General features: G+C 48.5%; 3 protein-coding genes, 1 non-coding gene and 1 pseudogene across 10 annotated transcripts; 3 read left to right on the forward strand and 2 right to left on the reverse strand.

Annotated features, from left to right (window-relative positions):
* Nucleotides 1-44,630: 44,630 nt before the first annotated feature.
* On the forward strand, nt 44,631-79,589 carry PTPN23 (protein tyrosine phosphatase non-receptor type 23). 4 transcript variants are annotated; one of them, XM_033205528.1, is made up of 25 exons: nt 44,631-45,565; nt 60,633-60,707; nt 70,827-70,954; nt 71,181-71,257; nt 71,925-71,974; nt 72,091-72,222; nt 72,494-72,574; nt 72,649-72,780; nt 72,866-72,913; nt 73,281-73,337; nt 73,441-73,499; nt 73,674-73,753; nt 73,866-73,980; nt 74,059-74,124; nt 74,504-74,649; nt 74,935-75,246; nt 75,322-75,476; nt 75,570-75,721; nt 75,808-75,987; nt 76,081-77,821; nt 77,917-78,101; nt 78,229-78,333; nt 78,427-78,565; nt 78,676-78,789; nt 78,868-79,589. In XM_033205528.1, the coding sequence occupies exons 1-25, from the start codon at nt 45,470-45,472 to the stop codon at nt 79,345-79,347; spliced, it is 4,905 nt and encodes a 1,634-aa protein (XP_033061419.1). In that variant the 5' UTR covers nt 44,631-45,469; the 3' UTR covers nt 79,348-79,589. The 4 variants fall into 4 exon arrangements, with proteins under 4 accessions (XP_033061419.1, XP_033061427.1, XP_033061435.1 ...); XM_033205536.1 differs by having other exon boundaries at nt 72,121-72,222; nt 78,868-79,586; XM_033205544.1 differs by lacking the exon at nt 44,631-45,565 and adding an exon at nt 45,689-46,067 and having other exon boundaries at nt 78,868-79,586.
* Nucleotides 79,590-79,854: 265 nt separating this feature from the next.
* SCAP (SREBF chaperone) lies at nt 79,855-150,747 on the reverse strand. Of its 3 annotated transcripts, none has more exons than XM_033205571.1 (23): nt 150,449-150,747; nt 114,020-114,239; nt 105,094-105,223; nt 94,701-94,858; nt 93,634-93,854; nt 93,344-93,449; nt 92,208-92,380; nt 91,696-91,822; nt 90,103-90,215; nt 88,267-88,361; nt 86,749-86,847; nt 86,372-86,590; nt 85,148-85,524; nt 84,477-84,665; nt 84,143-84,344; nt 83,956-84,071; nt 83,125-83,644; nt 82,943-83,028; nt 81,238-81,320; nt 80,967-81,133; nt 80,712-80,792; nt 80,322-80,528; nt 79,855-80,241 (listed from the first exon to the last, which is right to left on the reverse strand). In XM_033205571.1, exons 2-23 carry the CDS (start codon nt 114,139-114,141, stop codon nt 79,996-79,998), a joined length of 3,837 nt encoding a protein of 1,278 aa, XP_033061462.1. In that variant the 5' UTR covers nt 114,142-114,239; nt 150,449-150,747; the 3' UTR covers nt 79,855-79,995. The 3 variants fall into 3 exon arrangements, with proteins under 3 accessions (XP_033061462.1, XP_033061456.1, XP_033061459.1); XM_033205565.1 differs by having other exon boundaries at nt 83,125-83,647; XM_033205568.1 differs by lacking the exon at nt 150,449-150,747 and adding an exon at nt 121,263-121,330 and having other exon boundaries at nt 83,125-83,647.
* On the forward strand, nt 138,165-138,264 carry LOC117084743. The gene has a single exon (XR_004437644.1). It is a non-coding gene; the product is annotated as a small nucleolar RNA U13 (small nucleolar RNA).
* Nucleotides 150,748-167,419: 16,672 nt separating the features above from the next.
* On the reverse strand, nt 167,420-186,278 carry ELP6 (elongator acetyltransferase complex subunit 6). Of its 2 annotated transcripts, XM_033205583.1 has the most exons (7): nt 186,054-186,278; nt 183,392-183,470; nt 182,415-182,485; nt 176,836-176,954; nt 174,469-174,670; nt 170,706-170,852; nt 167,420-167,980 (listed from the first exon to the last, which is right to left on the reverse strand). In XM_033205583.1, exons 1-7 carry the CDS (start codon nt 186,105-186,107, stop codon nt 167,852-167,854), a joined length of 801 nt encoding a protein of 266 aa, XP_033061474.1. In that variant the 5' UTR covers nt 186,108-186,278; the 3' UTR covers nt 167,420-167,851. The 2 variants fall into 2 exon arrangements, with proteins under 2 accessions (XP_033061474.1, XP_033061483.1); XM_033205592.1 differs by lacking the exons at nt 182,415-182,485; nt 183,392-183,470 and having other exon boundaries at nt 186,054-186,229.
* LOC117084500 lies at nt 172,282-172,674 on the forward strand (annotated as a pseudogene).
* Nucleotides 186,279-210,275: the final 23,997 nt, after the last annotated feature.

Below are 210,275 nucleotides of genomic sequence, written 5' to 3' on the forward strand. Positions count from 1 at the left end.
GTAACATTTTAGCATAAGGAAACTGCCTCAGAAGGGCTAAGTAATTGACCTGACTCCAGCTAACCAGTGGTATTGTGAGAAATTGAGACCCTGTCTCCACACTCACAGTCTGGTCTGCCTAAGGGCAGCAGTGTCTTCCACCTATAGAGGGAGCAGCGTTCCTCCTAACACTATCATAGACCTTGGAAAAGCAGACTGGGCAGCAAGGGGAAGAGCGAAGAAGCAGGCGCCTTGGTTCTAAAAGAGATAGCCAGACTATCTGGGAACTCTGCCCTCTGGGAGAAAGGCCATATGCTTGTGAAGTAATAGTAACCCTTTCCAGGTAACCTATGCCCCCTTGACCAGAGCCAAAGAGCCCCATAGGTGAAGAGTGGACTGCTAAGTCAAACTAGACTCATCTGCTTGATTTTCCATTTCTTTTTTCTTTGTTTGTTTTTGTTATTTGGACTCCTTTCCCCTCGTGACCAACAGAAGAGCTCACTCCACCCCAAAGTCCAGCACTGGTGCTTTTCATTGCTACTCACAATAACATAACAGTACACAACATTGCTTACTGCAGCCTTGAACTCCTGGGCTCAAGCGATCCTCCCACCTCAGCCTCCTGAGTTGCTGGGACAGCAGGTATGCACCATCATGCCTGGCTATATTTTTATTTTTCATAGAGAGGCAGTCTCACTATGTTGCCCAGGCTAGTCTTGGACTCCTAGCTTCAAGCAATCCCCCCACCTTGGCCTCACTAAGTGTTGAGATTACAGGTGTGAGCCACCAGACCCAGCCTAGTTCTGCAGTTCATAAAACCTAAACTTCATAGCATGGCATAGAATGTCACAGATATTAGGCCGGGTACGGTGGCTCACGCCTGTAATCCCAGCACTTTGGGAGGCTGAGGCAGGTGGACCACGAGGTCAGGAGATTGAGACCATCCTGGCTAACACGGTGAAACCCCGTCTCTACTAAAAATACAAAATATTAGCCGGGCGTTGTAGCGGGCGCCTGTAGTCCCAGCTACTCAGGAGGCTGAGGCAGGAGAATGGCGTGAACCCGGGAGGCGGAGCTTGCAGTGAGCCGAGATCGCGCCACTGCACTCCAGCCTGGGCGACAGCGAGACTCTGTCTCAAAAAAAAAAAGAAGAAAAGAATGTCACTGAGATATTGACACTACTCAGCTGCCCAGCAACGGTCTTCAGGATCTCAGTTTAGATGTTACCTTCATGAAAACGTCTCTGGTCGGCGTGGCGCTCCTCCATCTGTTGTGCTGGCCCTTGGCCATATTCTACCATGCAATGACCTGTTTGCCTGTTTACCTGCTATGTGGTGAGCTCTGTGAGACTCTCCGTTACTGTAGACACAGCATTGGGCATGAAGAAGAGGCTCAACAATAGCTTCTTGAGGAATTTAGGGACAATCAGGTATATCCACATTCAAATGTCACCTGATCATGCTTCCCTTGTCGTCCTCCTTTTTACATCACTGTTTTTTTAATAGTTTTATTGAGTCATAGTTTACATACCTTAAAGTTCATTCATTTTAAGTGTCCAACTCAATGACTTTTCGTAAGTGTGCAACCATTATCACCATCTCGTTTTAAAATATTTTCATCACTCAGTTAATGCCTTTTGCAGTTAATTCCCTCTTTCACCTGCATCATCAGGCAACCACTATTTTATTTTGTCTCTATAGATTTTCCTATTCTGGACATTTCATGTAAGTGGAATCATACAATATGTGGTCTTCTGTGTCTGGCTTTGTACTTTAGAATAATTTAGAAGTTCATTCATTTTTTTTTTTTTTTTTTTTTTTTGAGGCGGAGTCTCGCTCTGTTGCCCGGACTGGAGTGCAGTGGCCGGATCTCAGCTCACTGCAAGCTCCGCCTCCCGGGTTCACGCCATTCTCCTGCCTCAGCCTCCCAAGTAGCTGGGACTACAGGCGCCCGCCACCTCGCCCGGCTAGTTTTTTTGTATTTTTAGTAGAGACGGGGTTTCACCGTGTTAGCCAGGATGGTCTCGATCTCCTGACCTCGTGATCCGCCCGTCTCGGCCTCCCAAAGTGCTGGGATTACAGGCTTGAGCCACCGCGCCCGGCAGAAGTTCATTCATATTGTAGAATGTATCAATAGTTCCTTTTATTGTTTTTAAATTGTATTCCACTGTATTTTGTTCATTCACCAATTGATGAATGTTTCGATTTTTTCCAGTTTGGGGCTATTATGAATAATACTGCTGTGAACATTCATGTATAAGTCTTTGTAGACATATATTTTCATTCCTCTTGGGTAGATCCTAGGAGTGAAACTGCTAGGATCATATAGTAGGTTTAGGTTTAACTTTTTAAGAAATTGCCAAGCTCTTCCAAAGTGGCTGTCCCTCTTTATATTTCCACCAGCAATGTATGGTTCAGGTTCCTCCGCATTCTTGTCAGCACTTGGACTTTTCTGTTTTATTGTAGCCATTCTAGTGGGTGCAAAGTGGCATTTCACTGTGGTTAATTTGCATTTCTCTGACAACTAATGATTTTGAGCATCTTTTCATGTGATTGTTAACCATTTGTATATCTTTAGTGAAATATCTATTCAATTCTTGCCCATTTTTAAATTGGGTCACCTGTCTTATTAATGAATTGTAAGAAAGTTTTACATATTCTGGATACAAATCCTTTATTTATCAAATATATGATTTGCAAATGTTTTATCCCAGACTTGGCTTGTCTTTATTTTCATTTTCTTTCTTTCTTTTTTTTTTTTTTTTTGAGACAGAGTCTTACTCTGTCGCCAGGCTGGAGTACAGTGGCACAATCTTGGCTCACTACAACCTCCGCCTCCCAGGTTCAAGCGATTCTCCTACCTCAGCCTCCTGAGTAGTGGGACTACAGGTGCCCGCCACCATGCCCAGCTAATTTTTGTGTTTTTAGGTTTCAACATGTTGGGCAGGATGGTCTTGATCTCCTGACCTCGTAATCTGCCCTCCTTGACCTCCCAAAGTGCTGGGATTATAGGCATGAGCCACCGTGCCCAGCCCTTTCTCTCTTTTTTTTTTTACTCACCACTATACTAACAAGGACTCTTTTCATTTTCTTAGTGGTGGTGTTTGAATTGTAAACGTTTTTTACTTTGATGAAGTTTAGTTAATCAGTTGTTTATTTTATGAGTCATGTCTTTGATGTCATATCTTAAGAACTTTTTGAAGTCTTCTTTTATTCTTACATGTAGGAATGTGATCCACTTTGTGTTCATTTTGGGGCATGGTGTAAGGGAAGAGTCTAAATTCATCTTTTCATGGGCGGATTTCCATTTGTCTCAGCACCATTTGTTGTAGAGTATCTTTTCCCCATTGAATTGCTTTGATACCTTTGTCTAAATCAATTGGGCATAAATATAAGGGTTTATTTCTAAACTCTTGGTTCTGTTCCATTGATCTGTGTCTGTCCATGATTGTGTGGTATTGATTACTCTGGCTTTAAAGTATTCATAAGTCATTAAATCAGGTAATGTGAGGCCTCCAACTTTGTTCTTTTTCAAAATTCTTTTGACTTTTCTAGATACTTTGCATTCCCATGTTACTTTTATGATCAGATTGTCAATTAGACAGAAAAGCCTTCTGAGGTTTTAAATAGATATTGTGTTTAATTTATAGATCAACTTGAGAATTGCCATCTTGACAATATAAAGTCTTCCCGTCTGTGAACATAGAATTCATGTCCATTTATTTAGATCTTCCTTGGTTTCTCTTAGCAATATTTTGTTATTTTCAGTATATAAGTCTTACACTCCTTTTGTTAAAATGTTCATATTTCTTTGCTATTATGAATGGAATTGCTTGCTGAATTTTGTTTTCAGACTTTTTGGTGCTAGTATATAGAAATACCATTGATTTTTGTTTATTGATCTTATATCCTGTGACCTGTCTAAACTCAATCTGTTAGTTTTATCATTTAAAAAAAAAAGTCCATGTGTGTCTTCCTTGAGATTTTCTACAATATCATGTCATCTGCAAATAAAGACATTTACTTCTTTCTTTCCAATCTGTATGCCTTTAATTTTTTCCTGTCTTATTGCACTGGCTAGAAATCCAGTACAGTGTTGAATGAAAGTGGCAAAAGTGGACATCCTTGCCTTGCTCTCAATCTTAGGGAGGAAAACCTTCAGTCCATCACCATTCAATCTGATGTTAACCTGTGAGTTTTCCGTCTATACCTTTTCCAAATTGAGGAAGTTTCATTCTGTTATTCGTTTCTTGAGAGTTGGTATCATGAATTGGTGTGAGATTTCATCAGATGCTTTTTCTGCATCTATGAGGTGACATGTGGTTTTTGCTCTTTAGCCTGTTAATATTGTTATAACATTAATTTATTTTTAAGGTGTTGATCCATCATTGCATTCCTGGGATAAATCCCACTTGGTTATGGTGTATAATTATTTTTTATGTTGTCGGATGTGGTTTGCTAATATTAAATATTTTTGCATCTATGTTCACTTGAGATATTTTCTGTAGTTTTCTTTCCATGTGATGTCTTTGGCCAGTAATACCAGCTTTACAGAATGAGTTAGGGAGTGTTGTTTACACTTCTATTTCTGAAAGAGTGTGTGAAGGATTGGTATTTTTTCTTTTTAAAATATTTGATAGAATTCACCAGAGGAGTCATCTGGGCCTCTGTTTTTGTGGGAAATTTTTAAATTTCTTTTTTTTTTTTGAGACGGAGTGGCCGGATCTCAGCTCACTGCAAGCTCCGCCTCCCAGGTTTACGCCATTCTCCTGCCTCAGCCTCCCGAGTAGCTGGGACTACAGGCACCTGCCACCTTGCCCGGCTAGCTTTTTGTATTTTTTAGTAGAAACGGGGTTTCACCATGTTAGCCAGGATGGTCTCGATCTCCTGACTTCGTGATCTGCCCGTCTCGGCCTCCCAAAGTGCTGGGATTACAGGCTTGAGCCACCGCGCCTGGCCCAAGAAATTTTTAAATTTCTAATTCATTTTCCTTACTTGTCTGGGGTCCCCCTTAGGGTGGGCATCTGCTTCTCTTAGGGGGTGAGACCCTTGTGGTTAGGGAGATTCTTGCCCCCAGCAGGGATTGAGATCACCAGAGTGAACGTGGTGTGTGTCTTTACAAGCTCCTTACTTTTCCTCTCTCCTTTGCCTTAGAGTGCTCACCTCTCCTTGTCTCAGAGACCATCCCTGTTCTCCACTTTTGTACTGCCCACCACCACTTTTTTCTAACTTCTGAATGTAAGAGGCCTTAGAGCTCAGCCCTGGATTCTGATTTCACTCCATGCATTCTCCGTAGCTGGTACCACCTTATCCCACATGTGAGGAAGGTGTCTGGAATCTTATTTTTTGAACTGTCCCAGATTCATGCATTCACTTGGATATGTCCAATATTATCATAGTTCAAAGTGGAAGCTTTGATTTTATCCTCAAACCTGGTCATCTCCCAGTTTCTCCCAATCTTCTCACCTACCCATTTGCTCATTCAGGAACCCAGCAGTGGGTTTTGGAGGTGGGAGAAGTTGAGGGTCATTAATTTTCTTCTTCCTCCTCTCCAATAACCAAGTCATGACCTAGTTCTGTTGGTGCTACTTCCAATCCATTTATCTCCTCTCTTGCCACACTAGTCCACACCATCAGCATATCTTTTAGAACCTGGATTACGGGCTGGGTGCAGTGGCTCACACCTGTAGTCCCAACACTTTGGGAGGCCGAAGCAGGTGGATCACGAGGTCAGGAGTTCAAGACCAGCCTGGCCAACATAGTAAAACCCCGTCTCTACTAAAAATACAAAACTTAGCCAGGCATGGTGGCGGGCGCCTATAATCCCAGCCACTTGGGAGGCTGAGGCAGGAGAATTGCTTGAACCCAGGAGGCAGAGATTGCAGTGAGCCGAGATCGCACTACTGCACTCCAGCCTGGGCAACAGAGCAAGACTTCATTCCCCCACCAGAAAAAAAAAAGAACCTGGATTACTACAATGCTCTCCTAACTGGTCTTCCTACTTCCCCTTGCTCCCCCTCCAATCTACAGACAGCAGAGCAGCCAGAATGAAATTGTAAAGCTGTAAATTGCAGCATGCTCAGATCCCTCCAGTGGCTCCCAGGACCTCAGGACCTATTCTTCTATTGGGATGGCCTGGGGAACAGTTCACACATAACTTCCCTAACAGACAGGATGTGTGCCCCCCACCTAGGATGGAGGGGCTGGGACAGTTAGCACCTGCATTCCAAGCAGAGCTCTCCTTCATTCTTGATTTTTTTTTTTTTTTTTTTTTTTTTTTTGAGACAGACTGTTGCTCTGTTACCCAGGCTGGAGTGCAATGGCGTGATCTTGGCTCATTGCATCTTTTGCCTCCCAGGTTCAAGCGATTCTCCTGCTTCAGCCGCTGGGGTAGCTGGGATTACAGGCACGTGCCACCATGCCTGGCTAATTTTTGTATTTTTAGTAGAGACAGGGTTTTGCCCCGTTGGCCAGGTTGGCCTCAAATTCCTGACTTTAGGTGATCCACCCACCTCAGCCTCCCAAAGTACTGGGATTATAGCCGTGAGCCACCGCACCTGACCTTGATTCTTTATAAAGCATTTGCACATTGAGTCTTGTCATATCCTCCCAACAGACTGGTTGAAGGGACATAGCAGAGGTATCCCCATTTTATAGATAAGCAAACTAAAGACGGGAGAAGAGACCTATCCAAGGTCATTCAATAAGTGGCCCCAAAAAAGACAAATAAAAAATGAACAGATAACAAGTTGTGATACATCCATACTCGACAATAAAAGGAACGGACTATTGGCCAGGCACGGTGGCTCACACCTGTAATCCCAACACTTTGGGCTGCCAATGTGGGCAGGTCACTTGAATCCAGTTCAAGACCAGCCTGGGCAACATGGCAAAAACCCATCATTACTAAAAAAAATACAAAAATTAGCCGGGTGTGGTGGTGCTTGCCATAGTCCCAGCTACTCAGGAGGCTGAGGCAGGAGAATTACTTGAAACCAGGGAGGCAGAGGTTGCAGTGAGCTGAGATCGAGCCGCTGCACTTCAGCCTAGGCAATAGAGCATGATTCCATCTCCTTGGGAGGCTGAGGTGGGAGGATCACTAGGGCTGGGGAGACAGGGGTTGCAGTGGTCCAAGATCATGCTACTGAATTCTAGCCTGTGCAACAGAGCATGGAGCAAGACCCTGTCTCCAACAACAACAACAAAACAAAAGGAATGGACTATTGATAAAACAACATAAATGAATCTCAAAATAATGATGCTGAGTGAGAACAGCCAGATGAAAAAGAGTACATGTTGTATAATTCCATGCATATAAACTCTAGAAAATGCAAACTATAGCAAAATAAAGCAGATTGGCAGTGCGATTCCAACCTGAAGACAGCAGGACTGGGCCAGAGTGGGGGTAGTGGTGGTGTTGAGAGAGAGGCAGGGATTACAGGGGTGTGAGGAGAGTTGGGGATGGTGGATATGTTCACTAACTTGATTGTGGTGATTGTGTCATGGCATATAATAAGTCAAACTTAGCAAAATGTACACTGAGTATGTACAAGGTATTATATGTCAATTATAGCTCGAAAAAGCAGCAGAACACTGATTCTCACTACATCTCCTGAGTCCCCAAAGTCTGCTGTCTCCTTTCCCAAGTGGAGGGGCCCTTTGTGACCATCTGGGGCTTAGATCCTGGAGCAGGGGTCAGGCTGGGATGGTAAAGGGACCAGTGGGCTCCAAAGGCATCATGGTCTTCATCCTGTGGGGTCACCCTAGCCAGCAGCTCCTGGGCTGGGGTGGGGATATATCTGAATCTGATGCCTGCTTCTCTCACATGGGTAAATTTTAGGATCTTGCTTTTGTCATTTGACACACTTTCATGATGTCACATGGTCTTCAAGAATATCACTGTTGGCACGGCGCAGTGGCTCACGCCTGTAATCCCAGCACTTTGGGAGGCTGAGACGGGCGGATCACGAGGTCAGGAGATCGAGACTATCCTGGCTAACAAGATGAAACCCCATCTCTACTAAAAATGCAAAAAAAAATTAGCTGGGCATGGTGGCGGGCGCCTGTAGTCCCAGCTACTCAGGAGGCTGAGGCAGGAGAATGGTGAGAACCCAGGAGGTGGAGGTTGCAGTGAGCTGAGATTGCACCACTGCACTCCAACCTGGGTAACTGAGCGAGATTCCATCTCAAAAAAAAAAAAAAAAAAAAAAGAATATCACTGTTTTACAGTTTTGAATTCCTTTATGAACATGCCCACCTTATAATCACATAAATGCAGAAGTATGCCTCACAGTTGTGCTTTGTGAAAGTGCAGCCCACTTTTTTCTCTTCCTCTTTTGCTTGATTCCCTTCTTGTTCTACCGCCTTTATCAGTAGCCCCACCAGAACCCGTTTTAACACAGTAAAGGGGGTTGGCCAGGCTGGTCTCAAACTCCTGACCTCAGGTGATCCGTCTGCCTCAGCCTCCCAAAGTGCTGGGATTACAGGTGTGAGCCACCGCGCCCAGCCTGTAATCAATTTTTAAAGGCTAGGTACTTTGGAGGCTGAGGTGGGTGTATCAGTTGAGCCCAGGAGTTTGAGACCAGTCTGGACAACATGGCAAAACCCCATCGCTGCTACAAATACAAAAAAAAAAAAAAAAAAAAAAGCCAGGCACAGTGGCTCATGCCTGTAATCCTAGCACTTTGGGAGGCCTAGGCAGGTGGATCACCTGAGGTCAGGAGTTCAAGACCAGCTTAGCCAACATGGTGAAACCCCGTCTCTACTAAAAATATAAAAATTAACTGGGCATGGTGATGCCTGTAATCCCAGTTACTAGCAGAACTGAGACAAGAGGATTGCTTGATCGCTTGAACCTGGGAGGTGGATGTTGCAGAGAGCCAAGATCGTGCCACTGCACTCCAGTCTGGGCAACAGAGCGAGACTCCGTCTCAAAAAAAAAAAAAAAAAAAAATTAACCAGGGATGAGGCTGAGAGGGGAGGATTGCTTGAGTCCAGGAAGCAGAGGTTGCAGTGAGCCAAGATCGTGCCACTGCACTCCAACCTGGGAGACAGAGTGAGACCCTGCCTCAAAAAAAAAAAAAAAAAAAGAGAGAGAGAAAGAAAAATCCTGTTAGGATGCTAATGGATTCTTTTTTTTTTTTTTTTTTTTTTTTTAAATAGAGATTGGAGGTGGATCTCACTTTGTTGACCAGATTGGTCTTGAACTTCTGGCCTCAAGTGATCCTCCATCTCGGCCTCACAACCTCATAAAGTGCTGGAATTACAGGCCACTGTGTCCAGCCAGGATGCTTATGGATTCTAATGTATTAAGTGAGAAAACTGATTTATTCATGATATTTAATTTTCCTACTTGTTCAAGATTTATTTATTTATTTTTATTTTTTGAGACAGAGTCTTGCTCTGTCACCCAGGCTGGAGTGCAGTGGTGCGATCTCTGCTCACTGCAACCTCCACCTGCTAGGTTCAAGCAACTCTCCTGCCTCAGCCTCCCAATTAGCTGAGATTACAGGCGCATGCCACCGTGCCTGGCTAATTTTGTATTTTTAGTAGAGACGGGGGATTCACCATGTTGGCCAGGCTGGTCTTGAACTCCTGACTTCAGGTCATCTGCCTGCCTTGATCTCCCAAAGTATTGGGATTACAGGCGTGAGCCACCATACCCAGCCTCACGATTTGTTTTTAATTAAAAATACTGAATTTTAGGTATGGAGATAAAGCAGTAAACAAAACTGATAAAATTCCCTGCATCTTAGACCTTAAATTAGAACAAGACTTGTCTTTCTGTCTTATTCAGATCTAATTTTATGTGTTTTAATAAGATTGGGCTCTAATTTGGTTGAACTTAATCTGCAAGAATCTAGAGGAAGCCTAAACTGGGAGTTTTAGGTAGGAAAGGATTTGGCTTCATGTCTGCTGGGTGTAACAGTGTGGGTGAAGGACCCCGGGAGAGCAGGGCCACGGACACTATTACCAGCATTACTTTTATTATTTGCCAGTAGACTATGGCAAACTTGTTCATAATGTTATTTTTACACTATCTTTAAGTTTTAGCATTAAGCGTATTCTGGGATTAGTAAAATGGATTGAGGAACTTTACATCTTTCTGTTTGATTTTGAATTAAATAACTTTTTTTTTTTTTTTTTTTTTTTTTTGAGATGGAGTTGCCCAGGCTGGAGTGCAGTAGAGTGATCTCAACTCACTGCAACCTCCTCCTCCCTGGCTCAAGCGATTCTCCTGCCTCAGCCTCCCAAGTAGCTGGGATTACAGGCATGCACCACCACACCCGGCTAATTTTTGTATTTTTAGTAGAGACTAGTTTTCACCATGTTGGCCAGGCTGGTCTTGAACTCTTGGCCTCAGATGATCCACCCACCTCAGCTTCCCAAAATGCTGGGATTACAGGCGTCAGCCACCATGCCTGGCCAAATTAAATAACTATTATATAGGTGCTTACACATAAATTATTTTATGTAAACTATTGGCAAAGTTTAAATAATTTTGGAAGTGCATGTCCTTTAAAGCCTCACTACTCAACGTGTAGTCCATGGACAGGCAGCATCAGCATCACCGGGAAGCAGGGCCTTGTGGCTGGTCCTACAGGCCAGCCTCATCTTGCGAGGCCAGTTTCCCCAGATCTTGTGTGATGTGTGATGTTGACCACAATAGATGGGCCCTGAGTTTCCTGGGAGAAGTCACCCAACCCAGTCCCATGGTGTTCAAGATCCAAGAGGCTGGGCCTAGAGACCCACAGAAGACCTAGATGAGGCCAGAAAGCACTCTCTTTTGGTAGTGGGGGTCCTGAAAGGGAGTGATGTGGTGGTGTGAATGAGGTACGTTTGCATTCTGTGGGCCTGCAAGGGTTGGAAGTGGCCTTCGCCAGCTGAACATTTCTCCACCAGGGGAGAAGATCTGAGGGTCTCGACTTATCTCGCTCAGCCCAAACCTGCCCATTTCCCAACCTCACTCCAGAGTCACCACTTGCAGCATCCATTTTCCCCTCCTCTTACCCACCAGTCAGTGCCAACCAGGATTTAGGTGCCAACCAGGCTGAGTGTGGTGGTTCACACCTGTAATCCCAGCACTTTGGAGGCTGAGGCGGGTGGATCACTTGAGGCCAGGAGTTCGAGACCAGCCTGGGCAACAGAGTGAAACCAAGTCTCTTCAAATAATACAAAAATCAGCCAGGTGTGGTGGTGCGTGCCTGTAGTCCTAGTCCGCTGTTCAGGGAGAAGTTCTGGCTGGAGCTGTGTGATAAAAGTTGGGGCATTAAAAAACTAAAGGGGTCGAGGGGGCTGGTGGCCGACTCCTCTGCCTTCCTGAGCCTCCAGGCCCACCCTCTGATGGCCCCCAGTTTCTCTCCATGGTTCTGACCCTGACCTCAGGGAGTCTCCCGACCCCCACCCAGAACCTGACTCATTGGTCTCCTTACCCCACGTCAAGCCAGTCCGTCCTCTCTCTAACACTTTATTCATTCACTCATTCACTTAATCATTTTTTTCAGAAATGCTTTATTAAGCCTCTCTTGTGGTTCTCTCCCAGGGGTGGGCTGCCCCCTTTGGGGGTGTCCGGATATGTGAAAGGGCATTTGGTTGTCACGTGACTGGGCAGGGAGCAGAGGTGTTCAGGTTCCTCACAAAACAAACTGCCTCCCAGGATGCCAGAAGCACCTCATAGAGAACCTTGTTCCACAGCCACCTACAGCTGGTTTAGGAGGGTGCGCTGTGAGCCAACACAGTACCGTCTGAACATTGAGAGTAAAAAGATGAGGGAAGGGCATTTCTACCTGGGAAAGCAGAGAGGTTTCCTGGAGGAAGTGACTTTTGAGCTGTGCCTTGAAGGATGAGTAGGGTTTACAGATACAGGATGGGGCAGGAATTCCAGGCAGAGGGAAGCAGGTGTGCAAAGGCAGAGGAGTGTGGACAGGCTCAGAGTTTTGGGGGCTCTCTAAAGGGGATACCCTGGACTGTGCAGGAAAGGGCTGCTGAAGCCCCCAGAGTGAGCTGGACAGGTGGGGAAGGGGAGGTCTGTGGCAGGCCTCCCCTCCCTTTTCCAGCCCTAGAAATGACTTAGGATGTTGGTAATGGTGTCTACTTGACTTTCTCATATAGGTCCCTGACCGCAGGCGGTAGCTTGGTGTTCTCAGCCTGTGAGGAGGGTATGGCTGCCTCAGAGGACCCGCAACTCACTGGAGGCACCTGCAGAAGCCACGCTGAATAGTCACCACCATCACCGTCACTGACCGACCCTCCCTCAAGGCCTGGGTGAGGGGATGAGGCACGGGCAGGCAGGGCTAAAGGATGGGGCTAGAGGCGGCCCCTGGCTGAATCCCCTTCCCCAGAGCCCAGAGGACCCAGACTCTGAGACTTGTTTCCGTCCTCGCTGTTCTTCTCAATTGCCAGGAGGCTCCACTTCTGCCTCCAGTTTTCCCAAATGTGGGATTAGGGGGAGGGTGGGTTTCCAAGGAATCTCTCGGGGCCAGAGCCCAGGGTCCAGAGCACAGCCAGGACCCTGAGAGCACCGGGCGCCCTCAGCGATCCCAGACCCCGGGCCCCTCCTCCTCGTCTCCTGCCAAGGACTAGCAATCACCGAGACGCTCGCATTCCGCACGCACTACAGGCCTCTCCCTTCCCAACAGCTTGCATTGAGAAGTGCTGGATCCGCCCCCACTTTCCAGATGAGGAAACTGAGGCGCCACGCTCTAAATTGCTGGCCCAGGCGGCGGCACCCCAGTGGTCAGGAGGTAACCAAGCTAAAGCCGCCGGAAGGGGTTTGTGGCAGAGTTTCAGGGAGGCGCCTCTGCGGGTGAGAGGAGGGACCCAGGGGGACCGCACCAGGGCGGGCTCACATCTGGCTCGTGCCGGGATCTTTGTTGCAACCGAGGGTCAGGAACCCCCACGTGCAGACTGGCTTCTTCTGCAGGGGACAGGGCAGGGGGTGGAAGGTCCGGGCCAACCAACCCGAGAGTAGCGGGACTGCCCAAACCCAGGACCCTAGCCGTCCAGGGAGGCGGGAACCTGGAGGGCCGTGTAGACCCATGGGAATCCCATGCCCCATCGTGGGATTTTCCCCTAAGTCATCCTCAAACCATAGATGCAAGCCAGAGCCAGGAGCGAAAGACAATCGCTGGGAAGAACCCCAGTGGACTAGATGTGCATCCATTAAAATAAAGGATGGCCACGTGTGTGTGAGTGTGTATGTACGTATGTATGTATGTATTTAGATACAGGGGCTCGCTCTGTCGCCCAGGCTGGAGTGCAGTGGTGAGATCTCAGCTCACTGCAGCCTCAACTTCCTGGGCTGCAGTGATCCTCCCACCTCAGCCTCCCCAATAGCTGCTACCACAGCCCCGCACCGCCATACTCGGCTAGTTTTTGTATTTTTGATAGAGAAAGGGTTTCCCCATGTTGCCCAGACTGGACTCAAACTCCTGAGTTCAAGCAATCCAGCCGCGTCAGCCTCCCAAAGTGCTGAGATACAGGCTTGAGCCACCCTGCCAGGTGTGTTCTTTTTATGTTTAGTAATTTTTAAAGTATGTATTACTTTTATAAATAAGGATTTGCAATAATTTATAGCAAGAAAAAACAATTAGAAAAAATCCCATTTTTTCCACATTCGAACCTCAGGTGAAGTGGTCAAGTGAGGTGGGTGGAGGCAGACACACATCTTCTTTAGAGCAAGAGAGGAGGTGACTTTTGCTTACAGGGGCTGGGAGCTGGAGGGATGAGAGACTCAGTTGCCCTCCCTGAAGGCACATTTTTGGAGCTGTCTCCCAGCTGGAAATGCATACTATCTCTTTAATCCTAAAAATCATAAAGCTGAGTTCTAAAGAAGCAACAGAAAAGTCATGAACATCTCCTTTTTACAGGTGAGGGAACAAAGGCACAGAGAGGTTAAGGTTACACATCTGGAAGGGTCTTAGCCCAGGTCCACACTTTTCGCCAAAGCCAGGGGCCTTGTTAAGTGGTCTCAGCAGAGGTTTAAGGTGCTTCAGCTTTTGGAAAGCGGCCAAAGGATACCACTTACTAACTGTACAACCCTAAGGGGTCATGATATAGTTTGAGTGTATCTTGCTGCCAAATCTCATGTTGAATTGTAATCCCCAGTATTGGAGGTAGGATCTGGTGGGAGGTGTTTGGATCATGGGGACTAATCCCTCATAAATGGCTTGGGCCATGCTCGGTGATAAGTGAACTCTTTTTTTTTTTTTTTTTTTTTTTTTTGAGGCGGAGTCTCGCTCTGTCGCCCGGACTGGAGTGCAGTGGCCAGATCTCAGCTCACTGCAAGCTCCGCCTCCCGGTTCCCGCCATTCTCCTGCCTCAGCCTCCCGAGTAGCTGGGACTACAGGCGCCGCCACCTCGCCCGGCTAGTTTTTGTATTTTTAGTAGAGACGGGGTTTCCCCGTGTTAGCCAGGATGGTCTCGATCTCCTGACCTCGTGATCCGCCCGTCTCGGCCTCCCAAAGGATAAGTGAACTCTTGCTCTGAGTTCACACAAGATCTGGCCATTTAAAACTGTGTGGCACCTCCCCCTCCATTCCCTCTCTTGTTCCTGCTTTCACTATGTGCCTGTTCCCACTTCACCTTCCACCATGACTGCAAGCTTCCTGAGGCCTCCCTGGAAGCCAAGCAGATGCCAGCAGTATGCTTCCTCTAAAGCCTGCAGAATTGTGAGCCAGTTCAACTTCTTCTCTTTATAAATTACCCAGTCTCAGGTATTTTTTTTAATATAGCAATGTAAGAACAGCCTAATACAGAAAATTGATAGCAAGGATTGGGGCATTGCTATAAAGATACCTGAAAGTGTAGAAGTGACTTTGGAACTGGGTAACAGGTAGAGTTTGGAAGAGTTTGGAGGGCTCAGGCCAGACATGGTGGCTCACACCTGTAATGCCAGCACTTTCAGAGGCTGAGGTGAGCAGATCACCTGAGGTTGGGAGTTCAAGACCAGCCTGGCCAACATGGTGAAACCCTGTCTCTACTAAAAATACAAAAATTAGCCAGGCATGGTGGTGCACACCTGTAATCCCAGCTAATCGGGAGGCTGAAGCAGGAGAATCACTTGAACATGGAAGGTGGAGGTTGTAGTGAGCTGACATCGTGCCACTGCACTTCAGCCTGGCAACAGAGTGGGACTCCATTTCAAAAAAAAAAAAAAAAAAGAGTTTGAAGAACTGGGAAGAAGATAGAAAAATGAGGGAAAGTTTGGAACTTCTTAGAGACTGGTTAAATGGCTGTGACCAAAATGCTGATAGTGATATGGACAATGAAGTCCATGCTGCCAAGGTTTCAGATGGAAATGAGGAACTTATTGGTAACTGCAGCAAGAGTAACGCATGTTATGCCTTAGCAAAGAGCTTGACTGCATTGTGTTCATGCCACAGGGATCTGGGGAAGTTTGATGTAGGGTATCACAGAAGAAATGACTAAGCAGCAAAGCATTGAAGATATGGCCTTGCTGCTTCTAACAACCTACACTCAGACGTGGGAGCAAAGAAATGGCTTAAAGTTGGTGTGTGTGTATATATATATGTGTGTGTGTATATATATGTGTGTGTATATATATGTATATATGTGTATATATATGTATATATACACATATATAGAGAGTTTGTTTTTCAGATGCAGTTTCACTCTTGTTGCCCAGGTTGGAGTGCAAGGGTACAATCTTGCTCACTGCAATGTCTGCCTCCCAGGTTCAAGCAGTTCTGCCTCAGCCTCCCGAGTAGTTGGGATTGTAGGCATGCACCACCACACCTAGCTAATTTTTTTGTATTTTTAGTAGAATCGGGGTTTAACCATGTTGGTCTGGCTGGTCTCGAACTCCTGACCTCAGACAATTCACCTGCCTCGGCTTCCCAAAGTGCTGGGATTACAGGCATGAGCCACCATACCTGGCCAGAACTTATATTTAAAAGGGAAGCAGAATGTATAAGTTTGGAAATTTTACAACCTGGCCATGTGGTAGAAAAGCAAAGCCCATTTTCAGGGAGAGAATTCAATCAGGCTGTGGCACAACCACTTGCTAGAGATATTTGCATAGCTAAAAGGGAGCCAAGTGCTAATAACTAAGACAATGGGGAAAAGGTCTTGAAGGCATTTCAGAGACCTTTGTGGCAGCCCCTCCCGTCACAGGCCCTGAGGCCTAATGGGGAGAATGATTTCATGGGCTGCTGCCCACATCCCGACCACTCTAGCTCCAGCCAGGGCTCAAAGGGGCCCAAGTATAGCTCAAGCTGCTGCCACTTTGCAGTCTCACTTTGGAGAATGCAAGCAGTAAGACTTGCAGCTTCCATATGATGTTAATCCTGTGGGTGCAGAGTCCAAAAGCGAAGGCTTGGCAGCCTCCACCTAGATTTCAGAGGATGTATGAGGAAAGCCTGGATGTCTAGGCAGAAGCCTGCTGCAGGGGCAGTGCTCTCACAGAGAATCTCTACTAGGGCAGTGCCAAGGCAAAATGTGGAGTTAGACCCCACATACAGAGTCCCCAGTGGGGCACTACCTGGTAGAGCTGTTAGAAGGAGGCTGCCATCCTCCAGACCCAGGAATGTTAGAGCCACCAATGGCTTGCAACTTCAGTGTGGAAAAGTCACAGGGCAGAGTTGCCCAAGGCCTTGGGAATCCACCCCTCCCACCAGTGTGCCTTGAATGCAGGATATGGAGTCAAAGAAGATTATTTTGGAGCATTAAGATTTAATGAATGGGCCAGGCGCAGTGGCTTATGCCTGTAATCCCAGTGTTATAAATAAATTTTTGGTGCAGCAAAAGAAATAGCACTTGAATAAAAAATTTTCTTTTTTTCATCTCAGCAAGGCAATTTAATTCCATAGAAGGCTGTGCCCTCACAGATGGAGCAATGGTGAGCACACACCTGGGCAAGGGAGGGGAAGAGTTTCTTATCCCTGATGCACATGGCCCTTGTTGCTGTGTCATCCCCCTATTGGCTAGGGTTAGACCAACAGGCTAAACTAATTCTAATTGGTTAATTTAAAGAGAGTGATGGGGTGAGTGGTTTGGCAGGAAAAATGGTTATGGAATGAGTCAGGGTGGAGAATGAGTCAGGGCAGAGCAGGTAATTGAAAAAGATTGCTTTATGAGGAAGTTAAGTTTAAAAGTAGAAGGCAGGCTGGGCGCGGTGGCTCAAGCCTGTAATCCCAGCACTTTGGGAGGCCGAGACGGGCAGATCACGAGGTCAGGAGATCGTAGACCATCCTGGCGAACACGGTGAAACCTCGTCTCTACTAAAAAATACAAAAAACTAGCCGGGTAAGGTGGCAGGTGCCTGTAGTCCCAGCTACTCGGGAGGCTGAGGCAGGAGAATGGCTTAAACCCGGGAGGCGGAGCTTGCAGTGAGCTGAGATCCGGCCACAGCACTCCAGCCTGGGCGACAGAGCGAGACTCCGTCTCAAAAAAAAAAAAAAAAAGTAGAAGGCAAAGAATTGAACATACTGACATATTGATTCTTTGAAGATAAATTTAGGACTTATATCTAACACCAGGACTTTGGGAGGCCAAGGCGGGCAGATCACCTGAGGTCAGGAGTTCAAGACCAGCCTGGCCAACATGGTGAAACCCCATCTCTACTAAAAACACAAAAATGAGGCAAGGTGCAGTGACTTATGCGTGTAATCCCAGCACTTTTGGAGGCTGAGGTGGGTGGATCACCTGAGGTCAGGAGTTTGAGACCAGCCTGACCAACATGGTGAAACACCGTCTCTACTAAAAACACACAAAAAATTAGCTGGGCATGGTGGTGGGCACCTGTAATCCCAGTTACTCAGGAGGCTGAGGCAGGAGAATTGCTTGAACCCGGGAGGAGGAGGTTGCAGTGACCCGAGATCCCACCATTGTACTCCAGCCTGGTGACAAAAGCAAAACGCCACCTCAAAAAAAAATGTAGCCAGGCGTGGTGTCACATGCCTATAGTCCCAGCTACTTGGGAGGCTGAGGCAGAAGAATGGTTTGAACCTGGGAGGCAGAGGTTACAGTGAGGCAAGATCTCGCCACTGCACTCCAGCCTGGGTGACAGAGTGAGACTCCATCTCAAAAAAAAAAAAAAAAAATTTAATGAATGACTGCTGGATTTTGGACTTGGATGAGGCCTGTAGCCCCTTTCTTTTGATCAAATTCTCCCTTTTGGAATGATAATGTTTACTCACTGCCTATACCCCCACTATATCTTGGAGGTAAATAACTTCTTTTTTATTTTACGGGCTCATAGGTGGAAGGGACTCATCTCTAGATGAGACTTTGGACTTAAGACTTTTTTTTTTTTTTTTTTTGAGTAAGAGTCTTTCTCTGTCACCCAGGCTGGAGTGCAGTGGCTCGATCTTGGCTCACCGCAACCTCCAGCTCCCGGGTTCAAGGGATTCTCCTGCCTTAGCCTCCTAAATAGCTGGAATTACAGGTGGGCACCACCACGCCTGGCTAATTTTTGTATTTTTAGTAGAGACGTGTTTTTACCATGTTGGTCAGGCTGGGAGACTTCTGAATTAATGCTGGAATGAGTTAAGACTTTGGAGTCTAAGCGCTTGGGAGTTGATAAAACAATTTTATTTTATTTTTTTTTTTTTTTATTTTTTGAGACGGAGTCTCACTCTGTCGCCGGGGCTGGAGTGCAGTGGCCGGATCTCAGCTCACTGCAAGCTCCGCCTCCCGGGTTCACGCCATTCTCCTGCCTCAGCCTCCCGAGTAGCTGGGACTACAGGCGCCCGCCACCTCGCCCGGCTAGTTTTTTGTATTTTTTAGTAGAGACGGGGTTTCACAGTGTTAGCCAGGATGGTCTTGATCTCCTGACCTCGTGATCTGCCCGTCTCGGCCTCCCAAAGTGCTGGGATTACAGGCTTGAGCCACCGCGCCCGGCCAATAAAACAATTTTTAAAATAAATAAATAAGTAGGCCAGGAGCAGCAGCTCATACCTGTAATCCCAGCACTTTGGGAGGCTAAGGTGGGAGGATCACTCCAGTCCAGGAGTTCAAGACCAGCGTGGGCAACATGGTGAAACCCCATCTCTACAAAAAAAATATAAAAATTAGCCAGGCGGCCGGGCGCGGTGGCTCATGCCTGTAATCCCAGCACTTTGGGAGGCCAAGACGGGTGGATCACGAGGTCAGGAGATCGAGACCATCCTGGCTAACACGGTGAAACCCCGTCTCTACTAAAAATACAAAAATTAGCCAGGCGTGGTGGCGGGCGCCTGTAGTCCCAGCTACACGGGAGGCTGAGGCAGGAGAATGGCATGAACCCAGGAGGTGGAGCTTGCAGTGAGTGGAGATTGCGCCACTGCACTCCAGTCTGGACAACAGAGCAAGACTCCGTCTCAGAAAAAAAAAAAAAATAGGCAGGTATGATGGCATGTGCCTGTGGTCCCAGCTACTCAGGAGGCTAAGATGGCAGGAGTGCTTGAGCCTAGGAGTTAGAGGCTCACGTGTGAGAACAGACACTCATAGCTCATGGCATGAGCTATGATCATGCCACTGTATGTATTTTTAAAAAGATTAAATGTTGAGGGGGTGGAAAATGGGATAGGGTAGGAAATGGGGTGGGAAAAATAAAAATAAAAGCAGAGAGGGGGATTGCACAGACCAAAGAAGATAGCATGTCAACCCAACCCCCGATTTAGTCATAACTCCTTGTATATAAAATTGAGCACCAATTAACATCCTAACAAACTCATTAGTAGGATGTCTGAAAGGAGGTTCACTAAAGTTAACAATTATTATCTCTATGTTTCTTCTTTAGCTTTTATTATTTGAAAACTTTTAAAATAATAAACAACTTTCAGTTTTACAAAAATAACAAAAGTATTTTTAAAATGCCCATGCGGAGTCCGCATTTTATTCCACAATACATCTGCAACATTTTTTTCTTTTTTTGAGATGAGTCCTACTCTGTTGCTCTGTAGCTGGTTGCTCTGCAGCTGTAGCTACAGGCATGTGCCACCACACCTGACTAATTTTTTGAGGAGACAAGGGTCTGACTATGTTGCCCAGTCTGGTCTCAAACTCCTGGGCTCAAGAGATCTTCCGCCTTGACCTCCGAAAGTGCTGGGATTGCAGGCATGAGCCACCATGCCTAGCCAGCTTTTTATTTATTTATTTATTTATTTATTTATTTATTTATTTATTTATTTTTTGAGACAGAGTCTTGCTCTATCGCCCAGGCTGGAGTGCAGTGGTGCCATCTCAGCTCACTGGAACCTCCACCTCCTGGGTTCACGTGATTCTCGTGTCTCAGCCTCCCAAGTAGCTGGGACTACAGGCGCCTGCCACCACACTTGGCTAATTTTTGTATTTTTAGTAGAGACAGGGTTTCACCATGTTGGCCAGGTTGGTCCCTGACCTCAAGTGATCCACCCACCTTGGCCTCCCAAAGTGCTGGGATTACAGGAGTGAACCACTGTGCCTGGCCAAATTGTTGTATTTTTTATGTTGAATTGTCCATAAATGTTTTAACATTGAAATATTTTGTATTAATATTTCCACGGTGGGGCAGAAACTCCAGTAAAATCAAGCCTTTAGATGCTGTGGTGTGTTTGCTCAGGGACACTGTACTTCCAATACGTGACTCCCCATCAGTTTGAGAAGCTTAGATTGCCCCCAGCATTGACAGATGAGGAAAATGAGGCCCCTAACCAGCTTTTTAAAAAGTTCAATGGAACTCTTTTTATTGAGACAAGGTTTATGTATCATAAAATTCTCCCTTTTAAAGTGTACAATTCACAACATTGTCATCAGCCCCAAAAAGAAACTTTCTACCATTAGCAGTCATTCTCCCATGTTCCTCTCTTCTCAATCCCCGGGAACCAATTCACTCTACCTTTATGGACTTACCTATTTAGGACATTTCATGTAAATGGAATCGTGTTAATCTGTGGCATTTGGTGTCTGCCTTCTTTCACTTAGTGTGGTGTTTTCAAGGCTCATCTATGTTCTGGCATGTGTTAGTACATCATTCGTTTTTATGGCTGAACTGTATTCTGTGGTATGAATAGTCCACATTTTATTTATTCATTCGTCAGTTGATAGCCATCTGGGTTGTTTCCATGTTTTGGCTATTATGAATAATGCTGCTATGAATATTCACATATGAGTTTTTGTATGGGGATATGTTTTCAATTATCTAGAAATGTATAGCTAGGAGTAGAATTTCTGGGTTATATGGTAACTCTATATTTAACTTTTTGAGGAACTGCCAAACTGTTTCCCACAGAGGCTGTGCCATTTTACATTTCTGCTAGCAATCTGTGAGGGTTCCAATATTCCCATACCCTTGCCAACAGTTTTTTTTTTTTTTTTTTTTTTTGAGACGGAGTCTCACTCTGTTGCCGGGGCTGGAGTGCAGTGGTGCGATCTCGGCTCACTGCAAGCTCCGCCTCCCGGGTTTATGCCATTCTCCTGCCTCAGCCTCCCGAGTAGCTGGGACTACAGGCGCCCGCCACCTCGCCCGGCTAGTTTTTTGTATTTTTTAGTAGAGACGGGATTTCACCGTGTTAGCCAGGATGGTCTCGATTTTCTGACCTCGTGATCCGCCTGTCTCGGCCTCCCAAAGTGCTGGGATTACAGGCTTGAGCCACCGCGCCCGGCCTTTTTCTCTTTTTTTATTACAGCCATCCTAGTGTGTATGAAATGATATTTCACTGTGGTTTTGATTTGCATTTTCCTAACAGCTAATGATGTCAAATATCTTTTCTTGTGCTTATTGTCCATTTACATATCTTCTTTGAGAAATGCCTATTCAAGTCCTTTGCACATTTTAAAATTATTATTATTACTATTATTATTTAGAGACTGGATTTCACCATGTTGGTCAGGCTAGTCTCAAACTCCTGACCTCAAGTGATCCACCCAGCCTCCCAAAGTCCTGGGATTATAGGTGTAAGCCATTGCACCCAGCCAAAATATTATATTTTTTATCGTTGAGTTGTCCATAACTGTTTTAACTTTGAAATATTTTGTATTAATATTTCCACGGTGGAGCAGAAACTCCAGTAAAATCAAGCCTTTAGATGCTGTAGTGTGTTTGTTCAGGGACTCTTCTCTCCCAATATGTGACTCCCCATCAGTTTGAGAAGTTTAGATTGCCCCTAGAATTGACAGATGAGGAAAATGAGGCCTGTACAAGTTAGGAAACTGGATGGGTGTGGTGGCTTATGCCTGCAGTCCCAACACTTTGGGAGGCTGAGGTGGACTGTTTGAGCCCAGGAGTTCAAGACCAGTGTGGGCAACATAGCAAGACCCATCTCTATAAAAAATAAAAAATTAGCCAGGCATGGTGGCGTGCGCCTGTAGTCCCAGTTCCTCAGGACACTGAGGTGGGAGGATTCTTTGAGCCCAGGAGTTCAAGGCTCCAGTGAACTATGATTGCACCACTGCACTCTAGCCTAGGTGGCAGAGGAAGATCTTGTCTCTTAAAAAAAAAAAAAAGTTGGGCAGGCATGGTGGCTCATGCCTCTAATCCTAGCACTTTGGGAGTCCGAGGCGGGCAGATCACCTAAGGTCATGAGTTCGAGACCAGCCTGATCAACATGGTGAAACCCCATCTCTACTACGAATACAAAAATTAGCTGGGCATGGTGGTGTGTGCCTGTAATCCCAGCTACTTAGCAGGCTGAGGCATGAGAATCGCTTGAACCTGGGAGGCAGAGGTTGTAGTGAGCTGAGATCACACCACTGCACTCCAGCCTGAATGACAGAGTGAGACTCTGTCTCAACAACAATAACAAAAGTTAGGAAACTTGTCCAAATGACACAGCCAAGTCTGATGTAGCATAATGGGAAACTGGGAAGATTTATCTGGAGGAGAGGAGCAACAAGGAGATTTCAGTTCCCGGTTCTGCCTTTGAAAGGCTGTAACAAACAAAACAACCAGAATGTTTTTGTGGCCTCAGAGCCAGAATCAGAGTTTGGATTCTCAGAGGGAGACATGTCAATGGGAAAGGCCTCCTGACAACAGCTGGAGCCTAGCATGACAGAGGCGGCTTGGGAGACACTGAACTATGTCTGGACAATCCATTGGCAGGAAAACCGTAGGAAACTGTAGGGGCCATCTGATGCTTGACCTCTTCAGCATCTATTTCCCCTACCTTTTTCCCCGTCGAATCAGGTCCCAATTTCCTTTTGAGGATCTGCATGGGTCTGGGAGTGGAACTTGGACTAATTAGACTTAGTCGAAGTCTACCAGTACCTCCCATCCCTCCATTAATGTGGTTCAGGGTATGCATGTGATTAGCTGGTCCAATTAGAATACACCTCAAAACCTTTGGTGAGGACACCGAACACTTTCTCTTTCTTTCTTCCCTCCCTCCCTCCCTCTCTTCTTCTTCTTCTTCTTCTTTTTTTCCCCCCGAGATGGAGGAGTTTTGCTGTGGTTGCCCAGGCTGGAGTGCAGTGGTGTGATCTCGGCTCACTGCAACCTCCGCCTCCTGGGTTCAAGTGATTCTCCTGCCTCAGCCTCCCAAGTAGCTGGGATTACAGGTGCCTGCCACGACGCCTGGCTAGTTTTTTGTATTTTTAGTAGAGACAGGGTTTTGCCATGTTGAGCAGCCTGGTCTTGAACTCCTGACCTCTGGTGATCTGCCCACCTCGGCCTCCCAAAGTGCTGGGATTACAGGTGTGAGCCACCACGTCTAGCCAACCTACCTTCCTTCCTTCCTTCTTTCCTTCCTTGCTTCCTTCCTTTCTTCCTTTCTGTTTCTTTCCTCCTCCTCCTCCTTCTTCTTTTTCCTCTTCTTCCTCTTCTCTCTCTTTCTTTCCTTTCTTCTCTCTCTTTCTTTCTTTTGAGACAGACACTCTGTTACCAAGGCTGGAGTACAGGGGCACAATACTAGCTCACTGTATCCTCAATCTCCCAGGCTCAAGCAATCCTTCTGCTCAGCTTCCTGAGTAGCTGGGAGTGCAGGCATGCACCACCACACCCAGCTAATCTTTTTAATTTTTTGGTAGAAACAAGGTCCCACTATGTTGCTCAGGCTGATCTCAAACTCCTGGGCTCCAGCAATCGTCCCACCTTGGCTTCACAGACTGCTGGAGTTACCAGTGTGTGCCACTGCACCATACCAAGATATTTCCTTCTCCTTGGAAATAACGAGGGAGCCTGATTAGATGTGACAAAGAAGACATCTTGGATGTGAGGTGGGCTGCCCTTAAAATGAGATCAGCAGCACAGAAGGCACAGAGGAGAGCGAGAAAGAAACAAATCCTTACTGATATTGCTGAGCTGCTGGGTCACACTTTGCCTGAAGGTGGAGGGGGCCTCTGGAGTTTACTGTTAAAGCTAGTTTGAGTGGGCTTTTCTGTTATTGGCAACATGAATGCAATAAATATAGGACTCAGGCATCCAATGGAGAGGGATGGGGACAAGACCTTGTAGCCTTTATGATCCTGTCAAACCCTAAGCCTCTATAACATGTCCAAAGACTTGAGGTTGGAAGGCAGTAGAGTCAGTCTTGGGAACTCAGGTGGGAGGCTTTCAACTGGAAGAAAGGTGTTTTTGATAGGTAGACTTTATAGGGTATGAGTTCAAATGATCAAACTCCGTTATAGCTACATGAAAACCCTTCAGTAACTTGTGCTTGATAATCAACCCAGAGCAGTTTCAGGGCACAGCTGTATGAGCACCTCCTCTGCTCCAGGGTCCCATAGATCTGGGTTCAAATCCCACCTCTGCCACTCCCCCACTGCTTCTTAGTCAATCTCTCTAGGATTCAGATTCTTCATCTATAAAGTAGACAGAAAGCTAATATGGGCAATCTGGGCCAGTGTGGAAGGTAGGGGAAGCTTCAGGTATGGTGGCTTTTGCTGCAGTGATGGTGCAGAGATGCACTGGAGACCCTCATCAAGCACGGAGCTCTTAACCCCTGCCAGGCATAGACAAGGGGACTACCATTAACCGGCTTTTGCAGATGAGGAAACAAAGACACTGGGAGGTTAAGAACGGGACCCAGGCTGGGCGCAGTGGCTCACGCCTGTAATCTCAGCACTTTGGGGGGCCAAGGCAGGTAGATCACCTGGAGGTCAGGAGTTCAAGACCAGCCTAGCCAACATGATGAAACCCTGTCCCTACTAACAACAACAAAAACATTAGCCGGGCATGGTGGCAAACACCTGTAACCCCAGCTACTCAAAAGGCTGAGGCAGGCCGGGCGCAGTGGCTCAAGCCTGTAATCCCAGCACTTTGGGAGGCCGAGACGGGTGGATCACGAGGTCAGGAGATCGAGACCATCCTGGCTAACACGGTGAAACCCCGTCTCTACTAAAAAATACAAAAAAATTAGCTGGGCGAGGTGGCGGGCGCCTATAGTCCCAGCTACTCGGGAGTCTGAGGCAGGAGAATGGCGTGAACCTGGGAGGCGGAGCTTGCAGTGAGCTGAGATCTGGCCACAGCACTCCAGCCTGGGCGGCAGAGTGAGACTCCGTCTCAAAAAAAAAAACAAAAACAAAAACAAACAAACAAACAAAAAAGGCTGAGGCAGGAGAATCACTTGAACCCGGGAGGTGGAGGTTGCAGTGATCCGAGATCACACCACTGTACTCCAGCCTGGGTAACAAGAGTGAAACTCCATCTCAAAAAAAAAAAAAGAACAGGACCTAGGCACAGAGCTGGTAAGTGGAGGTGCTGGGGATCCACCCCAGGGTAGTGTCACCCCCCAGGCTGCTCTGCCCTCAGAGGAGGAGTGGCAGTCTGGTGTTGGTTTGGCTGTTGGGACCTGAACTGCAGAAGGTGAGGGCAGGATTCCAGATGCCCAGCAAGAGCTTTCTCCAAGACCCACCCCACATGTGACTTGACCCTGGGGCCTGAGGTTGGGGGGCAGCTGGAAGGTGCAGAGCACCAGAAGTAGACTCCCCCCTTCACCCTGGGAAAAGTCTTCACCTGCAGGAAATGAAAGGTTCCATTCAAGTGAGCAGTTCCACTCCCCAGTTATGATTCCCATCTTCTCTGCATAGAGCCAGCACTACAGGAAGCCAAGACCTGTGACTCCTTCTGGATGTCCCCAAAGCCTCTACACCTCCCTTGAGAAGATGGCTGGAGCAAAAAGCTTTCACAAGGACTGAAGAACTGTGATGAAAGAACCCCGGTGGGCCTGTGTAAGCCCGGGACCTCAGTGGCAGCTTCTCTTTGCTGTAATGAAGTAGCCAGGAGGTGGGCACAGATTCTAGGAACCCTTGCCTAAGTGGCCTGCACAAGTCGAATGGGGTGAAGAATGCTGCTGTGGCCACAGTGGGGCCACATGGGGCACCACCTGATGTTCCAAAACCCCAATGGTGGATACAAGTGACTCTACTACCCATGGACACAGAGACCTTGGCTAGGAAGGCTTTGCATCTGAGCGTTCCACAGGTGATCCCAGTCCTGACCCAGTGGTTTTGGCACCCTCAAGGGGTTGCTGCCCAGCCAGTCTGCAGGGTCTCACTGCAAAGGCGAGGATGTCTCAAAGTTCCACCACGTTCTGCTGTGCTGCAGCTCACTGCCTGGCACTAGACAACCTTGGAGGGTGTACTTGGGCAATCCCAAAGACCCCATCTGCCCCAGAGGCCCTTCCTTCCTATCAATGAATGGCCTGAACTTGGGAGTTTGTACCAGCCAGAAGAGGAATAAATTCTCCATTTCTACCTTTCCTTTCACAGACACTGGTACCAAAGGGCCCCTTGCATAAGAATTAAATCTGGTCCTGAGCAAAAAAAACCCTGATTTTAAATATTTTGGAGTGTTTTTGTGCAGCCAAAGGCCTCCCAGGATTGTGGCTGTGTTGTGGCAACACTGTGGCCTTGGTGCCATCTGCTGGCTGAGTGACACCATCCCCCCCGCCCCCGCCATCCCCACCCCTAGGCTGGGAGCTGGGTAGGGGTTGCGATTTTGTGAATGGATTCAGAGGCTTCCAACCTTCCTGAATATTTGCAAATCCAGGATATTGGATCCTTTCCTAGGTAGAAAGTGCCCAGTGCTCCGAGAGTTCCTGGAGGGTCTGGGACCCTCTGGAGGGAAGAGGAGTACTGCACCGCTGAGCAACCTCTTTTCTGCTCTGGTGTGGTGGGAAGGTCCCCACTGCTCTCTAGGCCAGTGGAAGAGGACTGCCTCGGAGGCCCCCCCCACCGAGCTCTAGGAACCTGGCCGGTGGCTGGGAGCGAAGGAATAAGATGGGGATGCTTCCTACTCTGGCCTCCACTCTGCCAAGTGTGAGACCAAGAGAGCTCCCCACTTTCCCCCTTTCCCCCTGTCCCCTTCGAAGTCTTATCCTCCTCCCCACTTCTGCCACAGCAGACCTCTCCTCTGGCCCTCCCTCAGAGCCCACGTGGTGTTTTGGACCGTCCCTTTCCCATCGCACACCTCAGCTTCCCCACCTGTAATGCAGTAGTTCTGGATTCTCATCCATGGGAGATGGCAGCAGGGGAGGACTCCATGTTTCCTGCTTGGGTGGCCATGACTATTCTTTCCTGACACAGCTCCTGGTGCTGTACGCAGGAGTCTTTCAAGGGTATACAGGCACCCATCAGGTCACAGGGTCTGATAGTGTCAACTTGACTAGATAAGGCCAGTTTTCCAAAATGGTGGCACCAATTCACAGCCCTATCTACAGCCCCATCTCACCAACACTTATTATTGACAGATGTATACTCATCAGAATGATGAGTGGCATTTCAGTGTAGCATTTCAGTGTATTTCAGTGTATTTCAAGTGGCATTTCAGTGTAGTTGGGGTTTGCATTTTCCTGGTTACTGATGAGGTTGGACATCTTTCCATGTGGTTTTGGCTGTTCTGTTCCTGTTAAGTTCCCATCCAAGTCGTGTGCCCATTTTTCCATTGGATTGTTTGTCTCTCTTGAGAACTCATGAGACTTTTTTACATATCCTTAATGGTAATCCTTTTTTGATTATGTCTCACAAATATCTTCTCCCAATTTGGTCTTGTCTGTTGGTTTTCTTTATGATGTCCTGTTTTTCTTTTTAATTTTTATTTTGACATAATCTCAGATTTACATCAAAAAGTTGCATGAATAGTGCAAAGAATGTCTTCATACCCTTTACCCCAGTTCCCCAAATGTTAACATTTGACATTTGTGTCCCTCTCTCTCTCTTTCAATGCCCCCATATTTACACACATATCTCCCCTCCCCTTCCCTGAGCTCCAAGTCACTTGGGAGTAAGGGGCAGAATGCTGCCTTTTCACTCCTAAATACTTCAGTGTATATTTCTTTTTTTTTTTTTTAAGACAGAGTTTCACTCTTGTTGCCCAGGCTGGAATACAGTGGTGCAATATCTACTCACTGCAATCTCCCAGGTTCGAGTGATTCTCCTGCCTCAGCCTCCTGAGTAGCTGGGATTACAGGTGCACACCCGGCTAACTTTTGTATTTTTATTAGAGACGGGGTTTCACCATGTTGGCCAGGCTGATCTCGAACTCCTGACCTCAGGTGATCCACCCACCTTGGCCTACCAAAGTGCTGGGATTACAGGTGTGAGCCACCACTCCCGGCCCGGTGTATATTTCTTAAAAACAAGAACATTCTCGGCCGGGCGTCAGGAGATCGAGACCATCCTGGCTAACATGGTGAAACCTCGTCTCTACTATAAATACAAAAAATTAGCTGGGTGTGGTGGCCGGCACCTGTAGTCCCAGCTACTTGGGAGGGTGAGGCAGGAGAATGGCGTGAACCCAGGAGGCGGAGCTTGCAGCTAGCTGAGATCAAGCCACTGCACTCCAGCCGGGGCAACAGAGTGAGACTCCGTCCTCAGTAAAAAAAAAAAAAAAAAAAAGAACATTCTCCTACATGTAAACATTACTACTGAACAACTGTCAAAATCAGGAAATTAACACTGAAACACTACCATTATCTAATCTATAGACTTTATTCAGATTTCATCAATCATACTAGTCATGTCCCTTGGAACTGAGGTCCCCAACCCCTGGTATCAGTCCATGGCCTGTTAGGAACCTCACAGCAGGAGGTGAGTGGTGGGTGGTGAGCATTACCACCTGAGCTCCACCTCCTGTCAGATCAGCCGCATTAGATTCTCACAGGAGTGCGAATCCTATTGTGAACTGCGCAGGTGAGGGATCTAGGTTGTGTGCTTCTTATGAGAATCTAATGCCTGATGATCTGAGGTGGAACAGCTTCATCCTGAAACCATCCCCCGCCCCTCATCCATGGAAAAATCGTCTTCCATGAAACCAGTCCCTGGTCCCAAAAAAGTTGGGGACAACTTCCTTAGAGCAAAAAGAACATCCCACATCATGTGTTATACTTCTTTAGCATACTAAAGAGGTTATGTCTATGTCTTTCTATACTTTCATCTAGAACAATATTTCTTTGTGTTTCATGAGACTGACTTTTTGGAGATGATAGACCAGTTATTTTATAGAATGTCCTTCAATTTGGGATTGTCTAATGTTTCTTCATGATTAGATTAAGGCAATGCATTTTGGATACTGTGTCCTCAGAGCATCATAGCAGAAGGCACATGATCTAGATTTCTCTCATTCCTGGTGATACTAAACTTCATCACCTGGTTAAGGTGAGGTCTACTAAGTTTCTCCATATAAAGTTACTGTTTTTCCCTTTGTGATTACTAAGTATCTAGGGGAGATACCATGGGCTGGGTAATTACCCTATTACTTTATTTCTTAAGTCTACTAGTTTTTATGTCCATTGATGATTTTCATCGAATTATTAATATGGCTGCCAAATAGCGACTTTCTAATTTTATCCTTCTTCATACCTCATACATCTATTAGTTGGCTTTTGGTGTTTTTTTTTGTTTGTTTGTTTTTTGAGACAGAGTCTCTCTCTGTAGCCTAGGCTGGCGTGCAATGGCACAATCTCAACTCAATACAACCTCTGCCTCCTGGGTTCAAGCGATTCTCCTGCCTCAGCCTCCTGGGTAGCTGGGATTACAGGTGCCTGCCACCATGCCCACTAGTTTTGTATTTTTAGTAGAGACAGGGTTTCACCATCTTGGCCAGGCTGGTCTTGAACTCCTGACCTTGTGATCCACTGACCTTGGCCTCCCAAAGTGCTGGGATTACAGGTGTGAGCCCCACCATGCTTGGCCTGATTAGAACCTATCTTAATCCAGTATGACTTCACCTTAATTTGATTATGTCTACAAAGACCTTATTTCCAAATAAGGTCATATTCAGATACTGGTGGGGGGTGCTAAGGCTTCAATATATCTTTTAAGGGGAACAATTCAACCTGTCACAGACTCCAATTTGTTTTGTTTTGTTTTTCATATGGATGACCAGTTAGCCTGCATCATTTATTCAGTAGCCATCCTTCCTCACTGGCCTGCAATACTACCTCTGAGTCCATTAAGTAGATGTGGATGCCTTGGGTCTATTTCTGGGTTTTCTATTCAGTTCTGAGGGTCTAATGTTGCATTCCTGAACAAACACCCACCCTGTCCCAATTACTCAGCAGGCCTAGACATCTGGTAAAACAGGTCTGCTCATTTTGTTTCTCTTCAAGACTGTCTAGTGGCTGGGCACAGTGGCTCCTGTCTATAATTCCAGTACTTTGGGAAGCTGAGGCAGGAGGATTACTGGAGGCCAGAGTTTGAGACAAGCCTGGGCAACATAGCAATACCCCTCTCCACAAAAAATTAAAAACTTAGCCAGGCATGGTGGCACACACCTGTAGTCCTAGCTACTTAGGAGGCTGAGAGTGGTACAGTACTTGAGCCTAGGAGTTTCAGGCTGCAGTGAGCTAGGATCATGCCACTGCACTCCAGCCTGGGCAATAGACCAAGACCTTGTCTCTTTAAAAAAGAGAGAGAGAGAGCGAGAGAGACTATCTAGGCTCTTCTATGGTCTTTGCTTTTCCATATAAATTTGACAAACAGTATGCCAACTTTCTCACAAAAAACTTGGGAGTTTGGCAGGAATTGCACTGAGCCTATGGATCACATCTCTTCTTCCAGGAAACCTTCCCTCCTCACTAGCCCCATTAGGCTCTCTGTCCCCTCTGGGTTCACACTATCCCTGCCCCATTCTGTAGGGGTGATCTGGCCCACTTGACTGGCCTGAATACCGCAAACCACAAGGTTATGTTCCTTTCAAAAGTCTCCTTCATGTCTCTTGCATGTGTCTATACCAAGATCTGACTATGAAGACCCTGAAAGCTAGATCTGAGTGACACAGTTATCCTGTCTCCACGCTCCCGTCTACAGAGCCCAGAGCATTGTCTTAGGAATCCTTGGTAGGGCTTGTCTCACACGTCCATGTGAAGAGACCACCACACAGGCTTTGTGTGAGCAACATGGCTGTTTATTTCACCTGGGTGCAGGCAGGCTGAGTCCGAAAAAAGGAGTCAGCAAAGGGTGGTGGGCTTATCATTAGTTCTTATAGGTTTTGGGATAGGTGGTGAAGAGCAATGTTTTGGGGGCAGGAGGTGGATCTCACAAAGTACATTCTCAAGCGTGGGGGGAATTACAAAGAATCTTCTTAAGGGTGGGGAGAATTATAAAGAACCTTCTAAAGGGTGGGGGAGATTACAAAGTACATTGATCAGTTAGGGTGGGGCAGAAACAAATCACAATGGTGGACTGTCATCAGTTAAGGCTATTTTCACTTCTGTGGATCTTCAGTTGCTTCAGGCCATCTGGATGTACACGTGCAGGTCACTGGGGATATGACGGCTTAGCTCGGGCTCAGAGGCCTGACATTCCTGTCTTCTTGTATTAATAAGAAAAATAAAACAAAATAGTGGTGAAGTGTTGGGGTGGTGAAAATTTTGGGGGGTGGTATGGAGAGATGATGGGCGATGTTTCTCAGGGCTGCTTTGAGCAGGATTAGGGGCGGCGTGGGAACCTACAGCGGGAGAGATTAAACTGAAGAAAGATTTTGTGGTAAGGGGTGATATTGTGGGGTTGTTAGAAGGAGCATTTGTTGTATGGAATGATTGGTGATGGCCTGGATGTGGTTTTGTATGAATTGAGAAACTAAACGAAAGACACAAGGTCTGAATAAGAGAAGGAGAAAAACAGGTATTAAAGGACTAAGAATTGGGAGTACCCAGAACATCCAATTAGAGAGTGTCCAAGGGGATTCAGTGTAATTATTTGCTTGGTTGGCGAGTTTTTGGGCTCTATCCTTGAGTTTTTTTATGTTGTCATATGCCAGACCAGATTGATTTGGGTAAAAACAACATTCTTTGTTTAAAAACATACAGAGTCCCCCTCCTCTTTTTTTTAAGTGGTGAGTAAGTTGGGCCTCATGATTTGAGGAAAGAGAAATGCAAAGCCAGCAATTGTTTGTTAAAGAAGGATTAGAAACGGCTGGGAGAGAGTGACTGAGATTGATAGGGTGGTGGAGAAAGCTGGGGAGAGGTAGAGGGTGGCATAAGAACAGAACAACAATAAGAGTAAGTATAAAAGTAAAGAATAGGACTTCATCAGGGTGAAGGTATTGGAGTATATTTTGTCACTAAAGATCTTCTATCCACTTCAAGAGAGACTTAAGGGTGGCAGTTTGAGGTAAAACCAGGAGCCACTAAGTACCAAGAGCCTGAGAAACTGCTTGGGTGCTTTTGTTTCACACGTCCGTGTGAAGAGACCACCAATCAGGCTCTGTGTGAGCAACATGGCTATTTATTTCACTGGGTGCAGGCGGGCTGAGTCCGAAAAAGGAGTCAGCAAAGGGTGGTGGGATTATCATTGGTTCTTATAGGTTTTGGGATAGGCGGTGGAGTTAAGAGCAATGTTTTGGGGGCAGGGGGTGGATCTCACAAAGTATATTCTCAAGGGTGGGGAGAATTATAAAGAACCTTCTTAAAGGTGGGGGAGATTACAAAGTACATTGATCAGTTAGGGTGGGGCAGGAACAAATCACAATGGTGGACTGTCATCAGTTAAGGCTATTTTCACTTCTGTGGATCTTCAGTTGCTTCAGGCCATCTGGATGTACACGTGCAGGTCACCGGGGATATGACGGCTTAGCTTGGGCTCAGAGGCCTGACAGATTTGACTAATAAAGGCTGGTCCATTATTGGACTGTATAGAGGTGGGAAGGCCAAACCGAGGAATTATGTCTGACAGAAGGGAAGAAATGACCATTGTGGCCTTCTCAGACCCTGTGGGAAAGGCCTCTACCTATCCAGTGAAAGTGTCTACGCAGACCAAGAGGTATTTTAGTTTCCTGACTCGGGGCATGTAAGTAAAGTCAGTTTGCCAGTCCTGGGTGGGGGCAAATCCCCCAGCTTGATGTGTAGGGAAGGGAGGGGGCCTGAACAATCCCTGAGGAGTAGTAGAATAGCAGATGGAACACTGAGAAGTGATTTCCTTAAGGATAGATTTCCACGATGGAAAGGAAATGAGAGGTTTTAAGAGGCGGGCTAGCGGCTTGTAACCTACATGGAAGAGATTATGAAATGATGACAGAATAGAATGGTCCTGTAAGGCTGGAAGGAGATATTTTCCTTAGTACAAGAACCATTTGCCTTGTGTGGGAAGAGATTGATAGGTGGAAGTTTCAGTGGGGGAGTAGGTGGGAGTGACCAGATGAGAAGGAGAAAAACTGCCAAGCGATAGAAGTTGGAACGCTAGCTGGTTTTTTAGCTACCTTATCAGCATAAGCGTTGTCCTGAGCGATGGGATCTGATGCCTTTCGATGGCCCTTGCAGTGAATGACTCCAGCTTCCTTTGGAAGTAAAGTGGCCTTGAGAAGAGTTTTTATTAAAGAGGCATTAATGATGGAGGACTCTTGTGTAGTGAGGAAACGTTTCGGCTCATAAAACAGCACGGTGGTGCAGGATATGGGGTTAGTATAAATATTTATGAGTAGACCCTTTACAAGAGTGAGTGCCCGAATTAAGGCAATGAGTTCGGCTTGCTGAGAGGTAGTGGAGGGGGGCAGAACAGTAACCTCGATGATAGATGTGGAAGATACTATAGCATAGCCTGCCTTTGCTAGTGTGTGGCGATTAGGCCTGGTAGAGCTGCCATCAATAAACCAAGTGTGAAAAGGGTGAGGAACAGGAAAGAAGGAAATATGGGGAAGTGGAGTGAATGTCAGGTGGATCAGAGAGATACAGTCATAGGGATCAGGTGTGGTATCAGGAATAATGTGGGAGGCCGGATTGAAGTCCTGGCCAGGAGCAATGGTAATTGTGGGAGACTCAACAAAGAGTGAGTTCAGCTGAAGGAGCTGAGGAGCAGAAAGTATATGCATCAGGTATGAGGAATAAAATAGATATTGGAAGTTATGAGAGCTGTAGAGAGTGAGTTGAGCACAGTTTGTGATTTTGAGGGCCTCTAAAAGTAATAGCCGCTGCATTGAGACATGATGGCCAGCCTAAAACAGTAAGGCCCAAGTTGACTGAACAAAAAGGCTACAGGGCGTGGTCCCAGCTATTGTGTAAGAATTTTGACCATTGGCTGGGCGCGGTGGCTCAAGCCTATAATCCCAGCACTTTGGGAGGCCGAGACGGGCGGATCACGAGGTCAGGAGATCGAGACCATCCTGGCTAACACGGTGAAACCCCGTCTCTACTAAAAAATACAAAAAACTAGCCAGGCGAAGTGGCGCGCCTGTAGTCCCAGCTACTCGGGAGGCTGAGGCAGGAGAATGGCGTAAACCCGGGAGGCGGAGCTTGCAGTGAGCTGAGATCCGGCCACTGCACTCCAGCCTGGGCGACAGAGCAAGACTCCGTCTCAAAAAAAAAAAAAAGAATTTTGACCACACAACCCTGTGCTTTGGCTGTGTGTAATGAAAAGGGTTGGGATGAGTTAGGGAGAGCCAGTATCTAGGGTTGTTTTTAAGGAACGGAAAGAGGAGTGGCAAAAGGATTTAGGATCTATGGGGTCAGCTAAGTTTGCTTTTGTGAGTTTACATAATGGTTTAGTCAGGATGGTAAAACTAGGTATCCAAAGGCAAAAGTACCTAATCATACCTAGGAAGGAAAGGAGTTGTTTTGTAGAAGGGGTTTGGGTTTGGGAGATTAGCCGGACACGATCAGCAGGGAGAGCACGTGTGTTTTCATGAAGAATTATGCCGAGATAGGTAACAGATGAGGAAGAAATTTGGGCTTGACTGAAGTAATGGGGGCAGTCCGCAAAGTCACCCAGGTAATTTGCTGAGCCTAATGGGTGTCTAGGTCAGTCCAAGTGAAAGCGAACAGAGGCTGGGATGAAGGGTGCAAGGAATAGTAAAGAAAGCATGTTTGAGATCCAGAACAGAATAATGGGTTATGGAGGGGTTGTGGAGAGAGGTATTGAGGATAGGAGAGTATATGGCTTTGGCACCACGGGGTGGATAGGCTAGACAATTTGGTTGATAAGGCACAGATCCTGAACTAACCTGTAAGGCTTGTCCGGTTTTTGGACAGGTAAAATGGGGGAATTGTAGGAGAGTTTATAGGCTTTAAAAGGCCATGCTCTAACAGGTGAGTGATAACAGGCTTTAATCCTTTTAAAGGGTGCTGCAGGATGCGATATTGGCGTTGAGCAGGGTAAGGGTGATTAGGTTTTAATGGGATGGAAAAGGGTGCATGATTGGTCACCAAGGAAGGAGTAGAGGTGTCCTATACTTGTGCTTTAAGGTGGGGAGATACAAGGGGAGGATGCGAAGGGGGCTTTGAACTGGGGGGAAAAGCGGCAATGAGGTTTGGCTGTAGCCCAGGAATATCAGGGAAGCAGATAATTTAGTTAAAATGTCTCGACCTAGTAAGGGAGCTAGGCAGGTGGGGATAACTAAAAAGGAGTGCATAAAAGAATGTTGTCCAAGTTGGCACCAGAGTTAGGGAGTTTTAAGAGGTTTAGAAGCCTGGCCATCAATGCCCACAACAGTTATGGAGGCAAAGGAAACAGGCCCTTGAAAAGAAGGTAATATGGAGTGAGTAGCCGCCGTATTGTTTAAGAAGGGGACGGACTTATCCCTCCACTGTAAGAGCTACCCCAAAGTGTGATGGTCCAGGAGGCTTCCGAGGTGATCGGGCAGTGTCAGTCTTCAGCTCCTAAGCCGAGAAGATCTGGGAAGGAAGGAGTCAGAGAGCCTTGGGCCAGAGTTCCAGGGGCTCTGGGAGTGGCTGCCGGGCGAGTTGGACAGTCCGATTTCCAGTGGGGCCCCGCACAGATGGGATACGGCTTAGGAGGAATCCCGGGCTGTGGACATTCCTTGGCCCAGTGGCCAGATTTCAGGCACTTGTAGCAAGCTCCTGGGGGAGGAGGTTCTGGAGGAACCCCTGGCAGCTGCGGTTCAGGCGTTTGGAGTTCTTGTGTGCTGGAGATGTGGCTGGGGTTTGTCTCACAGTGGAGGCAAGTAATTGCAACTCAGAAATACATTGCCTGTACTGTATTATTGTACACTTTGAAGGCAAGGTTAATTGAGTCCTTTTGTGGGGTTTGAGGGCCGGAATCTAATTTTTGGAGGTTTTTCTAATGCCGGGAGGGGATTGGGTAATAAAATGCATATTGAGAATAAGATGGCCTTGTGGCCCCTCTGGGTCTAGGGCCACAAGCAACTTAGAGTTGCTGCTAAGCGGGCCATGAACTGGGCTGGGTTTTCGTCTTTACCTTGGGTAGTTTATTTAAGTTTGTCATAATTAACAGCTTTGTAAGCTGCCTTTTTTTTTTTTTTTTTTTTTTTTTTTTGAGACGGAGTCTCGCTCTGCCGCCCAGGCTGGAGTGCAGTGGCCGGGTCTCAGCTCACTGCAAGCTCCGCCTCCTGGGTTTACGCCATTCTCCTGCCTCAGCCTCCCAAGCAGCTGGGACTACAGGCGCCCGCCATGTCGCCCGGCTAGTTTTTTGTATTTTTTAGTAGAGACGGGGTTTCACCATGTTAGCCAGGATGGTCTCGATCTCCTGACCTCGTGATCCGCCCGTCTCGGCCTCCCAAAGTGCTGGGATTACAGGCTTGAGCCACCGCGCCCGGCCTTTTTTTTTTTTTTTTTGAGACGGAGTCTCGCTCTGTCACCCAGGCTGGAGTGCAGTGGCCAGATCTCAGCTCACTGCAAGCTCCGCCTCCCGGGTTCACGCCATTCTCCTGCCTCAGCCTCCGGAGTAGCTGGGACTACAGGCTACAGGCGCCGCCACCTCACCCGGCTAGTTTTTTGCATTTTTAGTAGAGACGGGGTTTCACCATGTTAGCCAGGATGGTCTCGATCTCCTGACCTCGTGATCCGCCCGTCTCGGCCTCCCAAAGTGCTGGGATTACAGGCTTGAGCCACCGCGCCCGGCCTTTTTTTTTTTTTTTTTGAGACGGAGTCTCGCTCTGTCACCCAGGCTGGAGTGCAGTGGCCAGATCTCAGCTCACTGCAAGCTCCGCCTCCCGGGTTCACGCCATTCTCCTGCCTCAGCCTCCGGAGTAGCTGGGACTACAGGCTACAGGCGCCGCCACCTCACCCGGCTAGTTTTTTGCATTTTTAGTAGAGACGGGGTTTCACCGTGTTAGCCAGGATGGTCTCGATCTCCTGACTTCGTGATCCGCCCGTCTCGGCCTCCCAAAGTGCTGGGATTACAGGCTTGAGCCACCGCGCCCGGCCATAAGCTGCCTTTTTAAGCCTTTCAACTAAGCAAGAAACCATGTAATCTCACCTAGCTATACCTGGGAAATTGGCCTGATAGTTCCATTGGGGATCTTCTCAGGGAACTGCTCTAATACCTTCCTGGAGTTCTGGCTCATGAAGCCAGTGGTTATCAGTGTGAGAGACTGGGCTAGAGAAAAAACTTTCCCGTTCATCTGGAGAGAGGGTAGAAGTTAGGATGACATTTAAATCACTCCAGGTTAAGTTGTAGGACAGAGTCAGAATATCAGAATTCCTGTATATATTGATAGGAGTCTGATGAGAAAGAGCCTAAACGCTGGCTGATTTGGGAAAGGTCAGATAAAGAAAAAGGCACATGTACCCAGACTGAAGGCATACTTCAGCTCCAGTCACCTCTCTAAGAGGAAATTGTTGGGCAGGTGGGGGAGGGCTAGTTGTGGAATGAAACTGTAAGCCAGACCGGGTGTGAGGAGGGGAGGTGATAGAAGGATTATAGGGTGGGGCAGCAGAGACTGAGGAAGAACTGGGACCTGGCTTGGCCTTGCGAGGAGCAGCCTGGGGAGAAGGGGAGAGGTCAGATGGGTATTCAAAGGACTCAGAGCTTGGGGTGGAGACTGAAGGAACAGACAGGAGAGAGAGAAGAAAGATTTGGGATGAGTCGCATTGGGAGCAGTGACTAGGGAGGGACCAATGTGTAAAAGAATGCCTGGACATCAGGCACTTCAGACCATTTGCCCATATTTCGACAAAAATTATCTAGATCTTGTAGGATAGACAAATTAAAAGTGCCATTCTCTGGCCACTTGGAACTACTGTTGAGTTTGTATAGGGGCCAAGTGGTATTGTAGAAGAAAATAAGATGGTTAGATTTTAGGTCAGGTGAGAGTTCAAGAGGTTTTAAGTTCTTGAGAACACAGGCTAAGGGAGAAGAAGGAGGAATGGAGGATGAAACGTTGCCCATAGTGAAGGAGGCAAGTTTAAAGAGAAGGGTAAAGACATGGAGAAGTGGGGTGGGGAGCAGCCCTGGGCTGCAACTTGGGTGAGCAGCCAAAGCAGGCGTCCCCGCAACTGACTTGCCACCAAGGGAACGTGGGTTAATGATCAAGGCAGGCGTCCCCATGGAGATCAGCCACCAATGGAACATGAGTGAATAATCAGAGAGGCATCCCCGCAATGATTAAACACCAAGAGAAGGCTGCCTCTGTAACCAGCGCCCGAGTTTTGGGTCCACGGATAAAATGTGTCTCCTTTGTCTCCATCAGAAAATGAAAGGAATTGAAATGAAGAGAAGCGAGAGATTGAAGAGTGGCACCAAGATTGAAAGGAGAAAGAGGTTGAGGGATAGTGAGAGAGGTTGGAGAAGAGAGTAAAAAGAAGCCGCTTACCCGATTTAAAATCAGTGAGATGTTCCCTGGGCTGGTTGGTCTGAGGACCCGAGGTTGTAGGTGGATCTCTTCAAGGAATGAGGATGAGGAGAGCAGACTAGTCTCCTGAAGGAGTCCTGGGTTTCAGCACCAAATGTCTTATGCGTCCATGTGAAGAGACCACCAATCAGGCTCTGTGTGAGCAACATGGCTGTTTATTTCACCTGGGTGCAGGTGGGCTGAATCTGAAAAAGGAGTCAGCAAAGGGTGGTGGGATTATCATTCGTTCTTACAGGTTTCGGGATAGGTGGTGGAGTTCAGAGCAATGTTTTGGGGGCAGGGAGTGGATCTCACAAAGTACATTCTCAAGGGTGGGGGGAATTAGAACCTTCTTAAGGGTGGGGAGAATTATAAAGAAACTTCTTAAGGGTGGGGGAGATTACAAAGTACATTGATCAGTTAGGGTGGGGCAGGAACAAATCACAATGGTGGACTGTCATCAGTTAAGGCTATTTTCACTTCTGTGGATCTTCAGTTGCTTCAGGCCATCTGGATGTACACGTGCAGGTCACTGGGGATATGATGACTTAGCTCGGGCTCAGAGGCCTGACAAGGCCCTTTCTCTAATCCCCTACTCAGTCTATGTAACCCTTAAACAAACTTAGGCCAGATCCTATACCTGGGTCTATTCAAACCCTCCCCATGGTTCCCCAGTTTGTCCAAAGAAAACCCACGTCCTCATCATGGTCTTCAAGACCTGACTCCATCTGCAACACCTGACTCCATTTGTAACCTCTCACCTCACCCCTCCTTGTTGCCTCTGTGACCCCATCTCCTCTATTCTACACACTCACTCCACCTCAGACACTCTGGCCTCCCTGCTGTTCTTCAGGCATGCCAGATACAGTCCTAGTTCAAGACCTTTGCATTTGCTGTTCCCCCTTTCTGAAACACTCTTCCCCTAGTTATGCCCTGTCTTGCTCCTTCACTTCGTTCAGATCTCGGCTCAAATAGTATCTTCTCAGTGAATCCTCCCGACCACCCAATGTAAAATTGCATTGTCCTCTACCTATACTCCCACCTTCCTCTCCCTGTTTGATTTTCTTCCTACCACAGCAGTTGTTGCCATCTAACATACTGTCTACTCTTTATTGTGTTAATGTCTATATCCCTCCCTAAAATGGGACCTCATGCAGGCAGAGCTCTTTACCTGTTTTGTTTAACAGCACCTAGAACAATGTCTACGACACTGTGGGTGTTGAATAAATATCTGTTGAATAAAAGAACTGAGAGAAATGAGACTCATGTCCAGCCCAGACTTTTTTTTGTTTTTGTTTTTTGAGACAGAGTCTCACTTTGTCCCCAGTCTGGAGTGCAGTGACATGATCTCGGCTCATTGCAACCTCTGCCTCCTGGGTACAAGCGATTCCCCTGCCTCAGCCTCCCAAGTAGCTGGGATTACAGGTGCCTGCCACCATACCCGGCTAATTTTTGTATTTTTTAGTAGAGAAGGAGTTTCACCATGTTGGCAAAGCTGATCTTCAGCTCCTGACCTCAGGTGATCTATCCGCCTCTGCCTCCCAAAGTGCAGCCCAGACTCATTTATATTTACCTGTTGAGAGACTTTGTGTGGTTCCCTCCTGAGTCTCCAGGCCTGGGTTTCTACATTGGTAAAATGGGGAAGGGTGTGTGTGTTTTTAAGGGCCCATCTGACGCTGTTGGGTGTGATGGAGAGGCTGTCTTGAGAAAACAGTGTGCTGCCCCCTTGTGACAAGGCAGACTCTTCCCCAGTACCATCAAGTCTTAGGCTTCTAACTTCCAACTCTGCTGGGAAATACACGTTAGGAGGGCATCCCCTGCCCCGGAGGCATTCTTTCTGCTGTCTCACCTCCACCAACCCATCCCCACCCTCAGCATTCGAGGCCTGTGAAGGTCCTCTTGGTCTTTGATGCCTTTCACACCAATCGCCCTTCATGTCACTGTGACCCTGTGTTATGGGCTAAATGTGCCCCCTCCATTACTCCCCATTTCATGTTTGAAGTCCTAACCTCCAGTACCTCAGAATGTGACTGAATTTAAAGGCAGGGTCACCAGGCTCAGGGATAAGATGGCCATTAACAAGCCAAGGAGAGAGGCCTCAGAAGAAACCAACTCTGCTAATACCTTATCTCAGACCTCTAGCCTCCAGAACTGTGAGAAAACACATTTCTGTTTAACCCACTCAGTATGTGGTACTTTCCTATGGCCACTCTAGCAAATGAATACACCCTTGAACTCACAGAATAATTTATTTCATTTGTTGTAGTTCAACTCCAGAAGCACCATGTGGGGACAAGTTGTTCCCATTCCACCTTGGGAGTGGAGGCCAGGCAAAGGAAAGACAGTAGGGCCAAAGCTATCACTCTAGCAAGCTCATGAGGAAGGAACCCATCTGCCCCGCTCTCATGAATCCTGGAGCCTAGCCAGAGCTCCCTCTTGCATCTGCAATTTCACCTACCTGGAATGCCCATCTCTATAGGTCTGCTCCGTCTTGCAAGGCCCAATTTAGGGCTTCCTACTTCTCCCCTTCCTCTCTCACTCCTTCAGCCCATACTGAACTGCAACACCTTAATCCTGACCCCTTGCTGGCCTCAAGTTTGGGTCCTGGACTGCCTGTGTCCTGTGGCCAAGCGGCTGCCTCCTTCTTTGCTCAGTAATGCTATGATGTAGTCTCCCAATTCCCAGCCTGCTCTGGACTCAGCTGTTGTGCCTAGGTCTTGCAGCTCCCTTATGGCTGACCAGTGCCTCACCATCAGAAAGCCCCAAGGTAGGCTGATGACTTCATGTTTTTGTATTTCACTTACTGCAAATTGTGTTTGGGCAGTTTTGCAGGGTGTGGGCCTTCCCGTAATTTCTTTCTTGTGTTTGTTTTGAGACAGAGTCTGGCTCTGTCACCCAGGCTGGAGTGCAGTGGTGCAATCTTGCCTCACTGCAACCTCCACCTCCCAAGTTCAAGCGATTGTCTTGCCTCAGCCTCCCTAGTAGCTAGGACTACAGCCACACGCCACCACACCTAGCTAATTTTTGTATTTTTAGTAGAGATGGGGTTTCACTATATTAACCAGGTTGGTCTTGAACTCCTGACCTCAAGTGATCCGCCCACCTTGGCCTCCAAAAGTGCTGAGATTACAGGTGTGAGCCACCATGCCCGGCTTTGCCCAAAATTTCTCTACCTCTGACCAGGTGACCTCAAGATGGTCTTCCAGGCTGGGCGCAGTGGCTCATGTCTGTAATCCCAGCACTTTGGGAGGTTGAGGCAGGCAGATTGCTTGAGCCTAGGAGTTCAAGACTAGCCTGGGCAACATGGCAAAAACCCATCTCTACAAAAAACACAAGAAAAAATTAGCCAGGCCTGGTGGCACACGCCTGTACTCCAGCTACTAGGGAGGCTGAGGTTAGAGAATTGAGTGAGCTCAGGAGGCCAAGGCTGCAGTGAGCTGACATCACACCATTAGCACTCTGGCCTGGGCAAACAGAGCGAGACTCTAAGTCTCAAAAAATATATATCTTCCAGAAGCAAACCCTTCTAATATGCTGGAAGAACTGGGAAATTTTTCTTTCTCTTTAAATAAATTATTTGCAAGGTCATATATATATATATATACTTATAAATAAAAATATATATTTATATATTTTTAATATATATTTAATATATAATATAATATATATTTAATATATAATATAATATATATTTAATATATAAATATAATATATATTTTTTAAATTGTGGTAAAATATACCTAACAAAGTTTACAATTTTTTTGTTTTTGAGACAGAGTTTCACTCTTGTTGCCCAGGCTAGAGTGCAATGGCACAAATCTTGGCTCACCAAAACCTCTGCTTCCCAGGTTCAAGCGATTATCCTGCCTCAGCCTCCCGAGTAGCTGGGATTATAGGCATGGGCCACCATGCCCGGCTAATTTTGCATTTTTAGTAGAGACAGGGTTTCTTCATGTTGGTCAGGCTGGTCTCGAACTCCCAAATCAGGCGATCCACTCGCCTCGGCTTCCCAAAGTGCTGGAATTACAGGTGTGAGCTAAAGTGCCTGGCCACAAAGTTTACAATTTCAAGCGTACAGTTCAGTGGCATTAAATATGTTCTGATTGTTGTACAGCCATTAAAGAGTAACTCTCCATTCTCCCCTCCCCCAGCCCGACAAACACCATTCTACTTTCTTTCTCCATAAATCTGTCTGACTAGGTATCTCAAATAAGCTTAATACAGTATTTGTCCTTTTGCAACTGGCTTATTTCACTTAGCATAATGTCTTCAGGGTTCATTCATGCTGCAGCATGTAACTGATTTTCATTCCTTTTTAAGGCTGAATAATATTCCATTGTATGTACATACAACATCTTTATTCATGCATCCATACATCAATTGCTTCTCCCTTTTGGCTACTGTGAAATGATACTGCTATGAACATTCATGTAATTTCATTTTCTTCTGCTCTAACTCCAACTGGAATGACGCTAGGCCCTTGACTAAGTCCTGAAAGGGTTTAAGGTCTCATAACAAAGGGACCAGGGCTCTACCTTGTGGGTGAAGCCTGTCTTAGAATCCCAGATCCCACATCCCACGGTCTCCACAATTTTTTTTTTTTTTTTTGACACATGGTTTCACTTTTGTCGCCCAGGCTGGAGTGCAATGGCACAATCACGGTTCACTGCAACCTCTGCCTCCCGGGCTCAAGAGATCCTCCAGCCTCAGCCTCCTGAGTAGCTGGGACTACAGGTGTACATGAGCCACCACGTCCTGCTAATTTTTGTATTTTTTGTAGAGACGGGGTTTGGCCATGTGGGCCAGGCTGGTCTTGAACTCCTGGGCTTAATCGATCCGCCCGCCTCGGCCTCCCAAAGTGATGGGATTACAAGCGTGAGCCACCGCGCCAAACATGGTGGTCTCCACATTTCATCCGGAACGAGTCAAAGGCCTTGACCTCGAGCTTAACACAGACCTGAACCTTTGCTCTTCCCGTTTTCCCTTACCAGTCAACAGTCCCACAGCCACCCAGCTGCACAAGTCAGAAGCTTGGAAATCATATTCGACGTCTTCATTCCCTTACATCCATCCATTCCAAGTTCTGATACTTTTGTCTCCAAAATATTCCTCAAATATTTCTCAAAGTGGGCAAAATATTTCTTTGCCCACTTTTTACTTCCCTCTGCTTTGCCACAATCACCTGTCTCCTGGAAGACTACAAAAGACTCACTGGTCTCCCAGCTCCCACTTTTGCACTATCTCCAGGTCATTCTCTGTTACTTATTTCTATTGTTACTATTATTTTGAGACGGAGTCTCGCTCTGTTGCCCAGGCTGGAGAGCAGTGGCGCGATCTAGGATCACCGCAACCTCTGCCTCCTGGGTTCAAGCGATTGAACCTCCCGCCTCAGCCTCCCGAGTAGCTATTTATTTATTTATTTTGAGACGGAGTCTCGCCCTGTCGCCCAGGCTGGAGTGCAGTGGCCGGATCTCAGCTCACTGCAAGCTCCGCCTCCCGGGTTCCCGCCATTCTCCTGTCTCAGCCTCCCAAGTAGCTCGACTACAGGCGCCCGCCAACGCGCCGGGCTAGTTTTTTGTATTTTTTTAGTAGAGACGGGGTTTCACTGTATTAGCCAGGATGGTCTCGATCTCCTGACCTCGTGATCCGCCCGTCTCGGCTTCCCAAAGTGCTGGGATTACAGGCTTGAGCCACCGCGCCCGGCCGCCTATTATTTATTTCTAAAAGTAGGTGATACAGCCATACGATTTAACAATTCCTGCTCTACAGGTCCGCTCTACAGAGGCAACAGGTGCTCTCCATTCCGTGGTCTCCTTCCAGATATTGTGAGCGTCCCTGGGAGCTCACCTGGCCGGATACCTTCCCCCACCCACTTTCCTACAGGGCCAGGGGCCTCCTCGCTCCGCTATAGACGCTCCATCCAGGCGCTCCCTCCCTATCGTCCGTCTCCCTTGGGCACTGCCCGGCCTCCCAGGCTGGGCTGAGTAGGCCAGTCTCTGGTCAGTCATTCTTCTGTTCCAAAGCTCGAAAGCCTTCGCAGCACTGGGAATGAAACCCCCTGCTCTCAGCCCCGACTCCTTCAGGCCAGGTGCCCCCTCCGCACCCTCTCTTAAGCCAGTTTTCGCGTCATCTCTTCCCAGCGGCCTGCCCGCCACGTCATCTCTATCACAGCAGCAGTCCTCCACGGCCCTTGACAATACTTGGGAGGGCAAGTTCACAGGTGAGTTCTCACGCTCTTCCTAGGAGGGAGGAGCGCGGCGGGAGGGGCCGGCAGGCAGGCTTGACCCGGGAGCGGGGAATAAGGTCGCTCCGCGCCTCTCAGTTTAGCGGACGAAGACTATTAACCCAGAAACCCTTTCGCCTCGGCCCCTCCCTGCCCTACTCCCTCCGCGCGAAGAAGACTGAGCATGCGCATCAGGGACTGCGCCTGCGCAGAAGGCCACACGGGCGGGAGAGGAAACTGCAACTCCCGGCAGGCAGGTGGTATTTTTTTTTCATTCCCTCCCGTGACCAGTGACTTCCGGCGCGAAGGGGCGGGGCTGGGCTCGCGGCTGAGCCAGCAGCTGCAGCAGCTACGGGAGTGGCCGGGTGGCCGGCGGATGCCAGCCGGCGGATGCCAGCCGCCATGGAGGCCGTGCCCCGCATGCCCATGATCTGGCTGGATCTGAAGGAGGCTGGTGACTTCCACTTCCAGCCAGCTGTTAAGAAGGTGAGCTTGCCTTCCGTCTTCCCCCCACCATCCGCCGCGTATCTCCGTCGTCTGCCAGCGCGTGACGCCCCCTGCGCGCCCATCACCTCAGGCCCCGTCGCAGGGTCCGGTGAGGCCAGGAGAGGCTTCCGCCGGTGTTCCTCAACCTGTCCCACACCCAGGGGCTCGCAGGCCATTCTTCTCCCCGATAGCCTCGTGCTAGCACCTGCATCCTCATTTGAACCCGCTTCCCGACTTCTGCCTCGAGTCATCCGCAGTTCCCACTGAGGCACCACACTTCCTCCTTGTGACGCTCGGGACCCAGTTCTGCCCCGCCCCTCCTCCATGGCTGGACCGCCCCGCGCGGGAGCGGTGGGCGGCCCTGACCGTGCGGATTCTTCTGCGCCCGGTCCTCGGTGCACTGTCAAGTCCACGACCCTCCTGGGACAGACGCTGGGGATGGCTCAGGGCGTGTGTTTAAGATGTGAGCCTCGGTGACCCAGGGAGATGCCCGACCCCTGCGGTGAGGGTTTGTTTTAAAATTGCTGCGATGCTGTATGGTCTCTCATTCGGGAGTCTTTTTGGACCAAACGATACAATCTCATGACATTTTTAGGAGGGTTACTGCTTTTCGTAACCGACTGGAGGGCATAAACAGTGTTGTAGAGCTTAGAGAAATGTTACTTACTGTGTTGGAAGAACAGACGAACAGGTTTGGCGTTGACTAAGGCAAGGAACTTCTGTGGAGAGGTCCAGGTATGGTGATTGAACACAGGTGCCCTCCGAGATATCCGCTGTGTTGGTAGCACTGAGGGCTAGAGCAGAAGTGAAAAGGAACAACCAGGAGGCTGTCGCAGGTTGGGGACCTTGTGGGCATAGCACAGCAGATGCCAGAGTAAGCCCCAGTCTGGATGGTGCACCACTTAGCGAGATGCTTGGGAAAACAGGAAAAAGAAAATGGGTTTTGAAGTAGTTTCCCAAGAAGCTGCCTCCCCTCTTCTCTCCATACACCATTGCCTTAGTTCAGACAGTGTTTGAGTACATCATTTAGCCTCTTGGGCCCAGGAAATTAGGCTAATTGATCCAAACTTCTAGAATTTTGTTAACTGTTATCCATACGTTACTCTCTTCATCTGCTGTTTCTTTTTCTTTTTTTTTTTTTTTGAGACGGAGTTTCGCTCTTGTTGCCCAGGCTGGAGTGCAATGGCACGATCTAAGCTCACCGCAACCCCCGCCTCCCGGGTTCGAGCGATTCTCCCGCCTCATCCTCCCGAGTAACTGGGATTACAGGCATGCGCCACCATGCCTGACTAATTTTGTATTTCTAGTAGAGACGGGGTTTCGCCATGTTGGTCAGACTGATCTTGAACTCCCGACCTCAGGTGATCTGCCTGCCTCGGCCTCCCAAAGTGCTGGGATTATAGGCCTTCTTCTTCTCTTTCATAAAAATACAATTGGATGAATTTTTCTCAGACACAACAAAACTCCTGTTTTCTTTCTTTTCTTTTTTTTTTTTTTTTTTTTTGAGACAGTCTCACTCTGTCACCCAGGCTGGAGTGCAGGGGCGCCATCTCGGCTCACTGCAAGCTCCACCTCCTGGGTTCACACCATTCTCCTGCCTCATCCTCCCAAGTAGCTGGGACTGCAGGCGCCGGCCAGCACGCCCGGCTAATTTTTTGTATTTTTAGTAGAGACAGGGTTTCATCGTGTTAGCCAGGATGATCTCCTCACCTCGTGATCCACCCTCCTCGGCCTCCTAAAGTGCTGGGATTATAGGCGTGAGCCACTGCGCCAGGCCGAAACTCCTGTTTTCTATTTTACAGAATGGAGCCAGTATCTTTTTTTTTTGAGATGGAGTCTTGGAATAGAGCCAGTATCTTTACTTTTCCATTAGAGTTCTTCCAGAGTTATCCCAGTTCTTTCAGCATTTATTGAGTCCCCACTGTGTGCTTCATCTACTGTGTGCATCTGATAGAGGTACCCTAGATTCTGTTCGCAGTCACTTGCCGTTTCCTTACCATACTGTTTCCTCTTCTGTGCCTTTGGTCATGGAATTCCTCCTGCCTAGAAGAGCTCTCATTTTGCCCTGTGGGGTGGTGAGGTGCCCTTCTTCAATCTCTGTGAATTCATTTTCTTGTCTCCCATCCAACTTTCAAGGTCCAGCTTAAGCTCTCCTTTCTGCAGAGCCTTTCTTAATCTTCCTACCTGGATTAATCTTTCTCTTCTCTTAATTCCTTAACTCTTTTCATCCTTTCCCTGGTGACAGTTATGTATGCCGTGTTTTAACCCCCTGTTCAAGTGTGCGTTACCTGAGAAGCATCCCTGTGTTCCCCAGAGCCTAACAGTGTACCCTCTACATAGTTGGCAGTCAGAAAAATCTTTCTCAAATGATTGAATGACAGCTGAGAGGAAATTTAGAGATGGTGACCATAAATATATGGGAATGCAGTGAATAAGATCTTGGCCCACAAACTCCTAGGACGTATTTTTGTTTGAGTTTAGCCTTTGCTGCTCTGACCACTCACACAGAGCCGAAAGGGTATTGTGTGACCAGTGACTTCCCTCGAAGCACCTGGGCCTCCAGGAGAGGAGTTGCTTATTAGCCCTTTAGCCCGAGGTGGTATCAGATATGAAACAATCCCTTCCATAGACATTGGAGGAGACTGTGCAGACACCACTGCAGCCTGGGGACTCTTCCCATCCTGCACCCCCTTCCCCAACTGCAGAGCCCCTTCTCTGCCTTCTGCCACTGGTACCCTTGTCCTTCTTTATCCTTGCTCTGAGCTGTGGGAACCTCTGCCAGTGAATTGGAGCCGAGGGTTAGAATTTAATTTAGGATAGAAGGGTGAAAATTGGTTCTGTTTACATCAACTGGTTAAGTACTATGCTGAACCCTGATAAGCAGACAAATAAGAGACAACCTTTTTTTTTCTTCAAGGAATTCATAAAGGAAATTTAAAAATTAGAGTGATGACATTAATGTAAGAGTAGAAGTATTTGTAGGCCAGGCGCAGTGGCTCATGCCTGTAATCCCAGCACTTTGGGAGGCTGAGGTGGGCAGATCAGGAGGTCAGGAGATCAAGACCATCCTGGCTAACACATGAAACCCCATCTCTACTAAAACTACAAAATATTAGCTGGGCGTAGTGGCGGACGCCTATAGTCCCAGCTACTTGGGAGGCTGAGGCAGGAGAACCCAGGAGGCGGAGCTTGCAGTGAGCTGAGATGGCGCCACTGCACTCCAGCCTGGGCGACAGAGCAAGACTACATCTCAAAAAAAAAAAAGAGAGAAGTATTTGGAGTGTATAGAAATACCAGCCTAAGGAGGGGCCATCAGAGAAGGCTTGCCAGAGATGGGTTTTAAAGGATGAATAGGAGTTTTCCAAACAGGTAAAGGGGTTCGTTGTTTGAGAGGACTGGGCTTTTGACACATCTTTCATGATGGCCAGGGGACATGCCTTCCATTAAGGCATAATGTGAAATAGAAGCCAGAAAAGCAGGATGGTTTTGAACTGCAGTGGCCAACTTGAGGTTAGGATATTGGACCCACATAACTTGTTTTTTTTTTGAGATGGAGTTTTGCTTTCATTGCCCAGGCTGGAGTGCAATGGCACCATCTCGGCTCACCACAGCCTCTGCCTCCCGGGTTCAAGTGATTCTCCTGCCTCAGCCTCCCAAGTAGCTGGGATTACAGACATGCACCACCACGCCCGGCTAATTTTGTATTTTTAGTAGAGACGGGGTTTCTCCATGTTGGTCAGGCTGGTCTTGAACTCCCGACCTCAGGTGATTTGCCTGCCTCGGCCTCCCAAAGTGCTGGGATTACAGGCATGAGCCACCACACCCAGCCAGACCCACGTAATTTTTTTAGTGGGGAAATGCTGCTGGCCCTTCATCTTCTTAACGTGTATTTTGGAGGCCAGAATGCTGATTCATCGGAAACTGATGATGGATGACGCTTGTCCTCTTTATCAGTGAGTGATTTGGCCTCAGGTATTACTGTTTAAAGTTCTTTCTTCTTTGTGACCCAAACGCTTGCCCTTAACCAGCTCTACTTGAGCTCAAGTCCAGCTCACTTGGACTGAGCTGTTAGACATTCATCCCTGATTCATTCATTGAACAAATAATTATTGAGTGCCTGTCATGTGCCAGCCCTGGGTACAGTGGTGACAAAAACCTGTGTCCTGGCTGGGAGCAGTGGTTCTCACCTGTAATCCCAAACCTTTGGGAGGCTGAGGCAGGTGGATCGCTTGAGTCCAGGAGTTTGAGACCAGCCTGGCCAACATGGTGAAACCCCATCTCTACTGAAAATACAAAAATTAGCTGGGCATGGTGGTGAGCGCCTTGTAGTCCTAGCTACTTAGGAAGCTGAGGTGGGAGGATTACTTGAGCCCAGGAGGTGGATGTTACATTGAGCCAAGATCACACCACTGTACTCTAGTCAGGGGAACAGAGTGAGACCCTGTCTCCAAAAAAACCCACAAAACCCTGTCTTCATGAAACTTACCTTCTAGAAATCTACACAGTAACCCTCATCCTCAAGTGCAGGTGTACATCTGGCTGGTAGCCACCCTGCCTGTCACTTGGCTTCTCTTCATCTCCCTTCCTCCCACTCTGGCTAAGTTGATCTCTCAATCTCTACTTTCCCATCAGGCTGCTCATGGCCTGTCCCCAGCTCGCTTCAGCCTGCCTCTCCAACTTCACTCCCCAGTCCTCTCCTATGAGAACTTTCAGCTTCTCTTCTTCCACATCTGGTCACTGCCCTTGCTCAGACCCTTACTGGAATTCCCTTCCTCCTGTTTATTACACGGGTTGAACTGTACTTCATTAGGGTCCTCTCAGCTGCCCAACAAGTGTTTGGGCCAGAAACAAGAAAGAACTTTACCCTCCTCTGAATGCAGACTGTCTTGCAGTGCACCACTGGGCTAGACTGCACCACACAGTGCACACTGGTTTTTTTTCTTTTTTTTTTCTTTTTTTCTTTTTTTTGAGACAGTCTCGCTCTGTCACCCAGGCTGGGGTATAGTGGTGCAATCTCACTGCAACCTTTGCCTCCAGGTTCAAGCAGTTTTTGTGCCTCAGCCTCCCGAGTAGCTGGGATTACAGGCATGTACCACCACGCCCAACTAATGTTTGTATTTTTAATAGAAATGGGGTTTCGCCATGTAGGCTAGGCTAGTCTCAAACTCCTGGCCTCAGGTGATCCGCCTGCCTTGGCCTCCCAAAGTGTTGGGATTACAGGCATGAGCCACTGTGCCTGGCCCACAGTACACACTCTTGTTGCCTTTTTTTACTGTTCATTTTATTCACATCCAGGTAGAAGCCTGGTTTTTCAGGTTTATGGAATTTTTTCCCCTTCCAGATTTTCCATGGGATGGCTGGCTCTTGAAAACCTAACTTGCACAAGTATGTACATACACAAACACACACATAGAAAGGTAAATAAGAGGACTAGAGGCCTTAAAGGCCCCTGGCTGTTCAGCAGTGAGGGGCATGGGACATTGCCAGTTACCTGTGGTGGTGACCTGTCTTATCTCTTGTCACAGATTTGGAGTCACCCAGATGGTCTGCCTGAGCCTGTCTGTTCACTTGTATTTGTAGCAGAACAGCTCCAGGCACAGATGACCTGGATTGTCCATTCTTCTCTGACTTGAATCTCATACACCAGAGGCCTATATCCATTTCACTTAAGAGTTTAGACCAGATTCTTTCCTTTACTCAGTACGTAATAAAATACTTGTGTATAGGGAGTGCTTAACAAGCATTGGTTGAATGACCTAGTTTAGTTCTAGGACCTTCTGGGAGAGGTAACCTGAGTCTTCCTCAGGTTACCTGTGTTGTTCAGACAGGCAATGGGCCATTCAGAAAAGATGTGGGAACGAAGCCTTGAGTATTATTGTAGGGATTAGACAAGGGGAGGATGAAGATACGTTCTTATCCCCAGTACTCTTGGCCTGTGGCGGTTTTCTTTCAGGTTTGCTGACATGGACCAAGGAGCTGAAGATTTCACTTGGCAATACGCCATTCTCTGAATATAATTAGTCTCATTTGAAATTTAGTAACTGAACATATGCTGTATTAATTAACAATACTGGTCAGGCACGTTGGCTTATGCCTGTAATCCCAGCATTTTGGGAGGCCAAGGCAGGAGGATCACTCAAAACCAGGAGTTTGAGACTAACCTGGGCAACAAAGCAAGACTCTGTCTCTACAAAAAAAAAAAAGTCAGGCATGGTGTTGTGGCATACACCTGTAGTCCCTGCTACTCGGGAGGCTGAGGTAGGGGGTATGGCTTGAGCCCGGGAGGTCGAGGCTGTGGTGAACCAAGATCTCGTCACTCCAGCCTGAGTGTCAGAGACCCTGTCTCCAAAAAAAAAAAAAAAAAAAAAACTTGTTTCTTGGAGTAGCCCAAGGAATGAGTCAACTCTGGAAGTGGAGAAAAAAGAAACATAATGTAATTGGTGAACAATGGTAAAACTAACACATGTGATGCCTTTTAATTGCCTTTTCTCCTTGGATTATTGCTTTAATTAGCATGATGAAATTCCAAATGTTATATCAAGTTAAGAGCAAAGCATACATAGAAGAATGAGAACATACTAGTACAAGAGAAGGTGATGCAGAGGGATTAATACTAGGTCCGGAGTCAGGAAATCCATCTTGGGGTCTTAGCACTATCATTGCTCATCTGTGGTTTCCCATTTTTCTAATCTGCAAAATCATGGCAGGACCAGGGTGGATGTTTTCAGTGATCTCATCTAGTTACAAAATTCTCTACTGTTTGGTGCTCAGTAAAATAGCAGAGTAGCATCATGTAAACAGCATAGCTATTGGAATCAGACCTTGGTTTAGGTCTCCTCTCATTCGTTTAATAGCTGAATGACCTTCAGCTGCCACAAAGATTATATAACTAATCTGGTTCTCACTTTTCTTACCTGAAACATGGAACTAATAATATACCTCATAAGCTTCTGAGAATCAAAAGTTAATGCTTCTAAGTTCTTTTCTATTTTAAGTTTTTTAGAGATTGGGTCTTGCTGTAACACCCAGGCTTGGAGTGCAGTGGTGCGATCTCAGCTCACTGCAGCCTCTACCGCCAGGTCTCAAGTGATCCTCCCACCTCATCCTCCTGAATAGCTGGGACCACAGGCATGCACCACCATGTGCCGCTAATTTTGCTTATTTTTTGTAGAGATAAGGTCTCACTGTGTTGCCCAGGCTGGTCTCGAACACCTGGGCTTAAGTAGGTGTATAAGTATATACACCTACTATGTACCCACAAAAATTAATGGGGTACATGAGATTTTGATATGGCCATACATATATAGTAATCACATCAGGGTAAATGGGGTATTCATTACCACAAGCATTTATCCTTTCTTTGTGTTATAGACAATCCAATTATACTTTTATTTTTAAATGTAATAAATTATTGCTGACTATAGTCACCCTGTTTTGCTGTCAAATACTAGATCTTTTTTTTTTTTTTGAGACAGTTTCACTCTTGTCACCCAGGCTGGAGTGCAGTGGCACAATCTCGACTCACCACAACCTCTGCCTCCCAGGTCCAAGCGATTCTACTGCCTCAGCCTCTCAAGTAGCTGGGATTACAGGCACCAGCCACCACGCCCAGCTAATTTTTATCTTTTTAGTAGAGACTGGGTTTCACCATGTTGGATAGGGTGCTCTCAAATTCCTGACCTCAGATGATCCACCTGCCTTGGTCTCCCAAAGTGCTGCGATTACAGGTGTGAGCCACCACGCCCAGCCTCAAATACTGGATTGTATTCATTCTATCTAACTATATTTGTGTACTCATTAACCATTCCCACTCCGCTTCCCCCACTGCCACTACCCTTCCCAGCCTCTGGTATTCATCATTCTACTGTTGGTTTCCATGAATTCAGTGGAGTTAATTTTTAGCTCCCACAAATAAGTGAGAACCTGCAGAGTTTGTCTTTCTAATGCTTGTAAGTTCTTAGTACAGGTCTTGGCCTATTGTAAACAATATTTTCACCTGAGCATCTTCCTTCCCTGTTTAGGAAATAACTTGAATCCTTATAGCAGCTCTGAGCTAGACGTAGCAAGTGATATTAACCCCATTTTACACATGAAAGAAGCCAAGCCTAGACTGGGCACGGTGACTGATACCTGTAATCCCAGTGCTTTGGGATGCCGAGGTGGGAGGATAGCTCGAGGCCAGAAGTTTGAGACCAGCCTAGGCACCACAGCAAGACTCCTGTCTCTACAAAATAAAAATAAAAACTAGCTGAGGCTGGGCACAGTGGCTCACGCCTGTAATCCCAGCACTTTGGGAGGCCGAGGCAGGTGGATCATGAGCTCAGGAGATCGAGACCATCCTGGCTAGCATGGTGAAACCCTGTCTCCACTAAAAATACAAAAAATTAGCTGGGCGTGGTGGTGGGCGCCTGTAGTCGCAGCTGCTCAGGAGGCTGAGGCAGGAGAATGGCGTGAACTCAGGAGGTGGAGCTTGCAGTGAGCTGAGATGGCGCCACTGCACTCCAGCCTGGGTGACAGAGTGAGACTCCATCTCAAAAAAAAAAAAGAAAAGAAAAGAGTTTGAGACCAGCCTAGTCAACATGGCAAAACCCCATTTCTACTAAAAATACAAAAATTAGCCGGGTATGGTGGCATGTGCCTGTAGTCCCAGCTATTTGGGAGGCTTAGGCAGGAGAATTGCTTGAACCTGGGAAGTGGAGGTTGCAGTGAGCTAAGATTGCGCCCTTGTACTCCAGCCTGGGCGACAGAGCAAGACTCCATCTCAAAAAAAATTAGTTGGGCATGGTGGCACACACCTGTAGTCCTAGCTACATGAGAGTCTGAGGTGGAAAGATCACTTGGAGTTTGAGGCTGCAGTGAGCTGTGATAGTACCAGTGTACTCCAGCCTGCCTGACAGAGCAAGGCCATTTCTAAAAAATAAAAATAAAAAACAAAAAACCAAGCCCAGATTTCACAGCATCTCAGGGGTACTGTTTCCTACTTGTAATCTGGTAACTCCTTTCTTTTCTTTTTCCCCTCTGTGGCTCTGATCCCTGGACGTGCCCTCTCTGAGAGCTCTCCACGGGTCTTCTCTTACTCCTTCAGAAAAGGATCCCCAGCTACTTCAAAGCCTGGCTGCTTTTGGAGGTTCTGTGGTCTTCCTCCCATTAGTGTGTAGAGAAAGAACCTCTGGTTCTTTCTCCTGGTCTGCTGCTGGGCCTGCCTTCTCAGGCTCCTTTGGAGCTTCATACTCCTTACTAGACTGTTTCGAGTTCTGCAGAGTCCCAGACCATAGCAAAATTGGGACACGGTCTCTGTCCCTTACTCCAAGAACTTCACCCAGCCTCTTTCTTCTTTTTTAGTGGAGGAGTGATCAGCAGTCACAGAGGATTTTGTTAGGGTTTAAAAAATATCCTTTTTGCTTCTAACAGGTTCCAAATAATAATAATAACATAAATATCCTGGCTGCTCCACTGACTCATTGTGTGGCCAGGGATTCATTTTCTGTGCCTGTTTTTCAGAGTTGTTTGTAAGAACTATATTTTTAAAAAAAAGAAATGCTTTGGGAGGCTCATGTGGGACGATTGCTTGAGCTCAGGAGTTTGAGACCAGACTGGGCAACATAGTGAGACCCCCGTCTCTACAAAATTTTTAAAAAGTCTGGATGTGATGGCTCGTGTCTGTAATCCCAACACTTTGGGAGGCTGAGGCAGAAGGATTGCTTGAGGCTAGAAGTTCCAGACCAGCCTGGGCAACATAGCAAGACACTACCTCTACAGAAAATTAGCTGAGTATGGTAGCATGTGCCTGTAGTTCTGGCTGCTTGGAAGGCTGAGGCAGGAGGATTACTTGGACCCAGGAGTTTGAGACTACAGTGAGCTATGGTTGCAGTACCACTGTAACTCCAGCCTGGGCAACAGAATGAGACCTTGTCTCAAATAAAATAAATAAAATAAAATAAAAAATATAATTTAAATAGAAGTGGATTGGTCTAATATGGAAAGAACATGGGCTCTGGAGCCCAAATGCCTGGGTTTCAGTCATATCCCCATCAGTTATTAGCGCAGTGACCTTGGTGAATACCCTAACTCTTTGCCTCAGTTTCCTCATTTCCTCATCTATAAAGTAGTGATGATAATAGTGTCTACCTCTTAGGGTTGTTGAAAGGACAGAGTGATTACTAGGCACTTAGCACAGTGCCTGACTTATGGGAGGTTCTCAGTAAGCATCTGCTGCTGATCTTACAGGAGGACCAAGATGAGACTCAGATAGAATGTGACCTCTAGGCATGATTTGCTAGGCGTGGGAGCAGCATCTTTCTGTCACCATTGTGTGAACAGCAGGGTCAGATGTTTCTAGTGATATCACGGGAAGCCTTGTTTCTAGGACATAGGAGTCTCATGTCCATCTGATTCCTTTGGCCTCTATCCCATGAGACCTCTGAGCTACACTTTTACTCATTATCTCTAACCTAAAAGGGTGGGCAAAACCTCTTACCACAAGCGGTTTACCACAGAACATTCTCTCATATAGTCAAGTTTTACCTCGTAGCTTAGGCCACATTTAAAAAATTAGTTAATTATTTTTGAGGCAGTGTCACACTCTGTCACCCAGGCTGGAGTACAGTGGCATAGTCATGGTTCACTGCAACCTTGAACTCCTGGTACCAAGCAGTCCTCTCACCTCAGCCTCCCAACTGACCAAAAGTATAGGTGCACACCACCACACCTGGCTAATTTTTGTGCTTTTTGTAGAAATGGGGTTTCACCATGTTGCCCAGGCTGGTCTTGAACTCCTGGGCTCAAATGATCTGCCCACTTCGGCCTCCCAAAGTGCTGGGATTACAGGCATGAGCCACTGTGCCTGGCCTATTTTTATTTTTTAATACAGACAGGGTCTCACTCTGACACCCCAGGTGAAGTGAAGTGGTGCCATCATAGCTCACTGTAGCTTCAAACTCCTGAGCTTAAGCAGTCCTGCCTCAGCCTCCCAACTAGCTGAGACCACAGGCATGCACCACCACTCCTGGCTAATTAAAAATTTTTTTTTCATAGAGATAGGGGTCTCGCCATATCGCCCAGGCTGGTCTGGAACTCCTAGCCTCAAGTGATCCACCCCAGCCTACCAAAGTGCTGGGGTTACAGACATGAGCCATCATGCCCAACCCAAGGCCACTTTTAATAGTTGTGTTTTTGTTGTTGTTGTTGTCATTGTTTTTGAGGGAGTGAGTGGAGAGGGGGTTGAGTTGGATAGAGCAGAGTGAGGATTGTTAAGTGCCTGTCAGCTCCCTAAAGTTCTTGGTAAATCCTCATGTTGGTGCATAGTTGCAAATTTCTAGGGGGATTTATTTCATGGCTTTTATCATATTCTCAAAGGACCCACAAAAGGCTAAAAACCGCTGACAGGGGAAAGTGGTGTTCAGATACCTTTAGCTCTTTAGCAACTCTTAAGACATTTGCTTTTCAAATTTCAAACATATAGAAAAGTTGGAAGAATAATGCAGTGCTCGCCCAAATTCCCACTATCTAGTTTCTTGGTTTTGTTTTGTTTTGTTTTTAGAGACGGGATTTACTCCATGTTGACCAGGCTGGACTTGAACTGCTAGGCTTAAGTGATCCTTCTGCCTCAGCCTCTGGAGTAGCTGAGACTACAAGTGTGCGCTGCACCTGGCTGATTCATTTTTTAATTTTTGTAGAGATGGGATTTATTGTTATGTTGCCCAGTCTGGCCTTGAACTCCTGGGGTCAAGTGATCCTCTGACCTCGGCCTCCCAAAGTGCTGGAATTACAGGTGTGAACCACTGCACCTAGCAGGTTACCTAGTTTTTTGTTTTTTGTTTTGAAACAGTCTTGCTCTATTGTCCAGGCTGGAGTGCAGGGGCGTGATCTCGGCTCACTGCAAGCTCCACCTCCCGGGTTCACGCCATCCTCCTGCCTCAGCCTCCTGAGTAGCTGGGACTACAGGTGCACGTTGCCATGCCCGGCTAATTTTTTGTATTTTTAGTAGCAACGGAGTTTCACCATGTTAGCCAGGATGGTCTCGATCTCATGACCTTGTGATCTGCCTGCCTTGGCCTCCCAAAGTGCTGGGATTACAGGCCTGAGCCACTGCGCCTGGCTTTTTTTTTTTTCTTTTTAAGATGGAGTCTTGCTCTGTGGCCAAGGCTGGAGTGCAGTGGTACAATCTCAGCTCACTGCAACCTCCCCGTCCTGAGTTCAAGCTATTCTCCTGTCTCAGCCTCCTGAGTAGCTGGGATTACAGGTACCCACCACCACACCTGGCTAATTTTTGAATTTTTAGTAGAGATGGGTTTCATCATGTTGGTCAGGCTGGTCTCGAACTCCTGACCTCCAGTGATCCACCCACCTTGGCCTCCAAAGTGCTGGGATTACAGGCATGAGCCACTGTCCCCAGCTACCTAGTTTTGAGAGATGTATTTCACCATATTTGTGTTCTCTCCAGATAGATAAATAGATAGAGATCCCACAAGCCCTTTGAAAGTAAGTTTTGGACGTCACTTTTCCTGGACACATCTCAGCACGTTTTTCCTAAGAGTGAGGACATTCTCCTACACAATCACAATATTATTATCATACCTAAGAAAATCTACCATAATTTTCCCCTATCTTTTATGACTTTTCTCTGTTTGCAGACTCAGATCCAGTTGGGGTTCTCATATTGCATTTAGTTGTGTAGTGTCCCTTTAATCACTTATTTATTTATTTATTTGGAAATAGGCTGGAGTGTGCACACAGCTCACCACAGCCTCAACCTCCCAGGCTGATTATCCCACCTCACCCTCTTGAGTAGTTGGGACTACTCAAGAGTAGTGATACCTAGCTAATTTTTTTTTTTTTTTTTTAATTTGTAGAGATGGAGTCTCATAATGTTGTCCAAGCTGCTCTTGAACTCCTGGGCTCAACAATCCTCCCACCTCAGCCACCCAAAGTGCTGGGGTTACAGGCTTGAGCCACCATGTCCAACCTGTTTAATCATTGTTAATCTAGAATAGCCCACTGCTCAACCCCCTCCTTTTAAATGACATTAAATTTTTGAAGAGTGGGTTCATTGTTGCCCCATTTTCTTCATTTTTCTGAGTGTTTCCTTTTCGTGTTCATCTGTCCTCTGCATTTCCTGTAAAAGCAATAATTTGCTGAGTATACAACACATCTGATAAGGCCCCTACCATTCCTTAATGCTTATTGTTTGAGGTTGGGGTCACCGGCATGACCCTGCTGTCAGCACACAGTATGATGGAGGCATATTTGGAATGTGAGCGGAACAGCAGCTAATATTCAAGGAAGTGACATTTCAGCTGAATCTTAGTAGAGAAGGTAGGGACAATGTAGATAAGCATTGATACCTGAGAGCAGTAATTCCCAAGTACTGTTGGCTGGTTGTCCCTGGGAGGTGCCAGAGGATAATCCTTGAAGGTTGTGGGGAGCAGGTTGTTTATTTTTGTTTATTTTTATAGAGACAGGTCTTGCTCTTTTGCCCAGGCTGATCTCCAATTCCTGGCCTCAAGTGATTCTCCCACCTCAGCCACCCAAAGTGTTGGAATTACACGCTTGAGCCACCTCACCCGGCCAGGAACAGGTTGTGCAGGGTCATAAACTCTGTGCCAAGATTAGATTTGGTCCTAGAGGCTTTGGGAAGCTACTGCACACATTCTTTTTAGATTATACGTCATTTCCTGTCATGTCACTGTCCTAAGATAAGCATGTTTTGGTCTTTCTTCTCCCTAGGCGTGTATGTGTGTTTCTGAAGGATTTAAAGCTAGAAGTGACCTCAGAGTTGTGTTAGAAATAACAATTCTGGCCACTTGGTAAGGGACGGATTTTAAGGGGTGGATTGTCCAGGACAGAGGTGGAGAGAGAAAAGAACTTACGGACACAGGGACTTTCAGGAGCTGAAACCAACAGGAGAACCAGGTTACACTCAGAGGTTTGGGAAAGGGTTGCGTGGTGCTGTAATGAGCTCAGCTGTCACCTCCCTGCCATCTGTTCCTCTTCTCCCTTTGCTCACCAGGCAGATAGAAGCTGTCACACAGGCTTCCTGGTTCCCATGTGGCTGATTCCTTAGCCATGGTTCCTGGATCCTGGGAAGGGACCCCAGGAAAGATGGGTGGCCACACACATGGTGTGAGTGAGTGTGCTCCCAGACAGAGCAGGCTGCCTCATCTCAGCCTTTCCCAGCCGTCTCTCTCTCCACCTTGCAAACCTTGGTCATGGCCTTAAGGAGCCCTGTGAGGTGGGTATCAGTGCTCTTAGTGTTTGTGGCGTGAGTGGATCTGGCCCCTCCAGATTGCTAGCCAAGACACCAGCAGCAAGTACTGCAACAGGGGCAGTTGTAGTTGCCTTAGTCTGGTGATCTGAGTTGAACAGGGGGCCCTTTGGGCTGAGCCTGTGCCTTCAGGCGGGTGTGTATGCTCATTGTCCAAGACAGTCTGCTCTGGAGGTGGTGAGTGCCACTGTGGACAGGCACTCTAGTGCTCTCTCTGATGTGGGTAGTGACCTCTCCTTCTCACCTTCTCCCACCTGGGCCATTCTCCTCACATAGCCGCAGGTCTTTCCTCACAGATGAGGACACTGCAGATCACATATTTCTATGCTATCCTTTCCCAGGCCAGGAGGATGGGTTGGTGAGAGAGGCTTTCTGTTCCCACTCTTGTTTGGTGCCTCTTGCCTGCACTTGCTATGAGTTTAAGGTTATGGTTGTGACCCCAAAATACAGCAGGGCCCAATCTTCTAGGGAGGCTTGAGTTTGTGACCCTTTCTGGAATCCTTACTAGGACCCCATTTCAGTCAGCTGAGTTCCTTGGCTTCCTGACCTGGCAGACTCCTGGACTTTGTAGAGAGACTGCATCATTAGGAGGACCTGCCAGAGTGCTGGTGCAGGGTCAAGGCTCTCATGGTCAGCATTTTGGTGCTGCCTGTTCATTAAAGTCAAGTTCCTGGTGGTCCAGGAGACACGCTTATGGTTGTAGATCTGCAGTTAATCCTGAGCCCTGGTTGGTGCTTGCCCAGGACTCAGAGGGCGAGGCAGGGGTTTTCTCTACCACTGGCTTATGTTCTTCTCTCTCTCTAGTTTGTCCTGAAGAATTATGGAGAGAACCCAGAAGCCTACAATGAAGAACTGAAGAAGCTGGAGTTGCTCAGACAGGTAGGAGGAGAGTATTGTTTTTTTATGCATGGGTAGACAGGATTGGTTTGATAGGGGGATAAAGAAACTGCCTAGGCTGGGCGCAGTGGCTCAACGCCTGTAATCCCAGCACTTTGGGAGGCTGAGGTGGGCAGATCATTTGAGGTCAGGAGTTTGAGACCAGCCTGACAAACATGGTGAAACCCCATCTCTACTAATAATACAAAAATTAGGCGGATGTGGTGTCATGTGCCTGTAGTTCCAGCTACTTGGGAGGCTGAAGCAGGATAATTGCTTGAACCCAGGGGGTGGAGGTTGTAGTGAGCTGAGATCATGCCACTGCACTCCAGCCTGGGTGACAGAGCAAGACTCCATCTCAAAAACAACAAGAAAAGAAACCACCCAGCCCATTTCTAGCTTTTGATGTAAAGTGAAAGACAGCTGGACGTGGTGACTCACGCCTACGATGCCCCCACTTTGGGAGGCCAAGGCAGCAGGATCGGTCCCTCCTGGAGTTCAGGCCCAGAAGTTTGAGACCAAACTCAACAGAGTGAGATCCTGTCTCTACAGGAAAAAAAAAAAAAAAATTAGCCAGGCATGATGGTGCACACCTGTGTCCCCAGCTACTCAGGAGGCTGAGGAGGGAAGATCACTTGATCCCAGGAGGTTGGGACTGCAGTGAGCCGACCATGTTCATACCACTGTACTCCAGCCTGACTGACAGAGTGAGATCCTGACTGTTTAGAAAACAAAACAAAACAAAAAAAGTGAAAGATGAGTGACTCTTCCTTTCACTTAAACACTTAAGAGACCATTGTAAGGTTATTAATTGGCCTAATTTCCATATTATTGTGTCTCAAGGAATAGGGAGGCCTGAGGAGAGGGAGAGAGACAGGAAAAGGCCAGCCAGTGAAGCAGCGATAACACACGGGACATTTATAAGTCTGCCGTCTTCTATGGGTGCAGTTCATGGCATCAAAAACAATTACAATAGTAACATCAGAGATCACCGATCACAAATCACCATAACAGATATACAATTAAAAACAGTTTGAAATATTGTGAGAATTACTAAAATATGACACAGAGTCATGAAATGAGTGCAGCTGCTGGAAAAATGGTGCCGACAGGCCTGTGTGATGCAGAGTTGTCACAAACCTTCAGTCTGTAAAAAACACAGCACCTGCTAAGTGCAATAAAATGAGGTATGCTGTATTTTTCCCTGATTATTGTATGTACTATTGGATAACAACATGTTTTCCCTTATATTTTTGTTAGAAGTCTGAGAGTCTGCACTGGCACGGCTGAGCTTGAGTACCAGTGATGTAGATACATGCCATAGAAATCAGTGGCTGTTAGTGTTTTCTTATCTGTCATGAACCACATACCAATCCTTGCAATAACCCAGCAGTATTAGCAACTATTTTCAGTATACTACCCATCAGTAATTTTTGGATATATTTTCTTTTTTTTTTTTTTTTTTTTTTTTTTTTTGAGATGGAGTCTTGCTCTGCCACCCAGGCTGGAGTGCAGTGGCCGGATCTCAGCTCACTGCAAGCTCCGCCTCCCGGGTTTACGCCATTCTCCTGCCTCAGCCTCCCGAGTAGCTGGGACTACAGGCGCCCGCCTCGTCGCCCGGCTAGTTTTTTGTATTTTTTAAGTAGAGACAGGGTTTCACCGTATTAGCCAGGATGGTCTCGATCTCCTGACCTCGTGATCCGCCCGTCTCGGCCTCCCAAAGTGCTGGATTACAGGCTTGAGCCACCGTGCCCGGCCGGATATATTTTCATTTAGTCTTGTGGGTGAAGATATTTTCTTTTTTTTTTTTTTTTTTTTTTTTTTTTTGAGACGGAGTCTCACTCTGTCGTCCAGGCTGGAGTGCAGTGGCCGGATCTCAGCTCACTGCAAGCTCTGCCTCCTGGGTTTACGCCATTCTCCTGCCTCAGCCTCCCGAGTAGCTGGGACTACAGGCGCCCACCACCTCGCTGGCTAGCTTTTTGTATTTTTTAGTAGAGACGGGGTTTCACCGTGTTAGCCAGGATGGTCTCGATCTCCTGACCTCGTGATCCGCCCGTCTCGGCCTCCCAAAGTGCTGGGATGACAGGCTTGAGCCACCGCGCCCGGCGGGTGAAGATATTTTCTTTTTTTGAGACCTAGTCTCACTGTGCCACCCAAGCTGGAGTGCAGTGGCACGATCTCAGCTCACTGCAACCTCCACCTCCCAGATTCAAGCAATTCTTCTGCCTCAGCCTCCTGAGTAGCTGGGGACTATAGGTGCCCATCACCATGCCCGGCTAATTTTTTGTATTTTTAGTAGAGACAGGGTTTCTTTTTTTTATTTTATTTTATTTTTTTTTTTATTTTTATTTTTATTTTTATTTTTATTTTTTGAGACGGAGTCTCGCTCTGTAGCCCAGGCTGGAGTGCAGTGGCGCGATCTCGGCTCACTGCAAGCTCCACCTCCCGGGTTCCCTCCATTCTCCTGCCTCAGCCTCCCGAGTAGCTGGGACTACAGGCGCCCGCCATCTCGCCCGGCTAGTTTTTTGTATTTTTTAGTAGAGACGGGGTTTCACCGTGTAGACTAGGATGGTCTCAATCTCCTGACCTCGTGATCCACCCATCTCGGCCTCCCAAAGTGCTGGGATTACAGGCTTGAGCCACCGCGCCCGGCCTGGGTGAAGATATTTTCTATGTCAGTTATTCAAAGTTAGTACAAGGCAGGTGGATCACTTTGAAGTCAGGAGTTTGAGACTAACCTGGCCAACATGGCGAAACCCCTCTCTACGAAAAATACAAAAATTAGTCGGGCATGGTAGCAGCGCATGCCTGTAATCCCAGCTACTAGGGAGGCTGAGGCAGGAGAATTGCTTGAACCCGGGAGGCAGAGGTTGCCGTGAGCCAAGATTGCACCACTGCACTCCAGCCTGGGCAACAGAGCAAGATTCTGTCTCAAAAAAGAAAAGCTAGAAATTATTACATTTAGTGAGGAAGGCATGTGAAAAAGCTGAGATAGGCCAAAAGCTAGGCCTCTTGCACCAGATCACCAAGTTAGGAATGCAAAGAAAAAATTCTTGAAGGAAATTAAAAAAGAATCGAATGATGTCATATCTCTGGATATCAGATTCTCCCCCTTTCCCCGGAATTTGCTAGTTTTGTTTTTGTGTTTTTGATTGTTGTAGGCTACCCCTGTGCCAAGAATCAGCCTGAAATGTAAACTTAAAGTTTTTTTGTTTTTTCTTCCTGAGACAGGGTCTCGTTCTGTCATCCGGGCTGGAGTGCAGTGGCACAATCACGGCTCACTGCAGCTTCCGTCTCCCCAGTTCAAGCCATCCTCCCACCTCAGTCCCCAGGTAGCTGGGACTACAGGTGCACACCACCGCATCCAGCTACTTTTTAAATTTTTTGTAGAGATGGAGTTCCCCTCTGTTGCCCAGGCTCGTCTCAAACTCCTGGGCTCAAGTGATCTTCTGGCCCCAGCCTTCCAAAGTGTTGGGACTAAAGGCATGAGCCGCGGCACCCGGCCTTGTAAACTTAAGGTCTTCACAGGTCTTTTCTGAGCCTGTACCATTCCCTGCACATGTGCAGTGACTTTCTCAATTCCCCTGTATATGTGGTTGCTTTTGAACATCTTACTCTTCAGTGTCTGCCTCCCAAAGGAGGAAAAAGACAAAAATGAAGAAGGGAAAAGATGCCGGGCCTTTAGATCCCTTGGAAGTTACTTCAGCTAGGGGTGGAGAAGCTTACAGCCATGGAGGGAGGTGCAGTAGTGGAGGAGCTGCCTCTTTCTCTGTACCTCTGTGATCAGAAGCAGCAATCAGCAAGATCTCCTGTATTTGGAGTACAGAGTCCTTTTTGTCCATGCTGGCTCCCACAAGCTGCTCCTGGAACTGGTGCACAGCTACCTCCCAGGTGCTGGGGGTGGGGGATGGGTGACTGCTACTATGGTAGGGGCTGAAATTGACCAAAATTAATGGCAATAAACTGCACTGTCAAAGCCTTCCCCTAGAAGTTGCAAGCCTTCAACAGACTCCAGAGTTAAGTCAGATTCTGCCAGTGCAGCTTGTCTTGGTGGGGAGACAGATTTCTGATGCTTCTTATGCTGTCTTCTCAGAACCCTCCTCATAAATTGAATCTTTAAAAAGGGTTTATTTGAACAAAGTTTGAAAACCAGTGAGATAATCTTAGCCCCTAGGACAACCACCATTTTGCACACACAGGCATACACTATACACAAGGACGCAACACACCCTAGAAGGAGCATTACCACCAATCTCCAAAGCGTCCTCTGAGACATATCCTCCAAAGCATAAGGCAGGCAACCTGCACAGAGCAACGGGCTGGGTAGAGCAGCCCCTGAGAGAGCTGTGAGCCAGCAGCTTTCAGACCTGTGCTTTTCCAGTGCAAAAAAGGCTCACACAAGGCCATCTGGGGTAGCCACTTCCCCTTCCTGGAACTTGGTTTAATTTATCCCAGCAATGTGCGAGTTGGACTAGATCACTTTTTTTTTGTTTTTGTTTTTAAAGACAGAGTCTCACTCTGTCGCTCAGGCTGGAGTGCAGTCTATCTCGGCTCATTGCAACCTCTGCCCCCTGGATTCAAGCGATCCTCCTACCTCAGCCTCCTGAGTACCTGGGACTACAAGTATGCACCACCAGGCATGGCTAATTGTTGTATTTTTAGTAGACGTGGAGTCTTGTATATTCCCCAGGCTGGTCTTGAACTACTGGCTTCAAGCAATCCTCTGCCTCAGCCTCAGAAAATGCTGGGATTACAGGCGTGAGCCACCATGCCTAGTCTTGATGACTGTTCCTTAAACTTGTGAAACCCCAGAACAAATTTTCTTACATAGGACACTGATAATAATCTTTCAGTGAAAAAGTTATTGGAAGCTTTAGGCAATCCTCTTTCCCTCATCTGAACCTCAGTTTCCTCATCTGTAAAACCAGGGTTTGAATAGTTGTTTCTAAGAAGACTTTCCCTTTGAAACTCTGGAGTACATTCTTGGCTCTGTGATTACAGGGAATAAAACTGACAGGTGCAGGGGATGCTGTGGGGGTGTCACAGCATCAAGCTGTCTCTCAGACTCCTCTGTTTAGCTCTGTGCAGCTCGTCTGAGAGTCTGACAGACCAGGCTACAACCACAGGGGGCTGCATTCTTGGGTGGATTAAAGGGTACAGGTGATCTCTTGGATCTGGAGGGGAGATTGCTTCTGTTGTTTCCCAAAGATGGTTTTAGGAAGTACAAGACAAATTTTATTTTATTTATTTATTTATTTATTTTTGAGACCGAGTTTTCCTCCTATTCCTATTGCCCAGGGTGGAGTGCAATGGCAAAACCTCGGTTCACCACAACCTCTGCCTCCAGGGTTCAAGCGATTCTTCTGCCTCAGCCTCCCAAGTAGCTGGGATTACAGACATCCACCACCATGCCCAGCTAATTTTGTATTTTTAATAGAGATGGGGTTTCTCCATGTTGACCAGACTGGTCTCAAACTCCCGACCTCAGGTTATCTGCCTACCTTGTCCTCCCAAAGTGCTGGGATTACAGGTGTGAGCCAATGTGCTCGTCTTATTTTTTAATTTTATTTTATTATTATTTTTTGAGATGGAGTCTCACTCTGTCATCCAGGCTGGAGTGCAGTGGTGCGATCTTGGCTCACTGCAAGCTCCACCTCCCAGGTTCACGCCATTCTCCTGCCTCAGCCTCCCAAGTAGCTGGGACTACAGGCGCCCGCCACCATACCCACCTTATTTTTATATTTTTAGTAGAAATGGGGTTTCACCTTGTTTGTCAGGATGGTCTCAGATTGAGACCACCTGACCTTGTGATCTACCCACCTCGGCCTCCCAAAGTGCTGGGATTACAGGCGTGAGCCACCATGCCTAGTCTTGATGACTGTTCCTTAAACTTGTGAAACCCCAGAACAAATTTTCTTACATAGGACACTGATAATAATCTTTCAGTGAAAAAGTTATTGGAAGCTTTAGGCAATCCTCTTTCCCTCATCTGAACCTCAGTTTCCTCATCTGTAAAACCAGGGTTTGAATAGTTGTTTCTAAGAAGACTTTCCCTTTGAAACTCTGGAGTACATTCTTGGCTCTGTGATTACAGGGAATAAAACTGACAGGTGCAGGGGATGCTGTGGGGGTGTCACAGCATCAAGCTGTCTCTCAGACTCCTCTGTTTAGCTCTGTGCAGCTCGTCTGAGAGTCTGACAGACCAGGCTACAACCACAGGGGGCTGCATTCTTGGGTGGATTAAAGGGTACAGGTGATCTCTTGGATCTGGAGGGGAGATTGCTTCTGTTGTTTCCCAAAGATGGTTTTAGGAAGTACAAGACAAATTTTATTTTATTTATTTATTTATTTATTTTTGAGACCGAGTTTTCCTCCTATTCCTATTGCCCAGGGTGGAGTGCAATGGCAAAACCTCGGTTCACCACAACCTCTGCCTCCAGGGTTCAAGCGATTCTTCTGCCTCAGCCTCCCAAGTAGCTGGGATTACAGACATCCACCACCATGCCCAGCTAATTTTGTATTTTTAATAGAGATGGGGTTTCTCCATGTTGACCAGACTGGTCTCAAACTCCCGACCTCAGGTTATCTGCCTACCTTGTCCTCCCAAAGTGCTGGGATTACAGGTGTGAGCCAATGTGCTCGTCTTATTTTTTAATTTTATTTTATTATTATTTTTTGAGATGGAGTCTCACTCTGTCATCCAGGCTGGAGTGCAGTGGTGCGATCTTGGCTCACTGCAAGCTCCACCTCCCAGGTTCACGCCATTCTCCTGCCTCAGCCTCCCAAGTAGCTGGGACTACAGGCGCCCGCCACCATACCCACCTTATTTTTATATTTTTAGTAGAAATGGGGTTTCACCTTGTTTGTCAGGATGGTCTCAGATTGAGACCACCTGACCTTGTGATCTACCCACCTCGGCCTCCCAAAGTGCTGGGATTACAGGCGTGAGCCACCGTGCCTGGCCTTTTATTTTTTGAGATAGGGTCTCACTCTGTTGCCCAGGTTGAAGTGCAGTGGCATGATCATGGCTCACTGTAGCCTCCACCTCCCAGGCTCAATCACTTCTCCCCCTTCCCAAGCCTGTAGTCCTAAGTAGCTGGGACTACAGGTGTGCATCACTGCACCTTGCCAATTTTTGTATTTTTTGTAGAGGTGGAGTCTCGCCATGTTCCCCGGGCTGGTCTCAAAATCCTGGGCTCAAGCAGTCCTCCCACCTTGGCCTCCCAAAGTGCTGGGATTACAGGCATGAGCCATCATGCCCAGCCAAGGTTTTTAAATATTTTTATATGTGCTACTTTAGTGAGTATTGAAAAAAACTGTGTGGCTAGTGCATCACACCTGTTATTTTAGAGCTGTTATTGCTTAGGATGTGGCTCTTGATTTTAAAAATGGGTTGTTTAAAGAAAAATGTTAAGTACAAGTGGTATTTGGATATGGCAGAGGTCATGATGGAGGGGTATGATAAGAATGACTAGATTTGAGAAGCACTGCCCTAATGCTGTGAGCTGTGGCTGTGACATGCCTTATCCTTACACTGGGCATTCTAGAGGCCTCACCACCAGGGAGATTATCATCGCTGTTTAAAGAAGAGACTGAGTTTCAGAGTCTCCCAGGATACTGCTGGGAAGTGGTGTAGAGTACAACTGGAGCCTGACTCTTCTGTTCTGCTGTCCCCAGGGTGTACGTACCCCTTCTGAGAGCATCCCTGCCGGCAGCTCAGAGCTGAGCTCCCAGAGTGGAGTGTCCTGGAGGATTTCTTCTGGCTAAGTCCTAGTGAGGGGCTCTGGTCCTCTGCAGGGGGCTGAGGGCAGACAGATGTCAAGCCATCCCCCTCACTGTGCACCTGCTCCTTGGAGGGTGTATTGTTTGCTTTTCTGTTTAAGCGGAGGGTTCATTTTTTTGTTGTTGTTTTCCCCCCAAAATAAGAATAGCTCTGTTGTTTATCATAAATATTGAAAATGTTTAATATAAAGAATACATAAACAATATGAAGAATTAAATACATGTCTCTGTCAGATGTATATCCATCTATTTATTTATAATTATTATTTTTTGAGACCGACTCTCACTCTGTCACCCAGGCTGGAGTGCAGTGGTGCGATCTCAGCTCACTGCAACCTCTGCCCGCCGGATTCCAGTGATTCTCCTGCCTAAGCCTCCTGAGTAGCTGAAACTGCAGGTGTGCACCACCATGCCTGGCTAATTTTTGTGTTTTTAGTAGATACAGGGTTTCACCACATTGCCCAGGCTGGTCTCGAACTCCTGGGTTCAAGTGATCCACCCGCCTGGGCCTCCCAAAGTGTTGGGATTATAGGCATGAGCCACCTCGCTCAGCCATATGTATCTATTTATATAGAATAAGATAAATTACTTAAATCCTGTCATCCTGAGATAATCACGGTTAACATTATGGTATACAATCTTCTGAATCTTCTTTTTGTTTATGTACCTATTTGTGGTTTTTTGTTTGTTTTTTCTTTTGAGACAGAGTTTTGCTCTTGTTGCCCAGCCTGGAGTGCAATGGCATGATCTCAGCTCACTGCAACCTCCGCCTCCCGGATTCAAGCGATTCTACTGCCTCAGCCTCCTGAGTAGCTGGGATTACAGGCATGCACCACCATGCCCGGCTAATTTTTGTATTTTTAGTAGAGATGGGATTTCACCATGTTGGCCAGGCTGGTGTTGAACTCCTGACCTCAGGTGATCCGTCCGTCTTGGCCTCCCAAAGTGCTAGGATTACAGGCGCGAGCCACTTTGCCTGGCCTATGTACCTATTTGGATATGGATATCAGTATTTGTATGATTCCATTTGTTACATTCTTTTTTTTTTTTTGCCCAATAACATGCCATAGGCCTCTTAACATATGAATAACTAGAGACTCTTGTCTTTAGTTTTCACGGCTGCAGAATATTCTCTTGTGAGGCGCCTTGACATAATTAATTTAAAACAGTCCTCTTTAATGGGAATTTTGGCGGGTATCCAGTTTTGCCTTTTTGGTTTTTTTGAGAGACAGAGTCTTGCTTCATCACCCAGGCTGGAAAATGGTGGCACAACCATAGCTCACTGCAGCCTTAACCTCCCAGGCTCAACCGATCTTTTCCCGTCAGTCTCCCAAGGAGCTGGGACTAAAGGCATCATCACACCTAGATAATTTTTAAAATTCTTTTTTGTTGAGACAGGGTCTTGCTACATTGCCCAAACTGGTATCTAACTCCTGGCCTCAAGCGATCCTCCCACCTTGGCCTCCCAAAATGCTGGGACCACATATGTGAGCCACTGCACCTGATCTGGAGTCCAGTTTTTGACCCTGGTAATAATGCTGTGATAAATATCCTTGCATTTATATCCAAGCATTTACTTTCCTGGATGTCTGTTACTGTAAACTGTGAGATACAGAACTGTGGGTCACGCTGAGTGGCAGCTCACGCCTTTAATCCCAGTACTTTGGGAGGTGGAGGTGGGAGGATCACTTGAGCCCAAGAGTTTGAGAACAGCCTGGGCAACATGGCAAAACCCCGTCTCTATTAAAAACAAAAAACTGTGGGCCAAAAGTTAAGTACAGTAAAAAACTGAAAATGTTGCAAATTGCTTTTCAGATATTTGAGATGGGCTGGGCACAGTGGCTCACACCTGTAATCCCGGCACTTTGGGAGGTTGAGGCGGGTGGATCACAAGGTCAGTTGTTCGAGACCAGCCTGGCCAAAATGGGGAAACCCCGTCTCTATTAAAAATACAAAAATTAGCCAGGCATGGTGGCGTGTACCTGTAGTCTCAGCTAATAGGGAGGCTGAGACAGGAGAATTGCTTGAACCCAGGAGGTTGTAGTGAACACTGTATTCTAGCCTGGTGACAGAGTGAGACTCCGTTTTTTGTTTTTTGTTTTTTTCCTTAAAAAAAAAAAGAAAAACTACATGGGATGGATTCAGTTGGCCAGCTGCCAGCCCTGGTTTGTGGAATGGTTTATTGAACGACTATAGGTGTAGCCATGGACTTTTTGGTATCCCTTGGCATGTGCAGTCGGCCAGCTCTGATGCGTTTTCCTGGCATTTGTGGGTTAGCTGGCCTGCCTGTCCACTGCCCCATATGACAACAGGCCTGCTTCTCCCATCCTGCTCCCCCAGAATGCTGTCCGTGTCCCACGAGACTTTGAGGGCTGTAGTGTCCTCCGCAAGTACCTCGGCCAGCTTCATTACCTGCAGAGTCGGGTCCCCATGGGCTCGGGCCAGGAGGCCGCTGTCCCTGTCACCTGGTGAGAGCCCCAGGCAGGGCTGGAGGATCCCGGGGGGGAGTCTGGGTGGTGGGGGTGCTCCTCCCCTCCCTTCCCCCTTCTCCTTGCTGCATAGGATGGGGAATGGCCTCGTATGGTCCCCCTAGGCCTCCCCACAACCCCACACTGGAGTAGTTAGTCCCCTTACCTAATCTCAGGGCCCTGGCCAGTTCCTGCCCTCGAGATAACTGGGGTGCCATGTCTGCAGGACAGAGATCTTCTCAGGCAAGTCTGTGGCCCATGAGGACATCAAGTACGAGCAGGCCTGTATTCTCTACAACCTTGGTGAGCTGACCCCTTCCCCATGGCCCTACTCCCCAGTCCTGCCAGCCTAGGTTTCAGCTCTTCAGATGGCCACGAAGGCAGTGGGCTGATAAAGGGAGAACTCCAGGATTCCCGCCCCTCCACTGCCTTCCCTACAGCCCTGCCAGCTGCTCTGCTGTTTTCTGGGCTGGGCCCATGGGGAGCCTCTGCTGGGGCAAGGTTCTACTGGGCTGGTTGCCACACAGAGTTGCCACTGTGTGCTCTGGCTGGGAGAGATGGCCTTTCTTCTTTGACTGGACAGCCCCTCCCCACTGTGGTTTTGGGCTGCTTCAGGAAGGAGAAGAGCAAGGCTGGCCTCAGCTTGCCCTGCTAGTCAGCCTTAGCCTGGCTCAAGGGAGAAGCTTGGGGAGCCCCAGAGTTCTGTGCAAACATCCCTGAAGCTTCAAGATTGGACCCCTTGGACAGGAGCCCTTCCATCCTCTGCCAAATGCAGAGCAGGAGACTGCAGACTGGGCAGAACTTCTGAGTTTCGCTGTTCCCTCCAGCTTGGGTGTCCTTGGACTCATTGCCCTGGTTCTCAGAGCCCTGTTTTCCTGACTGTGGATGACAACAGTACCCCTTCTGCCTCACCTTTACATGGGTGTGAGCGGCCCCAGGCCCCCTAACACTGTGTCTCCTCCCTCCCCAGGAGCACTGCACTCCATGCTGGGGGCCATGGACAAGCGGGTGTCTGAGGAGGTGAGGAGAGGGGCAGTCGTGGAACATGTGGACATACCAGGGAGGGGCAGCCTCCCAGTTATGGATGAATCCTGACCCATGGAGTGGACACAGGCCATCCTCCCACTCCCTCCCAGGGCATGAAGGTCTCCTGTACCCACTTCCAGTGCGCAGCTGGCGCCTTCGCCTACCTGCGGGAGCACTTCCCTCAAGCCTACAGCGTCGACATGAGCCGCCAGATCCTTACTCTCAATGTCAACCTCATGCTGGTGAGGAGGTGCCCTGGTTGGAGTGGAGTTGAATCCAGGGAAGGGGATGGCTGGGGAGGGGGCAGTTGGGCCTGGATCCTGGACCAGGCCATGTGCCGATGGCAGTGAGGGACAAGCAGGGGGCCTTGGCTTTGTTGAATCCAGGAGCACAGTGGTGCTGCTTGGCGTGGGGTCAGCTGGGGGAGAGGGCAGTGAAGAGGGATCCCTCAGTCTGCCCCTGGGGAAGGGGAAGGCTTTGGGTGAGTGAGGGACACCTCATGTGTCTCCCCAGGGCCAGGCTCAGGAGTGCCTCCTGGAGAAGTCGATGTTGGACAACAGGAAGAGCTTTCTGGTGGCCCGCATCAGTGCACAGGTAGGGACGGGGCTGATGGGAGGCCTTCGTTTTACTGTTGATCCCCCACTCACTGAGCCCCACCCTGTCCCCAGGTGGTAGATTACTACAAGGAGGCATGCCGGGCCTTGGAGAACCCTGACACCGCCTCACTGCTGGGCCGGATCCAGAAGGACTGGAAGAAGCTTGTGCAGATGAAGATCTACTACTTTGCAGCCGTGGCTCATGTGAGGGCCTGGGGCCCCAGGGTGGGGCGGGGCTGAGTGGCCACAGCTCAGGAAGCAAGTCATGGTGTCTCTTCTTCTTTCCCAGCTGCACATGGGAAAGCAGGCCGAGGAGCAGCAGAAGTTCGGGGAGCGGGTGAGTGAGCTGCAGCAAGGAGGGGACTGGGGACTGGTAGCAGCCTTCAGTGAGATGCTGGTGTGCTCCCGCTCCTTACACACCAGGGGGTGGCCTTCTCTGTCTCACCCTGGCCACCACCTGCTGCAGGCCTGGTGTCTTAAGTGTTGTCCCATCTGTGCAGCCCTCGTCCCTTGGAGTCTGAGGAGGTGGGGCAGGCTCCCCACAGAGCAGGTGGCCGGGGCAGGGCGTGGCGCTGCTCCTGGCTGCCTCCTGAGCTGCTTGTCATCTGATGGGTCACCTGATGGAAAGGCAGGGCCGGGTGGGAGGCAGGAGTAGGGGTCCAAGCAGAGGAGGACAGAGCAGGCTTTCCTGCCACTCTCCACAGGTTGCGTACTTCCAGAGCGCCCTGGACAAGCTCAATGAAGCCATCAAGTTGGCCAAGGTAAAGCTGAGGAAGGCCTTGCTGCCCCTCAGACCCCTGAGAGGGTGTCCTGGTGCCAGCTTTGGTTGGTGCTAAGACCCCACCCCTGTCCCTAACCCCACAGGGCCAGCCTGACACGGTGCAAGATGCGCTTCGTTTCACTATGGATGTCATTGGGGGAAAGTGAGTCTGTGGGGGTGGCCCTGGTTCCCTCTTTTTGTGAAGGGTGCTGTGCCTCTGCTGGCATCTTTGGGAGGAAGCCTTCAGTGCCAGAGAGCGATGTCCCACATGGGAAGTAGGTTCTGGATCTCCACTGACACCCCGTGACTGCCCACTCCCCCTGCTTCTGACCCCCAGGTTCAATTCTGCCAAGAAGGACAACGACTTCATCTACCATGAGGCTGTCCCAGCATTGGACACCCTTCAGCCTGTAAAAGGTCGGGGAGCTGAGAGGTGGGGGCAGAGGTGACGGTGGGGTGGAGACAGGACACAGGAGGCTGCCTCAAGGACTCTACATGGGCCTGATCTCCACAATTTCCACCTCGCCAGGAGCCCCCTTGGTGAAGCCCTTGCCAGTGAACCCCACAGACCCAGCTGTTACAGGCCCTGACATCTTCGCCAAACTGGTACCCATGGCTGCCCACGAGGCCTCGTCACTCTACAGGTGGGTGGAGGGTGGAACAGAGGGAGGCTGGGTGTCTGGAGATGTGGGTCTCCAGCAAATGCCATGTTGCTTCTGCAGTGAGGAGAAGGCCAAGCTGCTCCGGGAGATGATGGCCAAGATTGAGGACAAGAATGAGGTCCTGGAGTGAGTGTGGGACTTGGGCCGGGAGGCGGAGGCGGAGGCAGGCGGCACTTCCCGGGGCTCTGGGAACCCCAGGGCTGCCTATGCTGGGAGAGGAATGAAATGTCCGTTCCGAACAGGTTTCCCAACGCTGCCTTCCCGCCCAGGGTGGGAAGGAGTCATGTCTTGGGAGGAGGAGCTGCCTTCTGTCCCACTGTTTCCAGCAGTGCCCTGGGCATGTTCTTGTGAGACCAGGCCAGACCTGGTAGTAGGGGTCCGAGGTCACAATTTGCTCTCTGCTGAGACCTCAGATTCAGTGGTGGGGCTTGCCCTAGCGGCTCCTTTGACATGGTCAGAGTTGGATCAGTACCCAGCACCCACCTGGCCCTGTTGCCCCCCACAGCCAATTCATGGATTCAATGCAGTTGGATCCCGAGACCGTGGACAACCTTGATGCCTACAGCCACATCCCACCCCAGCTCATGGAGAAGTGTGCGGCCCTCAGCGTCCGGCCCGACACTGTCAGGAACCTTGTCCAGTCCATGCAAGGCGAGTAAGGGGCAGAGCAAGCAGGTGGAGGGGAGTGTGGAGGTCATCTGCTGTGGCCTCCTCCATGTCTCTGGTCACCAAGGATGGAGGCTGCACCCCTCTGGGCCCTGGCTTGGGTATCCATGCCCACTCCTCTGGATCAGCATACCTCATGCACCCTGCTCAGTGTACGCTGGACCTCACTCAAGCCCTGACCTGAGGGGGCGGTTCTGTCTCTTTGGGGAGGGGCCCATGGGTGCTCAGTCAGCCTGCCTCAGGGGCTGCCTCTACAATCCACACCCCCAGTGCTGTCAGGTGTGTTCACGGATGTGGAGGCTTCCCTGAAGGACATCAGAGACCTGCTGGAAGAGGATGAGCTGCTAGAGCAGAAGTTTCAGGAGGCGGTGGGCCAGACGGGGGCCATCTCCGTCCCCTCCAAGGCTGAGCTGGCAGAGGTGAGGCGAGAATGGGCCAAGTACATGGAAGTCCACGAGAAGGCCTCCTTTACCAACAGTGAGCTGCACCGTGCCATGAACCTGCACGTCGGCAACCTGCGCCTGCTCAGCGGGCCACTTGACCAGGTCCGGGCTGCCCTGCCCACACCAGCCCTCACCCCAGGTGAGCCCCACCCGACCCCATTGGGAGACTTGAGCTGGGGGTTTCTCTGGCCTCACTGACCACTGTTGCCCACAGAGGACAAGGCTGTGCTGCAGAACCTAAAGCGCATCCTGGCCAAGGTGCAGGAGATGCGGGACCAGCGTGTGTCCCTGGAGCAGCAGCTGCGTGAGCTTATCCAGAAAGATGACATCACTGCCTCACTGGTCACCACAGACCACTCAGAGATGAAGGTGGGCTGAGTGAGCAGGGTGGAGGGACTCTGGGCCCCACCCTTAGGAGTCGAGGCCCTGAGTGTCCATCCCCGGCCCCCACCCCTCCCTCAGAAGCTGTTCGAGGAGCAGCTGAAAAAGTACGACCAGCTGAAGGTATACCTGGAGCAGAACCTGGCCGCCCAGGACCGTGTCCTCCGCGCACTGACAGAGGCCAACGTGCAGTACGCAGCCGTGCGGCGGGTGCTCAGCGACCTGGACCAAAAGTCAGTGCCCAGTTCTCTGCTCTTGTCTGGAGCCACCTGGAGCCCACCCCTGTGGTTGACCTGGAGCTGGCCCTTCTGCCCACCAGGTGGAACTCCACGCTGCAAACCCTGGTGGCCTCGTATGAAGCCTATGAGGACCTGATGAAGAAGTCACAGGAGGGCAGGGACTTCTACGGAGACCTGGAGAGCAAGGTGGCTGCTCTGCTAGAGCGCACACAGTCTACCTGCCAGGCCCGCGAGGCTGCCCGCCAGCAGCTCTTGGACAGGTTCGTGCGGCCCTGGGGCTGTGGTGCAGCTTGGGTCCAGACAGGCTGGGGTGATAGGAGCCTGACCCCACTTCTTCCCTGTCTGTCCCACAGGGAGCTGAAGAAGAAGCCGCCGCCACGGCCCACAGCCCCAAAGCCACAGCTGCCCCGCAGGGAGGAGAGTGAGGTGATGGAAGCAGGAGACCCCCCCGAGGAGCTGCGTAGCCTTCCCCCTGACATGGTGGCTGGCCCACGACTGCCCGACACCTTCCTGGGAACTGCCACCCCGCTCCACTTTCCTCCCAGCCCCTTCCCCAGCTCCACAGGCCCAGGACCCCACTATCTCTCAGGCCCCTTGCCCCCTGGTACCTACTCAGGCCCCACCCAGCTGATACAGCCCAGGGCCCCAGGGCCCGCTGCAATGCCCGTAGCACCTGGGCCTGCCCTCTACCCAGCCCCTGCCTACACGCCGGAGCTGGGCCTTGTGCCCCGATCCTCCCCCCAGCATGGCGTGGTGAGCAGTCCCTATGTGGGGGTAGGGCCTGCCCCACCAGTTGCAGGTCTGCCCTCCGCCCCACCTCCTCAATTCTCAGGCCCCGAGCTGACCATGGTGGTTCGGCCAGCCACCACCACAGTAGACAGCATCCAGGCGCCCATCCCCAGCCACACAGCCCCACGGCCAAACCCCACGACTGCTCCTCCCCAGCCCCGCTTCCCAGTGCCCCCACCACAGTCTCTGCCCACGCCTTACACCTACCCCGTAGGGACCAAGCAACCCGTCCCAGCCCAGCACCACTTCTCTCCTGGGATCCCTGCAGGTTTTCCAGCCCCAAGGATTGGGCCCCAGCCCCAGCCTTCACGAGCATTTGGGCCTCAACCCCCACAGCAGCCCCTTCCACTCCAGCATCCGCACCTCTTCCCCACCCAGGCCCCAGGACTCCTACCCCCACAGTCCCCCTACCCCTATGCCCCTCAGCCTGGGGTTCTGGGGCAGCCGCCAACCCCCCTGCACACCCAGCTCTACCCAGGTCCTGCTCAAGACCCTCTGCCAGCCCACTCAGGGGCTCTGCCTTTCCCCAGCCCTGGGCCCCCTCAGCCTCCCCATCCCCCCCTGGCATATGGTCCTGCCCCTTCTACCAGACCCATGGGCCCCCAGGCAGCCCCTCTTACCATCCGAGGGCCCTCACCTGCTGGCCAGCCCACCCCCAGTCCCCACCTGGTGCCTTCACCTGCTCCATCTCCAGGGCCTGGTTCTGTGCCCCCTCGGCCCCCAGCAGCAGAACCACCCCCTTGCCTGCGCCGAGGCGCTGCAGCTGCAGACCTGCTCTCCTCCAGCCCGGAGAGCCAGCATGGCAGCACTCAGCCTCCTGGGGGTGGGCAGCCCCTGCTGCAGCCCACGAAGGTGGACGCAGCTGAGGGCCGTCGGCCACAGGCCCTGCGGCTGATTGAGCGGGACCCCTATGAGCATCCTGAGAGGCTGCGGCAGTTGCAGCAGGAGCTGGAGGCCTTTCGGGGCCAGCTGGGGGATGTGGGGGCTCTGGACACTGTCTGGCGGGAGCTGCAGGATGCGCAGGAACATGATGCCCGAGGCCGTTCCATTGCTATTGCCCGCTGCTACTCACTGAAGAACCGGCACCAGGATGTCATGCCCTATGACAGTAACCGTGTGGTGCTGCGCTCAGGCAAGGATGACTACATCAATGCCAGCTGCGTGGAGGGGCTCTCCCCATACTGCCCGCCGCTAGTGGCCACCCAGGCCCCACTGCCCGGCACAGCTGCTGACTTCTGGCTCATGGTCCATGAGCAGAAAGTGTCAGTTATTGTCATGCTGGTTTCTGAGGCTGAGATGGAGAAGGTGAGAGAGGGGCTGGGTGCCCACGAGGGCAGTGTGGGGTGGCAGGGCAGGGGATCCTGGAAAACCAGGCCTGTCTTGGTTTGTCTGTCCTTCAGCAAAAAGTGGCACGCTACTTCCCCACTGAGAGGGGCCAGCCCATGGTGCACGGTGCCCTGAGCCTGGCATTGAGCAGCGTCCGCAGCACTGAAACCCATGTGGAACGTGTGCTGAGCCTGCAGTTCCGAGACCAGAGCCTCAAGCGCTCTCTCGTGCACCTCCACTTCCCCACTTGGCCTGAGTTGTGCGTCCACTGCTCTGGATGGTGGCTGGGGGTCTGGGGTGCTGTCCAGTCCTTGGTGCTGGGAGGGATGAGAGCCTCAGATCAGGCCTGGCTCATAGGCTCTTCCCCACCCCATCCTGTCCCACAGAGGCCTGCCCGACAGCCCCAGCAACTTGCTGCACTTCATCCAGGAGGTGCACGCACATTACCTGCATCAGCGGCCGCTGCACACGCCCATCGTTGTGCACTGCAGGTAGAGGGTGGGCCTGACAGTCTCTCTACGGGCTCTTGCCCTGGCCTCATTCCCCAGCCTCATTCCCAGCCTCATACCCTCTTCTTGGCACAGCTCTGGTGTGGGCCGCACGGGAGCCTTCGCGCTGCTCTATGCAGCTGTGCAGGAGGTGGAGGCTGGGAATGGAATCCCTGAGCTGCCTCAACTGGTGCGACGCATGCGGCAGCAGAGGAAGCACATGCTGCAGGAGAAGGTGAGGATCTGGGCAGGTGGGGCTGGGATGGGCCTTCTGTCCCCGGGTGACGGGCCCCTGCCTGGCTGGCCTGGCTGGCCTGGCTGACCTGGCCAAATGCACCTGTGCAGCTGCACCTCAGGTTCTGCTATGAGGCAGTGGTGAGACACGTGGAGCAGGTCCTGCAGCGCCATGGTGTACCCCCTCCATGCAAACCCTTGGCCAGCGCAAGCATCAGCCAGAAGGTGAGGAAGGTTCCCTGGAAGCTGCTGGGACAGCCACAACCTTGGGACTCCCTCTCCTCACCCACTCTGTCTTCTCAGAACCACCTTCCTCAGGACTCCCAGGACCTGGTCCTCGGTGGGGATGTGCCCATCAGCTCCATCCAGGCCACCATTGCCAAGCTCAGCATCCGGCCTCCTGGGGGATTGGAGTCCCCAGCTGCCAGCTTGCCAGGCCCTGCAGAGCCCCCAGGCCTCCCGCCAGCCAGCCTCCCAGAGTCTACCCCAATCCCATCTTCCTCCCCGCCCCCCCTTTCCTCCCCGCTGCCTGAGGCTCCCCAGCCTAAGGAGGAGCCGCCAGTGCCTGAAGCCCCCAGCTCGGGGCCCCCCTCCTCCTCCCTGGAGCTGCTGGCCTCCTTGACCCCAGAGGCCTTCTCCCTGGATAGCTCCCTGCGGGGCAAGCAGCGGATGAGCAAGCAGAACTTTCTGCAGGCCCATAACGGGCAAGGGCTACGGTCCACCCAGCCCTCTGACGACCCCCTCAGCCTTCTGGATCCACTCTGGACACTCAACAAGACCTGAACAGGTTTCGCCTACCTGGTCCTTACACTACATCATCTCTCATGCCCACCTGCCCACACCCAGCAGAGCTTCTCAGTGGGCACAGTCTCCCATTTCTGCTGCCTTTGGCCTGCCTGGCCCAGTCCGCACCCCCGTGGGGTGGAGATGTACTGCAGACTCTGGGTCAGGTTCTGCTCCTTTATGAGACCTGACATTTTTCAGCTCTTTGCTATTGAAATAATAAACCACCCTGTTCTGTGGCCCGTGTCTGAGTCTGCCCATTGCTGCCTCAGCTCTAGTAGCACTGGCAGGAACTTAGCACCTTTCATGGATAACAGGATGGTACCAAACTGTTAACACTACCAGGACAGTTCTTTAAGGGTCCTGCAGTTCTGGCTTGCTCATCCTCCCCGCTTTGCTACCCATGCCATGCTGTATGTTTCCTCAGCAGCTCTGAGGAGGGTCCAGGCAGAGTGTGTGCACAAACAATTCCAAGAGAGACAAGTAGCTCCCAAAGTGCCTGACAGATGTGGTTTTTTAAAAAAGTTTAATATTACAGTCAGGAGGCAGCAGCTGGAAGATACTCGGCTCTTTCCCCCAAGTCCAGGTTCAGTGCATTGGCCCCCACACAGCACCCCAGACCCCTGCCTGGGCAGGGAGGCCCCATGCTCAGTCCAGCTTCTCCAGCACGGAGGGCACATACACCAGGCTGAGCTCACTGCCAAAGTTGCAGACAATGGCAGCGTTGTCCAGCACCAGGATCTGGCGGGCAGGCTGGGCCTCACTGTTCTTCCCCAGGTAGACTGTCTGTAACAGGTCCCCGTAGCTTAGGTCCCAAAAGGAGACACAGCCTTGGCCGCCAGTCACCAGCAGGTTGTCTGAGATGACACCCAAGCTTGCACCACAGCCCAGATCCTGGAGGCAAGGACATGACAAGCTCAGTCCTGAGTCCTTCCCTAAAATCCCAAGAATCCTATGATCCCCACCCCCTCTACCTGCTGAATGGAGTAGAACTTGATGCCTGTGCTGCGGTCCCAGATGCTGATGAGGTCATCCAGGCCACTGCTGATGACACAGGAGGTGGTACAGGTGAGGGAGGTGACATCCCCACGGTGCGCAAACACGTGGCTAACCCGGCTGCCAGTCAGTACATCCCACAGGCAGATGGCCCCATCTTGTCCTCCACTGGCCAGCACCATGGTCTGGGGAAACAGGCCAGGGGAGCGGGGTCACTGTTGTGGAGTACCTCTGTCAAAAAAATGGTGTTCCTGTGCCCTGGTGAGTGGGGCCCTGACTCTGCTTCCTGGAAGGGGCCCAGCTCCCAGGAGTCAGCAAACATGGGCCACAGGCTCTGTACCCCTCTACCCCCCCTGCAGGCCCCTCACCTGGTCAATGTACACAGTCGTGATGGCCCCTGAGTGGCCCTGAAGGGTGAAGAGGCAGCACGAGTCCTCCAGACGGAATACCTGTGACAGGGATGGACCTCAGGTTCTGGTCTCTGGGATTTTCCAAGTTATACTTTGGCCAGGAAATGCTCTCTGTCCTTCACCAGGACTCCTCCAGCCTCTCCCTGACGAATGCATCAGGCTCCCACCCTGCACCAGGCCACTCCAGCACCCAAGAAACGAGAGAATACTCACTCTCAGCGTGTGGTCTTGACTCCCAGTCACCAAGCGCCCAGCAGCGGCTTTCAGGGCTGTGATGGGTTTTTGGTGTGCACAGGGCACTGTGTGGGTCAGGCGACAGGCCACTGTGTCGCTGCTGCTGTACACTGGAGAGGCAGGGGAACTGCCCCGACCTGGGGTCCCTGAGGACAAAAGGCCAAGTGAAGGATCTCTGAGAAGGCAATGGGCAGACGGCCCCTACACATCCCACCAAGTGTGAACACCTGCCCGCCCCAGGCCCTCTGACCTCTAAACTGCAGGGGGCTGAGGGCAGTGTGGGTCTCCAAGGAGAAGAAATCAAGCGAACCATTGAGCCGCGCAGCCACAATCCTGGAAGAGAAGAACAGCTGCCAGGGGCCTCTCCCCTAATTAGAGCCCCAATCCTGGGGCTGAGCATGTGGGCACAAGAGAGATAAAGGGCCAGTTCAAGAAGGGACAGGAGGGACATAGCCAAGAGGAAAGCACATGGTGCCAGAACAGATGCTGGAGCCAGAGGGCAACTCCAAATATTAACCTCCTTGTGCCTCAGTTTGTCTGCAAAATGGGGATAAGAGTACCCACCTCAAAGGATGGTCATGAGAATCAAGTGAGCTAACGTGTAAGGTGGTACCTGGTGAATGTCACATAAGTTTGTAAATTAAAAGCAAGCGGAGGGCTCCATGTAGCCTGGAGCTGAAGGGAAGGCTGCTGAGGGGAAACAGGATGCAGGGTGGGCTATGTTGGGCATTGTGGAAGCCTGCATTCTCTATCACATAAAAGCAGCTTCAACCCAATGACAGCCCACACCAATCCCTTTTTCCACAAAGAAACAAGGATTTTTTTTTTGCTCTCCAAAATTCCTAGGTACAGTCTGACAGGCAGGGATGGGTATATTTGCCCAATAACCCCAAAGCCTCAAAGCAGGTGCCTTTTACTGTAGCGAAAGGCAATGCATGTCTACAGTCTCTGCCCATGAATTTGAAGGGCCACACCAGACCTGGGGAAGCCACAGTTGTATGATTGGAAGTGGGTGGACAAAGAGAGACCAGAGTCACCAGGAACCCTGAGGGTCAGGGCTGAGACCTGGGGGCTTTCCTTAAAGCTAAAACAAGCAGCAAAGGAGAACTTCCAAGAAGCACAGAGGGACCTGGTGAAACTGGCCAGGCTGGAGGAGAGGATGTCGGCCGAGGCCCATGCAGAACCTGTGCTGACAGGAATGACCGCAGCAGCCCACTGGCAGAAATTCACAGCACTAAGGGCAAGGGACGCCCCCTCCCCAAGGAAAAAGAAAGACTCCAGCTCTAGGTCAGATGGTGCTGCCACCAAGAGTCAAGGAGCCTTGGAGGAGGAGCCAGCGTGGGACAGGCAGGCGAAGGCGTTCGGAAGAAGGCACCTGGCCATTGTTGGGTGGAGACCCAGGTTCACCAGCTCGGAGGTGGGGCCAGAACCCAGGTGACTGAGACTCCCCAAGAAGTGTGCATGCAGACGAGCCCTGGGGACGCCCACAGCCAGTGGCTTGCTGAGGAGGGCAAGCACGACAGGACCAGGGAGAGCAGAGAACAGCCGCCAGCAGCCAAGGAGAAGAGGGTTCTGCAAGCGCACTTTCTGTTTCTGGAACTAAAAATGCAACCAAGATACCCCAAAGGCTCAATACTGACAAGCTAATCAGAGAAACTGGCTTCATTGAGAAGGGTGAGAAAGGACAGGAGTGTATCACTCCCCACTGTCACTGCTTAAGGCCCTGGGAGGTCACCGTGTGCCAGGCCCAATTCCGAGCACGTCACACCCCTAACGCTTTTAATTGTTACCTTCCCATCCAAGTGGACTGCCCTTTGCTCACAGGTGTGGGGCTGGTCATCAAGAAGGTCAATCGAAACATACAGTGCAGCAGTGGACAGGAACCAGGACTCAAGAGAGTATGGCCTAGCCAACAAAGGCTGGGGACATTGGGGGCTGAGGCAGGCCACGCTCACCTTTTGTCCAAGAAGACCAGAGCGGTAATGCCTGAGGAGACCTCCTCGCTGCTGCAGCACAGCACCCCTTCAATGGCGTCCCACACCTATGAGTCCAGAGGCTGTGAGCACCTGCCCACCAGAAAGGCCCACAATCCCCGGGGTGGACAGCCGCTCTGCCCACCTTTAGCCCCTCTGCCCACCTCCAGCCGGCCGCTGCTCCGCCCCACCACGATGAGGTGGCCCTGCAGCTCCAAGCTCCAGATGGAACCCTCCGCACTGGGGGCCCAGGCAAGGGAAGGGGAGCCTTTCTCAGGGGAGCCACCCTCGTCCTCAGGGGCCTGGGGCAGCACCGGCCCAGGCGAGGGTGGGCGCAGGGCTGGTGCGCAGACGGCTGCCAGCCCCTCCTCCTGGTACACCCGCTGCACCAGGCGGCTGAAGTCATAGCCTAGGGAGTCCCGAGCACGGCCACAGACTGCCCGGTGCCGGGGCTCGGGCTGAGTGGGCTGTGAGGGCTGTGGCTGTGCTGAAAAGTTGGTGTCAATTAAGCAGGTGAGGTCAGGCTGGTCCCCGAAGAGGGAAGGCGGTGGAGGGTCCCGGGGGCGGTGTCTCAGGGGAGGGCTGTCCCCAGGCTCCTCTGGGCCAGCCTTCCCACCATCTGAAAGTCGTTCCCAGCTCTCCTGAGCCTCAAGCCCGCTGCCCATGCCACTGTCCCGGCGCTGCCTGCTGGGGGCCAGGACGGTGGAGTGAGAGGGGATGTAGGAGAGGGGGTGTGGGGGAAAGGGGAGAGGGTGAGAGGGGTAAGTGAGGGGCCGTTAGAGGGGACAAGCGGAGAGGGTGCGGTGTGGGGGTGGGAGGGAGCCTGGAGGGGTTGGGGGATACGTCAGAGGGAGAAAGGAGGGGAGATACATGGCTGCACGGGGTAGGTGGTGGGGTGAGGGGGGTAGGTGGTGGGGTGAGGGGGGTAGGTGGTGGGGTGAGGGGGGTAGGTGGTGGGGTGAGGGGGGCACAGAGGAGAGAGCAGCCGCACCTACCCTGGGCGTGGGATACGCGTGAGGCAATCCCCGGTCTGTGCGTCCCACACACACACGTGGCCTGCCAGACAACAGCTCACCAGCAGCATGCCGTCGCTGGCCAGGCACTCGATATCCTGCGGGAGCCTGGTGTTGGTGTGGGCCAGGCCCCAGCCCTCCCCTGCCTGGCCGCTGTGCCCCCGCTCACCATGAGATGGCCGCGCAGGACCAGCGGCACAATCTCCGTCTCAGGTGGCGCATAGCCGTAGTCGTCACAGGGCAGCTCCCCGCGCCTCCGCCGCCCAGGCCCGCTTCCCGGCTGCCCGTAGTTGCGCGGGCACAGCACGCGGTACAGGCAGAGCAGCAGCAGCACCAACACAATGCCCGAAGCTAGACCCAGCGCCGCCACCCTGCACAAGAAGGCGGACTGCTGTGAGACACACCTCACAGCCTGTCCCCTCCCCTCCTCCCTCTCCCCTACTCTTGCCCACCCGTCCCCCTCCCCGCACTCTATCCCACCCCACCCTACCCAGCAACCTTACTTGTACAGCGTGACGTCTCCATGGGCCTGCACCCCACCTGGGCCCTTGGGTCCTGCTTCCCAGTGCCCAGCAGGTATGGGCCCCGGTGGGGGCCAGGCACTGCGGCCATCCTGAGGGTGCCGGCCCTCCAGGGCCTCCCTCGGGTTCAGGCGGAGTGTGACTGGGATGACGGGCAGCAGGCTGATGTACCTGGGGTCCGGACAGTGGGCAGCCTCAGCAGGGGGCCTCCCAAGGCTTCCTCCTACTGTGCCTGCCAGCCAGTCTGCTCCCTCCTCCCCAGGCAGGCCTCAGCTCCACCGGCCAGACTCTCCCAGCATGGGGGTTGGGGACAGAGGTAGGTCCCTCCCCAGCCCAGCTTAGCAGCCAACCTTGCTATCCCAGATACCAGCACCCAAGCAGCCCTTCTGACCGTGTGAGGTATCTCCCTCCCCACTCCTGGCACAGGTGGGTGGGTCTCATTCTAGCGAGGGCTGGCAGCCGCCTGTGACTCCTCAGAGGAACCTGGGGGTTGCTGTTGGGTTATGGCTGCCTAGACTACCAGTTCCCACCTCACAACCTTATGAATTGTTTTATTTGCAGAATTCAAACTGTGGGCCTCCTACACTGGGGAAAGGGGACGGTGAGTTGACACCATCGAGTGAGGAGGTGGCACCTGGCATGGCCCAGCTCACCTCTTGGCCAGTGTGATGTTGTAATAGCTGAAGAGCGTCGGCCAGTGGCGGAAGGACAATTTCCTCCAAAGTTCCTCATCCTCAGGCCCCCAGGTTACCTCTGGGACTGGGCTGTCATGGACAACCTCTGCTGGACCTCCATGCTCAGGTGGCTCGCCTGGCGATGTCTGGTTCTCAGGTAGCTTAGGTGCATCGGGTGGGAAGATGGAGAAGGCAGGGTCCGGGTGGCTGGCGGGCAGCATGCCACTAGGCACAGGCATGGGAGCCAGGGCTCCCTCACCCAGTGGGCTCTGTTCCGTCACCTGGGCAGCGAGGTAGGTGCGCAGCCCTGCTGGGTCTGTGTATACCAGGATGCCAATCCAGACAACGGTGCCAGCCTGCAGTGGAGCAGGGTACTCAGTAGGAGGAATGGGCCCCAACCCCCAGCAGCTTCAGCCCTCATGCTGAGAGGAAGCAGCACAGGGACCTGAGGCCTACGGATGGGAGAGGACACAGGCCCCACTGTGTGCTTTCCTCCTGCCTCTCCGAGTCCTCCTGCTAATACCTGCCAGCACTTGGTGCTGGAGGGCCTGCTTCCCTTTCCACAGTTAGGGGCTTTCTTGGCCTGGAAATACACTGAAGCACCCTGAGGTTTGACACAGAATGTCCCTGTCCCTAATCTCCACCTCAGCTGGGGTCAGAAAGCTGCTACTATTCATATGGTCAGCATGGCCAGAGGGCCAGCTGCCTGACCTGCTCCAGGAGTCCCCCAGAGGTCCTAGTCTCAGGGGGCCTCAGCCTTCCTCCCGTCTCAGTTCAGCTCCCTGGGAGAGGCACTGCTGCCCCACAGCCAGCACAGCCCGGCTGGTGACTGATTTTGCCCAGCACTTTCCACCTTCTGCACACCATGCAGTGGCCGATGAAATGTGGCCCAGGGAAATGTGGTGGCCACAGGTGGGTCCATCCCAGAGCACTTGACTAACAGGCTCCTGTCCTGGGCCACTCTCGGGAGAGGATGGCTCCTGTACCTGAGAGCCCAGGAGCTGCTTCTCCCACAGGCTTGTCTCCTCAGAAGCCACCAGGGTCTGGGCAGGGAGGACACAACAGGCAGCTCCCCAGAGCCAGGTTTCCAGGGGCCACCAGGGCCTGAGGAGCATCCCTCGCCACTCTAAGGCCAAGTGCAGCACCACAAGGGGCCTGGAGCGCTGGCCCTCCAGAAGAGGGCAGGGCAGGGGTGGCAGGTACCATGATGAGACGCTGTGCCAGGCGGGTGCGGGCCAGGAAGTAGACAACACGCAGCCTCTTGGGGAGCCGCAGGTTTCGGAAGGAAGACGGCTGCAACGTGATGGTGTGCGGTGTGGACGGCCGCACAGCCAGCTGCCGCTCGTAGCGCGTTGGCTGCCCCACTGGCTTGGCTGAGGGTAGGCAGGCCTCAGGGGGCAGCCGCTTGTTCAGGTCCGCTAGCTGTTGGGGGCACAGTGGTCAGGGCCCAAGTCCACCATCCAGAGGGCGCCCGCACAGGACCACTGCCCTGCCCAAGGTCCACACCCTTCTCACCCAGGACTCCCTCAGTACAGCTAGGGCTGAGGAGGTGGGCGGGACAAGGCTCAGACCACTCCTACCTCCATTCGGCGAATGTCAATGGACAGGACAGTGGTGAAAAACAGCATCTGAAGAAAGAAGTCAGACACCAGCCCCACGACGGCAAAGAGACAGAACTCCTGGAATCAGAGCACATGGGGTGGGGTGGAGGGGAGGCGGTGCCATGATCTGACTGCCCCAGCCCTAGAGGAGCAGTGCTCGGACTGCAGCCACCTCAGAACCGGCAGGGCAGCAACAGGCAGGCAGGGCACAGCAGAGATGAAGAGAGATGCTGGTTGGTCCTCAGCTCACATACCACTAGCAGCTCACCCTGTCTCCACCAGGGGGCAGCAGAAACCCTCACACTTTCTTCAGAAAGGGCTGAAAGCGGTACCTTCCTTGAATCTTCCGGTCCCCCTAGAGAGGACTGAAGGCCTGATCCAACCTGGAAACCTCTAAGCCCCACCAGCCTGCTCCCCAAAAAGTCCTTCCCCACTGAGCCCCTACCCTGCTCATGCATCACCAACCCAGCCAGAGCCCAGGCCTGATTCAGGGGCTCTCAGAAAGGTTCCCAGCCAGCAACTGCCCCGGAACAATGAAGAGAGAGAGGGAGGGATTAACTCTCCTCTAAAATTGAAAAAGGGTGAGCTCTCTGCTCCCCAAGCTCTGTCAGCAGACAGAATTTTCTGAGATGTCAGTGTTGAGACCTCTAGCGCATCACCACAGTGCTACTCGGATCTGGGGTAAGACCATGGGGTACAGATAGTGGCACAGTGGTTGTCTCAGCTCTAACGTCCCAAGACTACCCTATTCTGCAGATGTTACTGTTTTCCAGGAGAAGCAGCCCACAGCCCATCTGTTCTGTTCACCCCCATCCCTCAGCTGGCCTGCCAGCCCTGAGGGAAAGATGGGGGAGAAAAGATGGCATCCTCCCCTTCCTGCAACTCCTTTTGGAATGGCTGGCATCAGTCTGAGGTTCCAGCTCAGTGCAGGGCCACCTCCACCTTGGCTCACAGCCCACAGCTGAGCAAGGGCACTTTGCCAAGAGCAGGGTCACTCTGGGCAATGGGTGGTGGCCCTCCCACAGGTCAGGCCAGGCAAGGCCTCTTGTCTGGAGATTGCAGCATGGGTCAGGGCCAAGGGAGGAGACTGGAGGAAGGGTCTAGGAACCCCACGGTGCTTCTCCCTCAGAAATGGGAAACAGGTGTGACTGAAATGGCACAGCCAGTCCCCAGTTTCTGCCATGCCCTTGCAGCCTCCTCCTGCCACCTGGCTGAAGGGGAAGCAGGCAGGGAGGGGTAGGAAGAGGGTCAAGCACAGAGCCTGCCTGGCTAGGCACTCAATCTCGGAACTCAGCCAGAGTTTGCTGAGCACTTCTGAGTCAGGCGTGCCAGGGGCCATCTGTGTGCTATAGTGATCCGCTTGCCAGGCAAAGAGGCCCCACCTCAGAGGCAAGGATGCCTGTGCTGAAGAGGGGAGCACCCTGCCCATGGCTGCACAGCTGGGGAGCACAGCAGTTGCTTCCATGCTCATCCAGGTGGCAGGCCTTGGGGCCTTACCTGGATGGCAGGCACTAGGGTGAAGTAGCCAATGAGGATGATGCCCAGCTCCGTGGCCATGTTCTTCATGATGGACCAGCTCTCGCTGCTTAGGCCTGCAGAGGGCAGCAACAGGGCACAGGGCAGCACGTGGCCACGCAGCGACATGACTCACACACCCTCAAGGGCCTCGGAGTGGCAGAGGCATGGGGAGGGCCCCCAGCCCTCTGAAGCAGCCATTCCACCAAAGCACCCCAACCCTCAGGGCCCTGCTAATGCCCAGACTCTAAGGGGCTGTCCCACCACACAGCTGCTGCAGGGAGTGGGTGTTCACAGCCTGGAGGGTGCAGGGGAGGGCTACAACCATCAACAGGGGGAGCAAGCAGAGTGGAGACGAGCAAATCCACGAGGAAGGCCAAGTGCCACCCACTCCAATCACATCCAACCTCTGCATGTGGTTCTTGTCTGGTCTGTATGGGCCAGCACGACAGTGTGCCCACCAGCCACATGGCAGAAGCACTCAGGGGGTGGAGGAGCTGGCTGCGTTCTTCCTCAAGCCCCTTCCTGTGGTGAGCCCTGATCCCATGCTATCACACTGTCACATGTCTAAGGCTCTGTGCTCCTACTGGGCAACGACTATGTCGCCTCATGTCTTCCTAATTCCACATCCAGCACAGGGCCTGGCTTATCACAGAGGCTCCCAGAGGTTTGCTGGATGAATGGACAGCTGCCTACAGTCCTGTTCCTCACAGACACAGGGTGACAGGAGGTGAAGAGGGGGAAGACGCTCAAGTGACCAGACCTCCAAGGCCAGGCACTCCCTTTTCTCATTTTCCCCAAAACCCCAGATACCCAGCTTCTACCAGCAGGGCCAGAGGGAGCTTTTCTGGCAGCCATGAAGGCAGCATCTCTGAAACGGCCAGACCCTGGGGCTTGGGCTAGTGTGGTGGAGTGAGGCAGTAAGAGAAAATACTAGGCACTAAAATCCCCAAACAGAAAGTCACCACCAAACACAAGCCCCACCCACACTGAAGTGCAGTGGCGTGATTACAGCTCACTGCAGCTTTGACCTCCCAGGCTCAAGCAATCCTCCCACCTCAGCCTCTTGAGTAGGTGCGACCACAGGTGCATGCCACTATGCCCTGCTAATTTTTGTATCTTTTGTAGAGATGGGGTTTCACCATGTTACCCAGGCTGGTCTCGAACTCCTGAACTCAAGTGATCCACCTGCCTCAGCCTCCCAAAGTGCTGAGATTACAGGTGTGAAGGTGTGAGCCATGGCATGCAGACTGGTTTGCTTTTTTTTTTTTTTTTTTTTTTTTTTTTTTTTTTTTTTGAGGCGGAGTCTCGCTCTGTCGCCCGGGCTGGAGTGCAGTGGCCGGATCTCAGCTCACTGCAAGCTCCGCCTCCCGGGTTCACGCCATTCTCCTGCCTCAGCCTCCCGAGTAGCTGGGACTACAGGCGCCCGCCATCTCGCCCGGCTAGTTTTTTGTATTTTTAGTAGAGACGGGGTTTCACTGTGTTAGCCAGGATGGTCTCGATCTCCTGACCTCGTGATCCGCCCGTCTCGGCCTCCCAAAGTGCTGGGATTACAGGCTTGAGCCACCGCGCCCGGCCTGGTTTGCTTTCTTATTGACACATGAACCAGGACGAAGTACAGTCCAGTGGCCCCATGGCTCCCCAGGGCACACACTCAAGAGCTGCCAGGGCCTAGTGCTCCCACTGCATATTATGCCGGAGGCAAGAGCAAGGGACATTTCAGGGGCTCTGTTTGCTCACAGAGTGTCAGCAGTAAGAGGAACAGGCTCCTCTCCAGCCCCTCCTGCAGCCCCCTTTCCAACTCCCCCACTGTGTTACCTTGGGCGATCCGCAGCTTCACCTCCAGGTCTACCGGGGTTGAGACCACGGACTTGGTGAGCACCAACACATTCTCTAACCCAATAACCACCACAAGGTAGGGGAAAATCTCTCTGGGGACAGAGAAGGAGAAGGTGAGGACAGTGCTGTGGTGGTTCCCAACAGACTTGGGCCCTCAGGAAGGCTGTGGGGTTTCCAGCCTGTTACAGGGGCTGCTGAGTGACTCCCACAACCACTGGGCAGAAACCCTCCCCTGTCCACCTCACCCAACAAGGCCTGCATCTACACAGCGCTCAGCTTTCAGGCAGGCTCCAGAGCCTTGCGGAGGGGCCAGGAGCCGTCCTGTCTCTAGCCATCTGGCTCAGGGGGGCTGGGAGAGGCCCCTCAGGGACAGCTGTGCAGCGCCACTGCTAGACCACACTTCTCCCCGCCCTTCCCAGGAGGACCGCTGACTAAAGACAATGACTGCTGCCAAAACCCGTGCCAGTAACTCTGGGTGGACCCATCACAGCTAAATATGCAAGGAAATGAAACCACCCTGAAGGCCCACTCACCTTTGTTGAGAAGCTGTGTGTGGAGAACAACTGTTCCTACAGAAAGCTCTACCAGCTATCTGAGCCCACCGTCCCACACTCCCCGCAGCAGAACCTAAGAGAGTCTATGTGCGAGGAACACCAGCTGAGTTATAACTTGCGGGACCTCTGCTTTGGAGCCAAAGGAAGGGAGGGTCCCTGTGGAGGGCACGGCAGACGGTATGGGAGGGCGGTGTTTAACACCATCAGGCTCAGGAAAGGGGGCAGGTATCTAAGAGCAAGGAAACTACCAGAAACAAAACACGACGTCGCTTTTCATACGACCCGCCTGATGGGCCAAGGTGGGGGACAGGCCAATCCATAATCCATTAATAACCATTAACAGACAGGCAGGTGGGCCTATCCAGAGCCAAGATCAAAGCCTGAGGACAAGCCAAGGGAAGAGCTTCCAGACTAAGGTTCAGAGAGGAGTGGCAAGGGGAAAGTAAACATCGGTGGAAAAGGCAACAAATTACAGTGTGCTCATATCTTCCAAAGAGCTTCCTCTAAAATGACCTATTTCATTTGGCATTTATATGTTCTAATCATGAAAAAAAAGAAATGTTCTCTATCTCACACCTCCAGTGGCTTAAGCCATCAAGCTGCAGTGTGTGTGCGGTGTGTGTATATAGAATATATAAACACAGATGCACAAATCCGACTACACACATGCAATACATATGTATACACAAACACACATACCAACACACACCCCATATATACACACCCAGCCCACAAATACACACTTCTGTACATACGGACACTCACTATAGCTAGATATGCTATATACAAACACTAGTATGAATACACTATAGCCAGATATGCTATATACAAACACTAGTATGAATACAAGCCAGACAAAGAAGAGGAAGAAAATGTACCTCTTAAATGTCAAAAACGACAATGTGAAGACGTGAGGTCACAGCAAACACCCAGTCCAGGGAAGGCCAAGTACCCAGAAGTGCAAAGCTCTCTGGCCTGAGCCCACCCTGTGGCCCAGTGGAGCCTGTTGGGGACCTACCCGCCATTGAGGGTGGGCGTCAGGCCGAAGAGTGTGCAGAGTCCCACAGACATGAGCAGCGAGCTGAGCACTGTGACCACGGCGGCCAGGGCCAGCCCCCACTTGGACTTGACCATGTCGATCTTCCCTGGAGGGCAGAGAGGGCACATCAGGGCAGCCCCTCCCATAGCCCCTGGCCCACAGGGGCTCTCAGGAGTAGGTTGCCCTGACAGTTGAGGAAGGGAAAGCTCCTGGTTTCACCAAAGGAAAGGGACAGGCACAAGCACTTCCCAGTGTCATGGACATAGTACACCTTTTAGGAACCCTAACTCAGGAAGGGGCTGAAAGTGAGAAGAGCCCCGGCCCCACCCAAGCTCCTAAGACCCTGCTAGGGGATGAAGCCCTAGCTCTGACGACCACCAGGTGTGTTCTATCTCTCTACCCCAAGCCACCTCCAGAGGCAGGGAAGCAGGTGACATGGAAATGCCCGTTTAGCTTGGAGAAAGCCCCCGGTCTCCCTGCCATGAACCTACGCGTGGAGAAGTAGATGTAGGCAAACAAGATGATGTAGGTAGTCACAAGGGGGATGAGCTCAGCGACACCAATCTCCTCCTTGAAGTGCACGTGGACCAGGCTCTCCGCCCGAAGGCTGCAGTTGGGGCTGGGGTGCAGAAGCATCAGGCGGGCACGCAGGCTGCCCAGGAACCTGGTCAAGGAGCAGGGTGGGGGTAGATGGAAGTGTTGCTCTTGGTTCCGGGGACAAAGACAATCCCTGGACAGAGGGTCCATTAGGACCTCCCTCCTGCCTGTGTTGGAAGGGAACTTCTCTCTGCTGCCTGAGCTTCTCTGTAGTCTCCAGGGGCACTGGGAAAATCACAGAGGGGCAAAGTTTTCTCAGGAGCCCCTCCTGCTCCTTTCTCAGCCTCCCTTTCCGGACCTACTCCAACACTCGCTTTTTATTTATTTTCCTATTCTATTTTTTGAGACAGAGTCTCGCTGTCGCCCAGGCTGGAGTGCAGTGGCGAGATCAGGGCTCACTGCAAGCTCTGCCTCCCGGGTTCCCACCATTTTCCTGCCGCCTCCCGACTAGCTGGGACTACAGGCGCCCGCCACCACGCTCGGCTAATTTTTTGTATTTTTAGTAGAGACGGGGTTTCACTGTGTTAGCCAGGATGGTCTCGATCTCCTGACCTCGTGATCCACCCACCTTGGCCTCCCAGTGTCTGGGATTACAGGCTTGAGCCACCACACCTGGCCTCCAACACTCTTGATTGCTAAAGGCCCAGGAGAGGCGATCAGAAGCACCTCGAGTGCCATTGCCAATTGGGGAGGTGCCTGCAGTGCCCCACTGGGAAGGCCTCAGGCCATACAGGGCTCACTAGCAACCAGCTGGGGATGCCTGCCCTAGGCTTAAGAGAGACTAGAGGAGGCGCCAGGACACTGAGACTGCCAGCCCTGCCTTAGTCCCCTATGCTTAACCAGCTGTCAGGTCATCCCCATTAAAATGTGGCAGACAGTATCATCTAGTCTAAGGGAAGTAAACATTTCAACAGGAGGCCTGGAAACTCTCCAAATTTCCAGGGGGGCATTCAGAACACTCTAACCAGAAGAGGGACTACTCAAAGCCTCATGTTACCCAGTCAAGAGCCCAGGGTGCTGTCAATCTTACTTGGCATGGTAGCGCTGGAAGACCAGCGTGATGGTGTAGGAGACCATCCTCTTCCTGGTGTAGAGGCTCACCCCGCTGTACTTCCCGGGAACACCAAACAACAAGTCTGCAAGTAGAAACCAGCAGGTACTGACAAAGAAATGACAGCTACTGCAGAGCCACCAAGGACCCCTTTTTCACCCCCACCCTGGGAAACAAAGGGTAAACCCTTATCTGCCTAAGCACACATCAAAAAGACAGTGACCAATGGGCACCCTTGCAGGTCTGAAGGGAACTTGTACTGCAGCTACCTTTGAGCGTGGCTGAAGTTTGCAGGGTTTTAGGCTCGTGCTGGTGGATGGTCCCAATGATGTCAGGATCAGCATGGAAGCGTTCCCGGTCATTCTGCCAGAAATTCCCAGGGGACAGCAGCAGGCATCCATGCTCAGGGAGTAGGTCCCTGAGCTTCCTGAGGCCTGGCAGCAGGTCGGTCACTTGCAGACACAACTCCTCCAAGCTCCTGGTCCCAGAGCTGCGCAGGAGACAGGACAAGGAAACTGCTGTGTCTGCCACCACAGGGCAGATCTGCGGTACTTAGGGGACGTCCTCTGTCTGTTCTTCAGTACCCCATATTTGCTCTCTGGTAACGCCAAAGAGCCTGACCACTAGGGCAGCAGGGGAGAGTACTTCCAGGTGGCCAATAACCTAACCATGTGGCTGTCTGACTTTAAGTGCATCTGAAGCCCAAAAGCCCGTCAGCTCTGAGGACAGGCAAGTGTACTATGAGAGCATGCACAATCCCGCCCACTAAAACACCCTGGCCAGTTCAGTGGATGAGGAGGGACTGGGGTAAATCTGGGGCTTCATTTAGTTCACCAAAATATCTGTCAACGCCAGTAGCTGACTAAAACCTGGCAGTGATGCAGCTTGCCAATTACACACATTGTATGCCGAGCCAGCATAACCCAGGGACCCACTGACAGGCAGGGGAGCACAACCTGGGCTGGGGCTTCAGAAGGTACCCCCCGGTAGAGCTTGCTTCTCGTTGGCAGAGACACCACCATTATATTCACACCATAACCCACAGGCAGGAAGCCACGTGGGTCATGAGTCAGCTCAGTGGACACTGACTCCATCTGAGATGATGTAAGGATGAGACTCAGGGCTATGTGTGTGCCATCTGCATAGGTCTAAGGGGAATGCGGCCACTGTGGACCCACAAGGATGCTGAGAAATTCAAGGCTGGCTCACCATCCATCCTTCTTGCTTGTTCTATCTCTGCAGAGCTGACTGGCTCACTGGAGTTACACTGAGGACTGTAACTCTCCCTTCAGTACAGAATGGGATTCAGGGAGGCAAGGGTCCCTGAGAGGGGTACCTGTCTCTCAGCACGTGGTTCCGGATCTCCTCCACCAGTTGGAATGCCCGGGACAAAGGTGAACGAAATACATCTACTGCCAGGAGGTTCTTGTGCCAGGGAAACACTGAGGACTTCACAAATATCTGCTGGACGTAAGCCACTGGGGCACCCACATACTGCAGAAGAAATGAGGGAGGGAAGAAAGGGCAGCTGAGCACAGGAGGAAGGAACACGGTCCAATTCAAGACATTTAATGGGCATCGGAAACCATGCCCCACAGAGTTAAAGAAACCAATGACTAACACAAGTTCTTGAGTTTGCAGGATGGCAGATAAGAAAAGAAACAATTTGCTGAAACCCAGAAACTCCCTCCACTTATGAGATAAAAGAACTGGCTGAAATAAGCTGGAACCAAGATGGCCGACTGGAGTTGTGCAGAATGACCCTGCCGCCGTCACAGCCTGAATTTCCACTGCATGTTTCATACTAACTCCCCCAGAATATGCACATGAGACCCATGAGGTGGCATCAAGAGATAACTGGGCATGCTCAAGGACTTTCCAGAAATCCCCCTTCCTTCCACCAATCATCTGCTAATCCTAGTATCCACCCTCTAAACCTTTTCTAATAAAATTACTGCCTTAAAGCCAGCACAGGGAGACAGACTTGAGCTGGAATACTGTCTCCTAGGGAGTCAACCTTCAATATAAAGCTTTTCTTTTCCCCAAATCTCAGTGTCGTAAGTATTGGCTTCTAGTACATTGGGCAGCGAGCCTCTTTTGCTCAATAACACATCTACTATGGGCAAAGCGTATGTGGGACCAGGTGCAGGCAAACTATGGCCTGTAGGCCAAATCAGGGCCCATGCCTGTTTTTCTTTTTGAGACAGGGTCTTGCTCTGTTGCCCAATCATGGCTCACTGCAACCTCAATCTCCCAGGGTCAAGAGATCCTCCCACCTCAGCACCCCCACCCACCAAGTAGCTGAGACTAGAGGTGTGCACCACCACGCCTAATTTTCAAAAGTGTTTTGTAGGGACAGGGTATCACTATGTTGCCAGGCTGGTCTCGAACTCCTGGGCTCAAGCGATCCTTCCATCTTGGCCTCCCAAAGTGCCCCTGGCTAACTTCTTTATTTTCTGTAGAGATGGGGTCTCACTATGTTGCCCAGGCTGGTTAGTGCCTGTTTTTCTACCTCCAATTTTTACTGAAGCACAGCCACACCCCTACCATTACTATTGTCTATGGCTGCAACAGAGGCCGTCTGGCCCGCAAAGCCTAAATGCTTACTATCTGGCCCTTTATGGAACATGTCTGCTGACCGCACTATAGACTCCACACTCCCCAAAGCATGGAGCCTGTCTTCCTGATCCAGGTTTTGTCACTTGTAGCCGAGTAGCGGGTTTTGAAGATCAAAGGACCCAATTTTAAATCACAGCTTTTCAAACATATGACCTTGGAAACACTTTTGACATCTCTGGATTTCAGTTTCCTCACTGTGAAAGAGGAATAACGACCTTCACCCTGCAGCATCAAGATGTATGCACACACCACACATGCATACAAACAGTGTCTGAGAGATTAGCAGCAACATTAGCAATGAACAATCAGGCACTTCACTTCATCTGACCCTCACAACAACCTGATGAGGAAGCAAGGAGAGGCGCAGGCACTGTGGCTGCCTAGAGCTTCACACTCCAGGCAGAGTGGTTCAAGGACTCAAACCAAGCTCTCCTCACTCAATATCACACTTTTCTCACTAGAATCTGCCATCTACCCTTCAAGAGCTTAACAGGGATGTAAATGACAAGCGTGTTCACACATGCAACCCTCAGTGACAGGCATGTCGCAGAGGACCCCAAAACATGCTGGGTCAGCCATGGCAAGATGACGGCCCAGGAGAAGCTAAGTGGAGCCATAAGGTTAGAAAAGAACAGGTAGGAGAGGGGCAGGAGGGAATGTGAGTTGCAAGGGATGCTGAGAACACAGAAGGCACCAAGGAAACCTGTCAGGGGATAACAGAAACTACGAGGAAGATGACAAAGATGACAAGCAGGCTTAGACTGAAGCCTGACTAAGCTGTCAGAATTTAGTCAATTGACAAAGCAAAGCCCAGTGTCTCTGAGGTGAAGGGGCAACCTGATGAAAGCAGTGCTCTGGAAAGACTCCCCTGGAGGTGGCGACAACTGGAGACAAGGAAAGACGGTCCTAGACAGTGTTGTACTGCGAGCTATGGACTGAAGGGGGCAGGGCCCAGCCCAGCTGAGGGATGAGGGGCTGTCCCCACGCCTGGGCTGCAGTCAGGAACTCCAAGGGGCATGTGTGTGGATGAAGGGGAGGTCATAGGGCCACTCACCAATGCAGTACTCCAGGTTACAGCATAGGCAAGGGCCAAGATGCTGAGCAAGCACAGCAAGTTAATGCCTCCTGGGACCCTGGGCACAAAGGAACCAGAGGCAACCATCTGAGCCTTGTGAACTTGATGTGGCTGTGCCTTAGTGAGGGCTCTGGGGACAAAAGGCCTCGTCTACTTTGTCTTCTGTATCACACTCAGCCACTAGAAGCTGCTGGGAGGTACAAAGGCACCTGGATGGAGCTGGCCGCCACAGGCTGTGACCAGAAGCTCACACAGGGCTGAGCAGGGAAGAAGCACTAACCCGGTAAGGAAGAGGTGGGCAGGGCCCACACTCACTGTGCTGAGCTCCCACAGTCCCTACTTAATATTCAAGAGAGAAATGGACATAGAAACACTGGTATCTTGAGTGCGTGATGGAGGAAGTAAGGGCCAGTGGGGTCCAGATGCCCCTAGGCAAAAGACTCTTAACTAGAGAGAGGCTGTGGCAGGCAGCCTTCTAACACAGTCCCCAGCAGTCCACACCTCCTGGTGCTCATGCCCTTGTGTAATCCCATCCCCTTAAGAGTGGGCTGGACCTAATGATCTGCCTCTGACAAACAAATACAGCCAGAGCAATAAGAAATCACTTTTCCAATTAGGTTACAAAACACTATGACTCCTTCTCCCACCCTGGCCCCGTTCTTTTGGGAGCCACCACTCTGATGAAACCAGCCACCACACTGCGAGCTGCTCAGGGAAGGCCTATGTGGCAAGGAATTGAGAGAGGCCTTCAGCCAACGCACAGTGAGGAACAGATCCTCAGCCCAACAGCCTGTAAGGAACCTACCTTTAAGTAAGCTTGGAAGGGGATCCTCCCCAAGTTGACCTTTGAGATGGCAGCAGCCTTGGCTGACGGCTCTATTGTAGTCTTAGGAGAGACCCTGAGCTAAAGGACCCAGATAAGAAAACCATGGCTCAGAGAGAGAAAATGAAGTGTCCGAGGTCACAGAGTTGATAGGCAACAGAGCCAGGACTGAAACCCAGAGCTGGGTAGCTCTGAGAACGTGAGTCTCATGGAGAACACCACACAGAAGGAAAGGCCTAGCACAAGCAGCGTGGGAGAGGAGCTGAGGTTCTAGGGGCCCTGGAGTCTCCAGCCACCACAGTTCAGAGCATGAGGCTCCCACCCAGAGCTTCCTGGAAACCCTGTGCCCACGCTCACGCAGCCACCACAAACACTGCAATGTTGGCCGTAGAAGTCCGGCATGGAACAAGCCCAGCCACCGCTGTGGACCTGCCAGCTGGGTCTTGGTGTGAGGCTCAGGTTTCCACAATGAGCCAGTCTTGGGGACCCAGGCAGTGCTGGAGACCTCAGGTTTTTGAAAAACAGAATCCTTCCTTTCTATTTAGATAGAGCAAACTAGAGCTCCAGGTATTTTACCTTCACACTGGTGCACCCGTGGGCTCCCTCAGAACAGGATGTGGAGGACTCCTGCCACTCAGCTCTTCCTACAGAAAAGGCCACCTGATCCTTGCCCTCCAACCCCAGTGGGCAAGGGCTGTGGTGGGAAGAGCAGACTCAGGAGACCTGCCTGAGTTCAAATCCCAGTGCCACCACTCCCTGGCTGTGTCCCTTGGATGATGGTTTCCAAGCCTTGTCTCTTACTGAGGCAAATGAGAATAAAACCTCAGACCTCACTAGAGCTCCGTGAGGACCAAACAAAACAACTCCTGTGAACCATCCAGATCTAGCGAAGTATCTGAAAATATATTAGTTATATCATTTCCATTATCCCTTAAAACTATGAAAACTGGAGTTGGTGTCCCATGCACAATCATCTCAGTCTACAAGTTTCTCCAAGTTCAATACGATGGGTCTCCTTATCACCACTGTCATCGAGTCATTGCCTCTAAGGGAATGGCTTCCCAATGCCTACGGAATTAGAAGTTTAAACTTCACAGGCCAGGAGATTCAACTTGGTTCCACCTACCATGCTCCAAGAAAAACTGCAGACTCACTGTCTCCTAAATAAGTCATGCTGTTTTTTATTCAACAAGAAACCTTTCTTGAGCATCTACTCTGTGTAAAACATTGGAGTATATAAACTTAAAGGAAACATGACTCTGATGGGGTCGTCATGTAGAACACAGAGAAGAAGCAGAGGACACATTGCAAGAGAGCTGGGGAAGGCTTCCTGCAGCTTCACGGAGCTGAGGGATAAAGCCTAAGGAGTGTACTTCTGGTGCACACCACAGGGCAGTCCAAGCACACGAATCTTCATTCTCCCCTCTGTTTAACCAGCCAGACTTGATCAATGACAATGATGGCAATGGCGATAGCCACAAACACTGTTGAATGCAAGCGACGAACCAGGCACTGTGCTAAACCCTTGCATTCTTTCGCTTAATCATAAGAATTACAGTGTATAATGTAGGTATAATTATCCCATTTTATGGATGTGGAAACTAAGGCACAAGGTGATAGTAACTTGCCCAAGGTCACAAAGCTGGAAAACGTAGTCTCTACTGTTTCTGCGTTGTTCTTCTCTTCCTCTGGTAAAAACATCCCTCTGCCCAGAGAGAACCGCCCTTCCCCAAGAGTGGCCACAGAGGCCAATGGTCACAGTGACAACACAGGGTACGCCTAACTCTGAGCACAAAGACATGGCAGAACTGACTGGAGTCCTTTCTGGAGCACACATAAAGGTTTAACTGTAGGGTGCAGCCATCACTCCCATTGTGGAGAAGCACCTAGCAAAAGGGGAGGAGGAGGGCTACATAAAAAGAGAGCCATCTCCAGCAGAGAGAAAAATCCACAATTCAACAAAAAGAAGTCAAACAACTCAAAATGGGGACATCTGAACACACACATCACAAAGGAAGACAGGCAAATACAATAAGCACTTGAAAAAGGGACTAAGGTCATTAGTCATCTGGGAAATGAAAATTCACATCACAATCACAATGAGATTTCTCTATATTAGAATATGGCTTTAAAAAAATCCAAACAACTGAACACACCAAGAACTTTACAGCACAAAGACTGAACCTTAATGTATAGGAAATTTTCAATAATTTAGGAGGCCAAGGTATATAAAAAGAAGGACATTTCATCTCTGTAGTCCTCATTCTGAAAACCAAAGGCCACAGTGAAATTCTTAACCAAAGTCCAAAGTATATTCAGATTTTCTCAAGTTTTTGCCTAACGTCCTTTTTCTTTCCCAGGATCCCATCCAGGAAACCACATTACGTTTAGCTGTAGTGTCTCCTGAGGCTTCTTGTAGCTTGTGACAGTTTCTCAGACTTCTCTTGCTTTTGATGATATTGACAGCTTCGAGGGGTACTGGTCAGGCATTTTGTAGGGTGTCCCTCAACTAGGATTTGTCTGATGTTTTACTCATGATTAGACTGGGGCTATGGGTTTGGGGGAGGAAGATCAGCAGTAAAATCTCCTCCTCTTCACATACCAAGGGCACAATCAATCAGTGTTGATTTATCACTGCTGCTTTAACCCCAATCACTTACTGTAGGAGATGTCTGTCAGGCTTCTCCACTGTAAAGTTACTTTTTCTCACAATCACACTGTCCTCTTTGGAAGAAAGTCATCATGCATAGTCCACACTTTAGGATACATTACTTAGAATTATTTTGCCCAGGAAATTTGTCTATTGTCATCCATTCATTTATTTATATTTATTCAAGCATATGGACTCAGGATGGACTCACAAAGAATTATTTTATATTTTGGGTTATAATTCAATACTGGTTTATTTTGTTGCAAAAATTGCTTTAGGCCAGGCACGGTGGCTCACGCATGTAATCCCAGCACTTTGGAAGGCTGAGGCGGACGGATCACAGGGTCAGGTGATGGAGACCATCCTGGCCAACATGGTGAAACCCTGTCTCTACTAAAATACAAAAAATTACCCAGGCGTGGTGGCGTGTGCCTGTAATCCCAGCTACTCAGGAGGCTGAGGCAGGGGAATCACTTGAACCCGGGAGGCAGAGATTCCAGTGAGCTGAGATCGCGCGACTGCACTCCAGCCTGGGTGACAGAGCAAGACTCCGTCTCAAAAAAAAAAAAAAAAGAAAAAGAAAAACAATTGCTCTAGCACTGACCACTGGGGAGCTCTTTCAATTTGTCCCCCTATGTCTCTTTGACATACACTATATTCATTTTAAACTTTGAAAAATATTTGTCAGCCGGGCGCGGTGGCTCAAGCCTGTAATCCCAGCACTTTGGGAGGTCGAGACGGGCGGATCATGAGGTCAGGAGATCGAGACCATCCTGGCTAACACAGTGAAACCCTGTCTCTACTAAAAAAAAAATACAAAAAACTAGCCGGGCGAGGTGGCGGGCGCCTGTAGTCCCAGCTACTCGGGCGGCTGAGGCAGGAGAATGGCGTGAACCCGGGAGGCGGAGCTTGCAGTGAGCTGAGATCCGGCCACTGTGCTCCAGCCTGGGCGACAGAGCGAGACTCCGTCTCCAAAAAAAAAAAAAAAAAAAAAAAAGAAAAAAAAGAAAAATATTGTCTTCTCTATCTGTCCCCCCACATCATTCCACACCACGCACATGCAATAAACGAGTGCTGAACTGAGCAATGAGTAGAGCAGGGAAGGAAGTTTTGGCTCCTTGGTATAGGCAGCAGAGGCCTGCAATGTGCTGTCTACTGCCCGAGTCTCCTATTTTCCCTTTTATTTTTTATGTTTTTAAATTTTTTTAGAGACAAGGTCTCACTCTGTTGCCCCAGCTAGACTGCAATGGTATGATCATGGCTCACTGCAGTCTTGAAATGCTGGGCTCAAGTGATCCTCCTACCTCAGCACTGGGATTACAGGTATGCAACACTGCACCCAGCCCCAGTGTCCCTTTAGAAACCATCCTCTCTCATTCCCAGCGAGGTGCTGACGACAACAATGAAATACCTGCCTTTAGCCATAGGGCTTGGGAAGGGGACAGGCAGGTAACCCTATTCATAGCCAATTGGCTCTCCCTTTCATCTTCCATTGGATTGAATGATGCAAAAACATAGGGCTGAATCTGCTAGGGCCACTGTTGGGAAGACCAAGAGTGAAGCTGACCCAGAGAGGACAAAGTCAAGAGATGGATTCCTTTTGAGACTCAAACTATATTGTGCTTAAGTCAGCCCTGCACCTGGCTGAGTTATATGAACCAAAAATTCCCTTTCACTTACTCTGATTTGGGTTGAATTTTCTGTTCTTCATAACTAAAACAGTCCTTACCACCCACTTCAGTATCACTGGCCTGTATCTTTATCAAGGACAGTCAATGGAGGTGAGATAACTGCCCACTGAGCTGTGTGACACCAGGTGACTGCGCTGGGCCCAAGTCTACTTCTCAATCCTGCAGGGGATGAGGGCTCCAATCAGAGAGAGAGAAAATGGACAATCCTCCTGATTCCAGAGCCCTCCTGTTACTCTGCACCAACACTTTCTGTCATCATCTCATCATTCAAAGAGCTCACAAACACAACACACCCCTTACAGCTTCATCATTATAACATCTACTCCACACCAATGGGCCAAATGAACTCTTCTCGTCAGGAAACACAAATACTCCCTTATGTGCTAAAATTGAATTAAAAGGTTAATGAAGGCTGGACACAATGGCTCATGCCTGTAATCCCAGCACTTTGGGAGGCTGACGCAGGCGGATCACCTGAGGTCATGAGTTTGAGACCAGCCTGACCAACACAGTGAAACCCCGTCCCTACTAAAAACACAAAAATTAGCCAGGTGTGGTGGCAATATGCCTGTAGTCCCAGGTACTCGGGAGGCTGAGGCGGGAGAATCGCTTTCAACCCAGGAGACAGAGGTTCCAGTGAGCTGAGATCACGCCACTGCACTCCACCCTGGGCAACAGAGTGAGACTCCATCTCAAAACAATAAAAATAAAATGGTTAATGAAGGTAAAAGGTTTAACCAAGGTCCCATAATGAGCCAGTGAGCCTATGGCCAACCAGGGCCATAAAGCCACAAAACTGGTTTCACCACAAAACTGGTTTCAGCCAGCATCAGACCACGCACTCTTTGACCTTCATAGGCAGAGCCCCATGAAGCCGGGTTTGTGCACTCCACGCTGACACCATGTATAGTTGTGCCACAGATCGATCTTACTAGATATGCCTCTATTTCAGCCAGAGTCAAGTTCATAACAAGTTACCTGACTACTACGTTAACCAAAAAGGAAATGGGAATATGCTATGACTGTCAGAGAGAAGGGGGAGGAGAGCTCTGTTCACTGAGCTTTGGTTTTCCTCAACAACAGATTCAGCAAGTCCAGCACCAACCCAGGGACCACAGAACAACACAGGAAGAAAGGGCATTTTGTCCATACCTGACAGGCAAAAGGTACAGAGATGAGCTAGTCAAGCTTCAATGAGCTCCAAATAATGAGTGTGGTGTGATGGTGAGTTAGGTCCCTTGACTGAGTCCCTCAACTGAAGATCTTTTTTCTCATATCAGTGCTTGGCCAGAGACAGTCAACTGAAAACAGTACAGTCCAGAAGGAGCAGAGGGCTGGGGTCAGGAGACCTAGAGTTCCAAACTAAATAACTGGCTGGGCGCAGTGGCTCATGCCTGTAATCCCAGCACTTTGGGAGGCTGAGGCAGGTAGACCACCTGAGGGCAGGAATTCAAGACCAGCCTGGCCAATATGGTGAAACCCCATCTCTAATAAAAATACAAAATTAGTTGGGCGTGGTGGCGCACACCTATAGTCCCAGCTATTCAGGAGGCTGAGGCAGGAGAATCACTTGAACCCAGGAGGCAGAGGTTGCAGTGAGCCGAGATCACACTACTGCACTCCAGCCTGGGCAACAGAGCAAGACTAAAATTAAAAAATTTAAACATTAAAAAAATAAATAGGCCGGGCGCGGTGGCTCAAGCCTGTAATCCCAGCACTTTGGGAGGCCGAGACGGGCGGATCACGAGGTCAGGAGATCGAGACCATCCTGGCTAACACGGTGAAACCCCGTCTCTACTAAAAAATACAAAAAACTAGCCGGGCGAGGTGGCGGGCGCCTGTAGTCCCAGCTACTTGGGAGGCTGAGGCAGGAGAATGGCGTGAACCCGGGAGGAGGAGCTTGCAGTGAGCTAAGATCCGGCCACTGCACTCCAGCCTGGGCGACAGAGCGAGACTCCGTCTCCAAAAAAAAAAATAAATAAATAAAAATAAAAATAAATAAATAAATAAATAAATAAATAACTGAGGCACTTAATCATTCTGGGCCCCAGCTTCCTTACCTGGAAAAGATATTTAAAATCTGCACTTTTTGGATTGTGAGGATAAAATAGGACCTGACAGATCTGAAAAAATAAGGTGCACGATACAAATACTAGACAGCACTAGAACTCTATGTCAGACCACTCTCAGGGACGTGCAATTGTTCTGACTGCCCAGGGACAAGAAGGAGACAGCCTGTGTGTCTGCCAAGATACTGCCACACACCCATGCAGCATGCATGAGCAACTCAGGGTATGAACCCAGACCCGGCTGGCCACAGCTAGAACAAACATAGATCTCAGTTTTACTACAATAGTTACACTTTGGCATCATTTGGTGTTTCCTTTCAAAAAAAGTTACTCAATAAATGTATAAACTAGCCAGGTGCAGTGGCTCACACCTGTAATCGTAGTACTTTGGGAGGCCGAGATGGGTGGAATCACCTGAGGTCAGGAGTTCAAGACCAGCCTGGCCAACAAGATGAAACCCCGTCTCTACTAAAATTACAAATATTAGCTGGGCATGGTGGCGGATGCCTGTAATTCCAGCTACTCGGGCGGCTGAGGCAGTAGAATTACTTGAACCCGGGAGGTGGAGATTGCAGTGAGCCAAGATCGTGCCACTGTACTCCAGCCTGGAGCAAAACTCTATCTCAAAAAAAAAAAAAAAATGTATAAACTAAGTATCTATATGGTACACTGAAAAAGCTGTTAAAGTACATGAATTCACAAATCAGAAGCTGACCAACCTCAATCTCACTGGCAGATCCCTGCCTCAGCCAATCTCCACCCAATGCTCTGTGCTGGCCTCAGGAACATGCCGAGTACCCACCCACTCAGGCTGCTCCGTAGGCTCTCCTTGTTTGTGGTCAGAGTCCACAGGCGGGGGCGAGTAATCCTTTACAGGGGTGGTGAATTCCACAGGTCCTGTTCCTGGCAAGGGGAGTTTCAGCAGTGGGTAGCTGGGATGAACAAAAAGGAGAAAAGAGTTAGACACTATGAGAGACAGTCCTCTCTCAGCAGTGACACAGGAGCCACTGGAGTTAATAACTAAATTCTGTTAGGACTGTACAAATGTGCAAAATATTAGAATCACAAAATTGCAAAGCCAAAACTCAGAAGTCATCTAGAATAGAATTTTGCAAACTTATTTTAGTCACATAAACCTTACAAAGAAGCCCAACTGGTAAAACAGACTGTTCTGTTAAATGTTTGCAGGCTGTATAAGCTAAGTATGTATAAATATGCTTAGTTATAACATTATATATAACATTCATATATATGAACATATACACACACACACACACACATAGACAGACAGGCGCCCGCCACTACACCCAGCTAATTTTTGTATTTTCAGTGGAGACGGGGTTTCATCACGTTGGCCAGGCTGGTCTTGAACTCCTGACCTCAGGTGATCCACCCACCTCGGCCTCCCAAAGTGCTGCGATTACAGGTGTGAGCAACCATGCCTGGCTAGTTTATACATTTAATGAGTAACTTTTACTGAAAGGAAACACCAACATTAACACCAACATGTTATAATATATAACACTATATATATCTTTTCAGGCTGGGCGCAGGGGGTTATGCCTGAAACCGCAGCACTTTGGGAGGCCCAGGCTGGAGTGTTGCTTGAGCCCAGAAGTTTGAGACCAGCCTGGACAACATAGTGAGACCTCATCTCTACAGAAAATAAAAAAAATTAGCCACGCATGGCAGTATGAGCCTGTGGTCCCAGCTACTTAGGAGGCTGAGGTGGGAGGACTGCTTAAGCCTAGCGGTAGAGGCTGCCGTGAGCCATGATTACACCACTGCACTCCAGCCTGGGCAACATAAGACCCCTGTCTTTAGAAGAAAAAAGCTTTCAAAGACTTAATAAAGGCAAGATGCTAAACACAAACAAAAAAAATCACCTTGCCAAATCAGACATAAGGGAACAATAAAAAACAAAAGTTGGGGTACCTTTAAAAATCCAGGATTCCAATTCAGATAGCTAAGCAACTGTTCCACTTGAAGAGACAGACCATGAAAATTATGTATAATTTACTAAGGATGTGGTTTATACTAGGATCATGAGGAAAGTAAGTTAATGGGCCCAATATATGCAAAGGAAAAGCCCTGACTTTGCATCAAAAAGTTGGCAAATAAGCCAGGAGAAGTGGCTCAAGCCTATAATCCCAACACTTTGGGAGAGGCCAAGTAGGCAGATCATTGGAGCTCGGGAGTTTGAGATCAGACTGAGTAACATAGTGAAATCCCATCTCTACCAAAAACACAAAAAATTAGCTGGGCGTGGTGATGTGCACCTGTGGTCCCAGCTACTGGCTGAGGCAGGAGGATCATTTGACCCTGGGAGGTGGAGGCTGCAGTGAGCTGAGGTCATGCCACTACACTCTAGTCTACGTAACACGGTGAGACCCCATCTCAAGTGAAAAAAAAGAAAAAAAAAAAGTTGGCAAATAGATGTACATTTTGTTTCACATCTCACTTTCTTAAAATTTAGAAATAACTTCTATATAGGACAAAGTACAGATCTTAAGTATAAAGTGCAGTAAGTTGCCGGGCGCGGTGGCTCACGCCTGTAATCCCAGCTCTCAGGGAGGCAGAGGCGGGAGGATAGCTTGAGCCCAGGAGTTCGAGACCTGCCTGGGTAATACAGTGAGACCCCGTTCTCCACAAAAAGGAAAAAAAAAAAAAAAAAAAGACAAAAAAAAAAAAAAGTGCAGTAAGTTTTTACATGTGTGTATCTGTGTAACTACCATCTAGATCAAGCTATAGAACATTTCCGGAGTCTCAGAAGGCAGCCTTGTTCCCACTCCCAGTCAACAGCACACCGCCCCAACCACCAAAGGTAACTATTAGAATCTTTATTACCATAAATTAGTTTTACCTACTTTTGAATGTCAAATAAATGAAATCATCCATTCTACTTATATAATCTTTTGTGACTGTCTGCTTTCACTCAAATTCTATCTGCTAGATTCCTCCACACTGGTGCACACAGCAGATCATTCCTTTTTGGATACATACTGTTCCACTAATGAATCAAGTATAGTGCATTTGTCTATTCCACTGGTTGAGGAACATTTGCCTGTTTCTGGTTTGAGCTATTAAGAGTAAAGTTGGGCCAGGCGCAGTGGCTCACACCTGTAATACCAGCACTTTGGGAGGCCGAGGCGGGTGGATCACCTGAGATCGGGAGTTTGAGACCAGCCTGACCAACAGGGAGAAACCCTGTCTCTACTAAAAATACAAAATTAGCCGGGCGTGGTGGCGCATGCCTGTAATCCCAGCTACTCAGGAGGCTGAGGCAGGAGAATCACTTGAACCCGGGAGGCGGAGGTTGCGGTGAGCTGAGATGGCACCATTGCACTCTAGCCTGGGCAACAAGAGCGAAACTCCATCTCAAAAAAAAAAAAAGAATACAGTTGGCCAGGCCAGGTGGCTCATGCCTATAATCCCAGCACTTTGGGAGGTCAAGGCAGAAGGATTTCTTGAGCCCAGGAGTTTGAGAACAGCCTGGGCAACACGGTGAAACCCCATCCCTACAAAAAAAAAAAAAAAATACGGCCGGGTGCAGTGGCTCACGCCTGTAATCCCAGCACTTTGGGAGGCCGAGGTGGGCGGATCACAAGGTCAGGAGATCAAGACCATCCTGGCCAACACGGTGAAACCCTGTCTCTACTAAAAATACAAAAAACTAGCCGGGTGTGGTGGCAGGCGCCTGTAGTCCCAGCCACTCGGGAGGCTGAGGCAGGAGAATGGCGTGAACCTGGGAAGTGGAGTTTGCAGTGAGCCAAGATCGCGCCACTGCACTCCAGCCTGGGCGACAGAGCAAAATTCTATCTCAGAAAAAAAAAAAAAAAAAAAAGTTAGCCAGGCATAGTAGTGCACACCTGTAGTCCCAGCTACTTGGGAGGCTTAAGTGGGAGGATCGCTTGAGCCGGGAGGCTGAGGCTGCAGTGAGCCATGACCATGCCACTGCATTCCAGCCTAAGTGACAGAGTGAGACCCTGTCTCAAAAAAAAAAAAAACATTTTGGGCTGGATAATTTTTTTAATTAAAAAAAAAGAAAGAAAAAAGAATAAAGCTATTATCCTTTATTGGGTTTTGGTGGTCCCATAAGCACTTATTTCTGTTGGGTATATTCCTAGGATGAAATGGCTGGGAATGGAGTTATATGCATGTTTAGCTTAGCAGATGACACCAAACAGTTTTCCATAGCAGTTGTACAAATTTATGTTCCCACTATCACCAGTGTAATAGGAGTTCCAGTTTCTTCAAATCCTTGTCACCTCTTGATATTGTCAGTCCAATTAATGTTAACCATTTAGAGGAAGAGACAGTGGTATCTCAGCATGGTTTTAATGTACATTTTCCTGATAAGAAACAATTTTAAAAATTATTTCATATACTTACTACTGGCCACTTCGATATAGCCTCTTTTGTGAAATGCCTCTTCAAGTCTTTTGACAATACCATGTTTTAAATAATTTAAATACATTTATTATGTTAATTACAGAAAACAATTACACAATCTCCTTACCTTCATGAAAATCAATTTTTACTTCTCTCTGGCTTTTCCATCTTTACCTACACTCAAAAACCATGTATTAAGTATGTATTATATGCTGGGCACTGGGGATATAAAAGATAACACTACGGTGCCTCCAAGATGCTCTAAGTAGGAAGAGAGAAACAACTGCAAGAGAATGTGATCAGAATTCATTTAGGGCTGCTCTGCCTATGGAGTAGCCATTCTTTATTCCTTTACTTTTCTAATAAACTTGCTTTCACTTAAAAAAAATTAATTTAGGCCAGGCATGGTGGCTCACGCCTGTAATCCCAGCACTTTGGGAGGCTGAGGTGGGTGGGTCACATGAGGTCAGGAGTTCAAGACCAGACTGGCCAACATGGTGAAACCCTGTCTTTACTAAAAATACAAAAATTGGCCAGATGCAGTGGCACACACCTGTAATCCTAGCTACTCGGGCGGCTGAGGCAGGAGAATCACTTGAACCCAGGAGGTGGAGGCTGCAGTGAGCCGAGATCGTGCCATGCCAGTGCACTCTAGCCTGGGCAACAGAGAGAGACCCTGTCTCAAAAAAAATTTAGGCTGTGGCTACAGCATTTGCATAGTAATCACAGAGTATGGTCAGTTTTTGTTCTATATTTAGACTATACACGTTTTGGAGTCTGCTTGTGCTTTCTGGCTGTGAAGGTAGAAGACTAGGAAGACAGTGAATAATAACAATGAAATATTAAATGATATTTAATATGTGCCAGGCACTATTCTAAGCACTGGACATGTACAGATATGCCTTGACTCATGATGGGGTTATGTCCTGATAACACTGTTGTAAACTGAAAATATCCTAAGTCAAAAATGCATAACTAGGCTGAGCAAGGTGGCTCATGCCTATAATCCCAGCACTTTGGGAGGCTGAAGTGGGCAGGTTACTTGATGTCAGGAGTTTGATACCAGCCTGGTCAACATGGTGAAACCCCATCTCTACAAACAATACAAAAAATAGCCAGATGTGGTGGCGCACACCTGTAATCCCAGCTACTCGGGAGGCTGAGGCAAGAGAATCACTTGAACCTGAGAGGCAGAGGTTGCAGTGAGCCGAAATTGCGCCAGCCTGGGCAACAGAGTGAGACCCCGTATCGAAACAAAAACAACACAATGTGATTCCAATTTCCTCTCCAAATTAAAATCCACCTTCTCTCACCATGAGCAGCAGCTTGTTGAATCAAAAGACTCTGACCTGCACGTAGGGCGGTCCAACTAACATGGCATCTGGGTGCTCTTCTTTTTTTTTTTTGAGATGGAGTCTCGCTCTGTTGCCCAGGCTGGAGTGCAGTGCCCAGATCTCGGCTCACTGCAAGCTCCACCTCCCGGGTTCGCACCATTCTCCTGCCTCAGTCTCCTGAGTAACTGGGACTACAGGCACACGCCACCATGCCTGGCTAATTTTTGTATTTTTAGTAGAGACGGGGTTTCACTGTGGTCTCAATCTCCTGACCTCGTGATCCACCCACCTCGGCCTCCCAAAGTGCTAGGATTACAGGCGTGAGCCACCGCGCCCGGCCCTGGGTGCTCTTCTTTACCCCATGGTGCACCTACCGCTTACCAGGGCAGGTCCAGAGTAACAGCACCCTCTGTCTTGCTGGGCTGCTGCTGAGACATATCTTGGGCCCAGTGGTCTAACCTCCAAGAGTTACAAACAGACACCTCTTGCCATAACGCCTATTTGCTACACATTTCATCAGATTTTCCCAGAGGAAAGAACAGTCACTGCACCCAGGGGCCAGGCAGGAAGAACAGCTAACTCTAGCTCACCTGCAAGGCTCAGCACCGGGTTCATTTGAAATAGTATCCTTGGTTCTCAGTCACTGAAACCTGCAGCCTCAACGGCAGCTCAGAGAAGAAAGTCACACATCCTCAGTGCTGTTTGGGGTGAGCCTGACTCCTCATATACAGATGCCCTCTCTTCCAAGAAGAATCCAAGAATCACTTCCTGGATTCTTCTGCCTGATGGAGACCGACACATTCCCAAGCTGTCATTGACCACCACCCCCTCTAGTGCTGCTCTATACTTTCCCTGGGGTGACTCAGTGGTGGTGAGCCAGTGGTGTGCAAGAAGTATTTCTGCAGCTCAGGTGGCTGTTAGATCTGAATAGGGAAACTAAGTGCAGCAGTCCTTTGGGTTTGGCTGTACAAGCCTTTCATCCCAGGAACAATAAAAGGTTAAGCAATTAAATGGAAACCGAATGTCGAGCAAAACTACTAGAAGCAGTCTATATCCATACTTTATTTTCTGTAGGCAATCCCAGGCTCTGAAGAAGGGGGCACTGCTCTGCTGCTCTGGACACAAAAGCTTCTGTGGTTGAAGACAATGGTGAGGCTTGTGTCCCTGGGTCCGTGATCTCTGGTTTTCTGGCCAAGTCCCAGAATCTGTGGATTCTCTTATACAACCTTTTATTAGTCTTTGGAGGTTGAGAGACTTCACCCAGCCTTGGAAAAATGTTCCCAAGTCAATAAGGTTTTAAGAAAAAAGGTAAGAAAAACTTTAAGATCACATGACAAGATACTGGTTTGGGAAAATAAGTACACAGCACTAAGAATGAGACAGTACAAGACTGGGTGTGGTGGCTCACACTTGTAATCCCAACACTTTGGGAAGCCGAGGAGAGTGGATCACTGGAGCTCAGGAGTTTGAGACCAGCCTGAGCAACACGGCAAAACCCCAGCTCCACTAAAAATACAAAAAATTAGTGGTGCACGCCTATAGTCCCAGCTACTCAGAGGGCTGAGTTAGGAGAATCACTTGAGCTCATGAAGTTGAGATTGCAATTAGCAATGACTGCACCACTGCACTCCAGCCTGAGCAACGGAAGTGAGACCCTGTCTCAAAGAAGAAAAAAAGAAAAAGAATGGGATAATACAGAAGGGTCTTTCCTCCTTTTTTTTTTTTTTTTTTTTGATATAGAGTCTCACTCTTTTGCCAGGCTAGAGTGCAGTGGAGCGATCTCAGCTCACTGCAATCTCCGCCTCCCGGGTTCAAGCGATTCTCCTGCCTACGCCTCCCAAGTGGCGGGGATTATAGGTGTGTGCCACCACACACAGCTAATTTTTGTATTTTTAGTAGAGACGGGGTTCACCATGTTGGCCAGGATGGTCTCGATCTCCTGACCTCGTGATCCACCCACTTTAGCCTCCCAAAGTGCTGGGATTACAGCCGTGAGCCACCAAGCCCAGCCAGGTCTTTCCTCTTAAAAGAAAAACAGGGTGACTACAAAAGAGGAAACCATAGTACCATCAGAGAGTGAAACCAAAGGAGGGCAACATAATGAGACCCCATCTCTACAAAAAATGAAAAACAGTCAAGTGTGATGGCGCACGCCTGTGGTCGTGGCTTCTTAGGAGTCTGAGGTGGGAGGATCGCTTGAGCCTAGGAGGTTGAGGCTGAGGTGAGCTGTGACTGTGCTACTACATTCCAGCCTGGGTGACAGAGTGAGACCATGTCTCAAAACAATTTTTTTAAGAAGAAAAGAGAAAGAGGTCAATTAACTTAAAGAAAAAAAAAAAACCCAAGAGCTGAGTTCTCAGAGCACTCCAAATTCATCACTTACGGGACACAGCTATAAGCATTTTATCTTGTACAACACAATTTAGCAGTTTAAACACCAATACAAACATACTGAGCCAGAGTGAGACCAGGTGACAGTAACACAGGTGCAAGCACCAGAGTCCCTATGGCTTGGATTTGAATTTGAACCCCAGTTTCCCTAAGTATTAGTCATGTGGACCAGGCAAATCTCTAAGTCCCTATCCCCCTTTGTTAAATGGAAACATAACTGGACCACTTCCTAATGTTATACCTGAAGCACCAACACAGCACCCAGCAAGAAACTCTCTGTGATGTTCATCTTTCTTTCTTTTTTTTTTGTACAGACAGGGTGGGTCTTACTATATTGCCCAGGATGGTCCTGAACTCCTGGCCTCAAGTGATTCTCTTGCCTCAGACTCCCAGTGTTGGAATTACAAGCATTGAGCACTGCACCTGGCCAATGTTTATCTTTCTTACTGATAATCAGGGAAGAGCTTGAGATCATTAGCAACTGAAGTGAACAGAGAGTTCCCTCTTGACTTCTCATCCTCCCTTCAGCATAGCACTGAAAACATCTATAAATGTTAGAAAGACAATGAATCTGAAAAACAGAATTCTTTCCAGAGAAAATAGTAAGATGGGCTCTTTTCACAACTGTCAGCGTTTCAGAGCTAAAAGGGTCATCAGATATCATCTTATATCAACCTCCTCCTTTACAACGTCATTGTCAGCCATAGCCTTCAGGCTTCTATGAGGCCTTGAGAAAGACAGACAGGAACAAGGGCAGCTACAGCTCTCACATCCTGTCCTTGGCAAGTGCAGCTGGCCACAAGAATCAACAAGAGGTCTGAAGCAAGCTCCATGTGAACACAAAAAAATGACTAGAGAGCAAAGAAGCAAGTCTCTGAGGTTAGCCTGCCACAGGCTGTCCAAGGTACTATTCTAATGGACTTTGCCTTGCAACACACAAAGAAGGCTCCTGCACTTAACCTGGTACTAAAAGGAAACCACTACTAATGAGAAAGAAAACTGAAATATCATATCTTTCAATTATCTGTGTCTTAGAAGTATCTAAACATTATTTTGAGATAGAGTACCAGTGATGTGAATAAATCTGGTGAATCAGTAGGTCAGGGCCAGCCGGAACTATTTTATTACATTAGCTAACCATGCCAGGACTAGAGTTCTCCACTCATACAGTTAGAAGGAGCCCAAGCTCCCACTGTGTAAAAAGCATACAGAGAGGCCGGGCGCGGTGGCTCAAGCCTGTAATCCCAGCACTTTGGGAGGCCGAGATGGGCAGATCACAAGGTCAGGAGATCGAGACCATCCTGGCTAACACGGTGAAACCCCGTCTCTATTAAAAACTACAAAAAACTAGCCGGGCGAGGTGGCGGGCACCTGTAGTCCCAGCTACTCGGGAGGCTGAGGCAGGAGAATGGCGTAAACCCGGGAGGCGGAGCTTGCAGTGAGCTGAGATCCGGCCACTGCACTCCAGCCTGGGCGACAGAGCGAGACTCCGTCTCAAAAAAAAAGAAAAAAAAAGCATACAGAGGCCAAGAGCTCCATAGTGGTTAGGGTTAGAAAACCTACTGTCCTAAGACACTGGCCCACCATATCCAAGGCAACCCAAAAACATACCAGCAGGCTAAGATGCAGAACCCCGTGAAGAGGATGATGGGGATGGGATACGATGCACAGAGGAGCCCATGGTTGTAGAAGGCCCGAGATATCTTCTCACGCAGCCTTTCAGTCAGGGTCATCCTCAGCCGAAGTCACCTTGCTGCCATCCCGGAAAGTGACCATGGATCACCCTGGCACACACTTGACAGCACTGACAAAGAACAACATGTGCAGGTACCTGGTCAGAAGGGAGAAAAGCCAGTTAACAAAGAGTACTTGGCTCTGCACACTAGGGCTGCTGGAGGGAGGCGATAGTTATGAGGCTGGGGAATGGTTTCAGAATGCCTATATGTAAGGTCTAGTGACATCAATCCCAAAATACACACACACACACACACACACCACACACACACACACACACACACACACACACACTCTCTCTCTCTCCCCCCCGCCCCCCCCCCCGGACCCAACTCCCTCCGTCCTATATTAGGCAATGCTAAAAGGCCACCCCGCAAAGGGCATTTTTCTCATGTGTGGCACAGGAAACCATGACTGTAACAGGCGTCACCTTCAGCTGCTCTCTGTCAAACAGGCATTCTTCCCCACCCTTTTCTATGCACAAACCCCACTGAGAGAAGTCCTTGGGAAAAACCTTTGGGGATGGCCTCCCCAAAACACACTGTTGTACAAATAGTGATTCACTCATGAAGAATGTCCAGTGAGGTCAGCCCTCAATATAAAAACACCAAAAAGCTTAGGTCTCTGACATAACGGTCACCAAGCAAAATTCCCTCTGGTAGAACTCTCTGCTCTTGGTCCTACAGTCATTTCTGGGAGCATAAAGGTAGAGAGCACCTCCTGTTCCTGCCTGCCCAGTAGCTGTCCCCTTCTACGAGTAACAGCAGCCTGGTGTGGCTCAGGGGAACCACCTCACTCCACAGGATTTAGCCTGGATTAACTATGAGTCAAGGTGCCCCGTACTGACCCAAGCTACACCAATTGGGCCTCGCTCCCTGGACTTTGACTTCTGAACACAAAGAAACAGGAACTTGGATATTCATGATGTTTATTCATCCCACAGAGGTTCCTGCTCCCAAGATCCCCAGGCTGTTCTGGCTCCCATCCTTTCTGAGGACTGGCTCATCAACTTTTCTTTCCATTTTGTAAGCTATTCTACATCCTTCCAATAAATTATCTTTTTGCTTGTGTTAGCCAAAGTTAATTTCTGGTGATTTCAAACAAATAACATTAAACCAATTAAATCAGAATAGAAAACTCCAGGAGGCCCAGGGATCTAGCATTATCTTCCCTACTGAGTCCTCCAATGGAATCCAAGTTTAAACCTAATTCTCTTGTTCCATGTTGCTGTTTTCTTCCATCTGTGCTACAGGGAACCTGCCCAGACACGTGTCTTGGCTTGATTATACTCACTGATGAAAACCCAGACTCAAAGATGACTCCTCATAACTGTCAAGATCAGAAACAAGAAGTAAAAGGAGTCATACCACAGCCAACTCAAAAGCCAAAAGGAATGCCTATTGCTCGTTCTAGCTTTCCGAAAGCAGAAGCCTTAAGTGCACATGCAAGTTTCCAGTTCAGGAACCTTCTATTTTTTTGACATGGAGTCTCACTTTATCGACCAGGCTGGAGTGCAGTGGTACCATCTTGGCTCTCTGCAAACTCTGCCTCCCAGGTTCAAGTGATTCTCCCACCTAGTCTTCCAAGTAGCTGGGATTATAGGTGTGTGTCATTACGCCCTGCAAATTTTTGTATTTTTTTGTAGAGACAGGTTCTCATGTTTTCCAGGCTGGTCTCAAACTCCTGGGCTCAAATGATCCAGCTGCCTCAGCCTCTCAAAGTGCTGGGATTATAGGTATGAACCACCATGCCCAGCCAATACTTCATTACTTTTTTTTTTTTTGAGATGGGGTTGTCGAGGCTGGAGTGCAGTGGCACAATCTTGGCTCACTGAAATCTCTATCTCCTGGGTTTAAGCTATTCTCCTGACTCAGACTCCTGAGCAGCTGGGACTACAGGCACCTGCCACCACACCTGGCTAATTTTTGTATTTTTGGTAGAGACCAGGCTCACCATGTTGGCCAGGCTGGTCTCAAACTCCTGACCTCAAGTGATCCGCCAGCCTCGACCTCCCAAAGTGCCAGGATGATAGGTGTGAGGCACTGAGTCCAGCCTCATTACTTTTATGGCTGAGTATTTCATCAAATGAGTATGCCACATTTTGTTTATCCATTCATCAGTCGATAAACATTTGGGCAGTTTCTATGTTTTGCCTATTGTGAATAGTGCTGTGATGAACATTCTAACATTCCTGTATTTGTCTGAACATCTGTTTTCTTTTCTTTTTTTTTTTTTGAGATAAAGTTTCGCTCTTTTTTTTTTTTTTTTTTTTTTTTTGAGACGGAGTCTTGCTCTGCCACCCAGGCTGGAGTGCAGTGGCCGGCTCTCAGCTCACTGCAAGCTCCGCCTCCCGGGTTCACGCCATTCTCCTGTCTCAGCCTCCCGAGTAGCTGGGACTACAGGCGCCCGCCTCGTCGCCCGGCTAGTTTTTTGTATTTTTTAGTAGAGACGGGGTTTCACCGTATTAGCCAGGATAGTCTCGATCTCCTGACCTCATGATCCGCCCGTCTCGGCCTCCCAAAGTGCTGGGATTACAGGCTTGAGCCACCGCGCCCGGCCAGAGATAAAGTTTCGCTCTTGTTGCCCAGGCTGGAGTGCGGTGGCGCGATCTCAGCTCAATGCAACCACCACCTCCCAGGTTCAAGCGATTCTCTTGCCTCAGTTTCCTAAGTAGCTGAGATTACAGGTGCCCGCCACTACGCCCATCTAATTTTTTGTATTTTTAGTAGAAATGGGATTGCATCATGTCAGCCAGGCTGCTCTCAAACTCCTGACCAGGTGATCCACATGCCTCGGCCTCCCAAATTGCTGGGATTACAGGCACGAGCCACCACACCGGGTCAAATTATTCTTGTTTACTTGGTCTCGAACTCGAACTTTTTTTTTTGAAACAGAATCTGGCTCTGTTGGCCAGGCTGGAGTGCAGTAGCGCGATCTCTGCTCACTGTAGCCTCTGCCTTCCAGTGGTTCAAACGATTCATGCCTCAGCCTCCCTTGTAGCTGGGAGCACAGGTGCGAACCACCACACTAGGCTAATTTTTGTATTTTTAGTAGAGATGGGGTTTCACCATGTTGGCCAGGCTGGTCTAGAACTCCTGACCTTAGATGATTTGCCAGCCTGGCCTCCCAAAGTGCTGGGATTACAGGCATGAGCCAGCGGACCCTGTCTCAATTTTTTTTTTTTTTTTTTGAGACAGAGTCTCGCTCTGCCGCCAGGTTGGAGTGCAGTGGTGCGATCTCGGCTTACTGCAAACCTCCGTTTCCTGCGTTCAAGCAATTCACCTGTCTCAGCCTCCTGAGTAGCTGGGATTACAGATGTGTGCCACAACGCCCAGCTAATTTTTGCATTCTTAGTAGAGACGGGGTTTCACCATCTTGACCAGGATGGTTTCAATCTCTTGACCTCGTGATCTGACCACCTCAGGCTCCCAAAGTGCTGGAGTTACAGGCATGAACCACTGCACCTGGCCAACCTTTTTGTTTTGTTTTGTTTTGTCTGAGATGGAGTCTCGCTCTGTCTCCCAGGCTGGAGTGCAGTGGCACAGTCTCTTACTGTAACCTCCACCTCCCGGGTTCAAGCGATTCTCCTGCCTTAGCCTCCCAAGTAGCTGGGACTACAGGCACCCACCACCACACCTGGCTAATTTTTTATTTTTAGTAGAGACGGGGTTTCACTATATTGAACTACTGACCTCATGATCTGCCCTCCTTGGCCTCCCAAAGTGCTGGTATTACAGGCATGAGCCACCGTGCCCAGCCACCCTCAATTCCTATTTTTACTTTTTTGTTGTTGTTGTTCAGTTGGGGTTTTTTGTATTTTTTTTCTTTTTGTTTTCTTTTGAGTATATTCATTCTTAGGAGTGGAAATGCTTAGTCATAAGGTAATTTTCCCCAAAATCTTCTTCTAAAAATTTGTAGTTTCACATTTGTTTAAGTCTGTAATCCAGCTGGATGCAGTGACTCATGCCTGTAATCCCAACACTTTGGGAAGCTGAGGTGGGAAATCACTTGAAACCAGGAATTTGAGACCAGCCTGGACACTGTGAGACCTTGTCTTTACAAAAAAAAAAAAAAAATTAATAATTAGCAGGGCAGGGTGGCACACGCCTGTAGTCCTAGCTACCTAGGAGGCTGAAGTAGGAAGATCACTTTAGACCAAGAGTTTGAGGCTGCAATGAGCTATGGCCACACCACTGTACTCTAGCCTGGGCTACAGAGCAAGATTGTCTCAAAAAATAAAAATAAAAATCTGTGATCCATTTGAGTTAATTTTTAGATGAGGTGTGAGATATAAATTCCTTTCGTTTCCCTTTGGTCTAAAGATAGCCAATTGTTCCAGCACCATTTGGTGAAAAGACTATCCTTCCTCCATTGAATTGCTTGGCATCTTTGTCAAAAAGCAGTTGTCTGGGCCAGGAACAGTGGCTCACGCCTGTAATCCCAGCACTTTGGGAGACAAAGGTGGGTGGATCGCTTGAGGCCAGGAGTTTGAGACCTGGCTAACATAGTGAAACCCCTTCTCTACTAAAAACAGAAAAAAATTAGCTGGGTGTGATGGCACACACTTGTAATCCCAGCTACTTGGTAGGCTGAAAACCGCTTGAACCCAGAAAGCAGAGGTTGAACAAGCCAAGATCACGCCACTGCACTCCAGCCTAGGTGACAGACTGACTCCATCTCAAAAAAAGAGAAAAAGGCCTGGTGCAGTGGCTCACGCCCATATTCCCAGAACTTTGTGAGGCCGAGGCGGCCAGATCACAAGGTCAGAAGTTCAAGACCAGCCTAGCCAACATGGTGAAATCTCTTCTCTACTAAAAATACAAAAATTAGCCGGATGTGATGGTGAGGGCTTGTAATCCCAGCTACTTGGGAGGCTGAGGCAGGACAATTGCTTGAACCTGGGAGGCGGAGGCCACAGTGAGCCAAAGATTGCACCATTGCACTCCAGCCTGGGCAATGGAGCGTGACTGACTCAAAAAAAAAAAAAAAAAAATAGAAAAAGAAAAAAGAAAAAAGAAAAAAAAAAAAGAAAAAAAGGCCAGGTGCAGCAGCTCATGCCTGTAATCCCACACTTTCGGAGGCCAGGGCGGGCAGATCTCTTGAGGTCAGGCGTTCGAGACCAGCCTGGCCAACATAGTGAAACCCTGTCTCTACGAAAAATACAAAATAGCCGGGCATGGTGGCGTACGCCTGTAATCCCAGCTACTCCGGAGGCTGATGCAGGAGAATCGTTTGAACCCAGGAGGCGGAGGTTGCTGTGAGCTGAGATCGCGCCACTGCACTCCAGCCTGGGCAACAGAGGGAGATTCCGTCTCAAAAAAAAAACAAAAAAAAAAAAACTTGATAGAATTTTGATAGAAACTGCATTAAACCTGTTCATCAAATTTGCAAATAACTGGCATGCTGAGTCTTCCAATCCATGAACATGGTATATTTCTCCATTTATTTAGATCTTTGACTTCTTTCATCAGCATTGTGTAGTTTTCAGCATACATGACTGTACATGTTTTGTCAGACTTATACCTATTATTTCACTTTTTTTAGCAACTATGTTTTCAATTTTGGTTTTCACATGTTCATTGCTAGTACACTGATTTTTTTATGTTAATCTTTTATCCTGCAACTGTCCTGAAATCACTTATTAAGTGCCAGAGTCTTTGTGTGTGTGTGTAGAATCTTTGGGAATTTCTACAAAGACTTATCATGTTATCTGTGAAAAGAAACATTTATTTCTTCCTTTCCATAATTTCTTCAAATATTTTTTCTGCACCACTCTTTCTCCTCTCTTTTTGAGACTTCAAAAACATAAAAGATAAACCTTCTGTTATTGTCCCATGAGTCCCTGAAGCTCTGTTTTCTTGTTTTTTTCATTTTATTTCAATCTGTTGGTCAGACTGGATAATTTCTATTATTCTACCTTCATGTTCACTGACTCTTCTGTCTTCTTCATTCTGCTATTGAGCCCACCCAATTAATTTTTCACTTAGATTGTCATATTTTGCGGTAAATAAATTTCTAATTTTCTGCTCATTTCAAGAGTATTCACCCTTACTTGCTATAGCAAGGTTTTAATTAACATTTTAATTATACTTTGGCTTTTAATTTTTTGGATCTGTGTCATGTTGCAGTTGCCATCAGTTGGCTGTCTTTTCCCCTCATGATTTTCCTCATTCTTCATAGCTGAAGTAATTCTGAATTACTGGACATTTTGAATATTATGCTATGTGACTCTAGCTCTTGTTTAAGTCCCACGAAAAATTCTGAATTTGTCTTTGCAGCAATCAACCTAATTAGGTCCAGTCCACAAGTTCCTACCCACCTTCTGTGGGCTGTGGTACCAATATGAGATCAGTTTTCAAAGCCTCTGAAGTATTATTTTGGTTTTTCCCAAGCATACCGCCCAGGGGACAGTGCGCAACTACTTGAGCAGTAATCTACTCCACAGTTTGGTCTTCAAAGCCTTTGGTATGCTATTTAGGGTCAGATGCACATATGTTAATTCTGAAGAACATCCCAGGAGTTCATATGCAACTTTATGAGTTTAATTTGTTGAGCTCCTTCCTCTACACAATCTTTCTAATACTTTCCAGATCTCAAGGGCCCCTTTCCTGGTCTTCTAGCTAAAAGTCAGGGGTTTAATTTCCCTGACCTGCTGAGTACCTCCCACAACTGTGACTACCTCCAAGGAAAAGCAATGAGAGAAAGGAAAGAACAAAATGAAAGATTCCCTCCATGCTCCTGGGACCACAGTCCCTATTAAATAGAAGACTTCCTCTCCTATTCATCTGCCAATGTCACTGCTGTCTCCACCACTACAGAATTACATGGAGGGCCAGAGCAAGAGAAAAGGAGAAAAGACAAAGCAAACAACACACAAGACTTCTTCCTCCATCCCCATGCCTGACCCACGATGATCCCCTTTCCTGCTCCTCAAACTAGAAAGAGGCTTCTGTTAGACCTCTTTTTGTGCACATCCAGCACACATTTCCAGGTTTGGGGCTGACTTTAAGTCCAGGCTGGAAAATATTATATGGAGGAAAAAAAATATGGGAAACTCACTATCATTTCACAGGTATTTGGAGTTCTGCTTTCCTTCTCCAATTTGCATGCTAACATTTACCTTTCTGGGGTTACTCCACTGATCCATGCATTCTGTCCGGGGATTTCAGTTGCTCTCTGTCAGACATAAAGGGTGGAGTTATGTTTACTCCATCTTTATCATAATCAGAACTCTTAAACTTTTTTGTAATGTGAAAATCTTCATACATTTCAGGATTCTTTGCCTTTAAAGAAACTTTTTTTTTTTTTTTGAGATGGAGTCTTGCTCTGTCACCCAAGCTGGAGTGCAGTGGTGTGATCTTGGCTCACCGCAACCTCCGCCTCCTGGGTTCAAGCAATTCTTGTGCCTCAGCCTCCCAAGTAGCTGGAGTTACAGGCGTGTGCCACCCCACCCAGCTAATTTTTATATTTTTGGTAGAAAGGGGGTTTCACTATGTTGGCCAGGCTGGTCTCAAACTCCTGACCTCAATCCATCTGCCTGCCTCAGCCTCCCAAAGTGCTGGGATTACAGGTGTGAGCCACCGCTCCTGGCCCTAAGGAAACTTTTCACACTATGCCTACTGGCATTTTTCTGTCAATCACATCATTTCATTGTGAGAAGCATGTAATGCAAGTTTTCTACAAAAAGCACACATTACTTTTACAATTTGAAAAAATAAAAATTATACACAAAAAGTGCACAAAAGGAGAATAGAGGGAAACATCAGTAGTGGTTGCTTGTCTTTGTGTAATGTGATTACATGCAGGGTTTTTTTTTTTTCCTTGAGATAGAGTCTCACTCTGTCACCCAGGCTGGAGTGTAGTGGCAGGATTACAGCTCACTGCAGCCTCAATCTCCCAGGCTCAGGTGATCCTCCCACCTCAGCCTGCTTATTAGCTGAAACTATAGGCGCGTACCACCATGAGAGATAATTTTTTGTATTTTTAGTAGAGACAGGGTTTTGCTATGTTGCCCAGGCTGGTCTCAAACTCCTGGGCTCAAGCAATCCTCCCGCCTCAATCTCCCAAACTGATTATAGGTGTGAACCACCACAACCAGCCGATAAATTTTTTTAACTCAAATCTCAATACCTTTACATTGTTCACTATAAGCATTCATTTATTTATTTTCCTTTTTTTAGAGATGGGGTCTCACTCTGTCAACCAGGCTGGGGTACATGGGTACCATCATGTCTTACTGCAGCCTTGAATTCCTGGACGCAGTCCTCCCAGCTCAGCCTCCCGTGTAGCTAGGATTACAGGTATGTGCCACCATGGCCAGCTAATTTAAAAAAAAAAAAATTGTTGGGGGGAGACGGGGTCTCAATATGTTGCCCAGGCTGGTCTTGAACTCCTGGTTTCAAGCAATCCTCCTGCCTCGGCCTCCAAAAGTGTTGGGATTACAGACGTGAGCCAACGTGCAAGCCTATTTAAAATAAACTTTTAAAGTTTAGTATAACATATCACAGAAAAGCATACAAATTATAAGCACACGGCTCCATGAATTACCACCAAGTAAACAAAACCATGTAACCTAAACATCACTCCATCAAGAAACAGAACATTACCCCAAAGGGTCCCCCTTATGAGCCCCAGTGCTATTTTTCAATTATAAAAGTAAAAATATACACGTTATATTCAAATATTCAAATACTACTGGAATGACTTTTTTTTTTTTTTTTGAGACAGAGTCTCACTCTGTCACCCAGGCTGGAGTACAGTGGCACGATCATGGCTCACTGCAGCCTCCACCTCCCAGGCTCAATCAATTCTCCCACTTCAGCCTCCCAAGTAGCTAGGACTACAGGCGTACACCACCACACCCAGCAAAATGTTTGTTATTTTTTGTAGAGATGGGGTTTCACCATGTTGCCCAGGCTGGTCTTGAACTCCTAGACTCCAGCCATCCTCCCGCCTCGGCCTCCCAAAGAGCAGGGATTACAGGCTGAGCCACCCACCATGCCTGGCCCTCACAGACCCCTTCTTATCCCTTTCCAATTCACCTTATCTCAGAGGTCAGAGTGGACACAGACTCTACCAATGCCCTGAGCTGGATCCCTTCTGCACTTAGAACCAAGTCCAAATGCCTCTCCCTAGCTCCCAGGGCTCTGCACAACCCACCCCGGTCCTCCCCAACTTCACCTCATGTCACCTCTCCATTCTGCTCGCTTCCAATGCCTTATGTGTGCCAACCTCATTCCCATCTCAGGGGCCTGGCACATACTGTTCCGTCCTCTATTCCCTCTTCTCTTTATAGGCTGGTTCTTTCTCCTTCTTCAAGTCTCAGCTGAAATATCCCTTCTACAAAAAGACCTCCCTTGACCATATGTCTTCCAGTAGTTCTCTTTATTGTTCCTTACAGAGCCTATTTCTTCTTTTTCAGTGCATTTAAAACTCTGTAACTGTACAAATGACTCATTCCCTAGTTTACTATCTGTCCTCTGTCGAGACTATAAATAAACTACCTGTCTGTTCTTCAGGGTCTTTATTAGTACTTGGCATGTTAAATTTTTATTAAATGCACCTATACTCCCAGCTACTCAGGAGACTGAGGTGGGACAATCCCTTGAGCCCAGGAGTTCTATGCCAGCCTGGGCAACATAGACCCTGTCTCTGAAAACAAACCACTTGTTGAATAAGTGATGAGCAAACCAACCAACCCAACCAGGATCAGATACTATCAGGACAGTGCTCAGTACATATCTTCTCAATTTCTAACTGTGATACAAAGCACCTCAGGCATTCTGGAAGAAAGAGAGACAGCTAATAATCCCATCTCTCTGAATGAAATAATAAACAAGGAACACTTCATCCATCCTGTTCTTCACAAATGTCCCAATCTAAATCCTTGTTACAAATGCAAATTATTGGGCCTATCCCAGACTTGGTGTATCAGAAAATCTGGGGGTGAGGCCCAGAAATCTGTATTTAACACACGCTCCAGTTGACACTGACATGCTCAAGTTTGAGAAACACTGCCCTACCAAACCCTGGAGCCCAAGAGTTGCCTAAGTCAACTCCATAGTGCCCACATCTGGAACGTACGTCTAAACTGGACTAGCAGGGCAGGCATCGTGGCTAACTAAAGTCTGTAATCCCAGCAGTTTGGAAGGCTGAGGCAGGAAGATTGCTTGAGGCCAGGAAAGTTCAAGACCAGCCTGGGCAACATACAGAGAACCTGTCTCTACAAAAAAAGTTTTAAAATTAGCCAAGTGTGGTGGCTCATGACTGTAGTCCTGGCTACTTGGGAGGCTGAGTGGGAAGGACTGCTCGAGCCCAGGAGGTCAAGGCTACAGTAAGCTGTGATTCCACCACTGCACTCTAGCCTGGGCAAAAGAGCAAGACCTATCTTAAAAAATAAAAAATAAAAAAAATGAACTGGACTAGTGGCAGATATCCAAAATCACCAGCCTGAAAAATTCTAATAATCTCCTACCTGATTTTGCTGCCTACATTTGCACTTCACTTCTGGTTTCTCTTCCCACATGGTCGGTGTGGACAGCTTCCTAAAATAAAGACCTGCTTATGGCCAGGTGCGGTAGCTCGCACCTGTAATCCCAGCACTTTGGGAGGCTAAGATGGGAGGACTGCTTGAGCCCAGAAGTTCGAGACCAGCCTGGGCAACATAGTGAGACCCCATCTCTTTAAAAACAATATTTTAATGGAAAAAAAAAAAAAAAGACCTGCTTAGGTCACCCCTTGCACAAAAGTCTTGAATGGCTCTCCAGTGCCCGCACATTTGAGGCCATACTTCTTTGCTTATTATACAGGCACACTCAAAATATACTGAAACCTCTTTCCAGCTTTATTCTCTTGCCAAATAAAAATAACTAGTATTTACAAACCATGTGTCAGCCTCTGGCCTAAGACTTTTGCCTACATTATCTCCTGAATCCTTATAACAACCCTTAAACTAATAACTACTTTTACTATTTCAATTCCACAGATGAAGAATCTGAAACCCAGAGGTGTAACCTGCCCCCACGTTACCCATCTAGAAGGCCCCCATGAATATCACAGTCATGTTGGGTTGCCGGCATTCTTCTCTCAAATAACCTGCATTCCCACTTAAGGCTCTCTCTTTACTGAATGCCCTTCTCCCATCTTCCGACTCTAATTCCCGCTTCTAATTTTCTCTACTCAGCCTTCAGGCACTAGATAAAATGCCATTTCCTCCATAAGCCTTCTCTAAACATCATCCTATTCATTTTGTGCCAGAAACACGTTAAGTACTAATGTTAAAACAATGTTACGTTCAACATGTTAACAGAGATCATCTCTGTCAATGCTGAAGACATCTGACAAAATTCAACCCTCATCCTTTTAAAATAAAAAGACAAATGCTTAGTAGATATGTGTATGTTGATTTACATACGTACATAAATACATACATATAGGCCAGGCACAGTGGCTCACACCTGTAATCCCAGCACTTTGGGAGGCCGAGGCAATTGAATTGTTTGAGGTCAGGAGTTCAAAGACCAGCCTGGCCAACATGGTGAAACCCCGTCTCCACTAAAAAACACAAAAATTAGTCAGGCATAGTGGCGGGCACCTGTAATCCCAACTAATTGGGTGGCTGAGGCAGGAGAATCACTTGAACCCAGAAGGCAGAGGTTACAGTGAGCCAAGATTGTGCCACTGAACTCCAGCCCGGATGACAGAGTGAGACTCTGTCTAGAAAAATAATAATAAAAATATATACATACACATACATATAAAATAAAATACAGACTTCAACTAAATATTTACATCTTTCTCAATCTCAAAGCTAAAATCAAGCCCAATAGGAATACACTAGAAGTGTTCTCACTAACGTCAGGGGCCATACAGGCTATGCATTTAAACACCCTTATTTATTACTATTGTGGAGCTACTAGTTATCACAATTAGGCAAGAGAAAGAAAACACAGGTATATAACTGGAAAGGAAAAAGTTAAATTTTCATTTTTGCAAATGATATTATATATAAAATCCAAGATAATCAACTGAAAACCTTTTACAGTTGCTAAAAGAATCACCATAAGATAGTGAAAACTAATATACATCAATGCCTTCACCTACATCACCAACAAGCAGGCAGAAAATAAAATAATGATAATATTGATTATAACGATTCAGTAACACTAAAATAAATAACAAAACCAAAAACTTGAAAATAAAAAGAAATGTAAGAAATCTCTGAAACTCCCAGCAGGACGCGGTGGCTCACTCCTGTAATCCCAGCAATTTGGGAGGCTGAGGTGGGCGGATCACCTGAGGTCAGGAGTTACAAACCAGCCTAGCCAACATGGCGAAACCCCGTCTCTACTAAAAACACAAAAATTAGCCAGGCGTTGTGGCATGTTCCTGTAATTCCAGCTACTCAGGAAACTGAGGCAGGAGAATCACTTGAACCTGGGAGGTGGAGGTTCCAGTGAGCCGGGATTGCACCACTGCACTCCAGGCTGGGTGACGGAGCAAGACTCCATCTCAAAAAAAAAAAAAAAAGAAAGAAACCAAAACAAATCTCTGAAACTCTGAAAGACAGAAAAGATGACTTCAACAAAAAGAAAAGCATGCCACATTCTTAATGAGGAAGAGTCAATATAACATAACCAAAATGTCACTCTTCCTACAATTCATCTAGAAATGTAACATAGTCCCAATAAAAATAGGACTTCTTTAACTAAACAAACTTAAAGTTCACATAGAAAAACAAACATAGCCAAGAAAATTCTGAAAAATAAAGATGATGAAAGGGAACTAACTTCACCAAATAACAAAACATGCTAGAGTAATTAAAACAGTGTGGTCCTAACACATAAATACACAGATTAATGTAACAGAACAGAATGTCCAGGAATAGACCAAAATGTACACATATGACAAAGTATATTATATACAGTAAATGATAAACAACTGGGAGAAAGATTAATTGTGTAATAAAAGGTGTTGCAACAAATGGGTAGCCACAGAAAAAAATTAAGTTGGATCTACCGAGACGGGCGGATCACGAGGTCAGGAGATCGAGACCATCCTGGCTAACACAGTGAAACCCCGTCTCTACTAAAAATACAAAAACTAGCCGGGCGAGGCGGCGGGCGCCTGTAGTCCCAGCTACTCGGGAGGCTGAGGCAGGAGAATGGCGTAAACCCGGGAGGCGGAGCTTGCAGTGAGCTGAGATCCGGCCACTGCACTCCAGTCCGGGTGACAGAGCGAGACTCCACCTCAAAAAAAAAAAAAAAAAAAAAAAAGTTGGATCTAACACTTCACATCAAAATAAATTCCAATAGGACCAAGCACAGTGGCTCAGGCCTATAATCCTAGCACTTTGGGAAGTCAAGGCAGACAGATCACCTGAGCCCAGGAGTTCAAGACCAGCCTGGGCAACATGGCAAAACTCCTCTTCTACCAAAAGTACAAAAATTAGCTAGGCATCGGGATGCACACCTGTAGTCCCAGCTACTCAGGAGGCTGAAGTGGGTAGATTACCCGAGCCTGGCAAGGTCCAGGCTGTAGTGAGCCATGATCACACTACTGTGCTCCAGTCTGGACAATAGGGCAAGACCCTGCCTCAAAATAAAAATAAAAAATAAAAATGAACTCCAAATAGAGAAAAGATTTAAAGGTAAAATATGAAATATAAAAATTACTTTAGGCCAGGTACAGTGGCTCACGCCTATAATCCCAGCACTTTGGGAGGCCGAGACAGGTGGATCACCTGAGGTTAGGAGTTCAAGACCAGCCTGACCGATATGGCGAAACCCTGTCTCTACTAAAAATACAAAAACCAGCCAGGCATGGTAGCATGTGCCTGTAGTCTCAGCTACTCAGGAGGCTGAGACAGGAGAATCACTTTAACCTGGGAGGCGGAGGTTGCAGTGAGCCGAGATCATGCCACTGCACTCCAGTCTGGGCGACAGAGCGAGACTCTGTCTCAATTAAAGAAAAAAAAAAAGGCCGGGCGTGGTGGCTCAAGCCTGTAATCCCAGCACTTTGGGAGGCCGAGACGGGCGGATGACTAGGTCAGGAGATCGAGACCATCCTGGCTAACAGGGTGAAACCCGTCTCTACTAAAAAAAAATACAAAAAACTAGCCGGGCGAGGTGGCGGGCGCCTGTAGTCCCAGCTACTCGGGAGGCTGAGGCAGGAGAATGGTATAAACCCAGGAGGCGGAGCTTGCAGTGAGCTGAGATCGCGCCACTGCACTCCAGCCTGGGCGACAGAGCGAGACTCCGTCTCAAAAAAAAAAAAAAAAAAAAAAAAAAAGAAAAAAAATTACTTTAAAAAACCACAGGATAGGCCAGGTGAGGTGCCTCACACCTATAATCCCAGCACTTTGGGAGACCAAGGCAGGTGGATCACCTGAGGTTAGGAATTCAAGATCAGCCTGGCCAACGTGGTGAAACCCCATCTCTACAAAAAATACAAAAATAAATTAGCCGGACGTGGTGGTGGGCGCCTGTAATCCCAGCTACCCCGGAGGCTGAAGCAGAAGAATCGCCTGAACCCAGGAGGTGGAGGTTGCAGTGAGCCAAGATCATGCCACTGCACTCCAGCCTGGGCAACAAGAATGAAAATCTGTCTCAAAAAAACAAAACAAACAAACAAACAAACAAAAACACAAAAAACCCACAGGATAATTTTTCCCAATCTTCTGCTAGGGAAGATCTTTCTAGGTATGACATAGAACCCAAAAGCCTTAAAAGTAAAAACCAATCTATATAATTAGTTAATAAACAAATCTTTCACAACGAAACTATTTTAAGTAAAAAGATAAAGAAGGCTGGGCGCAGTGGCTCAGACCTGTAATCCCAGCACTTTGGGAGGCTGAGGAGGGCAGATCACGAGGTCAGGAGTTCAAGACCAGCCTGCCCAACATGGTGAAACCCCATCTCTACTAAAAATAGAAAAATTAGCCAGGTGTGGTGGCAGTAGCCTGTAATCTCAGCTACTCAGGAGGCTGAGGCAGGAGAATCACTTGAACCCAGAAGGCGGAGGCCGCAGTGAGCTGGGATCGTCCAAGATCGTGCCACTGTACTCTAGCCTGGGCGACAAAGCAAGACTCCATCTCAAAAAAAAAAAAAGATAAATAAGATCTGGAAAAACACAACTGCAATTCATATTGCTGACAAGGTGTTAAGTTCCCACATATATAAGCAATTTTGATAAAATCAATTTAAAAACACCAAAGCCCAGCTAGGCACAGTGGCTCACACCTATAATCCCAGTGCTTTGGGAGGCTGAGGTGGGTGGATCACCTGAGGTCAGGAGTTTGAGACCAGCCTGGCCAACATGGTGAAACCCTGTCTCTACTAAAAATACAAAAATTAGCCAGGCATGGTGGTGCATGCCTATAATCCCAGCTACTCGAGAGGCTGAGACAGGAGAATCCCTTGAACACAGGAGGTGGAGGTTGCAGTGAGCTGAGATTGAGCCACTGCACTCCAGTCTGGGTGACGGAGATGAGACTCCACCTCAAACAAAACAAAACAAAAGCCCAACAGAAAAGTGGTCAAGGATATGAATAGGGTTTTTGTGGGGGCTGAGACAAGGTCTCACCCTGGCTGGAGTGCAGTAGCATGATCTCAGGTCACTGCAGCCTTGACCTCCCAGGCTCAAGCAATCCTCCCACCTCAGCCTCCTGAGCAGCTGGGACTACAAGCACACACAACCATGCCCAGTTAATTTTTGTATTTTTTGTACAGATGGGGTTTTGCCAGGTTGCCCCGGCTGGTCTCAAACTCTTGAACTCAAGCAATCCGCCCACCTTGGCCTCCCGAAGTGCTGGGATTACAGGCTTGAGCCACCATACCCAGCTTGAATAGTTTTTTTCACAAAAAATAAAACGTAAATGGTCCTTCAACCTCACTGCAACCAAACAGAGACAAATTAAAACTCCTCCTGAGATAATAGGAGTGTTCATTCTACTACTCTTTCAACTTTTCTGTAGGTTACACTAAAAAGTTTGGGGGGGGCGGTGGAATCTAAACAGAGAAACTAATTTTTCACCCATCACAATGGCAAAGATCAAACCGTGTGGTACCACAGTGTTGGAGAGGGTGTGAATAAACAAGCACTGCCACACACTGCTTAGGAGCACATGTGGATAAAACCGCTATGGAGGTTTATCTGGTAAGAGTTATCAAAATTACAAAAGCAAATCCTCATCAACCCAGCACTTCTGCCTCTGGTAAGCAACTGGACAGATACACTTGGCCATGCGTGGACTGATTGGTGCACACAGAAAGTTACTCATCCCGGTGTTGTCTGTACTAACAAAACTTAAAATTCCTCTACAATTCCATCAATAGAGCTCCGCCTAAATAAATTAAAGGACATCCTGAAAATGGAATATTATCTAGTTATAAAAGACGAGGGGCTGGGTGCAGTAGCTCAATACCTGTAATCCCAGCACTCTGGGAGGCTGAGGTGGGCGGACCACTTGAGGTCAGGTGTTTGAGACTAACCTGGACAACATGGTAAAACCCCGTCTTTACCAAAAATATAAAAAATTAGCTGCATATGGTGGTGTGCAGGCCTGTAGTCCCAGCTACTCAGAAGATTGAGGCAGGAGAATCACCTGAACTCGGGAGGCGAGGGTTGCAGTGAGCCGAGATCACGTCATCGCACTCTCGCCTGGGCGACTCCGTCAAAAAAAAGAAAAAGACAATGAGGAAATGTATTAATGATAAACTATCATAAATAAACATTCAGAGAAAAAAGCAAGGGAACAGCGTGCTACTTTCATGTAAGAGAACAGAAGTCTCTGCTTATTTGTCTGTAAATGCACAACACACCTGGAAATGGACACATGAGAAGTGGCAGCACCAGCAGCCTCTGGGGAGAGGATCTGGTAGCCAGGTGCAGGATGGAAGGGAAACTTTCCCATGTATACTGGTTTACCTTTCCAATTTTGTGTCACGTAAATGTATTTCTACATTGAAAAGCTGAAATTAAAAAATAATGAGCAAGTCTCCTGTGGAAGCAGCAGCCCCCTTCTCTGAGCTTCTCTAACTATGAATTTCCACCTTGCTCATTCTGACTCTCAGCCTCCCGGACTGACTGTGTTCTCCTTCGGGAGAAGCGCATAACTGAATCACCATGAGTTCCCTAGAGCACCCAGCACCTCACCTGGCGCCGAGTAGAAAGTCACTACACGACTGCTCACTGTGCTAAACTAGTTCACTGGTGCAAACAATTCATTCCTTTGGGGGAATGTTTTCCTGAAAGTTGTCAAGTGGACCAATGCTCAGGGCAGAAAATTGCTTCTCTTAAGCTTCAAAATTAGCCAGTAACCTGGGAGAATTTTCAGCAGATCAAGTTAATAGTATTGAAAAAAGGTCAGGTACAGTGGCTCACGCCTGTAATCCCAGCACTTTGGGAGGCCGAGGCGGGCAGATCACCTGAGGTCTGGAGTTCGAGACCAGCCTGGCCAACATGGTGAAACCCCATCTCTACTAAAAATACAAAAATTAGCAGGGCGTGGCCGGGCGCAGTGGCTCATGCCTGTAATCCCAGCACATTGGGAGACCGAGGCGGGTGGATCACGAGGTCAGGAGTTCAAGACCAGCCTGGCCAACATGGTGAAACCCCCCGTCTCTACTCAAAATACAAAAACTTGCTGTGCGTGGTGGCACGTGCCTGTAATCCCAGCTACACGGGAGGCTGAGGCAAGAGAATCACTTGAATCTGGGAGGCAGAGGTTGCAGTGAGCCGAGATCGCACCATTGCACTCCAGCCTGGGCAACAGGAGCGAAACTCTGTCTCAAAAAAATAATAATAATTAAATAGTATGGAAAAAATAAAGGAATTTCAGTTAATGAACGAAAACTGATTTCAGAGAATTTAAAGCCTAAAAACACACATATTCAAAAGGATGAGTATTGGCACATTTTAGAGTAACTGTTGGTATGGCACAACACCACCCAAACTGAAGGAAGACCAAATTATATTAATTGGTTTTAATGGTTGTCACAAATAACCACATGGATAATGTCAACCCTCTTCACAGTAGAACACCAACAAACATATTAAAGATTTTATTCCACAATGCCAGCTACCTACATTCTTACTCCCTCTTGACCTGGTCAGGAATGACTAACAAAGGGACTGAACTTCTGCTGCTAAGAATCAGTTTTATTTGTTTTTATTTATTTGTCTATTTATTTTGAGACAGAGTTTCACTCTTGTTGCCCAGGCTGAAGTGCAATAGCATGATCTCGGCTCACTGCAACCTCAGCTTCCCAGGCTCAAGCGATTCTCTTGCCTCAGCCTCTCAAGTAGCTGGGATTACATGCATGCGCCACGATGCCCGGCTAATTTTTTATTTTTAGTAGAGACAAGGTTTCACATCAGGCTGGTCTCGAACTCCTGACCTCAAGTGATCTGCCCTCCTTGGCCTTCCAAAGTACTGGGATTACAGGTGTGAGCCACTGTACCCAGCCAAGAATCCGTTTTAAAGCTATAAACAACTTGAGAGCCCATGGGGACAGCCTTGTCATTTCACACCATGAAACTCTTGGCCCATGGACAGAGGGTCCTCAGCCTCAGCCCCAGCAGGTACTCATAGGAGCACAGCCAGAAACAGCCTCCTGCCACCAGCTACACATGAGCATATCAGGGTACACAGGCTGAAGACCCTTTGCCTGATTTCCCACAAGAAGTGTGCTTTGCTGGAGGACATCAAAGCTCTTGACATTTTATACAATCAAATCCCAAAATGGGAGATGTGATGAGTCTTGTATTACTACTTCAACACTGGGGGAACCCACCCCCAGTATTTCAGCATAGGTTCTTTCAATTTTCTGTAAGTGTTGGCCGGCTGAGAAATAAAGAAAAAGAATACAAAGAGAGGAATTTTATAGCTTGGCCTCTGGGGGTGACATCACATATCGGTAGGAGTGCGATGCCCACCTGAGCCGCAAAACCAGCAAGTTTTAATAAGGATTTCCAAAGGGGAGGGGGTGCAAGAACAAGGAGGAGGTCACAAGATCACATGCTTCAAAGGGCAAAAAGGAGAACAAAGATCACATGCTTCTGAGGAAACAGGACAAGGCAAATTCAGAACTATTGATGAGGGTCTATGTTCAGCTGTGCATGTACTGTCTTGATAAACACCTTAACAGAAAACAGGGTTCGAGAGCAGAGAACCAGTCTGACCTCAAATTTACCAGGGCACGGTTTCCCAATCCTAGTAAGGCTGAGGGTACTGCAGGAGACCAGGGCATAGCTCAGTCCTTATCTCAACCGCATAAGACAGACACTCTCAGAGTGGCCGTTTATAGACCTCCCCCCAGGAACGCATTCCTTTCCCAGGGTATTAATTATTAATATTCCTTGCTAGGGAAAGAATTTAACAATATCATCCCTCTGCAAGAAGAAAAATAATGGCTTTATTCTGCCAGACCCCACAGGCAGGCAGCCTTGTTCCCTAAAATCGCTGTTAATCTGTTTTTTTTCAAGGTGCACTGATTTCATATTGTTCAAACACACATCTTACAATCAATTTGTACAGCTAACACAATAGTGATCCTGAGGTGACGTACATCCTCAGCTTACGAGGATAACAGGATTAAGAGATTAAAGACAGGCATAAGAAATTATAAAAGTATTCATTTTGGGAACTGAAATATGTCCATATTAAAATGAAATCTTCACAATTTATGTTCCTCTGCCACCGCGCCAGCCAGTCCCTCTGTTCGGGTCCCTGACTTCCTGCAACACTTCAAGAACTCTGTTTTTTGTTTTGAGACGGAGTCTCACTCTGTCCCCCAGGCTGAAGTGCAGTGGCACAATCTCAGTTCACTGCAACCCCCACCCCCGCCCTCAGGTTCAAGCGATTCTCCTGCCTCAGCCTCCCGAGTAGCTGGGATTATAGGCGCCTGCCACTGTGCCCAGCTGATTTTCATATTTTTAGTAGATACGGGGTTTCACCATCTTGGCCAGGCTGGTCTTGAACTCCTAACCACGTGATCCACCCGCCACGACCTCCCAAAGTGCTGGGATTACAGGCGTGAGTCACTGCACCAGGCAAGAACTCAATATAAACGTTGCACGGAAGATGGTTCCAAACACAGAGAGTGCAAAGAGGGGAGGAGTTTGTGAGGGGAAAAGTAGTAAAGAAGACAGCCAAGAGATGAGGCTTACCTGGGCCCCTTTTCCTTGGGGTCAGGGTCCAGGAGCCCCTAGAGCTCTCGCCAGCACACCAGACTTCACCGGCCCCTTTCACCACCTTATCTCCCAGGAGAGCCTCCCCTCTGTACTCGCTTCATGCCCACCAGCTTCTAAGAGCCTTTCATCCTGCTCACCACTGGCCCTAAGACTCCCTCCACACTCTTGAAGGCAAAGGGTGGTACTCTGGGCTCACAAACCTAAGTGCTGTGGGTGCCTGTCAAGTCACAATGTGTGAAGCCTCACGGATAAACAAATCACATCTATGTGGTGCTCATTCCCAAATATTTGGTCAAAGTCTAAAAAACCAAGATTTTGTTTTGGTCTCAAATTCTAAATCCTACTGCAAGTTTTAATTGCTTCTTTTTCATATCTATAATCTGGTACTAAGTAAAACTTTCCAGCTAACAGGACAGCTGTGGACTGTGATATGGACTGGGACCACACAATTCTTCCAAATGTTCACAGTCACTTCTAAGACTGGAATATGCTTGCTTTCCAGACATTTATAGAGGCAAAGGAACAGAAAGTTACCAGATTTCAGAGCTAGGAGAGATGGGATCCTCCAGCACAATATCCTATTGGTAAGGAAGAAACTGAGGCTTAGGGAGGGTCATGCCAGATGACCCAGGTCATGTAGTAAATGACAACAGTCAACACTCTGGTTCCAACTCCCAGCCCGGGGAACATTTCCATGACAGAGTTGATTCCCCAGCACCTCCCAACAAAATAATTTGTTTTAACCCATTTAAGAGCAGTCTAGGCTGGGCACGGTGGCTCACTCCTATAATCCTAGGACTCTGGGAGGCCGAGGCAGACAGATCACTTGAGGTCAGGAATTCGAGACCAGCCTGAGCAACACGGTGAAACCCCATCTCTACTAAAAATATAAAAATTAGCCGGGCTTGGTGGCAGGCACCTATAATCCCAGCTACTTGGGAGGCTGAGACAGGAGAATCACTTAAACCCAGGAGGCAGAGGTTGCAGTGAGCTGAGATCATGTCACTGTACTGCAACCTGGGCGACAGAGTGAGACTCCATCTCAAAAAAAAAAAAAAAAAAAGCAATCTAGCACTCAGATTTAGATGTTTACTATAACCAGTGACAATACTGTTGTGCAGCCATCACCACCATCCATCTTTTTTATCTTCCTAAACTGTAACCCTTTGTCTTAGCTAGAAGATCAGCTTATTCTTTTAACCAGTTTACCATACAACTTGTCAAAAGTTTTTCTGTAAAACAGTCATCTGACAGCCTCTGTCCCATCAGCTATCTGTGTAGTAAAGGCACACGCAGTGAAGCCTCCATTCTTTCAATCTAAGGACCTGAATGCTTGAAGACAGACTGTAAAACACCTTCATGGATGAGTTATGACTTACGATCAAACACCATCAGAGGCAGCCACTGAAAGGGCTGACCATGAAGACACTACGCTGAAATGAGAAACGCCTACAACCATCCTGGCTAACACCGTGAAACCCCGTCTCTACTAAAAATACAAAAAATTAGCCAGGCGTGGTGGCACATGCCAGTAATCCCAGCTACTTAGGAGACTGAGGCAGGAGAATCACTTGAACACGGGAGGCGGAGGTTGCAGTGAGCCAAGATCACGCCATTGCACTCCAGCCTGGGCAACAAGAGTGAAACTCCATCTCAAAAAAAAAAAAAAGAAAGAAAGAAAAAGAAAAACGCCTACTTATTTCCTAGTTGTGAGTGACATCATGTCCCTACTAGTGTCCTAGAAGGTTGTGCTTCTCAGCCTCCCTTACTGCTTCCCTATAGGCTTTGTTCCTGGCCAGCTTTCCTCATCTACCCTTTCTCCCCAGGGCTTCTCAGCCTGACTCCTGGGTCCAAGTCTCATCTGTTTGCTGATGTCTCTCACATATACATCTCTCAAGCCTCTCCCCTAAGCTCCTTATTTACACTATTTCCACTTGGTATCTCCACTCAAATGCCTAGTAAGTACTTCAAATCTAACAAGACCAAACACAGAACTCTTGATTTCTCCTAAGTATCTGTTCTTCCCCAGCCATCTCAGTTAATTATACCACTAGCTACCCTGTTTATCGCTCGGGCCAAAAGTTTAGGAAACATCCTACAACAAGAACATATCTGAAACAGCCGGTTGCAACAGTTTTACCTCCAAGTCAGATCCCCAACCTGACGAACCATCGTCATCGCCCTGGCTACTCTCCCATCACTGACCATGGGGACAGCAGAAATGCCTCTGTTCATTCCTGCCTCGCTCCATCCTCGATACATCTTTCTAAAGCACAGATCACTAATGTCACTACCCTGCTCAAAACACTCCAGAGGGCCGGGGCACAGTGGCTCATGCCTGTAATCTCAGCACTTTGGGAGGCCGAGGCAGGCGGATCACTTGAGGTCAGGAGTTTGAGACCAGCCTGGCCAACATGGTGAAACCCTCGTCTCTACTAAAACTACAAAAATTAGCTGGGTGTGGTAGTGCCTGTAATCCCAGCTACACGGGAAACTGAGGCACGAGAATCACCTGAACCCAGGAGGTGAAGGTTGCAGTGAGCTGAGAATGCATCACTGCACTCAAGCCTGGCAGCCTAAGTGACAAAGTGAGACTCTGTCTCTAAAAAAAAAAATTAAAATTAAAAATTAAAAAATGAAAGAAAGCAGGGGCTTAGCCTTGTTCACTGCTGACTCCCCAGAACTTGAACAGTGTCTGACACTTAGGAAGAATTCAATAAGCATCTGTTGACTTGTAAGTTTTTTTGTTTTTTGTTTTATTTTTGATAGGGTCTCACTCTGTCACCCAGGCTGGATACAGTGGTACAATCGTGGCTCACTGTAGTCTCAACCTCCCGAGTGATCCTCCCATCTCAGCCTCTCACACTGCTGGGACTACAGGCATGAGCCACCACATCTGGCTAATTTATTTTATTTTTTTATTTTTATTTATTTGAGACAGAGTCTCGTTCTGTCACCCAGGCTGGAGTACAGTGGCGCGATCACCATCAAGTATGATGTAAGCTGTGAGATTTTCATATATACCCCTTTATTATGTTGAGAATATTGCCTTCTATTCCTATTTCATTGAGTGTTTTTTAATCAAAAAGTCATCTTGAATTTTGTTAAATGCTTTTTCTGCATCAGTTGGGACGATCATTGTATTTTTCTCCTTCATTCTGGTAATGTGGCATATTACCTTAATTGATTTTTGTGAAACCATCCTTGCACTTTGGGAATAAATTCCACTTGGTCATCTGAAATGTATTTTTAGTATCTGCTTAAAAAAAAAAAATCTGCATCAGTCCCAGCCTGGGCAACATAGTGAGACTCTCACCTCTACAAAAATTATAAAAAGCCTGGCATGGTGGCTCACGCCTGTAATCCCAGCACTCTGAGAGGCCAAGGCAGGCAGATCACCTGAGGTCAGGAGTTCGAGACCAGGCTGACTAACACGGTGAAACCCTATCTCTACTAAAAATACAAAAATTAGCCGGGCGTGGTCGTGGGTGCCTGTAGTCCCAGCTACTCGGGAGCTGAGGCAGGAGAATGGTGTGAACCTGGGAGGCGGAGCTTGCAGTGAGCCGAGATCACACCACTGCACTCCAGCCTGGGTGACAGAGCGAGACTCCGTCTCAGAAAAAAAAAAAAAAAAAAAGGAAGAAATTCTTCCCATTACTTTGTCCAAAGAAAAAAGGGGGAGCCCTGAATAGCCAAAACAATCTTGAAAAACAACAACTAAGTTGGAGGACTCACACTTCCTGATTTCAAAACTTACTACAAAGCTACAGTAAGCAAAACAATGTGGTACTGGCATAAGGTCAGACATATAAAACAATAGAGAGCCCAGATCTTCTGTAGTTCATCAGTATGATAATTGGGTGTTTCACACACATGTGAGATGTGTCATTCTCAAACCTTGTTATGATGTCAGCACTACCCATCTAACCTGAAAAAAAGAAAAAGAGAAAGAAGAAGAAAAAAGAACCCAAAAATAAATTCTCACAAATAGGATCAACTGATTTTTGACAAAAGTGCCATGACCAGTCACTGGGGAAAGGACAGTCTCTTCAACAAATGCTACTGGGAAAACTGATAGTTACATGCAAAAGTGAAGTTGGACTCTTCTACACAAAAATTAACTCAAAATAGATCAAAGAAATGAAAGAAGAAGAGCTAAAACTATAAAGCCCTTAGAAGAAAACATAAGAAAAAGATCGCTGGCCGGGCACGGTGGCTCACGCTTGTAATTCCAGCACTTTGGGAAGCCAAGGCAGGCGGATCACGAGGTCAGGAGATCGAGACCATCCTGGCTAACATGGTAAAACTCCATCTCTACTAAAAATACAAAAAATTAGCTGGGCACGGTGGTGGGCGCCTGTAGTCCCAGTTACTTGGGAGGCTGAGGCAGGAGAATGGTGCGAATCCAGGAGGCGGAGCTTGCAGTGAGCCGAGATGCGCCACGGCACTCCAGCCTGGGTGACAGAGCGAGACTCCGTCTCAAAAAAAAAAAAAAAAAAAAAAAAAAGAGGCCGGGCGCGGTGGCTCAAGCCTGTAATCCCAGCACTTTGGGAGGCCGAGACGGGTGGATCACGAGGTCAGGAGCTCGAGACCATCCTGGCTAACACGGTGAAACCCTGCCTCTACTAAAAAATATAAAAAACTAGCCAGGCAAGGTGGCGGGCGCCTGTAGTCCCAGCTACTCGGGAGGCTGAGGCAGGAGAATGGCGTAAAACCCGGGAGGCAGAGCTTGCAGTGAGCTGAGATCCGGCCACTGCACTCCAGCCCGGGCGACAGAGCAAGACTCCATCTCAAAAAAAAAAAAAAAAAAGAAAAAGAAAAAGATCTTCATGATGTTGAATTCAGCAAGGATTGAAAAGTATAGGCAACAAAAGAAAAAAACTGATAAACTGGAATTCATAAAAATTAAAAACTTATGGCCGGGCATGGTGGCTCACGCCTTAATCTCAGCACTTTGGCAAACCAAGGCAAGCGGACTGCTTGAGCTTATAAGTTTTAGACCAGCCTGGGCAACATGGCAAGACCCCATCTCTTCGAAAAAAATAAATACAAAAAAAAAAAGCCAGGCATGGTGGTATGCACCTATAGTCTCAGCTACTTGACAGGCTGAGGTGGGAGGACTGCTTGAGTTCAGGAGGTGGAGGCTACAGTGAGCCAACACTGCAGCACTGCACTCCACCCTGGGTGACTGAGGGAGACTCTGCCTTAAAAAAGAAAAAAAAAGTTAAAAATTGTGCAAATCACACAATAAAGAGAGTGAAATGATAACCAACAGAATGGGAGAAACTATTCACAAATCATATATCTAACAAGGGATTAACATCCAGAATATGTAAAGAATTCCTACAACTCAACAATAACAACAAAATAACAATAAACAACTCAAAATGAGAAAAGGACTTGAATAAACATTTCTCTAAAGAAGATATACAGGCTCGGTGGGGCGGCTCATGCCTGTAATCCCACCACTTTGGAAGGCTGAGGTGGATGGATCACTTGAGCTCAGGAGTTCAAGGCCAGCCTAGGCAACATGGTGAAACCCCATCTCTACAAAAAATATGAACATTAGCCAGGCATGGGGGCACACGCCTGTAGTCCCAGCTACTCGGAAGGCTGAGGTGGGAGAATCACTTGGGACCGGAGGCTTCAGGCTGCAGTCAACTGTGATTGTGCCACAGAACTCCAGTCTGGGCAACAGGGCAAGAAGACCCTGTCTCAAAAAAAAAGAAAAAAAAAATCCAAACAACAAAAAAGAAGATATACAGATGGCCAATCAACACATGAAAAATCACTCAACATCAATATTCCTTAGCAAATGGAAATCAAAATCACAATAAGATACCAATTCCCACCCACTGGCCCTGGATAGACAGTTTCTATGTAGAATAATGAAAACATTCTGGAAATGGATAGTGATGATGGTTGCATAACAATGTGAATACATTTAATGTAACCAAATAGTACACTTAAAAATGGTTAAAATGGGCCAGGCGCATTGGCTCGTGCCTGCAATCCCAGCACTTTGGGAGGCCAAGGCAGGCAGATCGCTTGAGGTCAAGAGTTCAAGACCAGCCTGGCCAACATAGTGAAACCCCATCTCTACAAAAAATACAAAAATTAGCCGAGTGTGGTGGCACATGCCTGTAATCGCAGCTACTTGGGAAGCTAAGGCAGAAGAATCTCCTGAACCTGGGAGGCAAAGGTTGCAGTGAGCAGAGACCGCACCATTGCACTCCAGCCTGAGTGACAAGGAGACTCTGTCTCAAAAAAAAAATCACCAAATAATTTTTGTTTGTTTGTTTTCAGACAGTCTTACTCTGTCACCCAGGTTGGAGTTCTATGACGCAATCCTGGCTCACTGCAACCTCCGCCTCCCAGGTTCAAACAATTCCTCCTCAGCTTCCCAAGTAGCTGGGATTACAGATGCGTGCCACCATGCCCTGTTAATTTTTGTATTTTTAGTATAGGCAAGGTTTCACCATGTTGGCCAGGCTGGTCTTGAACTTCTGACCTTAAGTGATCCGCCCACCTTGGCCTCCCAAAGTGCTGGGATTACAGGCATGAACCACCGCACCTGGCCAAATAATTTTAAAAGTATAATGAGAAGAGGCTTGCCTGCCACCATGTAAGACATGCCTTTGCTCCTCTTTCACCTTCTGCCATAATTGTGAGGCCTCCCCAGCCATGTGGAACTTATATTCATTGCTCAACAAGGAAGAGACCTGCAAGGCTATTACCCTGGGCAGCTGGCAAGACTCCATTTTGATCATAGTGCAAAGAGAGCTCCCAGATCGGAACCAGAAATCAGCCACAGTTTCACTGAATCTTTGACCTCTTAATTCGCTGCCAGAGTTCTACTGTTGTGAAGAGAGAAGCAGCTTTGAAAGAAATGCTTTTAAATGAAAATAACCATGGCATTCGAACAAAATAACATTTGGCATTCTTAGATGACTCTTTTAGACTAAGGTAATGGTAGCAAAGCTACTTTTAACTGTGTATACAGATGGCTGTAATCCTAAAATATTTACATGCTGCAAACTATTTTCAGATTAAGTTGTTCAGCTTAGAACAGGGGATCAAGATCTAGCCTTAAGAGAACTTGTTTTTTACTCCACTACTGGGGTAAAAAAGTCTTACTGCTGATGCTGGCAAACCATCATACATTTAGGCCAATGGTTATATGTAGGATCGATCAGGTAAGAAGATTACTCCATCTGCTCAGTAAGTGCATCACCACTGGAAAAAATAAAAAAGAACTCTGGGGGACCCAGCCAATGAGGAAGAAGACTGGCACTAGAGACCCTAAAGGGGCTTGGGATGGAGAAACCCAGGTATAGCACAGGGCTGTAGTGAGATGTGGGACTGGTAAAAAGGATTAAGTGAATGTCTGTACACAGGAGTTAACACTGCTATCTTGGCAAGAAGAAAGCCTGACAGCTAGGCATCAGCTCCTCAGGCAGAAAGCTAAATGGTCTTCTCTAAGGACAGGAAAGGATCCCAAAGAAAAGAACCTTGGCAGGGCGCAGTGGTTCACAACTGTAATCCCAACACTTTGGGAGGCCGAGGCGGGCAGATCACCGCAGGTCAGGAGTTCAAGACCAGCCTGGCCAACATGGTGAAATCCCATCTGCTAAAAATACAAAAATTAGCCAGGCATGGTGGCAGGCACCTATAATCTCAGCTACTTGGGAGGCTGAGGCAGGAGAATCACTTGAACCTGGGAGACGGAGGTTGCAGTGAGCCGAGATCACACCACTGCACTCCAGCCTGGGCAACAAGAGCAAAACCCTTTCTCAAAAAAAAAATAACCTTACAGTTCCCCAGCATACTAGTTGGCTCCCTCCTCATTTACCCCAAAGTAACACCTATCAATTAATAAACTTCTCCCTCCCCAAAAAAGCATAATGAGGATTAAAGGATAGAGATGAAACAAGAGTGTCCCCAAGTTAATGACTAAATGACAGACATAACTGAGTGATAGGTACACAAGGGCTTATTGCTCTCTATTTGGATGTATATTTGAACTTTACTATAATAAATATTAAAAAACAAGTCCTCAAAATGTGCAAAGTTTTTCAAGAATTTATCCCCTTACAAATTTTGGCAAAAATGAGTACAGACGAGGAAGCAGGGAAAGGCAAGGCTCAGAGGGATTCAACAGTATAAAAAATAATAGAAAATAAAAATTAGAACAAAGATTTGGCTATAAGAATATGATCACAGTAATATTTAGAACAGGAAGGAAATGTGTTATGTATTTTATAGTAAAACCTGAGACAAAGAGCAGAAACCATTAAAAACAATCTAGAAGATTAATACACTAAGCGCAAGCTGGAAGACCCTGGATACAAACCTGACTCTGAGCTTCCTAGTGGCCAAGGCAGACAGACAAAAACATCAATGACATAGTTCCAGTATACTTAGAGGTATAGCGATCCCAGTCACTCAACCTGAAGAAAATTTCTCAGCAGCCTCAGAGGTTTCCTTGGGAACTTCTGATAAAGACTGCAATATAAACTGACGGGGCCATGCAAAGTGAGATGAGTGAAAACAACTGGAAGAAGGGCCAGAATTGTGCCTTCTCATGATCTAGCTTCACCCAAAGACAAAACACTGCAGATCTGAAACAGGTACACTGAAGTACCTCCAAGTACAACTCAGTGGATATTCTTTCCACAGCTGAGCTCAGCTGTGGCTTTTGGGAGTTGAATTCAAGATTATCCTTCCTGGCAAGAACATGAGATGCAACATTCTCAACTTTCCTAAATATGTCTCTAATAGTCACTGTCTCTGGAGGTGACAAATGCACATCACTGTCGAACTCTACCAGGGCTCAGGCCTGAAAGAAGAGACCTAATCAAAACATGCAGATGAGGCATGAACATGACCTTTCAGAGGGAGGAAGGGTTAACTAGGTAGGCCAGATTGGGGCAGATCATGAGAGTGGGAAACTACTGACTATGACTGGAGACCTGGTGAGTGACAGTGCAGTCTTCCAAAAGGTGCAATCCAAGCCCACAGCCAAATGCAGCAAACTGGGCTAAACAAGGCTGCTCAATGGATAAAATTATTGAAAAACATAAAAATAAATGAGATTTTATGTTCAAAAAACCAAAAATGTCATGTAGTTTTTTCCCACGAAAAGAACCTCACAATAGGCCGGGCGCGGTGGCTCAAGCCTGTAATCCCAGCACTTTGGGAGGCCGAGGCGGGTGGATCACGAGGTCAGGAGATCGAGACCCTCCTGGCTAACACGGTGAAACCCCGTCTCTACTAAAAATACAAAAAAAAAAAAAAACTAGCCGGGCGCGGTGGCGGGCGCCTGTAGTCCCAGCTACTCGGAGGCTGAGGCGGGAGAATGGCGGAAACCCGGGAGGCGGAGCTTGCAGTGAGCCGAGATCGCGCCACTGCACTCCAGCCTGGGCGACAGAGCGAGACTCCGTCTCAAAAAAAAAAAAAAAAAAAAAAAGAACCTCACAATATAATGTAGACAATGAATACAAAACATTCTGATCCCACTATCAGACAGAGAACGAGTAAGCAAGAAAGCATGAGAAAAAGCCTAAGAAGCCTGACAGTGGTTACCAATGGGGTTACAATTTAACTTTGGGGTTTTTTTTTGCGCTTACCTGTTAATTTTGCAACAAAGATGACTTAAAACAAACTCAGCCAGGCGCAGTGGCTCATGCCGGTAATCCCAGCACTTTGGGAGGCCAAGATGGACGGATCACCTAAGGTCAGGAGTTCAAGACCAGCAAGGCCAACATGGAGAAACACTGTCTCTTACTAAAAATACAAAAAAAATTTAGCTGGGCATGGTGGCGGGCACCTGTAATCACAGCTACTAGGGAGGTTGAGGCAGGAGAATGAACCTGGGAAGCAGAGGTTGCAATGAGTCATCGCACCATTGCCCTCCAGCCTGGACAACAAGAGCAAAACTGTCTTGGAAAAAAAAAACACAAACTCTACCAGCCTGGGCAACATAGTTGAAACCCTGTTTTTTCAATATAGTTGAAAAAAAAAATTTTTTTTTTTTTTTTTTTTTGAGACAGAGTCTTGCTCTGCCACCCAGGCTGGAGTGCAGTGGCGGATCTCAGCTCACTGCAAGCTCCGCCTCCTGGGTTCACGCCATTCTCCTGCCTCAGCCTCCCGAGTAGCTGGGACTACAGGCGCCCGCCACCGCGCCCGGCTAATTTTTTGTATTTTTTAGTAGAGACGGGTTTCACTGTGTTAGCCAGGATGGTCTCGATCTCCTGACCTCGTGATCCGCCCGTCTCGGCCTCCCAAAGTGCTGGGATTACCAGCACTTGAGCCACCGCACCCGGCCTTACAAAAAATTTTTAAGGCCAGGTGCGATGGCTCACACCTATAATCCCAGCACTTTTGGGAGGCCAACTAGTTGGGAGGCTGAGACAGGAGAATGGCGTGAACCCGGGAGGCGGAGCTTGCAGTGAGCCGAGAGTGCACCACTGCACTCCAGCCTGGGCAACAGAGCGAGACTCCATCTCAAAAAATATATATATTTTTAAAATTAGCCAGGTGTGGTGACATGCACCTGTAGTCCAAGCTACTTGGGAAGCTTGAGGTGGGAGGATCTCTTGAGCCCAGGAGACTGAAGCTGCAAGTGAGCTATGATCGCGCCACTGCACTCCAGCCTTGGGTGACAGAGCAAGACCCTGTCTCAAAACAAACAAACAAACAAAAACTAATGTATTCAACTGTAAAATAAACTGGGAAATAAGATATTTTTAAAATCAGGAATGCAGAGGAATGAAATGAAGAAAACCAAATCTCACTTGTAAAATTATAAAAAATCAACATATTTGAAATTTCAATATTTAGATGATTTGAAAATACTCTGAAGTTGGGGAATGGCACAAATACAACCACTATAATTGTCATATTTGTGTGAACTGATTATTTGAGTCCCTCTGGCCTCCAACCAAAATTAAGATGTTTAAAATAGAAGAGGTTCAACAAAATTTTAACATCTAGATTTGTCTAAGGGACCATTACCGGTCACCATAGCTTCAAATTTAAGACAGGTGCTATGTGTGAGACACAAAGACCTCTTTCACATTAGTGACTGCAATTTTTTTTTTCTTTTTAAGATGGAGTCTTGCTCTTGTTGCCCAGACTGGAGTGCAGTAGCGGGATCTCAGCTCACTGCAACCTCCGCTTCCCAGGTTCAAGTAATTCTCCTGCCTCAGTCTCCCGAGTAGTTGAGACTACAGGCACACACCACCACACCTGGCTAACTTTTGTATTTATAGTAGAGACGGGGTTTCACACATGTTGGTCAGGCTGGTCTCGAACTCCTGACCTCAGGTGATCCGCCCACCTCGGCCTCCCAAAGTGCTGAGATTACAGGCATGAGCCACTGCACCTGGCCAACACCTTGTATATTTTACGCTTTCTGAAAATGCTAAATATCAAAGAAACCAGAGGTTACCAAATGTTTTGATCATGAATGCCCAAACAACAAAAATTCAAGTATATGCTCCCAATACATGCACACTTACATATAAATTATATATATGTACTACAGTGACAATACAGTGTACATTATAAAGTATATACTAAAATTGTTATGGTGGCTCATACCTGTAATGACGGTGGCTCATGCCTGTAATCCCAGCACTTTGGTTTTTTTGTTTTTTTTTGTTTTTGAGGCGGAGTCTCGCTCTGTCGCCGGGACTGGAATTCCCAGCACTTTGGAAGGTTAAGGCAGGTGGATCACTTGAGGCCAGGAGTTTGAGACCAGCCTAACTAATATGGTGAAACCCCATCTCTACTAAAAATACAAAAATTAGTCAGATGTGGTGGCGCACACCTGTAATCCCAGCTACTTGGGAGGCTGAGGCAGGAGACCAAGATAGCATCACCGCACTCCAGCCTGGGCAACAGAGTGAGTGAAATTCCATCTCAAAAAAAAAAAAAATTAAATGAGGCTGAAATAAACAGGAAAATTAGTTTTATTTTTTTCCTGAGATCCACGTGCATCTTTATGCTTACACACCAACTTTGGACCCCACTGCAAAGCTTCCTTATGACTTAGCATCCCTGCAACCATTCTAAGTTAGTGCCCTTGACTGCTTAACCAGAAACTGTCAAATGGCAGTGGTCAAATTGCTGTCACCTTGCTGAGTTCCACCATCCCGACACTCAAGTCAGTGACGCCGGCTTCCTCCCATCACCCCTACCACCTTCTTCCACTACCCTTACCTGCCAATGAGCAACAGAAAAGACTGTGGGCTGGGTGCAGTGGCTCATGCCTGTAATCCCAGCACTATGGGAGGCCGAGGCAGCCGGATCACCTGAGGTCGGGAGTTTGAGACCAGCCTGACCAACATGGTGAAACCCCGTCTCTACTAAAAATACAAAAAAGTAGCCGGGCATGGTGGTGAGCACCTGTAGTCCCAGCTACTCGGGAGGCTGAAGCAGGAGAATCGCTTGAACCTGGGAGGTGGAGGTTTTTTTTTTTTTTGAGACGGAGTCTTGCTCTGCCGCCCAGGCTGGAGTGCAGTGGCCGGCTCTCAGCTCACTGCAAGCTCCGCCTCCCGGGTTCACGCCATTCTCCTGTCTCAGCCTCCCGAGTAGCTGGGACTACAGGTGCCCGCCTCGTCGCCCGGCTAGTTTTTTGTATTTTTTAGTAGAAACGGGGTTTCACCGTATTAGCCAGGATGGTCTCGATCTTCTGACCTCGTGATCCGCCCGTCTCGGCCTCCCAAAGTGCTGGGATTACAGGCTTGAGCCACCGCGCCCGGCCGGGAGGTGGAGGTTGCAGTGAGCTGAGCTCATACCACTGCACTCCAGCCTGGGCAAGAAGAGCGAAACTCCATCCCCCCCCAAAAAAAACAAAAAAACAAAAAAACAGACTATGGAAGCCAGCAGGTACAAGAACAGCATAAAAGCATGGACTCTTTTGTCAGCCAAATCTCAGTTTGCAAACACACTCTGTCTCAAATTCACTAGGTTACCCAGGGCCAGTCAAATCACTTGCCTAAAACTCTCCGTAAAGGGGGTGATAACAGAGTTATCTCATCTGGTTATTATGAAAACTAAGTGAGATAAGCTAGTATTACAGTACCTGGGACAGTGCCTAAACAGCACAAGCGTTCAATATCACCCAGAATTATTACTTTGGGTGGCAAAAGACGACACCTGAACCTTGTATCTTTAGCCAACTCATTAAGGTAGCAAGTTCTAATGGAAGGAGCTCAGGTGGCAGAGGTGTGGCAGACCTGGTTTGAAGGATGATCCACCCTTGACAAGCTGGGTGACCTTGTAAGAACCCAGCTTCTTCATCAGGAGTCCTTTGATCTGTTCAACAAGGGGTGATAACACAAACTGTATATGAAGTACCTGTCAGAGCCAGTAAAACACTGGCAACCACCAATGGTGAGAGTAAGCAAACAGCACATGAACCTGTCATTCCAGGATCCCTGAGGCACATTCACATGCATGGCTAGATTCTGAGAGAGAAAATATCCGTAAAGTCTACCACCAAATGTTAATAAACATATATGCAGTGAAGTCCACAGGCACGGTTCCTTTCCCAAATGGGTAGTTGTTCATATACGACCTCAGGCAAATCACAATCTTTATGCCTCCATTTTCTTTCCTTTTTTAGTTTATTTAATTCCTGAATAGCATATGCCTCCATTTTTCTAGTAATAAACTTGGAGTAAACTTTTTACCCACCTCATGACAGTGACTGGGGGAACAGGAAAAGGGCCCCAAACCAGTGATTATAAAGTACATGGAGATCTCTACAGAGGGGCTGTTTTTGCCGCAATAGCAAAAGAAAAGAGAGAGCACTTAAGCCGGGCGCGGTGGCTCACGACTGTAATCCCAGCCCTTTGGGAGGCTGAGGCGGGCAATCATGGGGTCAGGAGATCGAGACCATCCGGCTAACACGGTGAAACCCCGTCTCTACTAAAAAATACAAAAAAACTAGCCGGGTGAGGTGGCGGGCGCCTGTAGTCCCAGCTACTCCGGAGGCTGAGGCAGGAGAATAGCGTGAACCCGGGAGGCGGAGCTTGCAGTGAGCTGAGATCCGGCCACAGCACTCCAGCCTGGGCGACAGAGCAAGACTCCGTCTCAAAAAAAAAAAAAAAAAAAAAGTAGCCGGGCATGGTGGCGAGCACCCGTAGTCCCAGCTACTCGGGAGGCTGAAGCAGGAGAATCGCTTGAACCCGGGAGGCAGAGTGTGCAGTGAGCCGAGATGGCGCCATTGCACTCCAGCCTGGGCAACAGAGCGAGACTCCATCTCAAAAAAAGAAAAAGAAAAGAGATGGCCAGGCATGGTGGCTCAAGCCTGTAATCCCAGCACTTTGGGAGGCCGAGACGGGCGGATCACAAGGTCAGGAGATCGAGACCATCCTGGCTAACACGGTGAAACCCCGTCTCTACTAAAAATACAAAAAACTAGCCGGGCGAGGTGGCGGCGCCTGTAGTCCCAGCTACTTGGGAGGCTGAGGCAGGAGAATGCCGTGAACCTGGGAGGCGGAGCTTGAAGTGAGCTGAGATCCGGCCACAGCACTCCAGCCTGGGTGACAGAGCGAGACTCCGTCTCAAAAAAAAAAAAAAAAAAAAAAAAAAAGAAAAGAGAGCATTCAAACATTAGATCAGTTCATAATAAATTTAAAAAGACTAATTCTTTCCATTTCAATTTATGACCAAAAGAATAAATATGGAAATATATTTATACAGTGTGAAATATATTTATACAGTGTTGTTTACATCATGTGCTCAGTGGGAATACCGCAAATGTGTAAAACACCTAAAATGTAAACTATATTAACACACATTTTAAAAGATACAGGTCTTGGCTGGGCACGGTGGCTCACGCCAGTAATCCCAACACTTTTGGGAGGCCAAGGCTTGTATAACGCTTGAGCCCAGGAGTTAAAGACCGGCCTGGGCAACACTGCAAGACCCCCATCTCTACAAAAAATACAAAAATTAGCCGGGCGTGGTGGCACACACCTGTTGTCCCAGCTACTGGGGAGGCTGAGGTGGGAGGATCACCTGAGCCCAGGAAATCAAGGCTGCAGTGAGCCGAGATCGCGCCACTGCACTCCAGCCTGGGAGACAGAGTGAGACCCTGTCTCCAAACAAAAAACAGGTCTTTAGGCATCACTGAGGAACACCTAAAATATATACAGCACTAACTAGACAGCCTCGACCCTGACTCCCTAATAAAAGCATCAGTCTTTTGCACAATATCCTGACATGACAGCAAACCAATAAGGACACCGTATAACCAAACTCCAAAAAACTTTTGGCCAAATAAAAGAAACACAAAAAGCTAACAACATTAAACCTTTTCTATGGCCGCTTCACAATACGTATTACAAAATCCCCAGAAAGAGTTTATTCAACTAGCTCCGACTGTCGCCATACAAGGTGGAGCAGTGAGTGACCCGAACCAGGGGCTGACCCTGCCAGAGCCCTCACTGGGACTTACTGCCCCCGCATCCGCTCCGCATTCCCATCTGGACAACTTTCTGGAATTCAGACAGTCCGGATCCAGGGCTCCCTGCAACTAACGCTATCGTGACATTATAAGCCGGTTTAGTACTGAGGTCATAAACCCACTCAGAAGTAAACGGAAGCAACATTAGTGAAGCAAAGTTGAGATTTAAGCAATACGGAAAACTAGAAACCAAGCAAAACCAGCAAAGCAGCTAGCGTTCTCTCTCAAGATCTTCCAAAAGAGGCAGAAGTGGAAAGCATGCTCTCCCCCGCACTCCGGAAAACCCAGACAGTACCAAAGCAGGTTCTAGAACAGCTGCCCGGAGCAACTAGGCCAGGGGATGCGACGGCGCGCATCTCCCCTCGGCACACCAGGGGCCCGCGGAGATCTGGTGGGGACGCGGAGCTCCAGGGGCCGGCCCGTGCAGGGGCGCGGTCGGGTTGGGGGTGGGGACGCGGCGGCCCTGCCTCCTTGCCGGCCTGCGTTCTCCAGGGCCGGCCCGCACGGCTGCTGGACAGCGCCATGCCCACGCACCCCCCTCCCCTAGCGGCCCCCATCCCGGAACTCCCGGCTCCGCGCGGCTGGAGTAGAGCTGGGGCCCGCGGGCAGGCGCCCTGGGCGCCTGATGGTACCTGTGGCGGCAGCAGCTCCCAGGCGGCGGCGGCTGCGGCGGCGGCTGCGGTGGCGACGGGGGCGGAGCGCGGCGTGCGCGCTCCCGGCCCGCAGTCCGGTGCGTGGTGCCCGCCCTCTCCCTCCTGGCCGCCGGGCGCCCGCCCCTTCACCTCTCACCTCCTACCTTTACCCTCCCGCCCCACCGCCCTCGGCACGTGCTCCCAGGACGTGCGCATGCGTAGTCGAACTCCGTTTGCGGCTCCTGTTCGCCCCCTGGTGGACACCGGTGGGAAGTATGGGCGGCCGGACCGGGCGGGGCGGAGCATGAAGCCGGGTTAGGGCCCGCCGGGTTAGGGCCCACCGGCCCTTATCGGTCATCAAGAACTTACAGAAAGCCGGGCGCGGTGGCTCCCGGTTGTAATCCCAACACTGTGGGAGTCCAAGGCGCGAAGATCGCTTGAGCCGAGGAGTTAGAGACCAACTTGGGCAACGTAGGAGACCTCCGTCTCCACAAGTAAAATTAATTAACCGGGTGTGGTGGTGCGCACCTGTGGTCCCAGCTACTCAGGAGGCTGAGGTGGGAGGATCACCTGAGCCCGGGAGGTCGAGGCTACAGTGAGCCAGAAACAAAAAACCCACCCTGCACAAGATGCTCATGTTCCCTGTTTATAATAGCAAAAAATTAGAAGCAGCCGGGCTGAGATACACTACAAATGCAGATGAGAAGAATAAATAATGTCCATAAAACTAGTTTCCCTATAGACATTTAAAAGCATAAGTTGGTATTTAACCATTTTCCACAGGGAACAGGTATTTGTTATAATAGCAACAGCTACGTTAACTGTTTACTAGGTGTCTGGTGCGGCGCTGGTATTGTACATGTCCTCGCATTTGGCCCTCCTGAAAACCCGAGGTAGGCCTTGTTACAGGGCCTCACAGAAGGGCAAGGGGAGGCTGCCTCCCCACGAGGGAAACGCAGGTCCCCAATCAGAGACCCTGCCCGGACCACTCTGGGGGGACTTTGATGATGCTACTACATGCCCTTGCTGTACCCAGGTCTTGTGTCAGAGGTAAGCCTCCCCTCAGCCCCTCCCTACTGCCCTGGACACCCGCACCCACTCCAGGGCTACCTGGTTAAGGCAGGACCTGTACCTGCCCTCAAAGGCACCAGCAAACCTCTCTGGGAGTTCCAGAAAATGCAGATCTAGTCACCAATGCAAGGCAGAAATTAGAAGTGGCCCTTCTGACTGCACCAGCCCCCTGACCCACTACACATTCTTCAAATACCTCCTCCTAAAACCCGGTTCCTCCCTGCCCACCATACTGTTGTCACAATGAAATTAACAATGGGAACAGTGGGCCTTGGCCCAAAGTGACCTTCAGGGTTATGCCATTTTCAGCATTCTCTTTTGGCTTAATATGGGAATTTTTATCCTATAAAGAAAGAATTTGCTGGGCGCGGTGGCTCACGCCTGTAACTTTGGGAGGCCAACGCGGGCAGATCATGAGGTCAGGAGATCGAAATCATCTTGGCTAACACGGTGAAACCCCATCTCTACTAAAAAAAAAAAAAAAATAGCCGGGCGTGGAGGTGGGCACCTGTAGTCCCAGCTACTCGGGAGGCTGAGGCAGGAGAATGGTGTGAACCCGGGAGGCAGAGCTTGCAGTGAGCTGAGATCTGGCCACTGCACTCCAGCCTGGGCGACAGAGCAAGACTCCTTATCAAAAAAAAAAAAAAAAAAAGAATTTTTAAGGTTATTTTTATTTTTACATTTGAGGTCTCACTCCTTTACCCAGGCTGGAGTGCAGTGGTGTGGTCATAGCTCACTGCAGCCTCAACTTCCTGGGCTCAAGTGATCCTCCCAAGTAGCTGGGACTACAGATGAGCGCCACCATGCCGTTTTTGTTTTTGTTATTGTTATTTTTATCAAGATGGGGTCTTTTGCTGTGTTGCCCAGGCTGGTCTCAAACTCCTGGGCTCAAGCAGCCTTCCCATGTTGGCCTCCCAAACTGCTAGGATTACAGGTGTGAGCCACCATGCCCATCCTGTTTGTTGTAGTAAATGAAAGAGAAGCAACAATAGAGAGCATTCAGGGGAACTTACCTACACCCCTTACCTATCCTGACACCACTCTCTCCAGGTCTGATCCCTTGAAATACCATCATTTGTCCCCTCAGAAACCTTGGGCATGAAGGAGTCCTCCTGAGCCATAGGCCCACTGTACCAAAGTCTTCTCTCCAGAGAGGGTCAGGAGCCTGTCTTGTAACCACCTCCACGGCAGGACTTAGCCAGACAGCCTTGGGAACTGCTGTCACTCTCCTCACTCGCCACCTCTTCCCACCCAACCACTCCATCAAAGCTGTGTTCGCAGACCATCAGCGAAGTCTGGATACTCCCCCACAAAAAATAAGAGGCTCCAAAACTGACAAGCACTTTTGTGCCTTGAAGCATGGCAAACAATCCTCCACTGCCCTGAGAGGACCCGCTGAGAACCCTGTGGAGCCTCTGGGGAAGGGGAAGCTGGGGCTTATGGGGCCCTGGTAAATCTGCTACAGAATGCCCCCCATGGAGTATAATGAAGTGGCCATGATTTTAGGGCTTCTCCCACAACATTTTTTTTTTTTTTTGAGATACAGTCTCACTCTGTTGTCTAGGCTGGAGTGCAGTGGTGAGGTGTTAGCTCACGGCAACCTCCCCCAGCAGGTTCAAGTGATTCTCCCACCTCAGCCTCCTGAGTAGCTGAGATTACAGGTGTTCGCCACCAGGCCCGGCTAATTTTTTTGCATTTTTAGTAGAGACAGGGTTTTGCCATGTTGGCCAGGCTGTCTCAAACTCCTGACCTCAGGTGGGATCCACCCGCCTTGGCCTCTCAAAGTGCTGGGATTATAGGCATGAGCCACCTCACCTGGCCCTTTTTATTATTATTTTTGAGACCAAGTCTCACTTTGTCACCCAGGCTGTAGCACAGTGGCACAGTCTTGGCTCACTGCAACCTCCACCTCTCAGGTTCCAGCGATTCCCATGCCTCAGCCTCTTCAGTAGCTGCGACTACAGGCTTGCGCCATCGCACCAGGTTTATTTTTGTATTTTTATTAGAGACGAGGGTTTGCCATGTTGCCTAGGCTGGTCTCGAACTCCTGGGCCCAACTGATCCACCCGCTGTAATCCTGGGATTACAGGCGTGACTCACCATGCCCAGCCTTCTACAACATTTAATATGAAACATAACAGAAAAGTTGAAAGAACCATACAGTGAACACTCATATACCCTAGATTCTACAACTATTAATGTTTTGCTTAGTATCTCATGTCTATCTAAAAAATCTATCATTTTATCCATCTATCTGTAATTGCCCAAGGCTGCTTCTTGCCCACGGCACAGACAAAATCAATTCACTGAGGCCTTGGCATTGCAGTAAAGAGTTTCACTGACGCAAGGCTGGCCATGCACAAGGCCACGCTTTGTGCATGGAGCTATTACTCAAATCAGTCTCCCCAAAGGCTTAGAAGTTAGGGTTTTTCAAGGATAGTTTGGTAGGGAATGGGAAATGTTGATTGGTTGGAGATGCAATCATAGAAGGGGTCCTCATGCGCTGAGTCAGCCTCTGGGTGGAGTCAGCAGAAAACCAAGTCTGAAAAGAAACATCTCAAGGCCGGCGCAGTGGCTCATGCCTGTAATCCCAGCACTTTGGGAGGCTGAGGCAGGTGGATCACGAGGTTAGGAGATCGAGACCATCCTGGCTAACACGGTGAAACCTCATCTCTACTAAAAATACAAAAAATTAGCCAGGTGTGGTGGCAGGCGCCTGTAGTCCCAGCTACTCAAAGCTGAGGCAGGAGAATGGTGTGAACCCAGGAGGCGGAGCTTGCAGTGAGCCGAGATTGTGCCACTGCACTCCAGCCTGTGCAACAGAGCAAGACTCCGTCTAAAAAAAAAAGAAACAGGCCGGGCGCGGTGGCTCAAGCCTGTAATCCCAGCACTTTGGGAGGCCGAGACGGGCGGATCACGAGGTCAGGAGATCGAGACCATCCTGGCTAACACGGTGAAACCCCGTCTCTACTAAAAAATACAAAAAACTAGCCGGGGGACATGGCGGCGCATGTAGTCCCAGCTACTCGGGAGGCTGCGGCAGGAGAATGGCGTGAACCCGGGAGGCGGAGCTTGCAGTGAGCTGAGATCCGGCCACAGCACTCCAGCCTGGGTGACAGAGCAAGACTCCGTCTCAAAAAAAAAAAAAAAGAAACATCTCAAAAGACAAATTTTAGGTTCTGCAATAGTGATGTTATCTATAGGAGTAACTGAGGAAGTTACAAATCTTGTGACTTCCAGAGCAATGACTGGTTATCGTTTAACTACACCTACACCTTAGCAGAATTCAGGCCCCTCCCATAAAAATCCTAGCCTTGTGACTTTTCATTAGTTTTACAAAGGCGGTTTAGTTTTGGAAAGGGCTAATGTCATCCTTGCTTTAAGGTTGAACTATAAATTCCTCCCTAAGTTACCTTCGCCTATCCCCAGGTTGGAGGTTAGAAGCAAGATAGAGCTGGGCACGGTGGTTCACTCCTGTAATCCCAGCATTTTGGGAGGCTGAGGCGGGCGGATCACCTGAGCAGGAGTTTGAGACCAGCCTGACCAACATGGAGAAACCCTGTCTCTACTAAAAATACAAAATTAGCCAGGTGTGGTGGCTCAGGCCTGTAATCCCAGCTACTCGGGAGACTGAGGCAGGAGAATTGCTTGAACCTGGGAAGCGGAGGTTGCAGGGAGCCGAGATCGTGTCATTGCACGCCAGCCTGAGAAACAAGAGCAAAACTCTGGAGAAAAAAGAAAAAAAAAAATCAGCAACATGGAGTCAACCACGTCAGGTTTTTCTTACTGCCATAATTTTGCAAAGGTGATTTCATATCAATCCTTTATTTTAAGAGACAGGGTTTTGCTCTATGGTCCAGGCTGGAGTGCGGTGGCACAATCACAGCTCACTGCAGCCTTGACCTTCTGGACTCAAGCAAGCTTCCCAAGTAGCTGGGACCACAGGTGGGTATGACCACCCCCAGATACATTTTGGAGTTTTCTTCATAGAGATGAGGGTCTCTCTGTTGCCCAGGCTGGTCTCGAACTCTTGGCCTCAGGCAACTTCTCCCATCTTGGCCTCCAAAAGTGCTAGGATTACAGGTGTGAGCCACCATACCCAGCCCCTATCTTATTTTTGATGCACTTCCAGTTAAGTTGCAGAACCCTGATTTTAGTTTTTACATATAGTAACTCAAATGGGACAGTTCCATTTAGCCCTAACTAGGTAGAGCTCAACTTTACTTCAGATTGTTCCCCATAAGAAAGGTGAATCCGGCCGGGCGCGGTGGCTCAAGCCTGTAATCCCAGCACTTTGGGAGGCCGAGGCGGGCGGATCACGAGGTCAGGAGATGGAGACCATCCTGGCTAATACGGTGAAACCCCGTCTCTACTAAAAAATACAAAAAAACTAGCCGGGCGAGGTGGCGGGCGCCTGTAGTCCCAGCTACTCCGGAGGCTGAGGCAGGAGAATGGCGTGAACCCGGAGGCAGAGCTTGCAGTGAGCTGAGATCTGGCCACTGCACTCCAGCTGGGCGGCAGAGCGAGACTCCGTCTCAAAAAAAAAAAAAAAAAAAAAAGAAAGGTGAATCCAGGCCAGGCGCAATGGCTCACGCCTGTAATCCCAGCACTTTGGGAGGCCGGGGTGGGCAGATCTCAAGGTCAGGAGATTGAGACCATCCTGGCTAACATGGTGAAACCCCGTCTCTACCAAGAAAAATACAAAAAATTATCCGGGCGTGGTGGTGGGTGCCTGTAGTCCCAGCTACTCGGGAGGCTGAGGCAGGAGAATGGCGTGAACCTGGGAGGTAGAGTTTGCAGTAAGCTGAGATTGCGCCACTGCACTCCAGCCTGGGCGACAGAGTGAGACTCTCAAAAAAAAAAAAAAAAAAAAAGGGGGCCGGGCGCGGTGGCTCAAGCCTGTAATCCCAGCACTTTGGGAGGCCGAGACGGGCGGGTCACGAGGTCAGGAGATTCAGACCATCCTGGCTAACCCGGTGAAACCCCGTCTCTACTGAAAAATACAAAAAAACTAGCCAGGCGAGGTGGCGGGCGCCTGTAGTCCCAGCTACTGGGGAGGCTGAGGCAGGAGAATGGTGTGAACCCGAGAGGCGGAGCTTGCAGTGAGCTGAGATCTGGCCACTGCACTCCAGCCTGGGCGACAGAGCGAGACTCCGTCTCAAAAAAAAAAAAAAAAAACAACAACAAAAAACAAAAAAAAGAAAGGTAAATTCAAAAACTTTAAAAATAAATGGAGCGTGGAAATCAAGAAATAACAATTTCTAATACTTGGGCGTCTACCCTGGGCCAATTCTCAAACCTGATCTCAATCCTCAGAACAATCTTGAAATATGGAGACTGAGTTTATTTTACAAATGTAGAAAATTTCTCTGCAGAGGGGAGATGATGTGTCCAAGGTCACTCTGAGAACTGAACAGAGGGCCTTCTTCTGGGACCCAAGACTCCAGGTTCTAGCCCACTGCCCACCTGCCTCACCCTGTCACAAGCACAATAAAGGGAGTGTTATGATTATATGGATTTGTCTTTGCAGTCACTCACACTGAGGATCATGCTTATCATGAATTAGCCATTAGTGATAGCAGCTGGCAACATCTTAAAGTGGAAAGAGCTGCCTCAGGGCCAGACTCCTTGGATTCAAATCCTGACCCTGACACAAGCAGTACCTCTGTGACTGGGAGAATTAACTTCACCTCAGGGAACCTCAAATTAGGAGTCAGGTTCTGAGATGCAAACACCACCAACTGCTGTGGGTTTTGAAAACAATAAAATTGGAGGGTGAACACATGTAAAATGCCTACATTGAAATAAACGGTAGCTTTTTTTGTTTTGTTTTGAGAGATAGAGTCTCACTCTGTCACCCAGGCTGGAGTGCAGTGGCACAATCTCAGCTCATTGCAACTTCCACCTCCTAGGTTCAAGTGATTCTCCTGCCTCAGCCTCCTGACTAGCTGGGACTGCAGGCACGCACCACCATGCCCAGCTAATTTTTGTATTTTTAGTAGAGACGGGGTTTCACTATGTTGGCCAGGATGGTCTCAATCTCTTGACCTCATGATCCTCCTGCCTCGGCTTTCCAAAGTGCTGGGATTACAGGCATGAGTCACCGCGCCTGGCCCCAAAGGTAGCTTCAATAACCATGATACAATCATTTAAAAATATTTAAAATGTCAAAGTTGAATGAATACATTTATTCAATGTCTTTATTACCTATCAAATTCCTACCATGTGTCAGAGACCAGGAATACAATAAGTCAATTTCCTGTACTAAAGAAGTTAACTGTCTTAGTGTTGAACCTTTAAACAAAACCTTACAGGCAATATAAGGGTTATTACAGAGATCATAATAGCCCATAATAATAACCAATTATTGATTGTTGGGTTCTTGCCAGAAGCAGGTTTTACAATATATTTATCTCAAATAATCCTTGTGATGACCTTTAGAGGTAGGTAAGATAACCATAACACCCCCCCGCCTTTTTTTTTTTTGAGACGGAGTCTCGCTCTGCCGCCCAGGTGGGAGAGCAGTGGCACGAACTCAGCTCACTGCAACCTCCGCTTCCCAGGTTCAAGCGATCTTCCTGCCTCAGCTGTCCCCAGTAGCTGGGATTACAGGCACTCACCACCATGCCCGGCTAATTTTTGTTTTTTGTTTTTTCAGTAGAGATGGGGTTTTGCCATGTTGGCCAGTCTGGTCTCTAACTCCTGATCTCAGGTGAATCATCTGCCTCGGCCTCCCAAAGTGCTGGGACTATAGGTGTGAGCCACCATGCCAGGCCGATAAACCCCATTTTAAATTGTAAAAACCATTGCATCCAGAGCTCTGACAACTTCTCTGAGGTTCCACAGTTGCTGTGTTGCAGAGGCAGCATCAGATGTTGATCCACCTATCCCCAAAGCCCCTGCACTTCTGCCACTGAGTTTCCAAATGCTATGAGGGAAAGGGATTTGCAAACCAAAGATCAGGAATCACGAAGATGCTGATGTGATTTTGGGTAGGGCCTTATAGGGTAAGAGCTTGTCAGGCAATAAGAACAGCAGCAGTCAGCCAGGTGCGGTGGCTCATGCCTGTAATCCCAGCACTTTGGGAGGCCGAGGTGAGAGGATCACCTGAGGTCAGGAGTTCAAGACCAGCCTGGCCAACATGGAAACCTCATCTCTACTAAAAATACAAAAATTAGCTGGGCATGGTGGTGCACACTGTGGTCTCAGCTACTCAGGAGCCTGAGGCAGGACAATTGTTTGAACCCAGGAGGCAGAGGCTGCAGTGAGATGAGATCACGCCACTGTACTCCAGCCTGGGTGACAGAGCAAGACTCAGTCTCAAAAAAAAAAAAAAAAACTAATAAAAAGAACAGCAGCAGTGGCTAATCCTTAAACCAGTTACCAGGCCTACTTTACATGTCATTGCTTACTGATCCTAACAACCCCAATAAAACCCATGAAATGGGCACTCTTGTCTCCCCTTTTTTTGTTGTTTTTTTTTTTTTTGAGACGGAGTCTTGCTCTGTTGCACAGGCTGGAGTGCAGTGGCGCAATCTCCACTCACTGCAAGCTCCGCCTCCCAGATTCACGCCATTCTCCTGGGACTACAGGCGCATGCCACCACGCCTGGCTAATTTTTTTTGTATTTTTAGTACAGACAGGGTTTCACCGTGTTAGCCAGGATGGTCTCCATCTCCTGACCTCGTGATCCGCCCGCCTCAGCCTCCCAAAGTGCTGGGATTACAGGTGTGAGCCACTGCACTTGGCTTGTCTCCCCATTTTATGGGTAAAAGAAACGGGCCTAGAAATGTCCAATCGCAGCCGGGCGCGGTGGCTCACGCCTGTAATCCCAACACTCTGGAGGCTGAGGCAGGCAGATTACGAGGTCAGGAGATCGAGACCATCCTGGCTAACACAGCAAAACCCCGTCTCTACTGAAAATACCAAAAATTAGCTGGGCATGGTGGCGGGCACCTTGGGAGACTGAGGCAGGAGAGTGGCATGAACCCAGGAGGCGGAGCTTGCAGTGAGCCGAGATCGCGCCACTGCACTCCAGTCTGGGCGACAGAGCAAGACTCCATCTGAAAGAAAGAAAGAGAGAAAGAGGTGGGGGGGAGAGAGAGCGAGAGAAAGAGAGAGAGAGTGAGAATGTCCAATCACTTGAGTAAGATCACTATAGTTACTTGGTTGTTGTCTTCTCTGTAAGCTGATCATACACATGCGCCGCTTGCCCAACGTCCAGTGGCTATGGAGCCTCCCAGCTGGGTGAGTGGCACCTCACCCCTCCATTGTCAGTCTTGGCCAACAAAGCATGAGTGAACATGGCCTACCAAAGTCTAGCAGAAGCTTTAAGAGCCACAGCTTGTGTGAATGAGCCTCTTGTTCTTCCCCTTAGTCAGGAGAACATAGTCCTGTGTTGGAACTGTTCCTTCAGACCAGGTGCCAGGATGAGAAGCCATGTGGAGCAGAACTGCAGCAAACGACCCATGGTCCCCGACATGTAATGTGACTGAGGAATGTGCTTTCGGTTTTAAGCCAACTGGAATTTGAGGGCTATTTGTTACTACAGGAGAGCTGTAAGTGGCAGAGTCAGGATCCTAACTTCAATAGATATAAACACCGGCCGGGCGCGGTGGCTCAAGCCTGTAATCCCAGCACTTTGGGAGGCCGAGACGGGCGGATCACGAGGTCAGGAGATCGAGACCATCCTGGCTAACACGGTGAAACCCCGTCTCTACTAAAAAAAATACAAAAAATTAGCCGGGCGAGATGGCGGGCGCCTGTAGTCCCAGCTACTCGGGAGGCTGAGGCGAGAGAATGGCGTAAACCCGGGAGGCGGAGCTTGCAGTGAGCTGAGATCCGGCCACTGCACTCCAGCCTGGGCGACAGAGCAAGACTCCGTCTCAACAAAAAAAAAAAAAAAAAAAAAAAAAAAATAGATATAAACACCATAAAATTCACCACTTTCCAGTGTATATTTCAGTGACTTTCAGTAAATGTATGGTGCAACTATCATCACAATCTTCTTTTAGAACATTTTCATCACCCCAAGATGAAACTTAATGGAGTTACTTCCCATTCTCACTCCCAGCCTCAGGCAACTACTAATTTATCATCTATCTCTATAGATTTGCCTTTTCTGGACATTTCATATACATGGAATCATACTACACACACACACACACACATATATACACGTTATATATATACTATATGGTATGATTCTGTGTGTGTGTGTGTGTGTGTGTGTATATATATATATATATATTTTTTTTTTTTTTGAGATGGAGTCTCGCTCTGTCGCCCAGGCTGCAGTGTAATGGCACAATCTTGCCTCACTGTAAACCTCAGCCTCCTGGGTTCAAGCATTTCTCCTGCCTTAGCCTCCTGGGTAGCTGGGATTACAGGAGCCCAACAACACACCTGGCTAAGTTTTGTATTTTTAGTAGAGATGAAGTTTCACCATGTTGGCCAGGCTGGTCTCAAACTCCTGACCTCAAGTGATATGCCCACCTCAGCCTCCTAAAGTGCCAGGATTACGGGTGTGAGCCACGGCACCTGGCCTATCTTTTGTATCTGGCTTGATGGTTTTTGGTCTCACTATGCTGCCCAGGGTGGAGGGCAGTGGCTAATTCACAAGACAGGATCACAGCACATTACAGCACTGAACTCCTGGGCTCCAGTGATCCTCCTGCCTCAGTCTCCTGAGTAGCTGAGACTACTGGTATGCGCCCGGCCGGCATACTGCTTTTAAGGTTCACCCATGTTGCAGAATGTATCGGTACTTTAATTCCTTTTTTACTGCTGAGTAACATTCCACTGCACAGATATACTACATTTTTATCATCAGTTGATGGACATTTGGATTTTTTCTACTTTTCAGCTATTATAATAAACACTGCTGTGAATACTCACATACAAGTTATTCCATGAAAGGGCCAGATATGCAAAATGACCCCCAAATGCAGAAGGAGCTGGGAAACCAAAGAACAAGGCAGACATATCCAGTTTATCAGCAGAGGGCAATTTATTAGGGAAATTATGGACAAAAGCATGGTCTTGGTCAGCAACAAGTCAGGTAGATCTCCCCATTATTCCCCCCAACCCAGGGCTTATATACCATAGGAAAAAGGGGTATGTGCTCTATAGGGACAATGAAAGGCAACCTTCTAGAACAGGCCAGAATGAGTTGCACAATAACATCAAGGTTGCTTTGACCTAAAGGTAGAATATATTGTGAGTACATGTTCTTATTAAAGACAGTAAACAAACAAGGAATCAGGAGGCATTCACAGAGCTGGGGTTAATCTGAGGTCAACATGGCAGATTAGCATCCAAGATGGAGTCACTTTTGTCACTACACAAGGATTTGTGTAGAACTATGTTTTCATTTCTTTTGGGTAGATAGCTATGAATTGAATGATTGAGTCATATAGCAAGTATTTATTTATTTATTTATTTAGAGACAGGGTCTTGCTCTGTCACACAGGTGGGAGTGCAGTGGCACGATGTCAGCTCACAGCAACTTCCTCCTCCTGGATTCAAGCAATTCTCATGCCTTAGCCTCCTGAGTAGTTGGGATTACAGGCACCTGCCACCACGCCCAGCTAATTTTCTGTATTTTTAGTAGAGATGGGTTTTCACCATGTTGGCCAGGCTGGTCTCAAACTCCTGGGCTCAGGTGATCTGCCTACCTCAGCCTCCCAAGGTACTGGGATTACAGGTTTGAGTCACTGCACCCGGCTTAGGTTTAACATTTTAAGTAACTGCCAAATTATTTTCCAAAGTGGCTACCCCATTTTCCATTCCCACTACAATGTATGAGGGTTCCTATTTCCTCACATCCTTGCTATCACTTGTTACTGTCAGTCTTTTTGATATAGCAATTTTAGTGGCTATGTAGTGGTATCTCATGGTGGGTTTGTTTTTTTTTTTTTGAGACGGAGCCTTGCTCTGTTGCCCAGCCTGGAGTGCAGTGGCGCGATCTCGGCTCACTGCAATCTCCGCCTCCTGGGTTCAAGCATTTCTTCTGCCTCAGCCCCCCAAATAGCTGGGACTACAGGCTGGGACCACCACGCTTGTCTAATTTTTGTATTTTTAGTAAAGACAGGGTTTCATCATATTGGCCAGGCTGGTATCAAAATCCTGACCTTGTGATCTGCCCGCCTCGGCCTCCCAAAGTGCTGGGATTACAGGCGTGAGTCACTGCACCCAGTCCTCACTGTGGTTTTAATTTGCACATCCCTAATAATGTTGAGCACTTATATATGCATGTTAGCCATTCCTATGTCTGCTTTGATGTCTATTCCAATCTTCTGCATTTTTTTTTTTTTTTTTTTAAAGAGACAGGGTCTCAGCCAAGTGTGGTGACTCATGCCTGTAATCCCAATACTTTGGGAGGCCAAGGCGGGTGGATCATTTGAGGCTGGGAGTTTGAGATCAGCCTGGCCAATACGGTGAAACCCCATCTCTATTAAAAATACAAAAATTTACTGGTCATGGTGGTGCATGCCTGTAGTCCCAGCTACTTGGGAGGCTGAGGCATGAGACCTGCTTGAACCCAGGGGGCAGAGGTTGCAGTGAGCTGAGATTGTGCTGCACTCCAGCATAGGTGACAAAGCAAGACTGTCTCAAAAAAATAGGACAGTATTTCACTGCATCACCCAGGCTGGAGTGCAGTAGTACAATCATTGCTCACTGATTGTTGCCTCAACTTCCTGGGTGCAAACAATCCTCCCACTTTAGCCTCCTGAGTAGCTTGGACTACAGCCATGCACCACCACACCTAGGTATTTTTTTTTTTTTTTTAATTTTGTAAAGACAGGATTTCACTGTGTTGTCCATGCTGGTCTTGACCTCTTGGCCTCAAGGAATTCTCCTGCCTCAGCCTCCCAAAGTGCTATGATTACAGGCATGAGCCACCATGCCCAGCTTGCTGACCATTTTTTAACTGGATTATGTGTCTTATTCCTTTTTTTTTTTTTGAGACGGAGTCTCGCTCTGTCGCCCAGGCTGGAGTGCAGTGGCCGGATCTCAGCTCACTGCAAGCTCCGCCTCCCGGGTTCACGCCATTCTCCTGCCTCAGCCTCCCGAGTAGCTGGGACTACAGGCGCCCGCCACCTCGCCCGGCTAGTTTTTGTATTTTTTTTTTTTTTAGTAGAGACGGGGTTTCACCGTGTTAGCCAGGAGGGTCTCGATTTCCTGACCTTGTGATCCGCCCGTCTCAGCCTCCCAAAGTGCTGGGATTACAGGCTTGAGCCACTGCACCCGGCCCTTTTTTTTTTTTTTTTTGAGATAGAGTGTTGCTCTGTGGCCCAGGCTGGAGTGCAGTGGTGCAATCTCGTCTCACTGCAACTTCTGCCTCCCAGGTTAAAGAAATTCTCCTGGCCGGGCGCGGTGGCTCAAGCCTGTAATCCCAGCACTTTGGGAGGCCGAGACGGGCGGATCACGAGGTCAGGAGATCGAGACCATCCTGGCGAACACAGTGAAACCCCGTCTCTACTAAATATACAAAAAAAAAAAAAACTAGCCGGGCGAGGTGGCGGGCGCCTGTAGTCCCAGCTACTTGGGAGGCTGAGGCAGGAGAATGGCGGGAACCCTGGAGACGGAGCTTGCAGTGAGCTGAGATCCGGCCACTGCACTCCAGCCTGGGCGACAGAGCAAGACTCCGCCTCAAAAAAAAAAAAAAAAAAAATACAAAAAACTAGCCGGGCGAGGTGGCGGGCGCCTGTAGTCCCAGCTACTCGGGAGGCTGAGGCAGGAGAATGGCGGGAACCCGGGAGGCGGAGCTTGCAGTGAGCTGAGATCCGGCCACTGCACTCCAGCCCGGGCGACAGAGCGAGACTCCGTCTCAAAAAAAAAAAAAAAAAAAGAAATTCTCCTGCCTCAGCCTCCCGAGTGGCTGTGACGATAGGTGTACACTACCATGCCTGGCTAATTTGTGTATTTTTAGTAGAGACGGGGTTTTGCCATGTTGGCCAGGCTGGTCTTGAACTCCTGGCCTCAAATGATCCACCTGCCTTGGCCTCCCAAAGTGCTGGGATTACAGGCATAAGCCACTGCACCCGGCCTGTGAATTTTAAATGAGTTGAAATTTTATCCATATTTTAAAAATTATTTTACACTAGAAAGCATAGAATAGCAACTTCATTCCAGGGAGGAAGAAAAACACATTTTTGAGTCCTGAAGAATTAGGACACCATCAGAGATGAAACAGGAACATAACAAGGTCTTGTTTAAATAGCACAGACCCCATAAATTCTTCCCCAATTTTCTGATCCCACAACAAAAAAGAAAAAAAAATTTAGGGCCAAGCATGGTGGCTCACGCCTGTAATCCCCAGCACTTTGGGAGGCCGAGGAGGGCAGATCACAAGGTCAGGAGATAGAAACAATGCTGGCTAACGTGGTGAAACCCCATTTCTACTAAAAATACACAAAAACAATTAGCCGGGTATGGTGGCGGGCACCTGTAGTCCCAGCTACTTGGGAGGCTGAGGCAGCAGAATGGCATGAACCTGGGAAGCGGAGCTTGCAGTGAGCCGAGATTGCACCACTGCACTCCCGCCTGGGTGACAGAGCAAGATTCCGTCTCAAAAAAAAAAAAATTAGGGGGAAATAATTGTTCTTCCCTACAAACATCAGCCCCATGTTGGTAGAATCATTTTTATGGCCCATATCACACCTTATGATCCTGTTTTTCAACCGCTGTATTAGTCTATTCTCACACTGCTATAAAGAAATACCTGAGGCTGGGTAATTTACAAAGAAAAGAGGTTGAATTTGCTCACGGTTCTGCAGGCTGCACAGGAAGCATGGCAGTATCTGCTTCTGGGGAGGCCTCAAGGGAGCTTTCACTGGTGGCGGAACGCAAAGCGGGAGCAGGTGTCTTATAGGGCAGGAGCAGGACCAAGATGGGGTGGGGGGGTGGGGGGCAGGTGCTACACACTTTTAAACAAAAGATCTCATGAGAACTCAGGACAGTACCAAGAGGGAAATCCGCTCCCATGATCCAATCACCTCTCAGCAGGCCCCATCTCCAACAGTGGTAATTAATTTCGACATGAGATTTGCGCAGGGACACAGACGCAAACTATATCAACCTCATTAGGCTATAGCAGTCTTTAGGATTGTTTTGGTTTTTGGTTTCGGGTTTTTTTTTGAGACAGTGTTACGCTCTGTCATCCAGCCTTGAGTGCAGTGGCTCGATCATAGCCCACTGCAGCCTTGAACTCCTGAGCTCAAACAGTCCTCCCACCATAGCCTTCTGAGCAGCTGGGACCACACCACCATGCCCAGCTTTTTGTTGTTGTTGTTGAAGACAGGGTCTTGCTATTTTGCCCAGCCTGGCCTCAAACTCCTGGCCTCAAGTGATCCTCCCATCTCAGCAACCTAAAGCACTGAGGTTACAGGTATGAGCTACCATTGCCAGCCTTTAGGATTGTTTTTATCTTTATAACCCTTTTTATGAAACAGGTCTTCTGGCCAAGTGCAGTGGCTCATGCCTGTAATCCAGCACTTTGGGAGGCCGAGGCGGGTGGATCACAAGGTCAGGAGATCGAGACCATCCTGGCTAACACAGTGAAACCCCGTCTCTACTAAAAATACAAAAAATTAGCCGGGCATGGTGGTGTGCGCCTATAGTCCCAGCTACTTGGGAGGCTGAAGCAGGAGAATTGCTTGAACCCAGAAGGTGGAGGTTGCAGTGAGACAAGATCGCGCCACTGCACTCCAGCCTGGGCGACAGGGCAAGACTCTGTCTCAAAATAAATAAATAAATAAATAAAAATAAAATCCTGGACTCAAGTGATCTGCCTGCCTCAGCCTCCCAAAGTGCTGGGATTGCAGGCACAAGCCACCATGCACGACCAACATCAGGTTTTAATTGATAAGTAAGCAAGGATAAGGAACAGATTCTGTACACGTAGAAAAATACAGAGAAAATCATGTACTAGTGATTAAAGAAACGTCAATTTTCGGCCGGGCGCGGTGGCTCACACCTGTAATCCCAGCACTTTGGGAGGCTGAGGCGGGTGGATCATGAGGTCAGAAGATCGAGACCATCCTGGCTAACACGGTGAAACCCCGTCTCTACAAAAAATACAAAAAATTAGCCGGGCGTGGTGGCGGGCGCCCGTAGTCCCAGCCCCTACTCGGGAAGCTGAGGCGGGAGAATGGCATGAACCCGGGAGGCGGAGCTTGCAGTGAGCCGGGATCGTACCACTGCACTCCTGCCTGGGCGACAGAGCAAGACTCTGTCTCAAAAAAAAAAAAAAAAAACAGAAAAGAAAACAACAGCTATGTAAGTTCCTCAGTATATAGCAAAAATAGTATTATTTTTTCATTTTCTTCAAGATAAAATTCATTGTAGTATAATTTATATACCAAAAAAACACCCATTTTACTAGAATACACCTAGTGTCTACTCTGAGATTACCTCAACTGAGGGGCTGAGTGGGACCAGTTGTCACCTACAGGATGCGGGGGCAAGAGCTCACTTCCTGCAGTCTTCACAGGTGAGGGAGGCACCAGCTCCTCACCAAGGCCCGATCTGTCTGGCAGCAAGAACATCCCTTACCCCTCTCACTAAGGCCATACACACCTGTGCCTACACAGGGTCTCATGTGGCTAAGGCCCTGGTGCCAGGCCCTTAATGGCTAGGATTTGTTGGCATAAAGGCAAGGCACCACAGAAACTGGAGAAGCGAAAAGTCCCCACCTTTGGGTGGGGAGCCGGCCTCTGGGTTGCATGACTATCAGTCAGCAAGTGTGGACTTTGGAGTGAGGTGCAGTTACTTACAGCCTGCTGTGCAGCCTGTGTGCTTCCAAACCTCTCTAGGTGTGTTTCCTCGCTGGACTCATAGGCAAAGGGGAAGTACCTTTCCAGGATGGAAACTGAACAAGACAACCCACAGGAAGCCCCAGTGTGGAAACTTACTTTATTCTAGCCATGATTATCCTAGTTGTCACCTTGCACACCTGCCATCTGGTGCCATCTCCTGGCTGGCACATTTATACCCTCTCTGGCTCTGAAAGGCATGTCAACCAAAAATGGGCAGTTGGACTAAGGCATATTTAAACAAAGGCTCCGAGGGACCCCTTTCACTTAGGTCTAGCATCCAGCCTCTCTCTCAGCAGAGGCAGGATCGTAGTCCCTTGTCGTGTTTTCTGAACAGGGCCCAGGACAGCCAAGGCATGCCATCACTGCAGCACTCAACCCTCCTTGGTCACAGTGGAGTCACCGGTCCAGCCTGAAATACTACTACAGAGGAGAAAGACCCATTCCTGCAAGGTTGCTCTATCTTCCACGTCCAAAAACAGTCCTATGTAGCTTCAGCTGCTCCCAAATCAGGTCACAGAACAGCAGGAGACATTCCTTTGGCAAAAAAGGACACGCTTTTGTCCTGTATCTTATACTGGTAAGTGAGGCTCTGATCCCGCTGGGCTGTGCGCTGCGATGGTCTCCTCCACAGGATTCTCAGCTACGGAGACAGAGAAGAATGAAAGAGGAGCAACCACCCCAGGAAGCTGCTCCATTGGGAACCCCACCCTAGCTTCTCTGTGACCTTCAGCTGAGGCTTCTATGAGATGACAGTCAGACGTGCCATCTGGTAATGGGGCCAACTTGTAAAATAAAGCCTATCACCAGCTAACTACAAATAAAGGGTTCCCCTCCATTACAGTAGTCATATTGGCTCAATACAAAAAATGTGAAAGAGAAACAAAAAGGAGAAGGAAGGAAAAAGTCTTTCAAAGGAAGACCCTTAAAGTATTTTTATTTTATTTTATTTTATTTTTTTAAGCAGAGTCTCACTCTGTTGCCCAGGCTGGAGTGCAGTGGCGCAATCTTTTTTTTTTTTTTTTTTTGAGACAGAGTCTCGCTCTATTGCCCAGGCTGGAGTGCAGTGGTGCGATCTCGGCTCACCGCAAGCTCCGCCTCCCGGGTTCACGCCATTCTCCTGCCTCAGCCTCCCGAGGAGCTGGGACTACAGGCACCCGCCACCTCGCCCGGCTAGTTTTTTTTTTGTATATTTAGTAGAGACGGGGTTTCACTGTGTTAGCCAGGATGGTCTCGATCTCCTGACCTCATGATCCGTGCGTCTCGGCCTCCCAAATCGCTGGGATTACAGGCTTGAGCCACCGCGCCCGGCCAACGCAATCTTGACTCATTGCAACCTCCGCCTCCTGGGTTCAAGCGATTCTCCTGCCTCAGCCTCCCAAGTAGCTGGATTACAGGTGCGTATCACCATGCCCAGCTAATTTTTGTATTTTTAGTAGAGGCTGGGTTTCACTATGTTGGCCAGGCTGGTCTGGAACTCTGACCTCAGGTGATCCACCCACCTCGGCCTCCCAAAGTGCTGGGATTACAGGCATGAGCCACCGTGCCCAGTCCCTTTGTTCTTTTTTCTAAGCATGGTTTTATACTTGTGGGCTCGACTAATTTTGAAAATCCCATTAGAATTTGTACATTCAATACAGAGGCCCAGGAAGGCTAGATACCTGTTTTGATGGTGTTTCCGCTGACTACAATGCTCTGGGGGTCTGGCTGAAGACAGGCCACAGCTGCCCAGCAGCACCTTCTCCTCAGGCCCTGCTGCAGCACTACAGACACAGCACTGCTGGGCTTGGTCCTCTGTGTGACCTACCAGCCTTGACTCTGAAGGACTCTGGGCCAAGACTCCTAGCCACTCTTACTGGGTCAGGAGTGCTCAACATGAAGTTAACCAGGAAGCTGTAGTGGAGGCTTGGGAGTGGTTCCAGAAGAGAAGTTTGAGAAGGCATAGAGCCACACGGCAGCCCATTTAGAGGGGTAGAACCCAGCTTCCCTCCTAGAGAAGGACTCTCAGTTTCTGCCCAAGTACTCCAATTGTTCTGGTAAGAGGCAGCAGTTGGGGCAGCAACCCTGGTCCATGGGTATGGCCTCCCCAAGTCGTTTCTCTGTTTTCTTTTTTTGAGACAGAGTTTCTGTCGCCCAGGATGGAGTGTAGTAGTGCGATCTTGGCTCACTGCAACCTCCGCCTCCTGGGTTCAAGCGATTCTCCTGCCTCAGTCTCCTGAGTAGCTGGGACTACAGGCCCGCACCACCATGCCTGGCTAATTTTTCTATTTCTATTAGAGATGGAGTTTCACCATGTTGGCCAGGCTGTTCTCGAACTCCTGACCTCAAGAGACTGGCCTGCCTTGGCCTCCCAAAGTGTTGGGATTACAGGCGTTAGCCACTATGCATGGCCCCGAGTTGTTATTTTAAAAGGAACAGGCTGGGGCACGGTAGCTCACTCCTGTAATCCCAACACTTTGGGAGGCAAACAGGGGTGGATCACAAGGTCAGGAGTTCAAGACCAGCCTGGCTAACAAGATGAAACCCCCATCTCTACTAAAAATATAACAAAAATTAGCCAGGCATGGCAGTGGATTGCCTGTAATCCCAGGTACTTGGAAGGCTGAGGCAGAGAACTGCTTGAACCCAGGAGGTAGAGATTACAGTGAGCCAAGATCGCGCCACTGCACTCCAGCCTAGGTGACAGAGCAAGACTCTGTCTAAAAAAAAAAGGAACAGGCCGGGTGCGGTGGCTCAAACCTGTAATCCCAGCACTTTGGGAGGCCGAGATGGGCGGATCACGAGGTCAGGAGATCGAGACCATCCTGGCTAATACGGTGAAACCCCGTCTCTAATAAAAAAAAATACAAAAAACTAGCCGGCCGAGATGGCGGGCACCTGTAGTCCCAGCTACTCGGGAGGCTGAGGCAGGAGAATGGTGTAAACCCGGGAGGCAGAGCTTGCAGTGAGCTGAGATCCGGCCACTGCACTCCAGCCTGGGCGACAGAGCGAGGCTGTCTCAAAAAAAAAAAAGAAAAGAAAAAAAAGGAACGGTGTTGACCTGAAGAGACGCCTGCTGCAGTACTGCAGAGAAATGTTGCTGTTATTTGATGGCATGCCCCTGCATTCCACTCTTGACAGCTGTCTCCTCTTTAAGAGTGCTCCACTTTGGTCACAAATGGGATCCCGTGGAATATGTGTGTTGGTCCATGAGGCTAAGTGCCATCTGGAGCAGGTCTATTACCTGAAGTCTCACAATTTCCAGTGTTTCCCTTCCATCTGAAGTCATGTCCCAACCAGACAGTCCCTCAGGCCTGACCCTCCCCTATGCAGTCAAGAATCATAGGTACACGGGCAAGCAGCCCATTGCCTGGTCGGCCCCTGCATACCTGCCCATGCACATCCCTGCAGAAGCCAGTGGCCAGGCCCTCAGCCCGCAGGATCAGGTGGCTCTGGTGACTGACGCCATTCAGCAAGATGTCATTCTCCTCGTCCTCCACATCTCCACTGTCGTGCACAAGGATCACCATGTTTCCCTGCATCAGATACAAGATGGAAGCCTGCCTTACCAGAAGGGACACCCAGAGTCAGGGAGTGCCAGCCTCTCATTGCCTCCACTCCCCTGCACATCCTCTCACAGATCACCCTCCCTGCTGCTGCTACAGCCAGCCCCTACCTGTGCTCCCAGACCCTGAGTCCAGTCATCTACTGGACAATCTCACCCATAATGAGCCAACCCATATTTTCAGCTCACTTCATCTAAACCAACAGTCTTCAAAATTAGCTCACTCTCCTGAATTCCTGAATGTTATTAAAAGTGTCACCATCCTGCCAGGCACCCATTCATTCAGTCTACAGTTCCTGAATACTTACAGTGTACCAGATCCCACAGTAGGAATAACAAGTGAGAGATATGGGCCCAGGAGCAGATAGATGCTGACAATACAGGATGATAAGACCAAGGGAGAGGGAAGCATGAGGTGTATGGGGAGCACAACGAAGAGGCATCTGCTCTAACCTGGAGGAGCAGGTCAGGTGGTAAGCACATGTGAGCTGAATCTCAGAGGGCAAGTAGGAGTTAGCCGAGCCGAAATGACTTTTTGGTCAACCCTGCCAAAAAGTGACAGCTTGAATAATAAGTCCTTCAAAGGAATACTGTCCAGTTGTTAAAAAGAATAAAGCTGGCCGGGCACAGTGGTGCACTCCTGTAATCCCAACACTTTGGGAGGCCAAGGCAGGAAGATCATTGAGCCAGGGAGTTCAATACCAGCCTGGGCAACATAGTGAGACCCTGTCTCTATTTGTAAAGAATAGTAATAAAAGGCCGGGCGTGGTGGCTCACACCTGTAATCCCAGCTCTTTGAGAGGCCGAGGTGGGTGGATCACCTGAGGTCAGGAGTTCAAGACCAGCCTGGCCAACATGGTGAAACCCCGTCTCTACTAAAAATATTTTAAAAATTAGCCGGCCAGGCACGGTGGCTCACGCCTGTAATCTCAGCACTTTGGAGGCTGAGGCGGGCAGATCACAAGGTCAGGAGTTCAAAACCAGCTTGGCCAACATGGTGAAACCCTGTCTCTACTAAAAAAAACACAAAATTTAGCCGGGCATGGTGGTGTGTGCCTGTAATCCCAGCTACTCGGGAGACTGAGGCAGGAGAATTGCTTGAACCCGGGAGGCAGAGGTTGCAGTGAGCCGAGATCATACCACTGCACTCCAGCCTGGGCAAAAGAGCAAGACTCCATCTCAAAAAAAAAAAAAAAAAAATTAGCCGGGTGTGATGGTGGGCACCTGTAATCCCAGCTACTTGGGAGGCTGAGGCAGGAGAATCGCTTGAACCTGGGAGGTGGAGGTTGCATGAGCCAAGGTCACTGAGGTTGCACCACTGCACTCTAGCCTGGGCAACAAGAGTGAAACTCCATCTCAAAAAAAAAAGAAAAGACTAGTTTAAAAAAGAAAGAGAATAAATGGCTCCTGTAGGGGTACAAAGCAGCGTGGCCAGGCCAGGGTCTGAGCTGGGGTTCTGTCCCTGCTGGGCTGCAGGACACGGACTGCTGGACTGCTGCCACGGAACTCAGTGCAGAATAACTCCAGGAGAAACTGCAGTGGGACCTGGAGGCAGAGCATGTGAAGGTGGAGGACGTGACCCTCAACCGTTGTGCCTGCAGCTTCTGAGTCCTGGTGGTGTCGGCCAAGTTCGAGGGGAAGCTGCGGCTTCAGACACACGGGCAGGTAAACGTGTGCCTAGCTGGAGGCTCTCGCACACCCATGCTTTTGAGCAGAAAACCCTCATCGCAGAGCAGTGGGCCTGCGAGCAGCAGAAACGAGGGACGGACACCTACACAGCCATTACATTATAAATCAAGGCTAGAAACAAAGGAAAAGAATGAAGCAGATCCATGTGTTATTTTTGGGCAATGGACAACAAAATACACTGTGTATTACTAAATGAAAAAAAAGAAGTAGCGAACAGTGTGGATGGCAGGTTACCAGTAATGTGAAGAAAAATGCAGGGAGACAAATATGTGCATATACTTTGGGAGCCAAGGCAGGAGAATCACCTGAGCCCAGGAGTTCAAGATCAGCCTGGGCAACATAGTGAAACCAAGTCTCTATAAAAAGTAAAAATATAGAAAAAAACCAAATATGTGCATAATTGTACAGACTGGCTAGAAGGATGCACGTTGAGCCGGTCGTGGTGGCTCACACCTGTAATCCCAGCACTTTGAGAGGCCGAGGCAGGCGCATCATGAGGTCAGAAGATAGAGACCACGGCGAAACCCCGTCTCTACTAAAAATACAAAAAAAAAATTAGCTGGGCGCGGTGGCGGGCACCTGTAGTCCCAGCTACTTGGAAGCCTGAGGCAGGAGAATGCATGAACCTGGGAGGCGGAGCTTGCAGTGAGCCGAGATCTCACCACTGCACTCCAGCCCCGGCAACAGAGTGAGACTCCGTCTCAAAAAAAAAAAAAAAAGAAGGATGTACGTTGGAGGGAGGGAGAGAGGCAAGAGCACTTTTCTTCCTTCTTTTTCTTTTTAAAACAATGCCCAAGTTTTACTTTTTCAACTAAAAGAAGTATTCTTACAAAAAGAGGGTGGTAGCAGGTCACAGACCCAGCTGGACTGCAGAAGGTGGCTTTGGCTACTTACTCTCAACCCCTAATCCTGACTGTGCCTTCCACACCCCTAACAGTTCCTCCTCCTCCCATTCTTTCTGCATTACCCTGGTTCCTGGCTCTGTAGCTATAGCCAGGATGGCCTCAGAAGTTCCCTGAAAAGAGCTTCCAGGCAGGACTTTGCACACAGGTGTTCAACACACACTGCTGGATACCCACACACCTGGCTAACTCAGTTAGCTTATCTCTCCCATTGCTCTGTACGCTCAGTCTGACCGCACCATACCACCGTCCACACGTTCCTGCCAGCTACACCTTTACACACTGACAAGTGCTACTGTGGGCCAGACACCGTGCTGACATGTTACAAGCTTCATCTCACTTCACTCTTGTAGTCAGGTACCTGTGAGGTAGGCACCACAGCCATTCCTATTTTACTGACTGGCCTATTGTTATTGTTAAAAACTCTATTATGGCTACTAAGTACAGTAGTGTTTACACCTAACTGATCACAACCAGTTACAGATATCTTTGTTCCTTCTCTGCTTCCACTGCTTCACTTGACTAACCAAAAGAAAACAAAAACAAAAACTCTAAAACCTCTATTAAGGCAGAAATCCCTGTTTGTCTCTCATAACTTGGTAATCAAGGTAACATTGTATATCCTATACTTGTATTGCCCTTTACAATTTTTAAAGTGGCTCATACTCATTATCTTAGCTGATCTACAAAATACACAGGGATGATAATAACTTGCCCCAGGACACAGGCTATATCTGGCAGACCTGGGACTGCAGCAGTGCCACACATGACCAGCCCCACTGAACGCAATGTTGATCATCGCTTTATTTTGGGGGGCTTTACTTTTCAGCAACGGCAGGTAAGGGAAAGCAGGGTGGCTGGAGCAAAAGCTTTCTGGCGCTACCAGAGTAAAGCCAAAACCCCAAGCAAATAAAAAGATCACAACAAGTGAGGTCTGGACCTGTCTGAGTTCTTGGAGGTCACAGGTGGGCACACAGAAGGCAGTTCCATGAGTACCTTTAGTTCCCAGCACACGGTGGCTCTGCAGTAGTGAATGAAGTCTAGCACAGCCACCGCCCCCATGCCCAGGCTCAGGAGTACACTAAGGTCGTCCACCAGCAGCACCGGGTATGTCCACCGAGCCTCTCCACTGTCTACTGGCTTCAGGGCCTCTCGTACAAACTCAAACAATGGTTTCAAGTTCCCAGCATTAGCCTCCCTGGAGAGACAGGACAAAAGTTACCAGACTTCACTCTCTCTACAGATGTTTATCAAGAACCAAGTAGCACCACAGGAGAGGGCTAAGGGGGACAAAGAACTTTATCACAATTCTTGGCAACAAAGAGTTCATGATCTGGTTAGAAAGAAAAGGCATGCACGTGTACAGGAATAATTCAAATATTTCCTGAGGCCTACTAGGTATAAAGCACTGTGTTAGAAACTGGGGGACACAAAAATAAACAGCTCCTAGGGCCCTTAAGAGACACCATACATAGCTGGGCGCGGTGGTTCACACCTGTAATCCCAGCACTTTGTGAGGCTGAGGCAGGCGGGTCACTCAAGGTGAGGAGTTCAAGATCAGCCTGGCCAACAATGGTGAAACCCTGTCTCTACTAAAAATACAAAAATTAGCAGGTGTGGTGGCGCACACCTGTAATCTCAGCCACTCGGGAGGCTGAGGCAGGAGAACTGCTTGAACCTGGGAGGCGAAGTTGCAGTGAGCCAAGACTGAGATCATCCCACTGCACTCCAACCTCGGCAACAGAACGAGACTCTGTCTCAGAAAAAAAAGAAAAGAGAGAGACACCATACAGCCTCTCAACCCAAGAGCTTAAGGCATCTGGAAGATCAACTGGATTGGGCAGGCAGAAGCCTTCCCAGGAGGTCATACACAGCTGGAAAAAGTTAAACAGGCCAGGCACAGTAGCTCGCACCTATAATCCCAGCACTTTGGGGGGCCAGTGGGGGAGAATCATTTGAGCCCAGGAGTTCAAGAACAGCCTAGGCAACAGAGTGGGACCATATCTCTAAAATAAAAAATTTTTTTAATTAACCAGGCATAGTGGTACACCCCTGTAGTCCCAGCTACTTGGAGGCTGAGATGAGAGGAGTGCTTGAGCCCAGGAGGTCGAGTTTGCAGTGAGCCGTGTGTGTACCACTGCACTCCAGCCTGGACAACAGAGCAAGACCGTCTCCAAAAAAATAATGAAATAAGAAGTTAAACAGCAACTCAGATGCCCTGATGGTCAGTGGCAGTGGCCTAAGGGCTTTTGTATACGTAACAAATTTGACCCGTTTCTGACATAAGCCAGATTGACTATCTCCGTCTTCTCTAGCGACTACCCCCGGCCATCATTTCTCAGCAATGAGTGGAGGAACAGAGCACGGGGCGCAGGGCAACTGGCCTACTGCCTTATGCTCCAGGGATGAGCCCCTGGCATTGCGTTATTTTCACTAACAATGAGGACATCAACCCATATCTTGGGATGAGGTGTAACCAGCCCCTGCCTTCAAATGAGGAAACCCCAAGTCAGAGATGTTAAGGGGTATATATGAGGTCACACACAGGGTCAGGAAACATGGCCTCACAGCCACCACATAAGGGTGTGTGTGTCTGAGAGATAAGGTGGTTGGGGGAAGTTAATGTGTGGACAGCTTTGTAGTGGAGGAAGAACAGCAGCCAAGCAGGGAGTCTTCACAGAGCTATGTTTGTGGCCAATGTTCAGAAAGGAGGAAAAGCAGGAAAACCAATCTCAGGCCTGCGACGCTGAATACCAAACCAGGGGAAAAACTTTTTCTTAAATGTCTGAAGAGTAAATATTTTAGACTTGCAGGTCATATGGTCTCTGTCCCGACTACTCAACTCTATTTGTTGCTGTAATGCAAAGACAGCCAGGGACAACATGCAAACAAATGAATGTGGCTGTATTCCAGTAAAATTTTATTTACAAAAAATAAATTAAAAAAAAAGAATATTAAAAAAGACAATTTAAAAAATATGAAACAAAACAAACAAAACAAATTTATTTACAAAAACAGGCAGCTGACCCATAGCCCATAGTTTGTCGTTGCAGAGTTTCCGCTATTGCAGAGCTCAGGTGTATACTAGGGCTCTAAGCCAGGGCTGGAAAACACAGCAAAGCATATTGTTCTGCCATCCTTCCAGCAAATGATCCTCTCTGTAGCTTTTGGGACAAATGTCCACCCTTAGCCCCATGATAAGAGCCAGCATTTGATAATGCTGCAACACCAGATGAAGTATCTGACTCCTGAAGCCAGTTCCATCCTCCTGCACAATAAGAAGGAATCACACAGCAACCAGGAACCCTGTCTGGGCCCACCTGCCACGTGTGTGCTTCCGGGCTGGGCTGCAGGCTGACTGACCTGAGAAACTGCAGGGGATGTGGCTCCTCTTGAGTCTGGAAGAAGACGTCCACTGCGGACTTGAGTCCCTCGAGGAACACAAGCTGCCCACGCTCCCGCGCCACAGTCAGGTTGACACCCTGAACATGACAAAGAGTGAGTTACTGTGCCTTGTAGGGGAATGCATCAGACTAGATACCAGCTTGCAAGAGGGCACAAGACACCTTCCAAACGTGGCAGAAGTGTATCTGACCACCCAGTGTACAGGCCTGTCTTCATTCCCCTGGGTGCTCCCAACCCACAATTCCCCATCTGTTTTCAGATGTGTATTTCCATTTAATTGTCACATTAAAAGGAAAACTAGCCAGGCATGGTGGTACATGCCTGGAGTCCCAGCTACTTGGGAGGCTGAGGCAGGTGGATCGTTTGAGCCCAGGAGTTTGAGACCAGCCTGGGCAACATGGCAAGATCTCGTCTCTACAAAAAAAAATTTTTAAAATTACCCAAGTGTGGTAGTTTGCACCTGCAGTCTCAGCAACTCAGGAGGCTGAGGTAGGAGGATCACGTGCGCCCAGCAGGTCAAGGCTGTAGTGAGCCTTGCACAGTGAGCACTCCACCATGTGCAACAGAGCGAAACTCTGTCTCAAAAAGACACAAAAAACAAAAACCTAGGCTGGGCATGGTGTCTCATGCCAATAATCCCAGCATTTTGGGAGAACAAGGGGCAGATCACCCGAGGTCAGGAGTTCGACACTAGTCTGGCCAACATGGTGAAACTCCATCTCTACTAAAATACAAAAATTAGCCAGGTGTGGTGGCAGGCGCCTGCAATCCCAGCTACTCAGGAGACTAAGACAGGAGGATTGCTTGAACTGGGAGGTGGAGGTTGCAGTGAGCCGAGATCGCACCATTGCACTCCAGCCTGGGTGACGAGAGTGAAACTCCGTCTCACAAAAAAAAAAAAAAAAAAAAAAAAACCCCACAAAAAATGGGATGCAGAAATTTAGTATGCCCATCCCTGCTCGGACCAGGACTTTTTTTTTCTTTTCTTTTCTTTTTTTACTTGTCACTGACTTGAAGCTCAAGAACTTTCTTTTTTTTTTTTTTCTTTTTTGAGACAGAGTCTCACTCTACTGCCTAGGCTGGAGTGCAGTAATGCAATCTCGGCTCACTGCAACCTCTGCCTCCCAGGTTCAAGTGATTCTTGTGCCTCAACCTCCTGAGTAGCTGGGATTACAGGTGTGTGCCACCATACCTGGCTAATTTTTATTTATTTATTTATTCATTCATTTATTTTTTGAGATGGAGCTTCACTCTTGTTACCCAGGCTGGAGTGCAATGGTGCGATCTTGGCTCACTGCAACCTCTGCCTCTTGGGTTCAAGCGATTCTCCTGCCTCAGTCTCCTGAGTAGCTGGGATTACAAGTATGTGCAACCACACCCAGCTGACTTTTGTATTTTTAGTAGAGACGGGGTTTCTCCATGTTGGTCAGGCTGGTCCCGAACTGCCAAACTCAGGTGATCCACCCGCCTTGGCCTCCCAAAGTGCTGGGATTATAGGAATGAGCCACCGCACCCAGCCTAATTTTTTTATTTTTAGTAGAAACAGGGTTTCGCCATACTGACCAGCTGGTCTTAAACTCCTGGCCTCAAGTGATCCACCTGCCTCAGCCTCCAAAAGTGCTGGGATTACAAGTGTGAGCCACTGTGCCAGTCCTCAAGGACTTCTTAAATATGGTTCATGAACTACCATCCAATTAAGAAACCCTTTAAGATGCCTGATTAAAATGTAGATTCCTGGCCAGGCATGGTAGTTCACGCCTGTAATCCCAACACTTTGGGAGGCCGAGGCAGGTGGATCACCGGAGGTCAGGAGTTCGAGACCAGCCTGGACAACATGGCAAAATCCTGTCTCTATGAAAATTCAAAATTAGCCAGGTATGGTAGCACATGACTGTAATCCCAGCTACTTGGGAAACTGAGGCAAGAGAATCACTTGAACCTGGGAAGCAGAGGTTATGGCGAGCCAAGATCATGCCATTGCACTCCAGCCTGGGCAACAAGAGTGAAACTCTGTCTCAAAAAAACCAAAAGCAGACCCCTGGGTCTAATTCCAGAACAAAGGCAGAGCTCAGGATGTACAGCTCAACAAACACCAAGGGATAGTGATGCATTCTAAATGTGCAACCCACTGCTCTACCTGTGCAGAAATAGGTCACATGGAGCTCTGTGTGGTGGCTCACACCTGCAATCCCAGCACTTTGGGAGGCTGAGGCAGGAGGATCCCTTGAGCTTAGGAGTTTAAGACCAGTCTGGGCCAGGCGCGGTGGCTCAAGGCTGTAATCCCAGTACTTTGGGAGGCTGAGACGGGCAGATCTGGAGGTCAGGAGATCGAGACCATCCTGGCTAACACGGTGAAACCCCGTCTCTACTAAAAAATACAAAAAACTAGCCGGGCGAGGTAGCGGGCGCCTGTAGTTCCAGCTACTCAGGAGGCTGAGGCAGGAGAATGGCGTGAACCCGGGAGGTGGAGCTTGCAGTGAGCTGAGATCGGGCTACTACACTCCAGCCTGGGTGACAGAGCGAGACTCTGTCTCAAAAAAAAAAAAAAAAAAAAAAAGACCAGTCTGGGCAACATAAGGAGACCCATTCTTAAAAAAAAAAAAAAAAAAAAAAGGCAAGAAAGAAAGAGGCAACATGTAACTCTTTAGACTTTCCATGCCCCTACATCAGGTCTCAACTGCTCATTCACACACAAAATGCCCAGGGTCTTCCAACGTCTAACACCATTTGTTCTGATAGCTGCAGCTGACAGAGAAAAGACTCCTGATCGTATCACTCTTGCTCTTGCTCACTACCAGTCTATTTATGTAAGTGCAACAATATGCCATGAGTATAGAAGCTCACGCTCCAGTACTTCACATGCCAAGTACTGTGCATGCCATTCCTGCTGTGCTGATTATCATTCAAAGGTAAAAGAAAAAGTAGCCAGTTTAGACATGCGAACACACAGCTGTCTCATCCTGAAACAGATCCAGTGGCCATAAAGCCATGCTACAGAGCCCTGGAATGCAACATGTTTTCTTTACATCCTGACTGTTCTCCCTGGGCTCCTGCCCTGATGTCTAACATAGGAAGTTCTCCCTTCTCTGCAAAGGATGGGAAAGAAAGAACCTACTACCATTCTCTCACCTCCTCATTTGCTTCCACCCAACAGAGAAAGAGGCAGTGACTTGGTCCAATAGTAAGACTGAATTTTATTTTTTTATTTGTTTGTATGTATGTATGTATGCATGTATGTATGTATGTATGTATTGAGATGGAGTCTTGCTCTTTTGCCAAGGCTGGAGTGCAGTGGTGCGATCTTGGCTCACTGCAATTTCCACCTCCCAGGTTCAAGTGCTTCTCATGCCTCAGCCTCCCAAGTAGCTGGGATTATAGGCCTGAGCCACCATGTCTGGATCCTCTGAGAAATAAATGAGTAGAATGCACGCCCCATGAGTGAGATGATCCCAAAGTGTTAGGATTAAAGGTATGAGCCACCACCCCTGGCAGCCAAGAATTTTTATAGTGACTAGGTCTTGGGTTTTGTCAAATGCTTTTTCTACATTAAGTGATATCATCATATGAATTTGTTTCTTTAGCCTATTGAGATGGTGGATTACAATAGCTGATTTTCAAATGTTGAACCGGCTTTGCAACACTGTAATAAACCCAAGTGTGATGTATAGTTCTTCTTATACATTTCTGGACTTGATTTGCTTATATCTTGCGGTGGGGGGGGTGGTGGGGGAATTGCATCTCTGGGAGATATGTTTTTTTCCTCTTTTTATTGAAAAGGTGTGTCGCTCTACAGGCGCACGCCAACCGCCCAGCTAATTTTTATATTTTTAGTAGAGATGGGGTTTTGCTATGTTGGCCAGGCTGGTCTCAAACTCCTGACCTCAGGTGATCTGCCCACCTCGGCCTCCCAAAGTGCTGCGATTACAGGCATGAGCCACCATGCCCAGCCCAAGATTGGCATTTTAAGATCACTGCTGAAGAGTAGCCCAGTTCTCTCCCTCTCTAAGCCTGGCCTGTCCAAAAGCAAACCAAAAAACAGCCCTTCAGCTTCCATTCTCAGGCAGAGAGGTCCACCTAGTCACAGGTAATGGCCCAGGATAGGTCAGGAAGTTCATCAGCCTCTTGGCCATCTTATTCTTGCCCGCCTGTGTATGATGTGGTGAGGGGCAGGAAACGAAAGTCCCTCTCCCCACATTGCGGTCTGAAGCGCTAGACTTAGGGAAAGACAGTGGGAGGCATCCAATTTAGCAGCAGACCAAAGTGTGATCTCCAACCAAGGAGGACGAAAATCAAAACTCATACGGAGAAGGAGAAAACCTTAACTGGTCCAGAATGAGTAGAGAAGAGTTTGATTGGCCGGGCGCGGTGGCTCAAGCCTGTAATCCCAGCACTTTGGGAGGCCGAGACGGGCGGATCACGAGGTCAGGAGATCGAGACCATCCTGGCTAACACGGTGAAACCCCATCTCTACTAAAATATACAAAAAAAAATTAGCCGGGCGAGATGGCGGGCGCCTGTAGTCCCAGCTACTCGGGAGGCTGAGGCGAGAGAATGGCGTAAACCCGGGAGGCGGAGCTTGCAGTGAGCTGAGATCCAGCCACTGCACTCCAGCCTGGGCGACAGAGCGAGACTCCGTCTCAAAAAAAAAAAAAAAAAAAAAAAAAAAAGTTAAAAAAGAAAAGAGAAGAGTTTGATTAATTAACATCTACAAACAGCAGGTCTGGTTCTACAAAGTCTCAATGAAACATGCTGAGATGCTACCTCAGCCCTTCAAATAAGTGGTTCAGGATCCCAAGATTTCTTTCTTTTTCTTTTCTTTTTTTTTTTTTTTGAGACAGAGTCTTGCTCTGTCGCCAGGCTGGAGTGCGATCTCAGCTCACTGCAACCTCTGGCTCCCGGGTACAAGTGATTTTCCTGCCTCAGCCTCCCGAGTAGCTGGGACTACGTGTACGCACCACCACGCCCAGCTAATTTTTGTATTTTTAGTAGAGACGGGGTTTCACCATGTTGGCCAGAATGGTCTCCATCTCTTGACCTCATGATCCGCCCACCTTGGCCTCCCAAAGTGCTGGGATTACAGGCGTGAGCCACTGTGCCCGGCTCAATATTTCTTTAGTCCCTCTTTTTTTTTTTTTTTTTTTTGAGACGGAGTCTGGCTGTGTCACCCAGGCTGGAGTGCAGTGGCCGGATCTCAGCTCACTGCAAGCTCCACCTCCCGGTTCACGCCATTCTCCTGCCTCAGCCTCCCCAGTAGCTGGGACTACAGGCGCCCGCCACCTCACCCAGCTAGTTTTTTTGCATTTTTTAGTAGAGATGGGGTTTCACTGTGTTAGCAAGGATGGTCTCGATCTCCTGACCTCGTGATCCGCCCGTCTCGGCCTCCCAAAGTACTGGGATTACAGGCTTGAGCCACCGCGCCCGGCATAGTACCTCTTTTGCTAAGTTCTGTACAATGCAAATAGGAAAGCCAAGCTTTAGACCATGTGTGACACACACACTCACTCAGGGACCTCACCATGGAATTCCAAAATATTTACCAGCTTCTGTCCCACGATATTGTAGTGGCTGAAGGACTGGAAGAGTGCCACAAAGCAGACTTTACAATTAGCTAGAAAACAAAACAAATGATTTTAAATAAATTCTCTGGTTACAACCAGTCTCAATGATTTCATACCTCTGGAAACAAAAGCACTGAGGCAAATCTAGAGACCCAGAGGCTTTGCAACCCGACATACGCAATTTGATTCTAAGATGTACTTTTTTTCTTAACAGTTATATCTTATTTTGCTGATTCTAAGATATATTTCTGTTAGATGTAGTACTAGGTACTTATTCTTCTTCTTATTATTATTATTATTTGAGCTCGCTCTGTTGGCCAGGCTAGAGTGGCACAATCATGGCTCACTGCAGCCTCAATTTCTCTGGCCTCAAGTGATCTGCCCACCTCAGCCTCCCGAGTAGCTAGAACTATAGGTGTGCCCAGCTAATTTTTGCATTTTTTTGTAGAGACAGGGTCTCCCTATATTGCCCAGGCTGGTCTCGAACTGCTGGCCACAGTTCGAGATCATCCTCCCACCTGGGTCTCCCGAATGCTGGGATTATAGATATGAGCCATTACGCCCAGCCATGCAGCAGCCATGTTCTTTAGGAAGCATCTACTGCCAGGACAAAGTGTCAATGGGGTCCAGTGCCCAGAGACCTCGAGATACACAAAGACCAAAGAGCAACAAAATCAGGAGGCCACATAAGACCTCAGTGAGGCAATGTCCACACAGTGGGTGGAGAAGCAGAAGGTAGGACACAGAAACAGTGAGCACACGCCACTCTTTGGCAGGGCTGGGGAGGGAATGAGATGGCCCAGTGATCTGTTATCCTCATAAAATAGCCCCCCTAGGTATCCCAACACCAAGGCTTGGCTTGTAAATGCTGTTATTGCTTCCTTAAATAGTTTTGGTTTTTATTATTTCTGCACCCATCCTGGGTTTCTTTTCTACAGCATCAATGAGTCCCATACCTTTGAGGTAGAAGGAGAGAAAGTGGTGTACAAGGAAACTTCCATCTGTCTTGGCATCACAGAGTAGAGTCAGTTTCCCCTAAAAGTTACGAGGAACACAAAAAGGTTAGACTCCCTGGAAAGAGGTCAGCTTAGTGTAGAAATCTAGTCAATTGTGTCCACACCTAAATTTCTACACCTGAAGAGTTTATTTTTTTAATGATATATATGCTAAGGTACCCTGAAAAGATGAAAATAAATCAAAATTATGGAAAATCCAAGATTAAAGTTATCACTTATTGTTACTTAGGCAGGCATATCTCAGACTCCACCTCCTCAAAGCAAACAGAGAATAAAATAATTTCTCTTCCTCACTTCTCATGTTAGTAATTCAGGAACCAGTCTTAGGAAGAATTGGATCCTGAACAAAGGATGCTTTCACCATGAGACTCCAATGAAAATCAGATTGCTAGGACTGGAAGAGGCCTTCAAAAGGCCTCCCCGACAACTACTTTATATTTTGATGCCAATTCTATTCTGTAGGGTGAGGGAGAAGGGAGGAAGAAGCAATTGTTGATAGAGATGTCTGATAACAAAGTTCACCCAATGGCCCTGCTTCAGAGGCTTGATCATGGAGAGCTCTAGAAAGACCTCTAAGGGTGGTCTCTGCAGAGCCTGGCTGTCCCGCTCCACTCACCTCTATTTCTGTCAGTGACAGGGAAGGTCTGGATCAAGTGATATCATGCATTCCACCTCCTTGCTGTGTGACCTTCCACAAATGCCTAACTTCTCTGGGATTCAGGTTTTTTCACTTATAAAATATGCAATATCACACCGTCAGACCTTCAGCTTACCCCTGGTGCTGTCATTTCCTGGTGCCCACCTGAATACTCCATTCTCTCTTCTGGCCCTAGGGTGACTTTGGAAGTACCAGTGGTAACTGGCAATGTAATCACAGTCATCTGGACAAGAACTGCCTGGCAACTAAAATCCACAAGGATCTACTGAAAGCTACATTTTGGCACTATGGGGTCATAAAAAGGCTTTAGACACATAGTATCCTGGTTGCCATTGAAAAGGAGTTTACCATTTCATTAGGAAGACAACTATTATGAATAAATCAGGCCAAGCGTGGTGGCTCACGCCTGTAATCTCAGCACTTTGGGAGGCAGAGGCAGGCGGATCACCTGAGGTCAGGAGTTCGAGACCGGCCTGGCCAACATGGTGAAACCCCGTCTCTAACAAAAAATGCAAAAAAAAAAAAAAAAAAATAGCTGGGTGTGGTAGCGCACGCCTGTAATCCCAGCTACTTGGGAGGCTGAATAAGGAGAATCAGTTGAACCCAGGAGGTGAGGTTGCAGGGAGCCGAGATAGCTAGCGCCAGTGCACTCCAGCCCGGGCGACGAAGCGAGACTCCATCAGAAAAAAAAAAAAAAAGAAAAAAGAATAAGCCAGAAGATACGCTCCTGAAAGAGGTTACTCCTACGCTAAAATGTGAAAGGTTTCCAGGTGCCCCAGAGCGTGAAGAGAACATGCCGGGAGGCCGAAACGGGCGGATCACGAGGTCAGGAGATCGAGACCATCCTGGCTAATACGGTGAAACCCAGTCTCCACTAAAAATACAAAAACTAGCCGGGCGAGGTGGTGGGCGCCTGTAGTCCCAGCTACTCGGGAGGCTGAGGCAGGAGAATGGCGGAAACCCGGGAGGCGGAGCTTGCAGTGAGCTGCGATCTGGCCACTGCACTCCAGTCCGGGCGACAGAGCGAGACTCCGCCTCAAAAAAAAAAAAAAGAGAACATGCCAGCCTGGGGTACCAAAGACTGACTTGGTCCAAGCCAATGTTTGCTACGTCCAGCTTCTAACACTTCTATTAGAGACCACAAAGAGGAAGAGTAAGAACAGCAGCGTTCAATACAATGTGCCGATTGCTCCGGGGCTAGGGGGCGGTTAGGAAGCTCGCCAATGAAGACGGCGGCGATACGAACTCCCCCCTCCTCTCAGGCCTATTCCGCAGTCTCCTCTGAGCGCCTGGGACCCCCACTCCAGTGAACATGCACAGGGCGCCCCAGTTCACGTCCGTGAATATAACCCAACCCCACTGTCGGCCATGCTTCCCAGGGACTTTTTTTTTTTTTTGAGACGGAGTCCCGCTCTGTCGCCCAGGCTGGAGTGCGGTGGCGAGGTCTCAGATCACTGCAACCTCCGCCTCCCGGGCTCAAGCTATTCTCCTGTCTCAGCCTCCCGAGTAGCTGGGATTACAGGCATGCGCCACCACGCCCGGCTAATTTTTGTATTTTGCCTAGAGACAGAGTTTCAGCATGTTGGCCAGACTGGTCTCGAACTCCTGACCTAAGATGATCCATCCGCCTCGGCCTCCTAAACTGCTGGGATTACAGGCGTGAGCCACCGTGCCCGGTCGCTTCCCAGAGACTTTTAAGGGCACGTACGGCCTTTGACAATATACGAGATGGCCCAGAAGCCCACCTTCGGCGGGTCCAAGTCTACAGTTCAATCCCCGGGTCGACCCTCTGCGGACTACAACTCCCAGGTGCCCCGTGCCGGGTCGTCGCGCCATTCCCTGGGTTGCGCCATTCCCTGGGTTCCCCCTACCCACCGCCTCCCGGATGCAGTATTCTGCCGCCCTGCCAGGTCCCGCCCCCTTCCGGGCCGCGGGATCTCTTACCTGCTCCGCCCTGTCGGGGGTGGTGTTAAGCAAGTTATTAAGTTCCACGAACATTCCGAGCTCCTGGGGCTAACACTCTGGAGGAGAACCCGGGGTACTGCAAAGGCGATGGAGGCTGGAGAGCTAAACGCACCCAACAGCCCACCTCACGCAAAGAAGCGCGCATGCGCAACGCCACTTTTGCGAGCCAGCCACAGCCAATGACGCGGGTGCCTCGATGGGGCCGCTGCGCAAGCGCATAGACGTGCGTCGAGTCCCAGGTAGTTGGAAACGATGGGCTTCTCTGTAGGACAGCCAGCGACCTGTGGCGGCTCATTCCGCGCAGATCGGCCTGGCGCCCGAGTCCTCCCAGTGGCCCCCAAAGCTCCACGCAACCGAGTATTCTCTTTCCCTTGGCCTCGCTCTCTGCCCAACCGCGGGCCTCCTTTCCTCCACTTGACAGAGTGGCTGTCAAGCGCCCTCTGTGTGCCCCACACTCCTGGGAGCTTGGGCTCATCGGTAAACGAAAACAAAGGACAGAAAATTATTATTATTATTATTTTTTTTTTTTTTTTTTTTTTTTTGAGACGGAGTCTCGCTCTGTCGCCCAGGCTGGAGTGCAGTGGCCGGATCTCAGCTCACTGCAAGCTCCGCCTCCCGAGTTCCCGCCATTCTCCTGCCTCAGCCTCCCAAGTAGCTGGGACTACAGGCGCCCGCCACCACGCCCGGCTAGTTTTTTGTATTTTTTTAGTAGAGACGGGGTTTCACCGTATTAGCCAGGATGGTCTCGATCTCCTGACCTCGTGATCCGCCCGTCTCGGCCTCCCAAAGTGCTGGGATTACAGGCTTGAGCCACCGCGCCCGGCCCAGAAAATTATTATTATTATTATTATTATTTTTTTTTTTTTTGAGACGGAGTCTCGCTCTGTCACCCAGGCTGGAGTGCAGTGGCCAGATCTCAGCTCACTGCAAGCTCCGCCTCCCGGGTTCACGCCATTCTCCTGCCTCAGCCTCCCCAGTAGCTGGGACTACAGGCGCCGCCACCTCGCCCGGCTAGTTTTTTGTATTTTTAGTAGAGACGGGGTTTCACCGTGTTAGCCAGGATGGTTTCGATCTCCTGACCTCGTGATCCGCCCGTCTCGGCCTCCCAAAGTGCTGGGATTACAGGCTTGAGCCACCGCGCCCGGCCGAAATTATTATTTTTTAATTATCATATTTTTTTTTTTTATTGAGACGGAGTCTTGCTCTGTCGCCCAGGCTGAAGTGCAGTGGCGCGATCTCGGCTCACTGCAAGCTCCGCCTCCCGGGTTCACGCCATTCTCCTGCTTCAGCCTCCGGAGTAGCTGGTACTACAGGCGCCCGGCACCACGCCCGGCTAATATTTTGTATTTTTAGTGGAGACGGGGTTTCACCGTGTTAGCCAGGATAGTCTGGATCTCCCGACCTCATAATCCAGCCGCCTCGGCCTCCCAAAGTGCTGGGATTACAGGCATGAGCCACCACGCCCGGCCGACACGGAATTATATCTTGAAAAATTATGTGGAGGAAAGCAAAGCGGGATTGGGGAGTAGCAATGGGGGCAAGGTAGGTTTCAGAATTAAAGAGGTTGTTAGGGTGGGTCTCACTGAGAAAGGGTGGTTGCGGCCGGGCGCGGTGGCTCACGCCTGTAATCCCAGCACTTTGGGAGGCCAAGACGGAGGGATCAAGAGGTCAAGAGTTCGCAGACCAGCCTGGCCAACATAGTGAACATAGCAGCCCTTCTCTATTAAAAATACAAAAAATTAGCCGGGCGTGGTGGGGGGAGCCTGTAATTCCAGCCACTCAGGAGGCTGAGCCAGTAGAATCGCTTGAACCCGGGAGGCGGAGGTTGTAGTCAGCGGAGATCGCGCCATTGCACTGTAGCCTGGGCAGCAGTGCGAGACTTCGTCAAAAAAAAAAAAAAAAAGCGTAGTTGCAACACTCCCTGTATGCCTGTCCTCAGAGCCTTTGCACTAACTCTTCCCTCTTCCTGGAATGCCCCTTTTCCCAGATATTCAGCTGATTTTAAAATTCCCCACTTCCTTCAGGTCTTTGTTCAGATGTCACTTTATTCGTGAGGCCTTCCCTGAGCACCTTACTTAAATCACAAACTGTCCCTTTCCGAACACTTCTTTTTCCTTGCTTTTTTTTTTCCATAAGGTTTGTATCTATTATACCGTATATAGTTTTGTTCTAGCCCAATCAGCCTCAGTTCAGTGGACAAACCTGTAGTTCAACCAAAGTCAAGTTTATTGACAGTCACTAAAATAAAAGAGAATTGTTATATGATTTGGGAAAGAATCGAATTCAGGTGAAATTTAAGTGAAGCGGTGTTTGATATGCTCAAAGCACAGCACAGCTGTGTGTGGAGGAGTCCTACTCTGGGGTGGACTGCAAAGGGGACCCAGGGTCGTTTCTCTGGAAACTGCAAGTTGTTAAGATAGATGTAGAATGTAATCATTAGCTGAAGCTCTGCACCTGGGATGGAAATCGAGGCTGCTGCTCTGTGTCAAAGGGACGTAGATCCTTCAGCCAAGAATGAGATGTTTCATGTTTATTGAAATGTGAGAAAGAGAAAAAAAAAATTGGCCTAACCCTCACAGCTAGGTCTTGGTGTTCCTGTTGAGCATAAACAATTTCACGAAACATCAACATCAGACTGATAGTGATGGATCAAGACAAAACTAGACCACTCCATAATCAATGTTGAACACGAAACACATACATTGTCCAAGCCACAACCAAACATCTCATTTCCCAGCAATAAGAGTACCTCTTCTTTACCAATCTTTTTAGCCTGTTACAAGTTCTTTTTTTTTTTTTTGGCCTGATACCAGTTGTTTATCACATAATGGCTTTGCAAAGATGCCTCCCTATAAATAAGATATATCAGGGTACCTAATCATAGAATTACCCCAACCTTCTGACAGCATCCATCCCTGAGCAAAGCTGTACTTCCTTAAACCCTCCCCTAAATCACTTAACAAGCCCAAATTCTGTAATTGTTTTCTAACACTGTCTTAATGAGATACCCCATGGTTCCCCCATGGTGTACCTTCTCCCTCATAGCAATGAGTAATAAACTTAGTGTTTTCAGTAATAAGTATATTCCTGGTGGTCATTGCCTGGAGGGAATAGTCGTGATGTCAATCAGCAAAGTTTTAATTTTAGAAAATAAAGTTTCTTGCTGAGAAAGCAGTAGTCTCCACCAGGCCAGGTGGTTCATGTTACATGAAAGGCTGAGGCAAGAGAATCACTTGAAGCCAGGAGGTGGAGGTTGCAATGAGCCAAGATCACACCACTGCACTCCAGACTGTGAAAGAAAAGAGAAGAGAAGAGAAGAGAAGGAAGGAAGGAAGGAAGGAAGGAAGGAAGGAAGGAAGGAAGGAAGGAAGGAAGGAAGGGGAAAGGAAAGAAAGAAAGAAAAGAAAAAGAAAAAAGTGGTAGTCTCTCAAAGAAAGAGGTTATTTATGAGACTACAGCTGCAGCATGTTTAATCCCAGCTACCTGGGAGACTGAGGCGGGGAGGATCCCTTGAACCCAGGAGACAGAGGTTGCAGTGAGCCAAGATCACGCCATTGCACTCCAGCCTGCACGTCTATTATCTGTGATGATAAATAGCAGGACAGGTTTTCACAGTCTGAGCTAATTTTATGTTTCTTACTTTCCTTATTTGAACTTTAGTACCAAAAGGCAAGAGGACAGGGATTTTTGCCTGTCTTCTTTGCTGTTATTTCCTCAGTGCCTAAAAGACTGCCAGGCATTGGACCGGGTGCCGTGGCTCACGCCTGTAATCCTGGCACTTTGGGAGGCTGAGGTGGGCAGATCACTTGAGGTCAGGAGTTTGAGACCAGCCTGGCCAACATGGTGAAACCCTGTCTCTACTAAAAATACAAAAATTAGCTGGGCTTGGTGGTGCATGTCTGTAATCCCAGCTACTTGGGAGGCTGAGGCAGAAGAATCGTTTGAACCTGGGAGGCAGAGTTTGCAGTGAGCCAAGATCTCACCATTGCACTCCAGACTGGGTGATTATTTTCCAAAGTGGTTGTACCATTTTACATTCCCACCAGCAATGTAGAAGGGTTCCAGTTCCTTGGCAATAGATGGTATGGTCAGTCTTTTTAATTTTAGCCATCCTGATATTACACTACTTTTTCTTTTTTTTTTTTTTTGAGACGGAGTGTCTGTTGCCTGGGCTGGAGTGCAGTAATGCAACCTTGGCTCACTGCAAGCTCCGCCTCCTGGGTTCATGCCATTCTCCTGCCTCAGCCTCCCGAGTAGCTGGGACTACAGGCGCCCACCACCACGCCGGCTAATTTTTTTGTATTTTTTTAGTAGAGACAAGGTTTCACCCTGTTAGCCAGGATGGTCTCGAGAGACCTCATGATCCGCCCACCTCAGCCTCCCAAAGTGCTGGGATTACAGGCTTGAGCCACCATGCCTCGCCTCTTTTTTTTTTTTTTTTTTTTAAGATGGAGTCTTTCCCTGTCGCCCAGGCTGTAGTATAATCTGCAATCTTGGCTCACTGCAACCTCCACCTCCCCGGTTCCAGCAATTCTCCTACCCCAGCCTCCTGAGTAGCTGGGATTACAGATGTCCACCACACATCCAGCTAATTTCTGTATTTTTATTTTTTTGTTTTTGTTTTTGTTTTTTGGAGACAGAGTCTCGCTCTCTGGCCCAGGCAGGGGTGTAGTGGCATGATTTTGGCTCACTGCAACCTCTGCCACCTCCTGGGTTCAATTGATTCTCATGCCTCAGCCTCCCAAGTAGCTGGGACTACAGGCACATGCCGCCATGCCCGGCTAATTTTTGTATTTTGAATAGAGATGGGGTTTCACCATGTTGGCCAGGATGGTCTTGATCTCTTGACCTCATGATCCATCTGCCTCGGCCTCCCAAAGTGTTGGGGATTACAGGTATGAGCCATTGTGCCTGGCCACATTGCGCTTTTAGTTTGCATTTCTGTAGTAATGAATGATGTTGAGCATCTTTTCATGTGCTTATTTGCCATCCATATACCTTTGGTGAAGTGTGTCTGTTCAAGTATTTTGTCCTTTTTTTTTTTTTTTTTGAGATGGAGTCTCACTGTGTCGCCAGACTGGAGTGCAGCGGTGCAATCTTGGCTCACTGCAACCTCCATCTCCTGGGTTCAAGTGATTCTCCTGCCTCAGCCTCCCGAGTAGCTGGGACTACAGGCATGTGCCGCCATGCCCGGCTAATTTTTGTATTTTGAATAGAGGTAGGGTTTCACTATGTTGGCCAGGATGGTCTTGATCTCTTGACCTCATGATCCACCTGCCTCGGCCTCCCAAAGTGCTGAGATTACAGGCATGAACCATTGCACCCAGCCAAAATACAATTAATTTCTGTATATTGATCTTATTCTGCAACTTTGCTAAACTCGTTTATTCATTCTAGTAGCTTTTTGAAGATTTTTCTTGGATTTTCTGTATAGATGATTATGTCATCCATGAATAAAGACAGTTTTCTTCTTCTTTTCCAGTCTAGATGCCTTTGATTTGCTTTTCTTGCTTGAGTGCACTGGCTAGAAATGGTGAGAGCAGACATCCTTGTCTTATTTCTGATCTTAGGGGAAAGCTTTCAGTCTTTCACCATTAAATATATGTTAGCTGTGGATTTTTCATGGAGGCCCTTTATCAGGTTGAAAATGTTCCCTCTTTTTGATACTCCTTTTTCTGGCCTTGGTAGTTTCCTTGTATGCTGAATGCTTGTGTGACCCTCTGCAAATCTCCAGGTTCTCTCTTTGTGCAACACTGTCATCTCTGGTGCTCTGTCCTATGAACTCTAGCTGCCTTGGTCTCTCCAGACTCTCAGCTCTGTCTTTTCAACTCAAGGAGTATTCCAGGGCCAGGCATGGTGGCTCACACCTGTAATCCCGGCACTTTGGGAGGCTGAAGTGGGTGGATCATTTGAGCCCAGGAGTTTGAGACCAGCCTGGGCAACGTGGTGAATCCCTCCCTATTAAAAATACAAAAACACCATGCTGGTATGGTGGCATACACCTGTAGTCCCAGCTACTTGGGAGGCTGAGGTGGGAGGATTACATGAGCCTGGGAGGTCGAGGCTATAGTAAGCTGTGATTGCACCCCTGCATTCTAGCCTAGGTAACAGAGTGAGACCCTGTCAAAAAAAAAAAAAAGAAAAGAAAAAAGAAATATTCTAGGCTCCACCTTAGTTTCTCCTCACTGTCTGGAAATTCTTTTAAGGTGATATGAACTGAGATGATCCTAGGTTCATCACATTATTTTCCCATCTCTCATGGATTATGTCCTTTGCTGGAAATGGAAGTCTGTGGCTTATCTTTTTGTTGTTGTTTTATTTTGCTTTGATTATCTTTTGAGATCCAAAGTTAAGAACATATTCCTTTACTGTTTGACCTTATTGAGTTTTTAAAAAAAGGTCTTTCTTACCCCAAAGATCATAAAGATATTCTCTTATATTTTCTTGAAAAGTTATAAAGGATTTCTTTTCACATTTAAGTCTTTAATCTATCTGCAGTTGATTTTTGTGTTTGGTGTGAAGGAATGCAGATCCATTTTGGAATAGCATGTTGCATTTGGAATAGCATGTGCATTTGGAATAGCATGTTACATTTGGAATAGCATGTTGCATTTGGAATAGCATGTTGCATTTGGAATAGCATGTTGCATTTGACTTTGCTGGTAAGTTGATTGGTATTATGTTGGATCTTTCTTTTCCCTCCCTTTTTTTCTTCCATTTCTTTCTTCTTATTACTTTTTGGTTCTAGTCTAATCCATGTATATTGAATCTTAGATATAGTTTGAGGATAATCAATATATATTTAATATAAAATATTGATTCTTCCTATATTTATTCGTTCTTGTTTTGAGAGTGACGGGTTAGTTCTACTTAAGGCTAAGCCTGTAATCCCAGCACTTTGGGAGGCCGAGACGGGTGGATCACGAGGTTAGGAGATCGAGACCATCCTGGCTAACATGGTGAAACCTATTAGAAAGATGCCCTCATTGGCCAGGTGCAGTGGCTCACACCTATAATCCCAACAGGTTGGGAGGCTGAGGCAGGCAGATCACTTAAGGCCAGGAGTTCAAGACCAGCCTGGGCAACATGGTGAAACCTCGTCTCTACTAAAAATACAAAAATCAGCCAGGCATGGTGGTGCATGCCTGTAGTCTCAGCTACTCAGGTGGCTGAGGTGGGCGGATGGCTTGAGCCTAGGAGACGGGGCGGTTGCAGTGAGCCAAGATTATACCATTGTGCTCCAGCCTGGGCGACAGAGCAAGACTCTGCCTAAAAACAAAACAAAACAAAAAACGATGCCCTCATGAACATACTAAACCATGTCCTTGGTGAACATATGCAGGAGTTTCTCTAGTATCTGGAGTGGAATTGTTGGGTTATAGGCAGAGGTGAATTTATCATAAAGCTGATAAAGCTAATCTACTGTTCATAATGTTGTATTCTTTTTGTCAAAGAGAACTCCCCTCCAATTGTATAAGCTTCAGGTCCTGGAATACTTGGATTTGCCGCCATTGTTGTTTATGCACATGTTGAACAGAATAGTGCAACTATGGAGAATTCAAACAGCTTCTCTAAAGGAAATTGGGCAGAATGGTGTTGGAAGGACTGGAGGAACAAAAAGGTGAAGGGGATTTTACTTAGCAATTGGGAAGCTCCTACCTCCCCTGGCCTGGAGCGCTCTCCTCTGTATTGAGTGGGCTGGAAGCCTGTAAACTAAATCTTCCAGACTGCTTTTCCAGCTGACTTCCAATGCTGCTCTGTCAGGGAGACACTGGCAGGAGACTAGAAGGCAGGAAGAAGGAATTCTGCTCATGATCACTCCCCTGGCAGGATCAGCATCAGTAGTGGGTGACTGGGCTGCAGCATGCAGCGACAGTCTCAGCAGAGGCAGCAGGGGTGAGTGAGCGCAGGTGTCTGGGTTCCAGCAGCCACAAGGGGAGCCACGCCTCCCATGGCTTTGCAGTTCCCATAGCTCCCTCTGTCCACAGTCCCTTCAGCGTCCTCAGTTCACCATATCTTCAGCTCTGTTTGGATCTACAGGCCTTCATCATCTGCATTTTCTTTCCATTAGCTCCATTTCCTTCCATCCCTAGCAGGAATCTATGAACTACCCTTGAACTCAGAGTTCTCTTGCAAGCACCCTCAACGTCTTCATCTTGTTGGCCTCCTGGGAATGGCACCTGCTCTACAGCTCCCAGTCCTGGATGCATCCTTTAGCCCCACTTCTCTTCCAGATGGTGGTGACCCTCACTACTAAAAAACAGCATGGGCCCTGCCAGCCCCAGTCCACACGGTGCTGCATGGACACCATGGCTCCTTGCGCCTCCCTGTCTCTCAGTTGATGAGTTGCTGCCTCATCAACAGGTTGTTGTCTGACACCTCTATCATCTGTGACAAGAGGTTTTTGTTTGTTTTGTTTTTAAAATAATAGAGATGGGGGCCACCAGGTGTGGTGGCTTACGCCTGTAATCCCAGTACTTGGCCGGGCGCGGTGGCTCAAGCCTGTAATCCCAGCACTTTGGGAGGCCGAGACGGGTGGATCATGAGGTCAGGAGATCGAGACCATCCTGGCGAACACAGTGAAACCCCGTCTCTACTAAAAAAAATACAAAAAACTAGCCGGGCGAGGTGGCGGGCGCCTGTAGTCCCAGCTACTAGGGAGGCTGAGGCAGGAGAATGGCCTAAACTCGGGAGGCGGAGCTTGCAGTGAGCTGAGATTCAGCCACTGCACTCCAGCCTAGGCAACAGAGCGAGACTCCGTCTCAAAAAAAAAAAAAAAAAAAAGGCCGGGCGCGGTGGCTTAAGCCTGTAATCCCAGCACTTTGGGAGGCCGAGACGGGTGGATCACGAGGTTAGGAGATCGAGACCATCCTGGCTAACATGGTGAAACTCCGTCTTTACTAAAAAATACAAAAAAAAACTAGCTGGGCGAGGTGGCAGGCGCCTGTAGTCCCAGCTACTCCGGAGGCTGAGGCAGGAGAATGGCGTGAACCCGGGGGGCAGAGCTTGCAGTGAGCTGAGATCCGGCCACTGCACTGGGCCACAGAGCAAGACTCTGTCTCAAAAAAAAAAAAAAAAAAAAAAAAAAATCCCAGCACTTGAGGAGGCTGAAGCAGGCAGATCACTTGAGGTCAGGAGTTCAAAACCAGCCTGGCCAACATGGTGAAACCTGTCTCTACTAAAAATACAAAAATTAGCCAGGTGTGGTGACGTGCACCTGTAGTCCCAGTTACTCAAGAGGCTGAGATACGAGAATTGCTTGAACCTGGGGATTGAAGGTTGCAGTGAGCCAAGATCATGCCACTGCACTCCAGCCTGGGCAACAGAGCAAGACTTCATCTCAAAAATAAATAAATATAAATATAATAATAATAATAATAGTGATGGAGTTTTGCCATATTGCCCAGGCTGGTCTCAAACTCCTGGGCTCAAGCGATCCTCCCATTTCAGTCTCCCAAAGTGCTGAGATTACAGGTGTGAGCTACCACACCCAGCCTAGAGAGTTTTCATACCACAGAGTTCAAGGTGAACCTGTAGAACCCATAAACTGTTCACAAAAGAAAAAAGCGGGAAGCAGCCTTGGGTTATCTCCAGCACACCCACCAGAGGGCAGCAGACACTGGCTAAAGCTCTTAGTCACAAATCCCGAGTGCTGGAAACAGTTGCAATGGCCAGCACGTGGGCAGAGCCCACTGCAGACAGTCCTCAGAGGTGGGAATCTGCCCTGCATCTGGCAATCTCTCTGCTGCCCCTGCCCCAGCCTGCCCTTAGCTCCTCTCTCTCGAGCCCAGTGGTAGTCCTCATGGGCTCTCCTGCTCTAGGCTGTCCTGACTTAAGGAATGTCCCCACTGCCCTCTTCCCTTCACAGCTCCCCTCCAGATCAGAGTGTGAGTCAGAGTCCTCACAGTGGCCTCACAGCCCTGGCTGCTTGGAATCCTTACCCACTGCCCACTCACCATGGCACCACCAGGCTCTGCGCTGTTACTCCAGGCCTCAGACACAGGCACACTCACGGGCCATGTGCTTCTGTTCTCTTTGTTTATGAGCTATTCCCCCAGGTGTCTGCAGAGCACGTTTCCTTGAACTCCTTCAGGCCTTCCCTGAGCACACCCCTGTAGTAGACACAGGCAGCACCACCACATCCCTTTGAGCAGGACCCCGGGGAAGAGCGATCACCAGACACCCTCCAGCTCTCTGCTCCTACAGGGCCCAGCACGCTGCATACAGCCTCACCCGAGGCCACACCCCTCCTAGGACAGCCTTCATCTGGTGACTGAGCAGAGCGGGGGCCGTAAAGAACTGGCCGTTTCCATCTCATGTGGGACTCTGTCCGACTGCCTAACTTCTCCAAGACTTTGTTGGGTGCCCACCACCGTTCAGGTTCTCCTGCCCAATCCTGCTTCTGCCTCCTTCCTTCCACAGGTGTTGGCCTCATATTCCATCTTAGCAAATGCCTCTGAAAAGCCCAGCCCGCAACACTCCAGCCCCACTCATCCCCATCCTGCTTTAGTTTTCTCTGCAGAACTTACCACCTCCTCACAATTCACTTTGCTTACCCAGTGCCCTTCCTCACTAGAATGTAAGCCTGGTGAGGGCAGAAATTTTTGTCTCTTTTCTTCACTCATGTACCCCTAGCATCTAGCAGAATACCTCTGATACAGTAGGTGCCAAGAAATGTGAGGAATGAGACAAGGAACTGTGGTCAATGTGGTATAGCTGGAGAAAGATGTGCTTACAAGAGGGTCACAAAAGATGACAAAAGAGTATATTTAGCCTTGCTTCCCCAAAGGCTGAGCTGAGTGGAGTTCCTTTATTAGGAAGGAAATAAAGGAGTCAGGCAGAAGTAGGAGAGGCCTGGGCAGGCAGGAGTTGTCAAAGTGGAGGAGCTGGCTGGGGTCTGGGAAAAGCCAGCAGTGTCTCCCAGAGCTGTACACATGCCAGACAGGTGACTGGAACAACTTTCTTTTTATTTATTTATTTATTTCAAGACAGGTTCTTGCTCTGTTGCCCAAGCTGGAGTGCAGTGGTAGTCATGACTCATGGCAGCCTCAACCTCTTAGTCTCAAGTGATCCTCCAGTCTCAGCCTCCTGAGTATCTGGGACCACAGGTATGCACCACCATGCTCAGCTAATTTTATTTTTTGTAGAGATATTGTCTCACTATGTTGCCCAGGCTGGTCTCAAACTCCTTGCCTCAAGTGATCCTCCTGCCTCGACCTCCCAAAGTGCTAGGATTACAGGTGTGAGCCACCGTGCCGAACCACTGGAACACTTTTCTGTCATCTATCTCCACTAAGTGGAGGGTCAACCCTAGTAGGGCTGGTTGCCTGCACCCCTGAGCTATCTGCTGAGCCTGCCCCGCTACCCCATGTTGGAGGAGCCTTGGGGTAGAGGAGACTCACGTGAGGTGAGAGCTGAGCACACAAAAGAAGTCCACAGTGACATCCGAGGAGAGTCTGTGAGGTGGTATGTCCACCATGAGAGGAAGGCAAGGGCTGTGGGGGCCATGCTGGGAGGAGGTGGGAGAGATGCAGCCAACGCATGGTTGGTTTGTTTATTGATTGATTAATTTAGATGGAGTCTTGCTTTTGTCGCCCAGGCTGGAGTCCAATGGTGTGATCTAGGCTCACTGTAACCTGTGCCTCTGGGTTCAAGGGAATCTACTACCTCAGCCTCCCGAGTAGCTGGGGTTACAGGTGCCCGCTACCACACCCAGCTAATTTTTGTATTTTTAGTAGAGACGGAGGTTTTGCCATGTTGGCCAGGCTGGTCTCAAACTCCTAACCTCAGGTCATCTGCCTGCCTCAGCCTCCCAAAGTGCTGGGATTACAGGAGTGAGCCACAGTGCCCAGCCACCAGTGCATGGTTTTTAGACCAGCCACTGAAGCCACAGCACTGGCTGCCTCAGAAGGGGTGGGGCAGGAGTCTGGGAGGGGCTAAACCAAGACTTGTAGTGGGGACAGGGAGAGGAGAAATGTTAAAAAAAAAAACTATCGGCCGGGCGTGGTGGCTCAAGCCTGTAATCCCAGCACTTTGGGAGGCCAAGGCGGGCGGATCACGAGGTCAGGATATCGAGACCATCCTGGCTGACACTGTGAATCCCCGTCTCTACTAAAAAAAAATACAAAAAACTAGCCGGGCGAGGTGGCGGACGCCTGTAGTCCCAGCTACTCGGGAGGCTGAGGCAGGAGAATGGCGGTAAACCCGGGAGGCGGAGCTTGCAGTGAGCTGAGATCCGGCCACTGCACTCCAGCCCGGGCGACAGAGCGAGACTCTGTCTCAAAAAAAAAAAAAAAAAACTATCCAGGGCCAGGTGTGACGGCTCATGCCTATAATCCCAGCACTTTGGGAGGCCAAGGCGAGAGGATTGCTTTAGCCCAGGAGTTCAAGGCTGCAGTGAGCTATGATCATGCCACTCCCCTCCAGCCTGGGCAACAGAGAAAACCCTGTCTCAAAAATAGAAACACAGGCTGGGCACAGTGGCTGACACCTGTAATCCCAGCACTTTGGGAGACCAAGATGGGTGGATCACCTGAAGTCAGTAGTTTGAGACCAGCCTGGCCAACACGGTGAAACCCCGTCTCTACTAAAAATACAAAAATTAGCCAGGCGTGGAGGCTGTAGTCCCAGCTACTTGGGAGGCTGAGGCATGACAATTGCTTGAACCTGGAAGGCAGAGGTTGCTGTGAGCCAAGATCACGCCACTGCACTCCAGCCTGGGCGACAGTGTGAAACTCAGTCTCAAAAAAATACAAAAACAAAAAAACCAAAATAAAGTCTCTGGAAATGGTCCTAAGTGCATTCAGAAAATGAATAAATAGTTATTCAAGTGAATCTACTAAAACTTGGTAGGACTAATCAAAGCTATGATAGTTAAACCAACATGCATTCCTTCTTTCTCCTTCCCAGTTCAATGAGATGGAAAGTCCACTCCAGACTGGTTAAGCCAAGAACACAGGATTCCCTCTCCAACTAGCTCCCAGTAGGAGAACTGTCTTCCCAAGAGGGATAGAATGCCGGCATTTTCCACCCGGCCCCCAGCTACCTGTTGCTGAGGCTAAGCTCTATTATGAGTATGACCAAGATGGTAGCTCTCTTAGTGCACCCAGACCTCATGCAGGGGATAGAGACTCTACATTGTGTGTGGTGCCACTGAGAATACTGAGGCCCTGATTGTCTTAATTCTGACTCATAAGGCAGAGGCAAGCCAAGAAGACTTGGAGCTACTTCCCTACTCTCCACAGAGTGACAATCTCTTACAGCAGGTGTGTCACTCAGCAAGAGATGGGCCATTGTCCCCGACCCCAGCTCCAGAGCTGTGGCTCAGAGATTTTGCCTGGGTCAGGGGGAAGGCCAGGAGCTTCAGATGTTTTCCCAAATGAATTGACTTCGTTCGCAAGAGTGTGGAGAAGTTCAAGCCTAATGGTGCTCTCAGAAACAATTGAGGTTCTGATAAAAAAAAAAAAAAAATGCCATTAAGAGGAATTTGGAAAATTAATCAGAGATAGAAGCAAAACCATAGGTTGGCTAGTGTACTAGACAGGACCAAGGAAAGATACAGTTAAGAGCCATTCTGGAGTCACAGGTCTCAATCATTGACCTAAAGAGATATCCCTTCAGGCCAGGCACGGTGGCTCACACCTGTAGTCCCAGCACTTTGCGGGGCAGAGGCGGGAGGGTCACTGGAAGCCAGGAGTTTGAGACCAGCTTGGCCAACATGGTGAAACTCCATCTCTACTAAAAATATAAAAATTAGCCAGGTGTGGTGGCACACAACTGTAATCCCAGCTACTTGGCTGGTGGAGGCAGGAGAATCACTTAACCCAGGAGGCAGAGGTTGCAGTGAGCTGAGATCACGCCACTGCACTCCAGCCTGGCGGACAGAGTGAGACTGTCAAAAAAAAAAAAAAAAAAAAAAGGAGAGAGAGCGATTCCTTCACAAAAGTCCGGATTTAATTGGATTCCTCCGTAGAGCAATTTGTACCCCAAGGAATTGTTGAAAACAGTAGAGCAATCAGCCAGCAATTAGCGGAGTCTCACAGCTGTGTGTGGTCAGGGAGTGAGGTAAAGTCCTGCCAGAATCACTGCCATCCCAGGGCGACTGTGGGCATACCCAAGGCTGTGCCCTCTGGGGAGCAACATAAGAGGCTTCACACTATGGGTGGTGATGGGGATTGGTGGGGGGGCCGATGAGTATAGACTTCACTAAATCCACTAGTCACCAAACAAACAAAAACCAATAACAAGCCATGGAACAGAGAAACCAGTGCCCAAAGTTTCACAATATATCACCTAAAATGTCCAGTTTCCAATAACAAATTACATACAAGACATGCAAAGAAACAGGAAGGTCTGACCCATACCCCAGGGAAAAAAACAGGCAATAGAAACTACCTGTGAGAAAGTTCAGATGTCAGATTTCATGGAAAGACTTCAAAGTAATCATTATGAGTATTTTCAATTAACTAGAGAAAACCATGATTAAAGAAGTAAAGGGGCTGGGCACTGTAACTCACACCTGTAATCCCAGCACTCTGGGAGGCTGAGGTGCAAGGATAGCTTGAGCCCAGGAGTTCAAGACCAACTTGGGCAACATAGTGAGACCCTGTCTCTACAAATAATTTAAAAAACTAGTTGGGTGTGGTGGCATGTGCCTCTGGTCCCAGCTAGTTGTGAGGCTGAGGTGGGAGGCTCACTTAAGCCTGGGCAGTCAAGGCTGCAGTGAGCTGAGATCGAGCCACTGTACTCCAGCCTGGATGATGATAGAGCCAAGATCCCACCTCAAAAAAAAAAAAAAAAAAAAGAAGTAAAAGAAGGTGTGATGAAAATGTCCCATCAAATAGAGAATATCAGTAAATAGACAGACTCTGGGTGTGGTGGCTCATGCCTGTAATCCCAGCACTTTGGGAGGCCAAGGTGGGTGGATGACTTGAGGTCAGGAGTTCCAGACCAGCCTGGCTAACATGGTGAAATCCCGTCTCTACTAAAAATAAAAAAATTAGCCAGGCAAGGTGGTGCATGCCTGTAATCCCAGCTACGCGGGAGGCTGTGGCAGGAGAATCACTTGAACCCAGAAGGTGGAGGTTGCAATGAGCTGGCACATCACTGCACTCCAGCCTGGGTGACAGAGAGACACTTCATCTCAAAAAAAAAAAAAAAAAAAAGAAAGAAAGAAAGGAAAAAAGAGATAGAAATTATTATTATTTAAAATTTTTTTAGAGACAGCCTCTGTTCCCTAGGCTGGAGTACAGTGGAGTGATCACAGCTCATTGCAGCCTCGACTTCCTGGGCTCAAGCAATGCTCTCACCTCAGCCACTACACCCGGCTATTTTTTTTTTTTTAGACAGAATCTTGCTCTGTTGCCCAGACTAGAGTACAGTAGCGTGATCTCAGCTCACTGCAACTTCCGCCTCCCAGGTTCAATCGATTCTCTTGCCCTGGCCTCCTGAATAGCTGGGATTACAGGCGCCCACCACCACACCCAGCTAATTTTTGTATTTTTAGTAGAGACGGTGTTTCCCCATGTTGGCCAGGCTGGTCTCAAATTCCTGACCTCTTGTGATCCTCCCTCCTCGGCCTCCCAAAGTGCTGGGATTGCAGGCATGAGCCACTGTGCCTGGTCTTTTTTGAAATTTTTGTTTGTTTGTTTGTTTGTTTTGAGACGGAGTCTCGCTCTGTTGCCCAGGCTGGAGTGCAGTGGCACAATCTCTGGGTTTGCGCCATTCTCCTGCCTCAGCCTTCTGAGTAGCTGGGACTACAGGCACCCGCCACCATGCCCGGCTAATTTTTTGTATTTTTAGTAGAGACGGGGTTTCACAGTGTTAGTCAGGATGGTCTCGATCTCCTGACCTCATGATCTGCCCACCTCAGCCTCCCAAAGTGCTGAGATTACAGGCGTGAGCCACTGCGCCCGGCCCTGTTTTGTAATTTTTATACAGACAGGGTCTCTATTTGTCCAGGCTGGTCTTTATCTCCTGAACTCAAGCAATCCACCTGCCTTGGCCTCCCAAACTGCTGGGATTACAGGATTGAGACGCTGCGCCCAGCTCAGAAATTATTATTATTATTATTTTTTTTGAGACGGAGTCTCACTCTGTCGCCCAGGCTGGAGTGCAGTGGCCGGATCTCAGCTCACTGCAAGCTCCGCCTCCCGGGTTCACGCCTTCTCCTGCCTCAGCCTCCCGAGTAGCTGGGACTACAGGCGCCCGCAATCTCGCCCGGCTAGTTTTTTGTATTTTTTAGTAGAGACGGGGTTTCACCGTGTTCGCCAGGATGGTCTCGATCTCCTGACCTCATGATCCACCCGTCTCGGCCTCCCAAAGTGCTGGGATTACAGGCTTGAGCCACAGCGCCCGGCCCAGAAATTATTTTTTAAAAAAAGAATCAAATGGGCCAGGCACAGTGGCTCGTGCCTGTAATCTCAGCACTTTGGGAGGCCGAGGTGGGTGGACTATTTGAGGTCAGGAGTTCAAGGCCAGTCTGGCCAACATGGCGAAACTTTGTCTCTACTAAAAATACAAAAATTAGCCAGGTGTGGTGGCACACGCCTGTAATCCCAGCTACTCGGGAGGCTGAGGCCCAAGAATCACTTGAGCCTGGGAGGCAGAGGTCATAATGAGCTTAGGTCATGCCACTGCATTCCAGCCTGGGCAACAGAGTGAGACTCTATCCCAAAAAAAAAAAAAAAAATCAAATGGAAATTTGGGAGTTGAAAAGCATAATAATTGAAATGAAAATCTCAACAGTAGATTTAACAGGCAGAATAAAATATTAGAAAACTTGAATGTAGATCAACAGAGATTGTACCATCAGAAGAACAGAGAGAAAGAAGAATGAAGAAAAACAAACATAGCCTCAGAGGAATGTTGGACACTGTTAAATATACCAATTATATCCATAAGAATACCAGAAAGAGAAGGTAGAGATAAAGAAGCAGAAAAAAAATACTCAGAGAAATAATGACTGAAAACGTCTGAAATTTGCTACAAAGTATTAATACATCCAAGACACTCACTGAAATCCAAGTAGGGTAAACACAAAAAGATCAATGAACCAAAACATTATATTAAGAATTCTGGCCGGGTGGCTCACGCATGTAATCCCAGCACTTTGGGAGGCCAAGGTCGGCGGATCATGAGGTCAGGAGATCAAGACCATCCTGGCGAACACGGTGAAACCCCGTCTCTACTGAAAATACAAAAAAATTAGCCGAGCGTGGTGGCAGGCGCCTGTAGTCCCAGCTTCTAGGGAGGCTGAGGCAGGAGAATGGCGTGAACCCGGGAGGCGGCGGAGCTTGCAGTTAGCGGAGATCGTGCCACTGCACTCCAGCCTGGGTGACCAAGCAAGACCCCGCCTCAAAAAAAAAAAGAATTCTGAAAGGCAAAGACAAAGAAAAATCTTGAAAGCAGCAAGAGAAATATGACTCATCACTTGAAAGTGAATGCCAATAAGCCTTACAGGTGACTTTTTTCTTCTTCTTTTTTTTTTTTTAAACAGAGTTTCACTCTTGTTGCCCAGGCTGGAGTGCAATGTTGCAATCTCAGCTCACTGCAACCTCCACCTCCTGGGTCCCAGTTCAAGCAGTTCTCCTGCCTCAGCCTCCTGAGTAGCTGGGATTACAGGCACACACCACCATACCCAGCTAATTTTTGTATTTTTAGTAGAGACAGGGTTTCACCATGTTGGCCAGGCTGGTCTCAAACTCCTGACCTCGTAATCTACCGGCCTCGGCCTCCTGAAGTGCTGGGATTACAGGCGTGAGCCACCGCACCGGGCTACAGGTGGCTTCTTATCAGCAACAATGGAGGCCAGGAGGTAGTAAGAAAGCACGTTCAGGCTGGGCACGGTGGCTCATGCCTGTAATCCTAGCACTTTGGGAGGTCGGGCAGGTCACCTGAGGTCAAGAGTTGGAGACCAGCCTGGCCAACATAGTGAAACCCTGTCTCTACTAAAAGTACAAAAAAATTATCCAGGCATGGCGGCAGGCACCTGTAATCCCAGCCACTTGGGAGGCTGAGGCAGGCAGGAGAATTGCTTGAACCTGGGAGGTGGAGGTTGCAGTGAGCTGAGATTGCACCACTGCACTCAGCCTGGGCAACAGAGCGAGACTCCATCTCAAAAAAAAAAAAAAAAAAAAAAGAGCATGTTCAAAGAGCTCAAAAAAAAAAAAAAATGTCAGTCAAGAATATTAGGCCAGGCATGGTGGTTCTCACCCATAATCCCAGCACTTTGGGAATCTGAGGTAGGAGGATCACTTGAGACCAGGAGTTCAAGACCAGCCTGGACAACATCACAAGACCCCCTGCCTTTACAAAATAATTAAAAATTAGCTGGGCATGGTGGTGAGCACCTATAGTCCCAGCTACTGTGTAGGTTGAGGCGGGAGAGTTGCTGGAGCCCAGGAACTCAAGATGACTGTGAGCTTGCTCATGGCACTATACTCCAGCCTGGGCAACAGAGCAAGATCCTGCCTCAAAAAGAAAGAAAAAAAAAAAAAAAAAAGAATGTTATATTCAGTAGAGCCACCTTTCAAATTGAAGGTGAAATAGGCTGGGCACAGTGGCTCACACCTGTAATCCCAGCTCTTTGGGAGGCTGAGGCAGACAGATCATGAGATCAGGAGATTGAGACCATCCTGGTTAACACGGTGAAACCGTGTCTCTACTAAAAATACAAAAAGATCAGCCTGGTATGGTGACAGGTGCCTGTAGTCCCACCTTCTCGGGAGGCTGAGGCAGGAGAATGGCGTGAACCAGGGAGGCGGAGCTGGCAGTAAGCTGAGATGGTGCCATTGCACTCCAGCCTGGGCGACAGAGTGAACACCATATCAAAAAAAAAAAAAAAGGCAAAATAAAGACGTTTCCAGATAAACGAAAACAGAGAATATGTCGCTAGGCTGCCTTACAAGAAATACTAAAGGAAACCTTTTTAGCCTGAAAACAAGCAACTCCAGATAGTAATTTGAATCCATATTTTTTTTCCTGTGTTTTCATCTTTTTTTTTTTTTTTGAGACAAAGTGTCACTTTGTCACCCAGGCTGGAGTGTAGTGGCACGATCTCGGCTCACAGCAACCTTCACCTCCCAGGATCAAGGTATCCTCCCACGTCAGCCTCCCAAGTAGGTGGAACTACAGGCATGAGCCACCATGCCTGGCCATTTTTTTTGTTGTTGTTGAGATGGAATTTCACTCTTGTTGCCCAGGCTGGAGTGCAATGGTGCAATCTCAGCTCACCGCAACTTCTGCCTCCTGGGTTCAAATGCTTCTCCTGCCTCAGCCTCCCAAGTACCTGTGATTACAGGCACGCGCCACCATGTCTGACTAATTTTATATTTTAGTAGAGATGGGATTTCTCCATGTTGGTCAGGCTGGTCTCGAACTCCCAACCTCAGGTGATCCGCCCGCCTCAGGCTACCAAAATGCTGGGATTATAGGCGTGAACCACCGCACCCAGCCACCTGGCCAATTTTTAATTTTTAATTTATTATTATTATTATTATTTTTTGAGACAGAGTCTTGCTCTGTCGCCCAGGCTGGAGTGCAGTGGTGCAATCTCGACTGACTGCAAGCTCTGCCTCCCAGGTTCATGCCATTCTGCCTCAGCCTCCCCAGCAGCTGGGACTACAGGCGCCTGCCACCACGCCCAGCTAATTTTTTGTATTTTTAGTAGAGACGGAGTTGCGCTGTGTTAGCCAGGTTGGTCTCGATCTCCTGACCTCATGATCTGCCTGCCTCGGCCTCCCAAAGAGCTGGGATTACAGGCATGAGCTACCGCGCCCAGCCACCTGGCCAATTTTTAAATTACTTGTAGTAATGAGGTCCCACTGTGTTGCCCAGATTGGTCTCAAATTCCTGGGCTCAAGCAATCCTCCAGCCTCAGCCTCCCAAAGTGCTGGGATTACAGGTGTGAGACACCACACCCAACCTTGCCAGTGTTTTCATTACCTTTATGCAGAGGCAAATTTTTGGAGGTCCTACCATTTTTGCTGACATCATTATACATTTTGCTGCTTTAGTTTTAGTTATTCTAATTTTTTGCCTTTTGTTTAGAGACAGAGTCTCACTATGTTGCTTGGGCTGGTCTCCAATGCCTGGCCTCAAGCACCCTCAGCTTCCCCAGTAGCTGGGATTACAGGCATGAACCACCATACCCAGCTATTTTAAAATTTTGTTTTATTTATTTATTTTCTTAGAGACAGAATCTCACTCTATTGCCCAGGCTGGAGTGCAGTGGCACAATTGCAGCTCACTGCAGCCTTCAGCACCTGGGCTTAAGCAGTTCTTCCACCTTGGCCTCCTGAGTAGCTGACACTACAGGCTCATGCCACCATGCCCAGCTAATGTTTTATTTAGATGGGAGTCTTGCTCTGTTGCCCAGACCGGTCTCAAACTCCTGGGCTCAAACGATCCTCCCACCTTTCGCTCTCAACGTGTTGACATTACAGGCATGAGTCACTGTGAGGGGCCTTCTGGCTGTTTTATTTTGAATTAGAAAGTGTGAGTCCTCCAAAATGGTTCTTTTCAAGATTGTTCTTTTCAATGCAACAATCTGGGTTCCTTACATTTCAAATGAATTTTAGGATCATCTTGTCAATTTCTGCAAAGAAGGCAGCTGGGATTTTGATAGGGATTGCGTTTAATCTTCAGATCAATTTTTGGAGCATTACCATCTTAATAATATTATTTAAAAAAAATTTTTTTTTGAGACAGGGTCTCACTCCAATTGCCCAGGCTGGAGTGCAGTGGCCTGATTTCAGCTCACTGCAGCCTTGACCTCCCTGGGCTCAGGTGATCCTCCCACCTCAGCCTCCTGAGTCTCTGGGACCACAGGTACACACCACCATGCCGAGTTAATTTTTGTATTTTTAGTAGAGATAAAGTTTTGCCATATTGTCCAGGCTGGTTTCAAACTTCTGAACTCAGGCAATCCACCCACCTTGGCCTCTCAAAGTGCTGGGATTACATGTGTGAGCCACTGCACCTGGCCCTCGCTTAATCATATTAAGTCTTCCAATCTGTGAACACAGGATTTTTTTCTTTCTTTTTTTTTTTTTTGAGACAGAGTCTCCTTCTGTCTCACAGGCTAGAGTGCAGTGGTGCGATCTCGGCTCACTGCAAGCTCCGCCTCCTGGGTTCACGCCATTCTCCTGCCTCAGCTTCCCAAGTAGCTGGGACTACAGGTGCCCACCAGGCTAATTTTTTGTACTTTTTTAGTAGAGACAGGGTTTCACCATGTTAGCCAGGATGGTCTCCATTTCCCAACTTCGTGATCCGCCCACCTCGGCCTCCCAAAGTGCTGGGATTACAGGTGTGAGTCACCAGAACACAGGATATTTTTTCATTATTTCGGTCTTTAATTTCTTTCAACAATGTTTCTTTTTTCAGTGTAAAAGTTTTACACTTGTTTTGTTAAATTTATTCATAATTTTTTTTTTTTCTGACACAAAGTTTCACTCTTGTTGCCCAGGCTGGAGTGCAGTGGTGCAATCTCGGCTCACTGCAACCTCCACCTCCCAGGTTCAAACAATTCTGCCTCAGCCTTCCAAGTAGCCGGGATTACAGGCACATGCCACCACACTCAGCTAATTTTGTATTTTTAGTAAAGACGGGGTTTCTCCATGTTGGTCAGGCTGGTCTCGAACTCCTGACCTCAGGTGATCTGCCCGCCTTGGCCTTCCAAAGTGCTGGGATTACAGACATGAGCCATGGCACCAGCCTTCATAAATATTTTTAAGTAACTAAAAATAAAAAAGAATATTTAATTATTTTTGATGCTATTGTAATGGAATTTTGTGTGTGTGTGTGTGTGTAACTTTTTTTTTGAGACAGGGTCTCACTGTGTCACCCAGGCTTGAGTGCAGCGACACAATCACAGCTCACTGCAGCCTCAACCTCTCAGGCTCAAGCCATCCTCCCACCTCAGCCTACTGAGTAGCTGGAACTACAGGCACGCGCAACCATGCCTAGCTACTTTTTGTATTTTTTGTAGAGACAGGGTTTCCCCATGTTACCCAGCCTGCTTTCAAACTCCTAGACTCAAGTGATCCTCCTGCCTCAGCTTCCCAAGTTATTGGGATTACAGGTGTGAGCCACCACACCCGGCCATTCTGTGTGTTTTCACAGATGTATAATGACATGTTGATACCATTATAATGTCATACAGAATAGCTACACTGCTCTAAAAATCCACTGCACCGCACCTATTCATTCCTCTCTCCTCCAAAAACTTTGTTAACCACTGATCTTTTTACTGTCTCCATAGTGTTATACTATACAGTATGTAGCCTTTTCAGATTGGCCTCTATTGCTTAGTGATAGGCATTTACAATTCCTCATGTCTTTTTTTTTTTTGTCTTTTTTTTTTTTTTGAGACAGAGTCTTGCTCTGTTGCCCAGGATGGAGTGCAGTGGCTCGATCTTGGTCCACTGCAACCTCTGCCTCCCAGGTTCAAGTGATTCTCCTGCCTCAGCCTCCCAAGTAGCTGCAATTACAGGTGTCCACCACCATGCCCAGCTAACTTGTATTTTTAGTAGAGACGGGGTTCCCCCAATCTGGCCAGGCTAGTCTCGAACTCCTGACCTCAAGTGATACGCCCACCTTGGCCTCCCAAAGTGCTAGGATTATAGGCGTGAGCCACCATACCTGGCCACCTCTATATCTTTTGTGGCTTGATAATTTATTTACTTTTAGCATTGAATGATAATCCATTGTCTGGATGTACCACAGTTTATTTATTCATTCACCTACAGAAGGACATCTTAGTAGCTTTCCCAAGTTTTAGCAATATGAATAGAGCTGCTATAAACATGTGTATGCAGGTTTTTATGTGAACATAAGTTTCAACTCGTTTGGGTAATACCAAGGAGCATGACTGCTGGATCATGTGGTGAGGGTGTTTAGTTTTGTCAGAAGCTGCCAAACTGTCTTCCAAATGGCTGCACCATTCTGCATCCCCACCTGCAATGAATCTGAGTTAATGAAAAAAATTTTTTTTCACTTTCAGAGAGTTAGTTGCTAGTGTATAGAAATATAATTGATTTTGTATGTTAATCTTGTATTCTACAACTTAACTCATTTATTAGCTCTAATAGTTGTACGGGTGTGTGTATTCTTTAGGATGTTCTGTATTTTCTGTATACAATATGCAAGTTCATGGCACATAGAAATAAAGGTGGTTTTACTTCTTCCTTTCCAATATGTATGTTTTAAATTTTATTTTCTTGCCTAATTGTCTAGGCTGGACCTTCCTGTACAATGCAACATCCAGATGTACATTTCCAGCCCGCACCCGGTTCCAGCTACCTCACTGATGTGGAGTTCTAATTGGGGAGGAGGAGCCAGGCTTGCTGGAGCAGGGAAAAGCAAAAAGAGAAAGCAGATAAGCTATGAGTCTGCCTTTCTTCATGGTCTAGGACACATAACCCTCCTGTGTAAATAACTCACAATCTTCCTGCACCCAGCTATCACCAGACCCTCGGCTAATAGAAAAGTGAGAGTTAGCTCACTGCAACCTTGGCGTTATTATGACTACACAAAGCCCTCTTCAACACACAGCACAAACGCCACCCTATAAAACTCCCAGCAAGCCTTTGTCTCTTTGCAGTCAGCTCCTCTCTTGCTGACTTGCCCGTTGCACCCTTGCAACATATTTTCATACTTTTTCTAACAAATCTACCTTTCTTTACCTACAGCTGTCTTGGTAAATTCTTTTACCGCCCAGGTGACACCAGCCACAGATAGTTGTGACCCGTGACATTTCAGTGGCCCATATGGGGAACCTCTCTCCTTACAGGAAACTGTCCCCTCTCTCTTTCTCTTTCCCAGCTTGGGACCCTTGGTGGAAAGCATCTAAGCACAGAAACAACAGTAGGTCTCTGGCTGGAGCTACATGCCTGGAGCTCCAGTGGGACTGAAAGGTGTCGGTGTGAAAGTGTCTGACTACCACTGGTCCGGATAGTCGCTGCTCACCCACAACAACTGATGTAGCTACTTAGATGCCTAATAGCAGTCTCCAACCAACTCATGATTGCCTCACCAAACCTGCTTTGCCCACAGTGTTCTGCAGTTCTATTCTGCTTTTTTTTTTTTGTCTTTTTTTTTTTTTTGAGACGGAGTCTCGCTCCGTCTCCCAGGCTGGACTGCAGTGGTGTGATCTCGGCTCACGGCAAGCTCCGCTTCCCGGGTTCACGCCATTCTCCTGCC

The sequence above is a fragment of the Trachypithecus francoisi genome, unplaced genomic scaffold, assembly GCF_009764315.1.
Source record: "Trachypithecus francoisi isolate TF-2019V2 unplaced genomic scaffold, Tfra_2.0 Lachesis_group0, whole genome shotgun sequence".
Taxonomy (NCBI): domain Eukaryota; kingdom Metazoa; phylum Chordata; class Mammalia; order Primates; family Cercopithecidae; genus Trachypithecus; species Trachypithecus francoisi.

What these genes read in the sequence shown, in the direction of transcription:
- PTPN23 (XM_033205528.1), top strand. Translation starts at nt 45,470, where the DNA reads ATGCCAGCCGCCATGGAGGCCGTGCCCCGCATGCCCATGATCTGGCTG. An exon ending in AAGCCATCAAGTTGGCCAAG is followed by an intron (nt 73,338 to 73,440) that starts GTAAAGCTGAGG and finishes CTAACCCCACAG; the next exon opens with GGCCAGCCTGACACGGTGCA. An exon ending in CACCCTTCAGCCTGTAAAAG is followed by an intron (nt 73,754 to 73,865) that starts GTCGGGGAGCTG and finishes CCACCTCGCCAG; the next exon opens with GAGCCCCCTTGGTGAAGCCC.
- SCAP (XM_033205565.1), bottom strand. Translation starts at nt 114,141, where the DNA reads ATGACCCTGACTGAAAGGCTGCGTGAGAAGATATCTCGGGCCTTCTAC. An exon ending in TTGACATTCGCCGAATGGAG is followed by an intron (nt 86,591 to 86,748) that starts GTAGGAGTGGTC and finishes TGCCCCCAACAG; the next exon opens with CTAGCGGACCTGAACAAGCG. An exon ending in GTCAAGACCACACGCTGAGA is followed by an intron (nt 80,793 to 80,966) that starts GTGAGTATTCTC and finishes TCCCTGTCACAG; the next exon opens with GTATTCCGTCTGGAGGACTC.
- ELP6 (XM_033205583.1), bottom strand. Translation starts at nt 186,107, where the DNA reads ATGTTCGTGGAACTTAATAACTTGCTTAACACCACCCCCGACAGGGCG. An exon ending in ATATCGTGGGACAGAAGCTG is followed by an intron (nt 176,955 to 182,414) that starts GTAAATATTTTG and finishes TGTCATGTTCAG; the next exon opens with GGTGTCAACCTGACTGTGGC. An exon ending in CCGTGTGCTGGGAACTAAAG is followed by an intron (nt 170,853 to 174,468) that starts GTACTCATGGAA and finishes TATCTGATGCAG; the next exon opens with GGAAACATGGTGATCCTTGT.